This window comes from Tachyglossus aculeatus, chromosome X4 (genome assembly GCF_015852505.1).
Source record: "Tachyglossus aculeatus isolate mTacAcu1 chromosome X4, mTacAcu1.pri, whole genome shotgun sequence".
Lineage (NCBI taxonomy): Eukaryota > Metazoa > Chordata > Mammalia > Monotremata > Tachyglossidae > Tachyglossus > Tachyglossus aculeatus.
The window spans coordinates 49,534,598-49,821,199 of NC_052098.1; the positions used below are offsets into that span (position 1 = coordinate 49,534,598).

A 286,602-nucleotide genomic window follows, 5' to 3' on the forward strand; every position below is an offset into this window, starting at 1 on the left:
TTCTCTGCACCTCAGTTTTCTCATCTGAAAATGGGGGATTAAAAATCTATTCTACTCCCCCCTAAAACTGTGAGCCCCTTTCATTCATTCATTCATTCATTCAATTGTATATATTGAGCACTTATTGTGTGCAGAGCACTGTAATAAGCTCTTGGGGAGTACAATATAACATGCGGGAGAGGGACAGTCCCATCTGATTGTTTTATGTCGACCCCAATGCTTACTCAGTTCAGTGCCTGGCACATAGTAAGCACCTAAAATTTACCATTACCATTGTCAAGGAAGATGTCCTGTGGATGGCAGTACTCACCAGCTGACCATCACATAGTCGCAAAGGAGATCAAGTTCACAGAAGCTCCGGTTTCCTCTCTTCTTAGGGGAAGTTCTCCACTTGCCAGGGCTGGGACCAGGTCTTGCCAAGCCAATCAGAAATCGTGACTTATTAAGCACACGGAAAGTGCTTAATAAGCACAATTATTTGACTGATATTGTATTGTATTCTCCCAAGCATTCAGTATGGTGCTCTGCACACAGTAAGGATTCAATAAATACCATTGATTGATCGTTATTGTATTGTACTCTCCCAAGGGTTCTGCACACAGGAAGTACTCAATAAATACCATGAATCGATTGATTATGCAAGGTCTTTTTTTATTTCATCTGGAGGTGGGTTTCTTTGTGTCCAGCCAACACCACCTCTCCTCTTTTAAGGCTCACTCTTCTCACATGCCTTGTTTTTTTTTATGGTATTTGTTAAGCACTCACTATGTGTCAAACACTGTTCTAAGCATTGGGGTAGATGCAAGTGAATTAGGTTGGACAGAGTCCCCATCTCACATGTGGGTCACAGTCTAAGTAGGAGGGAGAACAGGAGAACTAAGGCACAGAGAAGTCAAACGACTCATCCAGGGTCGTGCATCAAGCAGTTGGCAGAGCCGGAACTAGAACCCAGGTCCTCCGACTCCCAGGCCCGGGCGCTTTCCGCTAGGCCATGCTGCTTCTCTTGTTCTTTTTATACAGATCCTCCCACTTGTCCTTGAGATCCAGGGGGCAATAGAGAGAAATAAAGGAAGTGCTTCTGGGATCACTTTGGCGCTGAAAAAAGCCAAGGAACGCCTGAACATTGCTGTCACGGGGGAGTCAGGCTCCGGAAAATCCACACTCATCAATGCTCTTCGGGGGGTGGGCCACGAAGAAGAGGGTTCAGCTCTTACTGGTGTGGTGGAGACCACCAAGGAACCCACATGTTATCAACATTTAGATGTGAACTACTGGGATCTCCCCGGCATTGGGACCCCCGACTTCCAAACTGGCTCATATCTGGAGAAAGTAGCATTCAACCGCTACGACTTCTTCATCCTGGTGGCTTCCGAGCGGTTCACGTCCAACCACGCGGACTTGGCTCATGAGATCAGGCAGATGGGGAAGAGATTCTACTTTGTCCGGACCAAGGTGGACATGGACCTGGAGAACTGCAGGATCAGAAAACCCAAATCCTACAATGCGGACCGGATCCTGCGGGAAATTCGGGAGGACTGTGTAAAGAAACTCCAGGATCGGGGGGTGAAAGAGGTCCAGGTCTTTCTGATCTCCAGCTTTGACCCCCCACTCTACGACTTCCCCAAACTGGAGGAGGTGCTGAAGAAAGAGATCCCAGCTCACAGGATTCATGCCCTCAAACTGGCCATTTGCAAACTCAATCCAGGGAAGAAGTCAGAGGTTTACACTTACCTGTGATGAGAACAATGCTTATCATCTAAGGGCATACAGTAAGCACTGAATAAATAGCACTGATTGATGGATTGATGGAAGTGCTGTGGGGCACAGAGGGTGGTGAATATAAATACCATTGATTGATTGATATTGTATTGTACTCTCCCAAGTACTTTGTAGAATGCCCCGCAGACAGTAAACACCACTGATTGATTGATTGGTATTGTATTGTTTTCTTCCAAGTGTTTAGTTCAGTGCTCTGTACAGAGTAAGCACCCATTAAATACCATTGATTGATTGATTGATATTGTATTGTACTTTCTCAAGCACTTAGTACAGTGCTCTGAACACAGTATGAGCTCTAGAAATACCATCGATTGGTTGATGGATTGATAGTGTAGTGTTTTCTCCCATGTCCTTAGTCTAGTGCTCTGCACAATGTAAGCACCCATTAGATATGATTGATTGATTGTAGATCCTACTGGCAGTGAAGTTCACCTACTGGTTATGTACATGTGACTGAAAAGTTCTGTGAACACACAAAGATTTTCCCTTCCTTGCAGCAGCACAAAAGCGTTGTTTTTACTGTTGCTTCCTTGTCTCACAATCTCATTCCACTCATTCTGCTGGACCATCAGGAACCCCTCCCTCACCCGGCCAGCAGTAAAGCAGCAAGAAAACAAATCAAAGGGGCAGGAGAAGGCAAAGACAGGCACCCAAACTAGAGAGAAATGCAAGGTGTCTTTTGAACCAATATCTTTTCCTCCCAGCATTCACTGGGGTGTTGCTAAAATGAACAGAAAAGAGCCTTATATTTCTTCCTCATATTGGTGCCTCACAATATGCACCCTGAAGTTACTAAAGAACTGACTCGTGGACTAAAAAGTGGTAAACCCACCAAGATTTATTTCCAGTTCAATGAGAACTGAGTTCTTCATGGCAGTAGTTCTCCAAGTCACAGGGGGTTCCATCAAGGCATAGGATCTCTGGTTGGGAACATGCTTCTTTTAACAAACATGATGATTGGAATGAAGTTCCAGAGAAGCATGATCATCCCTAGGACATAGCCCAGGATTTCTGCAGCTTCCAGTATTTGGATAAATCCACTAGGCTCTAGGAGAAAGAAGAGCCCAGGGTTAGAGGTGGGAAGTTGGTGAGCAGGGGGGATATTGGGTTCTCAGAGAGTAATGGGGTTCAGAGAGGGGAGCTGGGGGCTTGGGCCAGTGCCTTGGCTGCCACAAGGTGGGTCGGACTTAGGCTAGTACATGATGTTTGGAGCCTCCTCAGGCCAGGGAGCAGGGGTGAGGGTGTGTGTGACCCCGGCAATTTCCGCAGGCTGGCAAAACTAGAGTTAGCTAGGTTGCTCCTAGCTCAGCCCAGAAAGAGATTTGGGATAGGGGCCGGAAGGTGACTTTGTCTCTGATTAGATGCTTTGTCCCTAGGAGGATCAGGCACAGGGGAAGCCGAGGTCTGGAGTTCTGGTTCCTAGTTCAGTGGGGTAGGAGTATGGTTTAATAATAATAATGATGATTTTGGTATTTGTTTAGCACTTACTATGTGCCAAGCACGGTTCTAAGCACTGGGGTGGGGGGCGGGGGGGGATACAAGGTAATCAAGGTTGTCCCTCATGGGGCTCACAGTCTTCATCCCCATTTTCCAGATAAGGGAACTGAGGCCCAGAGAAGTCAAGTGACTTGCCCAAAGTCACACAGCTGACAAGTGACAGAGCCAGGATTAGAACCCATTACCTCTGACTCCCAAGCCTGGGCTCTTTCCACTGAGCCATGCTGCTGAGTGGATAGAGCATGGGCCTGGAAGATGGAAGGACCTGGGCTCTAATCCCGGCTCCGCCACATGTCTGCTGTGTGACCTTGGGCAAGTCATTTCACTTCTCTGGGCCTCAGTTACCTCATGTGTGGGACAGGGACTGTAACCAACTCCAGTGCTTAGAACTGTCTTTGGCACATTGTAAGCGCTTAACAAGTATCATAATTATTATTAATTATTAGAAGCAAAGTGAGGGCTGGAGGAGAGGCAAGCGTACCCCAATGCACGAGAAGCATCTTCTTAAGCCCCAAATGGTCCATTTTATGGTTGAAAGAGTCACTGACAGAGGAGCTGATGAGGAGGTTATAAAACTTGCAGAAAGGATGGTAAAACCAAAGCAGGCAGTTGGACTCCAATGCACCTTCGATCACTGGCTCCCTGTCGTGCAGCCATGTGATGCTGAGAATCAGGGAAGAGTTGGCAATAGAACAGATCAGGGTGTCAGCCTGTCCCAGTTCCTTGAAGCTGCTAGGGAACACAGTCACTTGGAGATTCTCTGGGGTGGGGAGAAGAGGACAAGGAATGTGTCTGTTACATCGTGTTGTACTCTCCCAAGTGCTTAGTACAGTGCTCTATACACAGTGAGTGCTCAAAGAATACCACTGATTGATTGATAGTGAAGCTCTGACTCAGGCCCAAACCTCCTGGGCCCTGCAGTTTCCTTAGAGCACAGCCCAAGACTTGCATTCTTCTGGGCCCCTGTACATCCTGGGGCTCTTTCATGCTGAGAGGCTCCTCCAAGTTAGGATTGAATCTGGTAGGCATAAATCTGGCCCAGTCCACAAACCCAGAACTTGAAGCTTCAGGGTCCCCCTGATAGAGTTGGAAGGGCACGTGCGTGCGGTGTTGGGGGGAGTTTCCAGGAGAAATAGAAGGGCTGGAGGAGGTTGGGGGAAGGGGGCAACTGGGAGAAGAGCAGAGTAGGAAAAAGCAAGGGCAGAGATGTGGATGGGGGGAATCGGAGAGAAGTGGGGTAGAAAGTTTCCTCTCTTCTCTAATCTTTTCCAAAATAGGCACCCCCCCATACACACACACACACACACACACACACACACACACACACACACACACACACACACACTTCCTCCAGCTCAATGCCCTAGGTGACACTTGTGAAAGCAGCTTCAGAGAAGCTTGCTGACCAAGAGAGCTCTACCCTCCCATTAGGAAGAGCCTGGTCCTCCTTTACAGGGGAACATTTACTGAACCAGCTCAGAGACGAAGCAGAGACCACCCTGGGTTCTCCCAGCCTCCAGGTGTCACCCCTCAACCTGGTCCCCCGACTCCCAGGTTCCCTCAGTACTCACCTCTGGGAGTTCCACCTTTTTCAGGGAGCAGAAGGATCACGAAGATGAGGGTACCCAGTGTCAGTGTTCTTCTCAGATGCATCTTCCTCTTGAAGGTATCTGTCGGGGCGAAGAGAAGACAATGATTAGAGGGCTAGATTAGAGAATGCCAGCTATGCTCAACCCAGCAAAGTTGCTTTCACATAGTCTTTGCTGGTGAAAAGTTGAATCACTCTGGGAGATGTCCCCACAAACCGCTTCTGCCCTCCTCTCCCTCGACCAACTCCTACAGCCACTTGGCTGAGACAACAGTAACCTCGGAGATGACATCACAGGTAAAGGTCTCTGTCACCCAATAATCAACTTGGAACCCTCATGTCACTTCCTCTCCCATTAACTGATGATGTACTGGAATGTCAGGGTGGGGATACCTTTAATTCTGAGGAACTTCTCTTAATAGTGATTGTGATATTTGTTAAGCATTCACCATTAGGGAGACTAGGCATTGAGGTTTTGGGGGGGTCATGTGACTGACATTTGGGGTACTCAAACTCTATGTATAGGGAATACTGGAAGAAGCAGTAGCCATCCTGATAACATCACTACTTGAACTACTACTATCCAAAAAAAAGTTTTTCCAGTTTCACCTGCTCTTCTTTATTTTCTCAAGTGAGAGAGAAAAAGCAAATACGGCAAGACGATATGAAATAACCAGGTAGATTTTCAAGTATTTGCTTCTCTGTGGCTTTGGGGAAATAGTATATATTTTAAATAATAATGATAATAATAACAATTAAAAATAATTATTTGATTTTATTCAAATTGCCTTTCTCTCATCAATTATCTTCTTTTCTAATTCACAACATCCCTGTGAGGTAAGGATAAGCAGGTGTTTTCCCCTTAATTTTGTTAGTTTAGAAAACGGAGGCACAGAGAGGTTGCCCAAGGTCACATAACAATCCTGTAGCAGAGTTGCAATGAGAATCCAAGCCTACGGACTCTCAGACCCACTCTCCACTAGATCTTGTTGCCATCACAGGCAAAGTATAATGAAGAGATTAGTCAATCACCCAGAAAATCGTTGCAAACAAACAAGACCAAAAATAGTGCTGGTTTTGACCAGAACTATCCAATCTGGCTGCCTGTCTTGATCAAATCTATGAGATCTCCTTTTCATTTTTCTTCTGTGGGCACAGCCTATGGGGTCAGTGCCACTGTCATAAATGGACTTCTTTTGACCTTCCAAAAGGAGCCCCACTTTGTCCCTCCAAGAGAAAGTCAGGCTGGGCTATATCCAGCCATCCACGGTGTGATCTGAAGAAGGGATATGTTGGAGCAAATATTTATAGAGGAAGTGGTTAAAAATGTTGTTAGTATAGGCGTCACAAGTAAAAGGGCTTTTGGTTTCAGAAACCCAAGACAGTTGTCAGTTGAAAATTACAATTTCAAGGCTAAGTAAAAGTGTAGATGGTAAAGTAAATAATGTAATAGCAGTGACATGCAGGTCAGCCTGGGGCTTAGTGAAGCTGTGAGTGTCAGCAAGCACAGACCAAGGCATCTTCCATGAGACACATATTGAATCCTTGAGGAAAAATACAGTTTTGTGCGTTAATTAAATCCACACCCTGGTAAGACAGTACCAGATCCCACTGAAGAAAGCAATAATATATATGTGAATCCAGATAGCACCTAAAGCTAAGAGGTAAAAGTATATAAGCATTTGAATTATATCCTAGATATATAAATGTTCATTCAATCATTGTCGTATTTATTGAGCGTTTACTGTGTGCAGAGCACTGTACTGAGCGCTTGGGAGAGTATAACAATAAACAGACACATTCCCTGCCCACAGTGAGCCTTCAGTTTAGAGATAAAAACTCACTGTTGCAGCTACAATACTGAACAAATAGAGCTTTCAAAGACAACTGTTACAATGCACTCCACTAAATCCCGCTGCATTATTCTGCATCAACCAAAAATTCCCTGTCATTGACTCCAAGGCACTCTCTCCATGCTCTCCCTTTTACTTAGCAACTGTCTTCTCCCACTACACCCAAGCTTGCAGTTTTCATTCCTTCTAAGCTATCGTCACACCTATCCTCCTGTCAGGAACTCTGTCCTCCTTCAAATCTGCCAGGCTATGGCTCTTTCCATCATCAGAGACCTGTTGAAATCTCACCGTCTCCTGGGGGCTTTCCCTGATTGAATCTTCTTCTCCCCAATCCATATTCTCCCAGCTGCCACCTCAGCCTTTAGGTACTCACAACGACCCATAGAACTTCTGTCTGTATCAAGTTAGGTACTCTACTATCTAAGCACTTATTTATTCACCTATCGATTTTTCCAATCTTTTTTACTTCCTATCTGAAAAAGATTTTGCCTCTGTATCCCCTGTCAGATTCTAAACGCCTCGAGGGCAGGGACCGGGTCTCCATACTGTGTCAGGCTGAACCGGGGAGCCCGCCACTTCAGGCCAAAATACCATCTCATGACTGTCTGAGCTAGCAGTCCCAGACTAAGCCCCACTTTTCCTCTGCTCCCCCTTCCCTTCCCATTGCCCCAACTCACTCCCTTCACTTTACCCCACTCACCGCCCAACAGCACTTCTGTATATATGTAAATATTTATAATTATAATTCTATTTATTTTTATTAATGAGGCATATATTTCTATAATTATATTTATTTATAATGATGCTACTGATGCCTATTTACTTGTTTTGATGTCTGTCTCCCCCCTTCTAGACTGTGAGCCCGTTGTGGGTAGGGATTGTCTCTCTTTGTTGCTGAATTGTACTTTCCAAGCGCTTAGTACAGTGCTTGGCACACAGTAAGTGCTCAATAAATACGATTGAATGAATGATTGAATAGCAAGGTGGAACTTGGAAATGGGGGCAGGGCTCCTCCCCTGTGACTGAAACTGCTAGACTTCCCGGGCCAGGAATGCTGAAGAAGGTGTCCCTCACCACCACCCCCCATGCCAACCAAATGATGTATGAAGGAGCGGGGGCGAGGCGGTGATTGGGAAAGCAGAATCTGGAATCCTGAACGGCCCGGAAGGGCAGCGGATCCAGACTTGAGGCAGCCAGCTGTGTTTCGCTCCTGCCCAGAGCAGAGTGTCTCTGGAACCAATGCACCAAGTAAGGGATCCTGGGACAGTTGAGCATCCCACTGCGCTCCCTTGGGGATGGGAGCTAAGAGCTTCACCATATGTAAATAATCAAATACAACCAAGACGTATATTCTTTCAGTTTGAATGAAAGCAGGGCGCCAAGCTGCACTAGTAAGGGTATTTCTCCCCAGAAGGAAGCTCAATTTGCTGTGTGGGAAAAACTAAATAAGTGCATTCCTTCCAAGAGAGAAGTTCAATTCTCTGCATGCCAATAACTAAATAAGTGTATTCCTCCCAAGAGGGAAGCTCAATTCTCCACGTGTGAATAACTAAATAAGTGTATTCCTCCCGAGAGATAAGTTCAATTCTCCACATGCCTAAATAAGTGTATTCCTCCCAAGAGGGAAGCTCAATTCTCCTCCTGCAACTAACTAAACAAGTGTATTCCTTCCAAGAGGGAACCTCAGTTCATTGTGTGAGAATAACTAAGTAAGCACATTTCTCCGGAGAGAGCTGTTCAACTCGCCACATACAAATAATTAAATAAGTATATTCCTCCCAAGAGGGAAGCTCGATTCGCCACAAGTGAATAACTGAACAAGTGTATTCCTCCCTAGAGGGAAGCTCAATTTGTCACGTGTGAATAACTAAATAAATGGATTCCTCCTGAGAGAAAAGTTCAATTCGCCACATGCAAATGACTAAATAAGTGTATTCCTGCCGAGAGGGAAGTTCAATTTGCCATGTGGAATCAATTTTGCATGGTTCAACCTTTTTGACTCTGGTCTCTGTCACTCTTGCCATGCTGATTCTCTAAACTGTCTCTGTGGGATGGGTGACACCAACTCGGTTGTATTCTCCCATTTCCATGCCCTGCATCAAATAGGTGCTCAATAAATACAATCAATCGGTTGATAAACTACTTTTAACTATGTTTTACTTTTAACTCAGTTGATGAATTACTTTTTTTACTTTTAGTCTCGGCTCCCAAAATAGTCATGTTTTTTTAAAACCACTCCTTGCCCCGAGCAGCCAGGAGGAGCAGAGATCAGATATGTATTGTTAAATGGGTCATTTGTTGGCTGTATACTATATCTGGATAATAACTGGAATCAAATATTGTCTTCTCTTCTTGTTTTAGAGGAATGACTCATTTGCTACCAATAATTTATCGATGGAAACCCTGCATAGATGCCTTAGCTATTTTTTTAATTAATTGGAATGTTTTGATATGTATAAGGAAATAAAATCTACTAAGTAATTAGAAGGTTAAAAGAGACTAAGAGTATGAAAGAGAAAAATCCCACCTTCTTCCTAGTGAAATCTTGGAATTGTGTGGGGATCTAATAGAAAAGATAAAAAGAAAAAGACAAAAAAAACAGCACATGGATTTGAAATTCTTCTGACTTGCTCTGTTTCAGAGAGTGTGTCTCCCAACTCTGTTATACTTTACTTTCCCAGGGGCTTGGTTCAGTGCTCTGCACACAGTAAGTGCTCAAAAAATACGATTGAATAAAATGAATCTCTCTCTGCCTCCCTCTTCCTCCCCTCCCGTAACACACATGGAAGCAACGTGTTGTAGTGGATAAAGCATGGATCTGGGAGTCAGAAGGTCATGGGGTTCTAATCCCAGCTCCACCACTTGTCTTCTGTGTGACCTTGAGTAAGTCACTTCACTTCTCTGTGCCTCAATTACCACATCTGTAAAATGGGGATTGAGACCGCGGGCCCCACCTGGGACAGGGGCTTTGCTTGTATCCACCCCAGCATTTAGTATAGTGCCTGGCACGTAGTAATCGCTTAACAAATGCCACAATTATTATTACACTGCCAACTGAATCGCTCCCAACACCATCACTGGATTGTCTACAATGCCACAGTGCCATCTACTGACCAATATATTCTTTTACACCGAGCATCAGAAGCTGATTTTCTGTCTAGTTCATTTTGACAGCATTTTTGTGTCTTTCCTGGTAATTCCCTAAAAATAAACCTAGTTAACCTCAACAATCAGAGCTGATTGTACATTAGAATACAATGGGTTTCCATTTTCTCCAACAGACTCAATGTTTAATAAAGGATAAACTCATAACTCCACTACCGCCCCTATCTCGCAAGACTGTAACCTTGGCACTGTCCTCTTTTTTTTTTTAATGGCCATTGTTAAGCTCTTACTATGTGCCAGACACTGTGCTAAGCACTGGGGTAGATACAAGCTAATCAAGTTGGACTAAATCCATGTCCCTCATGGGGCTCACAGTCTTAATTACCATTTTACAGATGAGGTAACTGAGGCACAGAGAAGTAAAGTGACTTGCCCAAGGTAATACAACAGACGTATGGCAGAGCTGGGAATACAAGTCAGGTCCTCTGACTCTCAAGCCAGCGCTCTTTCTACTAGGCCACGCTGCTTCTCAACCCTTTGACTCATCTGTCTCATTCAACCCACATATTCAATCTGTCGCCAAATCCTGTCTATTCCACCTTCATGGCATTGCTAAAATCTGCCCTTGACTCTCCATCCAAACTGCTACCCTGCTGATCCAAGCACTTATCCTATCCTACCTTGATTATTGCATCAGTCGACTTGCTGACCTTCCTGCCTCCTGTCTCTCCTCACTCCAATTCATACTTCACTCTGCTGCACAGGTCATTTTTTTCTAAAAAAAAAAAGTGCAGTCCATGCTTCCCTACTCCTCAAGAACCTCCAGTGATTGCCCATCCATCTCTGCATCACACAGAAATTTCCATAAACGGGCTGTTAAGCACTCAATCAGCTCACCCCCTCTTACTTTACCTCACTGATCTACCACAGCCTCCCTCGCACACTTCCCTTCTCCAGTGCTAGCTTACCGTGGCCCGATCTTGTCTCTCTCACTGCCGACCCCTTTCCCACACCCTCCCCCTAGCCTAGAACTCCCTCCCTTCTATATAATAATAATAATGACATTTGTTAAGCGCTTACTATGTGCAAAGCACTGTTCTAAGCACTGGGGTAGGCACAAGGTCATCAGGTTGTCCCACATGGGGCTCACAGTCTTAATTCCCATTTTACAGATGAGGTAACTGAGGCACAGAGAAATGATGTGACTTGCCCAAGCTGATAAGTGGCAGAGCTAAGATTAGAACCCACAGCCTCTGACTTCCAAGCCCGTGCTCTTTCCACTAAACCACACTGCTTCTCCATACACGCTGCACTACCACTCTCCCCACCTTCAAAGCTTTATGAAGGTCACATCTCCTCCAAGAGGCCTTCCCCAATTAAGCCCTCTTTTCCCAGCTCCCTCTCCCTTCTGCATCATCTATGCACTTGGATCGGTGAAATTTGGGCATTTGATTTTCGCCCCCCCTCAACCCTGCAGCACAGAGGCAGAAGAGCTATTAGAACCCAAGTCTGCTGACTCCCAAGTCTAAAGTTTTTGCTGCCAAGCTCAAAGTTGAAAAAAAAACATAGATGAAAGGTCAGATCAGAATATGATTATTAATCTTCTGGGAAAATATTTCAATACAACAGGTTCACATCTTCACTGGAAGTCTGAGAATCACCCACATGAACCCATAAACACTGATCAAACATCTCTGGCAGTACATGGAAAAATGGTTGTCATCTGGGTCTGCATGAAAGAAAGCATTATGGACTAGATGGCATTCATTCATTCATTCAATCATATTTATTAAGTGCTTACTGTGTGCAGAGCACTGTAGTAAGCACTTGGGAAAAGACAATACCGATTAGTATTGGTAGAGTAAATTGGCAATTAATTAATTGGTAATTGAATTAATTGGTAGATTTAAAAATCACCTGAGACAATCTACTTGCCCACACCAGGCACTTTTATTTTTAAATGGTATTAAGAGTTTACTATATACCAGGCCTGGTTCTCAGCACTGAGGTAGATACAATATTATAAAGTTGGACATGGTCCATTCCCACATGGAGCTCACAGCCTTAATCACCATCTTAAAGACGAACGTAACTGAAGCGCAGAGAAGTTAAGTAACTGGCCAAAGGTCACACAGCCGACAAGTGGCCTCGGAGATGGGTTTAGAATCCAGATGCTCAGATACCGAGTACCAGGCTCTATCCACTATACAATGCTGCTTCTTGGCAAATGGTGCACACTCTCCATTAGTGATTTAGAGTCAGGGCAGAGAATGATGTTCAATCCACTTGGAACGAGAAACAGAAAGCTGAATCGAGAGAGCTCGGACATCTTTTGGGAAGGATGGACCATGGCGTCAACATGATATCAAAATTCTGACCAAACGTATGGCTGATCAAAGAAGAGCAAGCTCCGTCTTTCAGCGGCATATCTGGCAAGGAGAATGTAATACCATAGGAAAAGCAAACAGGTGCTCTCCGGTGAGCTGAAATGAGATAATGGTAAATGGAGTGGGTGGAAAAAAATCAGTGTAAAGACACAAAGAAGCAAAAACTCCTAAGATGTGGCAGAGCTGGCTATAGTTAAGGTGCAGCATCCAAAGTTAGACCATCCTGGCCCAGAGACAGTCATGGAATTATGGCTGTGGATGCTTTGGGACATAAAGAGGGTGAACCAAAAAAAGTGACAGACGCTACAGTTCGAGAAAGATGATTCATTCTGACGTTTGGATTTCCACCAGCAGCGCACTGCAGTATGAGCAGGGGAGCCGAGGAAGCAGACTGTGGAGGTGATCCAGGGTTGCAGGCTGGTGGAATGAGGTCGACGGAGGGACAGGGGAGGAAGGCAGTTGGGTGCAGTGGGGAAGTCATAGTTTGGAGCACAGGTTTGCGCATCAAGAGAAGGTAGGTTGGGTTTGGAAACCAAATGGGCATGGAAATTTTTGAAAATTGGAGGAGGGCTAGAAATCAGAGATCTCTCGGGCGGGGCGGGGGGGGGGGGTGGTGTAGGGGAGAGAAGGCAGGTGAAGAGGCCATGGTCGCAGAGTGCAATTTCAAAGTTGGTGAGAGTAGAGATCGCACAGTGACAAGGGATGATGAGATTGAGTATGTGTCCAAGTAGCTGAGTCGGTGAGAAGGGGTAGAGAGGGAGGTTGTGGAGGTTATGAAGTGAGAGGACGAGGTCAGCAGGAACATCCACGTGGACATCAAAGTGCCCGAGGATCAGAGATGAGACGGAGAAAGAGAAGGAACATCAGAAAAGGATAAAAGTCATTCAGAAAATGGAGCCAGATGGAAACAAAATATTTACTAGGACCATGTTATATTGCAAAAATAGACAATTTATTTTGAAGAAATATACAAATACTATGAAGCAAAAAATTTGACAGTTATATAAATAAATAAATAGTGTATAAAATACAAGAACAATGTTATAATAAATAATAGTATAAATAGTTTACATTGAAGACTGCCTGAGACAAATTGGACTAATATCCTTCAAGGCCAGCTTTGGAATCTCCCTATCAGTATCATATACTCTCTGAAGGTTGGACAGAATCAGGTTGGTCAATGGTATTTTGTTTTGAAGAAAAATTGACTGACTGAACGGTGAATTTCCCCATTTTTTTTCTCCAGCTGATTGGGAAGTATTTGCAACCTTCCACCAAATGGAAAATGTATTGATAGAGATAGAAAGTGTACCTATCCGGAAATGAATCTAGATTCCTCCGAGTGAATTTATCCATCCTTAGTTCTGGAGCATTCCCATGAACTGGAAGATGCACCTCCGGATTTGCGCTCGGACAATCTCCCAGGCACAGCTGCTGTATTCCTTGTCCCTCAGGTAGAGACTTATGCTTCTGAAGTAACTCTTCAGGCGCAGTCGAAAAATGCCACTCCCCACGGAGGTCTGTTTCGGATACGTGTCTTCCTCCAAGCACACCTCCAGCTCTTCCAGCTGCTGATGAAGTCCATGGAGGAAATTCTCGACCTTGGCCTGGTCCCAACCAGTTTGGGAAAGATCTTGGCTGAAGATGGTGAAGATCTGCTGGAGCAGCTCATGGACGGCCACCGCCCGATTCCCCTCCTTGCGCAGTCCGGCTTCGACTACCTCTCGTGGGAATTGGAAGTCCTTCCTGTGCTCCAGACAGGAGAGAAGAGATCTTCCCTGCATTCCATCCAGCCGCTTTAAGCTCTGCTCCATGTCGGCTGTGTGAAGGAGGCTACAGCTCAGAGAGACAGTGGAGGTGGAGAAGAGCAGCACAAGGGCAATTTGTACCAAACCCGTGCTGGCCATGATGAAGCGTTCTGCTGCTGCCTGTCCAGCTGTGATGCTGATGTTGTGAGGCCGTTGTTTCTCTGAGTATCTTTCTTCTCTGGGTCTCTATTAAATGCTGGGGAGATGATCTGGGAATTTTTCAATTTTCCCTACCCAATGTGTGCTCCATTCCACTTTTGACTTTCCCTCTCTTTTGGGGTTACTTTCTGGGTTGCTCAATCAAGGAAGAAAGAAATTGGAAAAGAAAAGTGTCTAATGGCAGAGGATTTCAGGAACCCAGGACTCATCTTCTCAGGTGCCTGGTTTTCCTGGATAAAACTGACCCTAATTTCCAAAACATAGCCTCCGATTCCCACAAAGTGTCTTTGACTCAAGAAAAATATTAGGAGAATTTTCAGCAATGCCATCCAGTCAGGTAATCATATTTGTTGAGCACTTACTGTGTGCAGAGCACTCTACTAAGTCCTTGGGAGAGTACAATCTCACAGTAACCCATTCCCTGCCCACAACAAGCTTACAGCCTAGAGGAAAGGTAAGCTCAATGGATGTTTAAAATTGAAAAGGGCTCTTAAATGCAACTCCTACTGAGAATTGCAAACAAATCTGGATCAATCCCCAGCTGGGATTTGTGGGAGTTACTGTCACCCCAAGCGTTCAACAAATAATGGAACATCTAGAGCTTAAGATGAGATGTGGGATACATGCACTTTCCATTAAAAATACAATGAAAAAAATCTGGGCAAACAAGGGTTGATAATTCATTTCTCTAACACGATTTTGAATATTAGAATTAAGTTCTTCAGAACATAAGAATCTACACACTCACATCGAAGAGTACTTTATTCAGGTCTGATTATGAAGAAAACACCTGTCTTATTTTGCGACACTAAACTGTTACGGGTCTGTCCAGGGAGCATCTCTTAGGGAATCTTCTTTATTCTTTGGGAGCAACATTAGGAAATATTAATTTTGTTATTGCTGACAAAGCAGAAAGTAACCCAAAAAACGGAAATCAAAAAGTGTAAAAGAAAAAGGATAGTAAAGACAAGAGGGAAATGCCCAGTTCCTCTCCCACAGTATTTAACAGGGACTCAGGGAAGAAAGCTACTCAGGGAACCGGCTGGTTTGCAACATCCAACATCGCAATTGGGCAGGCAGCAGCAGAACCCTTCATCATGGCCAACCTGGGTTTGGTACAAATTGCCCTTGCACTGCTCTTCTCCACCTCCACTGTCTCTCTCGGCTGTCGCCTGCTTCAGACTGCCGACGTGGAGCAGAGCCTAAATCGGCTGGACAGGATGGAGGGAAAATCTCTTCTGTCCTGTCTGAAGCACAGGAAGGACTTCCAGTTCCCACGAGAGGTAGTCGAAGCCGGATTGCTCCAGAAGGAGAATCGGGCGGTAGCCGTCCATGAGCTGCTCCAGCAGATCTTCACCATCTTCAGCCAAAATCTGTCCCAGACCGGTTGGGACCAGACCGAGGTTGAGAATTTCCTTCACGGACTCCATCGGCAGCTGGAAAAACTGGAGGTTTGCATGGAGGAAGACACGGATTCGAGACAGGCCTCCAAGGGGAGCGACGTTCTACGACTGCGCCTGAAGAGTTACTTCAGAGGCATAAGTCTCTACCTGAGGGACAAAGAATACAGCAGCTGCGCCTGGGAGATCGTCCGGGTGGAAGTCCGAAGGTGCATCTTCCAGCTCGCGCAAACTCTCAGGAACTAGGGATGGATAAATTTATATGGAGGAATCTTGATTTGTTGCCGGACAGGAATGGCTACCATCTCTGGACTACTTTTTCCTACAGGTGGAAAAATAGTGAATACTTCTAAATGAGCGGGAATAAGTAGTGGGGGGAACCCATCATTCAGGCAGGCTATATTTATTGAAAAAAAAATGTGCCATAAGCTAATCAGATTTTGTGCCACCTTCAGAGCAAGCAAGATGCTAACACGGGGACTTAGAAATATCCTTGAAGGAAGAGCTCTACATTTGTTATCATGGACTTTTCTATTTTGACTATTTAACCCATTATTTATTATGTCTTTTATTTATATTTTTGTATTCTTTGAAATTTTATGAATGTCTTTTTATATTTGATAATATTTATATTTTACTTAAAATAAACAGTCTATCTTTTTAATATTCTACGGTCTTGGTAAAAATTCCATTTCATTCTGGCTTCATTTCATATTTATTCCAAATGCCTGCTCATCTATACAGTTTCAGAATGTTATTGTGAAGGTCCCCATTCTTTTGGATTGTGTTTATGAATGTGACTGTTAAATCCAGTCCACCTCTCTGACAAATGGCCATACAAATGGTGGAATTTGCAGGGAGGTGGAGAAGCTGTTGCTGATGGAGAGGGGGTAAAGGACTCACCCAGCCCAGGAGTGACAGCAGCAAAGAAAGAGGAATTTGACAGAAGGAACCTGTTAAGTGTGAATGTCTGGTGAAAATTTGGGCTAACCTTTCTCAGGCTGCAGAGTTATGCCAAGATGGTTCCACGATGGCTTGGTAGACTTTGCTCTACGAAATGTTATGCGAGCATAATCATTCGGGATGACCCCATTAAACGGTGCTTAATGGAATCGTCTGACGGGCTCGCTCCGAACTTTAAATAACAAGGTTGCCCTCTTGCCCTCTTACCTCCACCCCTATCTTGCCTCCAGTGTGAAACCGATCCTCCAGGGTCCCGGCCTGTCTCACAAACAACCCAGTCTCCATCTCACCCCAATCGGGCAGAGTCGAAACACGTTCCTCTTCCTGGGACCTGGGTCATCGAGCTCCAGGGTCCCACGAGTCTTCCCAGGACCAGGGAGCGGGTATCAGCAACAGCTTCTCAGCTTCCCTGCAGGGTCTGACACCTGTACGGCCATTGGTCAGAGAGGTGTACAAACACATCACTTCACCTATTTTCCTTATGTCACCCCAACCTTGGTGATTCTCTGTGTTTCACTTTTAGGTTTCTCTTCCCATTCTTTCATTGGAGATGAATTCAAACTTCCTTCCTCTCCCAACGTAGTGATTTCTATATTGCCCAAGTTCCATAATAAGCCAAAAATGAGTGAGGTTTTCTTCCCGGACCTCGGACGGCTCTACTTGGAATTTTTTCCTTCTTTAATATCTTCTGGGGTTGGGGTGCTACAGGAAGCTGCGGAGGAAGAAATTGTGTTGAACTGAAAGTTCATTCATTAACTTGTAATTCACTGAGTGCTTACTGTGTGCAGAGCACTGTACTAAGCGCTTGGGAAAGTACAATATAACAAGAAACAAACACATTCCTTACCTACAATGAGCTTACAGTCTAGAAGGGGAGACATTAACACAAATAAATAAATGATGGATATGCACAAAAGGGCTGTGCAGCTGGGAGGGGGGATGAATAAAGGGAGAAGGTATGGGTGATGCAGAAAGGAGTGGGAAAAGAGGAAAGGGGGGCTTAAGGAAGGCCTCCTGGAGGAGATGGGCCTTCAATAAAACTTTGAAGGTGGAGGAGAGTAATTGTCTGTTAAATTTGAGAAGGGAGGGAGTTCCAAGATAGAGGGAGGACATGGGCGAGGGGGTGGCGGCGAGTTAGACAAGATTGGGGTAAGGCACTGGGGTGTAAGGAAGGGGAGGGGGTGGAGGGCAGATTGAACTAGCAACTGGGAAGAGCAGATGCAGGGACAAAAGGATCGGACAAGGCAGCTTCAGCTTCAAGGAAATCGGGGGGGAGTGTTCTAAAAGCCACAGTGGGAGAAGTGGAAGGGAAGTTTTCAAGAGCAGAGAGAAGAGGGGGCAGGTTGGGCTAGAGAGGCTGAGGGGCTGGCACAAAGCAGGGTGAGAGTGGGTTTGCCTGGTCATCAAATGGGAAGCCAGTATGTGGTGCCACAACATTTTTCTTGCCCCTGTCACCCAGCTATGTATTGGCACCTCATCCTCTCTGCTCTTTAAAGGTCACCTTCCACTTCACCCACTGAGGCTCGTGGAACATTTTCCTTTTTTTCCTTGAGGCCGAATCTGCCTTGCCCAATCCTTGTGTCTCTGCATCTGCCCTCCCCAAACACCGCATCAATCCGCCTCCCCCACCCCACCCCACCCCACCCCATCTCCCCAGTGCACTTTTCAGTTCAACATAATTTCTTCCTCAGCAGCTTCCTTGGAAAAAATTCCAAGTAGAGCCGTCCGAGGTCCGGGAAGAAAATCTCACGCATTTTTGGCTTATTATGGAACTTGGGCAATATAGAAATCACTACGTTGGGAGAGGAAGGAAGTTTGAATTCATCTCCAATGAAAGAATGGGAAGAGAAACCTAAAAGTGAAACACAGAGAATCACCAAGGTTGGGGTGACATAAGGAAAATAGGTGAAGTGATGTGTTTGTACACCTCTCTGACCAATGGCCGTACAGGTGTCAGACCCTGCAGGGAAGCTGAGAAGCTGTTGCTGATACCCGCTCCCTGGTCCTGGGAAGACTCATGGGACCCTGGAGCTCGATGACCCAGGTCCCAGGAAGAGGAACGTGTTTCGACTCTGCCCGATTGGGGTGAGATGGAGGCTGGGTTGTTTGTGAGACAGGCCTGGACCCTGGAGGATCGGTTTCACACTGGAGGCAAGATAGGGGTGGAGGTAAGAGGGCAAGAGGGCAACCTTGTTATTTAAAGTTCGGAGCGAGCCCGTCAGACGATTCCATTAAGCACCGTTTAATGGGGTCATCCCGAATGATTATGCTCGCATAACATTTCGTAGAGCAAAGTCTACCAAGCCATCGTGGAACCATCTTGGCATAACTCTGCAGCCTGAGAAAGGTTAGCCCAAATTTTCACCAGACATTCACACTTAACAGGTTCCTTCTGTCAAATTCCTCTTTCTTTGCTGCTGTCACTCCTGGGCTGGGTGAGTCCTTTACCCCCTCTCCATCAGCAACAGCTTCTCCACCTCCCTGCAAATTCCACCATTTGTATGGCCATTTGTCAGAGAGGTGGACTGGATTTAACAGTCACATTCATAAACACAATCCAAAAGAATGGGGACCTTCACAATAACATTCTGAAACTGTATAGATGAGCAGGCATTTGGAATAAATATGAAATGAAGCCAGAATGAAATGGAATTTTTACCAAGACCGTAGAATATTAAAAAGATAGACTGTTTATTTTAAGTAAAATATAAATATTATCAAATATAAAAAGACATTCATAAAATTTCAAAGAATACAAAAATATAAATAAAAGACATAATAAATAATGGGTTAAATAGTCAAAATAGAAAAGTCCATGATAACAAATGTAGAGCTCTTCCTTCAAGGATATTTCTAAGTCCCCGTGTTAGCATCTTGCTTGCTCTGAAGGTGGCACAAAATCTGATTAGCTTATGGCACATTTTTTTTTCAATAAATATAGCCTGCCTGAATGATGGGTTCCCCCCACTACTTATTCCCGCTCATTTAGAAGTATTCACTATTTTTCCACCTGTAGGAAAAAGTAGTCCAGAGATGGTAGCCATTCCTGTCCGGCAACAAATCAAGATTCCTCCATATAAATTTATCCATCCCTAGTTCCTGAGAGTTTGCGCGAGCTGGAAGATGCACCTTCGGACTTCCACCCGGACGATCTCCCAGGCGCAGCTGCTGTATTCTTTGTCCCTCAGGTAGAGACTTATGCCTCTGAAGTAACTCTTCAGGCGCAGTCGTAGAACGTCGCTCCCCTTGGAGGCCTGTCTCGAATCCGTGTCTTCCTCCATGCAAACCTCCAGTTTTTCCAGCTGCCGATGGAGTCCGTGAAGGAAATTCTCAACCTCGGTCTGGTCCCAACCGGTCTGGGACAGATTTTGGCTGAAGATGGTGAAGATCTGCTGGAGCAGCTCATGGACGGCTACCGCCCGATTCTCCTTCTGGAGCAATCCGGCTTCGACTACCTCTCGTGGGAACTGGAAGTCCTTCCTGTGCTTCAGACAGGACAGAAGAGATTTTCCCTCCATCCTGTCCAGCCGATTTAGGCTCTGCTCCACGTCGGCAGTCTGAAGCAGGCGACAGCCGAGAGAGACAGTGGAGGTGGAGAAGAGCAGCGCAAGGGCAATTTGTACCAAACCCAGGTTGGCCATGATGAAGGGTTCTGCTGCTGCCTGCCCAATTGCGATGTTGGATGTTGCAAACCAGCCGGTTCCCTGAGTAGCTTTCTTCCCTGAGTCCCTGTTAAATACTGTGGGAGAGGAACTGGGCATTTCCCTCTTGTCTTTACTATCCTTTTTCTTTTACACTTTTTGATTTCCGTTTTTTGGGTTACTTTCTGCTTTGTCAGCAATAACAAAATTAATATTTCCTAATGTTGCTCCCAAAGAATAAAGAAGATTCCCTAAGAGATGCTCCCTGGACAGACCCGTAACAGTTTAGTGTCGCAAAATAAGACAGGTGTTTTCTTCATAATCAGACCTGAATAAAGTACTCTTCGATGTGAGTGTGTAGATTCTTATGTTCTGAAGAACTTAATTCTAATATTCAAAATCGTGTTAGAGAAATGAATTATCAACCCTTGTTTGCCCAGATTTTTTTCATTGTATTTTTAATGGAAAGTGCATGTATCCCACATCTCATCTTAAGCTCTAGATGTTCCATTATTTGTTGAACGCTTGGGGTGACAGTAACTCCCACAAATCCCAGCTGGGGATTGATCCAGATTTGTTTGCAATTCTCAGTAGGAGTTGCATTTAAGAGCCCTTTTCAATTTTAAACATCCATTGAGCTTACCTTTCCTCTAGGCTGTAAGCTTGTTGTGGGCAGGGAATGGGTTACTGTGAGATTGTACTCTCCCAAGGACTTAGTAGAGTGCTCTGCACACAGTAAGTGCTCAACAAATATGATTACCTGACTGGATGGCATTGCTGAAAATTCTCCTAATATTTTTCTTGAGTCAAAGACACTTTGTGGGAATCGGAGGCTATGTTTTGGAAATTAGGGTCAGTTTTATCCAGGAAAACCAGGCACCTGAGAAGATGAGTCCTGGGTTCCTGAAATCCTCTGCCATTAGACACTTTTCTTTTCCAATTTCTTTCTTCCTTGATTGAGCAACCCAGAAAGTAACCCCAAAAGAGAGGGAAAGTCAAAAGTGGAATGGAGCACACATTGGGTAGGGAAAATTGAAAAATTCCCAGATCATCTCCCCAGCATTTAATAGAGACCCAGAGAAGAAAGATACTCAGAGAAACAACGGCCTCACAACATCAGCATCACAGCTGGACAGGCAGCAGCAGAACGCTTCATCATGGCCAGCACGGGTTTGGTACAAATTGCCCTTGTGCTGCTCTTCTCCACCTCCACTGTCTCTCTGAGCTGTAGCCTCCTTCACACAGCCGACATGGAGCAGAGCTTAAAGCGGCTGGATGGAATGCAGGGAAGATCTCTTCTCTCCTGTCTGGAGCACAGGAAGGACTTCCAATTCCCACGAGAGGTAGTCGAAGCCGGACTGCGCAAGGAGGGGAATCGGGCGGTGGCCGTCCATGAGCTGCTCCAGCAGATCTTCACCATCTTCAGCCAAGATCTTTCCCAAACTGGTTGGGACCAGGCCAAGGTCGAGAATTTCCTCCATGGACTTCATCAGCAGCTGGAAGAGCTGGAGGTGTGCTTGGAGGAAGACACGTATCCGAAACAGACCTCCGTGGGGAGTGGCATTTTTCGACTGCGCCTGAAGAGTTACTTCAGAAGCATAAGTCTCTACCTGAGGGACAAGGAATACAGCAGCTGTGCCTGGGAGATTGTCCGAGCGCAAATCCGGAGGTGCATCTTCCAGTTCATGGGAATGCTCCAGAACTAAGGATGGATAAATTCACTCGGAGGAATCTAGATTCATTTCCGGATAGGTACACTTTCTATCTCTATCAATACATTTTCCATTTGGTGGAAGGTTGCAAATACTTCCCAATCAGCTGGAGAAAAAAAATGGGGAAATTCACCGTTCAGTCAGTCAATTTTTCTTCAAAACAAAATACCATTGACCAACCTGATTCTGTCCAACCTTCAGAGAGTATATGATACTGATAGGGAGATTCCAAAGCTGGCCTTGAAGGATATTAGTCCAATTTGTCTCAGGCAGTCTTCAATGTAAACTATTTATACTATTATTTATTATAACATTGTTCTTGTATTTTATACACTATTTATTTATTTATATAACTGTCAAATTTTTTGCTTCATAGTATTTGTATATTTCTTCAAAATAAATTGTCTATTTTTGCAATATAACATGGTCCTAGTAAATATTTTGTTTCCATCTGGCTCCATTTTCTGAATGACTTTTATCCTTTTCTGATGTTCCTTCTCTTTCTCCGTCTCATCTCTGATCCTCGGGGACTTCTGCATCCATGTGGATGTTCCCGCTGACCATCCCACTGACTGCTTCCCCTCACTTCATAACGGCCACAACTTCCCACTCTGATCCACCTCACCGACTCGCCTAATAATGATGGTATTTGTTAAGCGCTTACTATGTGCCAAGCACTGTTCTAAGCACTGGGGTAGATGCAAGGTAATCAGGTTGCCCCATGTGGGGCTCACAGTCTTAATCCCCATTCTACAGATGAGGTAACTGAGGCACAGAGAAGTGAAGTGACTTGCCGAAAGTCACACAGCTGATAATTGGCAGAACCGCGATTAGAACCCATGACCTCTGACTCCCAAGCCCATGCTCCTTCCACTAAGCCACGCTCCTCCTACGTGGGCACACACTCAATCTCATCATCTCTAGTCACTGGACGATCTCTACCCTCACCAGCTCTGAAACTTCACTCTCTGAACACAACCTCTTCACTTTCATTCATTCATTCATTCAATTGTATTTATTGAGCACTTACTGTGTGCAGAGCACTGTACTAAGCGCTTGGGAAGTACAAGTTGGCAACATATAGAGATGGTCCCTACCCAACAGCGGGCTCACAGTCTAGAAGGGGGAGACAGACAAGAAAACAAAACATATTAACAAAATAAAGTAAATAGAATAGTAAATATGTACAAGTAAAATAAATAGAGTAACAAATCTGTACAAACATATATACAGGTGCTTTGGGGAGGGGAAGGAGGTAGGGTGGGGGGATGGGGAGGGGGAGAGGAGGGGGCTCAGTCTGGGAAGGCCTCCTGGAGAAGGTGAGCTCTCAGTAGGGCTTTGAAGGGAGGAAGAGAGCTAGCTTGGCGGATGTGCGGAGGGAGTACATTCCAGGCCAGGGGGAGGATGTGGGCCGGGGGTCGACGGTGGGACAGGCGAGAAAGAGGCACAGTGAGAAGGTTAGCGGCAGAGGAGCGGAGGGTGCAGGCTGGGCTGTAGAAGGAAAGAAGGGAGGTGAGGTAGGAGGGGGTGAGGTGATGGACAGCCTTGAAGCCGAGGGTGAGGAGTTTTTACCTGATATGTAGGTTGATTGGTAGCCACTGGAGATTTTTGAGGAGGGGAGTAACATGCCCAGAATGTTTCTGCACGAAGATGATCCGGGCAGCAGCGTGAAGTATAGATTGAAGTGGGGAGAGACAGGAGGGTGGGAAATCAGAGAGGAGGCTGATGCAGTAATCCAGTAGGGATAGGATGAGAGATTGAACCAGTAAGGTAGCGGTTTGGATGGAGAGGAAAGGGCGGATCTTGGCGATGTTGCAGAGGTGAGAGCGGCTGTTTTTGGTGACAGATTGGTTGTGAGGGGTGAACAAGAGAGTGGAGTCAAGGATGACACCAAGGTTGCGGGCTTGTGAGACAGGACGGATGGTAGTGCCATCAACAGTGATGGGAAAGTCAGGAAGATGGCAGGGTTTGGGAGGGAAGATAAGGAGTTCATTCTTGGACATATTGAGTTTTAGATGGCAGGCAGACATCCAGATGAAGATGTCTTGAAGGCAGGAGGAGACACGAGCCTGCAGGGAGGGAGAGAGAGCAGGGGCAGAGATGTAGATTTGGGTGTCATCAGCGTAGAGATGATAGTTGAAGTCGTGGGAGTGAATGAGTTCACCACGGGAGTGAGTGTAGATAGAGAACAGAAGGGGACCAAGAACTGACCCTTGAGGAACCCCTACAGTTAGGGGATGTGAGGGGGAGGAGGAGCCCACAAAAGAGACTGAGAATGAACGGCCGGAGAGATAAGAAGAGAACCAGGAAAGGACAGAGTCCGTGAAGCCAAGGTTGGATAGTGTGTTGAGGAGAAGGGGGTGGTCGACTGTGTCAAAGGCAGCTGAGAGGTCGAGGAGGATTAGGATAGAGTAGGAGCCATTGGTTTTGGCAAGTATAAGGTCATTGGTGACCTTTGAGAGGGGCGTCTCCACCCGGGGAGATCTCTGATTTCTAGACCTCCAATTTTCAAAAGTTTTCATGCCTCACTTGGTCTCTATACCCAACCTACCTTCTCTTGACGCAGAAACCATGCTCCGAATTATGACTTTCCCACTGAACTCAATCCTCTTGCTCCCCTGTCTCTCCGTCAACCTTGTACCACCTGCCTGCAGCCCTGGATCGCCTCCACAGTCTGTTTCCTCAGCTTCCGTGCTTGCCCTGCAGACCACTGCTGGTGGAAATCCAGATGTCCAGCCTAATCATCCACCTCACGCTACAGCATCTGGCGCTTTTTGCAGTTCTCCCTCTTTGTGTCCCAAAGTGTCCACAGCTTCGGGGTTCATGATTGTCTCTGGGACGGGATGACCCGAATTTGGATCTTGCATCTCAGCTGTATCCAGCTCCTGCCACATCTTAAGGGGTTTTGTTTCTTTGTGTCTTTACAACAATTTCTTCCATCCACCCAGCTTACCATTATCTCATTTCAGCTCACCAGAGCAACTGCTTGCATTTCCTACACTCTTACATTCCCTTCTCCAGATTTGCCGCTGAAAGTTGGAGCTTACACTTCTTTGATCAGCTGTCCATTTGGTCAAATTCTCGTTGCTATGTTGACACCATGCTCTGTCCTTCCCAAAAGATATCCTAGCTCTCTCAATTCAGCTTTCTGTCTATCTTTGCATCTTGGATTGAACAGCATTCTCTGGCTTGCCTTTAAGTCACCAATGGAGAGTGTGTAGCATTTGCCGAGAAGCGTCGTGGCCTAGTGGACAGAGCCCAATACCCGGAGTCAGAGGACCTGGATTCTTAAACCCGGTTCTGTCACTTGTTGGCTGTGTGACCTTTGGCCAGTTACTTAACTTCTCTGTGCCTCAGTTACCTCATCTCTAAAATGGGGATTAAGGCTGTGAGCTCCATGTGGGAAATGGACTGTGTTCAACCTGATAATCTTGTATTTACCACAATGTTTAGTACTGTGCTTGGTACAAAGTACGCTCTTAATACCATTAAAAAACTAAAAATGTGTCCAGTGTGGACATTATTATTAATTATTAGAAGCTCTTGAAATCCTATTTGAGAGCTGGCTAGGATATGTACACCAAAACTGGAAACTTGTGGTTAACTTGCAAGGTCCAAGAAGTTACGAGAGGGGGAAAAAGTCAAACTTTCAGAGATGGAAATATTACATGGAAATTTGAGAAACATATTAAAATGAAGCCAGAATGAAATGGAATTTTTTTCCTAGACCATAGAAAACTGTAAAGATATACCATTTATTTTAAATAGAAATATATCAACAATAAAAATTGACATTCGTAAAATTTGAAATATAAAAACAAAAATAAGAGCATAATAAATAATGGCATAAAAGGTCAAAACAGAAAAGTGTATGATACCAATTATAGAGATGTTCCTTCAAGCTAACTTTGAAGCCTCTGTGTTAGCATCATATTTGCCCTGAAGGTTGGATAGAACCTGATTAGCTTATGGCACAATTTTTTCAATAAAAATAGCCTGCCCAAATGGTGGATTTTACCCCCTTCTTATTCCTGCTCATTTGCAAGTATCACAAATTTTCCATCCTTAGGAAAAAGTGGTACAGAGAGACCCAAGATGCTAAAAGGATTTGGCACACCTCTGCAGCCTGGGAAAAAACGAATTCACTATGTCAGATTCCTCTTTCTTTGCTTCTGTCACTCTTGGGCAGAGGGGTTCCCTTAGTTCCTCCCCATCAGCAACAGCTTTTCAGCCATCCTGCAAACTCTGACATTTGTGCGAACACGTCACTTTCCTTTATTTCCTGCACTACAATCTATTTTCTTCACTTTACTCCCTACTTCAGGGTTTTATGCTTTTTATTTTTAGGTTTCAGTTCTCCTTTTTGTTTTTGGTCTGAAACTTAAACATGCTTCCCATCTTACAGCGGTGTCGGATTACTGCATTGTCTAAGTTCCGTGTCCAATCTGCTTATGTTTTAGCTCTCCTGGAGCTTAATACAGTGCTTCACACGTAATACGCCCTTAAGAAAACCCACAGTTGTTATTATTAAATGCAAAGTATACAGGTGAGGTTTTCTTCCCGGCCCTTCGAAGGAATCTTACAAGAGGTTTTTCACCTCCAAAAATCTTTCCAGGGAAACACTGTAAAGTGAAAGTGAAAAGAAAATATGAAAGGAATGATGCCCTCAAGTGAAGTTTGAAACCTCAGAGGGGATGTTTTGCCCTGCTGGCAGAAAGGGAAATGCTACTCTCTGGAAACGTTCTGGTTTCCTTCCTTCACAGATTTTTGACTGAGGCCATGTAGAACATTATACGCAATAATGGATTAAGAAACAGGTGGGGAGAAAGCAATCTCTACAACTAAATAGGTCTTTTGGAACCATTCGTGACCATAATCGCAGACTGCATCCACTATCCCCCGCCGGCTATCTTACAATATATGCCTCTGAGCCGGGGAGCCCTGGCTGAAAAGAGTGTGGAGGCCTCTGTGAAATCTACCAGCAGCGTAGCTTAGTGGATAGAGTGTGGGCCTGGGAGTCAGAAGGACCTGGGTTCTAATCCTGACTCTGCCACATGTCTGCTGTGGGATCTTGGGCAAATCACTTCACTTCTCTGGGCCTCAGTTACCTCATCTGTAAAATGGGGATAAGAGCGTGAGCCCCATGTGGGACGGGGACTGTGTCCAACCTGATTAACTTGTATCTACCCCAATGCTTAGAACAGTGCTTGGCACCTAGTAAGTGCTTAACAAGTACCATAATTCTTATTATTACCACCACCACTATGGCAAAAACAACTCAAGTACAAATCCTACTGGGAATCCATCCATCAGTAGTGTTTATTGAGTGCTTACTATGTGCAGGGCACCGTGCTAAGCACTGGCGAGAGTACAATATAACAGAATTAGCGGAAACATTCCCTACGCACAATGCGCTCATGGTCCAGAGGAAGTAAGGTATCTTTCCCCTCTTAGCACTTAGTACAGTGCAAGCGCTTAGTACAGTGCTCTGCACATAGTAAGCGCTCAATAAATACGATTGATTGATTGATTTCCCCTCTCCAACCTGTTCCTGTCTCCTTCTGAGAAAGGAACAGCAGTGCAATCTGCAGCACTCTTCATGTCCGAGTAGCTTGAGTTGGAGATGCTCACCCTGAGTGGTAAGGGGCCTGAGAAGCAAGGTACCCATTGCTTTCAAAGGTATTTATTGAGCGCTAACTATGCGTAGAGCACTGTACTAAGCACTTGAGAGAGTACAGTACAGCAAAGTTGGAAGACATGGTCTCTGCCCACAACGAGCTTACGTTGCTTTTTCATGGCTACAGGAACGGAGGGATGGTTGCTCAACCACAGTCACAGAGGCGTGGATCAATCTGACCCTCGGTAGTGAAGTCTTTGATTGCTAAAGTAAGCCGTGTGGCATAATGGTTAGAGTACAGGTCTGGGAGTCAGAAGGACCTGGGTTCTAATCACAGCTCCTCCACTTGTCTGCTGTGTGACCTTGGGCAAATCACTTCACTTCTCTGGACTCAGTTACCTCATCTGTAAAATGGGGATTAAGGCTGCGAGCCCCATGCAGGACTGGGACTGTGTCCAACCCAATTACCTTGGATCTACCCCAGCATTTAGTTCAGTGTCTGGCACATAGTAAGCACTTAAAAAATGCCACTTATAAGGTCAGCTAGGTGTCTGTGTACGAGGAGGCCTCCAAAACAATTCGATGAAGGAAGAATCCAGATGTCAAAATCTCATCTACCCCAGCGCTTAGTATAGTGCCTAGCATATAGTAAGCGTTTAACAAAAATCATTAAAAATTATTGAGCCAATGGGTGCTCAATAAGTAGTAACTGATGGTGAAGCATAAGCCGTATTACTGTATCCACCGTGATAGAAATGGGCCAGGGATCGGTGAGGGGGAGTGGAACACACTGAGATAGGGTGAAAAATCAGTCCTAACAGTTTGCAAATGAGTCAGTAGAGTTTCCCCAAGCAAATTATTTCCAATTCTGCCAGCAGCTATATGCAGGGAGGGGAGTGCAAAGCTGATTCGATCCTCTGGTTTTTAGGCATGCATCCACTTTTATGTCAAGAGGTCTAATCACGTGAGCCAGGAGAGTTGAGAGATGACTCAAGGTCTTAGGCTACTGTGGCATTGTTGAGGGGTTTTTTATGGTATTTGTTAAGTGCTTCCTATGTATCAAGCACTGTTTTAAGTGCTGAGGTAGATACAAGTTTCTGAAGTTGACCGTCCCTGTCCCATATGGGGCTCACAGTTCAAGTATTGAATCCTCACTTTACAAATGAGGAAACTAAGGCACAGAGAAGCTAAGTGACTTGACCAAGGTCACACAGCAAGCAATTCATACAACTTGGATACATCTCATGTTTCCACCCAGTAAGGGACAGAGCCAGTAATTTTCTTGAAGGGAAAAAAATTATTTCTAGGATGTGTCTGGTTTCTTCATCTTGGTTCCCCTTCTTCATGTGGGGGTGGGGATGGGGGGGAGACAGGTGGGAGTATATGGATGCCCTGACCTTTCCCTTCTCTTCCATCTCTTCCCCCACTACACACACACCCACCCACGAGGAAGGGGTAAAAAGATAAAAATCTGAAGAACTGTGAGCTAACTCAGAGCTTCCATTTCCAGGAACATACCGGAGAATTCTCACAGAACAACAATAATAATAGTAGTATTTGTTAAGCACTTACTATGTGTCAGGCTCTATACTCAGCACTGGGGTGGATACAAGCAAATCGGGTTGGACACAGTCCCTATCCCACGTGGGGCTCCCGGGCTCAAACCCCATTTTACAGATGAGGTTATCAAGGCCCAGGGAGGTGGCACAGCCCAGCAGACAAGTGGTGTAGCCGGGGTTAGAATCCATGACCTTCTGGCTTCCAGGCCTGTGCTCTATCCACTACACCATGCTGCTTCTCCCTGGGTAGGGGAATACTTGCTGTGCCCGCATGGTACTTGTACAGGGGTTTGAGAACTTTCCAACGAAAGCGCCTTGTACAGCAAACTGCATCATGGCTAAGCAATTAGAGAGCATCAACAGCCAGTCTGCCTCGGGTGTAAGGGGAGATACTGCCACCTCCTGGATCCTTTGGCAATTGCTACTGTACAAATTTTTTTTCCAATAAACTGCATTTAGTCCAATACTGAAGAGTAATTTTGTATTCTCGTCTTGTCTTATGCCGTCGTCATGTATAGAATAACAATATTCATTCGTCCTTTCAATCGCATTTACTGAGCGCTTACTATGTGCAGAGCCCTGGACTAAGCGCTTGGGAGAGCACAACAGAACAATAAACAGACACATTCCCTGCGATCATAATTTTTAATGGGGTTTGTTAAGCATTAATATGTGCCAGGCACTGTACTAAGCGCTGGGGTAAGTACAAGCTAATCAGGTTGGACACAACCAATGTACCACGTGGGACTCCTCTCTTTGCCCATCCGCCAAGTTAGCTCTCTTCCTCCCTTCAAGGCCCTTCTGAGAGCTCACCTCCTCCAGGAGGCCTTCCCAGACTGAGCCCCTTCCTTCCTCTCCCCCTTGTCCCCCTCTCCATCCCCCCCATCTTACCTCCTTCCCTTCCCCACAGCACCTGTATATATGTATATATGTTTGTACATATTTATTACTCTATTTATTTTACTTGTACATATCTATTCTATTTATTTTATTTTGTTAGTATGTTTGGTTTTGCCTCCCCCTTTTAGACTGTGAGCCCACTGTTGGGTAGGGACTGTCTCTATATGTTGCCAATTTGTACTTCCCAAGCGCTTAGTACAGTGCTCTGCACACAGTAAGCGCTCAATAAATACGATTGATGATGATGATGATGACTCACAGTCTTAATCCCCATTTTATAAATGAGGTAACAGGCACAGAGAAGTGAAGCGACTTGCCCACGGTCTCACAGAAGACAAGTGACGGTACCGGGATTAGAACCCAAGTCCTCTGACTCCCAGGCCCACGCTCTTTACACTAGGCAATGCTGCTTTTCGATAGCAAAATAACAATAGCAAAATCGGACTCTAATTTAAGTCTTATTCTCTTACTAGAAATGTACTCATCTGTGCTGGGCAGCAGCAGCAGCATGGGAGAGAGCCGAGGGCGGAGACTCAGGTTTACTGCGGCAAAGGTAAACCACTTCTGCATTTTTACCATGACAACTCTATGGATCCAATACCAGAATGATTGCAGATGGAGACAAACAGTCACTAGCAAGGCAGCTTGTTGTGGGCTCACCACAGAAGGCGGAGGGATAGTTTTGATCAATCAATCAATCGTATTTATGGAGAACTTACTGCATGCAGAGCACTGTACTAAGCGCTTGGAGGAGTACACTCTAACAGGGCTGGCAGATATGTTCTCTGCCCACAACAATCTTACCATTTAGAGTGGATGGTCTCTGGAGGTCCTTTCCAAGCCTGTAATTTTCTAATGTTTCCAAAAAATCACTCTCTGGACACATTTCTCCTTTGCCTTGCTATTGCCTCAGAGGCATTATGGTAGAACTGTGCCCAGACCCTGTTGCCATAGGGCAAACATAATGAGTACTGGTTAAGCAATTACTATGTGCCAAGTGCTGTTCTAAGCACTGGTGTAGGTACAAGTTAGTCAGGTTGGACACAGTCCCTGTCCTGCAATGGGCTCACACTCGTAATCCCCATTTTTTTACAGATGAAGTGAGGCCCAGAGAAGTGAAGTGACTTCCCCAAGGTCACACAGCAGACATGGCAGAGCCAGGATTGGAACCCAGGTCCTTCTGATTCCCAGGCCCATGCTCGATCCACTAAGCCACGCTGCTACATGACTGCCTGTGGTTTGCAATTGTGTAGCTGATTCTTCAGCCTGCCAAGAAGAGCAGAATTGGCTACTAGTACTTCAATCTACCAGTGGCATTTATTCGTAATTCTGGTGTTTGTTAAGCGCTATGTGCCAGGCACTGTTCTAAGCACTGGGCACTGTTGTGTGTAGAGCACTGTACTGAGCACTTGGGGAGTACAATATAACGGAGTTGGCAGACATCTTCCCTGCCTACAACAAGCTTACGGTCTAGAGGTTCTTGGTGTTGCAATTCAGTCTGATGGATGAAAAGAAGAGGATGGGGGTTGTAGGCCTGGGTCCTGATGCCTGCCACCTAATTAGGCCTCCTTAGCTTCCCCCCAGCAGAATCGGATAGAAAAACCGGAAATGCCATCCATCAATTACGTAGCCCAGGGAAGCAGTGCGGACCAGAGGAAAGAGCATGGGTCTGGATGTCACGGGACTTGGGCTGTAATCCTGGCTCTGCCACTTCCCTGCTATGTGACCTTAGGCCAGTCACTTACTAATAATATTTGTTAAGTGCTTACTATATGCCAGGAGCCGTACTAAGTGCTGGGGAAGACACAAGCAAATCGGGTTGGACACTGTCCCTGTCCACTTTACTTTGTGCTTCAGGTTATCTCATATCTATCCTAGTGCTTAGAACAGTGCTTGGCACATAAGTGCTCCAGAAATACCACAGTTGTTATCAGGGCACTAGGCTAGAGTCACACAAACCCCTTGCCCATAGACTGCCTTTGGCCTGAAACCCCTCCCCCTGCACAGCTATCTCCCCCACTTCAAAGTCTTATTAAAAGTACATCTCCTCTAAGTGGCCTTCCCCGACTAAGCCCTCATTTCCCCTACTACTCCCTCTTCTGCATTGCTCTTTCACTTGTATTGATACCCTTCATTCACCCCATCCTCAGCTCCACAGCGATTACGTCCATGTCCATAATTCATTTTAATCTATCTCCCCCTCTAGACTGTAAATTCCCTGAAGGCAGGAAATGTGTCTACCAATTCTGTTACATTGGAATCTCCCTAATTTTTAGTACGGTGTTCTGCACACGGTAAGCCCTCAATATACCATTAACTGGTGGTATATTGCTGCTTAATGATTTTTTTGTCAATCAATCAATCAACCATATTTATTGAGCGCTTACTGTGTGCAAAGCAGTGTACCAAACACTCGGGAAGTAAAAGTTGGCAACATATAGAGACAGTCCCTACCCAACAGTGGGCTCACAGTCTAGAAGGGGGAGACAGAGAACATAACAAAACATATTAACAAAATAAAATAAATAGAATAGATATGTACAAGCAAAATAAATAGAGTAATAAATATGTACAAACATATATACATATATACAGGTGCTGTGGGGAAGGGAAGGAGGTAAGATGGGGGATGGAGCGGGGGGCGAGGGGGAGAGGAAGGAGGGGGCTCAGTCTGGGAAGAAAGACACAATCCCTGCTGCCATACTGCTGACACTTCACATCAAGACTTGCCTTGTGCATACTCAGGCAATAAAAAACCCAAAACTCATCCTATTTTCTTCCTTCAAAATTATGTCAATTTCATCAGAAATTAAATCGTCAGGGCTCAGGATGTGTATCAGGACTAGGATTAATCACAACTCATTTTGTGCTTTTATTTTTCAAAGGGCTTTTACGTGACACCTCATTTCGTCCTCACAACACAAAGGATTGTACATACCTTATTTATTTTATTTTGTTAATATGTTTTGTTTTGTTCTCTGTCTCCCCCTTCTAGACTGTGAGCCCACTGTTGGGTAGGGACCGTCTCTATATGTTGCCAACTTGTACTTCCCAAGCACTTAGTACAGTGCTCTGTACACAGTAAGTGCTCAATAAATACGATTGATTGATTGATTCAGTGAGGCAGGGAAAGTCAGGAATTGTGATCCTCATTTTACAGTTGAAGAAATTGAATCCCAGACAGATGAAGTGACATGGCAAAGTCAAGGCTAGACCCCCCCACCAGGTCTTCTGACTTCCCAACTCGTGCTCTTTTCACTAGATCATGCTGACTTTATCGGAATGAGCAAGACCTATCCCAAAACCCTTCCTGATCTCACAAACGTCCTGTGACCCACTTCTGAGGCTTTACATAAAAACTGAAGTTGCAACAGAGACTTTTGCTGCACTGTTGGGCAAGGCACAGCACATGCTCTGCGATGGGTGTTGCTTGTCAAGGTAAGGAAGACCAACGCACCCTCTCCCCAACATGTGCACCCCGTTCCCAAATCAGAATTCCTACAATGTGTATTGCCCACTCCCCTCTCCATTAATGATTCCCTCATCACCCTCCTCCCTTCCTGTCAGAGTGGCCCAGCACCCATAACCAGCCTGGATTTTCTTTAAAATGTTTTTTTTATTTATTTTTACCGTAGTCACCGCCACCACAGCCCCTCCCTTTCCCTTCCCTGGCTTGCACTACCAGCTCCCAGGACTGCGAAGAGAAGGCCATCACCCCTCTTCCTGCTCCAGCCCAGCCTTGTGCCCCCAAAACTTTGGCCAGGATGTGGGGGTATGGGCAGAGAGGGGCTGAAATTCAGAGAAAGGGAACTGGGGTAGGGTGACACCAGCTCAGTTAAAAAAGAAAAAAGCTAAGCTGGTTACTAGGGCTGGGACAGCCTGGTGAGGGGGCTTGAGGAGGAATACGGGGAGTGGGGGGAACAAAGTACCAAGAATGGGGTGTCAGGAATCAGGAAAGCTGCAACAGGCTCAAGCAGGCTGGAAGGGGTTTACTTACCTAGCAGATCCAGGGCAAGGGAGGGGCAGGAAGGCTTACTTGCCTTGCAAGTCCGGGGCAAGGAAGGGAAGGGGGCGAGGGCGAGGAAGGTTTACTTACCTGGCAGATCCGCAAACGCAGAAAGACCGAGCGCAAATCACTCCGTCAGCTAGTGATTTCCACCAGGCTGCAGTGGAGCCACTGCTACTGAAATTCACATTCAAAGATTGTAAAGGGAAGCGCATGTTACACTGTAAAAGCACGCTGACAAGCAAAGTAGTCTATGGAGAGGGATCGGTTCCACCCCTCCGCCACAGACGGCTGCAGAACAGGACAAGGTGTTGGTCTTTAATGTCAGGGATAGCTTCTCCAACTGGTATTTTAAGGAAAACTGTACACTACGATGGCAGAATATCATTTGCAATAGCAATACTGCTGCAGAAATTAGCCAGACCCCCCCCCCCCCCCCCCCCCCCCCGCCCCGCAACTGGCAAAAAGCAAGAGGGCGGCAATCATTGCTGACTGACCACAGGCAACACTCCACGAGGATGTCTCCTCTGAGAGATCTGGTCCTTTAAACATCAGATCAATGTAGATTCCCAGATTACTGACTCATCGCCATTTTCTGCAGCGCTCAACTCCTCTGACCGGAAATCCCAGATTAAAAACGGTTTCTAAAGAGTCGAACCACCAGAGGTAGAAATGATCAATAACTTCTTTGTTTGTTAGGGTATCTGTTAAGCTTTTACTACGTGTCAAACGTGGGAGTGGATACAAGACAATCGGGTCGGACACAGTCCCTGGCCCACATGGGTTTACACAGGAGAGAGAACAGCTCTCGAGGGTGGGATTGTGAACAAGGCCCCAGCCTCAATCGACGAGGCCATTGGTGATCGGCTCTGGCTTGGCCAGAGGTGAGGAAACGGATTAGCACTGGAGGGGGAGACTTGGAAAAAACCATTCTCCCTTGACTGCCTGTTTGGCAGCAAGATACGGTCAGGGTCAGCAACCTCAGCGTCCTTCCAAAGCGAGGAGACAAGATGAAGGGACAGTAGCCAGAACTGGAACACTGGGACTTCAAGCCAATGGCCCATAGCTAGGTCTTTCATTTTCCCAGATTTTTAACATGGCAAAACCGTGTATCCCCGCCTCCATTTCCCTCCCCTTAGGGGCAAGAAAAGAGGATAAACACTGCCCATAACAATAATATTAATGTGATGGGCAGGGAATGTGTCTGTGAATTCTGTTGTACTCTCCCAAACCCTTAGTAGGGTGCTCTGCACATAGTGAGCGCTCAATACAGATTATTATTATTAATAATAACAACAATAATTGTGGTGTTTGTTAAGCACTTACTATGTGATAAGCACTGTACTAAGCACTGGGGTAGATAGAAGTTAATCAGGTTCCACATGGTGCTCACAGTCTAAATAGGAGGGAGAACAGGTACTGAATCCCCATTTTGCAGATGAGGAAACTGAGGCACAGAGAAGTGAAGCGATTTCTCCAGGGTCACACAGCAGACAAGTGATGGATCTGGGATCAGAACCCAGGTCCTCTAACTCCCAGGCCCGTGCTCTTTGCACCAAGCCACTCGGCTTCCCCAATCACCACTGACCATACCGGCCCCTTCCTAACGTACTGTGGGATTTCGATATTAAAACTGTGATCTCTTAGCAGCAGGAAGCCACATGCTCATGTACGTATCTGGGTCCACAAGAAAAGTCGGTTTTCCAGCAAAGGGGATCCTGTTTCCCTTAACTCATTCACTCTAGAACTTTCCCGACAGTCTGGGTACACAAGACCACAGATATCGAATAATCATGGGAAACAAATGTATGTATGCAAAAATGTTTGGCAAGGGAGCGCTGCCTGATAATAACTGCAGAGAACAGCATCGTGAAGGGCTGCCTATAAGCACCATAAAACCAGGATGTAAGGCCCAGCTCTGGGAACCCATATTTTACCACTCACCTTAACCAAACTGCCGCCCACAAAAGGCACCAGTCAGTTCTACATTCCCAGAGCAGGGGTAAAGGGGCAGGGTCTCCATCGGCCAGCGTCTCCTGAGATTTCCAGTTGTGTTTCTTTTTGGGTGTGGGCTGGAAAGGTGGAATTGGGCAACACACACTTAGATGGCTTAGTGGACCACTGGCTCCTTTGGTTTTACTATTAAACATCCTCATCGTTGAGGCCATCATGAGCATGAAGATCAATTCATAGGATTCAAGTTTTCCAAGACCCCGGGGAGCACAAAGGGTCCAACCGACAGAAGCACCGGAGACAGAAAGAAGGCTGACAGGAAAGAGGACTTCTTCAAGGCAGAGGTATGATGCCCAGCCTAGAGGTCGTCTTGTCTGCAGCCGTTCAGTCAGAACTGAGGACAGGGAGGATGGTGGGACACTGACCTTTCACCCCCCCAACCCCCAAACCCATGCCGCACAGCCCCACCTGGCCAACTTGTTTCCATTTGTCCGCTGGCCTTAATATCACAAAGAGCCCGGAGAAAAGAAAACAGGCTTCATCGCCAACTGTCTCAGAAGATGGGAAACGGGAAGCCTTTCAGAGCGGCAGTGATTAAACCTGATGCGACTATGAAATCCCCAAGCAGCCTACTGAAGGGCCTTTATTTACGTGTCTTCCTCATCCTCACTATTGCATCCTTCAAGTGGCTTGCTTCTTTGCCTGGCTCTCTCTTTCACGTATTCTGCTTTGATGCTCTCCAGTTCTCTCAGTTCGGCCTCCAGCTTCTCTCTGTGGAGCGCTCGACGGTTCCTCAGCTGTTTCATGGGGAATGGGTTCATATCATTGAAGGCAATGTTCATCAGCTTCCTGTGAAGGAGAGGGGTCAGATAGAGAAGAAGTTGAGAAGCAGAGTGGCCTAGTGGATACAGCCCGGGCTTGGGAATCAGAAGGACCTGGGTTCTAGTCCCGGCTCCGTGACTTGTCCGCTGTGTGACTTTGGGCAAGTCACATCACTTTTCTGGGCCTCAGTTATCTCATCTGCAAAATGGGGATTAAGACTGTGAGCCCCACGTGGGACAGGGACTGTGTCCGACCTGCTAAGTTTTTATCTACCCCAAAGCTTAGAACAGTGCCTGGCACATAGTAAACACTTAACAAATACCACCACAAAAAAAAAAAGATAGGAAGGCTGCAAGTTGAAAGGGTGGTGCTACTGGAGGAAGAGGAGGTTAAAGGTAGAGAGGAAGAGGGGTGGGGGGGCCTCCTCTCAGAAGGGCTGGAAGCAAACTCTCGTTGCCTCCGCAACAAAGCCTGGGGCAAGATGGGGGCGGGGAACAGGAGGAGTGGTTTCCTTCCTCTCCCTTTGGTCAACTAGACTTCGATCGATGCTCCATAGCCACTTCTCCCTGGGCCAGATCCCCGCAAGTTAACACAGCTGTTCCGGGGCCAGACACTGATTCATCAAGAGGGGAAGTACATCAGATGGGTGGGAAAATCAGACATTTGAAAGCTGAGGCTAAAGCCTGCCACTCTTACCTGCCATCGCATATGGTCTTGGTAAAGAACTGGAGGTACTGGTAGATCTCCAGGCTGTCGTGGATTCGGAGGATTTCCTCCTCATTGTACTTAAATATTGCCAGGGCGTACCGGAATATCACCTGGAACAAGTTCAGAACCATCTTAGGACGCCACAGTTACGTTCAAAGGTGGTGGTCCTTTGGCAACAACTACTTTATCATCGGCCTCATCATCAATGGTATCTATTGAGTACTAACTGTGTGCTCTGCTTGGGAGAGGACAGTACAGCAGAGTTGGTAGACACGTTCGCTGCCCACAATGAGCTAGAGCTAGAGGGGGAGACAGATATTATATAATTTATAATGTGTAGATATGTACATAAGTGTTTCTCTGAACCATGAGGTATACAGGACTCAGGCCTGTGTCACAGGACAAAGAAGGGTCAACTCTCAAAAAACAAAGACCAACTCTTTGCTATTTTGCTGGGTTTATTTTTTTCCCCCCATTTGGTCCTTTTAGTTAACATTTCCCTTTTGCAAGATTTTGGAATGTTTCATGGAAGTACAGTGAAAGCAGCTAAAGCTGATTCACTTTGAAGTCTAAGTACTTCAGTAGGACGGCTTGGCTCTGAGAGGACAGGAGAGGGTGAGTTCGGAAACGTCCATCTTCTGAGTAGTTCATTAAAGGTGATTCTGAAGGGTGACATACCTGTTGAATGCACTTAGTACAGTGCTAAGCGCTTAGTACAGTGCTCTGCACATAGTAAGCACTCAATAAATACAACTGAATGAATAATTCCCTTCTGGCGGTAGGGAGGGACAGGGAAAGAGGCTAGTGCAACTTAAAGCGATCATGCAGAACAATATGCGGTGTAGTGTGAAGGAACTTCATTCTAATCAATCAATGGCATTTACTGAGTGCTTACTGTGTGCAGACCCTGTACTAAGCACTTAGAATGAGTTGGTAGATACGTTCCCTGCCCACACAGAGCTTACAGTCTAGAGGGGGAGATGGACATTAATACATATTATGGATTTGTACATTAATGCTGCGGGGCTTAGGAAGGGGTGACTATCAAGTGCTTAAAGGGTACAGATCTAAGTGCATAGGTGACGCAGAAGGGAGAGGGAGTAGGAGGAAAGGTGGCTTCACTGGGAAGGCCTCTTGGAAGAGATGTGACCTTAATAAGGCTTTGAAGGTGGGGGAGAGTGGTGGTCTGGCATATATGGAGGGGGAGGGAGTTCCAGGTCAGAGGGAGGACGTGCGAAAAGGGTTAGCGGAGAGATAGATTAGATGGAGACACAGTGAGCAAGCTGGCGCTGGAGGAGTGAAGTCTGCAGGCTGAGCTGTAGCAGGAAATCAGCGAGGTAGGGTAGGAGGGGACAAGTTGATTGAGTTCTTTAAAATCAATGGTGAGGAGTTTCTCTTTGATGTGGAGGTGGATAGGCAACCACTAGAGGTTCTTGTGGAGTGGTGAGAGGTGGACTGAATGGCTTCTCAGAAAAATGATCCAGGCAGAAGAGTGAAGTATGGACTGGCACAGACAGGAGGCAGGGAGGGCAGTGAGGAGGCCGATGCGGTAGTCAAGGCGGGAGAGGATAAGTGCTTGGATCAGTGGAGTAGCAGTTTAGATGGAGAGGAAAGGCTGGATTTGAGCAATGTTGTGAAGTTAGAATCAACGAGATTTGGTGGCAGATTGAATATGTGGGTTGAAAGAGATGAGTCGAGGAGAACGCTGAGGTTATGGACTTGCGAAAGAGGAAGGATAGTGATGTTGTCTGTGGTGATGGGAAAGGCAGGGACTAGCAAAGAAAACATCTCCTACCTTGGCCCCCTCATACAAGAAGGCGTCCCAGACCCTAAAGAGGATGTCACTGACCAGACTGTCCACAAAAACCACCAAAAACCAGTTGAAGGTGACTAGCGAGAGGTCGATTTTGTGCAGTTTCAGATGAGCCATCAACCTGGGAAGCTTCTCAGACAAAAAATCCAGGAGAACTCTTTGATCTACCTGAAGTTGGCCAAGAAGTCAAATATTACATTTTACAGCAGGGGTAGCAGCAGCAACAGCAGCAGATTAAGCACAGATGGGTCAGTTTCTCCAGCCTTTCTGCTAGGGTAGAAAGGTCCCCCTTTGGAATCTATTCTGCAATTATGGAGGCAGACTGGCCTAGTGGAAAGAACACAGGTCTGGGAGGCAAGGAACCTGGGTTCTAGTCCCAGCCCTGCCACCAGCCTGCTTCAGGACTGTAGGCAAATAACTAAACCTCCCTGGGCCTCCATTTCCCCATCTGTAAAATGGGTAGAAAACAGGGCGTGAACCCAGTGTAGGAGAGGGCCTCGGTCCGAACTGCTACCCTTCCATCCATCTCGGCGTTCAGCACACAACAAGTGCTTAATAAACACCATAACTGCTAGTCGCTCGGGAACCAAAGCATAGCTCAGACGCCTGAGGATTAAGACCAGAGGCTAGATGTCACAGCTGGGGCAAGAATGAGTATACATCCGAAAAGGCCTGTGACCTCCTGTGACACCCAAAGTTATGACCTGGTCTGGGGAGACGGGACTCAATACGAGAGACTAACCGAAAGTTCTCCCAGGCAACTCGTAGATTAGGGGGAAGCCCTTTAGATGAAGTTACCCAGCTCCAACTTTACACATCTCAGGGTCAGTGGGCCACAAGCCAGAAGTTTTTAGAATCAAAGCTGAGTGAGGTTCAAAGACTGCCCTTTCTCTTCCTCCCTGCCTCACTCTCACCTGCCAATCCCAGCTGCTCCACACCCCACCCTTTCTCTACGCCCAGTCTCTTACCCCGGGGGCTGCCAAGCAGGAAGGGTTAGGGCGTGATCTGAAAAAGGTGGGTGAGGTGGGGCTGGGCTGCAGGTAGAGGCAGGCTGAAACTCTAATGGAAGCTGACCACTGATGCCCAGTTTTTCTTAGCAGAAACTAACTTCCTCATTAATTTGTCAGGTACTAGGGACAGGTGATAAGATCCAGGACTTCCACGAAACCATAACCCAAGTTCTTTCCAAAGTCTCACGTAACAATCAAATTCTTCTTCCAAAAGAAGTGGAGTCGCTTAACTTCTCTGAGTCTCAGTTTCCTCATCTGTAAAACGGGGATTCAATATCTGTTTTCCCTCCTATTTAGACCGTGAGCCCCATGGGGGATAGGGACTGTGTCGACCTGATTAGCTTTTATCTACCCTAGCGTTTGGAACGGTGCTTGACACAGAGTAAGCGCTAAACAAATTCAATAATAATAATAGAAATAATAATAATGTCCTTCGCCAATTGTATTCTTATAAGACAGAAGGAATCTCACATTTATAGAGCAAATATGAGGGTCAATAAAATGAAGTAATCTCTCCAAGCTTTTGGTAGCTTAGAATTTTACACCTTAAAGTTGACCAGTTCCTTCCCTTAGCAACTTTTTTATGGTACTCGTTAAGTGCTTACTATGTATCAGACGCTGTTCTAAGCACTGCGGTAGGTACGAGTTAATTAGGTCAGACACCGTCCCTGTCCCGCATGGGGCTCACAGTCTCAATAGGAGGGGGAACAGGTATCAAATCCCCATTTTACACTTGAGGAAACTGAGGCACCAAGAAGTTAAGTGACTCACCCAAAGTCACACAGCAAGCAATTGGCAAAATCGGGATTAGAACCCAGGTCCTTCTGACTCCCAGGCCCATGCTCTTTCCACTAGGCCATGCTGCTTAAGGCCTTATAGATCTCCTCTCCAGCCAACCATCGTCCTTTGCTTCTGCCTGTCCCCTGGGAGTTGCTTTGGCATAAACGGTTCATCGCCAGCATGAAGAGACCACTGAATTTTCAGGTTCTCATCCACATCTCTGCTGCTGAGCGTCACATCTTCTCCTCATGGAGCCCTCATCTTAACACTGCTCTGGGCCCTGCTATTTTATCTATTAGCAGCAGACAATTTGAAGGAATAGCATGACCTAGTGGAAAAAGAACGGGTGGGAGCCAGGAGATTGAGGTTCACCTCCCAGCTCTGCCACTGCTTTACTGAGTGATCTAGGATGAGTCACTTAACCTTTCTGGGCCTCCGTTTCCTCATCGGAAAAATGGGGATAAGAGAGATGGTGAACCCAAGTGGGACAGGGACGGAATCTGCTCATAATCTTGGAAGTAGCATGGAATAGTGGATAAAGCACGAGCCTGGGGGTCAGTAGGTCTTGGATTCCCATCCCGGCTCCACCACTTGCCAGCTGTGTGGCCTTGGGCAAGTCACTTCACTTCCCTGTGCCTCAGTTACCTCATCAGTAAAATGGGGATTAAGATGGTGAGCCCCATGCAGGACAGGGACTGTGTCCAATTAGATTGGCTTGTATCTATGCCAGTGCTTAGTAGAGTGCCTGGCACATGGTAAGCGCTTAACAAATACCATCATCATCATCCACCTAGCACTTAGCAGATAGGAAGCCCTTGGAAAATGTCCAAGGGGCCCCAGACTGCTGCAAGGTAAAGACCAAGCAGCCCAAAGCCTGGCCCTTCTCCTGAAAGGGGAACAGAAAACCCACCGCCGCCTGAAAGACAGCTCACAGCTGCCATTCTCCCTGGATGGCAGATCCCAGCCCCCTCTTTCCACCACAGCAGGGTGAGGACAAGCGGCCTTCTGAAATTTGAGAATGTTGGACTCTGAACAGCTGCCTGGATGCAAAGGACCGAAAAGCTGGTTCCTTTAGCTTCAGTTCTCTGCAGCTCCTAAATTGCTTATTTTCGTCTCTTGCCTTTTCACGGTGTCCTGTTGTGTTCTTGCTTCCCCTTTCTTCATGCATCTGTCGCCAACACCTCCCCACCTTATTTTTAGACTATGGGTCCTCTGAGAGCCAGGGACTGTGTCTTGAGTCTCACCCCAGTTCTTTTCCCCAGTGTTCAGTACACTTCTTTGCACAGAAAAGCAGTGTGGCCTATTGGAAAGAGCAAAGGCCTGGGAGTCAGAGCACCTGGGCTTTAATCCTAGCTCCATCAGTTGCCCTTGTGTGTGTTACCTTGGGCATGTCACTTCACTTCTCTGGACCTCAGTTTACTCATCTGTAAAAGGGGATGAAATACCTGTTCTCCCTCCTACTTAGGTTGTGGGAGCTCCATCAAGTGGGACAGGGAGTGGGTCCAACCCGATTAACTTGTATCTACCCCAGGGCTTAGAACAGTGCTTGACATACAGCACGTGCTTTAATGCATACCGTTACAGTATGCACTTAATAAACATTACTAACTATGACGAATCAGAGCACCAGAGAGTCTACAGTCTCTTCAATATCTACTAAAAAGCTCTGACAAACCTGATGGTCGGAACTGGATTTCCAGGGCAAAGGGCATTTGAGAAAGAGTGGACTCATGTGTCAAAAACCAACGTGATTCTTTTATGCAGCCTGATTAATAATAATAATCATAATAATAATAATAATAATGGTATTTGTTTAAGCGCTTACTACGTGCCAAGCACTGGGGTGGATACAAGCTGAATGGGTGGACACAGTCCCTGTACCACGTGGGCCTCACCGTCTCAATCCCCATTTTCCAGATGAAGTAAAGAAGCCCAGAGAAGTGAAGTGACTTGCTCAAGGTCACACAGCGGTCTGGATGAATAGGCAGAGATGTTCCTGCTCACCTGGGATGCTATCAGTGTCTTACTGTAGTAATCTGCTGGCATTATGGTCTCCACGATAGCCACCAGGCACCAAAAGGAACTTTCCTCTTCTTCGAGAACAAGGAGTGCAATCGCTGCCAACCTAGATCATACAGAAATAGAAGTCTTGTATTTCACGTTGAATAGAGGCAGCGTGGCCTAGTGGAAAGAGCAGGGGCCTGGGAGTCAGAGGACCCAGTCTTTAATCCTGGCTCTGCCTCACACCTGCCGGGTGACCTTGGGCAAGTCATTTCACTTCACTGGGCCGCAGCTCCCTCACCTGCAAAATGGGGGTTCAATCCCTGTTCACCCTCCTACTAAGACTGTGAGCTCCATGTGGGACCTAATGGCCTTGTATTTGCCGCAGAGTTTAGTACAGTGCTTGAGACGTAGTAATTAACAAATTCCACAATTTGTTGTTTTGTCATTATTGTTATTATTCATTCATTCATTCAATCGTATTTATTAAGCGCTGTGTGCAGAACACTGTACTAAGCGCTTGGGAAGTACAAGTTGGAAACATATAGAGACGGTCCCTACCCAACTGTGGGCTCACAGTCTAGAAGGGGGAGACAGAGAACAAAACAAAACGTATTAACAAAATAAATAGAATAAATATGTACAAATAAAATAGAGTAATAAATACATACAAACATATATACATATATACAGGTGTTGTGGGGAGGGGAAGGAGGTAAGACGGCGGGGATGGAGGAGGCTCAGTCTGGGAAGGCCTCCTGGAGGAGGCGAGCTCTCAGTAGGGCCTTGAAAGGAGGAAGAGAGCTAGCTTGGCGGATGTGCGGAGGGAGGGCATTCCAGTCCAGGGGGATGACGTGGGCCGGGGGTCGACGGCGGGACAGGCGAGAACGAGGCACGGTGAGGAGATTAGCGGCAGAGGAGCGGAGGGTGCGGACTGGGCTGTAGAAGGAGAGAAGGGAGGTGAGGTAGGAGGAGGCGAGGTGATGGAGAGCCTTGAAGCCGAGGGTGAGGAGTTTCTGCCTGGTGCGCAGATTGATTGGTAGCCACTGGAGATTTTTGAGGAGGGGAGTAACATGCCCAGAGCATTTCTGGACAAAGACAATCCAGGCAGCGGCGTGAAGTATGGATTGAAGAGGGGAGAGACAGAAGGATGGGAGATAGGAGAGGAGGCTGATACAGTAATCCAGATGGGATAGGATGAGAGCTTGAACGAGCAGGGTAGCAGTTTGGATGGAGAGGAAAGGGCGGATCTTGGCAATGTTGCGGAGCTGAGACCGGCAGGTTTTGGTGATGGCTTGGATGTGAGGGGTGAACGAGAGAGCAGAGTTGAGGATGACACCAAGGTTGCGGGCCTGTGAGACGGGAAGGATGGTAGTGCCATCAACAGTGATGGGAAAGTCAGGGAGAGGGCAGGGTTTGGGAGGGAAGACAAGGAGTTCAGTCTTGGACATGTTGAGTTTTAGGTGGCGGGCAGACATCCAGATGGAGATGTCCTGAAGGCAGGAGGAGATGCGAGCCTGGAGGGAGGGAGAGAGAGCAGGGGCAGAGATGTAGATCTAGGTGTCATCAGCGTAGAGATGATAGTTGAAGCCGTGGGAGTGAATGAGGTCACCAAGGGAGTGAGTGTAGATCAAGAACAGAAGGGGACCAAGAACTGAACCTTGAGGAACCCCTACAGTAAGGGGATGGGAGGGAGAGGAGAAGCCTGCAAAAGAGACTGAGAATGAACGACCAGAGAGATAAGAGGAGAACCTCGAGAGGACGGAGTCTGTGAAGCCAAGGTTGGATAGCGTGTGGAGGAGAAGGGGGTGGGGTCCACAGTATCAAAGGCAGCTGAGTGGTCGAGGAGGATTAGGATAGAGTATGAGCCGTTGGATTTGGAAAGCAGGAGGTCATTGGTGACCTTTGAGAGGGCAGTCTCCATGGAATGTAGGGGACGGAAGCCAGATTGGAGGGGGTTGAGGAGAGAGTTGGTGTTGAGGAATTCGAGGCAGCGCATGTAGACGACTCGTTCAAGGAGTTTGGAAAGGAACGGTAGGTGGGAGATAGGGCACTAACTAGAAGGTGAGGTGGGGTCAAGAGAGGGTTTTTTTAGGATGGGAGAGACATGGGCATGTTTGAAGGCAGAGGGGAAGGAACCAGTGGAGAGTGAGCGGTTGAAGACGGAAGTTAAGGAGGGGAGAAGGGACGGAGCGAGAGATTTCATGAGATGAGAGGGAATGGGGTCAGAAGTACAGGTGGCCGGAGTAGCACTTGAGAGGAGGGAGGAGATCTCCACTGAGGATACTGCTGGGAAGGATGGGAGAGTAGCGGAGAGCGTTGAGAGCCGGGGGGTTGCAGAAGGTGGGGGAGTGACTTTGGGGAGCTCAGACCTGATGGATTTAATTTTATTAATGAAGTAGGAGGCCAGATCGTTGGGAGTGAGGGAAGGAGGATGGGGAGGAACTGGGGGCCTGAGAAGCGAGTTGAATGTACGGAAGAGCTGACGGGGATGATGGGCATGGGTGTCAATAAGGGAGGAGAAATAGTTTTGTCTGGCAGAGGAGAGGGCTGAGTTAAGGCAGGAAAGGATAAACTTGAAGTGAACGAGGTTGGCATGGTGTTTAGACTTTCACCAGTAGCGTTCGGCAGTTCGAGCATAAGAGCGAAGGAGGTGGACAGTTGCAGTGATCCAGGGCTGTGGGTTAGTGGTCCGAGAGCGGCGAAGGGAAGATTATTCCACCTTGTCATGGCAACTAAGTTACAAGATTGAGTGGGCCAGGTCCGAAGAGTCAATTCAATCCGAGTCATCATTACAGACAAAATAATACAGCAGGTTGCAGCCGATACGCAGCAATCCTTTCAAGAGTGACAAAGTTCAATTCCGCCGGAAAGCCGAGCATTAGAGTTATGATGAAATTTTGACTTCGGAGGGGGAAGGCAAGGGGAAATGGGGAAAGAAGCTGCCCAAAGTTCTTCCTGTCTTAGAACAACTCTGCCCGTTTTCTGAACAAAACAGCCAAATTTTGAATGAGGATGTGCAAAGAGAAAGGTTGGAAAATCAAATGCTGGCTAGACCCTAAAGAGAGTTTCAGAAGGTGAATTTCAGAGTCATCACCATTACTGACCTCAAAAGCGCTAGCACCGCCTAGTCAATCAATCTATGGTAGTTATTGAGCACTTACTGTGTGCAGAGCACAGCACTAAGCGCTTGGGAGAGGACAATAGAACAGAGTTGGTAGACATGTTCCCTGCCCACGGTGAGCTTACAGTCTAGAGGTGGAGAGAATAGTCTCCAACTGAGAGGTCCAAGACAGTAGAATAAAGATCACTCATTCACAGGTTGCTGCCATGAAGCAAACATGAGGAAAAAGAGTAATAACTGTGGTATTTTTTAAGCACTTACTATGTGCCAAGCACTGTACCAAGCCCTGGGGTGATACAAGATCATCAGGTCCCACATGGGGTTCACAGTCTAGGTAGGAGGGAGAACAAATACTGAAATGAAGGACCGGCTCACCTTCCTGCAGCGGGTGAGTGGCCCGCTCGGCTGCGTTTTCCCGCACCCCAATAAGCCTTTTTCCAAAGGCTTGGAAGCAGCGTGGCTCAGTGGAAAGAGCCCGGGCTTGGGAGTCAGAGGTCGTGGGTTCTAATCCCGGCTCCGCCCCTTGTCAGCTGGGTGACTTTGGGCAAGTCACTTCTCTGGGCCTCAGTGACCTCATCTGGAAAATGGGGACTAAGACTGTGAGCCCCACGGGGGACAACCTCACCACCCTGTATCTACCTCAGCGCTTAGAACAGTGCTTGGCACATAGTAAGCGCTTCACAAACACCATCATTATTATTGTTATTATTCTGAATAATAACAATCACTGTGGTGTTTGTGAAGGGCCTACTATGGGCCAAGCACTGCACTAAGCACTGAGGTAGATACAAGTAGATACAATAATAATAATGATGGCTTTTATTAAGCACTTACTATGTGCCAAACACTGTTCTAATAATAATAATAATAATGATGGTATTTGTTAAGCGCTCAGTGACCTCCTCTGTCAAATAATAATAATAATGGCATTTATTAAGTGTTTACTAAGTGCCAAGCACTGTTCTAAGTGCTAGGGAGGTTACCAGGTGATCACCTGTATATACGTATATATGTTTGTACGTATTTATTACTCTATTTATTTATTTTATTTGTACATATTCTATTTATTTTATTTTGTTAATATGTTTTGTTTTGTTGTCTGTCTCCCCCTTCTAGACTGTGAGCCCGCTGTTGGGTAGGGACCATCTCTATATGTTGCCAACTTGTACTTCCCAAGCGCTTAGTACAGTGCTCTGCACACAGTAAACGCTCAATAAATACGACAATGAATGAATCCCCCTTTGGCAGATGAGGGAATTGGGACCCAGAGAAATGAAGTGACTTGCCCAAGGTCAAACAGCATACAAGTGGTGGAGCCAGGGTTAGAACCCAGATCCTCTGACTCCCGGGCCTGTGCTCTATCCACTAAGCTGTGCCGTTCCAGAGAATTAAAGGGAGAGATCAAACCAGCAAAGAGACTCCACAATCAATTGCAAGAATTTCCTGGGACTCAAAGAAATGAAGAAATGTGACCGAATTTGACAATTCACAAAGCTTGAGAATTATTTGGGGGCTTAGACACCCATCAGCCAAGAGCCCAAGTATTGATTAGAATCAGTCCTGGGCATACTGGGTTGAACCTCAGTGTCTCAGTGTCAGCTACACTACATGCAGTGAAGCAGTATGGGCCAGTAGGTGGAGTCCAGGCCCGGGAGCCAGAAGGACCTGGGTTCTAATTCCGCTTCTGCCACTTGCCTGCCGTGTGACCTTGGACAAGTCACTTCCTTTCCTCTGTGCTTCAGTTCCCTCATCTGTAAAATGGGGATAAGAGTGTGAGCCCCATATGGGCCATAGACTGTGTCCAACCTGATTAGTTTGTATGTACAGCAGGGCTTAGTGGACAGAGCATGGGCCTGGGAGTCAGAAGGACCTGGGTTCTAATCCCAGCTCCACCACATTTCCGCTGTGTGACCTTGGGCAAGTCCCTTCATGTCTCTATGGCTCAGTTCCCTCATCTGTAAAATAGGGATGAATGTGAGCCCCATGTGAGACAGGGATTGTGTCCAACCTGATAACCTGTATCTACCCCAGTGCTTACAACAGTGCTTGGCACATAGCAAGTGCTTAATGAGTACCATAATTATTATTATTTGTTTATTAACAAATACCGTTAAAAAAACTCCACGTTTGGGGAGCTTACCATGAACATCAATGGATCAGCTCACCTGTTCAACCCTTGACAGTAGCCAATAGTTGGGTTCTGCCAGGAGAAGGCCAGCAAAACCCTCCGGAGCTTAGCAATGAACTTGGAGGTGGGTGACACGAAGTGCTTGTTGTTGGTGAAGGTACGGTTTAAGTCCAGTTCGATCTGCTGGAAGGCGGGATTCTCCGTGGCCTCACACTTCCTCAGCAGTTCCTCGTAGCGGTTGGGCGTCTGGATGGCCCTCACCCGCAGGTTGACCATCCACCTCCAGATCTGCTGACGCCGCTTGACGGGGATGCCGCTCCGGATCAGATTCTTCAGGTCCGTGGACAGCATCGGCTCCCCGATGTTGTTCCACCTCTCCTGCAGCGGTTTCTCCACTGTCTCGTGGTTCAGGAGGTAATTGGATCTGATCTCCAAGGCTTGGATTTTCGCAAGCAGCTTCAAGTCCTCGACTTCATATTCAGGGACGGTCATGAATCCGTAGTTGTCGTACTCACTGTGAAATGGAGCAAAGAGGGCGGACCTAAAGTTTGTGGTGAACTGTGACGAGGGACCCGCTGATAGTTCCCTTGGCATCTGACATACCTCGAGGAGGGGCAATCTCTCAATTGACTGTGAGCTCGTTGTGGGCAGGGAATGCATCTACTGTTATACTGTACTCTCCCAAGCGCTTAGTACAGTGCTTTGCACACAGTAAGAGCACAACAAATACAACAATGAATGAACTGAACGCTTTTCCCACCACCGACTAAATGACCTTCCTTCCATCCACAAACCCATCCTCACGGCAGGGAAGTAGCTGTTCAGACCTTACGTTCTCCAGGCCGAAGCAGAGTGACCTTCTGGAAAAAGACATGGGCTTGGGAGTCGGAGGACCTGGGTTCTAATCCTGGCTCTGCCACATCTGCTGTTTTTTTACAGTGCCAGGAACTGTACTAAGCGCTGGGGTAGAAACAAGATAATCAGGTCCCAGGTGGGGTTCATGGTCTAAGTAGAAAGAGGAAGAGGGATTGAATCCCCATTTTGCAGATGAGGGAACTGAGGCCCAGAGAAGTGAAGTGACTTACCCAAGTTCACGCGGCAGATAAGTGGTGGGGCTGGGATTAGAACACTGGTCCTTCTGACTCCCAGGTCTGTGCTCTATCCACTAGGCCACGCTGCTTCTCAAGACCTTGGGCAAGACACTTCACTTCCCCGTGCCTCAGTTCCCTCATCCGCAAAATGGGGATTCAATCCCTGTTCTCCCTCCTACTTAGACTGTGGGACCTGATTATCTTGTCTCTAACCGGGCACTTGGCATATAGTAAGCGCTTAACAAATACCGTAATTTATTATTATTATTATTTGGCAACAGCAAATGCTAATAAGCACGGCAGAGCCTGCCCCAACTACTGGAAGAAGTTGTCAAATAGAGAAATGATAATGTCACTCCCCAAACAGCCATTTTCTACTGCCATCCTAACGCACATGCAGTCGGCTACCACATCAGGACATAGAAACAAGGGTGTGGATTATATTACTCAATTCCCCTGGACTCCACAATCTGTCCAATCACCCTACTTACAGACCCTCAGTCACACTAAAAGAAACCAGGGAGTGCGAATCAAAAAGAGGTTCTTGAATCCCAATATTTTCAATATTGGGCCAGAAATCACCAACCCCATTAATTAATTATGGTATTTGTTAAGGGCTTACTATGTGCCAAGCACTGTTCTAAGCACTGGGATAGATGCAAGGTAATCAGGTCCCACGTGGGATTCACAGTCTTAATTCTCATTTTACAGATGAGAAAAGTAATAATGATGGTTAAGTGTTTACTATGTGCCAAACACTTTTCTAAGTGCTGCAGTAGATACAAGGTAATCAGGTCGTCCCACATGGGTTTTACAATCTTAACCCCCATTTTACAGATAAGGTAACTGCGGCCCAGAGAAGTGAAGTGACTTGCCCAAAGTCAAATAGTTGATAAGTGGTGGAGCAGGGATTAGAACCCACGTCCTCTAACTCCCAAGCCCGTGCTCCTTCCACTAAGCCACGCTACTGAAACAGACTACTAGTGATGTTTAAAAAAAACAAACAAAAAGATTGCACCTTAAAGATAAAGGCATCTCCTTAAAATACCATTTATAGTGTTTCCAGAAACCCAAATGTCCAAATGTATTTGCACCTCAAATTAAAAGAGGACGGAGAGGGAGTGCAATTGCAACCTCCCGATCTCATAGGGATGCGATGAGAATGAAGAGCGATAATCAGGTGAAAGCCATTACAGATGCGACTTCCGTTACCTGATGGAATTCAGTTTGAGGGAGTCCACTGTTCCTTCTTTTATATCCAACTGCAGAGCCTCCTGGATCACGTTCTTCACTATTTCCCCGTATTCATGAGCCTCCTCAGGTAGAGAGTCCTGGATTTTGCGCAAGACCGCAAGGTATTTGCTTTCGAGCTGGCAATTTTGGGCTTGGAGATAGGCACACTGAGAGAGAGAGAGTGACAGAAGATGGTGCCGTTAGGGCAGGGATGTTCGGGCTTTCAGTTCTAGTAACAGTGGTCACACGTATTTGGCATTTTTTCTTCTAATACCACCATCCAGCCACCGATCGATCAATCAATCATCAATCAATCATAGTTATGGAGCACTTACTGTGTGCAGAGCAGCATATCATCAACCATCATCGATGGTATTTATTGAGTGCTATGTGCAGAGCACTATACTAAGCCCTTGGGAGAGTACAATAAAACAGAGTTGGTAAACACGTTCCCCGTCCACAGCGAATTTACAGTCTAGCGGGGGAATTGATGGTATTTACTGAGCCTGTACTGTGTGCAGAGCACTGTAATTAGCACCCTGACATTAAATTGGAAATTATACTGTAAATGGGAGCGGGAGGGTTGTCAATATAGCAAGATATTTTTGATCCTCTGAATCAATCTTTTTCCATTTTTTTTTAAATGGCATTTGTTAAGCGATTACTATGTGCCAGACCTAGGGTAGATACAAGCTAATCAAATTGGACCCAGTCCATGTCCCACATGGGGCTCACGGTCTTAATCCCCATTTTACAGCTGAGGCACAGAAAAGGTAAATGACTTGCCCAAGGTCACACAGCAGATAAGGGGGAGAACCGGGATTAGAAGCCAGGTCCTTTTGACTCCAAAGCCTGCGTTCTTTCCACCAGGCTGCACTGCTTCTCAAGAGTGAGAAAAGGTCAGCGGTGGGAAAGATGAGACTGAGGCTCAGTGATATGATAATGACGTGACTCGGTTCCTCAAACCTTCATCAGAAGGACTTTCTCCTTCTCGGCAACGTTTCTCCATATCTTCGTGACCTGATGGATCTCAGCATTCAGGAACTGGTTCTGTGTCTTGTAAGCTTCAATGTCATCCTAGCAGGAAAGGTATAAAGAGAAGGTACACAATTCTTACTGAAATCATCTCTCCCAGTTTTCCCAGGAATCTCTGGGAGCTAGCAGAACCCTGCAGACTCCATCAATGTGGACATAGTTCCTTGTCCCACATGGGGTTGTGAAGTGACTTGCACAAGGTCACCCAGCAGACAAATGGTAGAGCCAGAATTAGAAAGACTCTAGATGATCTTTCAGGCTGCACAAGAAGGGCATTCATTTAAAAGCAAGGAACAATGAGCCTAGATCTTCTGGAAAAGGGATTTGCCAAATCTCCATTCTAAGAGGGCACAGAAAGAAGGAGGCAAAGGTGGGGGAGGGAATGTACCACTCTGAGGGGAGGGTTGAAGGGGAGAGAAGACAAGCCTACTTAAAACCTGGAATAGAAGGGAAAAGGTTATTTGAACTAGTCTTTGCTGTGAAGAGGTTAGGGTTAGCAAGCAAGTTAGCAATGCGACATGAAAGGGTGACAGGGAAAAATCTAATGAGAAAGACACAAGCCTTTAAATTTCATGAGTGTTAGTGTGGGTTTGCAGGGATTTTTTTTGGTTTTGTTTTTGAACTCAAATTGTTTTCTAAGGAACACAGTTTTTGAGGAGCAGAGTGACCTAGTCAAAAGAGCATGGACCTAGGAGTCAGAGGACCTGGTTTCTAACCCCAGATCTGTCATTTGTCTATGTGACCTTGGACAAGTCACTTCTCTGGGCCTCAGTTACCTCATCTGTAATATGGGGACTTTTTAAAAAAATATTTGTTAAGCGCTTACTATGTGCTACACATTGCTCTAAGGGTTGAGGTAGACACAAGCTAATAGCACTGGACACAGTTCATGTCCCACATGGGGCTCACAGTCTTAATCCCCATTTTCCAGATGAGGAAACTGAGGTCCATAGAAGTGACTTGCCCAAGATCCCACAGCAGACAAGTGGTGGAGCCGGGATTAGAACTCAGGACCGTTTGACTCCCAGGCCCAGGCTCTATCCACTAGGCCATGTGACTTGGCCAAGACTAAGACTGTGTGATCCCTATATGGGATTGGAACAGGGGCTGTGTCCCACCCGATTATCTTCTATCTACCCCAGTGCTTAGTACAGCGCCTGGCATATAGTAAACGCTTAACAAATTCCATTAAAAAGAAAAAAAAAGGATGAATCAATATCCACCATCAGCTTCAATTCTGGCTCTAAACAAAAATAAGCAGCTGGATTCCTAGAGTGTTGATCTTTTAGATTTTGCTATCTAATTATTATTATTATTTTTATCAAGATATTTGTTAAGGGTTTACTCTGTGTCAAGCACTGTTCTAAGCACTGGAGTAGATTCAAGTTAATTAGGTCAAACACAATCCCTGTGCCATATGGGGCTCACAGTCTAAGTAGGAGGGAGAACAGGCATTAAATCCCCATTTTACAGATGAGAAAACTGAGTCCCAGAGCCATGAAATGACTTGCCCAAGGTCACACAGCAGGCAAGTGGCAGAGCCAGGATTAGACTCAGATCCTCTGACTCCCAGGCCCAGGGCTCTTTCTATTAGACCATTCTGCTCTTCTGTCTGATAAGAACTGAATGGGAGGCTGCCCTTCCCAGCCTGAAATCACCTGAAATTAGAACCATTCCATTTAAAGTGTGCTAAAACCACACTTCAACTTGAGATGAGAAGAAATCAGTGGATACTGCTGAGGAAAAATAAAGGTGCTCATGTTTACTTAAACATTCCATGAAGCTACTTTAGGACTGCTATTTTCAAATTTAAAAAGGCGGGGGGGGGGGGGGGGCGGAAATACTATAGACAGCCTGAGACTTTCCACTACCTCTTAGAATCAATGGGATTTATAGAGTGCTTACTTTGGGCAGAGCACTGTACTAAGTGCTTGGGAGAGTACAGTTCAACAGAGTTGGCAGACAAGTACATTCCCTTCCCACAATGAGCAGCAGGAAGAAGAGCGGCATGGTCTAGTGGATAGACCACGGGCCCGAGAGTCAGAAGGACCTGGGTTCTAATCCCGGCTCTACCACTTGTCTGCTGTGTGACCTTGGGCAGGTCACTTCACTTCTCTGAGCCTCAGTGACCTCATCTGTAAAATGGGGATTAAGACCATGAGCCCCCATGTGGCAGTCTACCCCAGTGCTTAGTACAGTGCAAGCGCTTAACAAATACCATTAAAAACCAACAACAACAACAAAAAAAACCAAAACGAGTTTATGGTCTAAAGGTTTTAGACTGTAAGTTCTTTATGGGCAGGGAATGTGTCTGTTATATTGTTATAATGTACTCTCCCTAGTGCTTAGTCTATGAGAAGCAGTGTGGCTCAGTGTAAAGAGCATGGGCTTGGGAGTCAGAGGTCATGGGCTCTAATCCTGGCTCCGCCACTTATCAGTTGTGTGACTCTGGGCAAGTCACTTCTTTGTGCCTCAGTTACCTCATCTGGAAAATGGGGTTTAAGACTGTGAGCCCCATGTGGGACAACCTGATTACCTTGTATCTCTCCCAACACTTAGAACAGTGCTTGGCACATAGTAAGCGCTTAACAAATATCAAAATTCTTATTATTACCTCACCGCCGACCTCTCACCCACATCCTGCCTCTGGCCTGCAGCGCTCTCCCTCTTCATATCCAACAGACGTTCACTCTCCCCACCTTCAAAGTCTCACTGAAGGCACGTCTCCTCCAAGAGGCCTTCCCTGACTAAGCCCTCCTTTTCTCTTTTCCCACTCCCTTCTGTGTCACCCTGACTTGCTCCCTTTATTCATCCCCGCTCCCAGCCCCACAGAACTTATCTGTAATTTATTTATTATATTAGTGTCTGTCTCCCCCTCTAGGTAGTTAGTTCGTTGTGGGCAGGGAATGTGTCTGTTATACTGTACTCTGCCAAGCCCTTAGTACAGTGCTCTGCACACATTACCAGCTCAATAAATATGATTGGCTGCTCTGCACACAATAAGTGCTCAATAAATACAATTGATTGACTAATAGAGGGGGAAAATCAATCCCCACAACTCCACTTTACTGAGCTCCGCCCAGCCTTCTAATTCCCTCTGGCAGTGTTTTTAGAATTACTGCAATCATGTGACAGGGGTGGAATGATAATGAATGAGCATTCATTTGGTTTGGGCCACTAAAGACTCAATCGCTGCCTTCCCCACCCTTTCCATTTGGCTGCCCAGAAGAGAATACAGCCTAAAGAGATGGCTTACACTTGGACAATAATAATAATAATTGTGGCATTAGTTAAGCGCTTAGTATGTGCCAGACGCTGTACTAAGCACTAGGGTAGCTACAAGCAAATCGGGTTGGACACAGTCCCTGTCCCACATGGGGCTCACAGTCTTAATCCCCATTTTTCCAAATGAGGCCCAGAGAAGTAAAGTGACTTGCCCAAGGTCACCCAGCAGACAAGTGGTGGAGCAGGGATTAGTGTTTCTGACGCCCAGGCCTGTACACTATCCACTAGGCCACACTGCTTCTCCAAGTTCGTTCATTCATTCATTCAAACGTATTTATTGAATGCTTACTGTGTGCAGAGCACTGTACTAAGCGCTTGGGAAGTACAAGTTCATTTGGAGCCATCCCAAACTAACTCCACTAGCTCTGAAGGTAGTTGAATACTGGGTTGAGAAGTTTCCACCTAATCCCCTGAACTAATCTCATTCATTCATTCATTCATTCAATCGTATTTATTGAGCGCTTACTGTGTGCAGAGCACTGTACTAAGCGCTTGGGAAGTACAAGTTCATTTGGAGCCATCTCAAACTAACTCCACTAGCTCTGAAGGCAGCTGAATACTGGGTTGAGAAGTTTCCACCTAATCCCCTGATCTCATTCATTCATTCAATCGTATTTATTGAGTGCTTACTGTGTGCAGAGCACTGTACTAAGCGCTTGGGAAGTACAAATTGGCAACATATAGAGATGGTCCCTACCTAACAGTGGGCTCACAGTCTAGAAGGGGGAGACAGAGAACAAAACAAAACATATTAACAAAATAAAATAAATAGAATAAATATGTACAAATAAAATAGAGTAATAAATATGTACAAACATATATACATATATACAGGTGCTGTGGGGAGGGGAAGGAGGTAAGGTGGGGGGGATGGGGAGGAGGGAGAGAGGAAGCTCAGTCTGGGAAGGCCTCCTGGAGGAGGTGAGCTCTCAGTAGGGCCTTGAAGGGAGGAAGAGAGCTAGCTTGGCGGATGTGCGCGGAAGGAGGGTATTCCAGGCCAGGGGGATGACGTGGGCTGGGGGTCGACGGCGGGACAGGTGAGAACGAGGCATGGTGAGGAGATTAGCGGCAGAGGAGCGGAGGGTGTGGGCTGGGCTGTAGAAGGAGAGAAGGGAGGGAGGTAGGAGGGGGCGAGGTGATAGAGAGCCTTGAAGCCGAGGGTGAGAGTTTCTGCCTGATGCGTAGGTTGATTGGTAGCCACTGGAGATTTTTGAGGAGGGGAGTAACATGCCCAGAGCGTTTCTTGACAAAGACAATCCGGGAAGCGGCATGTAAGTATGGATTGAAGTGGGGAGAGACAGGACGATGGGAGATCGGAGAGGAGGCTGATACAGTAATCCAGACGGGATAGGATGAGAGCTTGAACGAGCAGGGTAGCGGGAATGAAGCAGCTGCCTTGTGAGGACACACTGCAAAGACTAATGTTCCAGTCTGAAGCGATGAAGGAAGACAGGGGACATGACTGTGTGACATTGGGCAAGTCACTTCACTTCTCTGTGCCTCAGTTACCTCATCTGTAAAATGGGGATTAAGAGTTTGAGCCCCATGTGGGACAAGTGACTGTATCCAACCTGATATACTTGTATCTATCCCAGCGCTTAGTACGGTGCCTGGTACATAGCACTTAACAAATACCACAATTACTATTATTTCTATTATTACTGAAGCTTACAAAATCATCAAGTGTCTACTGTGTGCAGAGAACTGTACTTGGGAAAGTTAAGTGACTTGCTCAAGGTCACACAGCAGTCAAGTGGCAGAGCCGGGATTAGAACCTTGACTCCCAAGCCACACTTGTTGAAAGGCAGATAAGGTCTCCCCCTCTTGACTGTAAGGTTCCCTGCCCATAATGAGTTTACAGTCAAGAGGGGGAGACCTTATCTGCCTTTCATTATGGGTAGGGAACGTATCTGCTAATTGTATTGGGCTCTCCCAAGTGCTTAGTACAGTGCTCTGCACATAGTAAGTGCTCAATAAATATGACTGATTGATGCAGGTGAGAGATCCGTGGCCTAATATTAGAGAGCAAAATTAGGGGGTGTTAAGTGGAACATCCATTACTGTTAGAGGCAGAATATGAGGCCAATTAATTAATTATGGTATTTGTTAAGTGCTTACTATGTACCAGGCACTGTTCTAAGCACTGGGGTAGATACAAGATAATCGGGTTGGACACAGTCCCTGTCCCACATCGGGCTCACAGTCTTTTCTATTATTATTATGGTATTTGTTAAGGGCTAGTGGAAAGAACAGAGGCCTAGGAGTCAGGGGACCTGGGTTCTAATCCCAGCTCTGCACATAGTAAGCACTCAATAAATATGATTGATTAAATTAGCCCCTATATAATGATGGTATTTCTTAAGCGCTTACTATGTGCAAAGCACTGTTCTAAGCACTGGGGGGATACAAGGTGATCAGGTTGTCCCACGTGGGGCCCACAATCTTAATCCCCACTTTTTACAGATGAGGTAACCAACGCACAGAGAAGTTAAGTGACTTGCCCAAAGTTACACAGCTGATAAATGGTGGAGCTGAGATTAGAACCCAAGACCTCTGACACCCAAGCCCGTGCTCTTTCCACTGAGCCACGCTGCTTCCCCTATATTACAAGGGAAGTCAAGAAGCAGCATGACATAATGGAAAGAGCACAGGCACAAGAGTCAGAGGACCTGGACTCTAACCCTGGCTCTCCCAATCTGCCAACTGCTTGCTGTGTGACCTTGAGCAAGTCACTTACCTGCTCTGTGCCTCAGTTTCCTCAACTGTAAAATGGGGGTTAAAGCCTACTCCCTCCTACTTCAGACTGTGAGCCCCACGTGGGACAAGGTCTGTGTCCAACCTGATAAATGTGTATGGACCCCAGCACTTAGAACAGTGCTTGACACAGAGCGAGCGTTTAACAAATACCATAAAATTTAAAAAAAGAGAAGGAAAGAGGGAGACCCGTTCTGACAGCTCCTCACAAACACATTCCCCAAACTTGTTCCACCTAATAGGGCAGAGCTTTGATATCTTTTCCAATCCATCAATGGTATTTATTGAGCACTTAATGTACACAGAGCACTGTACTGAGCGCTTGAGGGGGGTCGAGACAGCAGAGTCGCCATTGCCTCCTCACTGGGAGAGAGGCAGAACCGTCCATCTTACCTTCAAGTGCTCAATCTTCTCACACTGCTTCGGAATGGCTCCCGCGTCAAGCCCGTCGACCAAATCTTTGGTCAGCTTTTCTGACAGTTTAGAGATCACTTGCTGCTTGGCGTTGTTCTTGTCCATCAGCAGCCGCACGTGCTCTTTCAGTTCCTGAATGTGCTCATCCTTCAGCCCCAAGGTCTGCTCCAGCTCTTTCTTGTCTTGTTCGAGGGCCTCGACCCGCTTGCTCAGATCCGCGATTAGCCTCACCTTATGCCGGAGCAGCTCCAGGCGGTCCTTGTCTTCAGAGGCTGTGAGGTACATACTGGTTGCCCTTTTCTCCTGCTGAGCTGCCTCGAGGGCTTTGTGGAGAATCTTGACGAGTCCCTAAAGGGGCAAATACAAAAATCAGCCAATTAAATACCCCTTTTTTGTGGAAGGTAATTTTCACACCTCTGAATATGCGGTATTTGTTAAGTGCTTACTATATGCCATGCACTGTACTAAGCACTAGGGTAGAAGCAACACAGCCAGGTCCCACATGCGGCTCACAGTCTAAGTAGGAGGCCTGAATCCCCGTATTACAGATGAGATAACTGAGGGATGATGAAGCTGAGTGACTTGCCCAAAGTCACACGGCAGACAAGTGGTGGAGCTGGAATCGGAACCCAGGTCCTTCTGACTCCCAGGCCCAGTCTGTATCCACTAGGCCATGCTGCTTCTCTATCTGCTAGATAGCTAGAGTAAGGTTTAAATGAAGAAACATGTCATTGTCCCAAGCAATATCAAACATAAACCCCAGATTTCCACATCAAAGGTACATTCTTTTCAAACTGGGTATATGAAATCCCTAAAACTATTCTTCCCCCATTTGCCCTTTGAACACCCACCCACCCACACTCTACCACATTGAGGCAAGGCACTGAGTGGTAACCATAAACATTTATCCAGATTCTCCTAACTTCCTCCTACTTTACCTTGCTGATTTCCTCACACCAACCTCCTCGCTATACCTAGATCTCATCTTTCTCGCCACCAACCCCTTGCCCACGTCCTCCTTCTGGCCTGGAACTTCTTCCTCCTTAATATTCGATAGACCGCCACACTCCCCAGCTTCAAAGACTTATTAAAAATCACATCTCCTCCAAGAGGACTTCCCCGATTCCTCAACTTCCTCTTTTGCTCTACTTCCTCTCCCTTCTGCGTCACCTATGAACTCGGATAAGTACTCTTGAAGCACTTGGTATTCACCCCACTCTCAGCCCCACAGCACTTACTACAGATCCGTAATTTATTTATTTGTCTGTCTCCCTAGCTAGGCTGGAAGCTCCATGTGGGCAGGGAACGTATCTACCAACCCTGTTGTGTTGTACTCTCCCAAGTGCTTAGTACAGTGTTCTGCACATAATAAGTGCTCAATAAGTACCACTGATTGGAAGCCAACACACTAAGGGCACTTTTCCGCTCCCTCCGAGTTGAACCACAAGAAAAAAACCTTTAAGCCAATACACTATTCTAGAGAACCTGATATACTGGCTGTAGTTGTTCACTCCACTTACATATCTCAGCATTGTGAGATTGTGGGAGCAGTTTCCTTGTTGCCACAGAAACCTGACCACAGCTAAAAAATCTTCTGGCGCCGCTAACAATCGGGCTAAGAATGCGTGGCATTAAGCTTTGCAAGGGCTTGTTTGCTTGGATCACTGTTACTACTGATATGTTGGCAAAGATGAAGATTCTTTCAAATCTTGAGTTGAGTCCCGTCACCCAGAACAAGGTTAGAGAAACCAATACATTCTGGAGTTCAACTCGGCTTACATTCTCAGAGTATGAATTTGGGGGATTAAAAAAAAAAAAATTAGAAGTAGGGATTAATTACCAGGTTTTCTCATTCAGTAAAATTGGGGTTTAAATTCCAGTAACCAGGGGTTTATTTTAGCTTTTTTTTTTTTTTTTTTTACATACCACAACACCTGCATATCAAGTGATTCTTCAGGATCATTGCTCTTTTTAGATGTGAGCGAAGGACACAAATAACTAAACACACTCAGCATCTTAGCTTCCTGTTGGAACACAGAGCAATGCATGCACCTCATTTTTGTCTCTCTGGCTGTTTGTTTCTTGCTCCCAACTTCCCTTCTGCCTGAAACTCCCTCTCTCTATCTGGCAGACCACTGCCCTTCTTGTCTATGAGACCATGCTAAAAAAAAAAAAAATCACATCTCCTCCAGGAAGCCTTCCCTGATTATCTCCCCACCCTAGTTTTTTCCCCCTCTTTTCCTCTCCCACTCCCTTCTGCGTCACCCTGACTTGTTCCTTTTATTCACTACCCCTCCCCAGCACTTATGTACATACCCATAAAACTGTAAACTCTCTGTGGGCAGGGTGTGTCTGTTTATTGTTATATTGTGCCCTCCCAAGCACTTAGTACAATTTACTGACTAATGTATTTACTTATATTCATATCTGTCTCTCCATCTAGACTGTAAGCTCACTGTGGGCAGGAAACATGTCTACCAACTGTTATATTGTTATACTGTATTCTCCCAACTGCTTAGTACAGTGTTCTGCACACAGCAAACACTCAATATATGATCGATTAGTATTTATTGACCACCTTCCATGTGCTGAGTGCCGTACAAAGTGTTTAGGAAAGTACAATAAATTCAAAACACAGTCCTTGCCCTCGAGGCATTTTACAATCTAATGAGGGAGATGGGCAGGTGTAAATCACTTATAAATAGTGGTAGCAGGAAGACAGCAGGAAGTGGTAACAGCTAGTAGCAGGTCTATGGGTAGAAGAACAAATATTATAACAAGTACTGTATGTAAATTAATACATACGTAAATACTAACGTTGTGGGCAAGGAACTTGTGGGGCACCAACTCTTAAACTGTACTCTCCCAAGCACTTAGTACAGTGCTGTGCATGCAGTAAGCACTCAATAAATACAATTGATTGATTGAATTATACTCTCCCAAGTGCTTAGTACAGTGCTCTGCAAAACAGCAACAGCCCAATACAATTGATTGAATTATACTCACCTAAGTGCTTAGGAGAGTGCTCTGCAAACAGTAAGTGCTCAATACATAGGATGGCTTGATGGTATTGTACTCTCCCAAGCACTTAGCACAATAAGAGCTCAGTAAATACCATTGATTGACTGGATACTGATTGTATAACAGTGATCGCTGGGAAGGGAGGACCCGGGGAGATGGCAATTACTCCAGCGCTTAGTACAGTGCCTGGCACATAGTAAGCACTTAACAAATACCATAATTATTCATCAGGAAATGCTTCTTGGAGGAGGGGGGCTTACAAGAGACTTTTATAGTTGAGGAGAGAGGTGGCAGATTTGAAAGGGGAGTAAGAGATTTGAGTAATGGTCCTCTCAAACGAGAAGTCTTTCCTGAGTTATCAGCCCCTGATGAACATATTCGCCTTGCTGTCATGAGCCAATCACAAACGAGGTGGGCTTTACTTTGGGCAGTTCATTTCAAAGCTGCTTCCACTTCATGTTTCAGACAGCACTGAAAGCCATTATCTTACTAACACTCATTCCATCACCTAAGTGCAAAATTTAATATTATCCCCATTCAGAGCATTAGAAGCAGCAGGGCCTAATGGAACGAGCATGGGCTTGGAAGTCAGGAGGACCCGCATCCTAATTGTGGCTCTGCCACTTGTCTGCTGGGTGACATTGGGCAAGTCACTTCACTGGGCCTGTGTGCTCATCTGTAAAATAGGGATTAAAGATGAGAGCCCCGTGTGGGACGTGGACTGCATCCAAGCTGATTATCTTGTAGCAACCCCAGTCTTTAGTACAGGGCTTTATGAATACCATTTAAAATAGAGTGCGAATGGGCCTGGGAGCCTTCTGAGTCTCCCCCCGTAGACCGCAAGCTCCTTGTGGGCAGGAATAGTGTCTACAAACTTGGTTGTATCATTCTCCCAAGGGCTTAGTAGGGGATCTGTACATAGTACATGCTGAATAAATGCCATTGACCGATTGATTGACTGAAGGGGTTATAGTCAAAGTGAGGAAGTTCGAAGGTTACAGTAGTGCCAAAAGGACCATGGAGGTAAAACTCACCTTCTGAGACTTTAACTCCTCCGTAAGCATCAAAATCTGCTGCTGGAGAAACGTGACTTTGTCCTGGGAGGTTTTGTCCCGGACAAGCCCTTCAGCAAAGAGAGGGAAACTGCTATTCTGCTTTTTGGTTTTCTGTGTAAAGCTTGCCGTCAGGCCTGGTTTCTGAATAGGCTTTGTGCCCTCTTCAGCATCTTCTCCTGCTGAAAGAGGGAGAAATGCAGAGGCTCGTGATAGCTTTAGGCAACGGAGATCTTGGAGAAGGACAGAGAAAGGCTGCTCACTGATTCAGGGGCCTGGGAAATATGACTAAAAGGAAAAGCTAAAATGATTGAGATCATTTGGTTTTGAAGCAGAGAAATCTGAAGTTTGACCTACTATCAGTCTTCAAATATATAAAGGATTTTTGTGGAGGGTGATAACCTGCTGATCTCCAATTTCTCAAAGAAGTAAATAAGAGTAAGTGGGCTTAAACGACAACAGTGGAGATTTAATTAGAAGCCAAGACACCCTGAAACCTGACGGCTCCTAAACCACTTCTCTAATGCCAATGCACTCACCGTGCCGTGCCTCCATCTCATCTATCTCGCTGCCGCCCTCTCGCCCACGTCCTGCCTCTGGACTGGAACACCCTCCCTACTCATATCCGACAGACATTCACTTTCCCCATCTTCAAAGCCTTATTGAATGCACATCTCCTCCAAGAGGCCTTCTCCAACTAAGCCTTCATTTCCTCTTCTCTCACTTCCTTCCGAGTCACCCTTGCACTTGGATTTGCCCCCTACAGTCACTCCTCCCTCAACCCCACAGAACTTATGCCCATATCCATAATTTATTTAGATTAATGTCTGCCTCCCCCTCTAAACTTTTAGCTTGTTGTTGTTAGGGGACGTGTCTACCAATATTGTTATATTGGTAATACTGCACAGTGCTCTGCACACAGTAAGCGCTCAATAAATACAATGAATCAACTGATTGACTGACTTCCCTGTGAATATGTAGAGAAGCAGCCTGGCCTAGTGGAAAGAGCCTGGACCTGGGAGCCAAAAGACCCGTGTTCTATTCCCAGCTCTGCCAATTGCTTGCTATGTGACCTTGGGGAAGTCACTTAACTTCTCTGTGCCTCAGTTTCCTCAACTGTAAAATGGGGATTCAATACCTGTTCTCCTTAGACTGTGAGCCCCATGTGGTACAGGGACTGTATCTTACCTCATCATTACTTAAATCTACCCCAGTGCTTAATACAGTGTTTGGCACATAGTAAATGTTTAACAAATATCATTCATTATTATTATTAAATTACAATGTAAAATAGAGAACTATTGTTTGGACTAACTAGTACTGTATAGACTACCTAGTTAGTCATCCACGAAAATGAACAGGGGTCCTCATATCTAGGATTTAAAGATCATGCAATAACAACAGTGGTATTTATTAAGGGTTTACCAAATAGCACGCACTGAGCTAAACTCAGCAGTGAATACGACTTAATCGGATTGGAAGTCATCTTGGTCCCACATGGGGCTAACAATCCAAGGGGTCAAATGGGGGCCTAAAAAGAAATGTAAAACACGTCTCTCCTTTTTACGTCATATTTTGTTTGTTTGTTTTTATGGTATTTGTTAAGGGCTTATTATGTGCCAAAGTTCTTACTGAGCACTGAGGTAGAAATAAGGTTGGACACAGTCCCTGTCCCACATGGGGTGCACAGCCTTAATCCCCATTTTACACATGAGGCAACTGAGGCCCGGAGAAGTGAAGGGACTTGCCCAAGTCACACAGCAGACAACTGACGGAGCCGGGATTAGAATCCAGGTCTTTCTGACCCCCAGGCCTGTGCTCTACCCACTAGACCACCCTGCTCTCCTGAGATTGTGTGATTTGGGGTACCCTCTCTGCATATTTACTGCAGAATCGGTGTCAAGGCAAACTTCCCCGAATATCGGGGACCTGGTTCAGCATGAGAACTAGCTAATGGGCTGGCACACATGGACCCCAAAGAATGTTTTGGGGCTTGGGGGTCGTTTTGCCTTTCCCAGGCCCGACTGCACTGAGGCGATCAACAGTGAGGCAGGCAGCTGATTCCCACGGCTGGTCCGTGGGGGGTGGGCCCCCCATCTGACATATATCTGTGGCAACCTGGTCCCCGGAACTGCTGAACCCCAAGGAATAAAACAACAAACACGGCAGATGAGCACCGGCAGGCACTGGGTCCTCTTGGAGACGTTGCTCCTCATCCTGTTTTTGGCCGAGCTCTTGCACTTCATCGCCTATAGCCCGGTCATTCCATGCGGGTTGTTTGTTGCCACAGATATTATGCACTGTATTTCTGAAAACACAAAAAGGACATAAGGTTGAGCCACATATGAAATCAAATAGGAAGAGTCAATGGTGCATGCAAATATTTTTACACCACCTTATCTTTTGGGATGGCTGGGCTGATGCAATCTTTTTTTAAAATGGTATTTGTTAAAAGCTTACTAAGTGCCAGGCACCGTACTAAACACTGAGGTAGATACAAGTTAATCAGGTTGGGCACAGTCCCTGACCCACATAGGGCTCGCAGTCTTAATCCCCATTTCCAGATGGGGGAACTGAGGCACAGAGAAGTGAAGTGACTTGCCCAAGGTCACCCAGCAGACAAGAACAGTGCTTTGCACATAGTAAGCACTTAATAAATGCCATCATCGTTATTATTATTAAGCAGCGGAGCCGGGATTAGAACCCAGGTCCTTCTGACTCCCAGGCTGGGGCTCTACCCACTAGGCCATGCTACTGCTTCTCCTTCCCAGGTTAAGAAAGTCCAGGTGACAGTTTGGGCAACAGATTGTTAATTTGGGATCTTTGTAGTCCTACACAATCGGTTGGGATGGGGAGCCTGACTTTCTGGAATTGGCAGGGCTTGGGGAGGGTGAGGTTCCCTCATCTCTCTCCCTAACCCATACAAACTCTGGAGATGCCAGGATTCCCACTATGATTTCTCCCAGTGACAAAGTTCTCTGGCTCATCGAAGGCCGGGAGATTGTTTTTCACAGGACCACAATAGAATTAGCAGGGGAGGGAAACTGCCAAAATGACAACCTTACTTAAAAAAAAAAAAGTTCTGCCTCAAACTTTTGACACAAATTTGAGGTTTCTGAAGTTTAAATGAATTTACCTTGGCAAAACGATGGTGCATCATTCATTCATTCAATGGTATTTATTGAGTGCTTACTGTGTGCAGAGCACTGTACTAAGCACTTGGGAAGTACAAGTTGGCAACATATAGAGACGGTCCCTACCCAACAGCGGGCTCACAGTCTAGAACGGGGAGACGGACAACAAAACAAAACATATTAACAAAATAAAACAGAATAAATATGTACAAGTTAAATAAATACAGTAATAAATATGTACAAACATATATACATATATATAGGTGCTGTGGGGAGGGGAAGGAGGTAAGGCGGGGCACTGGGGAGGGGGAGGAGGTGGCAGGTTTCGGTCCCCCACGCCCAGCAGGAGCCAGCAGGGAATGGTTTCCCTTCAGAAACCCTCTGGGAGAAGGAAGACTACAACTCCCATCGGCTCTGCAGCTCTGCCATGGCACACAGTAAGCACTTGGCAGAGACCGTTAAAAATAAAAACCAAAAGCAGGTGAAGAAGCAGCAGTTTAGAACAGTGCTTTGCACATAGTAAGCGCTTAACAAATACAATTATTATTATATGAGATGTTGAAGAGATGACTAATCTTCATTCAGAATGAGAGAGGACATGATTGAGGTTTACAAAATCATGAAAGATCTAAGCAGGGGAAACCTAGAATTGCTAGTCCCCAAATGCCACAAACCAGGACCAAGGAGAACCAATTGACGCTTGAAGACGATAGCATCGAAAAACAAAACGGAAATACTTTTTCACACAGCAGACGGTAGGCATGTGGAATTTGTTACTGCAGGAAGTTGTGCAAGCAGTAAACAACAGTTGGGTAAATCCATGGATAAGAGGAAGCAGTGTTGCCCAGTGGAAAGAGCACCAGCCTGGAAGGCAGAGTATCTGGGTTCCAATCCTGGCTTTGCCAATTGCTTGCTGTGTGTCCTTAAGTCACTTCACTTCTCTGTGCCTCAGTTTCCTCAACTGTAAAATGGGGATTCAATTCCTGTTCTCCCGCCTACTTAGACTGTGAGCCCCATGCGGGACAGGAATTGTGTTCGACCTAATTAACTTGTACCTATTCCAGCGCTTAGAACGGTATTGGACACATAGGAAGCACTTAACTACCACAAAGAAAATACCCCCCCCAAAAAAAAATCAACAATACCGTTAGTTCTTCAGAGTGCTGTCTGTATGTTGGTGATTCATTCATTCATTTAATCATATTTATTGAGTGCTTACTTTGTGCAGAGCACTGTACTAAGCACTTGGAAAGTACAATTCGGCAACAAATAAAGACAATCCCTACCCAATGGGCTCACAGTCTAGAAGGGGGGACAGGTGGGAGTGATGCTCCTGGGCAGATGTAAAGAGATGAAAGATGGTTCTTTTACACCATTAGGATGGAAGCCAAGTAGGGCAACAACAATCCAGAGCCGCCACGTAGCCTGCAACTATCATCGGAGACAGAATATTGGGCTGGATGAACCACTAGTCTGAACCAGTGATGGCATTGCTTATATTATTGTTCTTATGTTCCAAACTCTAGCCAAGATTGGATTAATGCCAAGTTACATCGTCATAAATAACAACAGTAACTGTGGCATTTGTTAAGCACTTACCAGGTGTCAGGCACTGTACTAAGCACCGTGGTAGATACATGATAATCAGAGCCCTCATGGGGCTCACAGTCTGTCAAAGGGAGAACAGGGGTTGAATCTCCATTTTGCGATGAGGGAACTAAGGCCCAGAGAAGTGAAGTGACTTGCCCAAAGTCACACAGCACGCAAGTGGGAGAGCCGGGATTAGAATTTAGGTCTTCCGACTCCCAGGCCCGAGCTCTTTCCACTAGACCACACTGTTTCTCACCGCCCACTTCGATGTCAACACAGGGTTTCGGTTTTGGTCTCGGTCTACCCCGCGCTGGACGGAGGAAATTGGCCGCGGGGAGGCCACTACCAAGTTTCGAGCATTCAGAAGACTGGAGGGGCTGATGGAGCCTGTGGTTGTTGAACTCTGAGCCACAATGAGCTCCCTTAGCCACAGAACCCTACTGCTCTTTTTGCTTTTATTTTTTATATTTATCTTTGTCATGATCTTTCACCATTTCCGTTTCTATCTTTCCTTACATATCTGTCATCAGTCCTCTCTCGCGGCCTTATTCTTACACTGCGAGATCCTTGGGGGCCCAGGGACCATGTTTAATTCTCACTGGTACGTTTTTTTCTAAACGTTTAGTACAATGTTCTGCACACAGTAGGCACTTAATAAATACCACTACTGTGATGACAACTTTAGTTTCGGCTTGCTTCACCATAAATACCAGGACAAGATTACATCTCCCTAACATAAAAATCTCACCACATAACAATCTAGGCCCTCAAATGAGGAAGATAGTGTCAGGAAAGAACCAGAGTAGCAGCAGCAGCGAGAGCTGAAGCCAGGAGACGGGGGCAGTCCATAGAAGTTTGGAAGAGGAAGAGAAGTAGGAAGGCCAGTGAGAAATAAGGCCAGGGAAAGCTGAGAAGCAGCGTGGCCTAGTGGATACAGCACGGGCCTGGGTTCTAATCCTGGCTCCGCCGCTTGTCTGCTGTGTGACCTTGAGAGAGTCACATCACTTCTCTGGGCCTCAGTTACTTCATCTGGAAAATGGGGATTAAGACCAAGCCCCATGCAGGACATAGAATGTGACCAACATGATTAGCTTAGATCTACCCCAAGGCACTTAGCACAGTGCCTGGCACATAGTAAGTGCTTAACAAATACCATAAAAAAAAAACCTAAGGCAAAGACAGATCTATCCATGGGAAACAGGGAGGTGGCTGGCCTCCCTTAGACCCCCTCTGGCCAGATTTCTCCCCCAAGCCCCAGCGCCCTTCCTATTTACCCGCGGCTGGCTCTTTCCCTTGCCCTTCCCATGGGGGAAGGAGGGAGGAAACATGAAAAGGTGGTGAGGTGAAAAGGCAAGGAAAGGGCAAAGCCAATGTTAATCAGAAACTCAGGAGGTAGATGCACAGGAAAACCTGAAAACCAACTAATACCCCTGCTGCATTAATAAAGAAGCATACTCAAGCCATCATTACTCTGCCCCTTTAATTGTCAAGTTCCTTCCTCCTGCAGAAAATAACCTCAAGACCATGAAGGTCTCGCTCCTCATACTCAGGCAGATGCTCTACTTCCAACTTTCTGGAGAAGTGGAGTGGCCTAATGGATACAGCCCGGGGCCTGGCCCTCGGAGAACCTGGGTTCTAAGCCCAGCTCCACCAACTCGTCTGCTGTGTGACCTTGGGCAAGTCACTTCATTTATCTGGGCCTCAGTTACCTCATCTGTAAAATGAGGATGAAGACTGTAAGCCCCATGTGGGGACATGGACTGTGTCCAACCTGATTAGCTTGTATTCATTCAATCGTATTGTACCTACCCCAGTGCTTAGTATAGTGACTGGCACATAGCGCTTAACAAATTCCATTTAAAAAAAAAAAAACAACCTTCTGTCACAACATTATCTGGTGCCGCCTGTGGTGAAACGCACACAATATTCCCACTTGAAAGATAGCTATTGTCTGATGTTTTGTCAGCATAGTACAAGCACGTCCTATTTCGAATTAGTGATTATATCATCCAACAATACAAAGCAAAAAACACCCAGCAAATGTTAGTGATAGCAGTACACAGTATCAACAGTGTAGCGGTAGCAGGAAGAAAACCATTTTCCTACAAAACCGCTCAGTCCATGTCTCCCCCCTCCTCAAAAACCTCCAATGGTTGCGTAGAGGCCTTCCCTGACTAAACCCTCATTTCCCCACCCTATTTGCCCTCCCTTCTGCATCATCTATGGACTCTGTTACTCAGCCCACCCCCAGCCCTACAGCACTTATGTACATGCCCTTATACTCAGCTGCTTCCCTATCTGTAATTTGGGACAAGAACCCAGGTCCTTCTGGCCCCCAGGCCCTATCCACTAGGAAACACTGCTCCTCAACCTGACACCCCAGACCTAGTTTGGACTTTCTGTGCCTTCTTCCAAAAAACAGAAATCCCACTGTTTTTCAGATTTCTATTTCAATTTTCTATTCTTTGTTCCTCCCATGATAGCAAGGTACAAGGTCTCAGTGAGCCCTCAGCAGGATTATTAAAACTGAAAACCACTGTTTATGTGTAGTAGAAAGTGGAGTAAATGAATGAATTGGAGCTGAGATCAATTCAGAGATTATCAAAATATGACAACCCTAAAATATTGAAATTGACTATCTAGGACAGGGAGCTTGGTGAATTTTAAGCCACGCCACGCTGAGAAGTAGCATGACAGTGGGTAGAGCTGTCTTGGGAGTCAGATGGACCTGGGCTCTAATTCATTCATTCATTCAATCGTATTTACTGAGCGCTTACTGTGTGCAGAGCACTGTACTCATGCCTCCACCTTATGTCTGCTGTGTAACCTTGGGCAAGTTGCTTTGCTTTTCTGGGCCTCAGTCACCTCATCTGTAAAATGGGGATTAGGAGTCTGAGCCTCATGTGGGACAGGGACTGTGTCCAGCCTGATTAACTTGTATCTACCTCAGCACTTAGAACAGTGCTTGGTACATAGTGAGCTCTTCTAAGTACCATTTTTTTTTAACTTGGTTACTGGGCTTTGGAAAAAAATGTAAGAGTTTGCCTTGTTTTCGAAGATAGCATGGATGATCAGCTTTATAATCTAAAATATCTATTATGGGTATTCTTAAGGAGCAAAGGAAGGGCAATAGCGTTATGGCAGAAAGCCAAATGGAATAAGGAAAAAGGGTGTAGTGCATTTTACAGGATGTGTACACATAGCCTTGTTTTTAGAACTCACTTTACAAGTTGAGTCATAATCAAATAAAAAAATTACAGATTGGTAGGAAGGGCTCATACAACAATCAGTAATAGCCCCTCTTTTCTTTTCCTAACAAGGACAATGAAAAAAACCCCAACAAAAAATAAAAGGAAGAATCAAAATGCTGGGTAGGCCTTTAAAAATTCCTTCCAGCTTCTTAAATGTTTCTTGGGTTATTTCATGAACGAAGAAGGGTAACCCCTGCTCTGAAAAGACATTGAAGGGATTTACAGGGGGCCTATAAACTGCTGATTCTGTACCTCAATCAATCATATTTATTGAGCACTTTCTATGTGCAATGCACTGTACTAAACGCTTGGGAGAGGATACAAGAAGTTTACAATCTATAGTCCCAAGGAAATTATCTCATCCCACCCATTACACATCAGTAATCCACAGATTAAAGTTGCCAGAAATGGCTAAAACTGGGATTTCAGGAGACTTTCTGTTTCACAGAGTGAGAGTTATTACAAATTCTAACACTTTGTCTCTATCATCCACCCGATCTGAATCTCCATTCCTGCAGCATATTGTATACAATTTAATTCCATGTGAATTTGCATGGGCTATGAACTAGACCCACTGTTCTTTTTCCCTCCACAAAACCATTTCACTTACTCAAGTTTCAGCAGCTCTTTGATTACAGAAACCAATCAATAGAAACTCTAAAGTGAATAGAGTTAGTCCGGGATGGCAATTTTTTTTCTTTTTTAATGGTATTCATTAAGTGCTTACTAGGTGTCAGGCACTGTTCTAAGTGTTGGGGTAGTATTTCCAAGTCAACCTGATCTAAACGCTCTCCAATCAGCTCCCAACTCCTACCACCAACCACCACCACCTCTCCCCGAGAAAGAGTTAATGGGCAAACAGCCAGTTGCTTGACCAGTAACAGTTGACCAATGGTAGAAATTCCTGAACCAAGTTTTCCTGTCTGAGGCGAGTATTTATTGAGGGCTTTACTGTGTGCAGAGCCCTGTATTAAGCACTTGGGAGAGTACAGTATAGAATCGAAGCAGCGCAACTGACCAAGCTAAGCCAGCCCCTCTTATAGATAGGTGAAAATTGCCAGACAATTCCAAGGCACTCACTCCTCAGGACCCATCCCAGAGGGAAAGTTATTTTACATGGAACGTCAAAGCAGCGTGGCGTTAGTGGATAGAACACGGCCCTGGGAGTCAGGACCTGGTTCTAATCCCAAACTCTGCCATTTGTCTGCTGTGTGACCTTGGGCAAGTCTCTTCACTTCTCTAGGCCTCGGTTCCCTCATCTGGAAAATGGGGAATAAGACTATGAACCCCAAGTGGGACAGGGATGGTGTCCAATCTGATTAGCTCGTATTGGCCCCAGTGCTTAGTTCAGTGTCTAGCACATAGTAAGTGCTTAATAGATACCTTAAAAAAATGTCTTCATCTGGAGCACAGTCAATTACAGGGGACAAACTAGACAAGGGGGTCTAGAGAGGAGAGGAAAAAAAAATCCAGAACAATGAGGAAACAGCAAGGCTTTCGATAAGGAAGAAAGTATTCAACTGGTATTCACCAGAAGGGATTGCGTCTCCACAGGGTGAATTAACTAGGGACAGAGTGCCCAGAGAGGAACTGCTAAAATCCAGTTGAGCAGTGATCCAGGGGGCAGGAACCCCTCAATTTTAGGTTAGGACCAAGAGCAAGATCGGGGGTTCATTCCTGGACCTAGTTTTGAATGCAGTTGCAGTGTAGCTGATGAGACCTTTAAGCCAAACTACTTATCTGTTTATGACCAAATAATCTGTGTGTCTGAAACCTGCTCATTCAGAGTGACTCAGTCTCCGAGGGAAGGGTGAGGTATTTGGCAGTCTTCCAAAGCCTAACAGCCTACCTGTAGTGGTGCACAGCTAGGTAGCTTCCACTCTCTTTGGGGTACAAAATCAAACAGTCACAGGATGGTACCAGTTTCAGTGGCGATCAATCGATCAATCCATCAGTGGCATTTATTGAGCTCTTAACTGCACGTGGAGCGCTGCACTAAGCACTTGGGAGAGTAGGTCAGGGTGAGTGGACATGGTCCCCGCCCTCAAGGGGATTATGGTCTATCTGGGGACATGGACAATTAACATAAATTACAGGTAGGGGGAAGCAACAGAGTGTAAATACATGTACTTAAGTGCTGTGGTGAGGAGGGGAAAGGTAAGTACCTAAATGCTTAGGGGGTGAGGACTCAAGGCCATAGATGACAAGGGAGTTAGGGGAATAAGGCGGGGAGATGAGACATAAATCAGGGAAGGCTTCCAGCGCCAATCCTCCACTCCTCCCTCCCAGCCCCCAGCTCCAGTCCATACTTCACTCTGCTGCCTGGATCGTGCGTGTCACTCTTTTCAGAAAGGTATTGGTCTTTTCAGTCACATCTGCACTCAAGGACAGCTCACACTCTTGCACTCTCTCTAAATACACACACACACACACACACACACACACACACACACACACAAATAAAAAAACTTGGCCATAATGCATGATTTCACTATGCACTTGCGACCAACCTCTGTTGAAGAATTAGGAAGTGTTCTATCCACAGTGCCTGGGAAAAATAAATCTGGTGTCACAAGAAACATTAGTCAGGCCCTAAACAGCATAATGCAACACCCCCTCCTCTGGGGTTCTTTAAGAGCGTAATCAATCGACACTATTTATTGAGCACTTACTATGTGCAGAGCACTGTACTAAGCACTTGGGAAAAGAACAATACAACCAAGTTGGAAGACACAATCCCTGCCTACAAGTTTACAATCTACAGGACATAACACCCACACTATGGAACTGACTGTACATATACATCTTTGTATGCACTGTTCCACCCACATTACATGCTCAATCATTATTGTAATACTGAACTGGTAACAGAGCCAGCTTGAGTAACTGAAGAAAGTAATAATTTCAAATAATTATGCTATCGATACCTTAGTGGATAACGCAGCCCAATTCATTTAGGGTATTTATTTATACCAGCTCTGCCACTTGTCTGCTTTGTGACCTTGGGCAAGTCACTTAACTTCTCTGGGCCTCAGTTCCCTCATTTGTAAAATGGGGATTAAGAATGTGAGCCCTATGTGACAGGGACTGTGTCTAATCTTGTATCCACCCCAGCATTTAGTACAGTGCCTGGCACACAGTAAGTGCTTAACACCATAATAATAATTATTATTATTAATAATAAATGATTATTTTAAATTATTTTCTGCAGTTACTCAAGTTGCCTCCAGGATCAGTCTGGTGTTAGGGAGGACGGGGGCAAGGGGTTGGAAGTGAAAGAGACGAGACTGAGGTACAGGAAATATGTTGGAGTTAGAGGAGTGGGGTGTGTGGCCTGGACTGTAATATATTAGTGAGGTGAGGCATTAAGGGGAGAGTTGATTGAATGCTTTAAAGCCCATGGTAAAGAGTTTATGTTTGATGAGAAGGTGGATGGGCAACTACTGGAGGTTCTTCAGGGGTGGGAAGATATGGACTGATCATTTTTTAAGAAAAATGATCTGGGAAGCCGTGTGAAGTAAGGACTGGAATGGGGAGAGACAGGAGGCAAGGAGGTCAGCGAGAAGGCTGTTGCAGTAGCCAAGGTGGAATAGGATAAGTGCTATCAGCACTTTGCTGCGTGGCCTTGGGCAAGTTGCAAGTTCTCTGTGCCTCAGTTCCCTCATCTGCAAAATGGGAATTCAACACCTGTTCTCCTTCCTACTTAGACTGTGAGCCCCATGCGGGACCTGATTAGCTTGTATCTACCCCCAGCACTTAGTACAGTGCCTGACACATAGCAAGCGCTTATCAAATACCACAATAATAACAATAATCAGAATGGAAGCAATTTGGACAGAGAAGAAGGGGCGGATTTTAGAGATTCTGAAGGTTGAACCGACGGGATTTGGAGACGGACTAAATATGCGGCTTGAACGAGAGAGATGAGTCGAGGATAATATCAAGGTAACTGGCTTGTGAGACAGGGAGGATGGTGGTGCCGTCTACAGTGACAAGAAAATCTTGGGGAGGACAGGATTTGGTTGGGAGGATGAAGAGTTCTGCTTTGGACATGTTAAGTTTGAGGTGTCAGTGGGTCATCCAAGTAGAGATGTCCCAAAGGCAGGAGGAAATGCAAGACAGCAGAGGAGGAGAGAGGTTGGGGCCGGAGAGGTACACCTGGGAATCACCAGCCTAGAGATGGTAATTAAAGCCGTGAGAGAGAATGACTTTAGAGTCAGCTGTAATGCTGAGAAGGCAGAACACCAAGGTGCGCCCCAAAATACTTACTGTATTTCAGTGCCAAGGTGTTTGAGGGAAATGTTTGGAAAGGCAACGGACATCTGAGGAGCAGGTAGAGAAGCAGCTCCTAGGCCTACTACATCAGTTGGTGTTTTCACAGGGCACCAGAGCTCCTCATTCTCAGCAGCTTCTATAGGACCAAAGGAAAAAAAAAGGTGTGAAACAAAGGCAGAAAAATTATTACAATTAGGTTTCATAAAAGGCAGCTCATGCTACAGTTCGTTGTTTTTTTTTTTTTGAAGAAAGGCTCTCTAAGTGAACTTTCTCTGAATTGCCTGGTGATTTAATACAAAGATTAAAAAGATAAAATTCACAGGAGCCTCCTGGAACTACTATACTAAATTAAATGTGGACACCTAACTTTGAAAACAAAATACTGAACTGGATTCTAGCTCCAAGTTTACTACTAATTTACTGGGTGATCTTGGGCAAGATACTTAACCTTGCTATAGAGTTCTAATTTAAAGGTTAATGTTTTAATTCCATCATCTAGGGCATTGATTAAAATGTCCAACAATATCTGGATTTCTTGGGCACCTCTGATTACATTTTCTCAACTTGATACTGACTGGCTGTTTGAGAACGAATGAATATAGCATGCAGAACAGAATCAAAAGCCCTGAAAAGATCAAGGTTATTCACAGTTATTATTTCTCCTGGATCAGCCAGGGTCCTGCCTCTGGCCTGGAATGCCCTCCCTCCTCAAATCTGATAATTACTCTCCCTCACTTCAAAGCCTCTCCTCCAAGAGACTTTCCAAAACTAAGCCCCACTTTACCTCATCTCCCACTCCCTTCTGCGTCACCCTGATTTGCTTCCTTTGCTCTCCTCCCCCACCCCAAGCCCCTCAGCACTTATGTACATATCTGTATTTTTATGTATTTGTATTGATGTCTGCCACCTCCCCCCCAGACTGTAAGCTCATTGTGGGCAGGGAATGTCACTGTTTATTGTTGTATTATACTTTCCCAAGTGCTTGGTACAGTGCATGGCACACAGTAAGCGCTCAATTCATTCATTCATTCTTTCAATCGTATTTATTGAGCGCTTACTGTGGGCAGAGCACTGTACTAAGTGCTTGGGAAGCACAAGTTGGCAACATATAGAGACGGTCCCTACCCAACAGCGGGTTCACAGTCTAGAAGGGGGACACAGACAACAAAACAAAACATATTAACAAAATAAAATAAATAGAATAAATATGAACAAGTAAAATAGAGTAATAAATAGGTACAGACATATATACATATATACAGGTGCTGTGGGGAAGGGAAGGAGGTAAGGTTGGGGGGATGGGGAGGAGGAGGAGAGGAAGGAGGGGGCTCAGTCTAGAAAGGCCTCCTGGAGAAGCTGAGCTCTCAGTAGGGCTTTGAAGGGAGGAAGAGAGCTAGCTTGGCAGATGTGCGGAGGGAGGGCATTCCAGGCCAGGGGGAGGACGTGGGACGGGAGTCGACGGCGGGACAGGCGAGAACGAGGCACAGTGAGGAGGTTAGTGGCAGAGGAGCAGAGGGTGCGGGCTGGGCTGTAGAAGGAAAGAAGGGAGGTGAAGTAGGAGGGGGCGAGGTGATGGAGAGCCTTGAAGCCGAGAGTGAGGAGTTTTTGCCTGATGCGTAGGTTGATTGGTAACCACTGGAGATTTCTGAGGAGGGGAGTAACATGCCCAGAGCGTTTCTGCACAAAGATGATCCGGGCAGCAGCGTGAAGTATAGACTGAAGTGGGGAGAGACAGGAGGATGGGAAACCAGAGAGGAGGCCGATGCAGTAATCCAGTCGGGGTAGCAGTTTGGATGGAGAGGAAAGGGCGGATCTTGGCGATGTTGCGGAGGTGGGACCGGCAGGTTTTGGTGACGGATTGGATGTGAGGGGTGAACGAGAGAGCAGAGTTGAGGATGACACCAAGGGTGCAGGCTTGTGAGACAGGATGGTAGTGCCATCAACAGTGATGGGAAAGTCAGGGAGCAGGCAGGGTATGGGAGGGAAGATAAGGAGCTCAGTCTTGGACATATTGAGTTTTAGATGGCGGGCAGACATCCAGATGGAGATGTCTTGAAGGCAGGAGGACACACGAGCCTGAAGGGAGGGAGAGAGAGCAGGGGCAGAGATGTAGATTTGGGTGTCATCAGCATAGAGATGATAGTTGAAGCCATGGGAGCGAATGAGTTCAATACGGGAGTGAGTGTAGATAGAGAACAGCAGGGGACCAAGAACTGACCCTTGAGGAACCCCTACGGTAAGGGGATGGGAGGGGGAGGAGGAGCCCACAAAAGAGACTGAGAATGAACGGCCAGAGAGATAAGAGGAGAACCAGGAGAGGACAGAGTCTGTGAAGCCAAGGTTGGATAGCGTGTTGAGGAGAAGGGGGTGGTCCACAGTGTCGAAGGCAGCTGAGAGGTCAAGGAGGATTGGGATAGAGTAAGAGCCGTTGGATTTGGCAAGCAGGAGGTCATTGGTGACCTTTGAGAGGGCAGTTTCCGTGGAATGTAGGGGACAGAAGCCAGATTGGAGGGGGTGGAGGAGAGAGTTGGCGTTGATTTATTGATTCAGTCAATAAATACGACTGAACGAATGAATGAATGAACTTAACTTCTTTCCAGGAACTTTGGCCTCTCAGAGAAGTAGAGTCAATAATTCATAAATCCTGAGGCTAATGCACACAATGCAAATATGATTGGGATGTAGGACTATTTAATAGCAATAACTGTATATACACAGATTAGGCTACTTTGGAGGATCTCACAATAATGACAATCATGATTTTACAAAGTTAAGTCAATAGAGCCAAAAGTCATGTTTCAGTCAAATAGTCTCTGCCAGCTGTGGGCACTATTTCCTCAAAGGAAGGGTGGAGACTGAATAAGTAAACTTTAAAAGCTCTGAGAGAACTATCAAGGGGGAAAGGTCTTGCTGAAACAGAAATTCCAAGCATCTGAAGACTCTGGAAGAGCCTTATTTAATACGGAAATGTCTCGCTGGGGCAAGCAGGGAACAGCCACATATTCTGAAGACCTAAAATGTATGTTCCATAACTACGAAGGAACTTAAGGAGAGCGAAAGCAACACAAGGAGGACCCATCCTAACGATGAAGACGGAGACCGTAATAATGGAACACGAGTGACACATGAATAGTATGCAAACCCAACACCACATACAAGCAGAGACTCGCTTGATTGCGCACGGAAAACATGAATTCGAAAGCAAAGTAGGGAAATGGATGGGAATCGCAAGCAATATTCTCATTCTACAATTCTTCTACTTTATCCCTATAATTGACCTGGGAATTAAGCTATCCTAAGACTTTCAAAACGCCATCATCTAGTCAGACATGAGGTGGGTGGGGGTGGTGAGAATGACATTGGCATAAATATGGCCAGAGGAACAGCCTCTTCAGAAAGGGCCACTGAGTAACAGGAAGGTTTCCTCTCAAGAAATAGCATTCCCTTATTCTCAGAAGTGATTTTGAAACATTGTTTTCCTCACCACTTCACATTCAAGAATTTGATTGAGTGTGTGTTTCTCTAATATTGTAGCCAACCAAAAAGCAATATGAAATTTTCTCATTGGCCCATATGATTCAGATTGAGCGATTCCTCTTGGTCATTTGACTGGTTAGGGTCAAAATTATTTAAATGTATGCACACTAGGCAAAAAGGCATGAAAACTGACTGTGCATTTTATGGTGCACGATGGACATTTTGAAGAGAACCAGAAACCTTATGTACCGTATTAGAATGGACATTTTAAAAATGCTCTTGAATTCTAGGTTCTAGTTTCAGCATCAATACTAACGAGTGAATTAGAACAAGTTATATCTTGCAGTACTTTTAGCATCCCTTTTAGCTTTAAAATTCCGGGAGTAAATCCAATTAACCCAATGTCTCAAGTTTACTCCTTGATTTTAAGTAAGGCACTTTGAGAGGAACACTTACTCCTTCAGATCACAATTTAAAAAATGGCTAGGTGGCTTAGACATCTTGAAATACCTGATTTACCACCAGACACTAGATTTAGGCACTGAGAGAATTGGGCTCAGGGTGCCAAAGACAAGACCTGTCTGCTGTGTGGCCTTGGGCAAGTCACTTAACTTCTTTGGGCCTCAGTTACCTTATCTGTAAAATGGGGATTAAGACTGTGAGCCCCATGTGGGGCATAGACTCTGTCCAACCTGATTAGCTTGTATCTACCCCAGTGCTTAGTACAGTGCTTGGCACATCATAAGTGCTAACAAGTACCATTAAAAAAAACCCAACAAAAAAACCCTTAATTATGGAGAGTTGTGGGTTGTGTTTTCCCTTCGTACTGCTTCACCCATGCACTTGAGTTCGTACGTGCTAAGCACTGACAGTCATTCATTCAATGGTATTTATTGAGTGCATACTGTGTGCAAAGCACTGTACTAAGCGCTTGGGAGAGTACAAACACACATACCCACCTGCCCCTCACCCCCACATCACATATCTCCCTCTCTTGAGATTGTGAGCCCCATGTGGGACAGGGACAGTGTCCAACCTGATTTGCTTGTATCCACCCCAGCACTTAATGCAGTGCCTGGCCCCTAGTAAGCGCTTAACAAACACCACAATTATTATTATTATTACCTGCAATTTAGTTTACTATCCATGTTGTAACTTGAATCTTCCCCAGCACTTAGAACAGTGCTTGGCACATGGTAAGTGCTTAGCAAGTACCATAATTATTATTCTGTCCCCATTAGAGTATAAGTTCCTTGGGGGCAGAGACAGTGCCTACTTACTCTATTGTCCTCTCCCAAGCACTTAATACTGTGCCCTGCACACAGTAAGTGCTCAATAAAGCTCTGTGATTGATTGAGATTGGATACCTATTGTGATTTGCAGTTGAGATTCACTCTCCAGCCCAGCGGCATCAGCAGTACTCAGAGCAGGAATTCCCATCTGGCTTCTACAGTACTCCCAACGTTTAATCTGAAGCTGCTGCAACCAATACATCATCGCCTGTCTGTTGATTGCCTAACAGGCCACAGAAATCAGGTTTTAATATTTGACCTCCGTAGAGCAAGTTGCTGCTTGCAGTCAAGGGAAAAAGACAACATGTTAAAGATTTCTTTACAGGACTGACATTCCTTCGGGGCATGGGTTACAATTCTAAAATATCACACGCTCCAGCCCTAAGAAGGATGGACAGAGCAAGCCTGTGGAGAATTCCGCAGGTCCTCCATCATCCACACAGAAGAGTACGGTGTTGCCCAGTGAACCTCATGGATCAAGGATCAACCTCAAAGGGAAATTGCTTTAAATGAGAAAACAGTTTTCACGTTGTCGCATTCCTGGTCTGGAGGAGACCCAGACACGGAGACACATGGGACAGGGAAACTGGGAGAAAAAAAATGGCATTTAGGGCTCGAATGCCCTTCCCTAAACCTCTCGTGGATCAGTTTTAAAGCAGAAAATACCTACTCGTTGGCCAAAATGGACACTCGGGGAATGAGCTCAAAACCTGGTTTACAGCAAATGATGAAATTACTTCGTGTTTCAACACCTACTATGTCTCTCAAGTTCCAAAGACATTGGCTAAACTTACACTTTTCAACCAACAAACCAAAAAATAAAGGCTAACCATTCATCCCAGAGCAGACAATAAATTTGACACACTTCAAGTTCTGGGAAACAGCCTGGCCCAGTGGAAAGAGCACGGGCCTGGGAGTCGGAGGACCTGGGTTCTAATCCTGCCTCTGCCATGTACCTGCTGTGTAATTTGTGGCAAGTCACTTCACTTCTCTGTGCCTCAGTTGCCTCACCTGCAAATGAGGGATTCAACACCTTTTCTCCCTCCTACTCAGACCGTGAGCCCCCTGTGGGACCTGATTATCTTGTATCTACCCCCAGTGCCTAGCACAGTGCTTGGCACATAGTAAGCACTTTACAAATACCCCAATTATTTCTTATTATTTGCTATTACCATGTTCAAACCCTTAACATCAAAGGACAAAAAATCCACAGGAAGTCAAAAATACCTTCAGGATAAAAATTCGGTTTGGAGTTTTGATTTCAAAGGTTCCTGCTTCTGCTTCGACATTGCAATCAAAGACAGCACTGGAGAGGTCGATACTACCCAAGGGATTAACATCCTGGGCAGTCCTGGAGTAATATAAGTGACATTTTTTCCTATCATAGAAGAACCAACGCGATTTCCAGCCCTTGATTGGCCCCTTACCACCAAACTTATTTAAATATCCACAAAGTTGCTTTGGGGGTGGCTCCTTGTCTTCTTTGCTAGATTTGCGGGGGGCGACACTTTCCAGTTCCTTTAGGCAAGAGAAGGGGTCTCTCTCTCTGTGGGGGTCGGTTTCGCCCCCATGCACGCGATCTGCAGCATGATCTGGGGTCGGTGGCTCTCGTTCGCTTGAAATCGCAGCCGGGGCGTCTTCCATCCCTTCTCCTTCTGCAATCGGAACGGATCGAGACAGAGGTTAGCCCCTTTTATCGGTCCCACGCATTAGGAGCCGGGAGCGCTCGTCTCTCCCTTCACAAACGCCGCTTCTCTCTGCTCCGCAAGATCTTTACCTTGCCCCCTTTTCCCGGGGCGGCTGCAGGGCTCACCTGCTTTTCTACCCCGCGCGGGGAACTCCTCCCCTGCATAAAGTGTCAGACCAGGCTCCGGACCTACCCAATGATACCGGCCGCTCCCGACCCTTGGACAGGAGCGGACGGCAAAAGGAGCAGCGAAACCCTGAAGATCTCCACGCCCCGGGAGCGCTTCTAGTCTCCGGGGCCCCGCTCTCGGATGCAAAACCCCGCCCTCGGTTGCAAAATCCCACCCTCGGATGCAAAACCCCGCCCTCGGATGCAAAACTCCACCCTTGGTTGGCCCCGTCCTTGCCTGCAAATCCCGCCCTCGACTGGCCCTGTCCTGGGAGGCAAAATCCCTCAGACTTTCAGAACCTTCCCAATTCACCCTGCCCGGCCATCCGTCTCCCGGCTATTAGGGTTTCCCGCGGCTTTGAAGACCAGTAACGGGACGGGCTTTCCCACCACTTCCCATTTAAACTGCGGGGGCCGCAATTCCCTTGGTCGCTAGGACGGGCCAGTCACGTGCCTGGCGAAAACAATGGGGGGGGGGAGGAGTGGGCGGGGAGCCGCGCGCGTGCGCACGCGGGGGCCGAACCTGCGGAATCACGTGACGGGGAGTTTTCCCGCCGCCTGACGAGGTGCTTGAGGCGCGTAAAGGCATTGATTTCAGGGGGGTCCTCTAAGCTTCTGACAGAAAAGATAGATTGTGAGGGGATCACGGGAATGGTGCTGGACCTTTTTTTTTTTAAAAAAAAACTGCTATTTGTGAAGAGCCTACTATATGCTGGGCACCGTACTAAGCGCTGGGGTGGATCCAAGATCATCAGGTTGGACACGGCCCCTGTCCCACATAACAATGATAATGCTGGTATTTGTTAAGCGCGTACTCTCTGCCAAGCACTGTTCTAAGCGCTGGGGTAGATACAAGGTTGTCCCATGTGGGGCTCGCAGTCTTAATCCTCATTTTACAGATGAGGTAACTGAGGCACAGGGAGGTTAAGTGGCTTGCCCAAGGTCACACAGCAGACAAGTGATGGAGCGGAATTAGGACCCATATCCTCTGACTCCCAAGCCTGTGCTCTTACCACTAAGTTACGTGGCTTCCCCACATGGGGCTCACAGTTTGAATCCCCATTTTACAGATGAGGGAACTGAGGCCCAGAGAAGTAAAGCGATTTGGTCACCCGGCAGACGAAATTTGGCCCTGTCCCAATCCATCAGCTGCAGTTGCATGGCTCAGGAATCAAATAGATCAATCAATGGCATTTATTGAGTGCTTACTGTGTGCTGAGCACTGTACTAAGTACTTGGGAAAGTAAAACATAACAACAGAGTTGGTAGACACAGTCCCTGCTCACGACAAGCTTACCGTATAGAGGGATGAGTCGGTCTAGCCAGCTACCCCGAGGTTTCGTATCAAGTGACCACCTCCAGACTTTTCCTCGTTCACAACCAACTGGCCCACTTCTAGGAGATTGTATGTGTCAGGGTGAAAAGACCCAGTATTATAAAACACCATAGACCTCTACGTTTGGGGGAATTTCATTTTACCTTTCTTTCTGCCCTGTGCTTAGGGTCAACTGGAGCATGTGATTTATCCTTTTAGAGAACAACCCTCCATATCACTAGATGTCCTTTCAAGCAGCCCTAGCCCTTTTCTTTTCCAAATTGTGAATCACACAACGATCAATCAAGTGCATTTATTGAGTGTTTACTGTGTTCAGGGCACTGTACTAAGCACTTGGGGGAGTACAACAATAGTACAGAGACGGTAGACACGTTCTCTGCCCACAAGGAGCTTACAGTTTAGAGGGAGCTTCATTTTTGTAACCAGATGGTCCCTCATTCTCCCTTTCCCACTTTCGTCTCCTCGCTCCTGTGGATCCCCCAGTTGAAGAGCCCGGGTCGGGAAGTCAGGAGATCTGGCTCCTAAATCCCAGTTCTGCCAGTCACCTGCTGGGTGACCTTGGGCAAGTCACTTAATTTCTCAGTGCCTCCATTTTCCTCATCTGCGAATGGGGATTAAATATTCTCTCTACCCCTCTTTGACTGTGAACTCCATGTAGGACAAGGACTGTGATGATGATGATGATCATCATCATCAATCGTATTTATTGAGCGCTTACTATGTGCAGAGCACTGTACTAAGCGCTTGGGAAGTACAAATTGGCAACATATGATCTGATGATCTGATTGTATTGTGTCTATCCCAGTGTTTAGCACAGTACTTGGCATATAGTAAGTACTCAACCAATACAATTATTATTATTGACAATAATAATAATAGCTCCCTCCCCGAGAAACTCCTCACCCTGGGCTTCAAGGCTCTCCATCACCTCGCCCCCTCCTACCTCACCTCCCTTCTCTCCTTCTACTGCCCAGCCCGCACCCTCCGCTCCTCCGCCGCTAATCTCCTCACCGTACCTCGCTCTAGCCTGTCGCGCCATCGACCCCCGGCCCACGTCATCCCCCGGGCCTGGAATGCCCTCCCTCTGCCCATCCGCCAAGCTAGCTCTCTTCCTCCCTTCAAGGCTCTGCTGAGAGCTCACCTCCTCCAGGAGGCCTTCCCAGACTGAGCCCCTTCCTTCCTCTCCCCCTCGTCCCCCTCTCCATCCCCCTCATCTTACCTCCTTCCCTTCCCCACAGCACCTGTATATATGTATATATGGTTGTACATATTCATTACTCTATTTATTTATTTATTTTATTTGTACATATCTATTCTATTTATTTTATTTTGTTAGTATGTTTGGTTTTGTTCTCTGTCTCCCCCTTTTAGACTGTGAGCCCACTGTTGGGTAGGGACTGTCTCTATATGTTGCCAATTTGTACTTCCCAAGCGCTTAGTACAGTGCTCTGCACATAGTAAGCGCTCAATAAATACGATTGATTGATTGATTGATTGATTGATTCCCTCAGCAGACCACAACTCTCCCCACCTACATTCAAAGCCCTCCTAAAATTCCACCTCTTCCAACAAGCTTTCCCCGATTAATTCCCGCACCCCAGGCCATATTATCCAACCAGCAAATGCTTAGTACCTTGTGAGTGCTCAATATATACTACTACTACTTCCACTACCCATAAGATGATAGGGACTGTGATGCATAGCCCAGTTATTTTCCATCTCTCCAGGTCTTGCCATGTCAACCCAACAAATCATACTCTTGCAAGTTGTAGCTTTGTTCCCTCTCATTTCCACTATTTGTAAAATTTGTGTCTGCCTTGTCTCCCCTGTTTCCTCGTGAAGTCCTTGAGGGTGGGGATAATGTCTCGCTTAAATTGTACTCTTCCAAATGTTTAGTACAGTGCTCTGTAGGCAAAAGGCATTCAATAAATACTATTGATGATGATTTAAAGGACAGGGTCCTCGTCCTCAAGACTTTCCATTCTGTTGTCTTGTCCGGCAAGAAGCAGGCAGTTTCTTCAACTTAACTTAGACATGACCAAGTTTCCTAGACATAATGAAAAGTGAAAAACCAGTTCAGAAAACAAAGCCTTTGAAGAAAAGTATTGTTGATTACATTAAAACCCACCTACACAATAAAGATTGCCCTAAATTTTAGCCTCAAACGCTGTAAATAAAACATCCAGGATTGCCATAAAATGGTTGAGGCCAATTGTTCTTCATTTCCATGAAGGACATATCTATCAATAAATCATATTTATTGAGTGCTTACTGTGTGCAGGGCACTGTACTAAACACTTGGTAGAGTACAGCACAACAATATAATAGTTGCATTCCCTGCCCACAACAAGCTTACAGTCTAGAGGGTGAGATAGACATGAATATAAATAAATTATGATTATGTACATAGGTGCTGTGGGGCTGGCGGTGGGGACATGGCAAGAGAAAAAAATTGCACAAGTAAGAACTGAGGTTACATAAGCTAAATTTTACTAGCTCACTCAGGGAAGTTGTGGAATTTCTGTGGAGATCAGTATCTCAACTTCAGTATAGCAGTTAAGAACACCATTCTTACCACTGGGTTTCATAATACCCCAAACAAAGAATATTTCATTATGGATAGCTCATATGGACATGTAATTCAAATATTTAGTGGGTGACTGAAAAAGATATTTATCCTAATATTATACTTTGGTCATGTTAATAACGGGCTCAGTAAAAAATGTCCAGGACTGATCATTTATAGCTCTTTACTGACAAAGACTGCATCATTATTAATGAACTATTAGAATTTCTACCCAAAACATCACAGCACTAAAGAAACATGCTTTGAGCACAGTTTGTTCCTGAGACATTAGTTGAAATGAAACAACATTCTGTAATTGCCTTGCATTTTAAAACCTAATTGAAATGATTACTCTGAATCTTCTGCATCTAAATCCTTACTTTCACACCAAAAGCACTGGTTAAGTACCTTACTGTGATCAGGACACGTGCTCACAAGTTCAGCCATCTTTCTTTGGTTTGTGATCCTGTGACCTTTTATCTATCAATAAACCAATATTGAGAGCTTACTATGTGTGAAGCACCGTACTAAGAATTTGGGAGACTACAGTTGAATACATCTGGTAGACTCGATCCCTGCTCACAAGGAGCTGAAAGTCTACAGGGAGAGACAGGCATTCAAATAGATTTCACATAGAGAAAATAGCTGAGTATAAGGATATGTACTTAAGACCTGTGGGGCAGGGAACAGGGTGAATACCAAAGTGCTTAAACAGTACAGATTAGTCAGTCCATGGTATTTATTGAGCGCTTACTGTGTGTAAAGCACCGTCCCCAGCGCTTGGGAGAGTGCAATATAACAGACACATTCTCTACCCACAGCGAGGTTGCAAAGGCAACACAGCATCCCTTGCAATTCAACAACTGCGGAGAAAGGAAATGACACAATAGATATCTGACAGCACAATGACTTTGGCTAAATCGAATGCTCCTTGAGGTCCAGGATCAGGTCTACTAATTGTGTTGTACTCTCCCAAGTGGCTAATACAGTGACGTGCATATGGAGTGTGCATACTATTGATTGATTGAAGGAAGGAAGAGAGCGGAGTTCAGCCCGCTGGGGATGGGGGGAGATGACGGAAAACTCACGTTGGGAATTTAAAGAATGGGGAGAGCAGGGTGAAGAGAGGAGGGGTGGGGGGAAGATGTAATTATCCAGCAAGGGAGTCTGCAACACGGAAAGCTGAGTGCAGTCAATAGTATTTGTAATTATGGTACTTGCTAAGTGCTTAATATGTGCTAAGAAGCAGATATACAGAAGCAGCGTGGCTTAGTGGAAAGAGCATGGGCTTGGGAGTCAGAGGACATGGGTTCTAATCCCGGCTCCCCCACACGTCTGCTGTGTGACCTTGGGCAAGTCACTTAATTTCTCTGAGCCTCAGTTACCTCATCTGTAAAATGGGGATGAAGACTGTGAGCCCCACATGGGACAACGTGATCACCTTGTATCCCCCCCACAGCACTTAGAACAGTGCTTTGCACATAGTAAGTGCTTAACAAATGCCAGAGAAGCAAAGTGGCTCAGTGGAAAGAGCATGGGCTTGGTAGTCAGAGGTCATGGGTTCTAATCCCAGCTCCGCCACTTATCAGCTGTGTGACTTTGGGCAAGTCACTTCACTTCTCTGGGCCAAAGTTACCTCATCTGTAAAATGGGGATTAAGACTGTGAGCCCCACGTGGGACAACCTGATTACCTTGTATCTCCCCCAGCGCTTAGAACAGTGCTTGGCACATAGTAGCGCTTAACAAATACCAAATTTATTATTATGTGGCAGAGGGCGACACCTTGTGGTCTTTACAATACGTGCAGGGCTCCTGCTTCAGGTGGCTCAACTGGGTTGAAGAGGAGGTGTTCCAGGGCTTTTTCTTGTGCCAGAGCTGAGTTTCAGCCCGTGCCGGCTAACTTCCAGCACTGGCTATTTGTTTAATTTCCTATGGGGGAGAAAGTGATGTTTGTGATACGCTGAGTTGTTGAGGAAGTAAAACAGAAACACAGAAAAGCAGGACGGTAACAGACAATGCACCAAGAGCCGGGGCCGAGGATCCTCAAATCCTTGTCAGGGACTCAACCCTGTTCCCCACAACGGGAGGAACAGCCCAGCCTTCCAGAATCTATGTCCTGGAAGGGCCTGAATGCAGAGGGATAAGAGAGAAGGTATTAGGGACACATTTCCCTATGAGCCTGTGCGAGAGCCCACAACTTCCATCATTCTTCTGCCACAGCCTCGAAATAACCCACTGGTAATCACCCTGACTTGCTCCCTTTATTCATCCCCACTCCCAGCCCCACAGCACTTATGTACATATCTGTCATTTACTTATTTATATTTATGTCTGTCTCCCCCTCTAGACTGTAAACTCACTGTGGGCAGATAATGTGTCCATTTATTGTTGTATTGTACTCTCCCAATCACTTAGTACAGTGGACTGCACTCAGTAAGCACTCAATAAATGATTGACACATTGTACTAAATTTGGAAAAAAAATAAGTGGCTCTCTCCCCAAGCCAATTTTTTTTAAAATATAAAATAATGTACCTTAAAAACTGAATTGTCCAGCCACCTCTTCAGTGTATGGCTCAACTGGCCCCTAAATGGTAGGAAGGAATGTTAGAGAAGCAGCGTGGCTTAGTGGAAAGAGCACGGGCTTGGGAGTCAGAGGTCATGGGTTCTAATCCCAGCTCCGCCACTTATCAACTGTGTGATTTTGGGCAAGTCACTTAACTTCTCTGTGCCTCAGTTACCTCATCTGTAAAATGGGGATTAAGACTATGAGCCCCACATGGGACAACCTCATTACCGTGTATCAACCCCAGTGCTTAGAACAGTGTTTGGCACATAGTAAATGCTTAATAAATACTATCATTATTATTATTATTAAGGAATACTCCTGGCCCACGTCCTGCTTCTGGCCTGGAATGCCCTCCCTCCTCAAATCCTACAATGACTCTTCCCCCCTTTCAAAGCCTTTGAAGGCACATCTCCTCCAAGAGGCCTTCCCTGACTAAGCCCCCCATTCCTCTTCTCCATCATTCTGACTTGCTCCCTGTATTCATCCCCCCCTTCCAGCCCCACAGTACTTATGTACATATCTGTTGTTAGCTTAGCACAGTGCTCTGCACACAGTAGGCACTCAATAAATACGATTGAATGAATTAATGTCCGTCTCCCCCTTCCACACTGTAAGCTCGTTGTGGGCAGGGAATGTGTCCCAAACCCTTAGGATAGTGCTCTGCATTGAACCAAATTCATTCAGCCAAATGCGTTGAATGAATGAGAAAGAGCACGGGCTTGGAAGTCAGAGATCAGGGGCTCAAATCCCGCCTCCGCCACTTGTCAGCTGTGCGACTTTGGGCAAGTCACTTCACTTCTCTGGGCCTCAGTTCCCTCATCTGTAAAATGGGGATGAAGACCTTGAGCCCCACGTGGGACAACCTGATCCCCTTGTATCCTCCCCCGCACTTAGAACAGTGTTTTGCACACAGCAAGCGCTTAACAAATGCCATCATCATCATTATTACTATGAACAGTAAGAGCTCGATAAATAAGCGCTTAACCAACCTCGTCATTATTAAATACGATTGAATGAATGAATGAATGAAGTCAGGCTCTCATTCGCGTCACCGCCTACCACCCCAACAGCCAATCAACGGCTGCCGAGATGACGTAATCGCGCACACGCCCCGCCCCCGGGTCATCTTTTTCCGTAGGGGGCGGGGCTTAGAGGGGCCCCTCCCCCCGGCTCTTGTCACGTGGTCTGGCTTCCGCTCGGGCCTTGAGTGAGTGTGTGGTTTCACTCTATTCGGGCCTGACGAGGGCTCAGGGAGGAGGAGGAGGAAGACGAGCACGAGCGCGCGTGTTTTTAGCGCGGGACAAAGAGATCCTAGGCCCGCAATTCGGGGGGCCCCGGATCCATCGGCCGGGCTGCAGTTGCCCCCGCAGCCTCGCCTCGGGACGAGCGGGAGGGAGGACTGCGATCGTGGCAACGCGCGCCCCTCCACGGGGTCGTGCCCTTGGAAGCGAAAGCCACCAGGTAAGTGGGGGCCCGCTTGGGGGCTTTAGGGGGTTCACCCTCAGGGCTCCTCCAACAGCCTCGTCCCGGGCGGGGAAATCGGCTTTTTGCAGAAAATGTGTGGACCAACTGCGTGTTGCTTGCGCATGCTTATATAGGCCGGGCGATTATTTCCAGGTCGTTTGCAAATTGTATTCAGATGTTCATCTGTAATCTTATTTATTTCTATTGATGTGTTTCCCCCGCCCCCCACTCTGTGAGTTCGTTGTGGGCAGGAAATGCCACTGTTTAGTGTTGTAGAGAAGCAGCGTGGTTCAATGGAAAGAACCCGGGCTTTGGAGTCAGAGGTCATGGGTTCAAATCCCGACTCCGCCCATTGTCAGCTGTGTGATTCTGGGCAAGTCACTTAACTTCTCTGGGCCTCAGTTACCTCATCTGTAAAATGGGGATGAAGACTGTGAGCCCCCCGTGGGACAACCTGATCACCTTGTAACCTCCCCAGCGTTTAGAACAGTACTTTGCACCTAGTAAACGCTTAATAAATGCCATTATTATTATTGTACTTCCCTAAGCGCTTAGGACAGTGCTCCGCACACAGAAAGCGCTCATTAAATATGAATGAAAGAATGATTGATGATTCTCCCCTTTTTTCGTCCCTCTCGCGCTGCCTAGTATCTGAAATGTTCAGTATAGACAAGGGGAGACACACAGCATAGAACGTGAGCCCCATGTGGGACAGGGACTGTGTCTGAACTCATTAACTGGTACCTACCCCAGCGTTTAGATCAATGCTTGGTACCGAGTAAGCGCTCAACAAGTTCTCCAGACTGTAAGCTTGTTGTGGGCAGGGAACGTGCCTGCTTATTGTTATATTATGCTCTCCCAAGCGCTTAGTACAGTGCTCTGCACACAGTAAGAGCTCAATAAATACAATTGAATGAATGAATGCCATTCCAATGTTCATGGAATAGCACGCGCATACTTTTTTTTCCTGCTCGCCCTCCCTAATTTGTCGAAGTGTTCAGTGTAGACAGGGGAGATACTTGGCAGCTGTGTGACCTTGGGCAAGTCATTTCACTTCTCTGTGCCTCAGTTACCTCATCTGTAAGATGGGGATTAATAGTGTGAGCACCATCTGGGACAACCTGATAACCTCGTATGTCCCACAGAGCCTAGAATAGTGCTTAACAAATACCATCATTATTAGTATTATTATAATAGTGTAGATATGAGCTCCATATGGAACAAGGGACTGTGTCCAAACTGATTAACTTGTATCTACTCCAGGGCTTAGAACACTCTTTGGCATATAGTAAGCGCTTAACAAATGCTACTATTATTATTATCGTTATTGATTGATATATGAGGGAGGCCACAGAAAGGCCACAGTTAAAATACCCATTTATGGTTTGTGGCCCTTGGTGTTTGAGCCCAAGCAGACAGGACTGCACCACCAGTGATACCAGGAGGAAGCGAGGCTAATAATAATAATTGTAGTATGTTAAGTGCTTGCTATGTGCCAAGCACTGTACTAAGCACTGGGGTGGATACAGGCAAATCGGGTTGGACACAGTCCTTGTCCCACATGGGGCTCACCGTCTTAATCCCCATTTTCCAGATGAGGGAACTGAGGCCCAGAGAAGTGCAGTGACTTGCCCAAGGTCACACAGCAGACAAGTGGCGCAGCCAGAATTAGAACCCAGGTCCCTCCGACTCCCGGCCCCGTGCTCTGTCCGCTAGGCCATGAGGCTTCATTTATTTGAGCAGTGGTAGCCAGTCTTTGGCTCCCGTCACAAACAGCAAGAGGAAGACCCACCTGTCTTGTACGGATAACTTTGCCCAAAACAAGGTCTGGTTTGTTTGGGTGACTGCTGACTCCTCTGGTATCTCAGGAGAGTCAAGTACTGCTTGTTCCTGATATTGCTCACCCGGGGATAGATTTAAAACTAGTTTCTATCTCCAAACTAATGGGATATGGTCATTCACTTCCCCCAAAAGGATTCCTCCCCTCCCATCCTAATTTTTGAGCTTGGTACTAATAGATGGTGACTTTGCAAATCCTGTAAACTCTGTCGCTGGGCCCATCTTTTTACCCCCTGAACTCATTCTCCTCCATTCTATACAATTACCAAAGTGCCTCCTTGTCTTGCTCTTTAAAAGAAATTCTTCATTTTGGTGTGGAAAGTCCTTTCCTGATTAGTTGAAAATGCTCTAACAGAGGGACAAGAAGAGGTTTTCTAACTGCTTTTAATGGTAATGCTGTGGCCAAGGTGAAAATTAAGCTGGGCTTGGCTTTTACAAATATCCTTTTGACATCTTTTTTCTGGTTAACATAGTGGGAGCTATCCTAGAGGAAAGGGATTTTGTGTGGTTATTATTGGTGTTTGGAAAAATTTTTGCTTATGTAAACTTGTAGTATTGAAGTCTGAACAGAGGGCCTGAAGCATTATTATCTCTTCCACAGATTTCATGATTCCATTCCATGTACACTTAGCACACAAACAATTGTGACTCCTCTAATTGTTTGTTTTTACTGCTGAGTTCTAGTTAAAGAGGATAAGAATATCCTTTAAAATCCGCATATGCTATTGAATGGCCTCAAGTCTTAAAAGCAACCTGAGAAGGAATGTAGTGCAAATGCTGAATCCCGAGCACTCAGAGCAATAAATAATAAATACTGTTGATTGTCTTATTTGTTAATGTGCAAGGCAACTTTAAACAGATCAAAATAGTCCCCTCTATTTGGTTTTTGGGGAATTTCTGAGGAAGGCCTAATTATTTTAAGTAATTACTGCCCCAAGTCGCTGGGTTTCGTCAGTGTAGTGGACCCCAGTGGAAATGTTTTATTTCATGCGATTTCATAGTAGTAGTGATAGCATTTGCAGAATGTCCATTTGGTGCTAAGCCTAGGAGAGTACAGTGGAGCTTACAGTCTTGCAAAGGAGGCAGGCATTTTTAAAAATGACAGGTAAGGGGAAGCAACAGAGCTTAAAAATCCTTACCTAAGTGCTGCTCACCCATTGGGGAAGTGAAGCGTTCCCTACCCACAAGGAGCTTACATTCTAAGCGGGGAGACAACTGTGAAAATATTTGCAGAATGATCAGAGTAAATAATTGAGTACAGCTGCATCCGTGAATGCTGAGGAGGGTGCAAATGAGTTTGGAAATGCTTGAGTTGACCAAAGAGTGCTGGGAAATTCTTCCGGGAAGGCTTGTTGGAGGAGATGGGATTTTAGGAGGACTTTGAATGTGGGCATATTTAGTAAGTGGATTTGGGAAGGTGTCTCATTTCCTGTGTTGTTCATCCATTTTATAACCCAATTTGGTGTATGATGTGTGCCTAAAATCATATGGAACTTGATCCAAAAATTATTAGTACTATTTTTGTATAAAAGTAGACTTCAACATTTTTTTTTCAGGTGTTGTATAAGGTTCAGGTGACCCCTAAGAGGGAGCCTTGATATTACCTCAGTTTGGCAGAAGAAGAAATCCAGAATTCAGAGCAGAAATTTGCCTGGGCAACTGTTGGAGCCTGAAATACAGTCCAAATCGCCCAACTCTCAGGCCAGAGCCCCGTTTCTTGGCATCTCACTGCTTCCACCTACACGAGGGGCCAGTGTGCATATAAATGTGTTGTTGGCACGTTTAGACGCAAGAAGCCTTTTGTGGCAACTAAATTACTCTCCGAAAACCCGTTTAGTTGTAAAAATGCAGGTGTCTCTGACACTTCACATGAATCCTATGCCTTTTGGAGGTAAATGTGTATTTTTTTCTTCAATAGTCATACATTCGCCATGAGAAACCTAAAGTTACTGCGGACCCTGGAATTCAGGGATATTCAAACTCTCGGGAGACCTCAGTGCTTCTCTCTCCGGACTGACCAAGGAACGCTGCTTATCGCTTCTGGCTATGTGCTCCTGGAAGTGGATCCTATGACAAAAGAGGTGAGTCACCGGGGGAGGATGCCACACTGAGTATTTAGGGCAGCACTGAAAGAGACAGAGATAAAATGAAACGTACTGATAAGCGTGTTCAGCTGCCTTGAGGCCCAGAGCCAGTAGGAGCCTGGCATAGTGAATAGAGCACGGGCCTGGGAGTTGGAAGGTCATGGGTTCTGATCCCGGCTCCTCCCTGTCTGCTGCCCGACCTTGGGCAAGTCATTTCACTTCTCTGAGCCTCAGTTATCTCATCTGTAAAATGGGATTGTGACTGTGAGCCCCCACGTGGGTCAGGGACTCTGTCCAACCCGATGTGCTTGTATCCACCCCGGTGCTTAATACAATGCCTGGCACGTAGTAAGTGCTTAACAGATGTCATCATTATTATTAAGAGTCCCTCCTTCTGCAACAGGGGTTCATCACGGCCCCTCCAGAGTGACGGAGCAATTGAGGTGGGCAGGGATCTTGCCTATCAGCTCACTTGTACTGTCCCAAGCGCTCAGTACTGTGCTCTGCGCACAGTAAGCGCTCAATAAATAATAAATAATAGGTTTTTGTTCCAACCCTCCTCTCTCCCCACCCTTTCCCATTCCTCCCCCTAGTGCCCAAACAAGATGATTTTTGTGTTATTGTTTTGTTGCTCACCATGCTTGAAAGTCTGGCTTAGAGCTAGCCATGCTAAATTTCCATACGCTATTCTTGGGAGTCTGCTAGTCCCTTAAAAATTAGGGAGTGGTCATTCAGTATGAGATTTGGGGTGTTTACCCTCCTGGCCACGTGGCAGCTATATATGTTGTTCATTTGCAGGGCACGTTCCTAGTGAAATGTTTCAGTTAATTATTTCCTTTGTGCCTCTTTTCACGTCATGGAGACACGTTCTTAAAATGACTTTTACTGGTTTCGTGTGTATATTATAAGATGCCTCTTGACGTTCTCTAGAAGTAAACCTGATTTACCCTTCCCATTCTCCCACCTGATTGCATGACCCATCCCTCCCTATAATTTTTTAATTTTCTGTTTATACATGTTTACAGTGATGAGACAAACCTATAATAAGCATTTTGAAGAGAGAGACCGTCTATCAGTCTTATTTACTGAGTGTATATTATGTGCAGAGAGCATTGTACTAAGTACTTGGGAGAGTACAATATAACAGAATCGGTAGACATGTTCCCTGCCCACAAGGAGTTTACAGTCTAGAGGGGGAGAGAGATATTAATATAAATTCCAGATACGTACATACGTGCTGTGGGGTTGGGGGTGAGGTGAATATCAAGTTCTTAAAAGGGTACAGCTCCAAATGCAAGGGCGACAGCAGGAAGGAGAGGGAGTAGGGGAAATGAGGGCTTAGTTGGGGAAGGCCTCTTGGAGCAGATGGGATTTTAATTAGGCTTTGAAGGTGGGGAGAGTGGTGATCTGTCAGATATGAAGAGGGAGGGCGTTCCAGGCTAGGGGCAGGAGGTGGGTGAGAGGTCGGCGGTGAGATAGACGAGAAAGAGGTAGAGTGCACAGGTTAGCATTAGAAGAGCGAATTGTGTGGGCTGGGTTGTAGCTGGTGTATCCCAGGCACTTCATATGACTCTGCTCTTCAGTATTTGCAGTCAAAAAGTACATGTTGCCTTACTGAGGAATAGAGAGTTTGGGTAACTTGACTCTTCCCCCCAACCCCGATACTCCTTCATACTCAGTGAAGCCAATTTGAGTGGCATTTCTCCTAAACTGCCTAATGGTAGTCTTCTGGAGACTGTCTTAATGGAACTGGCTGGCAGACCAGAGGTTCATGTCTTATCAACTTGAGAAACAGCACGGGCTTGGGAGTCAGAAGGACTTGGATTCTAATCTCGGCTCCATCACTTGCCTGCTGTGTGACCTTGGGCAAGTCACTTCACTGGGCCTTAGTTCTCTCATTTGTAAAATGGGGTTTAAGACTGAGCCCCATGTATGACAGGGACCGTGTCTAACCTGATTAGCTTGTATCTACCCCAGCGCTTAGTACAGTGCCTGGCACATAGTAAGTACTTAAAATACCTTTATTTAAATAATTGGCTTTGTTGGTGGACAAGGGGGTGATTTTACAAGATACTTGAAAGAGGCCCAGTGATACGTCCCCTTTCTTCTTCTATTCCTCTCCCCTTACATACATGCCCACCCACACGGCACAAACACGTCAGTTCCCACTTTGGGTAACAGCACCACTTCCACCAGCTGGGAAAGATGGGATACAGTTTCCACTAAAACCAAATGGAATACGATCCCTGTTAAGGGCAGAAGGGGTTGCTTTGAAGCACTGTGAATCACTTCATCGCTTCCTGTCTTCCCCTCACCCTGCTAGGTTTGGCAGGAAATACCTGCTCTGTTTCTGTGGAATTTTCAGCCCTTGCCAGCCTCTGAGGATCAAATTAGCTAACTGCTCTATGCCTAGTTTGACTGCTGCCCTGCTGTTTGGTGGCCCTGTTTCCATGTTTTTAATTCCAGTGAAGGCAAGCAGAGCTTGGAACCTGTAGCCCAATGCAAGACCTTTCATATAGCTTCTATACTACCAGAAACAGGGCACAGCAATTTTTGTTTTTTTTGATAGATTTATGAATTTGGAAGGGTTGGATCAAGGTTGCTCTTTGCTCTTGAAAGTTACCTGTTCTGGCTTTCTTTCTCTTGTACGGTAACTGTTCTCTGTTCGGGTTAAAAGGTGTTGTGTGACATTTCCCTGACTACGGAGGGCTTTCTGCCAGAAGACGGAAGTGGCCGCATTGTTGGCATACAGGACCTGCTGGATCAAGAATCTGTGTGTATGGCCACAGCCACCGGTGATGTTCTCCTCTGTAATCTCAATACGAGCCAGGTATAATGGGAGATCAGACTTTGGGAGGCTTTCTCGGTTGAAAGTAGCAAAACCAAAAATCACTTGTTTCACAGTAGGATTTTCAAAGGCGACCGCCAGCAATCTTTAAAGGATTTTGCCAACTAGAATCGTGAACTAGTTAGTTGATTCAGTTTTAATATACCACACTGTTACTTTTACCCAAGACATAATCAAAATCTCCAATTATTCTTTTTGTTGATATCAGTCTAGTGGGGTTTGTACTTTCTGAAGGTGGAAATTTACAAAGAGCAACCCCTTTTATGGGAACACCAAAGATAGGAACATGCAGAATTAGAGCATGAGATTATTTGTAGTATTTTCTGCTTGTAGACTGGTTTCAGAACTTGTGCTCTGCCTATTCGATTATTTCCCTTAACATGACTGCTTCCTCCTAGCTGTGCCAATTACATTCATTCATTCATTCAATCGTATTTATTGAGCGCTTACTGTGTGCAGAGCACTGTACTAAGCACTTGGGAAGTACAAGTTGGCAAAATATAGAGACGGTCCCTACCCAACAATGGGCTCACAGTCTAGAAAGGGGAGACAGACAACAAAACAAAACATGTAGACAGGTGTCAAGTCGTCAGAACAAATAGAATTAAAGCTAAATACACATCATTAACAAAATAAATAGAATAGTAAATATGTACAAGTAAAATAAATAGAATGATAAATCCGTACAAACATATATACCGGTGCTGTGGGGAGGGGAAGGAGGTAGGTTGGCGGGGGATGGGGAGGAGAGGAAAAAGGGGGAAAAGACATTGATCTGTCTTTCTTTTGTTTTATCACCAAAAATAGATGTTTTCAAATCTTGTTTTTTATTACTATTTATGCCTTTATTTTAAAATGATTTTGGCTGTATCTCGAAGTTTTTTTGGGTATTAAATGGAATTTTTGTTCTTCTTGTGATTGTCACTAGTAGGGTCAGGTGATCGAACAGTGCTTTTGCTCTCTTTACCGCTGCCTCTTCATTTGTCTCTACCGCTGCTTCTTTCAGCTGGAGTGTGTTGGGACTATAGACAGTGGTCTGTCAGTCATGCGCTGGAGTCCTGAACAAGAGCTGGTTCTTTTTGCTACAGGTATATGTCACAGCTTACAAACAACTGTCTTATTAAGCTTTTCTATCTTAGATTTGATCTTTCCGATGATTGGATGGAAAGGCTGTTCAAATGAAAAGTGTTAGTTACCGAGCACCCAGATCTGGAAAGTGCATGTTGTTAGATTTCAAAAGACTTTTTTGCATCACTTTTTTTTTTGTTAACTGTGAAGTACAGTTTGTTTTGGCATGTGTTAGTACTTGAGAGCAATCCCAGTCTTTTTCTAGTACAGACCTCTCCAAGAAGTGTCAAAGAAAAGCACCGTATGTTATGACTACGGTTGTCTGATTGCCACTTGATTGAGGATTCCACCTGAAACCTCACTGCCATAAGAAAGGGCAGCCTTTAGGGCACAAATTGGAAGCATGTTTATTGTTGTTGTTGGGTTTTTGGCAGGGGGCCGCGGGGTGGTGAACAGGCAGCTTGTGGGGTTTTGTTTTTGTTTTTCATTAGAGATTCAGAGGAAAAGACTGGAAACCTAGTTCAGGACCTCATGCTGTAAAGCAACAATCTAATTATTGGAAAGTGGGAATTTTGAGATGGAGTAAAAGTTGTCTTGAAAACAGTTGGCTTTTTTTTTAAATCTTTCCCTAGCCCCACACATTTACTCATGTCCTAGTGCCAGTTAGCAGTTTATATTTGATGTTTTGCTAGTAGCTCTGAAGTTTTAAAGAGATGCTTTGGTGAGGAGATGTTGTTTGTGGAGCACACACGGGTCTCCTGTTGAAGTTAGGAGTTATGCACACATGCAAAAACACAAACCATCCAAGAACAGACCCCATGGCCATGAATGACAGAGAAATCATTGTTCATGTATCCTATTTGCAAGCTTTTTCTTTAGTCTTTGTGGTGTAGTGACAACATAAGCAAAGACAGCTCCTATTGAATCTGTGAACATCTACTCCAGCTCTTCATACAGTGCTTGGCACACCATATGTGCTTTACAGATACCCCGATTATTATTTTAACTTTCATTATTTTTCTCTTCCTTGAAGGCCAGCAGACCCTGATCATGATGACGAAGGACTTTGAACCGATTATGGAAAGGCAGATTCACCAGGAGGACTTTGGAGAAAGTGAGTGCTATCAGTCTGAAAGATTGGATGGAATTCACGTGGTTTGGAATGCCTGCCAGCACTGCCTTCTAAAAAATGCATGAAGGTGATCAGCAAGCTGAGTTATCGCTCCAGCTACCAGCTCTTATCTCTGCCCCCAAGCCTATTGCTTCTCTTGCCATTCTATGCCCCAGGGAGTAGGGTGGCAGCAGTTCTCACCGAAACCCTGGTTTGCATTTTAAAGACTGGAATTAGATCTGGAAAATTGAACGGTAGCTAGATGGTAGATTATTGCAAAGGAAACTTGGGGACAAGAAGTTTTATTTCAAGCCTATCGACCAATTTGCTTTTTGCTTGCTAGTTACTTCACCTCTTTGAGACTCAGTGTGGTCAGTGATGAAGTAGGGATTACATTAATCCCTTCACTGGGGAGGTTGGGAATAGTGAGCTGTGAAATGATTACAGGATAACATTAAACTATTTAATACTATATGTTAAATGTTTTTTCAGAATTACTGTGTCAAAGTAGGAAGCACAAGTACATCAGATGACTGATATGAGAACTCTGAAAGTGAAACTAAATTTGAGTAGTCCCTGGAAAAAGAAATCATGGAGCAGCTTGGCCTAGTGGAAGGAGCATGGGCTTGGGTGTCAGGAGACCTGGGTTCTAATCCCAGCTCTGCCAATTGCTTGCTGTGTGACCTCGGGCAAATCACTTCACTCCTCTGTGCTTCAGTTTCTTCAACTGTAGAATGGGGATCAAATGCCTGTTCTCCCTCCCCCTTAGGGTATGAGCACCCTGTGATATAGGGACCTGATTATCTGACTACCTATCTACCCCAGTGCTTGGCACATAGTAGATAGAGCATGGGCCTGGGTGTCAAAAGGAATTGGGTTCTAATCCCAGCTCCGCCACTTGTCTGCTCTGTGACCTTGGGCGAGTCACTTCATTTCTCTGGGCCTCAGTTACCTCATCTGTAAAATGAAGATTAAGACTGTGAACCCCATGTGGCACACGGACTCTGCCCAACCCGATTTGCTTGTACCACCCCAGCGCTTAGTACAATACCTGGCACATAGTAAGCGCTTAACAAATACCATTAAAAAAAAAAGCGCGCTTAACAAGTGCCACAATTATTATGGACCGTCTTTTTTATTACAATTGATTTAATGCATCTCTTTGAATAATTTACACTCTAGGCAATTTTATCACCGTTGGATGGGGTAAAAAGGAGACACAGTTCCATGGATCAGAAGGCAAAGAGGCAGCCCAGCGCAAGCAAATGGTAATGTTGGTCTGATTGATTAAAATGTTTTTCCTGAGCAGAAGTGTCTGCCAGGAAAAGTTGTCTTCTTCTCTCTGGATTTTGATCATGTGTTGACAACTGAATGCTTTCCATTAAAAAGACTGTTTGGATAGTGCTCAGACTTTTCACCCACTTGGTTCCTGAAAACTGTCTTTTAAGTTGAAACGTAAGTTGGAATCAGTTCTCTCATAGAAACATTATTGTAGATGGACAGGGAGCTGGGAGGGTCTGATCTCAAAAGCTCTGCACCTACCCCTTTGCCTAACACCATGGTAAGTGATTAATCAAGATAATTGTACTTGTTAAGCGCTTACTATGTGCCATGCACTGTTGTAAGCGCTGGGGTAGATACAAGGTAAACCGGCAGCTCAGATTGTAAGGGACTCTCTAATTCCCACCTGCGCACAGTAAGCAGCTAATAAGTACTCTTACTACTGAAATGCTTAGTAAATGCCATGTAATCATGCTCAGTTCCTTCCACAAGATGGATACCCTATTTTTGCCAAAGTTACCTGGACTTTTGTGCTCAAACAATTATAGATGAATGGTAAAGCTAAATGAGTGTAACAGACAGTACAATGTGCATTATCCCTACCTACGAATAATTTTAGAAGCATGGACAACTTTTAGACCAACCCTTATTTATATATATATATATATATATATATATATATATATATATAAAGTCCCTGGAACTGCCACAACCTCAGTGACTAGGCTAGTCTAGTGGGAGAAGTAAGGAGACAAGGAGACATAGCATTGTCTTATTCCCAGGGATTCATCAGGAAAGGTCTGTGATCACTGGATTCAGGTAGTCAACAGAACTTGTGCCATAAAGGTCAGTAATATTGTCAGACCTAGTGGCACGAAAGAGCAATTCGTTCATTCATTCAATTGTATTTATTGAGCACTTACTGTATACAGAGCACTGTACTGAGCACTTGGGAAAGCACACTACTATATTAAACGGTGACATTCCCTGCCCACAACTAGCTCACAACCATAAGATGTTAACGTAGAAACAGCCCAAGTGCTGTTCGTCAGAACTCGAAAAGCCATCGTTCAAGGACCGTCTGAACAGACCCTCACTCAAGTTACCTCTGTTATCAAGAGACCAATTTGTGAGAAGACTGAGTATGAGTAATGGCAAATGTCAGTCAATTTGTATTTATTGAGCGCTTTATGGGTGCTGAGCACTGTCCTAAGTGCTTGGGAGAGTACAGTACAACAGTAAACAGACACATTTCTTGCCCACAAGCTTTCAGTCTGTCTGTGACTTCTCTGATGGTGTCTCTACCAAGGCAGCTAGTAATAGTCGTACTAATCAATCAATCGTATTTATTGAGCTCTTACTGTGTGCAGAGCACTGTACTAAGTGCTTGGGAAGTACAAGTTGGCAACATATAGAGACAGTCCCTACCCAACAGTGGGCTCGCAGTCTAGAAGGGGGAGACAGAGAACAAAACAAAACATATTAACAAAATAAAATAAATAGAATAAATATGTACAAATAAAATAGAGTAATAAATACGTACAAACATATACTAGTAAGTAGGTATTGGGTTAAAACTAATTTGGTTTCTAGTAACCAAAATGATTCTTTTGATGAGGGTAGATTAGCATATCTCCACATGAAGCTTCTTTCTCCTACCATTTAGGATGTTCAGCCTGCTCTGCCCTGGGATGATCTCAGACCCCAAGTGACCTGGCGGGGGGATGGACAGTTTTTTGCTGTGGGTTCTGTTTGCCCAGAAACAGGTATGAAAATAATTTGCAGCCACAAGAATATTTTTTAAGCTATTTTGTATAAGCACATTTTTCCTTTACTTTAATTCATTCTAGGGATATACATTTAAAGATGTATAAAGTTAAAGCTTTTATATGTATATATCATTCAGATATGTAATTTAGAGCTTCAGTCAATCAGTGGTATTTATTGAGTACTTGCTATGTGCAGAGCACTGTACTTAATACTTGGGAGAGTACAATGCAGTAAAGTTGGTAGACATGATTCCTGCCCACAAGGAGCTTACCAGTCTAGCCGGGGAGACAAACATTGAAATAAATTACAGGTACTAAATCAAGGGAAGAGAATGTGGTTTCTCCTTCCCCAAGACCCATTCCTTCTGTTTTTTGGCCAGTGTTTGCTTGATGATCTATCACAGTTTTCTGCTTCCCACTGACTTCATAGAATAGATTGAGGAATCACCTTACCAAAACACTTCCATCTTGTGTGATGCTACTCCTGGAGTTTGGATACTGAATTTGAAAGCCTGTTTCCTCTTTGTTCCTCTTAGGTACCAAATAAATGTTCACCTTTTCTTTTTCAAGGAGCACACTGTTTGTAATTATTTAGCTTTTTAAAATTTTTTTTTAATTTTAAGAATGAATCCCAGAGTTATAGGTGGCAATAGCTGATCACAGAAACACCTTACCATCGGCTTGAAGTCAGTTGGCTCTCCCCTTCCTACCTCACCTCCCTGATTTCCTACTACAACCCATCCCGTACACTTCACTCTAACGCCAACCTATTCACTGTACCTTGATCCCATCCATCCTGCCATCGATCCCTCGCCCACATCCTCCCTTTGGCCTGGAACTCCCTCCCGCTTAATAGCCAAAAAACCACCCCCTCCCCAACTTCAAAGCCATCCTAAAACTCCATTTCCTCCAAGAGGCCTTTACTAAGCCCTCATTTTCCCTATTTGCCCTTCTGCAGCATCTGTACACTTGGCTCTCAGCCCTTTAAGCACTTGATATTTGCCCCAGAGCACTTATGTTCAAATTCTCACACTCTGCCATTTCCCTGTCTGTACTTTTTGTAATGTCTGTCTCCCCATCTAGACTGTAAGCGCCTTGTGGGCAGGGATCATGTTTATCAACTGTATTAAACTCTTTCCCAAGTCCTTAGTACCATGTTCTGCACAAAGTACGGGCTCAATAAGTGCCACTGATTGGTGGAGAATAAGGTTTAAGGGGCCGGGGGGACCCAAGGCTGAATGCAAATCTTAATTCCTGAGCAGAGCCACTATTGTACATATGAGAACTCTATTGTGTGAAATGTAAAAATGTTCGTGGTTTTTTTTTTTTCAAGATTGTCCCACTTTTACACATGATAATGATTTTGTTTTTTCTTCCTTCACCACCCACTCCCGCGAAGGGGCTCGGAAGGTCAGAGTGTGGAACAGAGAGCTTGTTTTGCAGTCAACAAGTGAGCCTGTTGCCGGATTAGAACAAGCACTAGCATGGAAGTGAGTGGCAGAGAACAGCACCTTTCTGTCTGGTAGTTTAGAGTTTCTTCAGAGCCCGAAATTTCCCCTTTCCTTTTATTTCGTTCTACCTTGACAATCTGCAGTCCTCTTGAAAGCCCTCTCGGGATAGCCCTGTGTAGCAATCCTTGTACAGCAGCTGTGTCCAATTTCACAAGCTCTTTGGGGCATCCTTCATGACCTTTTTATGTGGCTACCTTCAGCAACAGACTATGGTATGTGTGAAGGTGTCTTTTTCCTCACTGGGGTAATAACAATAATTGGGGTATTTGTTAAGTGCTTACTATGTGCCAAGCACTGTACTGAGCACTGGGGTAAATACAAGAGAATCAGGTCCCACATGGGGCTCACAGTCTTTTGAGTAGGAGGACCGGCACTGAGTCCCCGTATGTGTAGGTGAGGGAACTGAGGCACAGAGAAGTGAAGGGACTAGGTAGAATGCATTGAGTCAGTACTGACAAGAGCTTAAGAAGTGCAATAGCGACAGGGAGGTAGTGATTAAGAGGTCCTGCTCTATGGAAGTCTGACACCTGATGTCTTGTCGCTTCAGCTCTAAAACTTGTGGCAGCTAGACAAGTACTATACAGCACTCCCATTTTCTATGAAATTAGAAAGCAAGAAGCCTCTCAGAAATTGAATTTGGATCTCCATTTTGGAAGGGTAGAATAATAACTGTAGTAGTTGTTAAGCGCTTACAATGGATCAAGCACTGTACTAAGCACTGAGGTAGATAGAAGATAATCAGGTCCCACACGGGGCTCCCAGTTTAAGTAGGAGGAAGAACAGGTATTGAGTCCCCATTTTGCAGGCGAGGGAACTGAGGCACAGAGAAGTGAAGTGACTTGCCCAGGGTCACACAGCAGATGAGAGGCAGAGCCGGGATTAGAAGCTGAGTCCTCTGAAAGAACAGAGCCAATGTATTGCGGATCTAGGTGCCAATTTCCTTTGCGAAACCACTCCCAACTGTGCAGCTCTTAGTAGTCAATGTTTCCAGTTTAACTTCTAAATAATTGGGTCCCTAACCAGTTTTCAGTTCTAGTTCCCTACACACACCATCCACACCCTCTCACCACCCAGGAGTGGAGCCTCAGAAGTAACTTCCATTACTCTGGGAGTACTTCTTGCTGTGCTCTGAGCAGTAGGCGTAAACTCTAGAGAGTTGGCCGGGGTGGGCAGAGCAAAAGCAACTTCTCGCCTCACTTTGGTAAGAAGCCTCTCCAGAGGAGTTGTTAATGCTGCCGCCATGGCCGTGCCCGCCGTGATCCTTTGATGAACCGGTAGATGTACTCATACCTCTGGCTGAAGAATCCCTGCTCTTTATCAGGTTTTGGGGTTTTTTTATGGTATTTGTTAAGCACTTACTCTGTGCCAGGCACTATTCTAAGAGCTGGGGTAGATCCAAGCTAATAAGTTTGGACACGGTCCATGTGCCATGTGGGGCTCACAGTCTTAATCCCCATTTTCCAGGTGAGGTAACTGAGGCACAGAGAAATGAAGTGACTTGCCGAAGGTCACACAGACATGTGGCGGAGCTGGGATTGGAATCCAGGTCCTCTGACTCCCAGGCCCATTCTCTTTCCACTTGAAAGTTTCGCCTGAAAGAAGGGCTCTTAACTGTTTAAGAACAGCGCACAGACTAGCAAACACTGTTTGAGAATGTCTCACAGACTACCACAAACTATAGCAGACAAAGGTCATTAGTGTTCAGCAACATGGAATGAATGCTAATAGCACTCTCTCATTCCATGAATGCTATTTAGAGCTTTCAAAATGTTTTTTTGTTTTCAGTGGTTATATACAGGATCTGTAGAAAAAGATGCAATCATTTCATAGTTCAACCATTTACAGCAGGAGTATTGTTATTACTACAGTATTTTAAGCACTCAAAGTTGAATGTTTAGTGGCCTGAGACCTCTTACTTGGGAATTTCTGATTATGATGCCCACAAAAATCCTGGTAAGTGCAGAGTTAGTGGAAGAGGGAAAAAATTAAACTAGAAACTCCACCGCCATTTGAAATAGGAAGGTCAATCTTGTGATTAAGTGAAATCTAATTAGAAATGGATAAAATACTGTAAAATACTCATCTGTAGATTTATTTTCTAACCTGTTTATCAGAAGACATTTATATAACAAAAAGCCAAGTGGAAAGTTGGACAACTATTTGGATTGTGTCATCAGCCAAACCAAGGAATTGAGGCGAAATCTGTATAGATTTTTGTCCAACTCTAAATGCCATCATCATTATTATTATTATTATTATTCAGAGTGTAATAATAATAATAATGGCATTTGTTAAGTGCTTACTATGTGCCAAGCACTGTTCTAAGCACTGGGGGGATACAAAGTAATCAGGTTGTCCCACATGGGGCTCACAGTCTTAATCCCCATTTTACAGATGAGGTAACTGAGGCCCAGAGAAGTTAAGTGACTTGCCCAAAGTCACACAGCTAGAGACAATCCAACAGAGTTGGTAGACGTGTTCCCTGCCCACAATGAGCTGACAGTGGAGGGAGGGTGTGGAGGAGGAAGGCAGAGGGAGGAGGTGGAGGAGGGCAGAGGGAGGAGGTGGAGAAGGGGAGGGAGGAGATAATACTACTAATAATAATAATGGCAAGCAGTTGGGGCTACAAGTAATTTTTCTCCCCTTCTACTGCCGTCAAAAAGTAAAGATTGGGGAAAACGAGATTTTTCATAGCCTGAAAGAAGTTAAGAAACACTATTGCATAGGGTCGGTTTCTTTAGTAGTGCCTATTTTTCACCAACAGTGACAAGATGATGGGATGGCAGAGACGAGGATTATGTGGCAGGAAGGATATGCAGTAGAGAGAATTGGGTCCTAAGCAACAATAATATACCTTATACAGAGTAGGGAGAGTACAATATAACAGAGTTGGTAGGCACATTCCCTGCCAACAGTGAGTTTACAGTCTAGAGAGGGAGACAGACATTAATATAAATACATTACGGATGTGTACATAACTGTTGCGGGGCTTAGGGAGGGGTGAATAAAGAGTGTGATCCAAGTTCAAGGGTGACGCAGAAGGGAGTGGGAGAAGAGCAGCTGAGGGCCTAGTCAGGGAAGGCCTCTTGGAGGTGATGTGCCTTTAATAAGGCTTTGAAGGGCGGGGAGAGCATTTGTCAGAAGAAACAGTTGTGCATCAGAAGGTCTGAGTCCACAGCGTGAGTGTTCCTCAAATGGGGTTTTGTAAAGAACGCAACCCACATTTAATAGGAGTGGGCGTATGTTAAAGAAGGAATGCATTGTGCCATTGTAATAATTCTCTGAATTTGTTTAAAGGCCTTCTGGCAATTTGATCGCATCCACCCAGAGTAAACCCAATAAGCACGACGTTGTGTTTTTCGAGAAAAACGGACTCCTTCATGGAGAATTCACACTGCCTTTTGGCAAAGATCAGGTCAAGGTACGTGGCCGCCCCTTTAACTTATCTCGGGAATAACAATAATAATAATTATGGCATTTGTTAAGCGCTTACTATATGCCAGGCACTGGACTAAGTGCTGGTAGGGGGTACAAGCAGATCGGGTTAGGCACAGTCCTTGTCCCACATGGAGCTCACAGTCTCAGTCCCCGTTTTGCAGATGAGGTGACTGAGGCCCAGAGAAGTAAAGTGACTTGCCCAAGTTCACACAGCAGAATTAGAACCCATGACCTTCTGACTCCCAGGCCCGTGCTCTATCCACTACACCATGCTGCTGCTGTTTGGGTGATGGTAGTAGTTGATAGATCCTAGACTGTGAGCCCATTGTTGGGTAGGGACCATCTCTATATGTTGCCCATTTGTACTTCCCAAGTGCTTAGTACTGTGATTTGCACACAGTAAGCGCTCAGTAAATATGATTGAATGAATGAATGAATGAATCCTGTCTTGTTGTTTGGTGTGCCTCCTCCTTTGGGTTCCTGGACATAAAGGCATGACCCTGCCTGTGTTGGATCAGCATGTATATGTGGCTAAGGCTCTTTCTCCGCCCTCACCATGCACCTTTCTCTCCTTATAACTGCTGCCCTTTGCTCAGATGGTGACAACGGAGTTGTCTGAATCCAGTTCTGGCTCGCTAAACAGCCCTCCACTCTCCTCCACCTCCAGCGGGTGTTTTCCAGACCCATAGAATTGGAAAACAAAGACAAACCCCTCACACCATTATCCATCAAATTGTGCATCCCCTGCCCCTTGTATGGTGAGAGTGGCATCTTACGGACGTGGAGCTGCTTTTAATGTTGCTGTTGTTTATTTTACAAAATGTTATGGGACAATGTCCTCAGTAAAACAGTTTTGAAATTAACAATGAGAACGTTTGTGTTTGGAGGCAAAGCCCTAGTGAGAAAATTTGCTTTCTACCAGGTAAATGAACTGCTGTGGAACTGTGACTCTACCGTGCTTGCCATCTGGATAGAAGATCTTAACAATGAAGAGAACTTGAAAGCAAACACCTATGGTAAGAAAGCCGTTCCCTCATAGTTTTTATTCTCTTAATATAGGGAAGTGGTAGGATAGCGAAGATACTAAACTGCTCTTTTGCGTGTTTACAGCCAATGTGTGATTGTTACAGGATTGAGTATCCAGTTTGTGAGCAACCTAGACCGGCTCTTACTGTGTTCCACTGCCTGGCCTTTGAGTAATATGTGGTTCGGTCTCATGTGTGCCAGAGGGTGACCAAAAGGGAGGGAAGAAAGGGGAAGCTCAAAAATAATTAAATGTAGAAGCGGCGTGGCGTAGTGGATTGAGCCTGGGCCTGGGAGTCAGAAGGACCTGGGTTCTAATCCCGGCTCCACCACTTGTCTGCTGGGTGACCTTGGGCAAGTCACTTCACTTCTCTGGACCTCGGTTACCTCATCTGGAAAATGGAGATTAGGGCTATGAGCCCCATGTGGGACGTGGACTGAGTCCAACCTGATTAGCTCATATCCATCCCAGCATTTAGCCTAGTGCCTCGCATCTAGTAAGCGCTTGACAAATACCACAATTATTGTCATAGTCATTATTACTATTAGTAATAATAAGCACTTAATAAATACTACTGGTGATAATCTATGGGGAGTTCAGGTCTCTCAGCCATAGAGAGGTTGGACAGTACTTCTAGACTATGAGCCCGCTGTTGGGTAGGGACCGTCTGTTTATGTTGCCAACGTGTATTTCCCAAGTGCTTAGTAAAGTACCCTGCATACAATAAATGCTCAATAAATACAATTGAATGAATTAATACTTCTAGTCTAGAGCCTAATATCACACTGCCCTCATAATAATAATGATGGCATTTCTTAAGCGTTTACTATGTGCCAAGCACTGTTCTAAGCACTAGAGTAGATAAAGGTAATGAAGTTTTCCCACGTGGGGCTCACAGTCTTCATCCCCATTTTACAGATAAGGGAACTGAGGCCCAGAGAAGTCAAGTGACTTGCCCAAGGTCACACAGCTGATCAGTGGCGGAGCTGGGATTAGAACCCTCGACCTCTGATTCCTAAGCCCAGGCTCTGTCCACTGAGACAAGTTGCTTCTCTACTCTGACAGTCTCTCTAAGGATGTACTGGACTTCGATTGGCTTTTCTCCTTTCTTGTCTATCATTACCTCATGGATCAGTGTCAGTCAGTCAATCGTATTTATTGAGAACCTACTGTGTGCAGAGCACTGTACTAAGCACTTGGGAGAGTACAATATAACAATTTAACACATTCCCTGCCTACAACAAGCTACCTCAGTAAGAGCACTGTGGCAATAGTTAACTCTGCATTGCCCACATAGCATCTTGGTTGTGCGTACGGCTTCCCTGGTGCTGGCTGATACGTTACCGCATTTGTCTTTAGACCTAATCATCAGCAAATCGTGACTTGGCTGATTCGAAGTGGTTTTCAATCCCTTGCTTGTCTTCTTGAGAACACGTCTCAAGGGCACAGCCGTTCTTGAATGACTGCGTCTAGGACTTTAGTGAGGCTCCAAGTCTGTTGAGTTGGAAGAGCACCCAAGTTGGGCGGAAGCGTATTCCGACACTGGCATCCAGGCCTCTTGTTGCATCTTCCGGTATTTATTGAGCACTTACTGTGTGCAGGGCACTGTATTAAGTGCTTGGGAGAGCACAGTATAACAAACACAGTCCCTGCCCATTGTTAATTCCCCACTGGGGAGAATGGAGTGGACAAGAGAACTCTTGGCTCTGACTTAGCCAGCTATGCCACCCCGAAGTAGTCTCCAAAGAACTTTTCAGGACAGCGAAATTTCCTACACTATAACGGTGGTGTTTTGTGCTTTGGTAAGGTCTGTGAAAACCAGAGAGAGGTCTCGATGCTGCCCCCTCCACTTTTCCTGTGCCTGGTGGGCCGCAGAGATTTTTGTCGGCCGTTCCGAGCTCTGATCTGAAGCTATGTTTTGATATGCAGGAAGGTTCAGTCAGTGATATGCTCTGTTAGTTGATCCAGGAGTACTTTGAGTAACATCTTGTCCCTGATGAGGAGTAATAAGATGCCTCAATAATGGCTATAATCTGATCTCTCACCTTCCTTCTCGAAGATGGTGATGAATCAGTCGAAGGTATTTATTGAGCGCTTATTGTGTTCCAGGCACCGTACTAAGCACTGGGGTAGATGCAAGCTAATCAAGTTGGACACAGTTCTTGTCCCACATGGGGCTCACAGTCTTAATCCCCACTTTACAGACAAGGTAACTGAGACCCAGAGAAGCGAAGTGGCTTGTCCAGGATCACACAGCGGACAAGTGGCGGAGCCAGGATTAGAACCCAGGTCCTTCTGACTTCCAGGCCCGCACTTTATCCACTAGGCCACACTGCTTCTTTCTGACTTGTGTGTCCTGCCGGTAGTAGGGAGATACCTTTTCCCGTCTTCTGACCCTAAGCCAAAGTCCCGGAAAACTTGGGCAACTCCGGTCCAATCTCTTGCTACAGGAGAGGCACCAGTATCTTTGATTGTCTTAGTAACGGCGAGGAATCTGAAACGATGCCCAACTGTACTTTCATCGGCCCAGTGTGCAGAAGTTACTCTCTTGGGACTTCTCACATCTGCAGCGTCTTTGACCCCAAGGACAGCTCTACTCTGTATCCTATAATGATGTCTCCATTTCTCAAATAGTTCAGTTGTGGACGGTCGGAAATTATCATTGGTATCTCAAGCAAAGCCTGCACTTTGGAAGCTGTGAAAAGAACCGGATCGTGTTTGCGACCTGGGATCCGGTGACCCCGTATAGACTGCACATTCTCTGTCAGGGGTGGCATTACCTCTGCTATGACTGGCACTGGACTACTGATGGAAGCAAGGGCGAAAATGCCTCTGACTTGGCTAGTGTGGCTGTCATTGATGGAGGTAAGTGGTTTATTTGTTTTTTTTTTTTTTTAAATTCTAAGGAACGCTTCCCCCCCCGCCCCCCATTAAGGGTTTGCTTGTTGGTCTTGAAGATACGATCTCTTTTGAGATGGTAATAGTCATGTAGTTAATGTCCAAGTCCAATGTGCTTGTTCCTGTTAATGTCTGTCTCCCTCTCTAGACTGTAAGCTCTTGGTGGGCAGGGAATGTGCCTGTTCACTGTTGTACTGTACTCTCCCAAGCGCTCAGTACGGTGCTCTGCACTCTGTGAGTGCTCAATAAATACAATTGACTGACCTCATCCCGAAGCGTCTGATCAGAGAAGAAACGAGGACAGTCCAAACTCCAACAGGTTTGGCTTTTTAATGACTCAACCCAGGTCCAAAGGCCTCCAGACCTGTATCTCGGGGCCCCACCAGAGCAGGACTCTCAAAGATGTGTGTGTCTGTTTAAGGCATCCTTTAGACTGTAAGCTCACTTTAGGCAGGGAATGTGTCTACCAACTGTTATATTGTTATATTCTCCCAAGCACTTAGTACAGTGCCCAAGAAATATGATTGATTGATTGATTGATGACCTATAACTTCACCACGATTCTACGTTTTAATTTGCGCTTAGCAAAAGCCCAGACTTCTCCACATCTATCTAATCTACTAGTCCTTAAGGCCCCTGGGACTAAAGGCTTGGAAACAGATTGGCCTTGAAATGTGAACTTTGTTGTGTTTTTTAATTCAACATCCCTGTGATTGACTTGGATTTTGTGTTTTGTTTTGTTTTCTATGTGAAGACAAAGTATTGGTGACAGCATTTCAACATGCTGTGGTGCCTCCTCCTCTCTGCACCTACCAACTCCAGCTTCCACAGGCAGTGAACCAAGTTGTGTTCTACACAAATCCCAACAAGAACAGTGACCTTGCTGTTCTTGATGCTAACAACAGGATTTCTGTTTATAGATCAGGTGGGTTTCTTTGAAACATAAGGCTGCATTTTGGGCTTGCTTCAATCTTATGCAATTTCCCCCTTTTCCCTCATCAAATTTGACCCCACTTGGGACCTAGAGAAGCAAGAATTACCATGACTCCCGCTGATCATTTCCATGTCCTGTTCGTAATCCAACGCAAAGCCACGTTACTGTAGTTAGAGTCTAAGTGATTAATGAATAATGGTACTTGTTAAGTGCTTACTATGTGCCAAGCACTGTTCTCAGCGCTGGGGTAGATAGATAATCAGGTTGGACACAGTCCCTGTCCCACATGGGGCTCACGCTCTTAATCCCCATTTTACAGATGAGGTAACTGAGGCCCAGAGAAGTGAAGTGATTTGCCCAAGGTCATACAGTAGATGTGGTAGAGCCGGGATTAGAACCCAGGTCTTTCTAACTCTCAGGCCCGTACTGTAGCCACTAAGCCATGCTGCTTCTCAATTACAAGAGAGACTGTCTCCTCCCCTTCTTTTCCCCCTACCCCAAGTAAGGGTATAAGCTCCCTGTGGGCAGGGAAAGTATCATTTCATTCTTCTGTACTTCCCAAGCGCCCAGTCTTCTGCATTGCACTAAGTGAATAGTCAATAAATGCTGCTGCTGCTGCTACTATTATGGGCTGTCCATAAATGCTAAAATTTGAGCATTATCTGAGTGTTGATTCTAGTGTATAGCGGCCGCAGGGCTCCCTTCAGGTGTTGCTTGGGCATGAACAATTCTTTTAGAATCTTCCAGACACTTTGTACAGTGCTCTGCACTCAGTAGGCACTCAAATACTATTGATTGATCAGGTATTCAGGTCTGGACACTTGTCCCTGGGGATGCTGGAGTTGTATCAGCAGCCCAGTAGCACACATGATGAAGTCCCAAACAATGAGCCAAAAACTACTGAAACGTTGGTGACGGGAGGGAAAGGCGGAAGATCTCTGATTAATTAGAGTATATTCGTATTATAATTTAGAATTTGCATTATAATTTCTATGTTATAATTACTTATGTTCATATATGTCCCGTTCCCCCCCCCCCCCCCCCCCCCCAGATCTCACTGACCATTCCTTCTCAGTCTAGCTGGCTCCTCCTCTGCCTCCCACCTTCTGACAGTAAGGCTCAGTTCTAGGTCCCCTTCTATTCTCCTTCTACACCCACTCCCTTGGAGAACTCACTCACTCACTCCCCTGACTTCAGTTACCACCTCTATGCAGATGATCCCCAAATCTCCATCTCCAGCCCTGACCTCTCTCCTTCCCTGCAATCGTGCATTCCCACCTACCTTCCAGACATATCTACTTGGATGTCCCGCTGTCACCTCAAATTACACGTCCAAAACTGAACTCCTTATTTTCCTACCCCAACCTTGTCCTCTCCGTGTCTTTCCCATCACTGTAGCCAACACCACTATCCTCCCTGCCTCACAAGCTCATAACTTTGGCGTTGTCCTCGACTCATCTCTCTCGTTCTGCCAACATATTCAGTCTGTCACCAAATGCTGTCGATTCTACCTTCTCAACGTTACTTAAAATCTGCCCTTTCCTCTCCATCCTAACTGCTACCGTGCTGACCCAGGCACTTATCCTGTCCCGCCTCAACTACTGCATCTGCCTCCTCACTGACCTCCTGGCCTCCTGTCTCTCCCCACTCCAATCCATACTTCACTGCACAAGTCACTATCAACAGAAACATTCAGTTCCTGTCTCCCCACTCCTCAAGAATCTCCAGTGACTGCCCATCCACCTCCGTATCAAATGGAAACTCTTTACCACTGGCTTTAAAGCACTCAATCAACTTGCCCCATCCTACCTCACTTCATGTATCTACTACAGCTTAGCCCGCACACTCAGCTCCTCTAGCACCAGTTTACTCACCATGTTCCGATCTCGTCTATCTCACCACCAACCCCTTTCCCACATCCTCCCCCTATTCTGTAACCCCCTCCCACTCTCCATATTCGCCAGACCAACATTCTCCAACTTCAAAGCATTATTAAGGTCACATCTCCTCCAAAGAGGCCTTCCCTGATTTAACTCCTCTTCTTCTCAGCTCACTCTCCCTTCTCTGTCGTCTATGCTCTTGGATCTGTGACCTTTGGACATTTGATATTAGCCCCGACCCCCCGCCTCTTAAGCACATCTTTAATTATATATTACTTATTCATATCTGTCGCCCCCTCTAGACTGTAAGCTTGTTTGGGTCAGGGAACTTATCTCCCAATTCCGTTGCATCATACTCTCCCAAGCGCTTAGGACAGTGCTTTGCACACAGAAAGTGCTCACCAAATACTGTTGATTGATTGATTGACTAGGGGACTCGCCTGTCTCGGCTCAAAGCTGATGGTATCTGGCTTGGTACTGTTCTGACCAAGCCCTGCAGGCCCACAGCACCTGTGGGCCAGATGCAGTCCACGCAGAACTCTACCTCATGGCCATCAGTGCTCTCGTCACTCACCACGTTAACAATGTCATTCAGGGGGAATGGAGGCGATTTTTTGGCTTGTTGAGGGTGCTCTGTGCTCCAGATCCAGCAATTAAAAAGTTGCCTTTTCTAGGGGACGGCTCAGCTGTGGATCCTACAGTGAAAATAGGAGCCGTGGGTGGAAATGAATTTAAGGTTTCCATTCCAACACCTCGCCTGGAAAAAAGATACAAGTAGGTCCTCTTTTTTCTTTTTTGGTCCTCGGGCCTTTTGGGAAGAAAGATTCCCTTTCCATTTGGGGATCAAGAGGTGATGTTGCATTCATGTTATCTGACCTCATGCCTGGGCTATGTTGATGAATCCTCATGGACCGATAATGTTAGGATTGAATTTTCACTCTGATTTTCTCTTCCAAACTTAAGACAGAAGGACATAAACAACCAACTAATCTGAAAAATGAGGAGAAAAATAAAAATTCTAGGTCGCCCCATGAGCCCAAATGATGCTTGCTCCAGAAGCGGCCTTCAGAACTGCTCTTTGTATTGTTGCTAACTGAACCTGGGAAGACTGCAAGAGAGAGTGAATTCTTTTTGACTCTGAGTGGAATGTTAGAGCCCATTCTAGCAATCGTCAGTCACTGGCTTGGATGCAGCATGCAGGCCTCTTCTTTTCTGGTCTTTTAAGTGTGAGGGAGAGATACGGTGATGGTGGTAGTGATGTAGTTTCTTGGCATCTGCAAGTAGTGGAATAGCAGGCTACCCCACGTCTCATTCTCACTCACCCTCTCAATTCACCTCCTCTCAAGGCTTTTAAACATTTGGAGAGTGCCTTTCTACATGGCTAGTGACTAGCTGAGTGAGAGGTTTGTCAAATGATTCTACCAACACCTGCACTGCCATTGTGCTGCAAGAGATGGTGTCTAATTTCTATCATTATATCCTTTCCCAGCGCTTAGCACAGTGCTCTGCTGCACACAGCGCTGAATAAATACTATGACTACTACTACAGGGGGAAACAGTTGAATGAGGCTTTTGCTCAAATTCTGCTTGAATTTAATCGTCTTCCAAATCTATTTCCAGACCACCCGTTTTATATGTTAATAACTGAGGCCAGGCTATTATTTTAAGAAGTCCTTTTAAAACCTCTATCCCTGTGTCGATTTTCCTGAACATTTGAAACAGAATTGAGTTTGAGAGCCGAGAAGACAAGGAGGTGAACCCCTTGAATCTGTGTCTTCTCACCTGGATCCAAGACTGCACTTTCTTGGCCATCAGTCACGGGCAGAACCCCTTACAGTCCCTGATTCACCACCTGACTCTGGCCCCTTCTGAGCCAGGGGACAGGGACGAAGAAGGACGTGTGAATATCAGGTATTGGTGCCCTTCTTCGCGGCAATGGCAGGAATGACAGAATGCATGATAAGTCCATTTCGAGGTGCCTAATCTTGTCTGTTCTTGCCCACGTTTTTGTCAGTTCATCTGTTATCGTCGAAGGGGTCATAATCAGTCTGTGCTACCATCAGAAAACCAAGGCAGTAGCCCTACAATTAGCCGATGGACAGATTCTCAAGTACCTCTGGGGTGAGTTGCCACGGGTGGGGTTAGAGGCGAGTTAGCCAACTCTCCGAGGTAAACAGTTTAGCTTTTGTGAAAGCTGTCAGTCTGCACCAAAAGGCTGTCGCTTTTAAAATGATCTCCAAACTACAGAAGAGTGGAGCCGAAGTAATCCCAAATCTCCAAGTTGCACTTTGCGGCCTTTATCTCTCTCAGTTGTTCAGAACGGTCATGGCTTCTCTTTCATCTTTTGATGGGGTACAGCAAAGCTGTATACTGTACAGAAAGGTGCCATACCGTGATGGATTTACACCCCCTCCCCCCCACACTTAACCTGGTATTAGTCCATGTTTTGAAAGGCACTGGGGCAGGAATTGTCTCTCTCTGTTGCTGAAGTGTACTTTCCAAGCACTTAGTACAGTGCTCTGCACACAGTAAGCGCTCAATAAATGCGATTGAATGAATGAATGATTCATCCTTTTTATTAAATCTGTAGAGTCTCCAATCCCAGCTTTCGAGCCGTGGAAGAACCGCAGCGGCTTTGCTGTCCAGTTTCCCTATCCCTGCATCCAGACCGCGGTGGCCATGATAGGTGGAGAAGTAAGTGTGTAGTGGGAAGGGAGTTGCAGTGCCAAAGGAATGAGCGTTGTCTGTCAGTTCATCAGTCAGCGGTCTATATCGAGCTCCACTCTGTATGTAGCTTTTAATTGGTGACAGACAGGGTACGGGCCCCACCCTAGAGGCACTTATGGCCTCCTGGGAACAAAGCAGGAACCCAAATTCATAACAGAAATAAAGGTGCCTTCAAAATGGAGTCTTCCACATCACAGGTGACAGAAATTAGTGAGCAGTTTGGGAAGCAGCATGGTCTAGTGGATAGAGCATGAGCCTGGGAGTCAGAAGGGCATTTGGTTCTAATCCCGTCTCTGCCATTTGCTGTGTGACCTTGGGCAAGTCATATAACTTCTCTGGGCCTCAGTTCCCTCCTAAAATGGGGATTACAACTGGGAGCCGTATGTGGGACACAGGGATTGTGTCCAACCCGACTACCTTGTATCTACCCCAGTGCTTAGAACAGTGCCTGGCACACAGTAAGTGCTTAACAAATACCATTATTGTTATTATTATTAGAATGCAAGTTCTGAGTAGGAAACCAAATACCCAGCAATTTCTCAGGTTTATATGTCCCTACAATTCCTAGAGATAGAATCTAAGCAAGGTCATTGGTTAAATTCCTCCCCCATTCCCATGTTCTGCTTCTTGCAGCTTTGGCGGTTTATGCAAAAACTCCAGGGTAAGCTGAATTGAGCACTCAAGCATTGATTTCCTGGTGCTGTAGAAATGGATACAAAGTAGTGGGCTCAAATACTGTGTCTGTGAATTGTGGATTATTGCACACAAATTAAATGTGGAAAGAAAGAGTCAGAGCTCAACAAATGCCTGCATTGGCTGTTAATGTTATTGTTAATCACTGTTTATAAGTGAGTAATCCTGTGTGTAATTAACAAAGGCCACAGCAGAGAAGGATTGAGTTAAGGCATCACACTAGCAAAACCACAACAGATGAGGCAAAGGCAGAGAACCTCTAAAGTGATATTTTAGTTTATTATTTTTATGGTATTAAGTGTTTACCGTGTGCTAGGCACTGTACTAAGCACTGGGGTACATACAAGTTAATTGGGTTGGACACAGTCCCTGTCCAACATGGAGCTCACAGTCTTAATCCCCATTTTTTTTTTTAACAGATGAGGTAACTGAGGCCCAGAAAAGTGATGTGACTTGCCCAAGGTCACACAGGAGACAAGTGGCAGAGCTGGGATTAGAACCCAGGTCCTTCTGACTCCCAGGCCCGTGCTCTATCCATTGGGCCACACTGCGTTTCTAGTTGGTGATCTAGTTTATTTGGTGAACTAAGCAAACCATGAGTTATTTTGTTTCATGTGACCAGAGCACATGTGATTCTGACTCTCTAGTTACAGCTTGTGTTGCTATTTTTTCAGTATAAGTTAGGCCCCGTTCTACGAAGGTAAACTTGGCAAATAAACCACGCTCCCTCTTCTGAGTAAGGTCTCCATAAATCCTCAGGAAAAATAGCTGCATTATTTTTATGCATTTGGGGTTTATTTAGGATTTTTTTTCATTTTTGAACAGGTCTGAACCATCACTAATGGATTTAATAATGGTTGTTTTCATCTCCCCTTGTAGGAGTGCATCCTAGGTCTGTCGGACAAGTGCCGTTTTTTCATTAACGATATTGAGGTATCTAGATTTATTGGGGGACTAGTTCCACTCTTTACAGCTTTACAAGTATGTGCAGGGAGAGGTAACTTTCTCCCTTTACTTTCCCTGTTATGTTATAGGTTGCATCGAATATTACATCATTTGCAATATATGATGAGTTTTTACTGCTGACAACCCATTCCCACACCTGCCAGTGCCTGTCATTGAAAGATACTTCATTTAAAGGTATATATCATTTATTCATTTTATATATATATAAAAGTGTTTTGTGTGTGTGTATATATATATATATTCATTTTTCATGTCTGTGCACTCAGTAGCAGAGCCTTGCTGACTTTAGAATTCTCCCTCTACTTTAGCTTTTCATTAGAAAATCCCAAGATGGGAAAAGATTTTGAGAGGATCCTTTAGTTGGTCATTCCGCCTTTGGGCAGGCCCATGTTTATGCCAGGCTGTTTTTTTAAATCCCTCCAGAGGTGGAGATTGCACAGCCTTCTTTAGTCAGTCGAGTGCTTACTGTGTGCAGAGCCCTGTACTAAGCGCTTGGGAGAATACAGTTTGAGTTGGTAGACAGGGTCCCAGCCCACAAGGAGCTTCCAGTCTAGAGCGGGAGAGCGAGGTTAACCTAGGTTACAAAAGGGGGAAGTGGGTGAATATAACCTTCTTCTGATGTTTAACAACCCTCAGTGCCAGGAAAGGTGTTCCTGTATTGACCTCAAATGCCACAGTCTACAACTTAAGCCCAGGTCCTCTCGTGTCCCCAGCGGAGATGGAGAACAGCTAATCCCCTCTCTTCCTGCATCCTAATGTACTCGAAGGTCTTTTCCATGACCCCACTTGCCCCGATCACCATCTATTTGTTATCTGAACGAGCCTATGAAGTGCCACTTCCCACTGGCCGGATGCCAGAATGCCCGGCTAGTGTGCTTTCTCATTCACCTAGGGAGCCCTTGCCCCAATCACAAATCCAAAACACCTGCTACCCCAAAACCTCCCCTGCCCTGAAAAAGAGAGCCGGGATAAGCTGGAGAGCTCAGTTGACAGGGGAGGCTTATCTGCGCTTTCATGGGTACTCACGTTGCTTGCTGTGTTTTATTTATGTCGGGCGTGTGGGTGGAAAGAGGTGACCTAGCTAGAGAGGGGTAGATGGGCTGAAAGCGAATGGAGTTTTTTAAGTTGTCCTGACCATTGCGGTGTCCTTAGTCTTCCAAGCAGGTTTGAGCAACACTAACGCCACAAATGAGGAAACCCTAAGGAAAGTGGAAAGGGGCTCTCGCATAGTCACCGTTGTACCCCAAGATACAAAACTCATATTACAGGTCAGTGTATAGTTCTGGTCATTTCGCTACTTGTGACTGATGGGAGACGGGGCAGGTCTAGGTGATATACCTCCTAGGAAAACAGCGCCTGCTTTCTTGATGCATGTTAGTTGCTAGTTCCAGTAACAATCATCATTATTACCGTCTTTCACTTGGCCACTTTGCGCTTCCATGCTCCAGATTCCTGTTAGTTGGGGTCCCCCCCTGCCCTCTATGATCCGCCAAGAGCTGCTGAGTGCTTACCGTGTGCAGGGCATTGCACTAAGTGCTTGGGAGAGTACAGTCTAATAGAGCTTACAGCCAAGTTTCCCGCCCATAACAAGCTTACAGTCTAGCGGGGGAGACAGGCATTAATAGAGATAAATCTATTCCGGATACGAACCTAAGTGCTGTGGGGCTGAGGGAGGAGTGAATGAGGGGTGCAAATCCAAGTCCGAGGGCAACGCGGACGGGAGAGGGAGAAGAGGAAATGAGGGCCTAGTCAGGGAAGGTTGATGGGGAATTGGCCCAGCGTCACAGCCATGAGGTCTCTTCCGGGAAGTAGCATGAGCCCGGGCCTGGGAGTCCAGAGTGACCTGATTTCTAATCCCGGTTCCGCCACCTGTCTGCTGTGTGACCGTGAGCAAGTCACTTTACTTCTCCGGGCCTCAGTTACCTCATCTGGAAAATGGGGGTTAAGACTGTGAGCCCTCTGTGGGACGAGGATTGTGTCCAACCCAATTACCGTGTATCTACTCCAGCATTTAGTACATAGTACAGCGCCTGGCACATAGTGAGTGCTTAACAAATACCACAAGTATTATCATTATTATTATCATCATCATCCCTGAGCCTCCCAGATGGGAGATGGAGGGGGATGGAAACATGGGACCCAGATGAGGGGACGGAGGTAATTCTGCACATCCAGCCCAAACGAGGACCGGTAAAGCAACAGTTGCCACCCCCTCTGCTTAGTTTGCCCAGGTCTGGGCTGTGCCCTTGTTCCTCTTCCCAGTTTGCCTCCAACTCACAGCAGCTCCGGTTCAGCCAGCCTCCTTTCAGTGCCATCGCTGCTCGTTGCTGGCAGTGGGCCTCCAAGGGAGACAGCTAACCCCCAGCAGCAAAGCAAGTGGCTCACCCCCTCACAGATTTCCAGGCTGGCAAAAGGAAAATCAGTCGTATTTCTTGGGTGGCTTACTGCAGGCAGAGCACTGGGAAAAGAGTAGAGCCACCATTTGACTGCAGCTCTGGCCCATTTCCAGCTGCAAGGGAGGGTTGAGCTGGCCCAGAAAGCCATGGGGGCGAACCCAGTAGCATTTCCCCTACAGTACCAAGCCCAAAGGGGCTATGATTGCTATGAAGTGGGCGCCTAGTAATAACAATAATAATGGTTATTATTAACAATTGGGTTTGGCCAAGCACTGTTCTAAGTGCTGGCGTAGCTACAAGATCATCAGGTCGGACACAGTTCCTATCCCACAGGGAGCTCACGGTCTTCTAAGGGGGAGGGAGAACAGGTATCAAATCCTCATTTTACAGATGAGGAAACTGAGGCTCAGAGACGTGAAGTGGCTTGCCCACGGTCATAGAGCCGACAAGTGGCAGAGCCGGAATTAGAACGCAGGTCTTGTGACTCCCCGGCTTGTGCTTCTTTCCACTAGGTTATGCCGCTTCTTCACAGGTACTAATCTTGCTCTCCTAATGGCTCTTTCGGGTGGCTGGGGAGCTATACTGTTTTCTGACAGGTTTTTTTTGGTTTGTTTTTTAAGAAGAGAAATCATTTTCAATTTTTTTGTTTGTTTAAAGATGCCAAGGGGAAACTTAGAAGTCGTTCATCATCGAGCCCTTGTTTTAGCTCAGATTCGGAAGTGGCTAGACCGGTGAGTGCTGTGTTTTGTTTTTACATCGGTGGAGGTTTTCAGTGTGTCAGTTCTGACTAGGATCATTAGAATTAGGGAATTTAACCTGAAAGGAACTTCACTGACTAACCCCTTGTTACCCTAGTCCAACTACTTATGTGTAAATTATGGGTATGATTTATACCTGCGTATCGCCCTGTGGAGATACGTAGGGTGATTCGCTCTTTTTTAAATCTCATGAATATTTAGACTGTAAGCTCGTTGTGGGCAGGGAACGTGTCTACCCACTCTGTTGTCTTGTACTCTCCTAACGCTTGGTACACTGCTGTGCATACAGCTCTCAGTAAATGACATTGATTGATATTTGATCATTTGAAAGTGATTTGTATCAGTAACATACATTCGAACCCACACGCACCTGCACAGTCAATTCTATAAATATGGGGTTTGCAATTCCAAAGAATCTTAATGTTAAAGAGAATCACATTGCACTATTTTGGAAGAAAAATATTGAATTGTTTTCAGACACATCTTATTAGAAGAATATTCCTTAATTCTGCCTTCATATCCTATCCAAAGTGTGTCGTTAAAATACTTGCCATGGAATGAACGAATCAGTCAGTGGTATTTATTGAGCATTTATTGTGTGCAGAGCACTATATTAAACACTTGGGAAGGTGCAGTACACTGGAGTTGATAGACATGATCCGTGTCCACAAAGATCTTATAGTCTGTGGTGCTTGGTTCATCATAGGGTCTTAAGCTATTTCCACAGTGGAAAAAAAAAAGAGTATTTGGGTTTTCACTCTTTATTGTAGTGATTTGGAAACTGGATTTGCCTATTGAGAATATTTTTTTAACCTAATAAATTTCAGTGAAATGAATTTTCCATCCATTCTATTTCTTCCTTCAGGCTTATGTTTAAAGAGGCATTTGAATGTATGAGGAAGCTGAGAATTAATCTCAATCTGATTCATGACCATAACCCAAAGGTAAGTGTCATTCTGCCCATGTCGTGAAAGCAAAATAGAATTAACAGCTTCCCTTCTTCCTATAAATGTTAATCCAATTTGTGAAAAAGACACAATTAAGAATAATAATATGCAAAATGTCTGCCGTGGCCACTAAAAATGGGCAGTTTCTAAACTGAGTTTCCCTGAAATTGTAACATTACTTTTTGTGATTTTCCAAAGAGCCTTTCATGTGAAAGCCTGTGGTTTTAGCTGTAATTCTAGGGTGAGTTGCTCTTTTTTGTTTTTTTTTGTATGTTTGATCATTTGAAAGTGTTTTGTTTTGTATTTTTGTTAGGTGTTTCTTGAAAATGTGGAAACCTTTGTAAAGCAGATTGATTCCGTAAACCACATCAATTTGTTTTTCACAGAATTGAAGTAAGTAGCATATTTTAAGTAAAAATACAGTCCTAGCCTTTGAGCAGAAAGATCTGGAAAAATAAGTGCTGAAGAAATAATCCTAGAAAGGTCCATTTCAGATAACTTGTAGTTATCTATTACTGGTTTTGAGTTAATGAGACAGTTATTTGTTATCTAGTCTATGTAATAGTGGGCATTCTACTGAGTAGACTCATTTTTTTAGAATTTGTAGAGTCACCCTTTTTCTCAGTTGCATTTTTTCTCACTAGCTCTTTACAAATGTGGCCTCAGTCTTTAAGTGAGCAGCGTCAAAATCCAAGCCATCCTAAATTATGACTTCTTCTCATTTTAGCGAATTCTATACAAAATCACATTTTTGATAGGAAAACAAGATGGTAACTTTTGGATCTGATTCCGGTGGGGCTGTTTTTAATACAAGCTGATGCAGTAATTATCTTAAATTGTAAGCTTTGGAAATTCATTTGTATAACTAATCTTTCACTGGGAAGAAGAGAACTGCCAGGTGTGAAAGTGGAGTGCAATTACAGATGTACGGCTTGGCTTATTGCCATTGATGAATAATTTCATCACTGCACAGGATGTCCTAGAAAGCTTTTCCAGGGCTTAATTTTACTTTAGCACATTCGAGAGCACATTAGTAGCTAGCTGGGTTCATATTATGGGAACTCAGTTGAGTACAGTTTTGGGTGTTTTTGTACTTGTCTGTCTTAGGGAAGAAGACATCACAAAGACTCTGTACCCTCCTCCGGTTACCAGTAATGTCCAGCTATCCAGGGGTCCCGATGGTAGAAAGGTGGACCTTGTTTGTGATGCCATGAGAACAGCCATGGAGAACATAAATCCTCACAAGTATGTGGAATGTAAAATAAAAATGGTGTGGCATTTGAAGTGGTTTTACTGATTTTTGGTGGGGGTGAGTTGTGCTCCATGCGCGTGCTCATCTTAGAACTTACTTGGTCTGACTGTCCTTTTCCTTGAATAAAAGCAGAAGGGGACCTTACCAAGAGGAAAGTCTTTGGCAATTAAATAGGCAGCGGAGAGAAGACTGGTGCCTGTATCATTGGCCTAGTCAAAGCACCAGTCTTCCAAGTATTAAAAATAGATAATGGTGGACTATATGTTAATTCAATTTTAGAACAGAAGAGTAAATTAAATGTCATTTAAGGTAGGCTTCAGCAAATACGGTCATCGTGTCGGCCACATCAGATAGAATTAGGCCCCTGTCCTTGGCAACCTATACAGGATGTCATTTGATTTCTGGCTATATAAAAGTGTTTGTTTTTGAGATGTAAAGTTGGTGTGGTTTACCCGTAGTTGCCTAGTTGTCTCTCCTTGCTTAGACCTTTAGAAAATTATATTTGAATGTTTGGAAAATTCAGGCTAGGCTCTCAAAAATAGAGTGATCCCACTTGATTTATTTTCTCCCCTTCCTCCGATCTTGGTGGCATTTCTCTCAGCTACCTTGAAATCTGATTTTGTCCCGGAAGTCTTCTGGTCCGGTGAAACTGAGTTGCAATTGATCCTCATACTTATGAGTCCAATTCTGGTCTCACTCTAGGTACGTGATTCCTTTGGAAATAAAGACAAAAGGAGAAATTCAGCCATTCCTGAATAAGCGACAATTATAGCATCTCTCCTGGAGGAGACTTGAACCTCCTTTTTTTTTTTACCCCACTTTGCCTTACAGGTTAAAAACAAAATCAAATGAAGATTCAGTGACCCCAAGTAGCAAAACACTTCTTATTCTTCCTCTCTATCCCAGGTACTGCTTATCAATATTGACCTCCCACGTGAAGAAGACAACACCAGAATTGGAAATCGCACTGCAGAAGGTCCATGAGCTTCGAGGTGAAGTATTAACAAAGTACATCACCATTAGGGAGCCAGATTTAATTTTCAGCAACCGAAACATAGAGCCAGCAATAAGCAAAGCAAGTGACATTAAATGGCTGCACTACAGGATGTGGAGCATGATATTTCTGAATTGTCTAGTGCCGTTAGGCTCACAGGTGCCCAAGAATTTCTTAGAAGTATGGGGGTGGAAATTGGGCAGCTGTTTCAGCGGGGCACAAGTGGGAAGAGGCGAAGGGTTTCAGCTCATTGCGGGCAAGGAACGTGTCTGTTTATTGTTATAGTGTACTCTCCCAAGTGCTTAGTACAGTGCTTTGCACACAGTAAGCACTCAATAAATACCATTGAATGAATGAAAGAGCCGAGAGCCCAGAAACCACTCTTTTAGGTCTTTGCAGCCCTATTTGGAAACTAAGGTCTTGTCAGAGATGTGAATGTGCAAAGCTGGGAGTCCCACTGTTAACAGTTGCCATTGACATGTGCTGTTTCTTTTTTGTTTTTTGTTTATTAATGCTATAGAAAATACTCATTCTGCCCCGGATGCTGTCAGTGCTGAGGAAGCACTAAAATATTTACTTTTTTTGGTGGATGTCAATGAGCTTTACAATCATTCCCTGGGGACGTACGACTTTGATTTGGTCCTCATGGTTGCGGAGAAATCCCAAAAGGTATGAAGATGCTTCATTTTTCTCCTCTCCCTGCTTAAAGGTTCATTTAAGCTGCTGGGGTTGCAATGCTTGTTCCTAGCAGAGGTTGGGGTTGGTGAGAGAGAGAGAGACTTTTCCAGTGCAAACCAGCACCAGTAGTGCAAAAACAACTCAGGCAAATGGCCTTTTGCCTCTTCACCATTGGGGACTGAGGGACGTTCACCCCTAACGTGAAGGGGCTGGAAAAGGTGGATTACTGGATTTTTTTATGGAAAGTACCGAAATCAGTCCGTAGTATTCATTGTGTGCAGAACACTGTACTAAGTACTTGGGAGAGTGCAATAGAGTTAGAGGACTTGATCCCGGCCCTCAAAATGTTGACAGCCCAGTGGAGGAGAAAGACCTACAAAGTAGAGAAGAAGAGAGCGGAAAGATGTGTTTGGGGCTGAATAGGTGCTTAAAAAGTAGAGTATGTAAATCAGTATGTACCAAAGTGCTACAGGTGGATGATAAAGCCTAAGTGTGGAGATGATGCAAGAGTGCTGATGGAGCAATTAGGAGGACATGTCCTGGAGAGAGAAATAAGTCATGGGAGAATGCTTTCTAGAGGAGATGGGATTTGAGGAAGGTTTGGGAGGTAGGGAGCTGTGTTCTGACAAATTGACAGGGGGGCAAGATGAGTTCCAGGCCAGGGGAAGGGAATGAGCAAGAGTTCGGACACGGGAGAGACGGGAACGAGGCACATTGAGAAGGTTAGCTTGAGAGGATCGAGATGTACTAGTTGGGGTATAATGGGATCAGGTAAGAATGAGAGAGCTGATGGAGCGAGCGGTCTCGGGGGGAGTGAAAAGGGCAGAAATCAGATTGTAGAGGGTCAAGAAGAGAGTTGGCGGAGTGGAGATGCCAGGCGTATTCAACCCATTCAAGGAGTTTGGACAATCAATCAATCATCATCATCAATCGTATTTATTGAGCGCTTACTGTGTGCAGAGCACTGTACTAAGTGCTTGGGAAGTACAAGTTGGCAACATATAGAGACAGTCCCTACCCAACAGTGGGCTCACAGTCTAAAAGGGGGAGACAGAGAACAAAACCAAACATACTAACAAAATAAAATAAATAGAATAGATATGATCAATCAATCGTATTTATTGAGCACTTACTGTGTGCAGAGCACTGTACTATAAGCGCTTGGGAAGTACAAGTTGGCAACATATAGAGACAGTCCCTACCCAACAGTGTGCTCACTGTCTAGAAGGGGGAGACAGAGAACAAAACCAAACATATTAACAAAATAAAATAAATAGAATAGATATGTACAAGTAAAATAAATAAATAGAGTAATAAATATGTCCAAAATATATACATATATACAGGTCCTGTCGGGAAGGGAAGGAGGTAGGACGGTGGGAATGGAGAGGGGGAGGAGGGGGTGAGGAAGGAGGGGGCTCAGTCTGGGAAGGCCTTCTGGAGGGGGTGAGCTCTCAGTAGGGCCTTGAAGGGAGGAAGGGAGCTAGCTTGGCGGATGTGGGGAGGGAGGGCATTCCAGGCCAGGGGGATGACATGGGCCGGGGGTCGACGGCGGGACAAGCGAGAATGAGGCACGGTGAGGAGATTAGCGGCAGAGGAGCCGAGGGTGTGGGCTGGGCTATGTAGAAAAGAGAAGGGAGATGAGGTAAGAGGGGGCAAAGTGATGGAGAGCCTTGAAGCCGAGGGTGAGGAGTTTCTGCCTGATGCGCAGGTTGATTGGTAGCCACCGGAGATTTTTGAGGAGGGGAGTAACATGCCCAGAGCGTTTCTGGACAAAGACAATCCGGGCAGTGGCATGAAGTATGGATTGAAGTGGGGAGAGACACGAGGATGGGAGATCAGAGAGGAGGCTGATGCAGTAGTCCAGACGGGATAGGATGAGAGCTTGAACGAGCAGGGTAGCGGTTTGGATGGAGAGGAAAGGGCGGATCTTGGCAGTGTTGCGGAGCTTGGACGTGAGGGGTGAATGAGAGAGCGGAGTCGAGGATGACACCAAGGTTGCGGGCTTGTGAGACGGGAAGGATGGTAGTGCCGTCAACAGTGATGGGAAAGTCAGGGAGAGGGCAGGGTTTGGGAGGGAAGACAAGGAGTTCAGTCTTGGACATGTTGAGTTTTAGGTGGCGGACAGACATCCAGATGGAGATGTCCTGAAGTCAGGAGGAGATGCGAGGCTGGAGGGAGGGGGAGACAGCAGGGGCAGAGATGTAGATCTGGGTGTCATCAGCGTAGAGATGATAGTTGAAGCCGTGAGAGCGAATGAGGTCACCAAGGGAGTGAGTGTAGGTTGAGAACAGAAGGGGACCAAGAACTGAACCTTGGGGAACCCCCACAGTAAGGGGATGGGAGGGGGAGGAGGAGCCTGCAAAAGAGACTGAGAATGAACGACCGGAGAGATGAGGAGAACCAGGAGAGGACGGAGTCTGTGAAGCCAAGGTTGGATAGCGTGTTGAGGAGAAGGGGGTGGTCCACAGTGTCGAAGGCAGACAGAGATGGGGCAGTTGCTGGAATGGGCAGTGGGGTTCAGAGAGGGTTTGGGTTATTTGGGGAAAACATGAGCATGCTTGAAGACAAAAGTGAGGAACCGACAGAGTGAGAGGTTGCAGGTGACAGTGTGGGAAGAAGAGTGGTTATGAGTGTTTTGAGACTGAGAGGGGATGGGGTCAGAGGCATAGGTTGAAGGCGTAAATTTTGTGAATAGTCAGAGCTTCTCTTGGGACACGGCTGGGGAGGATGAGAGACTGGACGTAGGAGTGAGCAGGAGTTGGGGAAGGAATTGGGGAGGTTTTGAGGAGCTCCCGCCTGAAGATTTTGATTTTGAAGACAAAGTAGTTTGGTAAGATCATCAGGACAAAAAGGAGTTGAGGTTGGGGCACTGAGGGTACAGGAAGGAGTTGAAGGGGAATAGTCGGTGAGGGGTCATGGACTTGGGAGTTGGAAAAATAATGTTTCTAAGCAGGAAAGGGCAGAATTCTGGCCGAAAAAGGACTACTCATACCCGTTCTTGGTTTCTTATCGTTTACTGTTACAGAACTTTCCCTTCTGTCCTAAGATAACTTAGTTCTTTTAGGTGGCCTGGATGGGAAACCTAATCAGAAGCCTTTTGAAAATCTAAAATGTGTTCTGTCCACCAATTTTTCCCCCCCTCCTTCTGTGCTAATTGATCCCTTCTAAAGAGTCCAGCAGACATGGTTTTTTTAACCCTCACAGAACCATGTTTTCTTTCCCCAAACTAGTTGTATTTTTTCTAAATATCTACTAATCACAAGCTCACTTACAGAGTCTACCAATTTGCCATTTTTAGAAGTGATACTCTCTGGCGTAGGATCCCTAATATCACTTCTAGAACCAGGTTTCTAGAGGAGCCACATTGGCAAACTGACAGTCCTCCAATACAGGGGCTGCTTTTAATATGTTACACACTCATGCCTCAAGTTCCACAACCCCCTGAGTAGAGAGAGTCAAAGGAGATGTCTAGTTTGGGTCCCAGATCTCATTGATCTTAAATGGTCATCTATTTCATGACTTAAGCATGTGTGAGTTATCCATTTATTTGGGGAATTTTTTTTTGAAAGGGGACAAGTAAACGTAAGTGGAAGACCCAGAAGATTAAAACCCAGAAATTTAACTTACCAATTTCCGAACTTTGAGCTCTTCAGAAGAAAATGTCTTAAAAAATAGACAAAGTATCATCATTTTTGCCACAGAAGAAGCCACACATACTTTCACCTACTGCTATGCAGAGCCTACGTAACTTAATGTGGTTCCTGTAATTTATTTATCTATCCTTTGGGGACTTAATTATAGCATTTATTAAGGACTGAGCACCAGTCCATGATGATCATATTCGGACACCGTCCTTGTCCTACAACAAGGCTCACAATCTGTTTTGTCCCCATTTTGCAGGTGAGAAAACCGAGGCCTGTGCACTTTCCCCTAGGCTGCTCAGAGTTGTGTGTGTCATCATTCTCCTGGGGGAAAAAAATATTAAAAGCAATTCATGCATGTATTGACCCTAACATTCTTGTGGTGGTGTCAGATATTGAACATAAATACATCCAACACCAATAGCTCTATTTTCAAGTGCATAAGAGACATCCTTTGTATATTAACTGATTGATTCCCTATAGTGTGAATTTATGTCATGGTCACCAGGAACTGAACATTTTCAACTGTATTCCACCACCTGTTAATTGAAAATAAGGGGAGTAAAGCATGTCAGAAAATTACTGTATGTGTAGAAGTGGTCCATGACTATCTCCTTCAAGACATTTTTATTTTCTTCATAACTTTCAAAATAGGGTCACATTTTAATTAAGAATTGTGGAATATTGCTTTAGGTGAAAAATCAGTAATGGAGAAAATTCACTAGCATTTAGCAAAACTGATTCTAATGAAATAGATTGACCTTCAAGGGAATTTACTGACACATTCTTGTCTTATTTTTCAGGACCCCAAAGAGTATCTCCCATTTTTAAATACACTTAAGAAAATGGAGATTAACTATCAACGTTACACTATAGATAAGTACTTGAAAAGATATGAGAAAGCTGTTGGCCACCTAAGCAAATGTGGTAAGTGTGGAAAGAAAGCCTAGATTATTTTAATTACCCTGATATCTCCCCAAGCTATTTTGTGTGCTAGATTATTGATTCTGTTCAATCAAGCAATTAATGAATGGTGTCCTGAGTGTGGAACAGCATATTAAACTATGGCTGCTTTTGTGTAATAGAGCTTAATGACATATTACAAAGTCAGGCCAGTTTATGGTGTTTTATGTGTGTCAGAGAAAAGTTTCTTATGTTCAAAGAGGGTACTTGAGGCTCATTTAATTTTGTCACTTGTTCACTAAAAAGATGAATTTTCAGTAAAGATATATGGAGAATGCACATGTGTATTTTGAGAAAAAACACTAGGTAGGTGAGCCAATTAAGGCAAAGTGGATTTCACTCTGGCAAATTATTTTCCCACAGGGCCAGAGTATTTCTCAGAATTTTTAAACTTGGTAAAGGACAAAAACTTATATAATGAAGCTCTGAAGTTGTATCCGTCTAGTTCTCAGGAGTACAAGGTGAGTGAAGTGGTATGAAGAGTAAGTTTCTTGTGGAATCTCTAGACTGTAAGCTCCCTGTGGGCCGGGAACGGGTTTACTAACTCTGTTCTATTATTCGCTCTCAAGCGCTTTGTTCAGTGCTCTGCACACTGAAAACGCTCAGTAAATAGCATCGATTGATTGGAACCAGTTGGGTCCATTGTATCTTGCCTTGTCCTCTTTGGAAGTGGGGCCCAACTCCATCCTGAACCTTAGGGTATCACGCTTGACCAAATTGTTGTTGCGGCATTTGTTCAGCAACCTACTGTGTGCCGAGCACTGTACTAAGTGCTGGGGTCGACACGAGATAATCAAGTTGGATGCAGTTGTTGCTTAGCTTTTCTAAGTAGCTAACTGATGGGGGAGTATCAAGCTAGCCCACATTGATGCAGGATTTCTTGATTCACTGTTGAACAAGCACATGGTCTTGTTACCTTTAATCTTTATAGGATATCAGTGGTGTTTATGGAGAACAGTTGAAGCAGAAAAATCTCTTTGAACAAGCAGGGCTGGTTTTTGCCCGCTGTGGTGCATATGAGAAGGCTCTGGAGGCTTTTTTGACAAGTGGCAGCTGGCAGCAAGCCTTCTGTATGGCTGCCCAGCTTAGTTACACAAGAGACCAGCTGGCTGGCCTGGGCAGGACTTTGACAGGTAAGAATTTCTGTTGCAGTACCGTTTCTTCTAAAGGGTCTTGGTTACAGAGTGACAGAGGAAACCGCCGGTGTCCGACTCCTCATAAAATGAACCTCGTTTCACCCACCTTTTACCCCACTGGTCATCGATATGTGTGTTTGAGGAGTCTTCCGGTTTCCAAGCGATCAGTGAAACCCCCTACCTGTTCCTGGAAAAGCCCATTTCCTTCCATCCTTTGAAACCCTTTGGCTAAAAGTCTGAGGGGAGATTTTTTTTTTTCCAGACATGGCTATCGAGCCTCAGACCCTAATTCAGGGCACCCAGTGAGTTCAGAGCCAAATGACTGTCACCCCCGAGCCTGCAAGTTCTTGAGAGGCAGGCATTCTTTTCCTTCATACCCACTATCAGGATGAGGCATAGCTGGAGAGAGGTTTATCTGAATTCCATGGCACTGAGGTGACAGTAGTTACCATTGCATGAACAACGGGAAGCAGACTGGCCTAGTGGAAAGAGCATAGGACTTGGAGTTGGAGGACTTGGGGTCTGATCCCGGCTCCACCACTTGGGCAAGTCCCTTCACTTCTCTGTGCCTCAGTTTCCTCAACTTTAAAATGGGGATTCAGTAACTGGTCCCCCCCCACGTAAAGTCCGAGCCCCATGCGAGACTGTGTCCTACTTAACCTGTACCTACCCCAGTGCTTAGAAAAGTGTTTGACGCGCAAGTAAGTGCTTAACAATTACCATTAAAAAACGTCAAACGGCTATACATTTGACTGCCTTTTTCCTTCTTTTTGGAAAGTGTTTCATTTATCCTTTTGAGGATCAGTTCTTGGTTTCCCTAGTCCAATTGCTTTTCCTTTCCTCTATGGAGACTTTTGGCCCCTGTTTTTTTCCATAAATCTATAACCAGATATGGCTTGTAGATGTAAGAGCAATCTAAATAAAAGGCAGGGTTATAGAATTGATTTCCAACACTGTTTTGGCTTCTCTTTTTTGCTTCTTGGCACAGGCCAAAAAGAAAACCATCCAATCCCCGAGTTATTGCTACTCTGAACTGTGCGTAACCATTTTGGCTTTTATTGTTTAAATTTGGAAGTACCGTACTAAGGCACATAAGTGAATTCAAGTATGTGCCTATTAGCAGATAATTCTGTAATTTTGTTCTGTTCCAATTGAGTACTCGATATAGTATTGTGTATTACCTCATCTCTTTGTGGTGTGGTGCACTGTGAAGAACTTGACGTTGTTTTTCTTAAAGAGAAGTGTGTTCATCATTAAGCCTTAAGAGCTATCTGTCACTTCAGAATATTTAAAGTAGGGAATTATGTTTTTCCACATTGGGCACCTTCAAAAAACTGGTCATTTAGAATTAAGAAATGAATGCGTTTGCTACCGTCTTAATGTTTCCGGAATGTTTAGTGTCCTATACAAAGCAGCTATTCTTCAGTGCTTAATTCTCTTTTGCTTTGCAGGCAAGCTAGTTGAGCAGAGGAAATACAGCGAAGCCGCTGTAATTTTGGAACAGTATGCCCAGGTAAAAAAAAAAAAAAAAATTCTCCTCGTATCCTTTTTTGCTTCTCTTAGCAGCTCCCCTCTTCAGAAGGGGAGAAAAATATATGTACCTTCATCTGCCATAGGACTGCAGTAACACAGTGCTAATTCGGATTAGAGGGAATACAAGTTTTAAATTGTAGAATTTTGGAAAATTGTGGTTTTTCCACCATATGCCCATCCTTTTTCATACTGAACATATGGATATACAGAGCAACATTTGGAAGGTTTATCAGTTTGATGTTGACCCTAGGGAAGCAGCGTGGCCTAGTGGAAAAAGCCCAGGCCTGGAAGTCAGAGAACCTGGGTTCTAATCTTGGCTTTGCCACTTGCTTGCTGTAGGATCTTGGCCAAGTCACTTCACTTCTCTGTATTTCAGTTTCCTCAACTGTAAACTAGAGATTCAGTACCTGTTCTCCCGCCTGCTTAGCCTGTGAGCCCCATGTGGGCCAGGGACTCTGTCTATCCTGATTAACTTGTATCTACCCCAGAGCTTAGGACAGTGCTTGACCCCTGGTGAGCACTGAACAAATGCCCCAATGAGTATTATAATGATTAGCTATCATCCTGGGATGGAAAAAAGGGGCACTGGAGAAAAGAGATGGTGGCTAACTGGAAGAGGGTAGCTGATAGGCAGAGAAAAGCTGTCTTTTTCTCTCCTAGCTCTGGCATGGGACAAGGGAAGGGAATACTGGGCAAAGGGGCATGCCGGGCAAGAAGGGTGGTGAGGGATTTTGGTCTTTTTTTAGTTTTCTGCTGAACTCTTTCCTCTTGCTCATTCTCCTACCCATTTTTTATGATGTTTGTTAAGCACGTACTATATGCCAGGCACCGTTATAAGCCCTGGGGTAGATGCAAGCTAATCAGGTTGGACATAGTCCATGTCCCACATGGGGCTCATAGTCCTAATCCTCATTTTCCAGATGAGGGAACTGAGGCACAGAGAAGTGAAGTGACTTACCCAAGATCACACAGCAAACAGAACCCAGATCCTTACCCATACCTATTCCCCCCCCATCCTCAACAAAGGAGAGTCAGGGAGTTAAAAGGGCTGATTTGAAGTTTAAAAACACCAGGCTAATGTTCTGCCCTCTCCTCTCCACCTCCTAGCCTACCCTTCTTTCTACTTCATCTCTTCTCCCCGACCCTGCTTTGCTTCCTTTCCTATGGCAGCCATTTTCTCTGGCTGATTTTTGTAATAGTTTAATACTTTACGCTTCATTCAAATTTCCGTCTAAATTATTATGAATCTCCAGTCAGTGTAGCTCAAAGTTGTGAGGGTTTACTTTATTATCGGGTAAGATAAGTAAGATATTCAGCCAGCAGTAGTAGTAGCATTTCTAGAGCACCCATTTGGTGCACCATACTGGTGCTTGGGAAGGTCAGAATAACAAAGGGACACATTCCCGGCCGACAGGGAGTTTGCACTCCAAAGGGGGAGACAAACATAATTGTTAAGCGCTTACTTTGCATTAAGCACTACTAAGCACTGGGATAGATACAAGATCATCAGGTTCCCACATGGGGCTCAGAATCTAAGTAGGATGGACAGCAGGCATTGAATCCCCATTTTGCAGATGAGGGAACCGAGGCCCAGAGAAGTGAAGTGACTTGCCCAAGGTCACACAGCAGACAAGTGGCAGAGCCGGGATTAGAATTTAAGCCCTCTGACTCTGTAAATTAGAGAGGTCAAAAAGTAAAGTGGACATATGTACATGAGGGCTAAGGGAGGGGGGAACGTGTAAATAAATTCAGAGGTGCCATTATAAACCAGCTCTTTCTCCTCAGGGAATGAGTTGAGCACTTGCTTGTAACATACTAAATCTGATTGGGTTGACACTTGGGAACTTTTTAAATCCTTCCCCCAGTCCAGTCTCCACATAACCACACCCCCCAATCATAATAGAGAACCTAGACCCAGAAGGATGATAACCAGGCTTAGAAATAGTAGCTTTGAGGATAATGAGAGGTATTTGACCTGCCCCACGCTCTCAAGGAAAATATGGCAATCTATGTACCCAACTTTTTGCTTATCTTTTTAGTGACTTCAAGGTGTTACTGGGATTAATACAACTGCTGATCATATTTTAGATGTGTATATCTGGGATTTCTTCCAAAGGGTTTGAAGGGCTTTCACTTAATTTATTGTCCATTGAGAGCCCTGTGAGGGTGGTAGGGGAAGTTATTATCACCCCCATTGTACTGATGGGGAGAGACTGTGATACACCAAGCAATTAAGCCCCATGTGAGAAGTAATGGCAGGCAGAGGGCCAGAGCCTAGTTTTCCTGAACTTCTAAATCCAAAGCTCTTCCTGTTACTTCATGTTAGGAAGTAGATCCGGGCTTTTCAATCTTTGAAGTTTTGAGAGACCCACCTGGATTTGATACTTGGTCCGATGGAGTCCCCTTTGCCAGTCTTCCTGAATCTGCCTTCCCAAACCCTCCCTCCGTATCTAATGTAAAGTCCTAAATTGTGACGATCATTACTTAATATTCACTTTGCTCATTTACCCAGTTCTTACTCTTATTTTTTTGTATTGGGTTTGAAAGAACCTAAATAACACAGAAGGAAAATTATACCCCACGTTCTCAAATGGTACTGATTAGGACCACATGCAAGACCTCTCAGCCCCCTGCCGGGAGGGCCATCAAATATGAAGAACTTTAGGCCTATAAGTGGGAGGCAGTGTGGCCTAGTGGAAAGGCCGAGGGACCGGGACTGTGTCCTAGGCCCCGCTCTGCTACCGGCCTGCTCTGTGGCCTTGGGCAAGTCACTTGACCTCTCTTGATCTGTTTCCTCATCTGTAAAATGGGGATGAGATCATCCCTGCTCTCAACTACCTCCTTGAATGTGGCCCTGTGTGGGACAGGGACTGTGCCCTATCTGATTATCTTGCAGCTTCTACTCCAGTGCTTAGCACAGTGCTGGCATACAGTAAAGTACTTAATATTGTTATTAACAGTGTAGACGATTTCAACCTTTAAAATAACTTAAATTGCAATAACTCTGGAATTTTTTTTTGTAAGAGGCTGGTCTTGCCTATTGACAAGCATGAAGTAATTTACAGTGGATCTGCCTTCAGGTCCTGCCATTTTTGCAAATTTCAAAGGAAAGTCTCTCTTCCCCCTAGCCTAATTCTCTTCTCATTTCATTTTTGTTACGCTTTGCCAAATCTGTAAAACATTGAAGGATCCTACGTAAACCAGAACTGTGCCCATTTCTTCCCCTTCCCTTCCTCCTCTTGTAGGACTATGAAGAGGCCATCCTTTTGCTGTTAGAAGGAACTTCCTGGGAAGAAGCCCTCAGACTGGTAAGGGCATTTCCAAAGTGCTCCATGTGTAATGGACTTTGGGTGGCGCAAAGGCGATATCACCCCCATTCCAGCAATTCCCAGAAGCGGGGTATTCATGGGCTCAAACAGTTAACAATGATCTCCTCCTGAAAACAGGGAAATATGATGTCGTCCACTTTCTCAAGACTGGGCCCTAATAGGTCTTTCCAGTGAGTCCTTAAGAAGCTAAGGATCCTTCGTGCAAAAAGGTTTCCCCGATTGACATTGTAAACGTTGAAGGGAAGCCAGTCTCGGTCTGGAATGTATGTGCTCTTGCTCCGAAAATGAGTCATTTGTGCTGGAATTGACTTTCTTGCCTCTTGTTATATCTGATCCTCTGGAGAGTTAATAACTCATCTTCCCAACGTGATTTTCAGGGCACTTGGTGCCTCCAAAGAGTTAAGTTCTCTTCCCCCAGAATAGTTTATTCATCATAGGAGGAGCACTCTTAATATTATTACTGTTCTTACTGTTAGGTTTTCTTTTCCCCCCAGATTTACAAATACAACAGACTTGACATTTTAGAGACCAACCTAAAACCTTCCATCTTAGAAGGTGAGTGTCTCATTTTTGGTTAAGGGTACTCTTGTGCTTCAGATGGTTTCGTTGGAGTAGCGACGGTGGGCCTTCGGTGAGGCCGAGCCCTCCTCTTTGGTCCGAGGGGCCGGCAGTCACCCTCCTGAGTTGTGGGCAGGGATGCAAATCCTTCTCTTCTGAGCTCTCCCTTGCCCTGTTAGAAACGGGCAAGCGGAAACTGACCGACTCTCTGAAGCAGCAGCCGCTCACACCGTCCCGTTCCCTCCCCGCCCGGCTCTCTCTAGCCAGGTTGAGGGGCTGCAGGATAGGAACAAAAAAGGAGTGACTGCTCTGAAGGCTCGACTACCAGTGGGGAACGAATGTTACCTCATCTGCTCCCGGCTGGTGCTCCGGCAAGGCCGTGTTCTTGCATGGCGAGGAACACACGCCCGCTGCCTACGGCCCCTATGCTGGCTTGTGACTGGTCCTTTTCCTCCTGACCCAGTAGGAAAACTTGGGTCCCGTGAGCCTCCTCATCACCATCGGCGTTAGCGTTCCAGTGACAATATGCCGCCCTCTGGGTCACAGAATCAGGCATGTTTCTTTCCCCAGGGGCTTTGGACCAGATTCCGGGTGGCTAATTTAGCATCGTAGCCAGGGTACTATTGCAAGTGAGAGCCCTGAGATTGAACTAGAGGACTTTGCTTTTTCCACCACCTCATACCATTAGTGCTGCTCTGCGGGGTACCAGTTAAAGAACTCAGCCCTGGCCCCTTAGGATGACCACTTTCGTGTTTGCTCTCTTCGGGGAGGAAGGTAGTCTATTTTCTGGGTTCCTTCAGAGAGCTGGGGGGTTTCTTTGATGGAGGTACTGTTTACTGATGAAGCTTGCTGTTTGCCTCCAGGTGGTTTTTACTTCTTCATTCTGGGCCTTGTAGGTTCTTGCCCTCCAAACCAGTCAGCTGAGAGGAAGAAGAAAGGGAGAGACTACAGTTCTCCTGTGGCCCAGTTTAAAAAAAAAAATGAAGTGGGGAAGTGGCTCTCCAAAGCAGTGTTGCAGAAATCCAGGGTCAAAACCAGTTAAAACCCTGCTCAAAGAGCTTTATGGTCTCCATAGAGTGTGCTCTTTCTTTTAGTCAGATTATAGGACATGTTGATCTGTAAAATACAAGAAGGTTTTAAATGGGGAACATTTCATTTCCTATCTTAGTACATCTTAGAGGACCTTGTGGTGTTGGTGGGGAGACATGTCAGTGGGTTCACCTAGGGTCAACACTAGCAGGACAGAATCCCTGGCTACAGGAGGTCAGACAAGCCATTTGTATCCATCATCCCTGATCCCAAGATTCTGAAAAGCATGCAGGGTTACCCTAGGTGAGCGCTGTGAACCCAGGTTATCTGCAGCCTCCTTTTTTTTTTTCCTAAGGTTGAAGTCTAAGGAGTTTGGCTGTTCCTTTGACAAATGGGGCTTAAATGATCAAATCCTAAGAATAAGATCTAGGGAGATTTGGGTTCTTCTTTTTCTGGAGGAAAAAGGCCTTATGTTTTGGTACAATACTTTTTTGGGTGGTTTGTTTGCTCAATTAATCCTGATCCACCCATCGGTGGAATTTATTGAGCGCTTACTGTGTGCAGAGCACTGTACCGAGCGCTTGGGAGAGTATAGTATAACTGAGTTGGGAGATACCTTCCCTGCCCATAATGATCCTGAGATTCAAATCAAGCACTGATGACTTGGGCTTGCCAACCGATGAGGAGCCTTACCCTCTGAGATCTGCCCACGTAGAAAAGCTCCATGCTCAAGTAAATCATTTCACTTTCTTCTTGGGAAATTGTATATCAGGTTGTTTGCAACATTTTGCCCTTTTGTGGCATCTTCTTATTGCCGGTGCCTGATGAAGTGGCCTTCCCTACCTGCTCCAAACCTGCTTCTCCTTTTGTTCTCCTTATGCCTATGACTTGCGGAACAAAAGCTTTTGAGTCGCATATTTCTGGTTGTGATTTCAGTAGACAATTTTTAAGGTTGTGGGGTGGCGGAATAATATTGTAAAAACCAAATGCGGGGCAGTCATTATAGACCGATGGGTGATCTCATTTATTTCCCACACACAAGTGCCAGTATTCGTATCTCAGTGCAAACTTGTCAGCAGCATCAAATGCTGCTCCACAGGGAATGATAATTCCTTGAATGTACGTAAACTCTTTTAAGTCTCCAAAGCGTGCTCGCCTAGTTCTTGGCTTTTCCCATAGATGAGTATGTATGTCCAGCTAGATAGTTTGTTATTTAAGATTCTGAGCTATTTAGGATAAGCCCCTGGCTCAGGAGACCCTTTGGAAACAGGTGCCAAGAGTCTGTTCTCTCGCTCTTCTGGTGGAGTTGTGGGACAAAGGGTGGGATTGTGGGAGTAGTTGGAAAGCTCTTAAGAGTCTGGTGACCCTTTTTTCCCCCATCCAAACCCTTCCTGGTTTACTTTTTTTTTTAAGTCACCTCTTTGCCGTACAAAAATGATGTTCTTCAAAATGATGTTCCTTTCTACCACGCAGCCCAAAGAAATCATCTACTGTTTATGGATTCTCAAAAAACCGTATTCACTCGCCATAAGAAGCGCTTGCTGGTGGTCCGAGAACTGAAAGAACAAGCACAACAGGGGCTGCTAGGTGAGTCTGTGAACAAGTCTAATAATAATAATAATAATGATGGTATTTAAGCGCTTCCTATGTGCAAAGCACTGTTCAGTCTACCCACTTTGTGATAGAAGGGAGGCTTTTAACACAAGGAGAAATGTTGGAGCCAAAAAATCCGCATTGCATTTTCATTGCGAAACATGTTCCAGGGACAGAGTTTCTAGACTCTCTTCTTTCCACCCACCACCTCTATGGGCCACTGGAGGATGTCTAATAGAAGGGGTAGGGGCTGACCCTCTAATGATAATAATGGTATTTGTTGAGCACTTACTATGTGCCAGGCACTGTTCTAAGTGCTGGGGTAGGTACAGGATAATTGGGTTGGACACAATCTCTGTCCCACAGTGCTCACAGTCTTCATCCTCGTTTTACAGATGAGGGAACTGAGGCACGGAGAAGTGATGTGACTTGCCCAAGGTCACCTAACAGACAGGTGGCAGAGCTGGGATTAGAACCTAGGTCCTTTTGAGTCCCAGGCCCGTGCTCTATCCAGTAGGCCATGATGCTTCTCTACTTCCTGTTCACCCAGCTCCCTATGCCTCCTGAAAAGATTTGTTTTGTTTTGCTTTTTTAATGGTATTGGAAACTTCGAGGCAGCGCTCTGACTTCCCCAGGGTAGGGGGATAGACATGACCTTTTTAAAATGCTGTTTAAAAATGTTTATAGGCGGGCACTCAGCCCAGGTAAAGGATCTGAGGGGAATCACTGAAAGTAACTGAGCAGACTGCCAATGATCTGGAAGCCAGAACTAGAACTGGGCTGGTGGAGAGAAATAACTTTAGTTAGTGTTCAGTACGCTTGAATGCATTAGCTTTATTTCAGCCTTGGGCCCACCCACCGTGTATAAATGGCAATTAGTAGTTGGAAGTCAAAGTTGGGTTAATGAGATCCCATGCTTGCTGGCAACTAGGGGCACATGTTCATCATCTCTCCCAACCAACACCAGGGACCTTAGCCATGATTTGGGAAAGTATGGCTACTTGGCGGGTGGGGGTTTTTTTGCTTGTTCATTTGTTTATCTGTTTTTTGAGACATTAGTCCTTTATTCCTGGTAGCTTTCCCAGCTGAATTCAAACTGCATTTGAAAGAAAAACTCCTGAAACGAGCATGCGGCTTCTGAAGCTGACTATAGTTCTGGTTACCCTGATCTGTTTTTCAGATGAAGAGGTGCCAAATGGCCAAGAGTCAGATCTCTTCTCTGAAACCAGCAGTGTCATGAGCGGCAGTGATATGAGTGGCAAATATTCACACAGTAACTCCAGGATATCTGCGTATGTGTTTCTCTTCTTGTTTCCCCCCAGAAAGTGCAGAGAGACTGATTTTTGTGGGCAGGGAATGTGACTACTAACTATATCATACTGGACTCTCCCAAGCACTTAGTACAGTGATTTTTGCACACCACAGGCGCTCAATAAATACCACTGAGAGGGTGCTTAAGAAAATTGGGATAATGTGCTACAGTAAATTTTTCCTGCCAACTTTCAGCATATGAGCCTGGAGACCTAAAACTTTCTTACTGCTCATATTGTGCATAATCAGCTTTTTAACCGTACATATTCTAGCGAGTTCCATTAATAATTATTGGGCACCCTCAGGGTGCATGGCACTTAAGTGCCTATTTAAAAAAGATAATTTGCCACATTTGTGTGACTCCAGGAGGGCTGTGAATCACAGGTTTTGTTGAATTCACCCCGCTGGCCCTAAGGCTGTTAAAATGTAAATCTAATCATTAACACCATCGCAGTTTTCCTCTCTTTCCAGAGAATCTATGGCAATAGGTCCCATGACCTTTTAGGACTCTCTTGATTTTAGGCCTCAAGTGATAGTATATTATTTTTCCCCCTTGCTTTTTTGACCTGGATAACTAGTAGTACTCATTGAAAAGAGACTTCATCATCGTTAATGGTATGTATTGAGCACCTACTGAGTGCAGAGCACTGTACTAAGCGCTTGGGAGAGTACAGTAGAGGTGTAATAGGCACAATGCCTGCCTTCAAGGAATTTACAATCTAGTGATTAATAAAGGGTTCACAGAGGTTTCTTTTTGAACTCAGCTGTGGGATTTTTTTTTAATTATCAAACCAATTTTTGTTGTTTTTCATTGTAGTTGTTTTTGTTCCGTTTTTCATTGTAGTTAGTAAGTACAAACTATGTGCCAGGCACTGTACTAAACACTAGTGTAGATACAAGCGACTCAGATTGGACCCAGTCCATGTCCCTCTTGTGGCTCACAGTTTTAATCCCCATTTTACAGATGAGGCATCTGAGGCCCAGACAGATTAATTATGGTATTAAGTACTCACTATGTGCCAAGCACTGTTCTAAGCAGTGAGGTAGATACAAGGTAATCAGGTCGGACGCAGTCTCCTTCCCACAGAGGTCTCACAGTCGTAATCCCCATTTTACAGATGAGGGAACTGGGGCATACAGAGGTTGTGACTTGCCTAAGGTTACACAGCAGACAAGTAGGTAACAAAGAACCTTCGAGGTTTTGAGGCACACTTATTCTACTTCCTAGTTGATCCTTGTACTTCCCATATGTCTGTCATCCCCCTTAGAATGTAGGTTCTTTGCAGACAGGGAATGTGTCTTTGGCTTCTGTTGTACTTTTCCCAAGTACTCAGTAGAAAGCATTGAGCTTCAGTAGGTGCTCACTAAATACAATTACAACCACCGCTACTTCCAAAGACGTGGCGATCAGAACGAATTGCAAAAGATCTGTCCCAAGCAGACATGGCCTAAGGAAGTTTTATTTGAGCGTTTACTGTGTGCAGACCCCTGTACTAAGCGCTTGGGAGGATACAATACAGCAAATTTAACAGAGTCACTTGCATGCTGTAAATATCACCAGTTGATTGAAATGTTCTTTTCTTGTAATTTAGACCCATATAAGTGTTCCAATAGCAAATTTGGGCTCTTAGAAGGAATGCAGTTATTTGGGAGTTTTTTGAGTTTTTTTTTAAAGCACCTCAAGTACACCTGTTGTTCAAAAATCCCATTCAGTTGGGATGTGTTAGAGGGAAGGAATCAAAATTTGGGTGCAGCTGTGAGCAAGTCTCCATGCTGAAAGTGTGACTCTCAAATCTACCCATAGGAGATCGGTCAAGAATCGCCGCAAAGCAGAACGCAAGAAGCACAGTCTGAAAGAGGGGAGTCCACTGGAGGATCTCGCCCTTCTGGAGGCCCTGAGGGAGGTTGTGCGGAGCATTGAAAAATTGAAAGGTAGGAGTCTTGTTAGCATGCAGCCAAAGCACGTGACTTTGAAATTGGAGCTACCGTGCGGGAGGACTTAAACCCATGTCTGTTATATTGTATTCTCCCAAGTGCTTAGTACAGTGCTCTGCACACAGCGCTCAATGAACATGATTGACTGACTGAGAGGTTACCCAGACCCGGCAGCCTCTGTGCACAGCTGCAGCAGCGGGGAAGAGGAGGAGCAGGGGCTGGAAAGGAGCTGGCCGGTGTGACCATTTTCTGGAGGTTTCTGGCATAGCCGCTGAGACCAAGCCCTCGCCCCAAAAGCCCAGGTTCCTTGCGGCAGCAGTGTGTCCACAGGGACGGCCACTGCTGTTGGCCAGATGGTAGGAGCAGGACTCGCTCTGCTAAGCCCTGCCTCGGTGCCTGCAGGAACCCTATTTGCCCCTCTCTGGGCGGTGACAGTGGAGAAAGCAAGGGCCACCCCCCATTCGTCTCTGATGCAGGGGTTGGGTTCTTGAAGAACCCCGCCTGATGGGAGAATCTCCCCACCATTGCCATCTCACTGTATTAGATTTTGAAAAGTTGGAAAAAACACAAAGAACCATACGGTCCAGTACTGTAAAGCTTTGATTGAGGCTGGAAAGCCTAGCAGAAGTGTTTCTTAGTACCCTGAATATACTTGGGTTAACCCGTGGGCCTTGTTCTACCTAGAACAGACTTGTGCTGTGGGGAAAAATGTTCCCTAATTCTTCCATTGCATTATAACCAAAGAACTAACTGAGTTGGGGGCAGGAGGGGTCTGTCTCTCCCTGTCCTTTTCTTTCTGCGTGTGTGTGTGTGTGTGTGTGTGTGTGTGTATCTCTCTCTCTCTCTCTCTCTCTCTCTCACTCTGACATCTTCTTGCTCCCTATTTTTATGTCTTTCCTGTGTTTCAGCCCCAGCTCCTAAAAAGCCAACTCTAGCCTCTCTCCTGCTATGGGCTGGCTGGAATTTGGTCATACTTTCATGATGGTTACGGGTGACTTGGCCCTGCTTCCTAATGGCCCTGTGCCCTTTTCCTTTCTAGATGAGGTGTACCACCTTTTAAAGGTCCTCATTCTCTTTGAGTATGACACGCAGGCCAGGGAGCTACAGCAGACCTTCGAAGACACTCTGCTGTTGATGGAAAGATCCCTCCCAGAAATCTGGACCCTAGCCCAGCAGCCCAGTACAGCCATGCCTGTAAGTTGTCGCAAGTCGCTCACCTCCAGATGCCTGTCCAGGGTGTCTCTGTGACCGTCCCAGGGGCTGGGTCAGAGGTCACTAAAGGGCACCAAGGACAGTTTTCCTAGGTCTGCCATCCTTGGGAAGGCACCCCGATAGCATCTCTCCAGCGCTCCGTTCCCTCACTCATCTTGGTCCCCTGGAGCCCCATTGACAGTGGGGAGGGGGGCAATTGGGGATATGTGGGGGGTGGAGGGGGGGTGACCAATTTGCTCCCCAGGTGACCCTCAGCCTGGCCCCTGAGATGAACACAGAGACTCCCCTCCCCTGATCCCTGACAGGTCCATCCCATTCTTAGTACAGTGCCTGGCACAGAATAAGTGCTTGACAGATACCATAAAATAAAATAAAAAAAAATAGAGGGTCTGCACTCCTGGAATTTGGCTTGAGCCAAGCCCTGGGATTTTGGTCTAAAGCTTTAATCCCATCGATGCCACTTTGGACAGAAACAAGAGTCTGGTGGTCAACCTTGAGCACTGAAGCCTGAGTTTAGAGAGGCTTATATCCTCTGAGGGGGAAGAGTATATTACTGGTTTTGTTGGTGGGTTGATTGGGTTTTGGGGGGCGGGGGGGGTTGTTTTTTGGTTTTGGGTGTTTTTTTTTGTTTTTGGATCACCAGTAATGTAGTGACAAACTAGAAACTTTGGCTTTGGAATAAAGACCTATGATAGAAAGTTTTAAGATGCTTTTTAAATGGTAATACGATTCACTTTTGTAGGTCTTGGGTCCTAATTCCACTGCGAACAGCATCATGGCTTCCTATCGGCAGCAGAAGGCCTCAGCTCCTGCACTCCAAGGTTAGTGTGTACGTGTGTGTGTGTGCACACACACACACACACATCTTAGATGCTCCGGTCTTTATTGCGCTTACGTAGGCAGACTGACTGGTGTGCCATTTGGACTGTGAGCCAATGTGTCAGATACACCTTGGGCTTTAGGTTGGTGGCCCTTGAGTCTATATATGAACACTTTGTGGTTTCATGGTAACTCTTGAGCCTTGTGCAACAATCCACTGGGTCTGGTCCTTCTTTTTCCCCCCACCTCAGCCCAAGTGGATTGGGCCTCGTGCTCTGCAAGTTCTTACTTCTGGCCTTCAATCGACCAATCAATCAATCAATCAGTGGATAGAGCCTGGACCCGAAAGTCAGAAAGACCTGAGGTATAACCCCGGCTCCGCCTCTTGTCTGCCGTGTGACCTTGGGCAAGTCGCTTCACTTCTGGACCTCAGTTCCCTCATCTGGAAAATGGGGATTAAGACTGTGGACCCCTTGCGGGACAGGGACTGTGTCCAACCTGATTAGCTTGTGTAAGTACAGTGCCTGGTGTATAATAAAGCACTTAACAAATACCATTTTTTTTAAAAAAAAAAGCCCAAACTGGAGCTCTGGTCCTCCATTTCCCTTTACTGAATGGTGGCCCCGCTGTCAGAAAAACTGGAGTAGTAAGCTCCCAGCCCAAGCTGGAGGCTGGTGCAGACTAATTGTTTCCGTGAGACCTGAATATTTTGACATCTCTTAGTAGCCGATAACTCATGCACAGCCTGAGTGTGTTCTCTCTCTGTTGCGCACGCACACAGGTGCTCTGTACCCATTTAATTTGCCTGTATTTTTTTTTCTTTTTGCAGATGCTGAACTTTTTATACCTCCAAAGCTCAACAAAAGCACCCAGTGGAAACTGAGTCTTTTAGAGTAAATCTGATATTAATTATGTAGTGGGGCTCTGATGGGAGGTAGCATTTCGCTCATTACCACTTATTCCCATCCCCTACTTCTTCCTGAGGCCCTAGGAGCCAATAAACAGGGAGGAAGGGAAGAAGACCGTCTCCTCCGAAAGTCACGCATTCTGCTCTGCAGAATAGGTGTCTGCCCAACCCATTCTATGCTATTTTTTCTTTGTGCTCCTCTCCTCCTGGGTCATTTGCTGCACTTGTAGTACTTAAAAACCAACTTCAACCTGGGCAGTGGAGCACTGGGCTAGGAAGTATTAATACTTTATTTTGTGCTTTTAGAGTAGTGTATTCTAGGGGATAGAGCATGGGAATCAAAAGACCGGGTTCATGTTCTAGTTGCAGCAGACTGTCTCTGTGACCTTGGGGCAAGTCACATAACTCTTTGGGGCCTCAGTTTTCCCACCTGTGAAATGGGGCTAATAATACCCGCCAGCTCTCAGGGGTGTTGTGAGGACAAATGAGTCAACGTCCTTAACGTGTCCTTGGAGAGCAGTACCTAAGTACCCATGTGGTATTATTATATCAGTACTTACTACTTTGTCAAAATGAATAATTTAATTGTCAACTTCCCTCTGAATTAAAGCATAGTAATAATAAAACGGTTTAAAGTTTCCACTGACTCTCTAAACTATCATTTATGGTTCTGCACTTGGCAGTTGTGTTATTTGCATGGAAACTTCCAAAGAAAAAGCTTGGTTATAGGGTTCCCCTCCCCTTCTCCCCCCACAACTGTTTACTTCTATCTGTGGCCAGTTTTTACTGCCTTGATCATCTCTGCTAGAAAGACAGCGTTAGCCTTGACCTGAATTTAACATGCTGGCATCGCTATAGTGTGAAAGAGAAGGCCTGGTATGAATCAGAGATCCCATCAAAGGAATTTGAATAGGCGTTTCTCATAGAATAGTAGAATGTACATCTAGTGATGGGCCTTAATAACATTTACAGAGCATGAAACAGTAGTTCCTTTCATAGAAATGGCCTTGTCGGGGTCTAGGCAATGTTATTTTGTTTTTCCTGATTGTGTGCTGGTTCCTGTTGGATTCGATTGGACTGTCGGTCTGTTGGTAGGGAAGTATTAGCTTTGAGGGGCTGGGGGCAAGATCACCGCTCTGGGCAAGAGACAGAAACCACCCAGAATTTAATAGGCAGCTTTCGGAAAGGATGCGTTGTCAGGAAGCAACCAGCAAAATATGACTGGAAGGGCTGGTGTTTCTAGCAGACCAGGTACATGTAATCAAAACTAGCTTCCATTACCATAGGTACACTCTATTTTTGAGACTTAGTCCTAGTGAGGTTTGACGTATTATGGCTTGTTTTGGCTTTTGGCTTGAAAATGGGAAGGAAAAATAACTGCCCAGGAGATCTTCAGCTGTTGCAGTTTTTCTCTGTTAGAGGTTTCCAACTCATCTGGAGTCCTGGAACCTCAGAAGTAAGAGCAACAAATGTAATATGTCTATTTTGTACTAAATATACTTTGTACATACTCTTCAGCAAGGTCATTAACTGAGTAACTAAAGTGACGTTCCATCCACTTCTGACATTGCCTTAAAATTGTAGCTCGTTCTCATTGTGAAACCTGTAAAACCATTCATAGAGAGCCCATGCTGATGTACTAGAAATGAAGTCTAATTTAATAAGCTGTGAATTTTCATAGACAATGGAAATGTTCAGTACAAAAAAGTGTCCTGTTCTTTTCAAGTGGAGAAGAGAAAAGGGGGTGCATACGTGAAAGCGGATGTCGGGGCCATTCAGAATCTTCTCTGTTGATTCGGCTCAGAATAAAGGAAAATAGCTATCACCTCCTTGGGTGCGATATTTTCTAATATCCCAAAAATGGCATTGAATTGGGTTTCCAGAAGCCATCTTCCCTCTCCTTTTGGGCAAGAAAGTTTATCATCTATTTTGAGGAGAGAAAACATAATGTTCTTACCTTAGCTTTAAACGTTCTTGGCAACCACCCAATGGCGGAAAGCAAAAGATAGGAAAAAGGAGTGGGGAAATAATACTGCCATCAAAAGATGCAGTGCCAAATCCCTCATTCTCCTCCTTCTCCACCTCCTCTTTCCATTTTTGTGTCTGTCAGCATTGGAATTGTTCACCAACCGTGGTGGGATCAGAAAGTCCGTTAATTGAAAACACCTTCCGTGTTTGCATAGGGAACCTCAGGGCTCTCTCAAACGACAAATAATCAGAAAGAAATCAGTTTCTCTCAGGTCTCAAAGTTTATTGTAAAAATGTGTGGGAGCTACAGGTGCAGCTTTGTATGCTGGGAATTTAAAGTAAACTGGCAACAAGATTGGAAGCAGCAGAAACTGTAAGAATACTGTTAAGAAAATAGATCAATCAGAGTTATTGAATGAGTGCTAGGCACTGTAAAAAGCACTGGGGAGAGTGCCAGAGTAAGTCCCAAGTTCCCTGCTCTCAAAGAGTTTACAATCTAATGGAAGGAATAACACATCTAGAGCTGGAAGTGGTAAAATGCTTCAGGATGAAGTGGCTGAACAAATAATTGACTGTCCAGATAAAAATATAAATAACACATGAAGTTACATGTATGCACAAGGGTTGAGGGTGGGTGTTGATCTGATGCACCTGTGGGGTTGAGTTGATTGGGGATGGCTTCTTGGAAGAGGTGTGTTCTTTTAATTTAATTTTTTTAGAGGACTGGCAGATTTAAGGTTGTGGGGTTCCAGGCTGGGGGAACCACATGAACTAGGTGGGTGCCTAGTGCCTAGGTGCCTCTCCCAGCGGGTTGGGAGAGGCAAGAGTGAGCTACAGTTAGGTGAGCTTGGGAGGACTGAAGAGTGCAAGCTGGAGAAGTATTATCACCAACCTTTGGTTTTAGGGTATACTTGATTCCTCAGTATGACTTTTAAAAGGTCATTAGCCCAGAAGAAAAAGGCATGAGAGGACCAGGGTTAAGTAAGCATCAGTGAAACTCTTTTTTTCTTTTTTCCCCCCCTTTTCAACCTTCCCACCAAAACACTCCCAACATACTTAGCCAGCCCAGAAAAACTATGGCTTTTCTCTGAAAGCACTACATTGCTGACTCATCTGCCTTTACAATTCAATGTGTTACTTTCTTTCTGATTTCAGGATTCGAGCACAATAGCAAGTTTAAGGGCAGTCTCCAATGGTAGATGGCACATTTTCCCCACAAGTTCTCAGTGAACAGTCAGTCTGAGCTCCTTCACCTACATCTGTTCTTTTACAAACTTTTCTTCTCCCCCTGCACTTTGGCAAATACTCTTTATTCAGACGATGGGGTTTTTTTGTTTGTTTGGGGGTTTGTTTTTTTTATGTGTGTGTGTGTAAAGTTGTTCCTGTTAAACAAAGCTACCAAAAACCACTCATTCAGTGAGATGGAACTACCACAGGAAATGGGAACATTTCAGTATCAGGCTTTATTTGTGCTACTGGAACAGAGGAGGAAAACATTTCTTTGCTCCAAAGAGCTTGCAAAATTCACCGAGTAATGATGATGGCCCATTCCACCAGGCTTGGGTTCACAAGCCTTTCCTCTAGATCAAGGAGGCCCGTAATTCCTAGTATTCCCGTTGCTGGAACCATAGTGACTGGAAGCAGCGTGGCCGAGTGGATAGAGCCCGGGCCTGGGAGTCAGAAGGATCTGGGTCCTAATTCTGGCTCTGCCACTTCTCTGCTGAGTGACCTTGGGCAAGCCACTTCACTTCTCTATGCCTCAGTTCCCTCATCTGTAAAATGGGGATTAAGACTGTGAGCTCTATGTGGGACAGGGACTGTGTCCAACCTGATTAGCTTCTATCTACCCCACAGCTTAGTACAGTGTCTGAAACAGAGTATGTGCTTAAATACTGTAAAAAAAAAAACCATTTTGGAGGGAAGTGAGGATGGACCTTCCGACCCCCATGAAAATGTCTCCTATTGGCCGAGACAACCACCTTGGGAATGTTCCTCAGGCAAGGCTGGGTTCAGTTCCTTTTGAGTCCCACGTAGGACAGGGACTGTGCCCAACCCAATTTGCTTGTATCCACCCCAGTGATCAGTACAGTGTCTGACACATAGTAAGCATTTAAATGCCAGACTTGTTATTTTGGAACCAAGCAGGGAAGCCACGCAACCTAGTGCAGCCACTGCATAAATTGTTGCTCATCAGATTCTTTTTTGCAGGAAGGGACAAATCTGTTGAGGCAGGACAGAGTCAAGGTGTGCAACCCCAGCTGCTTGGGCCCGTATAGAATACTGGGCATTGCTAAGCTGTCCTTTCCGGCACCGCTAAAATGTACATATGAACCTAACCAGCAGGGAATACCAGAGGGGCTTTTAAATCATCTTTTGAGAACTGTGGGGCCACTGCTCTTTTTCCTTATTCATTCAATCATTCAATCGTATTTATTGAGCGCTTACTGTGTGCAGAGCACTGTACTAAGCGCTTGGGAAGTACAAGTTGGCAACATATAGAGACGGTCCCTACCCAACAGCGGGCTCACAGTTTAGAAGGGGGAGACAGAGAGCAAAACATATTAACAAAATAAAATAAATAGAATAAATATGTACAAATAAAATAGAGTAATAAATATGTACAAACATATATACATATATACAGGTGGTGTGGGGAGGGGAAGGAGGTAAGGCGGGGGGATGGGAAGGAGGGGGCTCAGTCTGGGAAGGCCTCCTGGAGGAGGTGAGCTCTCAGTAGGGCTTTGAAGGGAGGAAGAGAGCTAGCTTGGCGGATGTTGGGAGGAAGGGCATTCCAGTCCAGGGGGATGACGTGGGCCGGGGGTCGACGGCGGGACAGGCGAGAATGAGGCACAGTGAGGAGATTAGCGGCAGAGGAGCGGAGGGTGCGGGCTGGGCTGTAGAAGGAGAGAAGGGAGGTGAGGTAGGAGGGGGCGAGGTGATGGAGAGCCTTGAAGCTGAGGGTGAGGATTTTCTGCCTGATGCGCAGATTGATTGGTAGCCACTGGAGAGTTTTGAGGAGATGTGATTTCTGTCCTCAAATAATTTCCAATCTAATGGTGGAGACAATATAAATTGACAAAAGGTGCCATAGTAAGCATGAGATAATAGATATAAGAAACTGTTAATAAATGATGTTGATGGTATTTGTTAAGCGCTTACTATGTGCCAAGCACTATTCTAAACACTGGGGTAGATACAAGGTCATCAGGTTTTCCCACACAGGGCTCACAGTCTCAATCCCCACTTTACAGATGGGGTAATTGAGACACAGAGAAGTTAAGTGTTACGAAATTAAGAAGTTACGTTTGCAAACGGCCTCCGGTTGAAAATCGGACCTCTGTCCGATGCTTTGGTTTTATCCTCCAGAGTTTCTTGCTTTTCTAATAAGTCGAGGGAATCCCTTACCAAGTGTGGGCCATCTTGCTTTTGCAGTCTCACAGAAAATGGCCGGCAACGGAAACCCAGACGTGCTTCACCAGAGAGGACAGAGCAGGAGCAAACTGGGGAAGCAATACCGATTCCCTTGGAACTAATCTTTCCACTAGCAAGAGCGTGCCATCTGCGCTTCTAATTCCGGCAAAGTGAAAGCAGAGAGAGAGAGAGAACGGGAACAGATTGATTTTAAATAGGTTGATATTTGCTGCAGATCTACATTTCTGTGAGGCAAATGTGCTCCTGAATAGACTTGATGTTTAAAGATCTGTCAAGCGACCATTCTGGTAGATTCTGTACAGAAGACAGTCCCTGTCCGGTTTCCCCAGTCAGGAAAGTAATGTCAGGGTGTCTCGATTTAAGCGGGCCTCTCTGAGAAAGCTAATAGGGGCTAGATTGATTGTACTGGAGACTCTGTTCTGGGCACTGGAATGGGCAGAGTTAGGAACAAGAACATATGTCGCTCCTCCAAGTCTGTCTGTTCTACTGTGAATTTCTTCAGTATTCCAGAACTGGAAGCTTAAGGTGCAGTTCTTTAGCATTTATTACAACGCTGGCAAAAACGAAGCCAAAGGGCTTTAAACGGCAAAGTGGCATACTGAGTGTTGCCATGGCAATAAGATCTGTGTTTGCAGGATGGTGGTGAACTACCTTAAGTGGGGCATAGGGAGTGATTTTTTTTTCTTTTTATAGCAGGGCTTAGGTGGTATAAACAGGAGAAAAATCCTTGCTTTATTCTCAAGTTTGCCATGGAAAGGGAACTCAATGAAACTCTTTCATCTAAAACGATGAATAGCTTGGTTGTCTCTTTCCTCGGTGCCTCTTATAGGAGCTGCTGTTCAGCTTTTGAATTCCCACAAGACCTAAGCCTTGTACAGAACGTAAATAAAACAAACCTTTATGCTTGAGGAGCTTTAAAAAAAAGTGGCATTTGTTAAGCACTTACTATGTTCCAGGCACTTTACTGACCCCTGGGGTAGATATAAGCTTATCAGGTTGGACACAGTCCCTGTCCCACATGGGGCTCAAAAGTCTTAATCCCCATTTTCCAGATGAGGCAACTGAGGCCTAGAGAAGTTAAGTGACTTGCCCAAGGTCACACGGCAGATAAGGAGCAAAGCGGAGATTAGAACCCAGGTCCGTGCTCTTTCCACTAGGCCATGCTGCTTCCCATGGCCTGTATTTTTATGTTCACGTTCTAAGGCAGTTTTCAAATTTTTCTAAAACCCCGAACCCCTGCAATCTCAAGGTTTCATCTGAGGTCATTCCTACCCCTTATCACAAACCTCTTCCTCACATATCCCTTTCTCTCAGAGTTCTCTGCCCACAGTAAATGCTCAATCAATCAGTGGTATTTATTGAGCATTTACTTTGTGCAGAGCACTGTACTAAAGCACTTGGGAGAGTATAGTACAACAGAGCAGACATGTTCCCTGCCATCAGGGCTCCACACTTGGAGCAGTATTCACCTGAAGGTTACATCTGAGTTCCTTTTGGTACCATAATGGTAACAGGCTTTTTATTATTATTATTTTAAAATATTTCAGGCTTTTGTTGTTATTATTATTATTATTATTATTTATGGTATTTGTTAAGCACTTAGTATGTTCCAGGCACTGTATTAAGCGCTGCGACAGATACAAACTAATCAGTCCGTGCCCCATGTGGGGCTCACAGCCTTAATCCCCATTTTCCAGATGAGGGAACTGAGGCCCAGCAAAGTGAAGTGACTAGCCCAAGGGCACACAGCAGACAAGTGGGAGACCCGGGATTAGAACCCAGGTCCTTCTGACTCCCAGACTCATGCTCTATCTGCTAGGCCATGCTTCTTCTTGCTTAACAAATACCGCAATGTAGTGCAGAGTCATCTGCACGAGGAAAAGGGGGTGTTCAAAGAGGGAGACTTTGGCCTTTCAATCTTCTCTTCCCTGCCCTGGTCTGGTGTCATGTCTCCCCAGGCCTGTACTTTTCCAAGCGCTCAGTCCAGTGCTCTACATACAATAAGCACTCAATAAATACGATTGAATGAACGAATGGAACTCCAAACAGCTGGCCTGAACAGAGAGCCCTGCCTTCCCACACCATGCGGTTTTTTCATTAACCATTTCCCAGGGGGCAACTGCAGTCTCAGGCCCAATTTGAGAACTGCTGAGCAAGACTGCCTGGAGAGGGGAAAATTTGGAAAGGTTTTCAATGACACAGGGGGAGCTGAGCCCCTAAAGCAGCTTCTCCGTGTTTGACAGCTTCACTCTTTTACAGAAAATACGGCAGATTGGGGCTGGGGGGTGTAAAATGCCAGGATTGCTCTCTGAAAAAGCAGGGCTGACTATGTCTCTTTCTACCTCCACTGCGATAAAATAGATTTGAACAAGCCATTTCTCGAGGCAAACTTCTAAAATGATTAATGCAGTTTCCCACCGAAGAAAGATCAACAACAATTGATCCCTAAGGCCATGTTACTCCAGTAGAGTTGCAAGAAAGAGCGGATACTCAAAATCTGGGAGGGTGAGGGATGTGTGAACTGATAAATATTCAGAGGGAATGTGTCTACTAATTCTGATGTGCTTAGTTCAGTGCTCTGCACACAGTGAGCACTCAGTAAATACCACTGATTGATTGACAGAAAAGACAATGATTTCATAAGGCTTCCTTCAGCTAGGAAGAAAGCTTACCTAAGTTCTACCAACTCTGTTGTAGTGGACTCTCCCAAGCACTTAATACAGTGGTCTGCACACAGCAAGCGCTCAAATACCATTGAGAATAGACAGTGATTTCAGAAGACTTCCTTCTTTAATTAGAAAGAAAGCTTACCCAAGTTATACCAACTCTGTTGTTTTATAGTCTCCCAAGTGCTTTGTACAGTGCTCTGCACACAGTAAGCATTCAATAAATACCATTGATCGATTGATTGATTCAGGCTCTTACCTTACCCCTCACTTTCTCCTCCTATACACACAGTCTCCTTTATCTGAGCCTCTTCCTAAACCCCATTAGAACTATGCTATTGTTAAAGGAGAAATTACATTGGCAAGGGGAGACTTGACAACTTGAGCTTTGATCAAAAAAGAATAGCGGCGAAGCTACGGTAACAGAGAAAGTGTTAACTAGCTGATGGAGCCCGGGCCTGGGAGTCAGAAGGACCAGGGTTCTAATCCCAACTTCGTCACTTGTCCACTGTGTGACCTTGGGCAAGTCACTTCATTTCTCTGGGCCTCAGTGATCTCCTTTGTAAAATGCGGTTTAAGACTGTGAGCCCCCATGTGGGACGTGGACTGTGTCCAACCTGATTATCTTGTATCTATCCCAGCATTTAGCACAATGCCTGGCATGTAGTAAACGCTTCACAAATACCATGAAAAAAAACAAAACTTTCCATAGCTGTTTTCCCCCCACTGTCAACCTCTGGAAAAGCATTTTCGATTTCCACCACGCAATTCTCTCCTAAGAAATCTGAGCAAATTATTTTTAAATTACAGTAACAGGGTTGATAGCTCCTGCTGAGGGATTAAAACAAATTGCCAGGCCATGAAATACTTGAAAATAATTGAAAACAATGTAAATATATTTTGTAGGACTCCTGTCCACCTCAGGCATGTTCACTGGGGGCACTTGAAAGAGGAGCTGGTAAGTTTCCCAGGCCCCCGACTCTCCTATTTTCTTGGGCAACACCTTGGTCAGAAAAGCCTACATCACCTCTAGGGGAAGGTTGGGTGGAGAAGGCTGTATTGCCTGAAGTTGAAACAATTAAGCTATCGATACATTTCAAATATCCGGGAAAGTCCCTATTCCCTTTTTTCACACTTCATTCAATCATATTTACTGAATGCTGTGTGCAGAGCACTGCACTAAGGGCCGGGGAGAGTCCAATATAACAACAGACACACTCCCTGCCCACAATGAGCTTACAGCCTAGAGCGGGGAGATAGACATTAATATAATATACATAATGGAGAGTTGGTTGTAAATACTGTAGTTTGGAGTTTTGCCCAGCTGCTTAGTTCAGTGCTCTGCAGAGTAAGTACTCAATAAATACCACTGATTGATTGATTGATCTGAGTATCGGGAGACTTCGGTTCTAGTCCCAGTACTGTCTGTAGCTGGCTAGCATGAGCAGAGAGCGCCCGGGCGCTTTGCACGCTTTGCGCTTACAGCACCCGGGTGCTGTACCCTTGCCTGCCTACCATCTTGGCAGGAACACAGCTCTGCAGGGACCAGAGATCGTTTGTGGGGCGCACAAACCACTATCACTAGAATCAATTTCTCTGTGCAAGCCCAAGGTTTATCCTGACAGGGAGACTCCATCACCCATCAATTAGGGGATTCATCCCCTTAGTTGCACCTTTTTCCTCCCCCCAGCTGAAGAGTTTCAGGACTGTCTCCCCGCATGAGACCATGAGCTTCTCGAGGGCAGGGATTGTGCGTCTTACCTCTTTTGTCCTCTCCCACACGTTAAGCACAGTGCTCGGCCCACAGTAGGGGCTTAATAAGTATTATCAAGTGGCTGACATGAGTGAACGGGTGCTGGCCAGGACCCTTGCCTTTAGGTTAGACCAAGGCGCCAATCAGAAGGCAGAGAAGCAGCGTGGCCTAGTGGATAGAGCACAGGCCTGGGAGCCAGAAGGAGTTCTCATCCTTACTCCGCCACGTATCTGCTGGATGACCTTGGGCCAGTCACTTTGCTTCTCTGTGCCTCTGTGTGAAAATTGAGAAAGATATACTTTGAAAAAAAGCCTATGAGAGCTCTAGTCAAGCAAGACGCTGAAACTAGTAATCAAAGAGAAAAGGAAATACAATCAACAGTGTGTATTAAGCACTCAGAAGAGGACAGACTTAGAAGACCCGATCCTTTTCCTCTAGCAGCTTGCGGTCTCCCCTCGATTTTCAAACTGAGGCACAGATCTGCGGATAGAAGAAAAAATGAGTGGGTCAGCCAATACGTGCTGAGGACATGTAAGTGCGTAATTGGCTCAGGTGTACTGACGTGGTACGAAGGGGATCTGGGGAGAAGAAATATTTATCAGGGAAGGACTCTTAAGGAGGTGTGATTTTCGAAGGGCTTCGAACACAAGGAGAGCTGTGGGTTGTTGGACGTGAAGTGGGAGGGAATTTCAGACGGGGGAAATTTCAGACTTGAGCGAGAAGTTGGTGGCAGGAGAGAGAAAAACCAAGCCCAGTGAGTAGGTTACCTTGAGAGGAATGAAGAGCGTGAGCTGGGGAGCAATGGAAGAAGAGAGTGAATAGGAAAAGGGGAAGTGAGCTGAGTGTTTTCAAGGAAAGGGTCGGGAGTTTTTCCTTGATGCAGAGCAAAATGGAGGGTTTGGAGGAGTGGGAAGACACTAATGGGATGTCATTTTAGAAAAACGGTTGGAGGACGGAGTGAAGTACGGGCCGGAGAAGGGAGAGTGAGGGAGAGTAGCGGAGCCGATGCGGTAGTCAAGCCGGGATAGGATGAGTCTTTCGTGACACCGTATTTGCATTCTTGGAAAACACAGTTATGTAAAACAACGTTATGAGTCAGAGTTTATGGGAATTGGCAGGTTTAATTCTTGCATTTGACCCTATCCTGGACTGTTCTCTTGCCACTTTACACAAGAGGAACAATTCACAGTTAACTGAGGCTTTTGTTTACAAAAGCTTTCTACTGGAGATGAGAATTTGCTTTTCTTTGGAGGGCTATGGGCAAATGGAAACAGCTTTGTTCATGGAATCCCTACTTCCTCAAAATGCCAGGAGAGAAGGGATCATTAACCATGTAGTAATAGGACTGTGGTACATAAATCTGCTTTAAACAGGTTCCTGTTAGAGGTGGGTGCAAAAAAAAAGTTCCAACGCAGCTGCAAATTAAGATAGAAGCATTTTAGTATGCCGTGACCCTGAGAAAAGCTACAGGTTACTATAATCTGTGGCCGATTTAGGAGGGAGGAGATGCCATGGGTGGAAGTGACTGCGGGCAAGTCACATTTAGCTTGTATCAGGGGCCACTGGCATCATTATAGAAAGTTTTTTAAAAAGGGAGGGGGGACAAAAGGATACTGCACCAAGGGAAAGAGAGCATGAAAGCAGGTGGACACAGGGAAAGGTGGGGAAGGGAAGTACCGTGGCCTAGCAGACAGAACAGGGGCCTAGGAGTCAGAAGGACCTAGGTTCTAGTACTGGCTCACCTCTTGTCTGTTGTGTGACCTTGGGCAAGTCACTTCACTGGGCCTCAGTTACCCCATCTGCAAAGTGGGGATTAAGGCTGTGAGCCCCACGTGGGACAGGGATTGTGTGAACCTGATTAGCTTGTATCGACCCCAGTGCTTCGTACAGTGGCTGGCACACAGTAAGCGCTTAATAAATACCATTTTTTTAAAAGGGGGTGGGGGAGCAGAGCAGGGAGAGAAGGGGCAGGGGACAGAACTGATTTACCTGCAGTGATTGGATTCAATGTTGTGGGCAGGCTTTACTTGTGCTGGGATAAAACAGTGCAGGGCATAACCCCTGGTTGCACATATTGAAGGGTGGCTGGATCATGGGGTACCCCTGCACTTTGATCAATGGCATTTATAGAATGCTATGTGCAGGGCACTGTACTAAGCACATGGGAGAATACACTATAACAGAGGTGGCTGAATTCTGCCGGGACCTGTATTTCTAAGTGCTCCGCTGGTGATCTGAAAGCTTGAACGTCTTTTCATTCAATCGTATTGACCGCTTACTGTGTGCAGAGCACTGTACTAAGTGCTTGGGAAGTACAAGTCGGCAACATACAGAGACGGTCCCTACCCAACAACGGGCTCACGGTGCTCTTTTTGGCATTCAGAACCTAGGGAGAAAGCTGCTTCAATCCCCTCCCAACTGCTGTGGCATCTCCCACAGTATGAGATATTAACACCTGAAGAAAGTGCGCTCCAAGGGTTGCATCTCCAAGACAACCATTCTACTGATTTCTGGATTAGATTCAGGACTAACCCTCTTCCCCATCTCTACTTCTCTGCGACTCCTTGTCCTGAATTATGCTTGTTCCAGATGAGGCAGCCATCTGCTTCTGTTTTTTCCAAGCCCTTTTGCATCAATCAATCCTTCTTCATTGAGTCCTTATTTGTGTGCAGAGCACTGTACTAAGCACTTGGGAGACTGTGTACATATTATTCTATTTATGCCCATAGAATATGGGCATAGATCTATAATTCTATTTATTTATATTGATGCTATTGATGCCTGTCTACTTATTTTGTTGTCTGTGCCCCCCTCTTCTAGACTGTGAATCCATCGTTGGATAGGGATTGTCTCTGTTGCTGAATTGTACTTTCCAAGTGCTTAGTATGGTGCTCTGCACACAGTAAGCACTCAATAAATACGATTGAATGAATACTCCCATGAGGTGGTGAGGGGCAGGGGTTAATACTCCCATTTTACAGAGAAGGAAATGGACACAGAGAGGTTGCAAGGATCACCCCAACATCACATTCAGGTAAGTGACAGAAATAAGTGAACTCACTTCTCCCAATTCCCTTTTTGCTCCTTTAAACCAAACCATGCTGCCTCTGGCTTGTAGTATGTAACTGGGATTTGGGACAGGTTTTTGCTGTTGTGTGTTTCTTTTTCGGAGGGGAGGGAGATGGTTTTTTTCTATTGATCCCCTTAATATGAAAACACTCCCTTTAATGCCTTGTATTTCCTCCACAACACAATTTATAGCCAACTCCTTGGTTCAGCCAAATTGTTTGACCAGTTGAGCTGGTTTCTCTCCCAAAGAAACACTGTTTTAATGGAAAATATGTTCTGTTTAGACCAATAGCTTTTAGCCTTTCTAGAAACCTGAGATACCGGTAATTACTGGAAGAAATTATCTATGATCCTAAAACACAAGATCATAGATAATTTTTAGCCAGAGGGAGCAGTAATTTAGCACCCCATAAGGTGAATTTATTTTGATTTTATTAACTCTGTCCCTTAAAATCATCCAGATAGGTGACAGTGCTGTAGCAGTAAACTGGATTCTCAAAGCGCAAATAGGCACAGCATCAATTTGCTTCCAATCAAGCACTCTGTCTGCTTACACTGTTACCTTAATCAAGGGAAGAGGAACACTTGACCAAATACTGGCCTTTGAATCACACACCTAAAAAGGCTAATGTGTTTTCCTCATTGGAGGACAAAGGATGAGATCTCTGTATCCTTTCAGGAATTCCAGTACTCTGTCCTTTCCGGCAGAGGGGATTTTGATTTTCCCCTTAAATCAACAAGAGCACTTGAGTCCCAGAATCCCTGCCCCGCTCAGGAGGGTTCAAATATTTTCTTCCAAGAAACTGGTGTTTGGACTTTAAGAATCAGGGATTGAGTCATTTCATGTAGGGTTAAAAAAAAAATGGGGAACATTTTATCAGGGCACTGCACCTTGAGAAAAACCTATACCTGTTTTGCAGTTGTTTGGTTTCCATCTTACTAGTACAATAGGTTGCTGCTACCCAGAATAATAATAATTGTGCTATTTGTTAAGTGCTCACTAAATGCTAGGCACCGTACCAAGCGCTGGGGTAGACAGAAATTAATCTGGTTGGATACAGTCCCTGTCCCACATGGGGCTCTCAATCTTAATCCCCATTTTACAGATGAAGTAACTGAGGTACAGAGACGTTAAGTGACTTACCCAAGGTCACACAGCAGGCAAGTGGCAGAGTCAGTACTAGAAGACAGGTCCTTCTGACTTCCAGGCCAATGCTCTATTTGCTAGGCCACACAGAAGTATTTGTACTCTGCCAATTAAGTAGGTTGAAAATCGTGGCCTAGAGCACAGGCCTAGGAGTCCGAAGAACCTAGGTTCTAATCCCAGCTCCACCACTTGTCCGCTGTGTGGCCTTGGGCAAGTCACTTCTCTTCTCTGCGCCTCAGTTACCTCAACTGTCTAGTGAGGATGAAGACTGTGAGCCGCATGTGGGACAGGGACTGTGTCCAAACTGATTAGCTGGCATCTACTGTGGAAACTGACCCAAGACCAGGCAACTCCATCTTAGCTTTTGGAATCCATTTTGTACCTTACCCTCGCACAAGCACCTCCTTGCCCAACTTTCCCAGCCACAAAGAGAGAGATAAGCAGGGAAAGAAACAGAGAATCATGCATTATCAACTAGATAAGCAGAAAAAAACAACCCAGAGGGGAGAATCATCCGTTGGACTTCGTCAGAAGCAGGAAACACGAGTACCAGAACAACGTCAGAGAAGAGGACTTGCAGCCGATTCGCTCTCCTGCCATTACCATCAAGCAGTGGGAAAAGACACTCCCCGGACTATAATAGACTGTGCTTTCTGCCTTTACGGCGGCGAAGTCACGCTTGCTTTTAGAGCAACAGACTCTGTCTGTCCTCACCCATCCAGACTCGTATTACCTATTGCAATAATAAATCCTTTGTGCTGTGTTGCTGTGATTTGATTGTTTTTCCAGAATCTGACACTACCCCAGTGCTTAATATAGTGCCTGCCACATAATAAGCACATAACAAATACCACAAAAACAATCCAGCAGGTCATAAAAGTAACCACTGAAGCCCAAGGCAAATGTGTAACTTTTTCACTCCCCTTTGCTGTTTGGCTCTGCCAGCTCTAATAGAGTAGCAGACCCAGGTTCTCAATCCTGGATTTGGAACTCTATGGCTTAGTTTACTCTTCAGGAAGGTCCTGTGGGCTAACAAAAAGAGAAGTCGACTAAGATTTAAATAAAGTAATTGAAATACTTTTGAGACTCACTGTTGCAAAGTACTTGAAAAATACCAGTCACTTACACTCACTTTAAAGGTGGCGATGACGGTATTTGTAAAGCACTTACTATGTGTCGAGCACAGTTTTAAGCACTGGGGTTTTAGCACAAGCTAATCAGGTTAGACACAGTCCCTACCCCACAGTTTAAGTAGGCGGGAGAACAGGTATCAAATCCCCATTTTACAGATGATGATATTGAGACCCAGAGAAGTGAGGCAACTTGCCGAAGATCACCCGGGAGGCAACCAGCAGAGCTGAAATTAGAACCCAAGTCCTCTGACTCCCAGAGCCATGCTCTTGCCCCATGCTGCACCTCAGGTGATTCTCAGTAGTAACTATCATCTCGCAATCGCTCCTTTTGTTATAGTCCCAATCAAGTGAGGCAACGCGCTACAAGAGAATCCATTTTCGTATCCGAAGTGGAAACCCCGGTCTCCTGATCTACCGACTCTGATATTTTATTAATAAAGTAAACTTACCTCAATCAATGGTATTTAGTGAGTGCTCACTATGTGCAGAGCACCAAACTAAGTGCTTGGGAGAGTACAATATAACGAGTTGGTAGACATTCCCTGTCCACAACAATCTTAATAATAATAATGATGGTTTTTGTTAAGAATTACTATGTGTCAAGCGCTGTTCTAAGCACTGGGGTAGATACAAGGTAACCAGGTTGTCCCACGTGGAGCTCACAGTTTTAATCCACATTTTACAGATGAGGTAACTGAGGCACAGAGAAGTTAAGTGGCTTGCCCAATGTCACACATCAGACAAGTGGCAGGGATGGGATTAGAACCCACATCCTCTGACTCCCAAACCTGTGCTCTTCTCCTAAAACACGCTGCTTACAGTGTAGAGGAGGAAACAAACTAATGTAAACTATGAATACGTACATAAGTGCTGTGGGGCTGAGGGAGGGGAGGATAAAGAGTGCAAATTCAAGTGCAAAGGTGACACAAAAGGGAGTGGGAGAAGAGGAAATGAGGGTTTAGTCGAGAAAGGCCTCTTGCGGGCCTCAGGGATAGAGTAGGCCGGATGTACTACTCGGACACGGTGACTTGACTTTCATCCAGATCTGAATAAACCCATTTCTCCAAGAAAATCTTCACCCCAAAAATGGCATTTGATAAACGCTTACTATGTGCCAGGCACTGTAACTAAGCTCTGGGGTGGACACAAGCAAATCAGGTTGGACACAGTCCCTGCACCACATGGGGCTCAAAGCCTCAATCTCCATTTTTCAGATGAGGTAACTGGCAGAGAAGTAAAGTGACTGCCCAAGGTCACACAGCAGACAAGCGGCGGAGCCAGGATTAGAATTCACAATTTTCTGACTCCCGGGCCCGTGCTCTATCCACTATGCCATGCTGCTTCTCACAAGAGCCTTCCCCCTTGTAAACCAGCTTATGGACGGCCAATGTGTGATTCATATATTGATGACTTGAACCCAGGGACACTAGCTGAAGTGCCACAGGGCTCACTCTTTCAAGGTGGAGTCCATATTTTCTGAACAGTATCTAAACAATGTAAGAATGAGACGGCTTCTTTTAAAACGATGCATTTTTTAATTCAACGGACAAATGCCTATTCACCTGCTCAAATACAACAATCTAGACAACTCAGACTGTTTTTGTCAGGATCATTTTGCCCAGTGTTTCTTGAGATGTTCTTTTAACTCAGGAATAGTAGACTGCTGCTGTTTGCACACATGACAGCAGAGAGGCAGTTTCAGAAATTCGGATGTCCCGTCTTGTACGGTTACTTTTCCGTCACGCCTTACCATCTCTATCACATCTGTGGATAAAAGAGATAGTGGCTAGCCCATAAGAGCAGAAGGCACAGGAGAGGGGGGAAATGGGCCTTAAAAACACAGCGCTACCTGACGTCTTCGAGCCCGCTGGGTTTTCAAAAATAAAATAACGGGATCGACCCGGGTTTAAGGCTTCGTGTTGTTTAGGGAAGATTAACTTCCTAAAGGAACTCTCAAATGAGAAACGCATTTGAGCTTTTGTGTTCAAGTGATAACAACGGAAACTGTGGTTATCTGTTCAAGCACTCCCTAGGTGCCAAGCACTGTGCTCGACACTGAGGTAGATATAAGTGGTTCGGACACAGCCCCTGGTTCGACATGGGGTGCATCAAATATCCCACATGCCAGGATATGAGAGAGGGAGAGAGAGGGAGAGAGAGGGAGGGAGAGGGAGAGGGAGGGAGGGAGAGGGAGAGGGAGAGGGAGAGGGAGAGAGAGAGAGAGAGAGAGAGAGAGAGAGAGAGAGAGAGAGAGAGAGAGAGAGAGAGAGAGAGAGAGAGAGAGAGAGAGAGATGACTGATGCTGCTTTTTTGAGGGAAAAAACTTCAAGGAGGAGTTAAGACACTATGAAGATGGATTAGGAAGCCTAGGCCCAGGGTACCAACACAGCACTGTAGAACTGTTCTTGTTCTCCCCTGGGCCTTCCTCGACTCTGTCATAAGAGGCTCTTACTCTTTTTCTTCTCAAACGTTTACAATCTGGGCTTGCCCTAGAGACTGTGACTAAGGGTCAGAGTAGAAACTGACTCGTTCCAGAACAAGGTACGCAGAACGCTTCGAGACAAGGCAGGGGCCAGGGCTGCCGGCGGCTCACTTGGCCGCCTGGTGTGGGTGAGGGGAACCTCACGAGATCCCACTGGACAAAAGAGCAGGAATGGGGGCCGGGGCACAGCTTTCCCTGTCTCTCCCCCACCGCACAATCCCCTCACTAGGGAAGCCCCTTGGGCCCTTCCCAAGCCTGTGGCCCTTCCCAAGCCTGTGGCTGCCTGGCACACCTGCCATTTTGGGCCCCCTCTCTGTAGCCTCAGGCAGGAGGTGGCACTGAATCGGGGTCAAGTCCACACGTTGGCACATAAAACTATGCCAGTGAGGGGCGGCCCACGCCCCATGTCACTGTGGAGCCCCAATCCTGGCAGCTTGGCTTGGCACAGGGGAGCAGGGGGTGTGTGGTGATTGTGTGAAATCATCCACTTTGAAATAATCCCTACAAGGACGGGCACGCCAGCACATATTGCATTACCCAGGCCCCATTCCATCTCTGATGGTCAGTTCCTCGAGGGCAAGGAACTATGGCTTTAACTTCTACTGAAAGTGCCCAGGCACCAAATACAGTACCCAGCAGAAGCTCAATTAATCCTGACGACGATGACGTTGAAGACGATGACAAGTGACAGACCAGGCCCAGGCTCCCTGCTACTTGTCTCTAGACCTGGTTCCTAACCAAAGTATTTTCCTCACGTGGTCCCATTTCGGGGCCAAGCTTGTACCATGAATCTTCTCATTTTTACTGAGGAGCTTCAAGAGGTAGGGGAAAATGCACATGAAAGTCAAAAAAAGTGACTTTTACCTTGTGATTCTAAGAAATATTTGGTATTGAAAGAATTCCAGTGTTTTTTACTCTTCAACCAAGGAGAATCAAAATCCTGACTGATAACATGGAGATGGATATGGCTGTTGGAGGAAAAACAACAATATTTCAGACTTTAGGAGCTCCTTCTTCCAGCTCGAACTTTAGAAGCTTGGCTCTACCAAACTGTCTGCACTGAAATGCACGACCTTACATTTGAATCCTATGAATACCACCGTTTTGAAACTGAACTTGCCCAAGTAATCCAAGAAATGATAACGATACCCTAAAAAGCCACTTTTAAAATAGTACTACACTGTAAGCTCGTCCTCTAAACTGTAAGCTCATTGTGGGCAGGGAACGTGTCTACCAACCCTGGGAGAGGACAGTATAACAAGTGCTTAGTACAGTGCTCTGTGCACAGTAAGCACTCAATAAATACCACTGATTGATATTTAAACCCAACTTTTCGGGCTGAATATCTGGCTACTTCTAAGCTCTGAAATAAGAGCTCTGTATCAGTGTGAACAGGGGCTCAGATTTTGAAAGGAGTAAAAGACAAAAAAACCCAAAAAACCCTGAAATCAGAAACCCATTTCTTTGGCAAAACTCATCTCTTTGTGATAAAAAAACTTATAAAGTGAAAATAATTTTGCTAGGAATTCTTACCTCATGCTGGGAATAGCATGGTAACCCATTCTGAATTGCAAACGGTCAGAGTCAACACAGCCCTTTGTCAGCTTCTTCCCTACAGTCTGCATATGCTTGAGCAGCTCAAGATGCTCTCTGGTAACGGCCTTCAGACTGGCAATGGACTCCCACGGTAAAACTAGCCAGTGGTTGCGGGCCTTGGGATATTTGTCCTTAATGACAACCACCTTCTCATCTTTGTAGACCTAAGAGAGGAAAAGGGAAAAAGGATGTTTACAAAAGTCGAACAGAGTCAAGTATCACACCACAAGGACAAGAAGGAAAGAGCAACAAGCTTGGGAGTCGGAAAGACCTTGGCCCTAATTCCGACTCTGCTACTTCTCTGCTGGGTGACCTTGGACAAATCACTTTTCTCTGGGCCTGTTTCCTCATCTGTAAAAATGGGGATTAAGAGTGTGAACCCCATGTGGGGCAGGGACTGGGTCCAACCTGATTAGGTTGTACCTACCCCAGTGCTTAGTACCGTTTTGCTTAACAGATACTGTTACTAAAAAAAGAAAGGAGGTGGGGGGTGGGGGGTGGCGGCACCTATTGAAATGTGAAAATTGCAGGCTCAAGTGTCAAGGAAGATACCAGACCCTTCTTCACCCAGCTAATGGTAAAACATATTGGAATGGAACACGTTACCACCCCCAGGGCATTGAACGGGCTAAAAATATCCACAATGGTTACAAAAGGGATGTCCAGGGAGAAATTAAGGATGTCATTTGGTACATTCCTTATCCTTAGGCCACCAAGGAAGGTGATCATCATACAGTTCCGGCAAGCTTCTGGTTGCCATTGTAGAAGACAGAATCTTGGGATTAGTGGCTCATTGGTCCAACCCAATAATGGCAAGGCTCTTATGTAAAAAGACCTTGTCTCTCTCTGAATTATTTTTTACAAGTGACTGAAGAATACAGATTCAAGTTGGCCCTTTCTCCCTCCTACTCTCAAGCCACGATGGCATGGAGCCAGGGCCATTAAATCATCTCTCTTCCAGGAAGCATTCCCTAACAGCCCCCTCCCCCACAAACCCCACCCCCTCACCTTATTCTCCTTCCTTTCTGGGTCACCGATGCACGTAAGTCCATACCCCGTAAGCATTTTGATACTCACCTCTCCCCCAGAGCACTAATGTACATAGCTGTAATTTACTTATTTGTACTAATGTCTGCCTCCCCATCTAGACTGTACAAGCTCCTTGCAGTCAGGGAATGTGCCTACCAACTCTGTTATAATGAACTTTCCCAACTGCTGAGTACAGTGCTCTGCACACAGTAAGGGCTCAATAAATACCTGTGATAGCCCATGCAATATACAGATAATTTTGAGGGTCCCTCCAATAAAATATTTTCTTAATTATGCACATAGGGAGGTCAGTGGAAAAAAAGAATTCAAAGGATTAAGAACCTTACACGTGGGTTACCCTATGCTTAACACACAACTAACTAAACACAACCTTTAAAAGATCAGATCTGCATTACATTCTCTAAAAGACTGTCTGGAAAATGGCTGAATTTCAGTTGTGACAGAACCATCCAACTAGAAAATAGGGCAATATGCTCCACTTACAGTGTTCAAGTGGCCTTTGGGGAGTGGTCAGGCTCCCTAGACTGTAAATTCACCCAGGACAGGGAATGTGTCTACCAACTCTGTTGTGTGGTACTACTAAAGATGATGATAATAAAGATAATAATAGGTTAAGCGCTTACTATGTACCAAACACTGTACTAAACGCTGGGGTAGATACAAGATATTCAGGTTAGACACAGTTCCTGTCCCATAACGGGCTCTCAGTCTAAGTAGGAGGGAGGAGTATTTAGTCCCCATTTTACAGATGAGGAAAGTGTGGCACCGAGAAGTTAAATGACCTGCCCAAGGTCACACAGCGGACAAGCAACAGAGCTGGGGTTAGAACCAGGTCCTCTTACTCCCAGGCCCATGCTGTAGGCCATGTTGCTTCCTTAGTCCTGCGCTCTGCACACAGTTAAGTACTCAATACATACCACTGACTGACCGATTAATAAAAAGGGGGAGAAAAATATTTTAATCCAATTGAAATAAACTGACCTGCATTTTTGGATCCTGCATAGAGGTCTTCAAACCCTGGCTCCAATGCCCGAAAGATTCCTGAAGCATGAACAATTTTGTTAAAAGACAACATTTAGCACACCCAAATGAATAATCCAGGGAATCTTTAATGAGTACAATCTTCTAGACTTTCATCACTTCACGGTAACCTGTTTTGGGGGTCCTAAGAGTTCCTCATTTTTTGTTTCATCCAGAAGGAGTCGAAAAGTCTTTTCTACAACTTCTCTCCCTCTCCTTCAAGTCCTCGCAGTTTAGCAATGTAACCACCCGCGAACTCTTACGACCGGAAGGCAGTCTGAAAAATACATCTCTGGAGAACAGATGCCCAGAGTAACCTGATAAATGAAGAGCTTTTGCTGTTCTCATGAAATTTTAACCCATGGGTACACTATGCCAATTTTAGCACCCACGTCCATGTACACTCATGTACTCCTTCAGGTTTGTAACACTTATGTACATATCCATTATTTATATATAAATATATAATATATTTATACATTTATAATCATATTATATATGTATCATTATACATTATATATTATATAATAATATAATACATTATAAATATATTATATGTTGTATATTAAAATATTTATATGTGTATATAAGATATATATCAATGTCTGCCTCCTCCTCTAGACTGTAAGCACATTGCGGGCAGAAAACTGGTCTGTTAGACTGTACTCTCCCAAGCACTTAGTATAGTGCTCTGCACATGGTAAGCCCTCAATAAATACGATTGACTAATTGACTGCAGAAGGTTGAGTTTGACAATTTAGGAAAAATTATGGAGTGGGGAAAAAAAACAAAGATGAGGCACTAGTCAAGGTGACCATCTTGCTTTCAACCACCCACATCTATAGGCTCACCTGTTTGAAGGAAGAATCCCCACTTGAGAGCATTAAGGTGGCAGAAGTGCTTGCGGGGCTTGGTTGATGATGCGCCCTGCCCTCCGGCAAGGCAGTCTCCTCCCTTTTCATCTTTTTGCCAGCTTTGCTTTCCACATTGCTTTTCTCAGCGCCACTATCGCTTGGTCTTTTTGCGGTTTTCTTCTTTGCTGCTTGGCCTTCAGGGCTCCCGGTTTCTTCCCCAAATTGGACACTGTAAGGATACAGGCCATTCACCATGCACAGGGTCTGTCCGGGTTTCAGCTTCAGCTCTCGGTTCTTCCCGATGACTACTGAGTCGATACTGGTTGGATTGACTCCCATCTACGGAGGAAGGTAGAAAGGCAGAAGCTCCATGGGCGAGTCACGTCACTTCTCCGTGCCTCAGTTCCCTCATCTGCAAAATGTGGATTTCGATCTCCCTCCTACTTAGACTGAGAGCAAAATGGGGGTTCAATCTCTGTTCTACCTCCTACTGGGAGCCCCATGTGGGACTTGATGAGCCTGTATCTACCCCAGTGCTTAGTACAGTGCTTGGCACCTAGGAAGCCCTTAACACATACCACAATTATTATTATATTATTCTCCAGACTGGGGAAAGTCAGATGTAGAGGGAAGAGTTAAAGACATCAGGTAGCACAACATCCACGACTGTTGGGATCTACGTTCAGGAGGGCAAATCATGTAGCTGGGAAATTTCACTTCTGATGAGTGAAGGGGAGAGGAAGACCTGGGGGAAGGAATGCTCATAATGATAACAATAATGGTAGGTTAAGCATCTTATGAGCCAAGCACTCCACTAAGAGCTGGGATCGATACAATCCAGTCAGATCAGACACGGTCCCTGTTCCACAAGGGGTCTGCAGTCTAAGTGGGAGGGAGAACAGGCAACTGGATCCCCCATTTATACAGATGAGGAATCTGAGGCACAGAGAAGTGAAGTGACTCACTCAAAGTCACACAGGCAAATGGGGGAGCTTGGACAGGGACTGTGTCAAACCTACTTAGCTTGTATCTACCCCAGCACTTAGAACAGTGTTCAATATGTACTAGGTGTTTAAATACCATAGTTTTTTTTTATAAAAAGAGGAAGGCTTAGGTCAAGAGGTAGACTGTACCCCCATCCCCCAAGACTGTAAGCTCCGTGAGGGAAGGGAAGATGTCTACCAGCTCTGTTATATTGTATTCTCCCAAGCACTTAGTACAGTGCTCTGCACATAGTAAATGCTAAATAAATACCATTGATTGATGGATCATAGTGATGCAGTGCAGGGCAATAATGAAAGATGAGAAAGATTAGTGCAGGGTGCGTTGATGGGGGGGACCTTGGGGTACTCAAAGTGAGTGGTAGTGGATTCAGACAGCAAGGGACAGATTGGATGAAATACTACTTGTTGTCTTTTTCTCTTACAGAGATCTTGGAAAACCGTTGTGATAACCTATACGAAGTACCCGCCTTTCTGGAAAATCCCACCACCACCAATGCAGAGTTCCCACACAAAGTTCAGGACTGTTAGGAACCATATAAAACGATGAACAATAAATCCGAGAAACGAGCCACGTACCTGCTTCACTTTAACATACCCCTTCTTGCAATCTGCTTTCAGATATACTGGAAGAGAGAGGGGGAGGGGGGAGGAAAACATCAAAAACGCTCAAGAACTCAGCAGTTACCCCAACTCAACTAAGAGTAATAGCACCTATTTCACTGGGTGCTGTGCACTGCACTAAGCACTTGGGAAGTACAAAACTAAGAAGTGTCGGATGGCATTATTCTCGACTCCACCCACTCTTTCAACCTTCGTTTTGGGTCTGTTACCGAATCCTGTAGGCTATTTCAAGGATCCACCCCTTCCTCTCCATCCAGATGGCTACCCCATTGGTCCAAGCATCTGGAAAACTACCTCGGATCTCCACTGATCTCCTGGCCTCCAGTCCATACTTTGCTCTGCTGAACAGCTCACTTTTCTAAAACATCATTCTGCACACATTTCCCCACTCCTCAAAAACTTCCAACAGTTGGCCCAGTCCTCTCTGTATCGAGCAGAATCCGCTGACCATTGGCTTCAAGTCAATCGGCTCTCACACACCCACTTATCTGCTCTCTTCTCCCACTACACCCCAGCTCACACACTTTGTACATTTCAAGATAACCTATTCATTGTGCCTCATTCTCATCTGTCCCCCCACCGGTCCCCTTGCTGGTGCCCCCACTTCCCCTGTGCCTGGAAGCCCCTCTCCCCATTTTCAAAGCCTTTTGGACACCTTCACCTAATCGCCCCAGTTTTTATCCCCAACTGCACCTGTGGCCCTTAAGAACTCAAAACCCTGCAAAACACTTCTAAGTAACTACGTTATGTATTCTATTAGAGCCTCCTACCTGTAACTGGTTTCTGTCTCACCTGCTAGAGCATAAGCTTCATAAGGGCAGGGACCATATATACCAATTCTGCCTTACTCTCCTAATTAACCAATGGTATTTATTGAATGCTTACCTGTACAGAGCACTGGATTAAAGATTTAGGAGCGTAAAATACATTTGGTAGACACGATCCCTGCTCTCGAGGAGCTTACAGTCTCTCAAGTGCTTAGAACAGTGCCCGGCACAGCAGTTAGTCAATATCATTCATCATTATCAGTCATATTTATTGAGTGCTTACTGTGTGCAGAGCACTGGACTAAGTGCTTGGGAGAGTACAATATAACAATAAAATAGACATCCCCTACCCACAGTGAGCTGAGAGGGGATGGTGGCCTACATACCCATGCTATAGCCCTAAAATCCCATATCTGTTATTTATCTATTTGTACTGATGCCTGTCTCCCCCATCTAGACAGTAAGCTCGTTGTGGGCAAGGAATGTGCCTGTTCTATTGTTGTACTGTACTCTCCAAAAGCACTTAGTACAGTACTTGGCACGTGATAAGTGCTCAATAAATACAACTGACTGAATCCAAGAGCCACATCTCAGAGATCAAGGATCGACTGGTCACTGGACTTGCCAACACCTAATTAGTAAGCCCTTGTGCCAGACGTGTAAAGCCCCTGTGTAGTTTTGATTATCTGTGGGCTGTAACTGAACCTAGCATCCTGTCCAGGCTCTAATCCTTGGAATGGAACTTTCGGACACTCACAGAGATACCGCTAACATGCCTGTCACCTATATTTATCCCTTCGGTGCCAGTATTTCACCTCACCTCACCCTAGCGGGATGGCTGTTGGACTTGTACCCTGAAGCACAGGCTTATTTCTATCTTTATGATCATCGATAGTATCGATTGAGTGCTTACTGCGTGCAGAGCACTGCACTAAGTGCTTGGGAAGGCACAATAGAACAGAGTCACTAGTCACATTCCCTGCCTACGGAGGAAAAGAGTGCTCTGGCACAGATATTACCAATATTATCAGGGGATTCTATTTTCAGGAGAAAGACAGGCGCCAATACAGAAGCCAGTCATCTTGAACTGCCCCATCCTGCCTAAGTGATGGTTGTATGCCATGGGCACTGCTTTGTCCATCTCCACCCTCCACCCCCTACTCCCGGCCCCCACACCCACTTCCGATCCAGTCGACCTGGGTCTGCTACCTGCTGCCAACTCGGGTCCAGCAACCTCATTGGAGGTGAGCGAAACTCAGAGAGTGGAAGGAAACTCAAGGCGTGAGCAGAGACCAGCTGGTCAACATGAGTAATTCCCTTAAACGAATCCTGTACAATTCATGTCCCTTGGACAGAGGAATCTTTGTAAAAACAATCATTAACCGCAGCCATAGTTTACCTTGTTGCCGAGAACACTTCTTGTCAGTAATCTGGGTCTCCGGGTTTCGTCCCAAGATGACCATTTCTAAGTGTGGAAGCTTGATTCGTTGGTTGCAGTCATCCTGCCTCACTAACCAGCACTCCCGCATTATCACCCTAAGGCAGAAAACTGGAAAAGCACAGGGCAACAATCGCATTTCAGAGATGCTCCCAAGAGAACATTTCTATTTTGACCCTAATCTGTTACCCTGCGTGAGGCTGCACATTATATTTGGCAGCTAAAGAACAGAAAGACTCCATGTCCACATCACCACCCTCTTGTGCCTTTTTCCACACATCCATTCAGAAAAATGACTTTTCTCTAAATGCTAAGAGCTTTAACTCCTGCCAATTTACAGGACAAATGCTTCTTAGCATGCTAATAAAATGGGTGGAATAAATAAGTCATTAAAGAAGGCTAAAGGGAAGTTCTGCTTTAAAGTATATGTTATACCCTCCCCCAATTTCACGCTGCATTAAATGAGCCCTTGATAGATTGAGGTTTCACAAAAATTACAACAGAGAAAAACCATATTTGTCTTGCTTTTACTTAAGTGTTCTTTTCCCCACATTTTGCATTCCCCATCTCCATCTTTGGCAGGAGAAGGGAATAAATACAATAATCCATAGCACTTCAGTTGAGCCAGACCTGATCCTGACCAGAATCCCACTTTTCAATACCCGACACTAGAGAGGCGTTTACTGCGATGCTCTCGTTGCCACACATCTAATTGGAGAGGTCGGCTGAATGGAGGCGGGGAGGAAGGAGGCTTATGAACACCCTTCCCTCCCACAAATCTCAGATGGCCAAGAATTTGCTCTTTCAAACCTTCACTTGATCAGAAATGCTGCACGCTTTGGCCCCGCTGGGGCTCACACCCTTCGACCACCGTCCTGGCACAGCCTGTCTAATATAATAATAATAATAATGATGATGATGATCATAATAATGGCATTTATTAAGTGCTTACTATGTGCAAAGCACTAATAATCCTGGTATTTGTTAAGCGCTCACTGTGTGCCAGGCACCGTACTAAGCACTGGGGTGTACACAAGCAAATCGAGTTGGACCACAGTCCCCCTTCCAGGTGGGGCTCACATGTCTCAATCTCCCTTTTACAGATGAGGAAACTGAGGCACAGAGATGTGAAGTGGCTTGCCCAAGGTTGCACCGCAAACAAGTGGCAGGGCTGGGACTAGAACCCACAACCCTCTGACTCCCAGGGCCATGCTCTATCCACTACGCCAGGCTGCTTCCCATTAAGCACATACACTGTTCTGTCCTGTAGTGCGTGTTGTAAAAAATGCTCAACTGATTTTACATTGAGAGCTTGAGGGGTGATTTTTTTTTTATAGTCAACACAAGCCACCTATATCAAGAATTACCTGAGGTCAGAATGCCTCTCTGCTAAAAACCTAATGCTTTCATGGAGCAAATATTTCAATTATCTGTGTGCCAACTGCAAGTACACTCGAACTGAAAGACAAATGCATTACAAAGCATTAGTCTACCATTACGTGTCCTCATCAAGAGACAACATTTTTATTTTTGCCTTAACAGGGAAGCAACAAGGCCTAGGGGTAAGAAAACAGGCCTGAGCGTCAGAGGACCTGGGTTCTAACCCCAGCTCTGTCACTTGTCTGCTGTGTGACCTTGGGCAAGTCACTTCACTTCTCTGGGCCTCAGTTATTTCATCAGGAAAATGGGGATTAAGACTATGAGTCCCATGTGGGACAGGGACGGTGTCCAACCCAATTACTTTGTATCTCCCCCAGCGCTTAGTACAATGCCTGGCACATAGCAAGTGCTTAACGAATAGCACTAATAAAGCACTAAGAATAATCTTTATTATTATTAGGCCTTCCCAAACTGAGCCCCCTTTTTCCTCTCCCTCTCCCCCTCCCCCCTGCCGTACCTCCTTCCCCTCCCCACAGCACCTGTATATATGTTTGTACAGATTTATTACTCTATTTTACTTGTACATATTTACTTTTCTATTTATTTTGTTAATGATGTGCATATAGCTTTAATTCTATTTGTTCTGACGATTGTGACACCTGTCTACCTGTTTCGTTTTGTTGTCTCTCTCCCCCTTCTAGACTGTGAGCCCGTTGTTGGGTAGGGACCGTCTCTATACGTTGCCGACTTGTACTTCCCAAGCGCTTAGTCCAGTACTCCGCACACAGTAAGCGCTCCATAAATACGACTGAATGATTAGCTCTGCCACTTGTCTGCTGTGTGACCTTGGGCAAGTCCCTTCACTTCTCTGTGCCTCAGTTCCCTCACCTGCAAAACGGGGACTCGAGACCATCTCCCTCCTACTTGAACCGGGAGCCCCAAGCGGGGCCCTGATCATCTCGCAGCTATCCCAGCGCTGAGTCCAGTGTTTGGCACCTAGGAAGCGCTTAGTCATCATCAATCGTATTTACTGAGCGCTTACTATGTGCACAGCACTGTACTAAGCGATTGGGAAGTACAAATTGGCAACATATAGAGACGGTCCCTACCCAACAGTGGGCTCACAGTCTCATGCTCTGCACACAGATTCACTAAATCCGATCGAATTGAATGGACGGCTAGCCCAAATGTTATTATACGGACATTTCCATCGCAAGGTAGCTCGGCAATAGAAACTCTTGGAAAGCGCGTGCCTCGCAGAACAAATACGGTTGGGCGGTTAGGAATTCGGGGGTCGGCGCGGCCCGTGGGCTTCCCGGTTTTCCTTGCTGACACCACCACCACCACCACCACCGCCGGCCTCTCCCCTGCCCTGGGCCGTCCTTACCCCCCAGGTCCCTTGCGCCTTTTGGGGGTCCCGCCCTCGGCCGCCCCGCTCTGCCCGGGACCCCGGTGTCCTGACCTTAGCCGCTCCGCTTTGCTCGGGACCCGAGAGCCCTGCTCTGGGCCACTCCGCTCGGGCCCCCGAAGGCCCTGGGGAGGACCTGGACCGGGTCGCCAACTTTCTGCTGGCGACGACGGCCCGCCGAGCCGCCCGACTGCGCAGACTCCACTCCGTTACCAGCACGCGCCAGCGCCCTCAGATGACATCACAGAGCGCCCTCGGCAGCCTAGCAACGCTCCATGGCAACGTGCTGCGTCACCACGCTCGCTGCCCGCCTTGTCAGCCTGTCAATCAGTCGGTCGTGTATCCCGAGCGCGTACTGTGTGCAGAGCACTGGATTAAACCCTTGGGAGAGTCCAATACAGCAGTATAACAGACACATTCCCTGCCCACAAATAAGAACAATATGATATACCTCATCTGTGAAATGGGGATTAAGACTGTGAGCCCCACGTGGCACAATCATCGTCATCAATCGTATTTATTGAGCGCTTACTGTGTGCAGAGAGCACTGTACTAAGCGCTTGGGAAGTACAAGTTGGCACCACATGGAGACAGTCCCTACCCAACAGTGGGCTCACAGTCTAAAAGGGGGAGACAGAGAACAGAACCAAACATATTAACAAAATAAAATAAATAGAATAGATATGTACAAGTAAAATAAATAAATAAATAGAGTAATATCTCAAATAAATCTCAAAGATAAAAGATAAAAAGATGAAAAAGATAAACGATAAATCTCAAAGATCTCAAAGATCAAATCAGAGATTTGATCAATCTGATCACCTTGTATCCCCCCAGTGCTTAGAACAGTGCTTTGCACATAGTAAGCGCTTAACAAAGGCCAGCCATCATCATCATTATTATTATTATTATATGGTATATGTTAAGCGCTAACTATGTGCCAGGCACCGTACTAAGTGCTGAGCTTACAGTCTAGCGGGGGAGAGTGTATTGATATATCATTAATTATAAATAAATGTTCAGGCTTAATATTATTTGCAACATTAATATAATTAGTATTGATAAATTGCTATAAATCAATCACATAAATGAATTAATTAATATAAATTAATGAATGACAGCTAGACCTAAGTGCTGTGGGGCTGGGATCAGGGATCAATCAATCAATCAATCAATTGTATTTATTGAGTGCTTACTTTGTGCAGAGCACTGTACTAAGCGCTTGGGAAGTACAATCAATCAATTGTATTTATTGAGTGCTTACTGTGTGCAGAGCACTGTACTAAGCGCTTGGGAAGTACAATCAATCAATCGTATTTATTGAGTGCTTACTGTGTGCAGAGCACTGTACTAAGCGCTTGAGAAGTACAATCAATCAATCAATGAATCATATTTATTGAGCGCTTACTGTGTGCAGAGCACTGTGCTAAGCGCTTGGGAAGTACAAGTTGGCAACATATAGAGACAGTCCCTACCCAACAGTGGGCTCACAGTCTAGAAGGGGGAGACAGAGAACAAAACCAAACATATTAACAAAATAAAATAAATAGAATAGATATGTACAAGTAAAATAAATAAATAAATAGAGTAATAAATATATACAAACATATATACATATATACAGGTGCTGTGGGGAAGGGAAGGAGGTAAGATGGGGGGAATGGAGAGGGGGACGAGGGGGAGAGGAAGGAAGGGGCTCAGTCTGGGAAGACCTCCTGGAGGAGGTGAGCTCTCAGTAGGGCCTTGAAGGAGGGAAGAGAGCTAGCTTGGTGGATGGGCAGAGGGAGGGCATTCTAGGCCAGGGGGCTGGACAACAAAGGGAATAAGTCAGGGCAATGCAGAAGGGAGGGGGAGAAGAGGAAGGGGCGGGGAGGCTTAGTCAGGGAAGGCCTCTTGGAGGAGATGTGCCCTGAATAAGGCTTTGAATGGCGGGGGAGAGTCACTGTCTGCTGGATATGAAGAGGGAGGGTGTTCCAGGCCAGGGGTAGGATGTGGGCAAGGGGTCGGCGGCGAGGTAGACGAGATGGAGGTCCAGTAAGAAAGTTAGCATTAGAGGAGTGAAGTGTGCAGGCCGGGTTGGAGTAGGAGGCTAGTGAGGTGAGGTTGGAGGAGGCAAGGGGATGGAGGACTTGAAAGCCGATGGTGAGGAGTCTCTGTTCGATGCGAAGGTGGATGGGCAACCACTGGTGGGTCTTGAGGAGTGGGAAAATGTGGCCTGAGCGTTTTTGTAGAAAAGCGATCCGGGCAGCAGAGTGAAGTATGGACTGGAGAAGGGAGAGACAGGAGGCAGGGAAGTCAGTAAGGAGGCTGATACAGCAATCAAGGCGGGAGAGGATAAGCGATTGGAAAAATGTGGCAGCAGTTTGGATGGAGAGGAAAGGATGGATTTTAACGATGTTGTGAAGGTTGGGGGAAGCCTAATGAGGCAGGGAAAGGGGTCACATGGATATAAGGTGGCCAGATCTGGGGGGGCTCAAAATTGATCAGGGAGGGAGCCAGGGGTGGGACCTCCATGGGCCAAAGCCAGAAGGACAGGAAAGGGAGAAAGATAGCCAGGAGAAAAAAGGAGGGGGAAAGAGAGAAAAAGAAAAGGACAGGGAAAGAGGGGGGCCAGAGAAAGGAAGGAAAAAAATAGGGAATGTGGAGACCACGAGAGCTGGGGAGCACAAGGGTCAAGGACAGCCCAAATATTCAGATAGAGATACGTGCAAATAAAGTACTTGGATCCTACCAGCGGATCTCTTTGCAGCACCCCAGGCTCATTGCTGGGGCCCACAAACGGAATATCTTGCTCATGCCCTGGGCTTGAATCCCCACTACCACCATCCAGGACCAGCTAACAAGGTTCTCCAAGCCATGGTTCGGTGGGGGAGGGGGGCAGTGAGCTCCACTGGAAAGGCCTGGACAGTGACGGTAGCTGGAAGCAGGAGGAAGTCACCACCAGTGGCCCTTCCAGGCTGCTTGTCTGCCCGTCCACAGAGCACACTGCGGGGATGAAGAGGCCTGGCAATGAACCACCACCACCTCTGCTCTCCCTGCTCCATCCCAGTTCCATCCTGGCGACTTTGGTGACCCCAGAGACCAAAAGACCCAAGTGGCGGAGAAGGTTAAGAGGCAGCCCTGGCAGAACGAGGGGACAGTCAGCTCCTCGTGGGCAGGAACCATGTCCACAAACTCTGTTGTACTGTACTCTCCCAAGCACTCAGTACAGTGCTCTGCTCACAGTAAGTGCTCAAAGAATACCACTGATTGATTGATTGATAGGCTTTGGGAGTCAGAAGGACCGGGGTTCTAATTCTGCCATCACCACTTATCTGCTAGGTGACCTTGGGCAAGTCGCTTCACTTCTTTGGGCCTCAGTTACTTCACCTGTAAAACAGGGATTAAGACTGTGAGCCCTATGTAGGAGATGGACTGTGCCCAACCTGCTTAGTTTGTACCTACCCCAGTGCTTAGTACAGTGCCTGGAACTTAGTAAGCCCTTAGCAAATACCATTAAAAAAAGAAAAAAAATTGTGCCTACCACTCCAGGTTGGCTGGTGGTATAAGTGGTCAGAATTTTGTGTGCCTATTTTGGAGACTTCATTCATTCATTCATTCATTCAATCGCATTTATTGAGCGCTTACTGCATGCAGAGCACTGTACTAGGTGCTTGGAAAGTACAATTCGGCAACAGATAGAGACAATCCCTACCCAATAACGGGCTCACAGTCTAGAAGTGGGAGGTAGACAACAAAACAAAACAAGTAGCCGGGCGTCAATGCCCACCTTCTGCGACGCCACTATCGGGATTCAAATCTCATTTTGGATGCTTGCTTTCTGAGCCTGGCTCAACATGGACAATAATAGGAGCATCACATCTTGTTGCTTTGATATTGGCCAATATAGGCAGAAAGCAGGATGTTCAGGGACCTGGTTCTTAGTACCGAAGTACCGAAGATTGTGACGGAAAGTAGGCTGTAAGTCATTTTGAGAGAACTAGGAGAACCTGAGATTTTCAAAAGGAGACAGACTGACAAAGATGACCTCCTCTACTTCCAAGATTTGGGTTTAGATCTTTAAAAAGTGCCTTGTCTGAGGGGAAATCATTGAATAAGTTGAAAAGGGTATAGAAATAGAGAAATGACACCTCTGGTGAAAATTAGAACTAGTGTTTCACAATTCCACTTTCCGCCACCAATTATTTTCCCCTCATATTTGCTGTTTTCTGCCCAAAATTGTTTCCACTAGGGTGAAAAGTTTTATCATAAGAAACAATGAATGAATGAATGAATGAATCGATGGTATTTATCCAACGCTTACTTTATGCAGAGCACTGTACTAAGGGTTAGGAGAATACAGTATAACAGAGTTGGCAGACACGTTTCCAACCCATGAGGAGTTTACAGTCTAGATGGGGAGAACTCCAAAGGCATATGGTGCTTTTTTAGGACTACAACCAGACAATACTACCTTTGGATAACTCAGGGTGAGGGAGTTTTTCCGTTTGCCTGCTGTGAGACCTTGGGCAAGTCACTTAACTTCTCTCTGCCTCAGCTACTTCATCTGTAAAATGAAGAGTCAATATTTGTTCTCCCTCCTACTTAGACTGTAAGCCCTGTGCGGGACAGGAAACTGTGTCCAGCCTGATTACCTTGTATCTTCCCCAGCTCTTAGAACAGTGCTTGAGACATAGTAAGCACTTAACAGATGTCTGCTGTGTGACCTTGGGCTAGTCACTTAACTTCACTGTGTCTCAGTTACGTCATCTGCTCCTAATGGGCAGGGAAAATATCTACCAACTCTGTTCTCTTGTACTCTCCCAAGTACTTAGTACAGGGCTCTGCACACACTAAATGCTCAAGAAACACGATTAGATTGATTTATAATAACCACCATTAAAAAAGTAATCCGAAGTGTCATCAAGCTAAATGTCAAACTCCTCACAGCTGATAGCCAGTAATAAAATTAATTAGTTTGCTCCAGCAGCAGAACAATTGTTTAATGGTCTAGGGACAGAGCAGGTGCACAAGGCCCAAGCCCTAAAGCTAACAACCTGGTTATGCTCACAGCTGGGCCCACCAGCTTTCTCGTGGTACAGGTAGCTCATCCCCAGTCCCTGGGGGCATGAGGACTCCCAGATCTCAGCCAAAGGTCTCCCTACCCATGGGACCCAGAGCCACAGTGATAGATGGGCCTGTCTTCCTCCGACCCTAGGGAGAGCGGGCTCAGAGCGAGAATGGTAGCTCCCAGCATTCTTCTGGGTGATGTTGAAGTGGTTCTTGGGGAACTCGGAAAGCAGTGTGGCCTAGCGGCTGGAGCCTGGGCCTGGGAAGTGGAAGGACCTGCGTTCTAATCCCGGCTCCGCTGCTCGTCTGCGGCGTGACCTTGGGCAAGTCACTTCACTTATGATTCAAATCATAAAACCCCACCCAACCCCCCCTAAAGAATAGCTTCATCTTTTTTTCAGCTACTCCTTTTACAAGATCTAGAGAACAAAGCAAAGATGTGTTGTGAACTCGATTGCCTTGGCAACCAAGAGGCAATCAAGCAGGTCTACAGCTGAAAGGGTTTGGAGAGAAGGGGGCAAGTGTAGGAAGGAAAATTGTCTATTGCAAGTCATTCTACTCCTTATCTGATCTTTGTTCTTCCCACTATTTGTAAATATTTTGCATGCCTATTTTCCCTGTTAAATTGCAAGCTCCTTGTGGGCAGAGAACGTGTCTTTTACTTCTTCATATTTTTCCAAGTGGTTGTATTCAGTATCTGCTCAATAAATACATTACTGCTATTGAATCTCTGTTGACTGTAAAAACAGAGTAGTTTCTATGCAAGGGGTCTAAATTAATGTGGCTACGTTGGCCTTTTCTGGCTTTAGTTTGCTTAAAGCAATATCGCATTCCTATCTATGTCTACTTGGAAGAGCGTTTATATTGCTCCTTAATTTCTGATTGCTTTAATAATAACAATAATAATGATAATGGCATTTATTAAGCACTTACTATGTGCAAAGCACTGCTCTAGGCACTGGGGAGGTTACAAGGTGATCAGGTTGTCCCATGGGGAGCTCATAGTCTTAATCCCCATTTTACAGATGAGGTAACTGAGGCATAGAGAAGTTAAGTGACTTGCCCAAAGTCACACAGCTGGCAAATGGCAGAGCCAGGATTTGAACCCATGACCTCTGACTCCAAAGCCCGTGCTCTTTCCACTGAGTCACGCTGCTTCAGGGATATTACGAATTTTTGGACAAATACTGTCATAATATTTGTCTGAATATAGGGTTGGAAGAACAAATAGATCTATTAATCAATCAATCGGACTTGTTGAGCATTTACAATGTGCACAGCATTGTATTAAGCACTTGGGAGAGTACAGTATATCAGGGTTGGTAGACACGCTCCCTGCTCACACGAACTTAGAGTTTAGAGGGGGAGACGGACATTGAAATAAATAAATAAATTCTGGATACGTACATAAGTGCTGTGGGGTTGAGGGAGGGGTGAATAAAGGGAGCAAATCCAAGTGCAAAGGCAACCCAAAGGGAGTGGGAGAATAGGAAATGAGGGTTTAGTCAGAGAAGGCCTCTCGAAGGAGATGTGCCTTCAATAAGGCTCTGAAGGTGGGGAGAGTGATGGTCTGTAGGATATGAAGAGGGAGGGCGTTCCAGGCCAGAGGCAGGATGTGGGCGAGAGGTCAGTGTCGAGATAGATGCTATCAAGGAATGGTGAGTCGGTTGGCGTTAGAGGAGCAAAGTGCGCAGCTGGATTGTAGGAGGACAGCAGCGAGTCTGGGGCGGGGTGGGGGGGTGCGTAACTAGAACCACAGGAAGCCTGCATCCAGCACCTGGAATCAGGTGGAAGTCCTGAAAGACTCTAGAATTGTTCTCTGTTCACTTGGGTGGCAGGGAGCCTTCTGAACCGGCTACAGTTCAAGTTACTCTGTTCCCCCGGAGTGGGTAGGGAGCCCAGGCCTGCTGCAGTCTATCGGGGAGTGAGCAGGCCAAAGTTGGGCTGTCATCTTAGCCGCACCATGCTTCGAGGGGCAGGGCAGTCTGGCTCCTAATTCCTGTGGGTGGAGCGGTGTGTGGGCCGGGGGGGGGGGGGGGGGGGGGGGGGGGGGGGGGGGGGCGTTTATTGGGAAATCTAGAGTTGGCACCCTTGCCTCTTGCCTCCAGGGAGGATTCCACCAAACTCCTTAAGAGATGGACATTTCACAACCTTGACCAGTAACCCCATTCCGGCGCTTAAAGAACGACTCAAATGAAAGTCCTTGAGGCCTCAGGGCAGTGGAACCCTAAGTTTGCTCCCTGGCTTCTCCAGGTACGTGCTCTCCCCGGTTTTCTGCACCCCTCCTCCCCAAATACCACTAGGGCTATTGAGAACATTTATTATGGCAGAAGAGCAGGGGGAAGTGGGTACTCTAGGGTCATCTGGGATTGGGAATCATTCAATCATATTTATTGAGTGCTTACTATGGGCAGAGCACTGTACTAACCACCGGGAAAGTGCAATACCACAATGCGCTACAGTCTAGAGGGGGAGATAGACATGAATATAAATAAATTATGGATATGTACATAAGTGCTGTGGGGCTGAGGGAGAGGCGAATAAAGGGTGCAAATCCAAGTGTAAGGACGATGCAGAAGGGAGTGGGAGAAGCCTTGGAACAGCTGCCCCTTTTAACCAATTGTTAAAGGAAACCTGACTGACAGGAAATTGTTTCTCAACCCAACCTAAATCACTCCTACTCTAGTACTCTTGTTCTATTTCAGTGGAGAGGTGGAGAAAAATCACTTACTTACGAATCTCATTTTGCCTCTTCACATAGCAGGGCCAAAACAGACTTCAAGGTCCAGATGGGTGGAATCGGTCAGTACAGACCTAGAAAACAGTTGAATAAAAACGTTAGCATCAAATATGAAATTTACCCCACACATCCACGTAAGTGTTCAATCTGGTAAAGAAGAACTCAAAGATTAACTCTGAACCTTAATTCACCTTGTTCCCCCATCCTCTACAACATCCTCCGCAACATTGCCAAGATCCGCCCTTTCCTCTCCATCCAAACCGCTACCCTGCTCGTTCAAGCTCTCATCCTATCCCATCTGGACTACTATATCAGCCTCCTCTCTGATCTCCCATCCTCCTGTCTCTCCCCACTTCAATCCATACATCACGCCGCTGCCCGGATTGTCTTTGTCCTGAAACGCTCCGGACATGTTACTCCCCTCCTCAAAAATCTCCAGTGGCTACCAATCAACCTAAGCATCAGGCAGAAACTCCTCACCCTTGGCTTCAAGGCTCTCCATCACCTCGCCCCCTCCTACCTCACCTCCCTTCTCTCCTTCTACAGCCCAGCCCGCACCCTCCGCTCCTCTGCTGCTAATCTTCTCACCGTGCCTCGTTCTCGCTTGTCCCGCCATCGACCCCCGGCCCACGTCATCCCCCTGGCCTGGAATGCCCTCCCTCCCAACATCCGCCAAGCTAGCTCTCTTCCTCCCTTCAAGGCCCTACTGAGAGCTCACCTCCTCCATGAGGCCTTCCCAGACTGAGCCTCCTCCTTCCTCTCCCCCTCCTCCCCCTTTCCATCCCCCCGCCTTACCTCCTTCCCTTCCCCACAGCACCTGTATATATGTATATATGTTTGTACGTATTTATTACTCTATTTATTTATTTTACTTGTACATATCTATTCTATTTATTTTATTTTGTTAATATGTTTGGTTTTATTCTCTGTCTTCCCCTTCTAGACTGTAAGCCCACTGTTGGGTAGGGACCATCTCTATATGTTGCCAACTTGTACTTCCCAAGCGCTCAGTACAGTGCTCTGCACACAGTAAGCGCTCAATATGATTGATTGATTGATTGATCCTCTAGACTGTAAACTCCTTTCGTATCGTACTCTCCCAAATGCTTAGTACAGTGATCTGCACACAGTAAGTGCTCAAAAAATACCATTGATTAATCGATTGGAACTCTCCCTCCTCCCTCAAATTTGCCAGACTACAGCTCCACCTATCTTTAAAGCTCCCCTCAAATTTCACCTCAACCAGAAAGCCGTCCCTGATTAATTCATAACCTCCTAATCACAGCAACCCGAAATCCACCCTTAGCACCTGTGTACTTTATTCCTGTCCTCAGAACTCATCTACATATGCATATTTTTAATTACATATCATCTATCTGTTCACATCTCATTATGTTGGTAATGCATCCTACTCTATACTCCATCTTCCACCGGCTCTCCCTGTCTGTAAAATAATTATGTCATCTTCCCCATTAGATTGTACAGTCCTTGAGGGAAAGGAACAAGTGTTTTGCTACTGCCGTACTCTCCCAAATGCTTAGTGCAGCGCCCAGTAATAATGATTATGGTATTTGTTAAGTGCTTACTATGTGCCAGGCACTGTATTAAACGCTGGGGTGGAAACAAGCAAATCGGGTTGGATACAGTCCCTGTCCCACATAGGGCTCACAGTCTTCACCCCCATTTTACATGAGGTAACTGAGGTGCAGAGAAGTGACTTGGCCAAAGCCACCCAGCAGATGAGTGGAGGAGTTGGAATTAGCACCCATGACCTTCTGACTCCTTATCCGCTACGCCAGGCTGCTTTCCAGTACTCAGTAGGTGTTCAATCAATCCATCCATCCATCCATCCATCGATCAATCGTATTTATTGAGTGTCTGCTGTTGTGCAGAGCACTGTTGGCGTTAGAGGAGTGAAGTGTGCGAGCTGGGTTGGAGTAGAAAAACAGGGAGGTGAGGTAGGAGGGGGAGAGATGGTGGAGGGCTTTAAAGCCGACTGAAAGGGGTTTCTGTTCGATGCAGAGGTGGATGGGAAACCCCCCGAGGGTCTTGAGGAGTGGGGAAGACACGGACTGAACGTTTTTGTAGAAAAATAAACCGGGCACGATTGCAGTACGGATGGCAAGTACAGTACTAATTGACTTTGACAAATTCCAATTTATTCAAGTTCTGCGTTTCGGCAGTGCTTTCGACTCCCAAGAAAAGTGGAGAGTCCCCTTAGTCCTAATTGATTTTTAAAAAATTCTGGGTTTCAGCAAGAAAATGCATCTTCCTCATGCATGATTTAAATTTTTGGGAAATCGAGGAAGCTTCTTCCTGAAGCCGTAAAGAAAGCCTCGGCATCTCGCCTCGGTGGCGAACAAAAAGGGGAAGTCGTTTGCTGGTTCCAGGCTAGGATACAACATAAGCTATTGTTCTCTTTGTCCTGAAGCTTCGGAGAAGCGTACCATCGAGTCACAAAACGCGGGCCCCTCGGAGGTACTTCTAGCCTCTTTTTTTTAAAAAAGAAACCTAAGCGTGCATCTGAGGAAGAGGAAAGGCCTGATGAAGGAAGGAACCCGCTGTGCAAGTTTCGGGGCCTCTCTAAGCGGCCTTTGCCCACCGTCCCCCCACCCCACCAAGGCTGCGCTTTGTGATTTTTCTTTATTTTCAAGAGGCGACGCCTTCCCGTTGCAGATTGCTTTTGGAAAGTGGAGGGAAGGAGGAAGATGAGAACGAATAACCGCCCCCCCCCCATCACCTCAAGCCCCATCAGGCCCGACGTTCCCTCACCCCGGTTTGAGCACCCCGCGATCCCCGCCCCGCTTTTTCCCCCTTTGCCTCCCTCCCCCAGCCCCGAGTTCCGGGCCCCTCCTCGTTGCCCTGGTAACCGCAGAGCGAGGGGAGGAGAGGAGGAGACGACGAGAGGCGGGACTTCCGGCGGGTGACATCACGGTCCTCGACTACAAAACCCCAACGGTTGCGGCGCGCCGAGCCGAACTTTCCAGAAAAGTCGGTCGGAGGTGGGGTGCTTGTTGGCGGTATTCTTGCCTCTCCTCCCCGACCTGCCCCCCGCCCCCCTTCCTTCTCCCCCCAACCTATTTCTTCCCGTCTCCCAACACATTTAGGAAAGAGCGGGTACCGGTAAGTCCTCAGTCCCTGGCCCGTTCGCCTCTCGCTCACACCGGTTGCCCCGATGTGAGGAGATGGTAGCCGAGGTGGGGGGGGGAGACAATTGATGTCTGTTCCGGGGCAGGGGTGGCCCGAGGCCAAGCTCCTCGTCGCTTGCCCCTTTTTTTGCCGCGCCCGGCCGGCTGACCTCCCCCTTCGCCGCCACAGCGTAGGTTGGTGTCCCGCCGCCTCCCCTCAGGAGGGTCCCCGTCCAGCGAGTGGCGAGGGGACGCGGCTCCCTTCCCCACGGGGCCCCTGAAGGGGCGTCGCAGCGGGCCCCCCCGGCCCCGGCTCGTTTTCGCCGAGACGCGCGTCCCTCGCCTCCCGCCGGTGCGCGACCCCGCCCCGATCTGGTGAGGAGAGGGGCGAGCCGGGGTTCCTGCGGGCCTCAGGGAGGGAGCCTGGCCTCCCTGGGTGGGGTCTGAGGGGAAGGGGGCTCCGGTTTGGGGCCTCCCCCATCCGCCTGCCGAGCAGGCTACTCGATGGGGCGGGCTAACGGGGAGGGCGGGGGAGGGGAAGGGCCTGTGCTGAGGTGATGGGGCGGCCGAGGCAAGATGGTGGGCCGCGTGGAAACCGCCTCCGGTTTCGCCTTGGGAAAGAAGAAAGCGGAAGGCGAGGGAGGCGGCTCCCTCCTGTAGCCCCGTCTGCGTGGTGGCCGCCGGTGGGCGATACGGCGAGTAGGAGTAGCATTTATCAAGTGCCCACTGGACGCGGTGTATCGTCTTTAGGAAGTACAGAAGCACCAAGTGACCCGTTCTCTGCCCACAAGGAGCTTATACTCCGACCGGGGGGAGTGATGGGGGGGGGGGGGGGGACAAAAGAGCTTTTCCCGGGGGGTGCCAATTGATGATGATGATGGCATTTATTAAGCGCTTACTCTGTGCAAAGCACTGTTCTAAGCGCTGGGGAGATACAAGGTGATTAGGTTGCCCCACGTGGGGCTCCCAGACTTAATCCCCATTTTACAGATGAGGGAACTGAGGCATAGAGAAGTTAAGTGACTTAACCACGTCACACAGCTGACAATTGGCGGAGCCGGGATTTGAACCCATGACCTCTGACTCCAAAGCCCGGGCTCTTTCCACTGAGCCGCGCTGCTCCTCAATTGAGAGGGATAGGGGAGGGGATAAGACTTCAAAGAACTATCGAAGGAAGTTTTAGAAGACGCTGGTTCTGAGGTGAATAATGCGAGAAGACTCGTAAGTGTTACATCAATCCAGTGTTAACTACTCGAGGGTCCCAGCTATCTTGAAGGCATAAAGTAAAATCAACCAGAATTCTCAGTTGGCAGTCATCCGGTTTCTTCTCTGAAAGTAGGATAAACTTATCTGTCCGTTTTGGTGCATTGGGTGTGTGTGTGGTGGTGGAGGAGATTTACTAGCTAAAATGAGTGATCATCTGTGGATTTCATAGATTCATTCCTCTTTGTCCTCCATTGTCATGGATAGTTAACTACAGTATTTTTAAAAATCAGCCAAAAGTTTCCTACTGGAAAACAGCAAACACCCTGGTGTGGCTTGGAGTTTATGTAATTTAAAAATATCCCGTTGGATTTTTTTTTTTTCCCCAATTAAGTGGGCTCAAATGCACTCTATTTTGGCAGCAGGCTGTAGAAAATGGTGAAGGAAACGACTTACTACGATGTCTTGGGGGTAAAGCCCAATGCCTCCCAGGATGAACTGAAAAAGGCATACAGGAAGCTGGCACTGAAGTACCACCCAGATAAGAATCCCAATGAAGGTGAAAAGGTAAGTATATTTCTCTTTGTTCTTGCATACAGTGAACATTTCTGATCTTTGGAAAGTATATAAACTTATGAATTTACTGTTTGTTTAAGGCGATGCTTAGTCTTTCTCTTTGTGGAAAGTATTGGTTCAAGAGCTACAGGCACAGATGTTGTAGTAATCTTAAGCAAATTTACCTCTTACAAGTGCTATACTCTATAAATATTACATATAGACAGTTGGATATCATTTTGGTATTAAACCGTGCTATTTCTTTACAGTTCAAACAGATTTCTCAAGCTTATGAAGTACTCTCCGATGCAAAGAAAAGAGACCTCTATGACAAAGGTGGTGAACAAGCTATCAAAGAGGGTGGATCTGGTGGTGGTTTTGGGTCACCCATGGATATCTTCGATATGTTTTTTGGCGGAGGAGGAAGAATGCAACGAGAAAGGAGAGGTAGGATCAATATAGTTTGTCAACTTACTGAGTGATTGCCAATCCACTCACTCTAAAGCATTTCTAATTGGCATCTTGTGGAAAAAATCCTGTATAAATTAGTCTGTTACAGTAACCTGCTGCTGACTGTATTGTGTAGTATGACTAATAATGATGGCATTTAAGCACATACTATGTGCAAAGCACTGTTCTAAGCTCTGGGGAGGTTACAAGGTGATCAGGTTGTCCCACAGGGGGCTCACAGTCTTCATCCCCATTTTACAGATGAGGTACCTGAGGCACAGAGAAGTTAAGTAACTTGCCCAAAGTCACACAGCTGACAATTGGCAGAGCCTGGATTCAAACCCATGACTAGTGCACAGAATAAGATATTTTCTTTGGTGGGGGTGATACTTAATCATTTCAAACTATCTGCATGATCTTATGAATTTTCATATTAGGCAACATCATAATTTATGCCTTATAAAGCATGAATGGGTTTGGGATGGGGAATGGGCAGAGAATAATTTTTGAGACAGATTCAGTACTGTTCCTTGCCTGCAGGTAAAAATGTTGTTCATCAGTTATCAGTGAACTTAGAAGACCTGTATAATGGAGCAACAAGAAAACTGGCATTACAAAAAAATGTCATTTGTGACAAATGTGAAGGTAGGTAACATTCTGTCAACTTCTTTTGAAGTTTACATATTTCCTTCAACCTCGTGGACTGAACTTCATTCCTTTGCTATTTTACTTTCATTTTTGTGACCTATATTGCCCCATACTGAAGCCGAAAGCATTACAACTACAGTAGAAAACACTAAAAGTTTCATAGTGAGATAGTCTAGAGCTTAAGCCCCCATTTGTTAAAACCAGCATCTAAGTGAATCAGATAACGGTTCCTTTTCCTTAATGTCAGTCAGCTAGGTGTTATCAAATACCAGGTTGCTTGGTACTTGGGAGTTTGAAGTAATAGACTTGATCCTTGACTGCCCTCAGGGAGTTTACAAGAGGAGAGATGTAAGTCTTTAAAACAGCATGCATATAGAGGAAAATTGTGTACAACTGATGTTTAAATGCAAATTTAAGTGCTATCTATAAGCCATCTTCCTACAGCTAAACCACAGGTCTTCAATTTTCGTTGTAAAGTTTCATCAGTTACATGGTATTTTGGACAACTTTGGCTCACTAGAGAGAGCTTGCAAAAATTTAGCCAAGAACTCTGCCCCAGAATGCCAGTCAGTATCTGTTGTTAACCTCCTGCCTCTGTTGAATGTACTGAGGTGTCAAAGTGGACTAGAACACTGGTTTAGCTGCCCTGATTACTCTGGGCAGCTCTGGTTACTCTGCTTCCCCCTTCAATACTGAATTACTCCCCAAACTAGAATTTGTTTCAAGAAAAAAATGCAGCCCTTCATTCACCTTTCTCAAGCCTTTATGTGTCTTACCCCCAGTGGTGTCAAGGAGCGAGATGGAATTAGAAAATATAATTCAATTTTTACCCAGGATTATTACCTTCAGGTGACTTTTTCCAGTCTTCTCCATTACATTATCTTGAACCTGTTTTATATCCTTGGCCTCTGCAGTAACTTGGTTTCCAACTACAGTATCTTTGTCCTGTGCTTTTTTAACTGAGATGGGAGGAGTTGACAGCATGTTCCCATAGTCTAGCTCTGAGGGGTGGGGTAGCAATTGCAGTGAAAACTGCCTGGCAACTGAGGGGGAATGAAATCCAAGAGGAGAAAGCACAGAAATGGGAGAAGAGAGGTGCGGCGGGGGGAGAATGAATGGAATCAATAAAAGGTAATTTTTAAAACACTTCAAGAGAAAATGTAGGTGGCCATAATGTGAAGTACTACATTTCCCATGAAGCTGTAAGAACTACCTCTTTTCAAGTCAGTGACTATGAACTTTTGATCAATTAGTGGTGTTTGAGGACCTACTGTGTAAAGACTACTAAGCTCTTACTAAGTACCACAGATGAAAGATGCGTGATCACTGCCCTCAAGGTTGGGTTCTCTCTCCAGCTCTGTTTCCAATTATAGAACACCACCCCTGTTTTAGGTTTTCACTCTCCTCCTGCCCCACGCCCCCAAATCCCTTATGTTTCCTGACACTAATTCTGGGGAAGTTAACCAACTTCCCAGTTCTCAGGCCCTATGTGAAGTCCAGCTAGCCAAGGAGAGGGGAGAGACCTGAAATTCCTCCCACTCCCCCAAATGCCTTTACATACATGATCCTATACTTCTGGATCTGTCCCTCAACAGTTCTCTAGTTTTACAGCAGAAGATAGCCAGGGTGAAAAGTGGTGAGTTGGCATGAGATTGGCATAAAGGTAGGAATTGGCCATTCTTTCTGTGCCTGGGGTGGGGGGGAGAGCAGGGGATAACTGCAGTTGAAGTGGGGGGATTATTTGTAGAGCTTTAGAAGGTTTGGGAGAGTGTTTAAAGAGCCTATTAGAAGTAACATTTTCTCTCTCCATCCTTCCATCTCAACATTAACAAATCTAAACTATCTGGAATGTGACTATATCAACATGCTTAAGAAGTTCTGCTTTTGTGCAGTTTCTGGCCTATTGAGGGTTTGGGGGGATAACTTTACCTGTTCTGGAAAGCTATTGCTGCCCAGATATTCTGCTGCTAAATCAATTGTATTTATTGAGCGCTTACTGTGTGCGAGAGCACTGTACTAAGCACTTGGGAAGTACAAGTTGGCAACATATAGAGACAGTCCCTACCCAACAGTGGGCTAAATATACTTAACAATCTTTTTAATCCCCTGGGATTCAGGTAGGGGGGGTAAAAAGGGTGCTGTTGAATGCTGTCCTAACTGCCGAGGAACTGGGATGCAAATAAGAATTCATCAGATAGGACCTGGAATGGTTCAACAAATCCAGTCCGTGTGCATGGAATGCCAGGGCCACGGGGAAAGAATCAGTCCTAAGGACAGATGCAAGAGTTGCAATGGGAGGAAAATCGTCCGTGAGAAAAAAATCTTGGAAGTTCATATTGACAAAGGTAAATAAGTCTGTTTCTCTCCCCACCATGCCCTCTGGAGTCCTCAAGTTGCCCTATGACATGCTTTGTTAGATTAAGGGTAGAGTTCCCTAATGGTTTGGTGGGAACCAAGAACTTGATTTAATCTTTAATCTAGTTCTGCTCCTGAATACCAGGGTGGTTCCAAGTATAGCATTTAGGTTTGTCTAGTATCATGCACTTAATCATAAATCTGAAGTCCTTTAACACAAAAGGAAGACAGAAACTTTTAAGTTTTTGATGCATTCCAGGTCAGATTGCTTTGGTCTTTCAAATGTCAAATAGCTTTGTAAAAGGCATCACTTAGTTGGGTAGAAACATTTACTTTTTTATTTGTCATTCTTCTGCTTGTCTGAAAATGTATAGACAGTGAACTTGTCAATTTTTTCCCCTAAGGTAACTTGTAGACTTTGATTTGTCATGTGTGGTATGTTTGTGATGAGTAACGGTAATGCTAAGCCTAGAAGATTTCAAATTTAGCTCAATAACAATCTTATCATTCCTGTTGGTTGCAAAACTTTAACTTTTCAGGAGGGAACATTGTCCAGTAGTTCTCAACTATCAGTGTGACTTCAATATTTTGTATTTGGGGGGCGGGCGGAGAATTTCCTGATAGAAAGTCAGTTATCTTCTGATTGAAGAAGCAGAAATTAGTGCCTTCCTGTAATTATGAAACGTCTTAAATGTAAATACAGGATTAATTGTAAAGTCTTGTAATGAAGATATCTCCTGTGATTTTTTTTTTAACATTGAATTCTTTTGATTGATGTAAATAACTATTTTAGGTATGAAAGATGGACAGAAGATAACATTCCATGGGGAAGGTGACCAAGAGCCTGGACTAGAACCAGGAGATATTATCATTGTCTTGGATCAGAAAGATAATACTGTATTTACAAGGTAAAAGAAAAAGTTTAATAGAGCAGTACATTTTTTTTTTTTTTTTTTTTACTAGAGGACCTGGTTTGAATGATACACTTCAGAATTCTCTTGTGTGTGTTCTTTTAAACTAGTATTTGGCTGGATTGCCAAAAGGGTGAGGGCTAAGGTGCCAATTCTCTTGAGTGTGTGATGGATAGGGAGAGGGGCTTTTTAAGGAGGGGAGCCACATGACAAGACTTGGGAGTGGTAGGCTTCAAAGAGCTAATGGCGCAAACCCAGTATCTGGAGCTTGTCTTTCTCATTTGGATGTGGTCACTTTCAGTCCTGCACAGTTGTTTTCCCAGGCCTGGAATGAGCAAGAGGATGAATGCAGCCCAAAAATATTTTGGTTACAAAGGACATGGGTTTCAGAGCCTCGGCAGGTTACCCACAAGGAGCTAGCTCCTGTGGTTGAGAAATCTTAGAAATCTCTAAAGGGATAACCTTTTTCCCTCCTCCCTTTCCCCCAGTCTTATTTTCAGTAACCAAACAACAAACTTAATTTGACTTGGTCCAGATTGTCACTTTTACAATTTGAAGGGGTGGTAAAAACAAGGAAACCAGCAGTGAGTGACCCTGAGACTCAAGAACTTGAAGTGGCCACAAAAGAACAAGTGGCCCAGGGGATGGGAGGTCTTGGCCTCCCCCCACCCCCCGAACAGCAGAGGAAGAGACAGATAGAGATATGAGTTGGGTTGGGGAAAAAAAGTAACAACAATGGCATAACCAAACCTCCCTCACCCAAGATACAATGTCATTGAAAATTCAGTACCAGATAATTCCACGGAAGCTGAAACTAATGTTGCTGCTGTAGGGCAGGAAGTTAACAGAAATAAAGAGTAATATGCGGGATAGGAGGAGTACACGAGAGTCAGATAGTTTGCTGTAATCAAGTTTACATTCTAGCCAAACTGGTTACAGCCAGATTCTACAGTGCAATACTCTATACAGTGATTACACCAAATTGCTTACAAACAGACATGAGAGTTCTGGGAATTGGGTGGAGATGATTCTGGGCTAGTAGAAATATCTGAGTTGTGTTCCGAAGGATGAGATCTGTCATTGACTAAAGTTTACTGTAGAACAATCTCTTTACATGAGAACTACTTGAAATCCCGAAAATACTGTTCTAATATGAAGTCACTAATCCTTTAGTATCATTTCTAAGAATTATAGAAGTGCTCCTGAAATCCCACCTTCCCAGCTGGATTTTTCCCCCCCCCACTCGTTCCTTCAGTCCAGCAGCCACCCTACATACTTATTTATATACACAATCATCCTCCATGCATATATGTATAAATAAGTTCAATCTACAGCACTAATTCACACCTACAGTAAATGCTCACTATTGATTGAGGAAGATGTCAAAGATGCAAATCACAAGAGAAAAGGCAATAAGATCTCCTGCAGTTGATATATGATGTATGAGGATTTTCCTCCGCTCTAGTTGAGGGAAAACTTCCTCTTCTACCACTTTCCTGAGAAATTTCTCAAAACTTTTGCTGGAGATGAGGTAGAGTTGGGGCAGTTCAGCCACTATTAGACCTTCAACTTTTTTCTCCTCTGCCCCCTTTTCTTTCCCCCTTCACCTCTTGAAAATGTAGAATTACTAGTGCTGACACATGATGTAGCTGAACAGTTATTTTATCACTAAATTTGTCCTACAGACGAGGAGAAGATCTCTTTATGTGCATGGATATTCAGTTGGTTGAAGCACTGTGTGGCTTCCAGAAGCCAATCTCGACTTTGGATAACAGAACTATTATTATTAACTCTCAACCTGGTAAGCTTGTTATTACTAGTTAAGGAAAATATTTGCCTGTTTCTGAGTCATAGATGCTGAAATTGACCTTCCCGGTCCATTCAGAATTCATACTGTGCAGGCTGCTGCATCTGGGCTTCACATTAGGGCAGTGAAACAGGTAGCTTGAGGGGAAAATTGGTGACTTCTTTCTTTAGCTACAAGCAGATTGTCAGTGGTTTTTGAGCACTGCACTAAGTACTTGGGAGATACAAGGGTTGTTAGCCATGTTCTCTTCCCACAAGGGAGCTTATAGTCTAGACTCAGTCTGAGAATTTGAAAGAGCAGTAATTGCCTATCTTCTAGTTCCTTTTGGTATTATAAGAAGGGCAGTTTGGAATAACAGGAGTGGGATAGGAATATAAACCAGGGCCTGTTCTAAGGCAACTCGTCCTGCTACAAACTGATCCCTTGTAATATGGGTTTTATTTGAGTTGGAAAAAAAATTCAGGAGTAAAGTTAGTGGGACCCAGGGTTCCCTCCCCTCTATCTTCCAGCCCCAGGATTCTTTTCTCTATCTGCCCTTCTCCAGGACTGGAAGAGGGAGGGACGGTCATGTTTCTTTGACTTTTGGGGCAGGGGGGCCGGGGGGACGGGAAGAGTCTTATGTGTACTTTATAACAGGGTCCTGCTGTGATTGTGATTCTTGCGCTATCAAGCAAGCATCCCTTACTTTGCTTAGCTCCTTTATGCTAATCATAAAACTTCCATGGCTTCTTTAGGATCAATCATCAAACATGGTGATATTAAGTGCGTACTTAATGAAGGCATGCCAATTTATCGCAGGCCATATGAAAAAGGTCGCCTCATCATTGAATTTAAGGTAAAGTGTGTAATCCAAGCTATTTCAGTTCATGCTCCCAAACCTGAAGACCATTATACCCAGAAAATGCTAACTTTCCAAAAAAACCTCAAATTTAGAGAATTTGAGGCTTGAAATCTTAGCCCAGGAGTGAAAACATGTACTTATATTCCCTTTATCTTAAATGGAATAAGATTAAGAAATGGTATTAAATACAGATTACACACTGAAAAGACTGGGTATGAACTTGCTTAAAGCCTGGGTTTTGTGAGTCAGCCAATTCATGGTATTTGAGTGCTTTCTATGTGCAGAGCACTGCTAAGCACTTGGGAGAGTACAATACAACAGAGTTAGACACATTCCCTACCTACAGCAAGCTTACACTCTAGAGGGGGAGGCAGATGTCAATATGAGTAATTATGATAATATAAATTCAAGATATGTACATAAGTACTGTGTGACTAGTCAGATTGTATTTTAGCATGGGGGCTAACCAAGCTCTTCATTCTGAATGTGAGGGCAGAGCTTTGAGAGGAGACAGGGAAGGAAGAAACCACTAGAATTACAAAGGAGTTCCTGCTTGTATAAAGAGCAGGGTGCTTAAGTTAATTAGCCTAGCTGTCTTCCGTCCTAGAGTTTGGAGAAGGAGAAAATAGAGTAATACTTTCTCTTTAGAACTATGATATTAATAGGTATTTGCAATGGCAGGTGAACTTCCCAGAGAGTGGCTTTCTTTCATCAGACAAACTCTCTCTGTTGGAAAAACTACTGCCTGAGAGAAAAGAAGTGGAGGAGTCGGAAGAAATGGATCAAGTTGAACTTCTGGACTTCGACCCGGCTCAGGAGAGAAGACGCCACTACAACGGAGAGGCATATGAGGATGATGAACATCACCGCAGAGGTGGTGTTCAGTGTCAAACCTCTTAAATGGGCGTAGCAAATATCATAGTGATGCTAGCTTTTGTATGCAGTAGTGAATAACTGAAAGACTATAGTCATCTTAACGCACTCACTAGTTGGTGTCACTTTTGTTGTAATATTCAACTGTAGCTGTGTTTTGAAAATCCATAATATAAATAAGTTTGAATTTAATGTGTAACAGACCAGTATGCGTGATGACATTTAAAATAGTTAAATAATTGCATAAGGCAAAGGACACCCCCCCCGCCTTGTTTCTGTTTCATGCCTTGTAACTTTGTTTTCAAGTGTATGCACATGCACTGGCTTAGAAGATTCAGTGATGCTCTTCTAGATTCTATACTTTATTGAATTTAAGTGTTCACATGCCTTTATAAAATGTGACTGAAATTTTGTACTGAACTGACCATATTGCCCTATCATGTTAATGTTTTGGTTTATAGTGTTATTGGTGAAATGAGAACTTGCTGTGATGCTCTTGCATTTGCCCCTTCCTGCCTAGATGTCCTGTCTGTGGTAGCAGTTCATGTGCCCTAATTTGGCATATTAACTAATGTGGATTTCTTGTAATCCCAGTGGAAATTAGCTCCCAGAACTGGGATTTTTTTCCCCTCCCCCCTTTTGGTGTATTGCAGCCTAGCCAAGCCTCTGCTCAAACCTTGGGACTTTGGGGTTTAGAATTATATTTTCCTTTTATTGTGCCATTTCTGTTCTTGTAAAACAGTAATATTCCAGCCCTGTGCTGGCAATAATAGACAAATCCCAAGGTTTTGCATTTTAAAGTTAGATTAGAATTGGAAACTTTGCAGCAAAAAAAAAAAAAAAAACTTCAGACATGTGAACTCGGCCAGTGCTTCACACCGTGTGGGGTAATGGTGAAGTTTAAGATTTTGGGGCTAAGAGGAATTGTGATCTGATTAACCTATTATTGTGGTATTTGTTAAGCGCTTACTCTGTGTCAAGCACTGTTCTAAGCTCTGGGGTAGATAAATGTTAATCAGGTTGGGCACAGTCCCTGTCCGACATGGGGCTGTCTGTGGTATTTATTGAGTGCTTATTGTGTGCAGAGCACTGTAGTAAGTGCTAATTACTCACAGTAGTAGTCTTAAATGTCTGTTCCAAAGTTCATTTTTCATGTTCATGAGCTTAAAAGGGTCTGTGGATATAGAATTAAATAATTTTTTCAATCTGTATGAAGTGTGTTTATAGATTTCTTCAATATACTGTAATTATTAAATGTTCTTAATAAGTCACTACAGACCAGTCAAATTGAAAGACTAGTAGAGCCAACCTTTTTCTACTAAGGCTGTCAAAATAGTCACTGCCATTTTGGGGCCCAACCTGGCCCTAGCCTGAAGTTATCTTTTCCCCCTCCTCCCACAGAGGACCTTAAATATACCCTTATTCATCTCCCACTCACTGGCACACTGCCAGGATAAGTAGATTGAATTCACCTAAACTCATGTTAGTTCTGCTAGTCTGATCCTGCTCCATAGTTTTGGGGCCCAAAGACTGGTTCGTGACCATTGAGAACTCTATAGATAGAGATGTAACCATTAATGACCATGATGACTTATCTCTCTCTCTCTCTCTCTCTCTCTCTCTCTCTCTCTCTCTCTCTCTCTCTCTCTCTCTCTCTCTCTCTCTCTCTCTCTCCCTCACCCCTCCACCCCTCCTTCAAGCTACAGGACAGCAAAGGATCTTCTTCACCTGGGATTGGTGAAATGCAAAAAAAAAAAAAAAAAACCCAGTAAAAGCTGGGAGTCTCAGCAAGAAAGCTTTTATTGTAGGAAAAGTGGAGGGAGGTTTCGTAAAGGATTTTGTCATTAAAGAGCAGTAAGAAACTTCAATTTTCTAGTCTATAAAAGCCTTATGATTTACTTCTCTCATCTAATTCCCACCCCTGGGCTTACCGGCTGACTAACAACCATGGAAGTTTGGGGAACAGGAGGCCAGGTATCTTCTGGCCCAATTGGTGGGTGGGGTGCCTGAGTTCTAAGTAGTGGGGGAGATGTGGGGGGTGAAAGTTGTGAAACCTCCTGGCAGTGTTACCTGCCCACTGCCATGGCACTGGAACATGAATCCTACCTTTGAGGGCTCTAGACTAGTGAGTTTCAAACTAGTAAAATCTACAGTTAAGTTATAGTCAGTGACCAGCTAGTAGAAACAGATGCAGATCTTTTATTGCTCCTTTAACATGGGAGCTTAGGTCAATGACTTATGTCCTACTTTATTCAGGCTTTTAAAAGCCGTATGGAAACACAGGAGACAGGCATTCATGCCATAAACACAAAATAAAACTAGGAGCTGACCTATCCAGGGACTAGCTTGAAAAGGAGTGCAAGGAAGGAGTTGGGAAACATGGTTGTTTGGAAATAAACAGACCCTCTTCAGTCACTTGTTAGTAAACAATATTGGGTATCTCTTCCATCATCTAATTGGTGGGGGTTCTATAGCACATTTTAAAAGGTTTCCAGGCTGCTGCTTGTCTCTAAGTTTATAAGGTTTCTGAACTCTTTAAAGTTGGATCTAGGAATGTACTCTCCTCCCTCTTCCTGCCTAAAAGACCTCTCCCAAGCATTTTGCACTAAGCATTTTCCCTCCAGCCATATGTTTCACTTATACTGAACACTCAGCAAGAGGAAGGGACTGAAGAGGTTACTGTGGGCCAAGCACTATGCTGAATGCTTAGATACAGAGCAATCAGGCCAGACAGCCCCTGTCCCATATGGGGCTCACAGTTGAAGGGGGAAGAGGTTGAATTCCCATTTGACAGATGAGAATGAGGCACAGAGGAAGTTGTGACTTGCCCAAGGTCACAGTTACAGACTCTGGTCCTCTGACTCCCAGGCCTATTCTTTTTCCACTGGGCTATGCTGCCCCTTTTTCCAGTGGGTGTGTTTGGGAGTAGATGCAGATTCTAGACCAACTCTGGGCTGGGAGGTGATTCCTGTACCCCACCCAGGGTTTGGGCCAGAAGAGCTCATATTGTACTCTCCCAATGCTTAGTACAGCGCTCTGCACACAGTAGCCACTCAAATACCACTGACTGACTTGGTGTTCTGCTATGCTATCTGACAGCCAGAACACCATGCCGAGGTTTGAGAAAGCAAACCAGTCTCCAAGACATTTCCACCTGCCCATGCCACATTGATGGTGCCCTAGACTGAACTTGTGGGCAGGAAATATATCTACCAACTCTTAGATTCTCTCCCAAATGTTTAGTACAGTGCTCTGCACACGGTAAGCACTCAATAAACACCATTGATTAAAATCTGGTAAATACAAATCCAGTAGAAAACCCCATGGTTTTAAGGTTTACATGAGGTTTGTATAATATAGGGCACAGACTGCACGTAGACTTCATCGTGGGTGATATCACCAGGAAAGTGGCCCCAGTATTTTAGGAGAGTGCTGGAGGTAAAAAGCATTGCTGTCCTTTGTGGGCCCAGGGAGAAGTAGTTATCTCCATTCTGTTGTTGTTTTCTCTCTCTCTCTTTCTCTCCCCCACCCCCCAGCTTTCTTTATCTGTTCGTGGCTCCATCAGTTTAAAGGCAAAATAATGATGGGGAGTAATTTCCCAAAGGAAGCAGTGGGGTCTCCAATTCATATCCACTTTAGTGGTTTAACCTGTGACAAAATCCAGACCTAGGCCTTAGACCCTCTCATTCTCAACATGAAGTAAAAAGACAAAGTATACTAGTGAGTTTACTAATTAATTGGGCCTTACTGAGAGTAATGAGATTTTCTGTGATTTAATAATACTCCTGTTTTCTGACTTTTCATCATTGATGGAAAGGATATGCTGATTGGATCTGCTCAGTGAGATTTTTTGCTCACACTTTTCTGTCTTCAGTCTACACTGAAGCCACTTTTGGTTTTCTTTTTTTGGGGGAGAATGAGTCATCTATGCAGTCTTCTGATTTTTTAGTCATATTTGCCAGAACTGCTCTGTAACTAGAGAAAAGTGATTTGCATATTATAGAGCAAAGAAGTAATTTTTTATGGTGTTTGTTAAGCACTTGATGTGTGCTAGGCACTGTACTAAGCCCTGGGGTAGATACAAGATTATCAAGTTGTCTCTGTCCCACATAATTCTCACAGTCTTAATCACCATTATATACATGAGGTAACAGGCACAGAAATGTTAAGTGACTTCCCCAAGGTCACACAGCCAACAAGTGGCAGAGCCAACATAAGAACCCAGATCCTCTCTACTCCCAGGCCCATGCACTAGGCCAGGTCCCTCCTCTCACCTAGTTCAGGATGAAGGTGGAAAACCATTCATAGGCTTGTAGACCATTGCTGATTCACCGTCAGCTCTCTTCTGATTAAGTAAGCCGTTAGCCGCCTCCAAGCCTTTACTCGGTTTTTGTGGCCCCCTGCTGGATTTTAGCCAAGTCCTTCACTTCTCTCTTCAGATGTGGAGCCTCTAACTAGATGTGGTGTTCCAAGGATCCTGGGACCATTAGCCTTTATAGCTTGGTGCCTCCATGTTGTCAGAGGCACCATGCTTAGAGGGGAGATGAGGTAAGGGGCTTTCCTTGCCCTGGCTCCTTCCATCACTCTGAGCAATCGGTGGGATCGATTGAGTGCTTACTGTGTACAGAGTACAATACAGCTACTAACTGCTTGGGAGAGTACAATACAGCAGAGCTGGTAGACACATTCCCTGCCCACAACGAGCTTACAGTCTAGAAGACAAGCTTGCAGTCTAAAGGGCAAAATTAGGACTTCTGGGGCTAATGCCAGCCATTTTTTAAGGAGTGGCACAGATGACTAGAGTATGTGAATGTCTCACTGAATTTGGGACTCCTGATCATTTTATCTTGCTTTACCCAGTTCTATCTCCTGGGGGAACCGGAAATCATCAGTGAGCCAATGAGCCAAAAGGGAGCCAGCAGGAAGGAGGATAAGTCCCCCTTCTAGACTGTGAGCCTGCTGTTGGGTAGGGACTCTCTCTATATGTTGCCAACTTGTATTTCCCAAGCACTTAGTACAGTGCTCTGCACACAGTAAATGCGCAATAAATACGATTGAATGAATGAATGAATGAATGAGGGGAGCAGGAACAAAAGGCAAACAGTACATGAGATTCCTGACAGTCACCAGTGCATTTCCACTTGACTCACAATTGGTCCACTTTTGGAAATTAGACCGACATGATGGCTTAGACCAGCTGGCTGTCATGGAACCGCTACTTGATCTCCCCTGGATAATTGAACTGACTGAATAATGAATCGAGGGAGTCAGGCCCTTGAAATCTGCTGAGAGCTAATTTTGCCCACAGTAAATTCAATAGAAAAAAAATATATCTGAAGGTGAACCAGCTCATTTCCTTCCTTCATTTCAAAATTAAGAAAAAGGATTGCATTAGATTTGAAACCCAAAATGCTAAATTCTCCTGGGACAGTCTCCTGAGTTCTTTACTGGGGAACCCAGCCCATTTGTAAAGTGCCCTGGTTAGAAAGACAAGCAGTATGGCCTACTGGATAGAGAATGGGCCTGGAAGTCAGAAGGACCTGGGTTCTAATCCTGACTGTCACTCATCTGCTGTATGACTGTAGGCAAGTCACTTAACTTCTCTGGGCATCAGTTACCTCATCTGTAAAATGGGGATTAAAACTGTGAGCCCTATGTGGGACAGGGATTATGTCCACCTGATTGGCTTGTATTGTTTCTATCCCAGTGCTTAATATAGTGCCTGGCACATAGTAAGCGCTTAATGAATGCCCTAAAAAAACAAACAAAAAACAAATACCATAAAAAAAAAATGTAGTATGCTCTTCCAAGGTTGGTTTCAGAAATTGAGGATAGTTCTGTACAGCAATTTCCTTCTCTCTTCCCCTGGCCAAAGGTGTAATCCTGAAGTATGAGGTTTAAAGGCAATTTGACACAGAGTGGTTGTTTTAAATTAGCTGAACAAAAGAACAAAAAGAAAAAACATAGAACAAAAGAAAAAAAGCCTCACCTAAAAACCCTCCTCAATTTTTACCACATGAAACATTTTATGAACAAGTGCTAGATGTTCACAGACTGTTGCCTCCTAATCTCCCCAATGAGAATTTTTCACTTTCTCCCTGGTCTTTTGCATTTTCTTTATTGGGGTTGATTTGAAAATATTATTACGGATAGCGAGTGCTCAAAATGTGTGATGCATTAAGTGCTGGAATAATTATGCAAACATCAAATTCAGACAGTCCCTGTCTCACAACCTGTGTCGGGGTGAACAGACATTTCTCACAATGAGAGGAGAATCCAAACCACGATGAAAACAAGTTGGAATGCAACAATGAAGAGAATCAACAGTACAACAGACAACGAAGCTAGGCCTAGAACAAGCTTATTAGTATTCAGCATGCAAAGTCAACTCTTGAAAACTGCAGTGTGTCAGAGGGAAAGACTTGAATAGGCAGCCATGCACATTTATGCCCGGAGTGTTCTATCTATTGCCTAAGGGATCCTACAAAGAAATGGCTAACCCCTGTGTCTCAATAAAAATGATTGACTGATTGTTCGATTGATTGATTCCAGTTCTGGATAGAATATAAGCACTTGACTCAAGCACCTTTTCCTGAATTTTTATTTCCCTGGAGCTAGAACACTATGGTGTAAGCTTTATTTCCAAAATACACAGAGAGAGTTTGCGGCCACTCATATTTCAGCTCCTGCAGGTGAGGCAAATGTAAGAGTTTTCCACTGAGGGAGCAAATGAACAGATCTCTTTGCCAAATTATCTGCCTCTGTATTCTCTGAGATTCTGGCTCAATGGATTAATTCCTGTATGCACTGCCCACACATGGCTTATTTCAGGGGGGAAAAAAAATAACTGAATCACCATAATAGATTTTTTTTTCAACAGCATAGTTGAAATCTGACCTTCATGGATGCTCCTCTGGTGTAAAAAGAAAATTCAAATTTGGCTCTACTTAATGCTCCGGAAAACATGTTGACTGCAAAATAACCGAAAGGCCTTGAGCTTATTTTAAAGGAAAAAGAGAACTCTTTTCACATGATGTCCCAAAGCCTCACGACTGGGAAGGATTCCAGCCCCCTCTGGAGGAGGCATTCTGAGGCCTCCAACGAGAGGTTCACCCCCACCCCCGAACCCCGTCCCACTGCCAAATTCAACCAGAAGTGCCAGGGAACTGCAGCCAAGTTGCAAAGGCTTTTCAGAGTTGAACTGCAGTGTGGGAGGAGAACATGAGCCATTTTATCTGTCACAGTGAAGCCTAAGGGGAGAAAAGCCTGAGGACAGTGAGTCCAGGGCTCTAACAGAAAAACCAAAGCTTCAACATTCAGTTCTGTGGGATTGCATTCTGTACTAGGCACTTCCCTTTTACATCAGGTCTGTTTCCCTGCCCCATCTCTCTGCACTCAGCATCCAAGGTTCCATGGGGTCCTGATGGATATCTGGCTTAGCTTAGGAGGGCCAAGCATTCAAATGGAGAGGAGGGAAGCAGCAGGCTCTAGTGGATAGAGCTGGGGCCTGGGAGTCTGAGAACCTGGGTTCTAATCCTGGACTCCACCACTCATCTGCTGTGTGATCTTGGGCACGTCATCTAACTTCCCTGTGCCTCAGTTTCCTCAACTGTAAAATGAGGATGAAAAACATGTTCTCCCTCCTATTTAGCCTGTGAGCCCCATGTGGGACAGGGACTACGTCGGGCCTGATTAACTTGGACCTACCCCGGTGCCTGACTGGGTTAAGCGCTTAAAAAGTACCGTAAAACCAAAACGAGAAATGCACGCCCAAATATACCCTTTTTGTGATCTTTTCCATTTTTCATGATTACCTGGTGAACTCCCAGCAGGCTAGGCACTTATTTGGGTTTTCACATCTCTCTCCCTGCTGAACGTTCTTTACATTACCTTTGGGACAAAGCCAGAAGAGAGAGAGAGAAGATCAATGAATTCCCCAACCCCCAGGACTTTCTTGTTTTCCTTTAACCATCTTGTGCAGGGGTGGGTGGTTGGTGGACAAAGAAGAACAATATTTTAGGTTGGTTACCCAGATCCTCAAATTAAGAAATGAACTCTGTGGCATTTAGGGGCGGAAAGTGGAAGAGATTGTTGGAGCCAGAATGGGACCACTGTTAGCACCAACCGCTGCCCCAATCCATGTTTGGGGATAACCCCTTTCCTCCTTTTTTTGTATTTGGAAACAGAGCACTGTACTGTACTGCACTGTACTCAGCAAGCAAGCTGCAGTCTGGAATGCTAATCTATTGGATCGGAGTTGTTTTCATCCTGCCAATTTTACCGGCACCTCTGGGATTTTTCAGGGCTTAGACACTAGAAGCCAAGGCAAGCAGATGTCTCAGCGGTAGGTCCTCCCCCCGGCTTGACTGCTGACCAAGTAATAATAATGATAATAATAATTGTGATATCTGTTAAGCACTCACTATGTGTGTAGCACTCACTGTTCTAAGCACTGGGGAAAACAAGATAGGTCAGACATAGTGCCTGTTCCCCACAGACCTCACAATTTAAGTAGGAGAGAGAACAGGTATTGAATCCCCACTTTACAGATCAGGTGTCTGAAGCACAGAGCAGTTCAGCGGCTTCAATCAGCGGTATTTACTGAGCACCTACTGTGTGCAGAGCACTGTACTAACCACTTGGGAGAGTCCAATGTAACAGACTTGGTAGACACGTTCCCTGCCCACAGTGAGCATTGCCCAGAGTCACAGCAAGGCAAAAAGCAGAGCTGGGATGAGAACCCAGGTCCGCTGACTCCCAGGCCAAGCTGCTCCACTAGGCCAAGCTGACCTCCTCTCCCGCTCCCATCTCCTTTTAAAGCAGCATGGCCTTAGTGGAAAGAGCAGGGACCTGGGACTTAGAGGACTGGGGTTCTAATTCTGGTTCCACTACTACCTGCTGGGTGACTTTGGGCAAATCACTTCACTTCTCTGGGCCTCCGTTTCCTCAGCTGTAAAATGGGAATGCAATACCTGTTCTCCATCCCCCTTAGCCCTTGAGCCCCATGCAAACCAGAGGCTGTGTTGGATCTAATTGCATTGTACCCACCTCACCGCCTCGTATAGTGCTTGGCTCATAGCAAGCGCTTAACACATGCCATTATTATCATTCTGCCCTTTATTTCTCTGGCCCTAAAACCTGGTCCTGAATGTTCTCTCCAGAAGAGCCTGTTCTCTCTCCCTTGTCACTTGCCTCCCCTGTGAGGTTCCCACCCCCACCCATCCTCTGAAAGGGAGGGGAGGATGACCGTAGTATTCCAAGAAGGAATCAAGTCAATAAGCTGTTATTTAACTATGTTCAGATGACAAAATGAATGGGTTAGTGCCGGAGAGAAATAGAAAATTTGAACAAGTGTGCACTTAGTTATCCATACCACTGGGGCAGTGCCTTCGTGAGCCTATTGAAATTCCACCATGCTCCGGATCCTGTGCCCTCTCCCCTGCGTACCAAGCTTCTTCATGGCTCAGCTGGTTTCCTCCCCGGCTTATCATCCTCCCCAGAAGCAGAAGGGAGCCCGGTGCCTTGTGCGGAGAAACGACAGATTAAGCTCAGATTGGCCATAATCCCTAATGGCTAATTTGGGGTGGACCTCCAAACCCTGTCCTCCCTTCAACTTTCCCATCACTGTAGGTCCAGTCCCACCCAGGTCCACCACCATCCTTCTTGTCTCACAAGCCCTTAAACTTCGGTGTTATCCTCAACTCATCGCTCTCATTCAACCCACATATTCAATGTCACTAAATCCTGTCGGTTCACCCCCTTTCCTCTTCGCCCACTCCCTTCTGCCTCACCCTGACTTGCTCCTTTTGTTCATCCACCCCCCAGGTCCCACAGCACTTACGTATATGTCTGTCATTTATTTACTTTATATTAATGTCTGTCTCCCCGCCCCTAGACTCTAAACTCGTTGTGGGCAGGGAAAGGGTCTGTTTATTGTACTGTACTCTCCCAAGTGCTTAGTACAGTGCTCTGCACACAGTAAGCTCTCAAGTACGACAATGAATGAACCTTCACTTTGCTAAAATCCACCTCTCCTTCCAAACTGCTATCATATTAATCTAAGCATTTATCCTATCCTGGCTTGATTACTACGTCAGCCTCCTTGCTGACCTCCCAGCTTCCCATCTCTCCCCACTTCAGTCCATACTTCACTCTGCGGCCTGGATCATTTTGTTTTACAGAACTCTTCAGCCCATGTTTCTCCACTCTTCAAGAACCCCCAGTGGTTGTCCACCCACCTCCGCATCACACAGGAACTCCTTATCGTCGGCTTTAAAGCAATCTCCTTGCCCCCTCCCTTACCTCACTGACTTTCTACAACCCAGCCCGCACACTGAGCTCCTCTATCACCGCTGTACCTTGATCTCATTTTTCTTGCTGCTGACCCCACGTCCTGCCTGTGGCCAGAAATGCCCTCCCTCTTCATATCCGACAATTACTCTCCCCACCTTCAAATTCTTGTTGAAGGCACATCTCCTGAGGATTAGAACCCAGGTCCTTTGACTCCCAGGCCCGGTCTCCTTACACTAGGCCAAGCTGCTTCCCCTATTGATTAGACTTCCCCTCCATCACTTCTTGCTTCTGTATTTATCTGGAATGAAGCAAAACCACTTTGGGCCTTGATCGACTGCATCCCGTAACCGCTTTTTGAAAGCTCAGGCTGATCTGGAAAGCCAAGGCTGTAAGCTGTTCACTTTCAATTGAGCGCCTAAAGGCACCTCCGACAACTCCAAGTGCCTGGAAGAGTGCTATGCACCATGTGGGTGGTTAATGGTAACACCTGGCTGATTCCCCATGACTTTGGCCCTCCGCAGAACTTCTAAAGAGGCCTGAATTGCAATTAGGAAGGTCAATCAGCACGGAGAGAGGCTCGAGGCATAGGACTGGCTATTTGAATGCTCCCTTTCCATTCCTTCCTTCTGCCCAGTTTCCCTCTGCAAAGTGGAGTCAGCTGGATGAGCCAGGCTGCTGATGAACAGGATCTGCTATTTGACAAATACATTAAGTAAATGGACAGTGTTCTTTTTAGGCATTTTGAGTTTTCCTTTTACTAGAGCATCACTGCAAGAATGTGTCTGCTCATTGCTGTATTGTACCCTCCCAAGCACTTAGTACAGTGTTCTGCATACAGTAAGTTCTCAATAAATACCATTGAAATGAATGCCAGGACAATGGTGCATTTTCTTCCCTCTGTAACAAGCATAGATATGAGGGACAGTCTTCCCCTCCGACTGGCATTTGTTGAACAATTACCGTGCGCCCCATTTAAACGTTTGGGAGAGTACAACAGAGTGAGGAGACAGATTCCCAGTCCTCATAGAATTGATGATCTAGCGTGGTAAACACTAAAAACAAATTACACACAGGAGGAAATAATAGAGTGCAGGCATATCCCAGGTTAATGGTAATTGTGGTATTTCTTAAGCGCTTACTTTGTGCCAGGCATTGTACTAACCACCGAGGTAGATACAAGGTATCAGGTTGGATACAGTCCTTGTTCCACACGGGGCTCACAATCTTAATCCTCATTTGACAGATGAGGTAACTGAGGCACAGAGAAGTGAAGTGACTTGCCCAAGGTCACACAGCAGACAAGTGGCAGAGCCAGGATTAGAACCCAGGTTCTTCGGACTCCCAGGCCTGTGCTCTGAGGATGCAGCTATTATGGACACCTCCACCACGCAAGAGGCCAAAAGATATTACGGTTTCCATCACCAACTAAGATTTTGGGATTAAGAATTCTTGCTTCACTTTTAAAGAAAGCAGATGACTTTAAAAAATTATTGCAGAAGACCCTGATGGAGTTCAATCAATCAATGGCAGTTATTGAGCACTTACTGTGTGCAAAGCACTGTACTAAGTGCTTTCAAATCCTCCAGCTGTCCTACATCCTACAGCTCCTTACAGGGCTGTCATTACATTTGGTAAGGAAGTCACTGATGACCTCGGAGTAAGTGGTCTTGGTATACTGAAGGGGGTGGAAATAGGATTGTGGAAGAGGATCAAGAAGGGAGGGAAGGAAACGGAGAGTGAGGAGTTTGGAGGAGGGAGATGGGCAATCACTGGATGGTGAAGTAGGGCTCCAAAAGAGACTTTTTTTAGGATGGGGAGACTGGGGTGTGTTTGAAGTTAGAGGAAAATGAGCCAGCAGAAAGTGGGCACTTGAAAATAGCTGTCAAGGAGGAACGACGATGGGGTCAGAGACACAGGTAGAGAAGGTAGATTTCCAAAGCAGGTGGGAGATTGTCTGAGATGGCCATGAAGGACGACAAGATGGGAGAGAGAGCTGGGGAGTTGAGTGGGAGATTAAGGACTGGTTATGCTTGATGGTTTCAATTTTGTTAAAGTAGTTGGCAAGGTCACCTTGGGCGAGGAGGGGAGGGGAAGGTGGAGGCCACTGAGGATTTTAGGGTAGATTTATGAGCAGTAGTAGGGGAGGGTGATAGGCATAGGCATCAATAAGGGAGAAGGAGTGATGCTGAGATGAAAAGAGGGCAGTTAAAGAAAGTGAGGATGAATTTAGCCTGGTGCCTGGATTTCTGCCAATAACTCATGAGTATAGGAAGTGATCCAGGGCTGCGATTTGTGGTGAGAGATTGATGGAAGGCCCATTCCAGGTGTCCCCCCTCCGCCCAACCCCACTGCAAAGGCACCTTCACTCCAGTCGCTTCTTTTCCAGCTTGCTTTCTGTAACCACCCGGTTCCAGTCGCTCTACCCATAAAGATCCATATGTCCCTGCATCTGCTTTGGGATTTTCAGAGGGAAAAATACAGAAAAATAACACGAGTGGGATGGGCAAGAGAGAAGGAAAGAGCCTATACTGCACTGGGTAGCCCTCAGATTTGTTATCTCCTTTGCGGTTTGTGATAGGATTTATCCACACAAGTAATGATGTTATTTGATCCTGGGGAACAGGAGGGGGAGGAAAAGCAATAACTAGGGAAGCGGATAGCAAGACAGCTCAAATGAAAACATCCTCCAAATCAGTATACGTTTTATTCCACTAACAGCATATCCAAGAAAATACAGACATGGAAAATGGCTCGAGAAATCAGAAATTCCTCCTTATTACTTATCTCTAAGCAGCTACTGTAAATAGCAATGCCTCTTTAATAGCTTTTCCTTCTCCAAGTACTATATTGAAACACCTGGCCAACAGATATGTTTAGTTGCAGACCAATGCAAGTTTTTTTAAAAAAGGCTATATAAAAGGGCAATTTTTGAATGTGACGCATTGGACAAAAATATCGATAAGAAGCCAACTAGATTTTGGGAAGGAAACCAGTACTTTTCTTTAAACAAAAAAAAATCTCAAAAACGCACAATCACATTAAGTCATTTCAGGAGCAAGTTCTAAAGCTAGTTAAAAAAAACCCAACACAAAACCAAAAGTGAAATCATGGTTTCCAGAGTTTCAAGAGACCATCTTCACTGTAGGTAGCGATCAAGTTCTGATGTGGATGATGCGCGATACCAATTACATCCTTTTCGTGAACCTAGAGCAAATAACACAGACACAAAACATTAAGGCACAGAAGTCTCCACAACAGGAGAAATCCTTAGGTTTATCTAATCTTCTTCTCCAAAGAAGGACTAAGTGCTTTTCAGTGATTACCCTCACAGCATCTCCCCCACCCTGACAAACCAGAGCACATAATCACAGCCCTGTTTTACAGGTGAAGAAACAGAGCCACAAAATGCATTGCTGATGGTCCTATGTGAACTGATGGCAGAGCCAGAAAATACTCTCTGGGATCTAACCATGCTGTGATTTTCTTTAAGCCAAATAACATTTTCAGATTAAATAGTACTATTCATTCTGAAAATGTGCATAAATGAGCTGAATGGTAAGCTATTACCTCATGTATTACATCGGGACACTCCTTAGAACAGCACACAGGCTGACCTTTATAACTCCATTAAATGGTAATGGAAACCATATGACTAAACCCTGTTTACTGTACTAAAAGAGAGAATCTGCTTTTAAAAAGATGTGTGCGCTGTCCTTGAGCTTCAATTTTTTTAGGACTGATACCGCACCGATTCCCAAATTTACTGGAGGGATTACGAGTGAATTCTATGGGTAGAACACTGATATTTAGGGGCTAGGTAAGATCTGACCTGCGAGCGGCACTTATATTGTCAAAAAACAATTTACTGCGAGGTCCAGCCCTCCCCTTGTGCCATCTCTTCCGTGACTCGTCACCCGCATTGAAGCTATTCAAACGGACAATAATTTGAACTAGTGGCCCTTAAACTCTCCCCTGGCAACCCTGTGATGTGCAGGTCACTTGCTGAGAGGAGACTTGCGGATTTAATGCCGGGGTCCCAGTGAACGCAGCTCTTCATACACGGGACTGAGATACACCCAGGGCTTCCAACTAGCGCACCCCAATAATGGCCCTGGGAGACTGCTGCCCCACCACCGGCCTGGGTTCTAATCCTGGCTCTACCTTTTGTCTGCCATGTGATCCCGGGCAAGTCATTTCACTTATCTGGGCCACAGTTGCTCATCTGGAAAATGGGGATTTAAGACTGTGAGCCCTGTGTGGGACGGGAACCGTGTCCAACCTAATTAGCTTGTATCTACCCCAGCGCTTAGTACAGTGCCTGGCACAGAGTAAGTGCTTAACCAATACCATAAACAACAGTAAAAACAATCCTCCCTTGAAAAGCATGGGGTTCCTTCGGGGGGTACACCTGGCCAGCCCGTCACCCTACAGCTCGGCGGCTGAAATCGGGAGGGCACGCCTTAATGCCCGGCTTCCTCCCTCAAGAATGGGGGCTCGTCGAGGTAGGTTGGTTCATGACCCCAACTGCTCAGGAACTCTCTTGGGAAACGAACAATTAACCAAGATTTACCTGGTCGAGGATTCCAGGGCAAAAGTAGTTATGTAATGGGACCTTAAACCAGATCAGGGAATAAACATACGCTACCTGGTCTTGCATTTATTCTTTACAAAGCCCCGGCATTCTCAACTCCATCAAAAGACAGCTGCATACCTCCCACAGGAGATGCCCTGAGGTCATACCATCCCCACTCCTCAACAGCTCATCTCAAGGAACACCGCAGTCTCTGGGTGAAAGCTAGTTGCTAACTCCTCTCCCTTCTGGAAGTAGAAGAGGACCTGCTCCTTACTTCCAAGTCTGAAGCCCTTTGATCACTTTTTTTACTGGCTCCTGTCTTGCCTCTTTGCCCAGTGTCACCCCTGGTATTGGTTCTGCTCTCGCTGAGGTCAAGCTTGATATGCTACCTAAAAATAGCTTTCCTCTAGGGAGGAGTCCTGAGGAGCAGGCAGTTTGTCAGCTCTAGAGGTTCTGGAACCTTTTTTTTTTTTTTAAGGTATTTGTTAAACGAGTGTGTGAATGTTGGGAGGACAGAAAGAGCTGCAGGATCCCTGACTCCCATTCTTTCCTTGGGCTTCCTCAAAGAAGCAAGTTCTGGTCAGCAATTCCAACAGCTCTTCCCTAGCCTACAGGTGTTCTCAGAACCAAATTCAGGAGGTTACTTGGAAATGCACTAAAAAATGATTTAAATGAATATTGCTAGAAAGCAGCATGGCCTGGGAGTCAGAAGGATCTGGGTTCTAATCCCGGTTCTGCAACTTTTCTGAGGTGTGATCTTGGGCAAGTCATTTCACTTCTCTGGGTCTCAGTTCCCTCATCTGTAAAATGGGGATGACTGGGAGTCCTATTTGGGACAGGGATTGTGCCCAACCTGGTTAGCTTGTAGCTTCCCCAGTGCTTAGAACAGTGCTTGACACATAGTAAGCGCTGAACAAATGCCATCATTACTATTATTATTAGGAGTCTAATGCATTCTAGGACAGTGGTCTCCAAACTTTTCAGTCCAAAGGCTCTTGGATGGGGCAAAAGTTTTTGTGGATCAACTCCAGGGAGAGAAGGACAGGAGAGAGGGAAGGGGAAAAAGAAAGAAGAAGAAATTGCGCTCATTGGCTCCCAGTTGCTTCTCTCAAGCACTTCAGTTTTAAAATGAGAGTATGCAGCATACTAAAAATAGCACTGGAAATGCCCAGTAAGAGGTGCCTCCTCAGGGTAGGGACCAAAAGTGAAAGAAAACTCCTCTTTTTAGAGGTCGGTACAGCATATGTTCAGCCACGCTGGGAAAACCTGGAATTCTTTTGATTTTCTTTCAAAACCACACTGGGGCCAGCCAGCCACGTGCCTCTGCACAGACAGCCCTCTGACTAATCGGCTCCCCTGCTCAAAATGAAAGACGAGCAATCTGCCTTCAAAAGGAGCAGATGGACAAAAGTATTGACGACGCCTTTTGGGGTTACTTGAACCGAACTCAGTTACTTACTGTCAAAGTTCTTTCCAGCTTGCCAGTCACCGTGCTGAAACAGTAGAGCACAAAATCTTCACCAACGCAGTAGATCCATTCCCCTCGCGGAGACAGCGCACAGCAGACAAAGTCACCGCCTTCTCTTTTACCAGAGCTGAAGCTCCTGACGATCTGGATTAATAAAACGCAGTGACACTAACTCAACACGGGAAACCAAGTCAAGTCTGTATCTGGTTGGGGGGCGGGGGGGTTGAGGGAAAGGGGAAAGAGGGGTCAATTTTGTGCAACAAACAAAGATGGGTCTCCATCAGGATTAAGTGAGGACTGGCGCCAGTGACTGATTCCAATGCTCGGAGAATGAGCCGTAACCCTGAAACTGTAGCAGCAAGAAGCTTTCCTCTTCTCTTTGGTACTAGGCTCCCAGAGCTACTAGCAACTTCGGAGAAGAGGAGAGAAAAGTTGGATGGAATGGGTTAACTTCGGGGTTTCTCATGGCCCTTACTATGTGCAGAGCACTCTACTAAGCACCTGGGAAAGTACAATACAACAATAAACAGCGACAGGCAGGATGCACGAACAAGCAGTAGCGGATAGAGCTCAGGCCTGGGAGTCAGGGGACCTGCATTCTAATCCTGCCTCTGCCACCTGCCTGCTGGGGGACCTTGGCCAAGTCACTTCACTACTCTGGCCCTCAGTGTCCTAGTCTGTTAAATGGGGATTAAATACAGGTTATCTCCCACCCCTCCTTAGACTGTAAGCCCCATGTGGGACAGGGACTATGTCGAATCTGCATGTCCTGTATATCCCAGTGCTTAGCCCAGTGTGGAGCACACAGTTAAGCTCTTAAAAAACACAATTAATATTATTGAGGCCTCCTGGTTTCCATTCTTCTTCAACTGCTCTTGTGTTAGACTCTTGAATTTTTTCCCCAGGCAATCCTTCTGCCTAATTTTGTCCTCCTTGCTGTCTTTCTCTTCCTATCTCCTTTGCTGCATTGGGGCAGAGATGAAGACAGTTCTCACCCCAACTATTAAAGCTGGGAACCCCATGTGGGACATGGACTATGTCCAATCTGATTAGCTGTATCTATCCCAGTACTCAGTACAGTGCCTGACACAGAAGTGCTTAACCAATACCATAAAAAGCCCCCCAAAACCAACCCCCGCAAAAAAAAAACAAAACAAAAAACTTTGTTTCCAGACTGCAGTCAAGAAATGTTAGTGCCCCCCGCCAAAATATAGTATCTAGGAACCACCTCTGAAATAAACCTCATTTTAACAGCCATAAATGCTAAGAATATAAAATAGATTAGCCCTCTCTAGATCCTACTGCACTATTACTTGATTTCTCTGCTCCCATTCCTGTCTAAACTCCCTAAACGGGTCATATGCATTTCCTCTCCACCAACTCCCCTCAATCAGGCTTTTGGCTGCTTCAGTCCACTGAAGTGAAGTGACTTGCCCAAGATGACACCGCAGACATGTTGGCGGAGCTGGGATTTGGACCTAGGTCCTCTGACTCCCAGGCCAGTGCTCCCTCCACTAGGCCATGCTGCTCTTCTCAACTCTCACTCCATATCCCAATCTATAACTAAATCCCGCTGGTTTTCCCTCCAAAATATTTCATCTTTGCTCCCATTATCTGTAAATAATGAGTCTGCTTGGCTCTGTCATCATTAGCTCCTTGAGGGGAAGCATCTTCTACCACTCGTATACTCGCCTAAGTGCTTTAACACAGTGCTGTGCACACGGTAGGTGCTCACGTTATTGATTGACATTTCCTTCATTCTCAAAATTGCCTGAAAGTATCAATCTTAGGCAATATTTCTGGCTATGTCTTATTGTTTTGTGTCACAGATAGCTATGATCTCCAGAAGCAGAAAACAAATGATAGATCTATATAAATGTGGGGAAAACATGAATGGAGGGATAAATTGTTTTTCCCAGCTTGAAACAAATTTTAGTGGGAATCCTAAATGACCTGGAACCCAGGGACATTTTCATTTCAGAGCAAAGCACTGTTGCCTAGTGGATAGAGCCCGGGCCTGGGAGTCAGAAGGACCTGGGTTCTAATCCGGCTTCGCCACATGTCTGCTGTGTAACCTTGGGCAAGTCACTTCACTTCTCTGGGCCTCCATTAACTCATCTGGAAAATGGGGATTAAGAGTTGTGAGTGCCATGTGGGTGGGACAGGGACTGTGTCCAACCTGATCAATTTGTACATACCCCAGAGTTCAGAACAGTGCTTGGCACATAATAAGCGCTTAGTAAGTACCGTAATTTTTGTTTTGAGGCGACATTAGTTTAGCATCTTCATGGGACTTTCATTTAATAATGAAAGAAAGATTATCTTTGACAATTCCACTTTCAAGATGATGCTCTGGTTAGAGTATCTCTAATAAATAAAATCAGATGTGACACAGTCCCTGTCAGGGTGTGGTGGGAGGAGGAGGTGGGGGGGAGGTGTGTGTGTGTGTATAATCAGAATGGCTGTGGGACACGGAAGGTTTAGAATTTATAGCTCCCAAATTACTAATCTCATTATTTAATCTAGTTTATTACTTTTGGATATTATGAAAATTATTTAAAAGTGAATACAATAATCATCCATTGAAATCACGCTCAATTTTAGTAAAGGAACAGTTCTTTTTACTTTAGGGTTGAATTATTTCAGGCTGAAGACTGCATTTGGGGGAAATGCCTCTGCAGAATATTGCAGACCGTGTGTTATTAAAGCAAAATAATAATAATAATATTTGTTAACTGCTTACTGTGTATCAAGCACAGTTCTAGGTGCTTGGGTAGATACAAGGTAATCAGGTTGGACACAGTCCCTGTCCCACATGGGGCTCACATTCTTAGTCTCCATTTTACAGATTAGGCAGTTGAGGCAGAGAGAAGTGAAGTGACTTGTCCAAGGTCACGCAGCACACAAGTGAAAGAGCCGGGATTAGAATCCAGGTCCTTCTGCTCTATCCACTAGACCATGCTGCTTCCCTAATGTCCCTAAATCTTCATAATGTCATTAAACTTCAGGTGGACAGGCACAACAAAGGCCCACCAATACAACAGAGCCACATGGTGGACAACCTTACTCTTATAAAGTTAGTCAGCCAAGCTTATGCTGCTTAGGGAGTACCCCAGTTCTGATTTCGGGATGATAAGTAATTTCACTGGCTGTGGAGACCTGCTAAACTCAGGGAATGCAATCAAATGTTTTAGTGCACTTTCCCAAGTGCTTAGTGCTTGCTACACAATAAGTGCTCACTACAACTGATTGATTCTCTCTAATCATCTTCATCCGTTTATTAGCAACTCTAGATAATAATGGTGGTATCTGTTAAGCACTCACTATGAGCCAAGTCCTGGGGTAGATCACAAGATAGTCAGGTTGGATAGTCCCTGTCCACCTGGGGCTCAGAGTCTAAGGAGAACAGGTACTGAATCCCCATTTTACAGATGTGGAAACTGCAGCACCAAGAAGTTAAGTGACTTGCCCAAGCTCGCTCAGCAGGAGCTCCTTCCCTTTCTCCAACCCTGGGCATATTATGCTGTGAATGCTCTGTTGTTAATGAGCCTGAGAATTCAAGGGAGAAAAACAGGCCAGGCCCTAGGATACCCAACAGGAAGAGAATGTCACGACATGGCAGAGAAACACCCTGGTTAAAAGCACGGCAACCAGAACGAAACGCTCCTTACATCAAGGGGAAGTGCAAGTTTTTTTCCCCTAACAATACAGACCAAACAGAGCGGAAAACAGGATTTTGAAAAATTTTTTAGAGCAAGGAAGGGCTCATAACATTATTTCTAGGCGCACAGGTCAGCCTTTGGTAAAACTTTAACATCATCTGTCCGCTCTAGATATTCTTTAGGCTGGAGGCTCTCAAACCATTGGCTGTGGGAAGTGGGTGACCGTTTCCTCTTTCTGAGTGGACCAGCCTGCCTGTGAGACAGAGGAACTACAGAGGGGCTCAGAGGTCACCCCTTCCCTCCCACTTCCCCAATGGCAACCAGAGGGTCACACAAGCAGATGGTTAAAAAATATTCAGAGCTGGGGACACCCCCAGTTTGGAGCCTGCCGCAAAGAGTCCTCTGATTGCTCACCTGTCCTTGCATGTTCATGATGACCACAGTATTGGACCTGTTGCACACAACAAAATGCTCGGGATTTTTAGGGAGCAAGACCACACTGTTGACGGTGATATCTGTCCCTGCTGTGCTGCCAAGAGATTTGAAGGTGTTTGAACATTCAGTGGTCTTCATATTCCAGACCTACCGAACAAGAGGAGGACAGAAAAATATTAAACCCACACATATATACGTTGCCCAGACTGTAAGCTCGTTATGGGCAGGGAGTGCTGTCTACCAACTCTAATAGTGGGCTCTCCCAAGTGCTCAGTACAGGGCTCTGCACACAGTAAGCGCTCACTAAATACGACAGATGACTTCCAGTGGACAATAACACAATATTAGGAAGGTAATGATCAATATTTAATAATATTTAATGATCAAAGTACCATTCATCAGGAAAGGGAAGATTTATCATTTGGTCTTAGACTACAGGAAAGCCAAACAAGAGATTAGTTTGGTGATTAAAGCAGCCTGCAGAATCACCTTACCGTTAAAAAAATTTAAAGACAGACCTCTTTCAATGCTTGGCTGCTGTGGTAAACAGGGTGATTTTCTTTTCACATGCCCACTTGCTAGAATTAGGAATGATAGCTTTAAGGGCTCACGGGCTCTGTAACTTCCACACCAGTATTACTTTTTCAGCCATTCTAAGGGCCAAATTGAGACGCTCTTGCTTCTCCCACTCTGTTCTGACCATTGAATTTGGGGACGAGGAGCAGCTTTGAGAATCGTTTCTGCCCTTGACTCACGGCCTGAAACGCACTAGAAGTTGTGACATTCCTACACTGCCCACATCGTCAACAGCAACTGGATGGAGACGCCCTGACACCCCTGGGCAGAGCGTGCATTTTGTCTCTCTGCTAAAGCCCCAAAGCATGACGGTGATGACAGTCGGTCCAAGATGAAACTAGGCCAAGTGTGTTTTACCTTCACGGTGCCATCAGAGGATGCACTGATTATGTAATGCCCATCCTGGGTAAACGTGGCTTCGTTAACGAAGGAGGAGTGACCACGAAATTCCTTTAGGGTTTTTCCAGATTTTAAACCATGAATCCTACCAGATTCAAAAAACACAATGTCATCAACAATGGTATTTTTAAGTGACTGTTTTATATAAAGTGCTATGGGGAAATGAGGGGAAAAAAGCCATAAGACATGAATCCTGCCCCTGAGGTGCTTACAACCCCAAAACATGATCGGTTAGATGAAAAAGTACAATATAAACAGCAAATAGATACATATGTTTATAAAGTTATAAAATACCTCAGGCCCCTATCCCGCAGATCCCATTTTCTCAGGACAGGGAAAATATGGGGGAAAATAAAAATTAGAAAAATACCAGAGGGTTTCAAAATTAAGAGACTACATGGTCTGGTGCCATTACATTCAGCTGACTTCACTCAGAATTTAGAAAGAAGATGAGGTTAGGCTTTGGAAATTTTTTGTTTGTAACATACTTAGAAATCGCCAATTAAAACAGGATTAGTTTATGTCCACGTAGGCAACCATAAAACTTTCCAGAGCACTGTGGAAACTGTTTGCATTTAATACACCAATTTGGTAAAGAATAACTCAGAAGCCTGGTAGTGTAGACACCCACGCCTGCCTATTCTTGTTAATCCCGAACTCCACACTTTCTTGATCCTATTAGAGAATCGGCAAGTTTTTGTCATCTCAATCGTTGCCTATTCAGAAACACATTAATTGCCTTTTCTGAGCTTACCTGATTGTCTGGTCAAAAGAAGCACTGAGGATCTGACTGCTATCCTTGGAGAAGCTTAGACAGGTGACACCTTTACTGTGTGCCCTTTCAAATCTTCGCAGACATTGTCCACTCTGAATCTTCCATACCTGGATCAGGTGAAAAATGGCAAAAATAAAATATCCAGTCAACAAAGAAGTTACCCACTCATTTACTGCCAGCAATTATACCCGGTTTAATTCAAAATTGGAGCAATTTTCTTCTTCAGGTTAGAATAAAACTTTTTTAAAAAATAAATAATGTAACCAGAAACAAAAGTGCTTGGTGATATTTAAAATAACGGAAATAGCTATTAAGACATGCACAAGCAATTGGCTAAGATCACATTTTTCAATACTGCAAATGAAAGCAGCCTTGTTTTCACTACAATGAAAGGAGAATTTATTCTTTCTTTTTTGAATCAACTAAAAAGTGAAACCATGTAGACATGGATTTTGGGCCTGCTTAATTATGCCTCTTTATTGACAGCTACTGTTCAGGAGTCCTGGGGCCTTTATATCCTGCTCCCCTCCCTCACTCCCAGCCCTCCTGGATTCTGGGTACAGGCATACCTCACGTTACAGCCACCTCAAGATACAAAAAAAAACTGGGGACACTATCAAACAATTAATGGCATTTATTGAGCACTTACTGTGTGCATAGCACCGTGTTAACTGCTTGGGAGAGTACAATACGATAGAGCTGGTAGACATGATTCCTAACAGTCAACAGCGGGAGACAGACATTAAAATAAATTACAGAGCGGGGAAATAAGAGAGTATAAGGATATGTACATACAGTTGATATTATTTGCTACCACAGCCAAGGCTACAACCACCCCATGACACAATCCCCCTGCCAATGGTATTTTTTGAGTGCTTACTGAGCGATAAGTTCTGTACTAGACACTTGGAAGAATACAGAAGATACACGTTTCCTGCCCTTTAGGGGTTGAAAAACCTAATGATGGTATATACTACACCACCTTAGTTTTTTGGAGAGCACTTTCACGTTGATTATCTTGTATTTCCCTCATAACACCACTGTGAGGTCAATAATTGGTATTTATTGAGTGCTTACTGTGCGCAAAGCACTTTAAGAAGTGCTTAGGAGAGTACAGTGCAATAGAGCTTGGAAGAAACGTTCCCTGCCCACAAAGAGTTCACAGTCTACAGGGAGAGAAGGACATTAAAGTAAATTAGATAGGGAAAATGGGAGAGTTTAGGGATATGTACGTAAAGCACTATGGGGCAAATATCAAATGTTTAAGGGGTACAGATCCAAGTATAGAGGTGACACAAAAGGGAGAGTGAACAGGAGACATGAGGTCTTAGGGAAGGCCTCTTGGAGGAGGAGATGTGATTTTAGGAGGGTTTTGAAGCTGCGGAGAGTGGTGGTCTAAGGGGGTAGGGGGTATGATAGACGATGGTGACAAGTAATGGGAGTGGATGGTAGAGGTGGATGATGTGGGCTTTGAAACAGAGGGATGGGGCAGAGGGTGGGTGTGAAAACGGTACTGGGGGACAAGAAGGAAGCTGACTCCAACTCCTCCCGAGTCTTGGGGAGTAGGGGAAGATAAGTCTCGCAGGAGAGAGATAGAAGGCAGTGTATATATAAAATAAATAAAACTAGACCAGGGATACGCCCTATATTGTTTGATGCCTTACCCGACGCAAAAGCCCAAAGACTACAGCTGAGTCCTTCCCTGCCTCCTTCCAGTTGGGGCTGAGATCAAACAAGCCACAATGAATGGATCTTGGAAAAAGCTCTGCCAGTTTGTGTCAGATTTTCAAGGTACAGGAGAGACCCACTGAGGGAAAATCGTTGAACTGGGGAGGCAAGTGTATTTAGAAGTGGACGAAGCAGATGTTGATGTGTCAATTGCCTCTAATTCAGAGAAATCATTGTCCAAAGAGGACCTCATCAAACTTCAACAATCCGATGTATTATGGCAAGATCCTGAAACTGACGAGGAACTAGTTGCGGTCCCTCCTTCAGCAACTAAAATCTGGGGATTAAGAAGTCTTGCATTCGTTTTCAAGGAAGGGGATGAATTCAGAGATGTGATTCAAGGCGATCCTGATGGAGAAAAGAGTTCTAAGGGGTGCACAGGTGTTCAGGAGTTAGCCTGCTCTAGAGGTACTTTATGAAGAAAAAGAGATGGCTGTTCTTTGATCTAAGTTGGACAACTTCTTCACGAAAAACCACTTCTACGGCCGTCTGCTCTATTCTCCTGCAAAGGATGGACAGTCCCCTGCTGGGCTGTCACATCTGTCGTTTGCAGCCTCTGGCACAAATCTTGCTTTCACCTCCTTGTCTCGTGATGCTACAGACCTTCTGATGGAAAAGGGCCCTTCTTTTCTCAACGTCAACACGCCACACTGGCCTGTCTGCAGCGAAGGGCTCCCAGTTTTCAGCTGAGGCACAGCACTGTGTGAGGCTACTTTCCCTGCATTCTTAAAATGCATCCTCTGACCTCCTTGCTTTCGGTTTCCCAATTTCAGCCCACCACAGAGCAACTGTTTGGGCATCCTACTGTTTTCCATCTTCTGTATATAGCTGTCTCCCTCCACAAAGCTGGACTGAGGTGAGCATAAATGCAATGCTAGGAGACCGTTTTCATTCCAGGACTTCATCGTCCGTGAGCCTGTCTTGCTGTTCGATATTTAGCATGGTCCATAAGTTATAATAATAATGATGGTATTTGTTAAGCGCTTACTATGTGCAAAGCACTATTCTAAGTGCTGGGGAGGTTACAAGGTGATCAGGTTGTCCCATCGGGGGGCTCACAGTTTTAACCCCCATTTTACAGATGAGGTAACAGGCACAGAGAAGTTAAGTGACTTGCCCAAAGTCACACAGCTGACAGTTTGCGGAGCCGGGATTTGAACCCATGACCTCTGACTCCAAAGCCCGTGCTCTTTCCACTGAGCCACGCTGCTTCTCTGTTGACAGACTGGTCGAGGAGCCCGATATGGTGCCTGTGTGTTGGTTTACAGCTGGAGAGAAGGTTGGATGACACCAGAGACCTGAAGTTCTTTAATTTGGGCTGAAGCCTGGGATACCATGCTGCCTGATAGGCTCGCAGACGATGTACTACTAGCCTTCTTGATTTGATTTTCTACTTCCTTGTCCATTTTTGCATCACTGGCCAGTGCGTTGCCTAGGCAACAAGGATTCTGTGAAAGTGGAGCCAGCCCTGTGCTGCCAAAGTAGATTTTGGATTTCGTGCTTGGCTTCCTTAGGGCAGGCTGAAATACATTACCTTGGTTTTCTTTTAGATTTATCATCCGTCATGCCTGGCTGATTTGGCGGTGTGGTTAACGATCATTTGCAGATCTTAACCGTGTTACAATTCCACCTTTAGTCAATATTGTGATGTTGTGCATTGACTTACTGTAACAAAGGTAAGAATTTAGTGATGTTTGACATTACTGTACACAGCATGTACGGGAAATCTCACATTTATCAAGAGGTTTGGGTACCCCTGGAAAATCAATGGGAAAACGTACCCCATGATTGAAGGACTCCCCGACCAGCGGTGATCCCCAACACTTGAATTCATCAGGCAGTTGTCCCAGATGGGGTTCAGTAAGGTTTATTTGCCACCTAGTTGGCCTCGTGCTTTAGGAAGTTGCAGGCTTCACGGACAGTGACCCCCTCGAACAGACAGCCCTGGAGAAAGAGAGACTAGGCACACACAAACTCCCCCATTTATATCCAGTCGGCCCTCTGTCTGTCGTACAGACACCCAGAATTTGCACCTGGTTATCTTCATTGGATCAGTTCCGGGGACCGGGTTCTGATGAATGCCCTGTTCTTTTCCTGTAGTCCTTAAGTGAGACAGCCCTTAGGCCTTTTCCAGGGGGCAGGACTCCTCAGGGGAGGGGCTCTCAGTCTCTTCACAGCATCTTTCAGAAATGATCGAGTCATCAGGAAGCTTCCCGATGACCCTCAGCTCTTTTTAGATTACTGCTCTTCGAGGCTCCCGAGGCCCCTCCCCTGGACGCTGAGATGGCCTCAAGAGGGCTTCCACAGGTTAACCCCTCCTATTTAGACTGAGCCAACCTGATTAGCTCGTATCTACTCCAGCGTTTAGAACAGTGTCTGGCACATAGTAAGCACTTAACAAGTACCATTAAAAAACAAATACAGAACGGGTCTTTCTGGGTGTTTGTGTCCAGCTTTGGGGTGTCTTGACCAGACAGGGCATTATAACTCATCAAAAGTTCAATTTCTCCTCAGACAAAAAGGCAAACTGTTTCCTCCAGACACAAACACAAACACACACCTCCCCCCACTCCCCAGCCTTCATCAGGGCAACCTACACCTCCCCCACTGTAGAAGATTATGCCTTGAACACAACCATCTTCGCGTGGGCCAAACCACCCAGCACCTATCACGGGGGATGGTGCTTCAGGTGGTCGTGGTCCACATCTAGGAACTGGTTCCAGGGGCCAGCAGGCTAACAGCAAATCTGCCCCCGCAAGATCAGGTAGTTGGCATCCTCCATTATTATGAGTTCGTATCCCTCAGGCTCGTCGAGGATGATGACCAGGGCAGCCAATTCTGCACATCGGGCTGCCTGTGTCTCCAAGTACCAAAAGCTCGTCAACCCGGCTTAGTTTCCTCTCCTTCCTTCACTAGCTAGCTCAAACTCCAAAGAAAAACACCTTCAGATGACCAAATTGTGTTTTTTCCCCATTGATCTTGAAGCTGGCCCTGCAGAGAAATGACAGTGTCTTAGCACAACCGAATCGCCCCCTCCTGATTCTGAAATGAGCAGGATGTCGCCTACATTTTGGACAAAGCAGACCTGGGGAAGGGTTTATAGCGCCTCCCGCTAGCCCTGTGGGAGAAAACTTCAAGCTTACTGTACCCCAAGTGAAAGCTGTCCCCACCTTAAAAGCCCTCCTAAAAATCACATCTCCAGGAGGCCTTTCCTGACTAAATCCTCATTTCCCCTCCTGGCCCTCCCTTCAGGCCAATGCACTTGGATCTGTACTCCTTAAACACTTTGATATTCACCCTGCCCCCGAAAAATTACATACATATCCTCATGCTCTGCATTTCCCCCTTCTGTAATTTATTTTAACGTCAGTCTTTCTACTCTGTAAGCTCCCCCTGAGTACGGAGCATGTCTACCAACTCTACTGTATTGCACTCTCCCAAGTGCTCAGTACAGTGCTCTGCACCCAATTAGCATTCAATAAATACAATTAATTGACTGGCACTGGCAGTCAACCTCCAGAGTCAATGATGGGAATTTGTTAGCAACGCCCATGACTGAACACTCAACACGCTATCCAACCTTGGCTTCACAGACTCTGTCCTCTCCTGGTTCTCCTCATCTCGCCGACCGTTCATTCTCAGTCTCTTTTGTGGGCTCCTCCTCCCCCTCCCATCCCCTTACTGTAGGGGTTCCTCAAGGGTCAGTTCTTGGTCCCCTTCTGTTCTCTATCTACACTCACTCCCTTAGTGAACTCATTCGCTCCCACGGCTTCAACTATCATCTCTACGCTGATGACACCCAAATCTACATCTCTGCCCTGGCTCTCTCTCCCTCCCTCCAGGCTCACATCTCCTCCTGCCTTCAGGATATCTCCACTTGGATGTCTGCCCGCCATCTAAAACTCAACATGTCCAAGACTGAACTCCTTGTCTTCCCTCCCAAACCCTGCCCTCTCCCTGACTTTCCCATCACTGTTGACAGCACTGCCATCCTTCCCGTCTCACAAGCCCGCAACCATGGTGTCATCCCCGACTCCGCTCTCTCATTCATCCCTCACATCCAATCCATCACCAAAACCTGCCAGTCTCACCTCCACAACATTGCCAAGATCTGCCCTTTCCTCACCATCCAAACCGCTACCCTGCTCGTTCAAGCTCTCATCCTATCCCGTCTGGATTACTGCATCAGCCTCCTCTCCGATCTCCCATCCTCCTGTCTCTCCCGACTTCAATCCATACTTCACGCCGCTGCCCGGATCGTTTTTGCGCAGAAATGCTCTGGGCACGTTACTCCCCTCCTCAAAAATCTCCAGTGGCTACTAATCAACCTACACATCAGGCAAAAACTCCTCACCCTGGGCTTCAAGGCTGTCCATCACCTCGCCCCCTCCTACCTCACCTCCCTTCTCTCCTTCTACAGCCCTGCTCGCACCCTCTGCTCCTCTGCCGCTAATCTCCTCACCGTGCCTCGTTCTCGCCTGTCCCGCCATCGACCCCCGGCCTTCGTCATCCCCCTGGCCTGGAATGCCCTCCCTCCGCACATCCACCAAGCTAGCTCTCTTCCTCCCTTCAAAGCCCTACTGAGAGCTCACCTCCTCCAGTAGGCCTTCCCAGACTGAGCCCCCTCCTTCCTCTCTGCCTCTTCCCCCTCCCCATTCCCCCCCATACTTCCTTTCCCTCCCCACAGCACCTGTATATATGTATGTTTGTACATATTTATTACTCTATTTACTTATTTGTGCATATTTATTCTATTTATTTTATTTAGTTAACATGTTTTGTTTTGTTCTCTGTCTCCCCCTTCTAGACTGTGAGCCCACTGTTGGGTAGGGACCGTCTCTATACATTGCCAACTTGTACTTCCCAAGTGCTTAGTACAGTGCTCTGCACACAGTAAGCGCTCAATAAATACGACTGAATGAATGAATGAGTGAAAGGTGGGTGAATCTGATTACCTTGGCTAACATTTCAGGGTAAGGAGATGCCACTTCAGAAGCAGCATGGGATAATGGGCAGAGCCCGGTCCTGGGAGTCAGAAGGTCATGGGTTCTAATCCTGGCTCTGCCACTTGTCTGCTGTGTGACCTTGGGTAAGTCACTTTACCTCCCTGGGCCTCAGTTAACTTCATCTGTAAAATGGGGATTGAGACTGGGAACCCCACGTGGGACAGGGACTGTGTCCAACTCGATTTGCTTGTATCCATCCTAGCACTTAGTACAGTACCTGGCACATAATAAGCACTTAATACCATAATTATTATTAATACTACTTCGGAGTTGACAAACAATTGTCAGCCTCCAGGTCCCTTTGACCAAACACAGGTTTAGGATGTCTCATTCATCACCCCGTAGGGTGATTACGATCTCTGCAGAGGGGGATAGGAACCTTTATCTGCACTGCTTGTGTGCGGGGGGTGGGGGTGGGGTGTCTGCCCATAGTCTAAATTATTCCTAGTCCACACTCTCACTCATGGGTCAAGTGGTTGAGGATCGCCAGTGCTCAAACAGGGGGATGGGTCTGTCAAATTAATGTTGGTTTCTCCCACACACACCCGAATCTCACCTGGTTTGGGGTGCCCAGCAACTTTAGGGTGAGTGTTCTGCAGCCTAGAGCAATCCAAATCAGAGACCCACGTGAAGCCGGAGAGTCTGCTGGACTTCCGTTACTCCGGCAATCAGAATGGAGGTTTTTGTTGGGGCCAGCAATCTCATCTCCCTAAACCACGCTACTTCTTACTGGCCAGCGCAGCGGTTCAGCGCTCTCTCTCTCTCTCAACCATCACTGGGTAGAGTTTTGTGAACGAGGGGCTGGGATGGCAGCGGGGAGGACAGGGAAAGCAGGGGAGCTGCTTGGTCCCCCTATAACTGAGTCTCAAACTCAGTCACCCAATCTATCAGTTCATAATGCTCTCCCTGTGGGACAACCAGTACGCCTCCATAGCGGCTGTGGACTTGCTCGTTAGCTTTCTTCATGAATCTCTCACAGAGGCCACCCCCTTTCCTTCTGCTTTGCCCCTACTGCTGCCTGGGCAATACACAACGCCTCCACCTCCCTCAGTTGGGAATGGAGACGGGTCTCTCGCTCCCCAAGAACAGTCCACAGATGATGCAAGCTTCCATCCATCTTTCCTGTTTTGCCTTGCTCTCCGGGTGCTCACCAAGCTCTCCCACCACCTCAGTCCAGAAAGAGCTCTGCAGTCGACTGAAACCCTCATTACAAGTTAGAAAAAAGAGAACAGGTCTGGTCTGAGAGAACCAAACCACACTTAATCTCTCAGAACCTGGGAACTAGGAGCCCCCAAAGTGATATTTACCTATCCCAGGCCCTGCATCAGAAACAGAGACCTCCCAGACCGGTAGCGATTATCCAATACTACAATTTGGCAGGTGGCCCTCACAGATAGGGTTCTGTAAAGTTTGTCACGTAGAAGGCCCTGGTTTTACGAATATGCAGGCTTCACCGATAAAGTCACCCCTCAAACAGATGCTTCTCACGTAAGAGACCCCGAACAGCTTCAGCCAGAGGGTCATTCTCTCCAGATGGCAGCCAGTTTCAGAAAGAGACCAACCACTCCATCCTGGCAGTCCCAAGAGAAAGACTAAGCACACCCAATCTCCTCCATTTATATAGTTTGCCCTTTGTCCTACAAGCATCTTTTATCATTCCCCCACTGTAGATGGTCCTGGCTCTTTCTCCTGCATGTTGGGTTCTGAGGAGCCTCTTGCCATTTTCCGGGCAGTTTGGGACCTTTCTCCAGGGGCAGGAGTCCAGGGGGAAGGGCTCTTAGTCTTTTCACAGTGTGCTTCAGACATGACTGAGTCAGCTTCCTGGAGGTTTCCAGCTCTTCCTCCATGTTGCTCCTCAGGGCTCACTTGGGCCCCTTCCCCAGGCTCTGGTAGGCCTGTAGTGCACTTGCCCGGATGTTAACACAAGCTTTTCTGGGTGTGTGTGTGTGTGTGTCTCCAGTATGGGGGTCTTAACTGGCCCCAGAAGTCTCTTTTCTCACCTCACATTGTTACACAAAGGGCAAACTATTGTCTCCAAACTACACCGTCCCCCTCCCCGCCTGCCCGAACACACACACACACACACACACACACACATTTTCTCCATCAGGGCAGCCCACAAGGAAAGTCACATTTTCAAGGAACAGAACTCTGTTGTATCGTGAGGTATGCCTGTACCGCCATGATCCTCTCCAGGAGGAGAGGGCTGGAATGGAAAAAGCTCAAAATCCTACCTGTCAGCAAGCAGAGAGGCTGATATCATGGCTCCCCAAGGGGGCTCAAGGGCACAAGTAGTTGTTTGTGACTACATAATCATTACCTCTGTGCGCACGGTAGGCTCTGGGCAAATGCTGGTTTAGCACCCAGGCTTAGACTCGGCCCATAGAGATTTGGGTCATAAACACATTTCAAATACATCATCTCTAAGAAAACCCTGGCTCAAAGCAGCTGCAGTCACTGTGCAATGGTGGCTTATTCCTTTATAATTGCAAAATATCAAGACATCAACAAAATTTACATCGGACCAACCCCAATATGTGGAGTTGGCAACAACCAACTCCTCTCTGTGTTCAATAAAGCACCTCATATGCTAGGGAACAATAAGTCAGAACATCAATTCAAAAGAGGAGTACCCCCCTGCCCATGGATCAGTATGGGGGTACCTAATATTCTACTTGTGGCCAAGAAGCCAGATTGTTATAATGGACCAGGATCTGTTCTACAGAGAGTGTTCAATAAATACTTGCAGAACACTCATTACATGGATTGTTTTAAAGGAGTCCCTTAAAACAATCCTTTCAACGCAGCAATAATACCCCCATTCCATGGGAACATGGCCAATTTCTTCATGAGCTCATACGACTATTTTGTACCTTAATCTTTCCGTCTTGGGCTCCGGTTGCTAGCATTTCAGTATCTCTGCTGAAGCACATGCACAGCACGGCATCATCCATCATCATAAAATTATCTTGTGCCTGATACTTCAGATCCTAAAACCGAACAACAATTATTGATAGCTAGTGAAACAACAAAATGAAGACAGCAACACCTATTTGACTCCACAGCATGCAACTCTTTAATTTTGATTTTACTTTGGGAGGGTAGGAATCATAGTTTCTCTTCATTTTATCAAGTCCCATAATGCGCAACATGTGAAGCAGGCCTGGGTTCTAGTCCTGGCTCTACCATCAGTTGGCTGTGTGACCTTGGGCAAGTCACTTCCCATTTTACAGATGAGGAGACTGAGGCACAGAGAAGTGGACTACCTGTTGTCCCTTCCCCTTAGGCTGTGAGGTCCATATGGACAGGGACTGTGTCCAACCTGATTGTCTTGTATCTACCCCAGCTCTTACTACAGTTCTTGGCACAAAGTAAGAGCTTAACAAGTATAATAATAATTATGATACTTCACTTTGCTGCCCAGTTCATTTTTCTACAAAGACATTCGGGCCATGTTTCCCCACTTTCAAGAACCTCCAGTGGTTGCCCATCCACCTCCGCATCAGAAACTCCTCACCTTTGGCTTCATAACCTTCAATCACCTTTCCCCCTCCTACCTCACCTTGCTCCTCTCCGTCTACAACCCAGCCCTTACACTTTGCTCCTCTAGAGCTAATCTTCTCTCTGTACCTCCATCTCGTCTATCTCGCTGCCGACCCCTTGCCCACATCCTGCCTCTGGCCTGCATCGCCCTCCCTCCTCAAATCCGACAGAAAATGACTCTCCTCTCGCTTTGAAGCCTTATTACAGGCACATCTCCTCCAAGAGGTCTTCCCTAACTAAACCCTCCTTTCCTCTTCTCCCTCTCCCCTCTGTGTCACCCGGACTTGCTCCCTTTATTCACCACCCCCTTCCCAGCCCAACAGCACTTATGTACTCATCTGTCATTTATTTATATTAATGCCTGTCTCCCCCTCTAGACTGTAAGCTCACTGAGGGCAGGGACTGTGTCTACTGTTATTTTGTACTCTCCCAAGCACTTAGTACAGTGCTCTGCACACAGTATGTGCTCAATAAATATGATAGAAGGAATGAATAATACTAACAACACAGAGCTACGCACCCAGAGTGCTTGTTAATATTTGTTGAAAACAATGAAATACAGGAAGAGGTGACTTATGCTTAAAGACAATACGCTCAACATCAAAACCAACTGGTGACACATCCAAACTTAGGAATAGAACCATATCGCTAACACCCCAAATTTAGCCAGCCGTCAGGTAGCCTATTCCCCCTACCGGCTCAGACCCGATTTAGAGGTCAAGGTGCTCATGATCCATACTTTGGAGTGAGAAATAAGTCTATTTATGGGGCCATTCTGCCCTCTCCCCGGAAGAAAAAAAAAGACACATTACCTTCCTGATTTTTCCAGTTGTAAAATTCCACACTTCAATGAACCCATCCACAGAGCCAGTAACCAGATACTGACCATCTGGAGAGAACCGAGCACATTCCACGTGCGACTTTTGTCCAAACTGTTTTGAACGAAGGCAATGAAGACAAAGGAGATGTTATTTACTCCTGAGCCAGTTATGTACATAGAGGAAACTGGGCTGCTTTTCAGCTGGCCCCACCCCCAGAGCACCATCCGCCAAGCTAGCTCTCTTCCTCCCTTCAAGGCCCTACTGAGAGCTCACGTCCTTCAGGAGGCCTTCCCAGATTGAGCCCCCTCCTTCCTCTCCCCCTCCTCCCCCCTCCATCTCCCCTGCCTTACCTCCTTCCCTTCCCCACAGCACCTGTATATATGTTTGTATGTATTCATTACTCTATTTATTTGTTTATTTTACTTGTACATATTTACTCTATTTATTTTATTTTGTTAATATGTTTTGTTTTGTTCTCTGTCTCCCCCTTCTAGAATGTGAGCCCACTGTTGGGTAGGGACCATCTCTATATGTTGCCAACTTGTACTTCCCAAGCGCTTAGTACAGTGCTCTGCACACAGTAAGCGCTCAATAAATACGATTGATTGATTGATCCTCTGAGTCACCAAGTGCACCAGTGGAGGTGAGGCCCCTTTCCTCTCTCTACCCCCACAACCAGTCCCCTTCCCACTCCCCCCTCCCATTTTTGATTCTCAAAAATCCAAAGCCAGTGTCCCTGGGGTAGAAGCATATTTGAAAATAAATGCAACTCTAAACCGGCACTTAAAGATAAAGTGAAGTAACCAAAACTGACCAAATGGGGAAAGAAAAAAAATCATGAGGCTCCTACCTTAATGTGTCTGCTTAACTGGGTAGGGAATTTTTCTTCTTCCACATCTTTCACAGCCGCTTTCCCTCGGAACAAATCAATTGTCATACCCGGAGGAAGCAGTCCCTGGTGCTGCTGCCACTTCAAAGCCTAAAATGAAATTTAAAGTATTCCATATTAGAAATGTACAAAAATGTAAATAGCTCCATCACTCAGGACTAGTGAAATGAAGTTTTGTAGTCAATTCTGGGGTTCCAACCACTTTAAAAAAAAATTTCTCACTCTTTTTAATATAACCGGTGTTCTCAGAAATCAGTGACACAAGCACCCAAGTGTGAGGCGCTGAACTAACTGCTTGGGAAAGTACAATAATCAACCAATAGTATTTATTGAGCACTTACTGTGTGCAGAGCACTGTACTAAGCACTTGGGAGAGTACACTACAACAGGGTTGATAGATGCATTCCCTGCTCAACAGCGAGCTTAGTCTAGAAACAATAACAGTAAAAAGACACACGTTCTACATCCCCAAGGGGCTCACAACTTAATGAGGGAGTCGGACAAAAAAAAAAAAAAAAGCAATGGACAGCAAAAGCAAGAGGCAGAAACCAGGATAAAGCAGCAGGAAACAGTACAAGCATTTCACAATGAAACAGCCATATAACTGACTGTACAGGTAAATATGTAAATAAAAGTATACATATGCACATGAGTATGGAGGAAAGGACTAAGTCAAGTGCTAAGTGTGGGTGTCATTAATAATAATAATGATGGTATTTGATAAGCGCTTACTATGTGCCAAACACTATTCTAAGCACTGGGATAGATATAAGGTAATCACATTGTCCCACGTGGGGCTCAGTCTTAATCCCCATTTTACAGATGAGGTAACTGAGGCACGGAGAATTAAGTGACTTGCCCAAAGTCACGCAGCTGATAAGTGGCGGAGTCAGGATTAGAACCCACGACCCCTTACTCCCAAGCCCATGCTCTTTCCACTAAGCCACACTGCCAATAGAAGACAGGGTTTTAGAAGGGTTTTCAAGGTAGAGCTAGAACGGTGCCTGGCACATAGAAAGCACTTAACAAATGCCATAATTATTATTATTACTATTAAAGCTGCAGTCTGCCACAATGAGGGTGGGGGAAGGGAAGCAGCAGAGCTCCAGGTGGTGAACGACAAAACAAGAGTAAGGGGTCGCAAGGCAAGGTAACCAAGAACGAGACACATTACAAGGAGTGAAGAGTGTGAGTTGAGGAGCAGTAGGTTAAGAGAAGCAGAAGACGATGGAGAACCTAGAGTTTAGAACAGTACAGTACTAGCATATAGTAAACACTTAACAAATACCATACTTTTTTGCCTGCTTAACACAGACAAAGATAAATAGATGCTGAAACTTCTGAGGGCTGGCTAATATTGCTGAGTGATTCTGCAAGACGATCCATGCGGCCTCGTGGAGAAATGGGGGGGGAGGGGGGGGGGGAAGAGGCTGAAGGCAGGGAGACCAGTGAGGAGAGGTCAAACAGCTGGGGAGCCAGGAGGTCAAAGAACAAGGAGAGAGGCAGAAACGGGGAAGACCAGAAAATGTCTCAAAGGAGTACGAGAAGACTGAGGAGGAAAAGGAAAAGCTTTAAGTGGCTGAAGAAAACAGAAATGTCTCAGCATTTCACAAGTAACTTGTATACTATTTGAGAAAGCAGAATTAGTCCCTTAAAATTGTTAACACATGGCGTATTTTCAAACTGAAGAAAAGCTAGCTTAATTTCAGTTTTACACTGCAATTACCTGGCCCAACAATGCCATAAGACGAGACGGAGGTACCACACTGACTTCTCCGGCTAACGCCTGTGCAATCGCTGCTCTTCGTTTTTCTTTGCTGCTTCCATCTGGATATGCCTGGTACAGGGTTAGAGGTGCAAATCATTTTGTGGAAGTAGTAAGTGAAAGACATTGGCATGATAACTGGACAAAGCAATCAAGTAGATCGGGAAGACAGGACCACCCCTGCCTCCAGAAAAAAAAAAAGGCCAGGATTAGACACCCCTTTGTGCAGGATGTATAGTGTGCTGTCACCCCCTCTAGAAACAAGCTCAGGCCAGCAATGGAGTCAGGCTGGATTAAGCCAGGTTGAAGACATTTGGTCCATACAGGGCATGCCTGGGGATTAGCACCTCTCATGCAGTGGGTAGGAAATTATGATTCCCACTGAAAATGACAAGGGTCTATAGCCGGTTCCTAATTTCAAAATAGACTCTCCTTAGAGAAGCAGCATGGCTCAGTGGAAAGAGCACGGGCTTTGGAGTCAGAGGTCATGGGTTCGAATCCCAACTCCGCCACATGTCTGCTGTGTGACCTAGGGCAAGTCACTTAACTTCTCTGAGCCTCAGTTACCTCATCTGTAAAATGAGGATTAAGACTGTGAGCCCCACGTGGGACAACTTGATCACCTTGATCTCCCCCTTCTAGACTGTGAGCCCACTGTTGGGTAGGGACTGTCTCTATATGTTGCCAACTTGTACTTCCCAAGCGCTTAGTACAGTGCTCTGCACACAGTAAGCACTCTATAAATACGACTGAATGAATGACCTTGTATCCCCCCCCAGCACTTAGAACAGTGCTCTGCACATAGTAAGCACTTAAACGCCATCATTATTATTATTATTATTATTATTTTTCTGGGCTTGTTTTTGTTAAATATGTGGACAGGAAGCCGAGAGCCCTTCCCAATTCTTCTGCTTAACTTGCTCAAAAAAAGATGATTCCCTCTTGAGAAGGAGAGTCCATAACCTTCTCTGTTAACATATTCTGGAGTCTCACAATTTCAAGTGCTTTATCCTGCAACTTAACCTTCTTTCCTAGTCTCAGCTTTGATTTCTACCATCTTCTGAGGGGTTCAAAGAAGAGCCACCTCTTCACTATTTGGGGGCCGAGTATCCCAAGCCCCCCATTTCTCAGTCTCATTACCAACTACCCACTTGTTCCGGTTAGCACCTCAACAGGGACAGGCAGAGATTAAAGTCAAAAGCAGTCAATTTTGCACCTTCTTAGCCATTCTAATGAGGGAAGAGGTTGAAGTTAATTAGCTAAATTTGAGATTTTTGGATTTCAAACATCTATGTCCTTCACTCTTTTGCATTAATTAAGATTTTGGATGCTAATACATAGATTGCAGAAAAAACAGAGAAAACCAGGCTTAAGAGATAGTTCTATCCTCTAGCAGCCAAGTTTTGCTCTGCTTAATAATAACAATAATAATAACAGCAATGGAATGGGTTTAGCACTATGTGCCAAGGGCTACACTAAATGCTGTGGTAGATGAGACTGAATCGGACATAGTCCCCCATTCCATCTGGGGCTCACAGTGTAAGGGTGAGGGAGCAGGTATTTAATCCCTATTATACAGATGAGGAAACTGAGGCATAGAGCAGTTTAAATGACTTGGCCAAGATCACAGAGCAGGTGAATGGTGGACCTAGAATTAGAACTCAGATTCCCCAGGCCTGTGCTCTTTCCACTAAGCCATGCAGCTTCTCCTTCTTCAAGTCCACATGTAGAAACTTGAGTGCAAAAAAGTAGCCAGGGATATCTGTTTCCCCCTAACAATTAAGAATGAAAAGATGCGAATGACTTTTTTTTTTACCAGAAATCTTCCAGTGGGACAAAGAAAATCACCAGCTACTTAAAATTGTGCTAGTTTTTGTCAAATTGGGAAAGTCTGCAACAGAAGCAGGAGCGGAGTCAGAGGGAGATGAGGTCTAATCCTGGCTCTGCCACTTGTCTCCTGTGACCTTGGACAGGTCACTTCACTTCTCTGTGCCTCAGTTACCTTCACCTATAAATTGAGGACTATGAGCCCCATGTGGCACAGGGACTGTGTCCAACCTGATTAGCTTGTATCTACCTCAGTGCTCAGTATGTGCTTCACAAACACCATAAAAAGCCACAACCACCACAAAAACCAGAATCCAAATACAATTGTCAAAACTAAAATAAACGAAGGTTAGTCCCCAAATCCTGCAACAGAAAGAAAATATCACAGTATGGCCTAGGGATTGTCACTACTGCAAATAATACCTCTCGTGGATCAAAATAGGATCGGGCCAAGAGGTTCTCAAGGTGAATGTATCTCTCAGGCTGTGTTTGTTTCAACATGATCATTGGGTCAGTCTGTCTCAGGAGGGATCTAGCAGCACCCAACTCTCGAAGTTCTATCAACTCCAGAACGACCTATCATGCAACCAAAAGAAAAAGTTAGCTTTTGAAAGCACATCTAGTAAAAAAAACAACACAAACACACATTTCTGGTCACAATTTTTTCCAAAGAGCTCTGTATATACACACTGTAAAAGATGTCTGCTAGGAAGTTAAATGTTTCTTCTAACTGGAGAAGGCCCTCAGACACAGTTTTGAATTCTGTTTAAGACTCGAGAGGTTTCAAGAGAACGCCAAAGCAGCAGTCCATTAGTAATTCTGCACTTGCCACTCAGTTGGTAAACTAGTTTCCTTCCCTTTCATATCCCACTCAGTGCAACCATAATTCAATTTGTTCTTTACACTCAAGAGGGAACTTTTGGTAATTTTCACTGGAGACTTGGTCACATGATGGTGATAACTGCTAGTTCCCCCATTTCAATACTAAACTGCAAGTCGGAGAGATACAACGGTCCAACTAGTCACACCAGGGAAAATGAGAGTGAATGAAGAGATGCGGAGAAGAAGGAAGCTCAGCATTCTGGCAGAAGTTCTGAAGCTACGGTTTCCAAACTTGGTTATGACTGGGTATCGGAGGGCAAGGATTTACAGCCAAGCCACCCACCTCCCCATGCAGTTTGGCTAATCCGCTGCTGCAGCCTGGTTTTCCACCATCCCTTCCTTGCTCCCCCAAAATGGTCAGCGGCGATTGGCCAAACTGCCTGGGAAGTTGGGTGGCTTGGCTGCAGAGGACTGAATGGTGAATGGAGAGCTTTGGTGGGGGAAGAGATGTGGCAAAACAAGGAGCCCAGGATGGGCCAAGGATGCTAAAGGACTTTGTGGGGGGGATGGGTCGGAGAACTCACTGCCTTTCTCCCAGAATTACAAGGCCAAATGATGGAAAAACATTCTTCTAGCTGTATGTGAACCCCTGGATTAGGTACTTTGAAGCAATCCTCTCTAAATTTCACCTTTATCTATGGAGGGGGAAAATAACTAATTCATTATTCGTTCATTCTCCTGCTCCTCAGCTCTTCCCCTTGGAATGTTAAGACAATGTGATAGCAATCAGAAGGTGGGGAGGTGGGGGGAGGGGGACAGGGACATGACCTCAAACACTGGGAGTCCCTGTCTGTCACCTTGCCCCCAAATGGCATTATGCACAATGACAGTATGCAATTTTTCAAAAACACATTCTGCTTCATTTGACCACAGGCAGCCCTTTGGAGATTTAAGATCACCTGTTTACTTCCTTTTGCAGGGAGGGTGTCATTGAATTCAACAATCCTACCTCATTTATGAAATAATTATCAAAGAACTCATAAACTAGAGAACCTAGAGACGCATTTGAAGTTTCCCCCGACACACTTTGAGGCAAGTCAACCCTTCCGGAAGGAAGAGAGCAACATTTCAAGCATAATTTATCATTTTCACCTGTTCATAGAGATCAATGAGGGTTTTGTCTGGTAGTTTCAGCGACTGAATAGCTTGGAGGACCGTATCCCAATGCCCACTGTTAATATCTGCTACAAAACTCTCTATGCTGTCCACAGTATTCAAAGATACCGTAGTCTCCTCCTGCAATGTGGCCAGGGCCCGATGTAAACTGTTTTCCTTTAGGTACTGCATGATGAGACGTATAACGCTAAAAGCAAGTCAGAATGAAATCAGGTTAATATTGAGGCGATCTATCAGACTACACAAACCATCGTTCATTTTTACCATTTTCATTTGATCCCGTTTAGACATCGAGGATTCAGGCTTCCGAAGCATGGGTAATCTGCCCGTGAGAAAAATCAGTATTCCCGGAAATCAGTCGTATTAATTGGGCTCTTACTGTGTTCAGCGCACTGTACTAGATGCTTGGGAAGAGCACGATATGACAATCTAACAGACCTATTCCAAAAGACAGGAGCGCCTTACATTACCCTTCGTGGAGCGGTGGCTGGGCTATTTATACTCATACCCATCTTCATCATCAATGGTATTTATTGGGGACTCACTGTGAGCGGAACACTGTACTAAGCACTTGGGAGAGAACAACACAACACAACTCCCCACCCACAATGAGTTTACAGTCAATGTTTACTGAGCACTTACTGAGTGCAAGCACCGTATAAGACGACAAAAGGGCGGAATTGGGAGTCATGTTCCCCCCCCACAACGAGTTTACAGTCGGTGGTGTTTATTGAGCGCTCACTGCGTGCAGAGGGCTGTGCTAAGTTCCTGGGAGAGAACAATGCAACAGAGGTGGCAGACACGATCGCTGCCCACGCCGAGCTCCTTCTTCCGAGCGGCGTGGTAGACGGGGCCCATCTCAACGTGGCTCAGTGGAAAGAGCCCGGCCTTTGGAGTCAGAGATCATGGGTTCAAATCCCGCCTCTGCCCATTGTCAGCTGGGTGACTTTGAGTAAGTCACAACTTCTCTGTGCCTCCGTTCCCTCATCTGTAAAATGGGGATGAAGACTGTGAGCCCTCCGTAGGACAACCTGATCACCTTGTAACTTCCCCAGCGTTTAGAACGGTGCTTTACACATAGTAAACGCTTGATAAATGTCATTATTATTATTATTATGGTGGTGGTGGCGGGGGGAATGATACCGCGGGCTCGGGGCCGAGCGGCGTTCTCGGCAACAAATCCCCTCCCCCGCGCTGCTAAAAAGGAGGGCGGAGGCCGGCCAGGCCCAGGCCGCACGCTTAGCCCGTTCCGGCCGGGGCCCTTGGCGGCTCCGCTCCCCATCCAGCCCCCGCCGGGGCCCGCCCTCCCGCCCGATCACTTACTCCGACGACTCGATTTCGATCGACATGACGGCGATTCCTTTAAAAAGCGCTACCAGAGCCCGTACAGCGCGAGTCGGGCGGCCGAGAACGAGCGGCGCCAGCGAAGTCCCACCCCCCGGTGTCGTTACTTCCGCCGCGCGGCCGGGCCTGGAGGGCGAGGCTTTCTGCTTCAAGCCGTAAAATGGAGCCGAAGCGAGCGAAAGGTTTCACTTTCATTCATTCAATCGTACTGATTGAGCGATCATGGTGTGCCGAGCACTGTATTAAGCGCTCGGGAAGTACAAGTTGGCAACCCCTACCCCACAACAGGCTCGTTCTGTCTGGGTTACGCCGCAACCCTGTGACTAACCCCTCGTCTTATCAATCAATCAATCGTATTTATTGAGCGCTTACTGTGAGCAAAGCACTGTACTAAGCGCTTGGGAAGTACAAATTGGCAACATATAGAGACAGTCCCTACCCAACAGTGGGCTCACAGTCTAAAAGTCGTAGGTCGAACTACACAAAACCAGGCAGTGGGGTCAGTGAGCAGAGGACAGTTAACGTGGAAATCAATCACTGGTGTTTATTGAGCACTTACTGTGTGCAAAGCACGGTGCTAAACACCTGGGAGAGTATGGATCTGGGAGGCAGGAGGTCATGGGTTCTAATCCTGCCCTGGCCACTTGTCTGTTGTGTGACCTGGGGCAAGGCACTTCACTTCTCTGGGGCTCAGTGGCCTCATCTGTAAAACAGGTACTTGTACATATTTACTATTCTATTTATTTTATTTATGTGTTTTGTTTTGTCTCCCCCTTCTAGACTGTGAGCCTGTTGTTGGGTAGGGACCATCTCTATACGGTGCCGATTTGTACTTCCCAAGCGCTTAGTACAGTGCTCTGCACACAGTAAGCACTCAATAAATACAATTGAATGAATGAGATGGTGAGCCTCAAGTGAGACAGGGACTCTATCCAACCCTATTTGCTTGTATCCACCCCAGTGCTTAGTATGGTGCCTGGCACACAGTAAGCGCTTAAATACCATGACTATTATTGTATTTGTTGAGTGTGTACAGTGTGCAGAGCACTGTACTAAGCACTTGGGAGAGGATAATATAATAATGTAACAGCTGGCAGATGTTACACCAAGGAGGAGCAATGTGAAAAGCGGCACGGGCCTGGGAATTAGAAGGGCCTGTGTTCTATGCTGGTTCTGCTCCAGGTTCTGCCTCCTTCTGCCGGTTCTGCCTCCTCCAGGAGGCCTTCCCAGATTGAGCCCCTTCCTTCTTCTCCCCCTCGTCCCCCTCTCCATCCCCCATCTTACCTCCTTCCCTTCCCCACAGCACCTGTATATATGTTTGTACATATTTATTTTACTCTATTTATTTTACTTGTACATATCTATTCTATTTTATTTTGTTAGTATGTTTGGTTTTGTTCTCTGTCTCCCCCTTTTAGACTGTGAGCCCACTGTTGGGTAGGGACTGTCTCTATATGTTGCCAACTTGGACTTCACAAGCGCTTAGTACATTGCTCTGCACACAGTAGGCGCTCAATAAATATGATTGATTGATTCTGCTACTTGTCTGCTGTGTGACCTTGGGCGAGTCACTTAACTTCTCTGGGCCTCAGTTATGTCACCTGGAAAATGGGGATTAAGTCTGTGGGTTGTGGATTGTGTCCAATCCAATTATTTTGTATCTACCCCAGTGCTTAGTACAGTGCCTGGCACATAGGAAGTGCTTAACAAATACCATTAAAAAGCTCTTTGGTGCATTAGGGTACTAGAAGTATTATTGGGATCTTTCAGAACAGAGACCATGTGACTCCTACCTTACATAATTTTACAATGCCGTATGAGAAGATAAAAATCAACATAAAATACATCCTTGGGCTGAATATTCCGAGTCCAGCCCAAACAACTCTGAACATCCTTGACCCAAGCCCACTCAACTTTACATTTGGGGAGTATGGCTATGGCTGGCTCAAAACCTGATTTAAAAAAAAAACGTTTGCTTGAATAAGGCACTGTCACATAAAAGGGGGCTTCTTGATCTGGAAGAGGTAGACAGCATTTAATCCCGGCTCTAGTAACAACAGTGCCAGTAGAAGCACTCAGTAGTGTCTAAGCAACTACAAAAGAGATAGTAGATTCCTGCCCTCAAAAAGCTTACAATCTAGCAGGGGAGGCAAACACTAAATTGAATTACAGGTAGAAGAAAGTAATGGAGTATAAAGATATATACATAATGATTAAGGAAGTGAGAGGGGTGAGTACCCAAGTGCTTAGGAGGCACAGAAGCGCTGAAGTGGCAAGGGAGTAAAGGGTGGCAAGGTGAGAGATTAATCTGGGAAGACCTCCTGGAGTAGGTGTGATTTCAGAAGGACTTTGAAGATCGGGAGAGCAGTGGCCTGCCACATGTGAAGAGGGAGGTTGAGAACAAGAGGTGGGAGTCAGGAGAGATGAGAACAAGACATGTGGGGAGGGGAGGGTAGCTTGAGGGGAGCTCAGTTTGTGAGTCAGGGTAGTGGAAAATGATGACAGATAAATAGGGGAGAAAGAACTGAATATCCTAAAACCAGTAGCAGGAGTTTCTGCTTGCTGCAGAGAGGAATGGGCCACCACTGGGGGCTTCTGAGGAGTGAAGGGATGTCCACAGATTTCCATGACCGTAAAATGATCTGGGCAAGTGAGGAGGCTGTTGTAATAGTTACCAGGAAGTACAGACTTAAATAGTCTTTCTTTGTTTCAACATTATCTTCCTCCTTTCCCCAAGCCATAGGCAATAAAAGTGGGGGATGAGCCCAAGCCACTGTTCAAATCCAACTGGGGTTGATATTGTACTAGCCCCACCTGGTACCATACTAAAGCTCCCAGAAAACTTGAACCTGTAAACCAAATTTGTCTAAAACCAAATCTTTATTATTGTCCTTCGGTGAGGAATAGTAGGTGTGGAAAATACAAAGCAACATTAAATACAATGGTAGGGAGAAAGTGAGCTGGTAAAAGTCACTGTTATATCCTGGGCAGGACACAGTATGGGGGAAGATTAGAGAAAAATGGCAAGTTCACAGCTGGGGAGAGTTGGAAAATCCACAGCTGCCACCTTTGAGGCAGGCCAGTGGCAAAGTGGGTCAGGTGACCTGCTTCTATACTATCCTCTCTCTGGGGCCTAGCTCCTTTGGCTGCCACAGCTGTAAGTTCTCTTTCCTAAAGAGGGTGCTTAATAACTTGCCTTTTCTCCACCCCCAGGCTTTTAGCTGTTGTAGCAGTAACCTAAAACCAGCTTCTTCTTGAGGAGGTCTGTTGACCAAACCCGTGGTTCCTTCTTGCCTAGTCTATCTGGTGAGTATGTGTCTGTATATATGTATTTGGCTAAGTGAAAAGTAGATGTGTGGTTTGAGTGTATAGATGGAGCTATTCCTTTCCCTGTCTTTTTATCTTTTGGTGTGCTTGCTGGTAGGTCTATAAAACTGTGTTTTCTTGGATGAACTAATGTCAGTCATTTGTACTGAGTGTTTATTGTGTGCAGAACACTGTACTGAGTGGGAGAGTACAGTACAACAATAGACAATGAGTGATCTGTGGTAAGAGAATGCTGTAGTGATGAAAATACAGGAGAGAATGGGTTATGTTCTTATATAGTTCTTGGAATATTAGCAAAGAAAGTTAAAGAGGGTCTTTTCTCCAGGGTATGGCTCACTGTTTCTGTTCAGAAACTTTGCTCTGTTCCCTTAGACATAGTCTGCTCACTTATTTGGTGGCTCACTCACATCATCTAGTGGCCAATAAGTAGACTGAGTTATTGCTTCCTACCGTGTGGTTCCATGATCTAGCATAGGTTTCCTATCCCTAGAGTTGAAGTGAGAGGGTGAGTTAGTTATGGTACTTACTAAATGCCTACTATGTACCAAACAGTGAGTTAAGGGGTAGGGTGCATCTAAGATTATTGCAGACACAGCTAATGTCCTATATGGGGCATCCAGTAGATTGTTAGCTTGAAGGCAGGGACCTTGTGTCTCACAGCTCTTATACTCTCCTGGGTTTTAGTTCCACCTTTGTCACTTGCCTGCTGTGTGACCTTGGACAAGTCACTTAATTTCTCTGAGCCAATTTCTTCATTTGTGAAATGGGACTTGAATAGCTGTTTGTCCCACTACTTAAACTGTAAACCTCAGGTGGGACAGACAGTGTCCAACCTGATTATCTCATATCTACCCTAGCAGTTAGTGCAATGTCTGGCTCATAGTAAGTGCTTAACAAATACCATTAAAAATGTATTTGTCCATTTGTGGACACAAGTATTAATCATTCCCACAAGGTAAATACACGGTGGTGGTGGTGGGGGGGGGCTATGGTCATTTAAAAATGTGTGTGGAGTAGTAAGAGAGTGTTTGGAATTCTTTAGTGCCATTAGTTGACCCCCTACTGCCAGATCTGACTGCCATCTTCAACTGTTTACTCTCTAAACACTTCTTCCCCACTGCTTTCAAACATGCTCATGTCTATTCTAACTGCCCCTGGCCAACTTGCTTCCACAGCTCTTCCTACCATCATACTCCTTGAATGAGTTGTCTACACCTGCAGTTTTCACTTCCTCTTCTCCAATCTGGTCTGTTTCCTACATTCCACAGCAACTACCCTCTCAAAGGTCACCAATGACTTCTTTCCAAATGCTCCTCAACCCCCTCAATTGCCTTTGACACTCTTGATCACCCCCTTCTCCTGGAAACATTATCCAACCTTGGCTTCACTCTGTCCTTTCCTGGTTCTCCTCTTATCTCTCTGGCTGTTCATTCTCAACCTCTTTTGCAGGCTTTTCCCCACTCCTCTCCCTCCCCCTAACTGTGGGGGCCCCTCAAGGCTCAGTTTTGGATCCCTTTCCATTCTCCACCTGCACCCACTTCTTTGGAGAACTTATTTGCTCCCATGGCTTCAATTACCATCTCTGTGTGGATGATTTCCAAATCTACATCTTTATTTTTGATTTCTCTCCTTCTTTGCCATTGTGCATTTTCTCCTGCCTTCAGGACACCTTTACTTGGATGTCCTGCAGACACCTTAAACTTAATACATCTAAAACAGTACTCCTTATCTTTCTATCTGTACCCTGCTCTTCCCCTGACTTTTTCCATAACTGTAGACAGCAACACTACCCTTCCTGTCTCACCATCCCGTAACCTTGGCATGGTCTTTGACTCCTCAACAAAAACGTTCAATCTGTCACCAAATCCTGTCGGTTCAACCTTCATGACATTGCTAAAATCTGCCCTTTCCTTTCCATCCAAACCGTTACTGCATTTATCCTATCCTGCCTTGACTACTGCCTCAGGCTCCTTGCTGATCACCCTGCCTCCTATCTTTCCTCCTCCAATCCATACTTCATTCAGTTGCCAGCATCGTTTTTCTTAAAAAAAAAAAAAAAAAAGTTTAGTCCATGTTTTCCCCACTCCTCAAGAACCTCCAGTGGTTGCCCATCCGCCTCCGCATCGAACTCCTTACCATCGGCCTTAAAGCACTCAATCTCCTTGCCCCCTCCTATGTCACCGTGCTACTCTCCTACTACAACCCAGCCTGTACACTTCACTCCTCTGTCAGTCTACTCATTGTACCTCAATCTCATCTATCTCACTGCTGACCTCTCACCCACATCCTTCCCCTGGCTTGGAATGCCCTCCTTCTTCATATCCAACAGATGATCACTCTCCCCACATTCAAAATCTTATTAAAAACACATCTCCAGCATGCCTTCCCTATGCCCTTATTTCCTGTTTTCCCACTCCCTTCTCTGTTGCCCTTACATTTGGATTTTCCTCCTTTATTCACCTGTTCCTTAGCCTCTCAGCAAGTACTGTACGTAACCATATTTCTGTGCCTATCTGTAATTTATATTTAAGGTCTCTCTCCCCTAGAGATTGTAAGCTCATTATGAGCAGGGAACGTGTCTACTGAATCTGTTATACGGTCCTCTACTCATAGTAAGCACTCAATACATTCAGTTGATTGGAGTAATCTCTAGTTGACTGGAGAGGCTTGGTGGGTGTATCGCTGGTGTGCTCTTGGATCCTTGGGCATCCCTAGTGAGCAACTTCATCCGGCCCAAATACACTGTACCTGCTCCAGGAAGTTTCCGACTGCCAAGATTCACTTGAGGATGTGCTGATCCTCCCATGAGAGGGGCAGTTTGATCTGGGACTTATGGTAGTTATTGAGTGCTTACAGTGCACAGAGCACTGTACTAAGTGCTTGGGAAATGACAATACACCAGAGTTGGTAGATGTGACCCCAACCTACGAGGAGTGGACATTGTACAGAGGGAGACTGACACTTAAAAGAAATTACAGATGGGAGAGTATAAATCCATGTTTAAGGGGTACACAGCCAAGTGCATAGTAGACTCAGGGTAGGGCAGATAGGGGAAATGAGGGCTTAGTTGGGGAAGACCTCTTGGAGGATTGGAGGAGAGGTCATTTTTTAATTAGGAGGATTTTGCAGGTATGGAGGGTGGGTGAGCTGTCGGATAGGAAGGTGGGAGGGCATAGGCAAGTTGGGGGTGGAAGAATAGATTAAGGTAGAGTAGCTTGGTGTTTATTATTATTATGCTATTTGTTAAACGCTTACTATGTGCCAGGTAATAATAATAATGTCATTTATTAAGCGCTTACTATGTGCAAAGCACTGTTCTAAGCACTGGGGAGGTTACAAGGTGATCAGGTTGTCCCACGGGGGGCTCACAGTCTTAATCCCTATTTTACAGATGAGGGAACTGAGGCACAGAGAAGTGAAGTGACTTGCCCAAAGTCACACAGCTGACAAGTGGCAGAGTGGGGATTTGAACCCATGCCCTCTGACTCCAAAGCCCGTGCTCTTTCCACTGAGCCATGCTGCTGCTGATCTGGCCTGGGCCCTCAGGTCTGGGGTTGAAAATGGTAGCCTGGCTTAGTGGCAAGAGCCCGGGCTTGGGAGTCAGAAGTCATGGGTTCTAATCCTGGCTCTGATGCTTATCAGCTGTGTGAATTTGGGCAAGTCACTTAACTTTGTGCTGGTTACCTCATCTGTAAAATGGGGATTAAGTCTGTGAGCACCACGTGGGACAACCTGATTACCTTGCATCTACCCCAGTGCTTGGCACATAGTAAGCGCTTAACAAATTCCATCACTATTATTAGAGGAGTGAAGTGTGAGGGCTGGGTTGTGGTAGGAGAGTAGCCAGTTGAGGTAGGAGGGAGAAAGCTGACTGCTTTAAAACCAATGGTAAGGAGTTTTTGTTGATGTGGAGGTGGATGGGCAACCACTGAAGGTTCTTGAGGAGTGGAGAAACATGGACTGAATGTTTTTGTGGAAAAATGACCTGGCCAGCAGACTGAAGTATGGACTGGATTGGGGAGAGACAGGAGGCAGGGAGACCAGGGAGGAGGCCAATGCAGCAGTGGAGGTTGATTAAGTGCTTAGACAGGCATGGTAGTGGTTTGGATGGCGAGAAAACGGTGGGTTTTAGAGATGTGAACCGGCAGGATTGTGACAATGTGCGGGTCAGATGAGAGAGGATAATGCCAAAGTTACAGGCTTCCCTTTCTGACCAGATCAAGTTCCTTGGGCTTTCCCTAGTTTGGAGTTGCACCTATTGGTGGAGCACTGAAGTTCCAAAATCAAACTGGATATTGAAGGTGTGGCTCATTGGACATGATAATGGTGGTGCTCTTAAGTGCTTAAGAGAGCTGGGGGAAAATACAAATAGTCCAGCTGGGCACAGTTCCCTGCACCTGACAGGGCTCACAATCTGAGGCATGTCAAAAAGCCCACCAGTTTTCATGCTGACATTTTCCAGAATGAAAATCGCAGGGCTGTTTGGGCCTCCCCTTTTATCCGAACTATTCATTTACTTTCCTTCCATCAAAGTCTAAGAGCCTTTCCCCTCTTGATCTCAATTGATTAACTTGAAATCCAAAGATCAAAACTTGTACTTGTTTTGGAAACACGTGAGTCGGTTATCAGACAGGGTTGCGGTGTTTTTAGGCAACATAATGGCTAAGCAGAGATCAATTAAGATGTATCCAGTAGAAACAGGAAGGGCCTTTACCTCTATAGGCTGCAGTTTGATGATTTACAGTAAGTTCACCGTGGGCAGGGAATGTGTTTGTTATATTGTATTCTCCCAAGTGCTTAGTACAGTGCTCTGCACACAGTAAGTGTTCCTTTAAATATGACCGGCTGACTGGGAAATCAGTAAGAGGCAACTTGAGTTTGCCCTAAACCCAGTTTTTCGGGTCCAGTGATCTAGGGAAGCAGAGCGGCCTAGTGGAAAGAGTCCGGACCTGGTTTCTCATTCTGATGCCGCCACTTGTCTGCTGTGTAACCATGGGCAAGTCACTTAGCTTCTCTGTGTCTCAGCTACCTAATCTGTAAAGTGGGGATTGACAGTGAATCCCATGTGGCACAGGACTCTGTCCATCCTGATTTAACTTGTACCTATCCTGGCATTTAGTACTGTGCCTGGCATCTAGTGCCAGGCACTAGATTGATCTAGATTGATTGAATTGATTGATCAATCAAATACGATTGATCTAGTGAGCTCTTAAATATCTACAAAAAAAATCAAAACAGCCTGTGTTTAATAGGGGAATTATGCACCGAAAGTGCAACCTGAAGACAGTCAATTTTATTTGAGTGTACTAAGGGCTTTGGGGAATATACTACAATAGAGTTGGTAGACCTGTTCAGTGCTTACAATCTAGTAAATCTATTTCCCCATAAAATAACACAGAAACCCAGGTAAGGAGAAGAGACTGTAGGTTCTCTAGATACATTTGTCTGACCATCTTTAAAACTTTGGGCAAAAAGGAGCTGTCAATCCCAAGGCTGTATGTCAGAGGGCACAGTTACGGAGGGGTGGATTTTTCATTACCTCTAAAAACTGAAAACAAGCATAGAATCAATGAGAGTAACGGTCAGTTTGGAGGAGCGAAGAGCACGAGTGGGTGGGTGGGGGTGTCACAGCAGGGGCGGCCTGAATGTTGCAATGGGGATCCTGTAACCTACTATAAGTCAGCCTTATCAGCTGGGTGGGTCCAGCTAGGACAGTCAATTCCTGGAGGAGGGCTAATACTTTCCAGGGGCTAAAGAAGGAAGGAAAGAGGGAGGCTGGATGGGAAGCTCAGCATATGTTGAATGTGCAGAGTTAGGACAATGCAGGCAAGAGAAGCAAGGGGGAAGTTAAGGGATACTGGAGAAAGTATTTCCTCTTATCTGGAACCCTCAGTTTCTTCTTTTTCTTTTGACTCTGGCTGGGTCATCCTTATGATCTCTTGTTGTATTGTACTCTCCCAAGCATTTAGTACAGCGCTTTGCACACAGTAAGCACTCAAATATGACTGACTGAATGTTTCTGCCCACTGGGAAAAACCCCTGTGGGCTGGCCTGAGTTGTGACACTCCATCAGCTCTCTCCCTCTTACCTAATCACACTTTTCTCCTCCAGGTTTTGAGCCTCATTCTGAACTGGTTTCTTGTCATCTTCCCACCTCCCCTCTCCCCCTGTTCTTCTAACTCTGTCTCTCTAGAACTTTCTGTTTGACAGTTCAGGGTTCTAAAATCACTGACCTACAGTTTTGCCTGAGCATTCCTGCTTACTGACTAGTACATGCCTACACAAATCAAGGGCTTTCCAAGCATCTTTTAATCTTTTAGCCCCACCTCCTATTTTCCCTCTTTTTCTAATGGCTTATCTCCACAATAGGGAAGAAAATGGAGGAAATATTTGGGGCTCAATACTGTGATCTTTCTTTTTTTTTTCCTTTTTTTTTTTACTTGTCAAGCACTGTACTAAGTGCTGGGGAAGATACAAGATAACCAGGTTGGACACAATCCCTGTCCCACATGGGGCTCACAGTCTTAATCCCCATTTTCCAGATGAGGAACTGAGGCCCAAGGAAGTGAAGTGATTTGTCCAAGGTCACACAGCAGATCAGTTATGCAGCTGGGGTTAGAACCCTGGATCTCTGACTCAGACCATGCTGCTATTCTTTTACTCCTAGTTTGCCCTCCTCCCTTCTAACTGTACCTCACTCTTTCTCCTGTTTCTCACCCTTTGGTCATGCCTTTTCCACTGCATGGTACTGCCTCTTTCCTGAAATCTGCCAAAACACGTTACTGTCCCCCTCTTCCCGACCATCTTCAAAAGCCCTCCTGAAGAGCCACCTTCTAACTCTAGGAATTATACTCTAATCAATTTGGAGAATAATTCCTGGAGAAAGAACGTGGATTTTCTTGTAATCCCATCAAATCGCCCTTAACACTTATGTGAAGTCAGTTTTTATTCCATTGTTACTAGTTGCATTTATAATTTTCTTTTTCTTCCCACTGTATGTATTGAGAAGCAGTAGGAAAAGAGCACAGGATTAGGAGTCAGATGACCATGGTTCTAATCCCAGCTCTGCCACTTGTCTGCTGTATGACCTTGGGCAAGTCACCTGACTTCTCTGTCCCTTAGTTATCTGCAAAGTAGGGATTCCATACCTGTTCTCCCTCCCTCTGTGAGCTCCATTTGGTACGGGGACTATGTCTGGTCCCATTGTATGGGAAGTGGCATGGCCTAGTGGAAAGAACATGTGCCTGGGAATCAGATGACCTGGGTTTTAATCCCAGATCTGCCACTTGTTTGCTAAGTGACTTGCCCCAAATCACACAACTTCTCTGTGCCTGTTACCTCATCTATAAAATGGGGATTAAGACCGAGCCTCATGTGGGACATGGACCATGTCCATCCTGACTACCCCAGTGCTTTGTGGCTGGCACATGGTAAGCACTTAACAAATACCACAAAAAAAACTCTTCCCCAGTGCTTGAACCATTACATGCATTTAACAAAGAACACTAATATTATTATCGCATCTGTGTCTGCTTGTCTCCCCTATTAGATTTTAAGTTTATCTAGGTCAGGGACTAAAGCATGTACTCTTATACTGGATGCTCCCAAACACTTAGAACAGTGTTCTGCACCCAGTGAAAAGTGATGATGAAGATCCACCTGCTCAGCTAGTGAACAATTATCTATTAAATGCCTGTTGTTTCCAGGGCAGTATATCAGATCACAGGAGCAACCTTTGAGAACTCACTCCCAAGGACACCCTAGCATGAAGTTTGAAGACATCTCTGGGGTGTGAGGGGCAAGGGAGGGGAGAGAACCACTCCAGAATTTGGCAGTGACCAGGTGTTCCCAGGATAAGGGTCACACCTGGAGTTTGAGGAGTGGACCCTTAATTGTCTTCCAACTTGGACTGTTGTTGTGTCCTGGCATTAATAACAACAATTGTGGTATTTGTAAAGCACTTACTTTGTGCCAGGCACTGTACTAAAAGCTGAGGTGGATACAAGCAAATCAGGTTGGACATAATCCCTGTCCCCTATGGGGCTCACGGTCTTAATCCCCATTTGTGGCCTAGTGGATAGAGCACGGCCCTATAGCTTTAATTATATTTGATCTGACGATTTTGACATCTGTCTACATGCTTTGTTGTCTGTCTTCCCCTTCTAGACTGTGAGCCTGTTGTTGGGTAGGGACCGTCTCGATATGTTGCCGACTTGGACTTCCCAAACTCTTAGTACAGTGCTCTGCACACAGTAAGTGCTCAAATACGATGGATTGAATGAATGAGTCAGAAGGACCTAGGTTCTAATCTCGGCTCTGCCACTTGTCTTCTGTGTGGCCTTGGGCAAGTCAGTTCACTTCTCTGGGCCTTAGTTCCTTCATCTGTAAAACAGGGGTTTTACAGACTGTGAGTCTCCTGGGAGACATGGACCGTGTCCAACCTGATTAGCTTGTGTGTACCCCAGAGCTTAGTACAGTGCCTAGAACATAGTAAATGGTTAACATACCATTAAAAAAAAAATCTTGGGCACAGAAGTTTAAAAGATGGTAGGGTGAGGGGAGGTGGGATGGAAGGTGAAGAGAAGGGGTAGACTAAACTGGGCAATGGGTGGCAGCTTCAAGGCAGATTTATGCTGTTCTTGCCAGTGACAGGAAGAAAAGACATTTCTCTGTCACTCGGCCCTGAAGAGATTGCTTCACCCCTGGGGAGTATCTGAAGGTCATGTAATGTTTAGTTAAGAATTGGAATAATGTGACTCATTATTTCCAAAAAGGCTTTAGGGCTTCCTCCTACTTTCCAAGAATGAGTGGAAGGAGAAGAGAATTTAACAACAACTTTAGCTCCACAGCCTCACTGACCTGAAATAATTTAATCTTGGTACTAAGGTTGGGTGTGGCTAGAATTTGGTTGGGAGATCACTAGGGAATCATTAAGATTTTCATCCTGCCTGGAGTTCTATGTGGAGGGTGGGAAGTAACATGGCCTAGTGGATAGAGCCCGGGCCTGGGACTCAGAAGGACCTGGGTTCTAATCCCGGTTCACCACTTGTCTGCTGTGTGACCTTGGGAAAGTCACTTCATTGTGCCTCTTTCCTTATCTGGAAAATGGCGATTAAGAGTACGAGCCCTGTGTGGGGTATGTACTGTGTCCAATCTGACTAGCTTGTATCTACCCAGTGCTTAGTACACTGCCTGGCACATAGTAAGCGCTTAAATACCATTAAAAAAAAAGTAGCGAGCTGGACTAGGTGATCACTTGAGACCTTTCCAGCTCTGTGATTACTCTGGCTGGGTCAGCCTTGTGATGTTTCTTGTTGTACTCTCCCAAGCATTTAGTATAGCGCTTTGCACACAGTAAGTGCTCAATAAATATGACTGAATGAATGTTTCTGCCGACTGGGGAAAACCCCGGTGGGCTGGCCCGAGTCATGACACTCCATCAATTCTCTCCCTCTTACCTAGCCACACTTTTCTCCTACTACACACCACCTCACCAGGCTCACCTTCTCACTGTGCCTTCGACACTGTGGGCAGGGAATGTGTCTACTGACTCTGGACTGGACTCTTTCAAACTCTTAATACAGTGCTCTGCACATAGCAAGTGTTCAGTATATACCTCTGATTTATTCCTTGTTCTCTCCCACCTCCAACACCTGGGCTCCAGCCTGGATTTCCCTCTTCCTTCTAACAGCTTCCCCCCCCCACCCCGTTTTCAAAGCCTTTCTGAAATCTCACCACCTCATTCTTTGAGCCATTCCCTTCCAACTATCAGCACACTCTCACATGACCTCAGCATTTTGGTACTTACAGTGCAACAAGGGGATCAGGTTGTAGTACCTATTGATTTGTATATGCTACTGTTCCAACCCTTCTTCCCACAATTTGTAAATTATTTTATGTCTTTTGTCTCTGTTAAAGTGTACGCTCCTATTGAACGGTGATCATGTCTTCCATCTCTATTGTGTTCTGCACTTGGTGGTATTTGAGTGCTTACTTTTTTCCAACTTCATGGGATTTAAGCACTTACTAGGTGCCAGGCACTGTTCTAAGAGCTGGAGTAGATACAAGGTAATCAAGTTGGACACAGTCCATGTCCCACATGAGGCTCACAGTCTTAATCTCCATTTTACAGCTGAGGTAAGTGAGGCACAGAGAAGTGAAGTAACTTGCCTAAGGTCACACAGCGAACAAGTGGCCAGGATTAGAATCCAGGACCTTCTGACTCCCAGGCCTGTGCTATCTCCGCTAGGCCACGCTGCAGCAATGAACTAAGTGCTCGGGAAAGGACAATACAATAGAGTTGGTAGACACGATCCCTAGAAGGAGCTTACAATCTACAGGGGGAGACAGACATTAAAATAAATTACAGATAGGGGAACTAGACTATAAAGATATGGAGATAAGTTCTGTAGGGGTGGAGTGAGAATCAAAATACTTAAGGGATACACAGTCCATAGGCAGCCCAGGGAGGAGGGTGGGTAGGGGAAATGAGGACAGCCTGAAGTAGGCATTCAAACAGGATTGCTTGATATCTCTCTGTGGAGCTACTTGGAGCCTGTGAAAGTGGTGGATGTAACTTTTTTAAAAAAAATATTTACATGCTTAGTATGTGCCATGCACGTTATTAAGCACTCTAGACTGTAAGCTTGTTGTGGGCAGGGAATGCATCTGTTTATGTTGTACTCTCCCAAGCACGTAATACAGTGCTTTGTGCACAGTAAGGGCTCAATAAATATGATTGAAAGAATGAAAAGCATTGGGATAGATACAAGATCATCAGGTCTGACACAGAAGCCCCAGGTTTCTCATGGGGCTCATAGTCTAGGTAATAGGGAGAACAGGTCTTGAACTCCCATTTTTTTATAGATGAGGAAACTGAGTCACTGAGAAGTGAAGTGACTTCCTCAAGGTCACACAACAGGAAAGCCGGGGAGCTGGCACTGGAACCCAGGCCCTCTAACTGCCAGGCCTGTGCTCTTTCCACTAGACCATACTGCTTCTCAGAACTAAAAGAGCATCTGGAAATGACTTTAGAGCTAGTCTGGCCCTGCCATTGACCTTCAGTGGTGTTCTAAAACCTGTCTGATGACTTTGACTTTTAAGTTCATAAATGATTTCCAGCAAGGAATTTTCCAGCCATGTGGAACTCCTGCTGAGAGGGTGACATATGCAAGGCCATGAAAGCCACGGGATTCTTCACACAGCATTCAGTCCAATCTGGAACATAAGCACAGCAAGGAAAGGCTGGAACAGGAGGAGGGTTTTGCAAGCAGCGTGGCATATCTCCCGATTTCCAAGTAGACAATGTGAGCTCCCTTGATAGCATTCCTGGAAATGGCAGATGGGAAGGTCATACATATTGGCTTTTACATATGAGAGTCTAAGGGCAAAGTGTGGAATGCTTATCTTTTTTTTTTATAGTATTTCTCAGTGTGGTTCAAAGATTACTAGGTACTTTTGGACTCACTTTGCTCTGAGACTCTAACATTGTGTGTGTGTGTGTGTGTGTGTGTGTGTTGGGACAAAGGCGGGGTGTTTCCCTTCTTCAAGCATGTGTCCCTTTTATAGGGTGCTTATAGGGCTATTTGGCTTTTGTCCAAAAAAATATAGGGGAAGAACTGGAAATTCGTGGTGTCCATCCTTCCCCCTGCTGCAAAATGATTCTCTCCCTCTACGGAGACCTCTGATCTCCAGACCCCCTCATTTATCCCGGGCTATTATGCCCCACTTGTGCATCAAGAGATAGGACACTAAGTTGGGAGTCCAACTCAACCTTCTTGTCGCCCTCCCACCATCGTCTCACACCTCCAACCTTGGATCACTTCAACTCCTGCACTCGTGCCACAGAGCACTGTTGGAGGAAATTTAGGCATCTGACTGACTTTTGGTCCCTTCAAACTCATCCTTGCTTGCTGTCACTCTGCCCTTTTCTGTGGTAAGTGACATGAATTCTCCTTCCTAATTGACTCGCTTGTCCATTGCTCTCACCAACTATTCCAATCCTTTAGCAACTTCCTGAAACTCCTATTACCCTCACCTCCCCTTCTCGTCCCTGAAATTCTTGCCAACTGTTGACAAAATCTAAGCTGTCAGTTGTCAGCCCCCTTTCATCCTCACATCTGGGGTCTTAGCTTTTTTTTCTTCCCATCTCAATAGCTCTCCCAGCTGTCTAACCTCATCTCACCTTCTAAAAACATTCTTCTTCTAGCTCTGACCGTCTTCAACTGCTTCCTCTCTGTTGGCTCCTTCCCCTCTGCCTTCAAGCATTCCCACATCTCCCCTATCCTGAAATAACTTTCTCTGGTTCTCACTACCTCATCTGGCTACTGGCCTATGTCTTTTCCTGCTCCTTGAACAGGTTATACACACCCACTGCTTCCGCTTTCTCCCCTGCAACTCTCTTTTTGACCCTCTACAATCTCGTTTCTTCCCTTTTCACTCCCCTGAGACTCCTCTCTGAGGTCCCCGATGACCTCCTGTTTGCCATATCCACCGCACTCTACTCTGTCCTAATCCTCCTCAACCTCTTGGATGCTTTTACCACTGTGGACCACTCCCTTCTTCTAGAAACACTTCCTAATATTAGTTTTTCTAGCAATTTCCTTCTGCTTTTTGCCACCCCCTAATTACGGGTGTACCTCAAGGTTTGGAGGCCTTTTCTCGGTTTCCACTCTCGCAGAATTCATCCACTTCCACTGCTCTATCAATCACCTCTCTGTGGATGATTCCCAAATCTACCTCTCTCTTCTGCAGTCTTGTGTTTTTGTTTTTTTTCCTGCCTCCAGGATATCTCTATGTGGATGCCCCACTGCACCTCAAGCTTCTACTTCCTCATTATAGTAAACAATGCCCCCATCTCTGAAACCCGCCACCTTGGCATTATCCTTGACTTCTCCTTCTCTTCTCACTCCCATATTCAGTTTGTTGCCACATCCTGTCAGTTGTTTTCCTCCCATAACATGTCCAGGATCTGTTCCTTCCCCTCTCTACTCAAAGGATCACTACAGCAGTTCAGTCCCTCTTCATATTCCTCCATGACTACTGTAGTCATTGCCCATCCACTTTTGCATCAGACAGAAACTCCTTGCCCCGTCAACTTTGGTGCTCGATCAGCTCTGCCTCACCTATGCACTTGGCTGTGTACCCCTTAAGCACTTCAATATTCACCCCAGCCCCACAACACTTATGTGCATATCCTTATCCTCTTCTATTTCCCCTACCTGTAATTTATTTTAATGTCTATCTCCCTGTAAACTCTTTATGGGCAGTGAGCATGTCTATCACCTGGGTTGTATTGTGCTCTCCCAAGCTCTGCACGCAGTAAGCACTTAAATACCTGTGCTGATGAATCATGTCTACCACCTCTGTTGTATCCACACAAGTGCTTAGTACAGTGCTCTGCACACAGCAAGCACTCCAGTACCTTGATTAATCAGTCTCTCACTGGTCTCCAGACTATCCTTGGTTTAGCTGCCTCGATTACTTTTCTAAAACTGTTCTGCATACATCTGCCCACCCCTTATTGAGAACTTCAATGTTTTCCATTCCTCTCTACATCAAGCAGAAACTCCTCATGGTTGACTTTAGTGTACTCACTTCCCTGCCCCTCCCCCCCACTCTGTTCTCCCATTACACCCCAGTTTGCACTCTTCATTTCTCTCAAGTTACCTTCTCACTGTACCCCAAACCCTTCCTCCTACCTGAAGTGCTTTCCCCCAACTGCCACTTCAGTACTCTGCTCCATCTAAGGACGTAAATACAACATGCCTCAACATTTAGTAGCTTAGAACAGTGCAAGGCATGTAGTAAGTGCTTAAGAAGTACCATAATTATTATTATTATTATTTAGTATACCCTATTATTTAAGCATCAACTCCTGTGCACGTATTCTTTTCCATCTGTTAATCATTCTTCCTAGCAAGGTGTCAAACTCCTTGAGGGCAGGGATCAAGTCTACTAATTCTGTTGTGCTAAGTTAAGCTCTTTGCTCAGCACAAAACACTCAGTAAATACTATTGGCTGCTTAATTGACAAAAGCCCTAGGAACCACCTAGGTCTAGGGGATAGAGTACCGCCTTGGGAGTCAGAAGGACCTAGGTTCTAATCCTGGCTTGTCACTTGGCTGCTGTGTGACCTCAGGGAAGTCACTTCACTTCTTTGGGCCTCAATTCCCTCATCTGTAAAATGAGGATTAAGACTTAGAGCCCCATGAGGGACATGGATTGTGTCCAACCTGATTAACTTGTATCTACCCCAGGGCTTAGTACAGTGCCTGGCACATAGTAACCACTTAAATACCATTTTAAAAAAGTCAGTTTGGGTAGTCTTGTGTTAAAACACTGCAAGATAATCATCATCACGATCCCCATCACCACAATCATCAAATTAATTTCTATCCCGTGAGCTTGGGAGGGTAATACCTCTGTTTATTTTTTTCATTTTTTCCTAGGCTAAAGGGGAGTCTCCCTGTAACTTATAGTCACACTAAATCACTTTTACTTTTCAGAATATATATCCTGATTCCAGCAGAGGGCAGGATAGGTTCACAGAAGACTTGAAAATGGCCCTCACTGCTTTTCAGCATGTCTGAGGTAAGAGTTCAACTGAAAGACTCTAGTGAGGGGCTTTCGCATGGTGGAAATGGAAAGAAGAAGGTCTACATGTGGGCTTGCTGGCTTTCCTTCTTTTTAATTGAATTTGAATGCTGTCTCATACAATCAGAGAGAAACAGACTTAAGGAGAACTTTATATTTCTTCACACCTAATATAAAGATTGTCTACTCATTGTCTACTTTGGAGAGAGAAGCTGAGCTGAGTATTAGAAATCTGTGCATTGGCATTGTAGTGAGAGTTGGGGTCTTATAGTGTTTTGGTGCATCTTTTCCCCACTTTATTCTCAGCATTCAGCTCTGTCTTGCTGATGGGGTCAGGTGTGTGTGTGTGTACACACACGTGCATGTGTACTGGTGCCTAACCTCGGTCTTCAGACTAATTGTTAATCCACAGTTCTTGGATTATGAGAAGTGGTTTATATTCATCTCCATGTTTTCTTCATGTGGGTATTTCCAGTGCATTTAGGAGCCTCTGTAGGAGATATTCTAGGACATTTGATGATGATCTATGCCTGACTTGAGTGTCTCCAAGGGCTGGAATCATATTTTGACTCTAGATTGCTGCTTGTGTGGTTGTGTAGAATAGGTGGACTTAGTAATAATAATGATGGCATTTATTAAGCGCTTACTATATGCATAGCACTGTTCTAAGCGCTGGGGAGGTTACAAGGTGATCAGGTTGTCCCATGGGGTGTTCACAATCTTAATCCCCATTTTACAGATGAGATAACTGAGGCACAGAGAAGTTAAGTGACTTGCCCAAAGTCACACAGTTGACAATTGGTGGAGCCGGGATTTGAACCCATGACCTCTGACTCCAAAGCCTGTGCTCTTTCCACTGAACCATGCTGCTTCTCTAGTACGGTGCTTGACACGTAGTAAGTGCTTAACAGATGTTATTATTATTATTATTATTATTATCATTATTATTACTCAGTCCTGCTTCACTCTGCAGACAGAAACAAGTTCTGCCAAGGCCCTTTGAACTCTGCTGCTGCCAGCCAGATCAGTGTTGAGTAATCTGGAACCTGATAAATATTTTGCCCACTGTGAGAAGTTTATTATTTAGCACTCATCATCTATTCAACTCCCACAGGGAAGTCAACCGCTTGTTAGCTTGTAAGCTTGTTGAAGATGAGCATGGCTGATCATCACCGAAAGACCTCCAAGGGACAATTTGGTTTTGAGAAGGGGTTTGAAATGGGAGAGATTATAGTTGAAATATAATAATGTTAAACAGTAATCAATGGTATCTATTGAGCAATTACTGTGTGCAGAGCACTGCACTAAGCTTTTGGCAGAGTATGACAGCTGTTCCCTGCCCACATCAAGCTCAGTTAGAACTTGGTCAATGAGCAGCAGCGTGGCTTAGTGGCTAGAGTGCGGGCCTGGGAGTCACAAGGACCTGGGTTCTAATCCTGACTCCACCAAGCATCTGCTGTGTGACCTTGGACAAGTCACTTCAATTCTCTGTGCCTGTTACTTCATCTGTAAAATGAGGACTAAGACACATGTGGGACATTGTGTCCAACTTGATTAGCTTGTGTCTACCCCAGTGCTTAGTACAGTGCCTGACACAGGGTTTTTACCTATTTACATTTAAAAACCAAACAAAAACATGAGATTTGGTCACTCCTGGCAGGACTAGAACTCAGGTCTCCTGTTTCCCAGAGCTGTGGTCTTTCCACTGGACCAACAGCAGACTGTGTTGTGTATATACTATGCAGCAATGCCCTAAATAATCTTGTGGTCTGAGAATTAGTACTTTTCCCAAAATGTCCAATTTATCAGGTAGTAAACCAAAGCAATATTCTCCAGCAACCCAATTCTTCTGTGGCTTAATGGCTAGAGCACAGGCTTGGGAATCAAAAGGACCTGGGTTCTAATTCCGGCTCTGCTCCATGTCTGCTGTGTGACCATGAGCAAGGTCTTCTCTGGACCTGTTTGTTACCTCATTTTGTAAAATGGGGATTAAGGCTGGGAGCCCCACTTGGGATAGGGACTGTGTCCAACCTGATTAACTTGTATCTACCCCAGCACTTAGTGCTTGGCACATAGTAAGTGCTTAATGAGTGCTGTGATTATTATTATTATTATTACATCCTCAGGGACTGTGCAGAGGGTCTTAGAGCAGTATGCCTTCCCCCTTTACTGGACGCTAGACTGTAAGCTTGTTGTGGGCAGGGAACGTGTTTACCAACTCTGTTATATTGTACTCTCCCAAGCGCTTGATACAGTGCTCTGCATATATTAAGCACTCAAATACCACTGATTGAGCAGAAATAGCAAGAATAATCGCTCTGATTTTTATTTTTTTTAAGTCTCCTGAAAAAGCTTTTGAGTAGTTGGCGTGGTTCGAAAGGCTCTCTTTTTCTGAGACCCTAAAGAGATAGGAAGGTCCACAGACAGAATTGCCAAGATCAGACCTGGGAATCACTAGAGCTCTTCTGCTTTATGATTTCAAAGGAAGGCAAAATTAAATGTGAAATGATGGCTCACTCCCCAAATCATGTAAATCCACCCAAATTCACTTACTACAGGGTAAGTATCTCATTATCCCTTATCTGTGATTGGTAAGTGGATTTGTTTCAAGGATAGGCTCAGTGGCTGGCGTAAGTCTCATCGAATGGGAAACATAGTAGAGTTTTGCTGCTGCAAAACAGGGGCCAAGTGACAGTGACTTGTTGTAGAAAGGCTACCTAAGCTCCACTCCAACACTAGGGTTTCTGAATAGGAAATTGGACAACTTGAGCCCTTTGGTAAATCTTTGGCCACAGAGCATGGCTTTGATAGAGGGACATTAGAAAACCAGTCTCTGCAGATGGGGAAGAAAGGGCATCTCAAATCCAAGAAGGGCCCATCTGAAATAGCTGAACTAGGTACAGGATTCATCCATTCATTTAATCGTATACTACATGCTAAGCACTTGGGGGAGTACAATATAACAGTAAACAGTAGGGAAGCAGCGTGGCTCAGTGGAAAGAGCTCGGGCTTTGGAGTCAGAGGTCATCGGTTCAAATCCCGGCTCCTCCACTTGTCAGCTGTGTGACTTTGGGCAAGTCACGTCACTTCTCTGTGCCTCAGTTCCCTCATCTGTAAAATGGGGATTAAAACTGTGAGCCCCACATGGGACAACCTGATCACTTTGTAAACTCCCCAGTGCTTAGAACAGTGCTTTGCACATAGTAAGCGCTTAATAAATGCCATTATTATTATTAAACAGACACATTCCCTGCTCACAATGAGCTTCCAGTCTAGAGGGGGAGAGAGACAGACATTGATATAAAGTAGTGACTCCCAATAAATCAGTAGTCTTTATTGAGCACCTACTCTGGACAGAGCACTGCCCAAAGGGCATGGGAGAGGACACTAGAGGTAGAAGATGTGATCCTTTCTCATGAGGAACTTCCAATCTGAGGGATAGAGACATAAAATAACTTACTAATACAAAGTGGTTAGGGAATGGGAATCCTGTAGAAAAGTGCAATGAGAGTTTGAGCTCAAAGTGCTGAGAAGATAGGGAAGATGTGAATAGGGGAGAAAAAGTAATTATGGTGGGGGGCGGGGGAGGAGTGGCAGGGAAGGCCTCTGGGAAGAGTTGGAATTTCCCAAAAGCTCTGAAGATGGGGAGAACTAGTAGACTTAAAGGGGAGGAAATTCTGAGCAGGAGAGGGGGAATCTGAGCAAGGAGTTGGTGGTGGGAGAGATGATAATGAAGCATAGTGAATAGGTTGGCTTGGGAGGGGCAAATACCATTAACCGCTCCTTTCCCCCCCACCCCCCCCAAAAATAATCAGGAGAACAGAATATTGCTTCTGTGGTTGTGACTGAAGAGCTAGACTGTTTGTCCTGTGGTGTTCTCTGGAGTGCAGGAAATGTCTTACGTTGTTCATTTATTCAGTCATATCTATTGAGTACTTACTGTGTGCTGAGCACTGTACTAAGCGCTTGGAAAGTACAATTCAGCAATAAAGAGACAATCCCTGCCCACACTGGGCTTACAGTCTAGAGTTGTTATATTCTCCTAAACACTTAATACAGTGCTCTGCACACAGTAAGGGCTCAATAAATACAATTGATTGATTTTTGATGTTCAGCCCTATGACCCTGTTAGCCCATAATAAATTCCATGACTCAGTCTTGTGAGTGGGCTCATCCATTGAAGATTGCCAGCATCAATCCATGTCCCAAGTTTTGAAGTTTCCTACACTGAGGGGCATCCCTAGGGTAAGGACTCAGGCTCTTTCTTCCAGAGAGTTTGATGACAAAAGGGTTCCATATGTCTTAGGCTGTTGGTTTGAGCCCAAGTTACATTTGTCCCCCTCCATCTTAAAACTGTTGGTTATTGTAAGGGAAAGTTGATCCGTCTATTTCTGACTCACACTCATTTCAGCAAAGCACTCTTTTGCAAGAGACTTTTCATGTCCAAGCAGCCTCTAGAGTCTTGTTCTGCGGAGGAGGTGCCTGATATGGTTTGTTTTTTTGTTTTTTTCTTTGGGGTATGTGTTTGCCCACATTTTTTTATATTTGGCAAACTGCAAATTTGTTTCAGAGCTCTGGAAGGGAGAGGGTGTCCTTGACCATGACGCAAATGGACCAGTAAAATTTGAAATTGTAGATAAAGACGAGAGGCTTTCCTGGGAAAGAGCTGGGCTGAGTCTCTAAATGCTGATTTAAAAAGGGCTGGCCATCTCTAATAGGAAAATTTGCAGTTAAACAGCTAGACTCTGATGCATGGAGGAATGGAAAAACACGTCACTGACCCCAGGCGGTGTACGGTAGTTATATAATACCCCTCTCAAATGATTGCTGCAAACAAGCTGTCACAAGAAGAGACCCGGCCGAGCAGACTGGCGGCAACATGTTGAGCCCAGTTTTCCCCAGCGAACAGAAGTGGGGGTGTCTACAGCCTCCCCCTCTTGTTGTGCTCTTGAGGGGGTGAAGCTGCTGGGAGCCCAGAGACAGTGGCCTAGGTGGCCCAGTATCTTTGTAAAGGATGGAAGGTTCTGCCTCACTGAGGTGCCCATGCTGTTTTTCCCCCCTCCCCCACCAGCTGTCTCATCAGGCTAGATAGCTTGCTGGCCTTTGCTAGAATTCTCTCCTTCCTCTCTCCTGCCAGGAGATGAGAAGTGAAGAAATGGGGTGCAGGAGGAGCCTGACGAGGCCCAGATGACCCTGAACCCCAAGGAGAGTGCATAGCTGGTGCCTTCCTATGCAAAGAAGGGGGAATTATTATTTTTTTATAGTACTTAAGTACTTAGTAGGCACTGTACTAAGTGCTGGGGTAGAGCTGAGGTAATCGGGTTGGACACAATCCATGTCTCACATGGGGTTCACAGTCTTAATCTCCATTTTACAGATGAGGGAACTGAGGTACAGTGAAGTGACTTGCCCAAGGTCACACAACAAACAAGTACCAGAGCTGGGATTAGAATCCAGGTCCTTCTGACTCCTGGACCCTTGCTCTATCCACTCAGCCAGACGGTCTTGTGCCACCTCTGTCCCTGCCCTGTGCTCTAGCCTGAGTTCAAGCATCAGCCCTTGCTAGACTGCAAGCTCCCTTTGGGCAGGGATCACGTTGACCAACTCTGTTGTACTTCCCCAAGTGCTTAGTACAGTGCTCTGCACATGCAAAATGCCCAGTAACCCATGGGTCGATTCCGTTGCTACTGCCCACTTCCAAGAGCAGCGCCTTGAACTGGGCTGAGCTGCCTTCCTGAGGAGGAGGAGGTGCAGAGCCAGAGGCAAATCCTTTCTGGAGTGCACAAGATGCCAGTTTTGACGTTCTGTGTTCGTCCCAGGCTCTACACCAGTGTTCAGATGGCTCTGGGCAGAGGAAAGGTGGACTGAACAAAGATTTGAATGGAATTTTTTTTTTTTTTGATGTTTTAAAGGCACTGGAAGAGCTGCAAAGAAATTTCTGTTTTTTTTAAAAAAAACTGAAGTTGGAACTGTGAAATGTAGTCTGCCAAGGAGAGTCCTTGAGGAAAGAAAGTCTGGGAACCAATAGTCTAATGTTGTTCAAATGGCAAAAATATGCTTATGCCAAAAGCAATTTCCAGCTCAAGATTTAAATCTAATAAAAAAGAAACAGCTGGAAGGCACATTTGAACTCCAGAAAAAAATCCAGATGAATCATCTCAATAGCCTGTAATTTGCTTCTGACTCCCTGGCAAATGCACTTAAAACTAGTTTCATAAAGGGCCTCTAGCCTTTTAGTGTATACAGTTTTTTGCACCTGCAATTATGTTCGGCTATAATATTGTGCAAGAAAACAACGGGACCTAGAAGTTCTTAATTGGAAACCATGTGTGTCCCCCTTTACTTTTCAATTGAAGGCCAGAGGACACTGAGGAATATCCAATGATATTATTTGAGCGGAAGTCTCTGCTATAATGCTGGATCTTTGTCGGAAAGAGCAGAGATAGCATTGTGAGAGTGGAAAAACAGTTTCTGAAAACTCTGGGTTTTTGCACTTGCCCCACTCTTCTAAATCCGCTGATGGGGATTTAGAAAATTGAAGAACATAGGACAAACTGAATAGTTCATAGGTTGCTTTATTCTCAGGTTGTCATAGATTATTTGAACTGGAGAGGGGAAGTCTTTGGAACTAGAGAAAAAGACCAAACTGGGTTTTTGTGGCAGCCTTATTTACATTTATATTTTTAATCACACGGAGCATAATTTCTTGAAGTAAGCGATTCAGCTGGCGCACAAGAACAATACTCCCCAAGATCCAGTTATATACAGGCATTGCAGCCAGAATGCTATCTTGTAGAGGGTGATTTGGATAGAGTGCAACAAAAGATTAGGGGCTGGAAAATGGCTATAACATAAGGTTCTGTGCAGGAATTCTTTTTCAAAGTTTGCTTCAATCAGAATCATGAACCTAGCAAAACTGGATCAATAATTGATCACCGTTATGAAGGGAACCAATTTACACTGGTTAAAGTCTGCTCCATTACTTACGGGAAACTGAACTTTAAGCATGGTGCTAATGACCTGTGGATTAAAATATTGGAGAAGGTGTCCAACAATGCAGAAACAAGCTCTTCAGTTTCCTGCAATCTTCTTGAATTTCTCCTGGTGTGACAAAAGCAGTGTACCATTTAAATCAATTATGGTATTTGAGCACTTATTGTATGCAGAGCAGGACACAGGAAGGACCTCCCTTCACTTCTGTTAGTGGCTATCATCGCTCTCAGCCCCTACCCGACACTTGGTCTTTCTGTTCAAGTCGCTAAGCCCTCTGCTTTCCCTTGAGGGTCACCTGATGGGGTTGTGTCTCTAACTTGAGAGCACCTTTCTCTACCCTTCCTGGTGCCTGTCTTGAGCTCCTCACGCATCAGGGGTTTGAGAGGTTCGAGACTGGACCCTGTCCTGATCGACCAATCGTATTTATTGAGTGCTCTCTCTGTGCTTCCGTCCCCTTCATTCCATGGAAACTGCGCTCTCAAAGGTCACCAATGACCTCCTGCTTGCCAAATCCAACAGCTCATACTCTGTCCTAATCCTCCTCGACCTCTCAGCTGCCTTTGACACTGCGGACCACCCCCTTCTCCTCAACACGGTATCTGACCTTGGCTTCACAGACTCCGTCCTCTCCTGGTTCTCCTCTTATCTCTCCGGTCGTTCTTTCTCAGTCTCTTTTGCAGGCTCCTCCTCCCCCTCCCATCCTCTTACTGTGGGGGTTCCCCAAGGTTCAGTGCTTGGTCCCCTTCTGTTCTCAATCTACACTCACTCCCTTGGTGACCTCATTCGCTCCCACGGCTTCAACTATCATCTATACGCTGATGACACCCAGATCTACATCTCTGCCCCTGCTCTCTCCCCCTCCCTCCAGGCTCGCATCTCCTCCTGCCTTCAGGACATCTCCATCTGGATGTCTGCCCGCCACCTAAAGCTCAACATGTCGAAGACTGAGCTCCTTGTCTTCCCTCCCAAACCTTGTCCTCTCCCTGACTTTCCCATCTCTGTTGACGGCACTACCATCCTTCCCGTCTCACAAGCCCGCAACCTTGGTGTCATCCTCGACTCCGCTCTCTCATTCACCCCTCACATCCAAGCCGTGACCAAAACCTGCCGGTCTCAGCTCCGCAACATTGCCAAGATCCGCCCTTTCCTCTCCATCCAAACCGCTACCCTGCTCATTCAAGCTCTCATCCTATCCCATCTGGACTACTGCACCAGCCTTCTCTCTGATCTCCCATCCTCGTGTCTCTCTCCACTTCAATCCATACTTCATACTGCTGCCCGGATTATCTTTGTCCAGAAGCGCTCTGGGCATATTACTCCCCTCCTCAAAAACCTCCAATGGCTACTGATCAATCTGCGCATCAGGCAGAAACTCCTCACCCTGGGCTTCAAGGCTCTCCATCACCTCGCCCCCTCCTACCTCACCTCCCTTCTCTCCTTCTACTGCCCAGCCCGCACCCTCCGCTCCTCCACCGCTAATCTCCTCACTGTACCTCGCTCTCGCCTGTCCCGCCATCGACCCCCGGCCCACGTCATCCCCCGGGCCTGGAATGCCCTCCCCCTGCCCATCCGCCAAGCTAGCTCTCTTCCTCCCTTCAAGGCCCTGCTGAGAGCTCACCTCCTCCAGGAGGCCTTCCCAGACTGAGCCCCTTCTTTCCTCTCCCCCTCGTCCCCCTCTCCATCCCCCCCGTCTTACCTCCTTCCCTTCCCCACAGCACCTGTATATATGTATATATGGTTGTACATATTTATTACTCTATTTATTTATTTATTTATTTATTTATTTTACTTGTACATTTCTATCCTATTTATTTTATTTTGTTGGTATGTTTGGTTCTGTTCTCTGTCTCCCCCTTTTAGACTGTGAGCCCACTGTTGGGTAGGGACTGTCTCTATGTGTTGCCAATTTGTACTTCCCAAGCGCTTAGTACAGTGCTCTGCACATAGTAAGCACTCAATAAATACGATTGATTGATTGATTGCAGAGCACCGTACTAAGCGCTTGGGAGAGTACAGTTTAACAGAATTGGTAGATGTGTTCCCTGCCCAAAATGAGCTTACAGTCTATAGGGGGAGACAGACATTGCTATAAGAAAGAAATTATGGATATGGACAGAATCCTGATGTGAGCCAACTCTGGATTGGGTTAGGGTGAGCAGTACAGATTTTCTATCCTGACTGATTTATTGATATTTTCAACTATTTATAGGTCAGTTTCTGCTCTAGAGCTTCCTTGGCCTGCTGCTGAAACTTTCCTAAAGCACTTTACCATCCTCGCGCACTCAGGCATGAGTCGTGACAAGGATGCCTACCATTTTATGCTCTGAAACAGGGAGCTGGACTCATGTAGAGAAGCAGCATGGCCCAGTGGGAAGAGCAGAGCCCTGGGAGTCAGAGGACCTGGGTTCCAATCCTGGCTTGCCACTTAGCTGCTGGGTGACCTTGGGCAAGTCACTTAACTTCTCTGTGCCTCAGTTAAAAGACTGTGAGCCCTATGTGGGACAGGGACTGTGTCTAACCTGATTATCTGGTATCTACCCCAGAACTTATTACAGTGTCCGGCATATAGCAAACGCTTAACAAATACTGTTAAAATAGATAGTGGTGAGTTCTTACTCTTGGCTGAGCACACAACTGAGCCACTGTAGTTTTTGTTCCAACTGATTTCCTTGGAAGGTGGTAAGTAAATTCCAATAAAATTCCATTTCCTGAGAGGAACTTTGCTACCCTTTTTTTTTTTTTTTTCCCCTCCTCTTCAGCTTCTCCTCTGGAGATCATTTGAAACAGGCTTACTGCCCAGTGTCATACAGCCAAAGATCACATGCAAACCACAGATGAAGTTCCAGCCTCTGCACACAAAGCTAAACAGTCTTTCCAGTTTCTTTCCTATCCCAAGCCCCACAAGACAAACATATTAAATCCTTAAATCCGTGTCTCTCTTGGCTTTAGCTCTGGCCCTTTTTGGATTTCAGAAATGTAGGCCCAGAAGGGCAAGGGAAACTATCACTAGTCTCTCTCCCTTTTCTCCCAGGTAAATTGCTCCCACTACAAGAGGATAATGAGAGACCCTTGTTCCTGTTTTGCAGCCGTCTTGATGTTGTGGAGATGATGTTTCATAGGAAATGAAAGCCCAGGCTTCCACCATTTTAAATCACAACCAGACCGAAGTTTCTGGCCCATCCCTATAGTAATAGCTTGTCAGATACATCTGTAACCCGTTAGCAGAATATACCAGGGCAGGTTTTATTCCTGACTAAAGAGCTGTTTGGAACCATTTTCATAAAAATGATCCTCTCACTTAAGACTTCATCATTCTTTTCTTGATTTTACCAGTTGTTTCCCAAACATGACTCTATTATAACAACTTACTTTCCATGTAGCAAACCAAAAGGGAGGTGGGGGGAGGGGAAGCCTCACACTTGGAAAAAATGTGGACCAAATACACTTCATTAAAGTTCCACAACATCTTGGGGGGGGGGGGGGGGAGTAAAAAGGAGCAATTATATGTTTGCTGGAAGAATTGGAACATGTTACCCTTTTGCATTCCACATGCAGTTTTCCCCCAGTACTTCCTAATCCCAGGAGGTGAGATGTTTGGAAAGCAAAATGGGGATCTGGACTGGACCAAGAGTTGAAGGCCCTCGGTGATTTCATCTTTCTACTCTGAAAGATGACTATGGGTTGCCTTTTACACCTAAGGGGTCTGGAAATTGGTGTTTTGGCTAAACCATAGTGCTGAACTATCTTGCTGCATATGTCCCTTGAAAAATCTCACAAGAGAATTGGTTTATTCAGTGCAATTTATTTTTCCTAACAAAGTCTCAGGACTGTTATCTTCCAAATCTTGCCTGGTTAGGTGGTTGGTGCTGAGAGGTAAGATTTTTTTTTTTTTTAATGCTGGTTCCATAGAGGATTCTGAACTGTTTTGTGGTAGCAGGGATATAGAGACTTTTTAAACAAACAAGCCCTCAGACCCCCTAATTCTCCATTTAGCTATTCCTAGCCTAGGTATTGGTTTGTAGTCTGGAAAAAAAAAATCTCGAGCAGTTCAGTGGTAAACCTATGGGCAGTCCCTTTTCTTCTTTTAATAGGAAACATTTTAAAAAAATGACATCGGTGGTCAAAAAAAATGTTCATGTCAGCAGCAGGAGACAAATACCTAGGCTAGGAATAACTAGGGCAAAGTGGGGCAAAGGACTCTTTCAGACAATCCATTTCACTTCTGGAAATAGAAAGGGGAAGGAGGTCCTCTGCTCTTAAACAGACCTGTTCCAATAAAGCTTCCAGAACATGTGTCTTTGAGCTTACTACCTCCCACCCCCATCAAACTCTTCAGCTTTACATCCCACTCAGTCTCTTGACCTCTCTCCAACCTCTTCCTCTTGGTTGGTTTTTTTTTTGTTTTTTTTTCCCCCTGCTCGGGATAGTCTTGATCGTTCTCTAGTGCTCCCACACCCTCAAAAAGCAGAGGTTGCTACCACTGGCTTTTCAAGTGTGAAATTGTTTTGCTTCATGAACAGCGGTCACAGTCTCGTCAATCATTGGCCATAAAGGCAACTAGCTTCTTAACTTAGTGGTGATGGTGGCATGGTCACAGACCTCCTGGAGGCCCCTTTCAACAAGAAATAGAATGTAGGAGGAGGAAGAAGCAGTCCAGCTGAGGATATCACTCCCCTATTGCCCTTCCCCATTTTCTTGCCTGAGACTTCTGCTCTGGAAGTGTGTGTCCATTCCAGATCACCTCCCAGTCCGACCTTGGAACCTGAACTGCTGTAGAGCAGGATCTGAAAACTGGGGAGCAGCTCTGAAATGGAGCCAGCATCCCTGAGGTCTTTGTACCTTTTGTTTTTCATGGTCTGGACTCATTTACAGAGAGGAGGGCTAGGTTTTCCTGGATACGGGGGGATGGGATAGAGGAGGTGAGGTCCAAAGTGAGGTGAGTAACCATAAGGAGTATGGTGTTTTGGAGGTTCTTTTTCAGTAATAATAACTGGGGTATTAAGCACTTACTATGTGCCAGGCACTGTTTTAAGCAGTGGGTTAGATACAAGATAATCAGGTTTGACACAGTCCCTATCCCACATAGGGCTCACATTCTTATTCCCATTTCACAGATGAGGTAACCAAGGCCCAGAGAAGTGACTTTCCCAAGGTCACATTCATTTAAGTGTATTTGAGACACTGTGTGAAGAGTACTATACTAAACACTTAAGAGAGTACAATACAACAATAAACAGATGCATTCACATTCCCTGCCCACAATGAGCTTACAGTCCTGGGGGGAGGGAGAGAGAGACAATATAAATAAATTACAGATGTCCACACAGCCAAGTGGCAGAGCTGGGATTGATTGACTCCCAGGCCCATGCTCTATCCACTAAGCCATGCTGCTTAGTAGTAATAATAATTATGGTATTTGTTAAGCACTTACTATGTGTCCGGCACTGTTTTAAGCATCAGGGTGGATACAAGCAAATTGGACTGGACACAGTTCCTATCCCAAGTGGGGCTCACAGTCTCAATCCCCATTTTTGAGATGAGGTAACTGAGGCACAGAGAAGTGAAATGACTTGCCCAAGATCACACAGCAGACAAGTGGTAGAGCCAGGACTAGACTAATTCTATCAATTGTATTTGAGTGTTGCTGTGTGCAGAGCACTGTACTAAGTGCTTGGGAGAATACACTGTAACAGAGTTGGTAGACACGTTCCCTGCCTACAGTGAGCTTACAGTCTGGGGGAGGTGGGGGAAGGCTCTCAGGCTGCAAAGGTAGGCAGGCCATCAGAGTTCTCTGTACTAGCTTTGGGGCATCTGGGTTTTGGGAAGACTGCCACTAGGCTGTCTTGGATCAGGGAACTTTTATTAGTGCTTTTCATCAGAGTGGCCTGAAAGGCAAGAATTACTGTAAAAATATAAGCTCTGGTGGTGGTGGGGGAGGTGATTCTACTCAATAGTTACTTAATACTTAATAATCACTTAAAGTACCTGTTAAGCACTTAGTATGTACTAAGCACTGGGGTAGGCCCAAGATAGGTTGGACACTTCTTTCTGTGTTTTTGACATGCAATCTGTCTGCGAAGCCTCCTGGGGCTTTGGAGATTGGGGGATACCCAATTTAGGGTTTCCTGGGATTTTCCAGGTTATTTCTAGGGAGCAGGTTGATAGGGGAGCCATGTTGCCATCCCTCTTTCCTGCCTGGGAAAATGCAGCCTGCTCTGGATTTGCAACCTTGGGCCCAGTTCCAAATGCCCTCGGGAGTGGAGCCCCAACTTGGCATCTTAACCAGGTGGGATTGCTTAACCAGGACCTAAAGTAATTTGCTTATTGATTCATTAATGTGTGGGACTCAGATCTGAGACCCTCTGAAGTTTACGTTTCTGTAGAAATTCCTGCCTTTGAGCCTGCCCTGATAAGGAACACGCATAAAAGCTGCCTGTTACAGGTAGTGTCATTCTCGGGGGTAGAAGTTGGACTCTCTACCCATTTGCGAAGCCTGGGAATTCTTCTCTTGGGGATCCCTTGAGGATTTTGGCCTAGAAATAGGTACCACTGAAGTATTTAGTATTTAGTGTAGCTCGTCATGCAATAAGTGCTCAATAAATATGATTGAATGAATAGCCATGTGACATTAAAAAGTGAATGCCAGCAGGTCAACTCCCTTTCAGGGGAGATTTTGGATGTGCAAGGATTTTAATTGTACCTGTAAATCACACTGTAAGACAATTCACCACTTCCACCATTGACCCAGGATAGTAGTAATGGCATTTGTGGAACTTTTTTTATGGTATTTGTTAAGCCCTTACTATATGCCAGGCACTGTTCTAAGCACTGGGGTGGATACAAGCAAATCGGGTTGGACACAGTCCCTGTCCCACATGGGAATTTCCCCTGGGTGCCCTGCACTCAGCACTCAGGAGTTTGTAACAGTACCGTGAGAACTGTTTCCTGACTAGAAGGAGCTTACAGATTTATACAAATACAAGAATTTAGAGATTTATGCAACTATTTACACATAGTCTTTAGAACACTTAACTGAATGTTCATGCTGTATATTCACACAAGCCGAGAATGGATCTCGGCCTGCCGGCCTCACCTACGCAACATCGTCAAGATCCGTTCTTTCCTCTCCATCCAAACCTCTACCCTGCTCGTTCAAGCTCTCATCCTATCCCGTCTGGATTACTGTATCAAGCCTCCTCTCCGATCTCCCATCCTCCTATCTCTCCCCACTTCAATCCATACTTCATGCCGCTGCCCGGATTGTCTTTGTCCAGAAACGCTCTGGGCATGTTACTCCCCTCCTCAAAAATCTCCAGTGGCTACCAATCAACCTACGCATCAGGCAAACTCCTCACCCAGGGCTTCAAGGCTCTCCATCACCTTGCCCCCTCCTACCTCACCTTCCTTCTCTCCTTCTACAGCCCAGTCCACACCCTCCGCTCCTCTGCCACTAATCTCCTTGCCGTGCCTCATTCTCGCCTGTCCCGCCGTCAACCTCCGGCCCACATCATCCCTCTGGCCTGGAATGCCCTCCCTCCGCACATCCGCCAAGCTAGCTCTCTTCCTCCCTTCAAGGCCCTACTGAGAGCTCACCTCCTCCAGGAGGCCTTCCCAGACTGAGCCCCCTCCTTCCTCTCCCCCTCCCCCCCATCCCTCCCGCCTTACCTCCTTCCCTTCCCCACAGCACCTGTATATATGTATATGTTTGTACACATTTATTACTCTATTTTACTTGTGCATATTTATTCTACTTATTTTGTTAATATGTTTTGTTCTCTGTCTCCCCCTTCTAGACTGTGAGCCCACTGTTGGGTAGGGACCGTCTCTATATGTTGCCAACTTGTACCTCCCAAGTGCTTAGTACAGTGCTTTGCACACAGTAAGCGTTCAATAAATATGATTGAATGAATGAATGAATCTCAGGGGCTTGGATGCAATTTGGTCTGTCCTTGGGTGCTTTCCAATTCCTGGTCCCATATTATTTACCTTGCTGTAGGGATAGAAAGCGCCCATGATGCAGTGTCCCACTTGATTTTGTGCGTTGTTTTTTTTTATTGTGACTTTTTTAAAATGGTGTTTAAATGTTTATAATAATAATGATGATGGTATTTCTTAAACGCTTACTATGTGCCAACCACTGTTCTGAGCACTGGGGTAGATACAAGGTCATCAGGTTGTCCCCACATGGGGCTCACAGTCTTAATCCCCATTTTACAGATGAGGTAACTGAGGCACAGAGAAGTTAAGTGACTTTCCTCAGGTCACACAGCTGACAAGTGGCAGAGCCAGGATTACAACCCATGACCTCTGACTCCCAAGTCTGCACTCTTTCCCACTATGTTTCCGGCACTGTACTCAGTGCTGCGGGTAGATACAAATGAATCAGGTTGGACACGGTCCATGTCCCCCATGAGGCTCCCATTCTTAATCCCCATTTTTCAGATGAGGTAACTGAGGCGCTGAGAGGTTTGCCTAAGGTCACACAGCAGACAAATGGTGTTGATTGATTCCCAGGCCTGTGCTCTGTCTACTAAGCCACACTACTTCTGTCAATCATATTTGAGTGTTTACTGTGTGCTAAGCACTATACTAAGAGTACTGTACTATAGAAGCAGCATGCCCAGAGGATAGAGCACAGACCTGGGAATCAGAAGGACCTGGGTACTAAATATTATTCTATTTAGTTTATTAATGATGTGTATATATCTATAATTCTATTTATTTTGATGCTATTGATGCCCATCTACTTGTTTTGTTGTCTGTCTCCCCCTTCTAGACTGTGAGCCTGTTGTTGGGTAGGGACTGTCTCTATCTGTTGCTGAATTGTACTTTCCAAGAGCTTAGTACAGTGTTTTGCACACAGTAAGCGCTCAATAAATATGAATGAATAAATAATCCCAGTCGCACCACTTGTCTGCTATGTGACCTTGGGCAAGTTACTTGACTGCTCTGTGCTTGTTACCTCATCTGTTAAGCGGGGATTAAGACTGTGAGCCCCATGTGGGACAGGGACTGTGTCCAACCTGATTACCTTGTATCTACCCCAGCGCTTAGAGCAGTGCTTGACACATAGTAAACACTTAACAAATGCCATCGTTATTATTATTACTAGTAGTAGTACGGTGCCTGGCACATAGTAAGCGATTAACAGATGCCACTTTTTTAAAAGAGGCAGACAAATTAAATTTAGTCTCTTTGCAGAATAGACAGGGTTCTGATTCCCAAGGTCTGGTCCACTCCCAAGAAACTGCAGGGCTTTCAGCTCTAGTCGGAGGAAAGAATGAGCCAGTGAGTTTTGAACCTGTAGTTTCAGGAACTATACAGTTTAACAGTTGATTCTTGTATCGTTAAACCACCCCAGCTAGTTTAAGCAGTCCTGTTACATGCGTGGTGCTCTCAAATGGCCGGGTTACACCTATCATGTGACTTTGACATTCTGGATCTGAATTTGAACAAAGGATGTCAATTTAAACAATTATGACATTTATTATGTGCTGTTTGGGCAGATAACAAAGTTATGAGATCAGACGCTGTCCCTGTTCCACACCAGGCTCACATCTAGCTTATCCCCATTTGACAGATGAGGAAACTGAGGCCCAGAGAGGCTATGTGGCTTGCCCAAGGTCACACAACATGTCAGTGATAGAACTGAGACCCGAACTCGGATCTTTGGACTCCTGTATTATTTCCATTAGGTGGCGCTGCCTCTGATTGGTGAGTATGGTATTTCTGACTAGGGAAGAGATGTATGTCAGTTGGTTGATTTTAATTTTTTTTTATTCAGCCGGTTCATCGTGGTGATCTATCTGTATGAGTCCTTTGGTTATTCCTCCCTCCCTTTCATTCCAGCCTTCATTCTCCCTCCCTGTTACTAGAAGGACTTGAGAGGTTTGATGCTCCTTTTTTTTTTTTTCTTCCTGCGAAGCCCTGGGATTTTGGGGGACCTTCCAGAGACTCCTCCCTCTAACCCATAGAGACCAGGGGCAAAAGAAGGAAGATATTGACAGCTGGCAACAGAGACACTCCTGCTGCGGGTGAAGGATACTCTAAGAATTGGATGGGAGAAGGTTCTTAGCAGTGTGCTTATTCTTTTAGTTGAAAAATCCTTATTTCCATCTCCAGCACCCACTCTTAACCTGTTTGGCTCTGGGAAAATTAACTGTAAAAGCTTTCTTCTTCTAGAGAATCAGCATGGCCTAGTGGAAAGAGCCAGGGTCTGAGAGTTAAAAGATCTGGGTTCTAATCCCGACTCTGCCACTAGCCTGCTGTGTAACCCTGGGTAAAGTCTCTTCGCTGTGCCTCAGTTCCCTCACCTGCTTAAAAAAAAAGATTCAATCCCTGTTCTCCTTCTTACTTAGACTTTATCCAGATCTGGTTATCTTGCATCCACTCAAGCAATGAATAGTCTTTGGTATATGGTGATAATAATAGTGGTATTTGTTAAGCATTTACTATGTGCCAAGCACTGTTCTAAACACTGGAGAGGATACAAGGTAATCAGGTCAGACATAGTCCCTGATCCACTTGGGGTTCTCAGTCTTAATCCCCATTTTACAGATGAAATAACTGAGGCACAGAGAAGCTAAATGACTCACCCAAGGTCACACAACAGACGAGTGGCGAAGCCAGGATTACGACCCATGTTCTTCTGACTCCCAGTCCCATGCTCTAGCCAGTAGGCCACGCTGCTTCTCTTCCCAAATATCACTATCATTGTTGTTATTGTTATTTTCCACTTCAGCTGTCCTGTATCTCCTTCCTCCCCAACTCCTATTGCAAGATTTATAATAACGTGAGGTAATCTGTGATAAGGAAGGGAGCAGGGCGGGCATCATCTCTCCCGCAGATAATCCCCTAGGAGATTAGAACAGGAGTTCCTTCAGAGTATCTCTCTGGCCTCTGGCAGGGGTTCAGTTGTGTAGCCATTTTGTGCAGGGCCATCCATCAATGCAGACATCACACTCAGTCCCCATCTGGCAGTGGCTGTTGGTGTAATAGAGCCAGTTCAAGCTCAGAATGCTCAGAACCGAACTCTTCATCTTCCCTCCCGAATCTCTCTTCCACCTGACTTTCCCATCATAGTTGACAATACTACTATCCTCCCCATGCCTGAGGCCCACAATCTTTTTCTTTTTTTTTAACCCCCATATTCAGACTTGCCAAATCCTATCACTTGTTTTCCTACCCAACATTTCCAGGATCCGCCCTTTCTTCTCCATCTAAGTGCCACCAGTTTGGATGGTCCAGGCACATGTATCCTGGCCGTCAATCAATGCTTTTTTCTTTTCTTTTCAGTGGTGTTTAAGCATTTACTATGTGCCAGACACTGTACTAAACAGTGGTCTTTATTGAGTATTTACTGTGTGCAGAGCACTGTACTGCACCAGTGACCTTGCTGATTCATTCATTCAATCCTATTTATTGAGCGCTTACTGTGTGCAGAGCACTGTACTAAGCGCTTGGGAAGTACAAGTTGGCAACATATAGAGACGGTCCCTACCCAACAACAGGCTCACAGTCTAGAAGGGGGAGACAGACAACAAAACAAAACATGTGATCAGGTATCAAGTAATCAGAAGAAATAGAATAAAGCTAGAAAAGCTGATCTCCTTGCCTCCAGTGTCTCTCCTCTTCAGTTCACACTTCACTACTGCCCACATCATTTTTCTAAAATGCCAGACCTGGGCTCTAATCCCAGCTCTGCCACTTGCCTGCTGTGTGAACTTGCCAAATCACTTAATTGCTCTGTACCTCAGTTACCTCATCTGAAAAGTGGGGATTAAGACTGGGAGCCCTATGTGGGACAGGGACTGTGTTTACCCTGTCTTGTATCTATCCCAGTGCTTAGTATGGTGCCTGGCACAGAGTAAACACTTAACCAGTGCCATTAAAAACAAAGCAAAAAAGCAATTCCCGACCACTGACTTTAAGGCACTCAATCAGCTCTCTCCCTCCTACTTATCCCCTGCCTTCTTCCACCACACCCCACATAGCACTCCTCATTTCCCTCAAGCCAGCCTACTCATTGTTCTTTGTTCTCCTCTCTCCCACAGCCAACCACTTGCTCATGACCTTCCTCTTGCCTGGAATGCCAGGTAGATGGCAGTTCTTCAGAGCCCTTCTGAAACAATATTTTCTCCAGGAGGCCTTTTCCCTGATTCAATTTTGAATTTCCCCAGTGCGAGCCTGTTGTTGGGTAAGGACCAGCTCTATATGTTGCCAATTTATACTTCCCAAGTGCTTAGTACAGTGCTCTGCACACAGTAAGTGCTCAATAAATACGATTGAATGAATTTACCCCCAGTTGCCACCTCATCATTTAACCTCCCATAGGACTTAGGTACCTACTCCGTTAAACTCCATCTCCCTGCTGCGCCCCGCTTCCTCCTCCCCACAACTAGATTGTGAGCTCCTCCAGGGCAGGGATCATATCTACTAATTCTTTTGTACTCTCCCAAGCACTTAGTACAATGCTCTTCATGGAGTAGGTGCTCGGATTCTGATTGAACGATTAACACATGGCCAGAACAACACTGGCAATAAAGCTGTCATTTGAATTCGTAAACCAAAGCATCTGCATTTTGGTTGAACCATTTTCGTGTGTGTGTGTGTGTGTGTGTGTGTGTGTGTGTGTGAGTTTCTTTGCAAAGTCATTTCCTTCAGAGGGTGTCTCTATTGCCACCCCACAGCATTCCATGGACAATGTCATAATTGTTGATGCTCACTCCAACCTCCTGCCAGCTGCTGCGGGGACTGGCAGTTCTCTAGCTGTACCTAAGTGCACAGCCTAAACAACGAATGGATTATGTAAATATTACTAATAGAGGGGTAAGTGTTGGATTGTAACTTGAGAAGGGGCTCCGAAAAGGCTGGAGGGGCTCCTCTCCATCTCCCCTTAACAACTGTTGCCAATGCAACCAAAGCTCAGGTTTGGGGGTGAGGTAGGATGACCTCATTAACCCCTAAAACATGGGGAGCAGAGCGATTTACTTCTGAATCCTCAATTCTTCCTCACTTCCTCATCTTCCTGTTCAACCTTCCCTGTTTGCCTCTTCCTCCTTAAAAATGAATGGCCCCCTCCTTGTCTCTCCCTGCCTCCCAACTTACCAAAACTCTGCTTCAAGGTTCAGCTGTCCTCCTCCATCCTTCCCTTTTCCCACACCCTCCCCATCCATATATGCCAGACCACCCCTCTCTCTACCTTCAAAGCATTATTAAGGTCACATCTCCTCCAAGAGGCCTTCTCGACTAAGCTCTCTCTTCCCTGGCTCGCTTTTCCTTCTGCGTCCTCTATGTGCTTGGATCGGTGACCTTCAGACATTTGATATTTGCCCCAAGCCCACAGGACTTACTCCCCTAAAGCTTACCATATCCTGGTTATCTCAGAAGAAAGCATCATAAATTTTAGCCTGCCTGGATGCTTGGCTGGGAATTGTCATCCGCTGTAAAAATGCAAGAAAAGGCTAGTGGTTTTGCCAGACACAGAAAAATTACGTCATATTATTTTTTCCCTCTGCTATTGTTCATTTCCCAAGTTCTCTGCTTCTGCCGTTGAAACTAGCCACACCAGGAAATTCCTCCAGTGAAAGCTGAGCTGATGTCTCTATGTAAAAGTTGCTGTTCAGTGGCAGTACGTGAGAGCTGGGCTGGTTCCGTTGGAATGAGATTGAAACTTTGAGGAAGAACCTGCCTGGGAAGGGAGGCTATTGTTTTAAGCTCTGTAGTTGGACTGGAAATCCACCACAGTAATGATTCAGAAAGTGTTACATATATGGCAAATGCTATATGACACTTAGTAATGAAAATGGACACTTGAAGGTGGTCATGATGGCTAACATGGTTTTAGTCACTGGTATTTATTGAGCATGTGCAGAGCTATCAATAGTGTTTATTGAGTTCTATGTGCAGAACACTGTACTAAGTGTTTGGGAGAGTGCAGTACAACAGAATTAACAGACACGTTCCCTGCCCATAATGAGCTTACAGTCTAGAGGGGGAGACAGGCATTAATATGAATAAATAATATGTAATTTAAAGATATTTAAGTGCTGTGGTGTGGGAGTGGGGAGGTGCGAATATCAAATGTCCAAATATCACAAATCCAAGGCGTAGATGACGCAGAAGAGAGAGGGATCCCGGGAAAATAGGGCTTAATTGGGGAAGGCCTCTTGGAGGAGATGTGATCTTAATAATGCCTTGAAGGTGGAGTGGTGGTCTGGAGTATATGAAAAGGGAGGGAGTTCTAGGCTAGGATGTGGGAAAGGGGTCAGTGGTGAGATAGATGAGATCAGGGCATAGTGAGTAAGCAGGCGCTGGAGAGTAGAATGTGCGGGCTGGGCTGGAGTAGATCAGTGAGGTGAGATATAGGATGGGGTGAGCTGATTGCTTTAAAGCAGATGGTAAGGAGTTTCTGTTTGATGCGAAGTGGATGGGCAGCCATTGGAAGTTCTTGAGGGGTAGGTAGACATGGACTGAACGTACTAAGTGCTTGGGAGAGTACAATATAACAGACTTGGTAGGCAGAGGCTAAAGAGATCTTTCACATACAAATTTTTTTATAGCAAAAAGATTAGAGGGATTGGATTGAATTGTGCTAAGCATATAGGATGCCCTGGGCCAAATTGATAAACTAAGTGCAGACAAATCACCAGCATCAGGTGAAAAAAGGACTCGGGGATATCTTGGCCAGGGTGGCTAGCCTGTTACAGATGGCTGGCATCCTGAAGGACGGGTGGCACATTAACGGAACTCCCACCCCCAGGGAGTGTGTGTGGAGCCCTGTACTAAGCACTTGGGAGAGTGTGGTGCAACAGAGATGGTAGATGTGTTCCCGACTCACAACAAGCTTATGGGATAGAGGGGGCTCCAGATATAATCCTGGGAATTATAGATTTATCTACTTTATATTGTCTGTCTCCCCCTCTAGACTGTAAACTTGTTGTGGGCAGGGAATGCATCTGGTATAATTGCTATATTGTACACACCCAAGCACTTAGTACAGTGCTCTGCACACAGCAAGCACTCAAATTTGACTGAATCTTACTTCTGTACCTGAAAAGCTGGTAAACTCTAGTCCTGGTCAGGGATCTGAACCAGTGAGCACTTAAGCAAGCTTTTTTGTTTGTTTGTTTTTTGGTGTGACAAAGGAGAGTGAGAAGACAACGTGGTTTCTGTAAGAGGAAATTATGCCTCGCTAATAGGCAGTTCTTTGAAGGGATCAATAAGCACGTGAACAGAGCGGGGACCAAGAAATATGAGGTATTTGGAGTTTTCAAAAGGTCTTTGAGAAGTTGTCACACCAAAGGCTTTAGAAAAATGATTGGATGGAATGTTCTGTCCTGGATAGAAAGCTGAGACATTGAAACAAGGCTGGGCATAGATGGGCAAGTGTAAATAATGGGGTGTCTTGGCATGTTTATAAATGATTGGAAGGGGAAATGTGCAGTGAAATCCCCAGGTTTGCAGATGACACTAAACTCTCTAAATTGTGTACATATCTTTAAATTTTATAGTAAAGTATGTATTTATATTAATGTCTGTCTCCTCTAAACCGTAAGCTTATTGTTGGCAGGGAATGTTTCTGCCAACTCAGTTGTATTGTAGTCAGTCAATTGTATTGAGTGCTTACTGTGTGCAGAGCACTGTACTGAGCACTTGGGAGAGTATAATATAACAATAAAAAGACACATTCCCAGCCTACAGTGATCTTACAGTCTAGCACTTAAGACAGTGCTCTGCACACAGTAAGCGCTCAAATACTGATGATGATGAAGATAATCAGATCAACACACTCCTCAGTTTCCTCAACTGTGAAATTGGGATTCAATGCCTGTTCTCCCTCCTACTTGACTGCAACCCCCATGTGGGTCAGGGACTGTATCTGCCTGATTTATCTTCTATCTATCCCAGTGCTTAGAACAGTACTTGAAACATAGTAAGCACTAACAAATACCAAGAAAAAGTAAATCCAGGTATTCTCTGACCTTTCTCTTCCTTTTTTTTTTTTTTAAAAAAAAAAAGATATTTAAGCACTTAGTATGTGCCAGGGGCTGTACTAAGTGCTGGGATAGGTACAAGTTAATCAGCTTAGACATGGTCCATGTTCTCACATAGGGCTCACAATCTTAATCCCCATTTTCCAGACAAAGGAATTGAAGCCTAATGAAGTGACTTACCCAAGGTCACACAGCAGACAAGTGGAGGAGCCGGGATCGAAACCCAGGTCCTTCTGACTCCCAGACCCCGGGCTCTATCCAATAGGCCCTACTGCTTTCCGTGCTCCTGTTCACGGAGACGGGAAACCAGTCTACGTTCTAAGAACAGAGAGGGCATCGACGTGTGGGACTGCTCTGGCCAGGTTTTGTGAACAGGGCTGAGGCAGGGAGAAGCTGTTGAGCGAGTACAGACGGGAATTCGGCTGTCTGCTCCAACTGACACCTCCACCCTGTGGTGGAGGAGGCGGAGGAGGAGAAGGAAGAATGTAGTTGCTATGTTCACTTGACGAGAGCTTAAGCTGCCAGGTTTCAGTCTTCCCCGCCGGCCAGATGTGAACTCAGAGGGGAAGATATTGAAGGGAGACATAGCCAGCGTCCCTCCACATTCGCATGGGCAATTGGCACTTGTTCAACCGTAACAATAACAAAAATGCCCACCAAGGGACTCTCCCACACACATAGGACAGGGCCCTGCACAGAGTAAGCACTCAATAAATATCACTGATGGAGTGAACGGTGCTCTGGAGATATTTGGAAAAGAAATCCACTGACTTGCCCAGAGTCTCCAGAAGGTAATGGTAGAATCCAGATCCCTTCATTTCTTGGGCTTGCAGACAGTGTCCCCTCTTGAACAGTTGAAGTGGAAAGGCCACAGTTTAAGCCATATCTGTGGCCCGATGCCAACTTTCTTCTTGTCTAGGTTCCTGTTGGCCAACTCTACGTAATTAGAGGAGACAGGGAGGCGTCTCAAGAGGTGATTCATCTATCCGGTGCATTTCTGGTGTTATTTCAGACATCAAAGTATCAGGAACAATTGCAGTGGGATCCATCCCCAGAGCACCTAGCTGCCTCTGGCCACTGAAGCAAAGAAGGGTCGGGTGTGGGGAACGATTTTAGAATTGACCACACCTATTTGGGATTTAGCTGCTGGTTGCTGTAACTGTTAAACTACTCCCTGGTATTTACCCAAACTTCCTGGCAGGGTGTCTGCCTCAGAGGAGAATTTTCATAATTGTTCTAGGTGCAAGCCACTAATTGGCACCACAACTGGTAGTGGGGGGAAGACGATCCATTCATTCAATCGTATTTATTGAGCGCTTACTGTGTGCAGAACACTGTACTAAGCGCTTGAGAGAGTACAATACAACAATAAACTGACACATTCCCTGCCCACAATGAGCTTATCTATAAAAAGGCTGAAGAGGCATAGGGATTTTGACATCACAATGTCAACATCAGTCTGATGGGCAGGGAACATTTTAGATTTTTGTCATTTTCCCCTGTCCCAATCTCTCTCTCTCTCTTTCTCTCTCTTTGTGGTGTTTGTTCATTCAATTGTATTTGAGTGTTTACTGTGTGCAAAGCACTGCACTAAGCACTTGGGAGAGCACAATATAACAGTAAACAGACACTTTCCCTGCCCACAATGAGCTGCTAAGGGTTAACTATGTGCCTGGCACTGCACTAAGTGCTGGAGTAGATACAAGGTTGTCAGGTTGGACACAACCCACGTTCCACATGGGGTTCCCAATCCTAATCCCCATTTTACAGATGAGGTAACTGAGGCCCAGAGAAGTGAAGTGACTTGCCCAAGGACACACAGCAGTCACGTGGCAGAGCTGAGATCAGAACCCAGGTCCTCTTGTGTCCAGTAGGCCACACTGCTTCTACCCACCCCATCACCAGCCTGTTGGTTCCTTGGAAGCCCACCAAGTCTGGGAAGGCCAGCTGTATGTTGGGCTGGGGGTACAAGATCACCGGACAGTCCAGTGAAGTGGCAGCAACTGTCAATCTCGCTTATTCCTGGGCCAATCAGGAAGCATCTCTCTCCACCCTGTTTCCTCCCCTACTGCCACTTTGGCATGTCCATGCCACCGAAGCACCCATGTGCTTAATAATAATGGCATTTCCAATGCTTACTCTGTGTGCCAAGCACTGTTCTAAGCACTAGAGTAGACAGAAAAAATTCAGGTCATCCTCACATCCCCTAGCACCTCTGCACAAGTCTTTAAACTGTGTTGCTTCTCTCCACCTGTAATTTATAGGGACTAACTCTACTGCTCTTAGAACAGTGCTTGGCACACAGTAAGAGCTCAAATACCATAGATCAAGGAGCTCGTGAGAAGAAACAATAACCCAGATCAGCTAACATGTTTCTGTGAAGCAAGCTGAGCATCTGACAGTGAATTTGGCTCAATCTGACACATTTGTCCCATCATAGTTTGGTTGACGATTAGGTTGTGAATTCTTGGGCCTGTTGTTGCATTTTTTTTTCTTTGGCGGTGGGAGGGAGGTGGATGCAGAGGGAAGGATCCTAGTTGGTCAGTTTGTCTGGGGTTAACCTGGTAAGTTTCTTCTTTCTTTGAGTCGGAGGACTAGTGAGGATGAGGAGTCAGAACACACACCTGCATGAGAGAAAAAGGAAAGATCAAATGTTTAGCTTCAGTTCTAACTTTCCTAAAGGTTATTTTACTCTCTCACCCCTTATTCCTAAATAAGGGATTTTTAAAAGTGTCTGCCCCCGCTGCTTCTCTGGAGTCTTGCTTTTCTGGCAGCTGAGACCCACAGCTTTTTTGGTCATTTCTGAATCCTGATTACCTGTTCCAGTCATGTGGATTTCAGGCAATGAGGTAGTAAAGATGGGCTTTGGCTCACACAGAGCTTCCGCCTTGTCTACCTGGAAGAAAAGACCTCAACCAAGAAGATTCATAGCCAACAGAAACATTATTTTCCGGGAAGTTTGACAAGATTGGCATAGTTACTCTGCCCACTGAATATGAGTCTCATTATGAAGCCTATCCTAAGTCATAACAGCATTTCCCTCTTCAGTCACTACTGAGCAGTCACCCTCCCAGGATGCCTGGGAAAGAAGCTGGGACTATTCATTCTCATCTGAGAAAACGGGCCCAAGTTCACAGAAGAAGTGGCAGAGCTGGAGTTGGAACAGGAGACCCATTGGCAACTTCTAAATTGGGTTGGCATGTGGTCCACCTTCCTGGGTCCTTGTGTGTCCTCCCGTTCCTCGAACTGGGAGTCAGAAGGAGATTGAGGGGTGGGAATGGCCTTCTCTGATAGGTGACGGTAGAGCTGGCTGGATGTTAAAGCATTCAGTAAGGGTCTAACTGGGCAAGCATTATGGCCAGGGGAGGCTTATTGACCAAAGGAAGCTTCGGTACAACTTTTACTGCAGCAACTCACTTCACATTTATCTGTGAAGTTGCCCTTTCAGTTTGACGAGGATGCCACTTTCAGTGAGACTGTATCCATGGAAGTCAGCATCACACTGAGAATACAGCTGTATTCATTCATTCAATCGTATTTATTGAGTGCTTACTGTGTGCAGAGCACTGTACTAAGCGCTTGGGAAGTACAAGTTGGCAACATATAGAGACAGTCCCTACCCAACAGCAGGCTCACAGTCTAGAAGGGGGAGACAGACAACAAAACAAAACATATTAACAAAATAAAATAAATAGAATTAATATGTACAAGTAAAATAGAGTAATAAATATGTACAAACATATATACAGGTGCTGTGGGGAGGGGAAGGAGGTAAGGCGGGGGAGGGGGAGAGGAAGGAGGGTGTTCAGTCTGGGAAGGCCTCCTGGAGGAGGTGAGCTCTCAGTAGGGCTTTGAAGGGAAGAAGAGCGCTATCTTGGCGGATGTGCGGAGGGAGGGCATTCCAGGCCGGGGGAGGACGTGGGCCAGGGGTCGATGGCGGGACAGGTGAGAACAAGGCACAGTGAGGAGGTTAACGGCAGAGGAGCGGAGGGTGCGGGCTGGGCTGTAGAAGGAAAGAAGGGAGGTGAGGTAGGAGGGGGTGAGGTGATGGAGAGCCTTGAAGCCGAGAGTGAGAAGTTTTTGCCTGATGTGTAGGTTGATTGGTAGCCACTGGAGAATTTTGAGGAGGGGAGTAACATGCCCAGAGCATTTCTGTGCAAAAACAATCCAGGCAGCAGCGTGAAGTATGGATTGAAGTCGGAAGAGACAGGAGGATGGGAGATCGCAGAGGAGGCTGATGCAGTAATCCAGTCAGGATAGGATGAGAGATTGAATGAGCAGGGTAGTGGTTTGGATGGAGAGGAAAGGGCGGCTCTTGGCGATGTTGCGGAGGTGAGACCGGCAGGTTTTGGTGACGGATTGGATGTGAGGGATGAATGAGAGAGCAGAGTCGAGGATGACACCAAGGTTGTGGGCTTGTGAGACGGGAAGGATAGTAGTGCCGTCAACAGTGATGGGAAAGTCAGGGAGAGGGCAGGGTTTGGGAGGGAAGATTAAGGAGTTCAGTCTTGGACATGTTGAGTTTTAGATGGCGGGCAGACATCCAGATGGAGATGTCCTGAAGACAGGCGGAGATATGAGCCTGGAGGGAGGGAGAGAGAGCAGGGGCAAAAATGTAGATTTGTATTTGTAGCTGTATTTATTACTGCATGCAGAGCACTGTACCAAGTGCCGGGGAGAGTCCCAAAAAACAGAGTTGATAGATGTGTCCCCTGCTCACAATGAGCTTACAGTCTACAGGGGAAAAGACGTGAAAATACAGTAGTGCATCTTTTCTGGCTCCTTGTTGTTCTGGGTGAGCACTGTTCAGACGTCAATAGTTAAGAGGGGGAAGGAATAATAATAAAGGCATTTATTAAGCATTTACTATGTGTAAAGCACTGTTCTAAGTGCTGGGGAGGTTACAAGGTGATCAGGTTGTCCCTAAGGGGGCTCACAGTCTTAATCCCCATTTTACAGATGAGGTAACTGAGGCACAGAGAAGTTAAGTGACTTGGCCAAAGTCACACAGCTGACAGTTGGCAGAGCTGGAGTTTGATCCCATAACCTCTGACTCCAAAGTCCATGCTCTTTCCACTGAGCCAAACTGCTTCAATGTTTTGGAATGTTTTAGTAGCCACAGGATCTGGACTTGAGCTGTCTTTGCAATAGTGGTGATGGTTTGCACTGAGCTGTTCTCACTCTCTTACCTGGTCACCCTGGGCACAGTGGGGGAATGTGGATGCTGCTGTCCCACCTCTGGTGGCCCAAAGGGGCCAGGGTCTCTTTGGGCAGTCCCGGGCCTCTGATGAGTGGGGCTGGGGGAGGGGGTAACTCTCCCCACTTTGCTCAGTCCTTAGTCAGAGGGTGACCTCAGGTGTGATCCTGGGGGGCCGCTCAGTAAATGAAGTGACTTTCCCAAGGTCACACAGCAGACAAGTGCCCGAGCAGGGATTAGAGCCCAGGTGCTTTTGACTCCCAAGCTCATGTCTTGAACACTAGGCCACGCTGCTTTTCTTAACAGCTGTTAGCGGGGACTGCAGTGCAGCAGTCTCTCCCTCTAGACTATGAGCTCATTGGGAATGTGCCAGTTGTTGTACTCTCCCAAGTGCTTAGTACAGTGCTTTGCACACAGTAAGCGCTCAATCAATTGTATTGAGCGCTTACTGTGTGCAGAACACTGTACTAAGCGCTTGGGAAGTACAAGTTGGCAACATATAGAGACGGTCCCTACCCAACAGTGGGCTCACAGTCTAGAAGGGGGAGACAGAGAACAAAACAAAACTTATTAACAAAATAAAATAAATAGAATAGATATGTACAAGTAAAGTAAATAGAGTAATAAATGCGATTGAATGAATGAACCCCATTGTATTGTACTCCCAAGCACTTAATATAGTGCTCCACACACAGTAAGCACTCAAAAAATACCATCGACCGTAAGCTCCTCGTGGGCAGGGAATGTGTCCATTCATTCAATCGTATTATGTTTATTATACGCAGATAACTGTACTAAGCACTTGGGAAAGTACAATACAACAATAAACAGTGACTGATCTCTGCCCACAAAGAGCACACAGTCTGGTGGAGGCGGGAGAGACAGACATCAATACAAATAAACAGACGTCAATACACCAACTCTATTATATTGAACTCTCCCTAGCACTTAGTACAGTACTCTGCACACAGTAAGCACTCAAATACAATTGAATGGCAGCTCAAATTTGAGTATCTCATTCCCCTGTTACTTCAAGATGGAAAGAGACTTGATTTTTAGAAGGTTTTACTCTGTGGGAGTTCTCTGTTTAGAGGCTTCTTAAATTGCATGGTGGGTGGCCAAAGACTTTATTATAAGGTGCATTTATTTATATCCAGTATATACTGACCCACAAACAATGCTTCAGCAATTGATCCATTTATATTTTTCCATTTCTAGCTAAGTTGCTCTTTCTCTGTTTGATATACCAGCAGAGCTCCCATTAATATTTTTTTTAGCTTAATAGCCCTTGAGTTTCATAGACGATCCTGGTTGGTTGTCTTCCAAGGACAAGTGAAGGGATGGACAGCCCACCATGGATGCAGCCCACCTGAATAATGCAAGCTCACAATGATCATTATCAATCCTCATTAGTGGTATTTACTGAGTGCTTACTGTGTGCAGAGCACTGTACTCAAGCTCTGGGAGAGTACAATATGACAGAACTGGTAGACACATTCCCTGACCACAAAAAGCTTATAGTCTAGAGGGGGGAGACAGACATTGTTATAAATGAATCGTAATATTTGATTTTATAGGTATAGATAGAAGTGCTGTGGGGTGAATATCAAAAGCTCAAAGGTCACAGATCCAAGTACGTAGATGATGCAGAAGGGAGAGCGAGCTGGGGAAAAGAGGGCTTAATTGGGGAAGGCCTCTTGGAGGAGATGTGACTTTAATAAGGCTTTGAAGGTGGGGCGAGTGGTGGTCTGGTGTATATGGAGGGGGAAGTGGTTCCAGGCTAGAGGGAGGACATGGGATCATCTGTTGGGCTACCTACATGCTGAGATGCAGCAGAGCCTAGTGGAAAGAGCATGGGCCTGGGAATCAGAAGGTCATGGATTCTGATCCTGGCTCTGTCACTTGCCCAAGGTCACACAGCAGACAAGTCACGTAACTTCTCTGTGCCTCAGTTCTCTCATCTGTAAAATGGGAATGAAGACTGTGAGCCACGAGTGGGACAGGGACTGTGTCCAATCCACTTATCTTGTATCTACCCCAGTGCTTAAAACAGTGCCTGGCACATAGTAAGCACTTAACAAATATCATAATTATTATTAGTAGTAGTGGTATTTACATGAGTATTATGCACTGAGGTAAATACAAGATAATCAGGTCAGACACAGTCCTGTTTCACTTGGTTCTCCCTGTCTAAGGGGGAGGGAGAAGAGGGATTTTTAGCCCTGTTTTATGAATGAGGACCGAGGCATAGAGAAGTTTAATAACTTGTCCAAGGTCTCACAGTAGGCAAGAAGTGGAGTAGGGATTGGAACCCGTGTCCTTTAACTCCCAGGCCTGGGCACTTTCCACAGACAAGGCCATACTGCTCTCCTAGGGACAGGGACCAACTATGGGGTTAGAGGACAAAGAGAGATTCCAGATTATGGGTCCCATAGACACAGAAATCCTTGTTACAGAACCTCAGAAGAGGTTCTTTCCAATAGGAAGGGTGTAGCCAAAGGATTTGCCATGGAACATCTGTGTATTGATTAACTGATTGGATTTATGGAAATTGCACTCTGTCCCTTTGCCTCAGAGTACATTAACATAATTGAAAATAGAATAGAACATTCACATTAAGAATAATACATTCCAAATAGTCATAAAAACTAACAACCCCAAGCAGTGCCTTTTAGTCCACCAAATACTCCAACAGAAAAAGAACACCCTAAATTAAGTCCTGATTGGGACACAGTAAGCGCTCAATATATATATACCAAATGAATAAACATGATCCCCATCCTCAAGGAATTTATCATCTATTGGAGGAATGGACAAAATGATTTACAGAGAGGAGGAAGGGAAAGGGAATTTGTATAAGAGTAATATGGGAAATTGTGAAGTACTCAAGTGTGCAGTTGCCACAGAAGTGCTAAAGTGAAGTGATAGGGGTGGGGGAATGCAATCTAGGGAGATTAGAATTCAATTAAGAAGCAGTGTGGCCTAATGGAAAGAGCACAGGCTTGGGAGTCAGAGGACCTGGGGTCGAATCTCTGCTCTGCCAATTGCTTGCTGTGTGACTTTGGGCAGATCACTTAACTTCTGTGCCTCAGTTTCCTCAACTGTAAATTGGGGATTCAATACTTGTTCTCCCACTTACTTGGACTGTTAGCCCCATGTGGTTCAGGAACTGTGTCCAACCTGATTAACTTGTATCTTCCCCAGGGCTTAGAACAGTGCGTGGCACATAGAAATCGCTCAACAAGACAATAATAATTGGGGAAGGCCTTCATGGGCCTTTCTACTCTTGTCTTTTCAATTTTTCCATTTGTACTGAGGGCCCCATGCCTGCACAATAAATTCCCTTGCCCATAATCACCTCCCTCTGTAAAGCATTCCAATATTTTCCAGGAAGGACTTGCATAAATTCATCCTAAATCCCTCATGTTGCAACTTAAGCTTATTTCCTCTTGTTCTTTTCTTGGTGGAGATGGAGACAGGCTGTTCACCCTTCTCAGGATAGTAATAACCGATCCTGCATTTGAAAACTGTGATTAGGTTTCACCCAGCCTTTCTGTCTCTCAGCTAAATAACATGAAGCTCTAGCGCCTAGTGAGGCAAGAGTGCGAGTTATGTCTATGTTTTTCACTGAAGCGTCACTGGTTAGGAGAGAGAGTGACCTCGTGAAAGCCAGCCCCTGCCATTGCTCCCCCCAATAGGTTTTTTGAGCCATGTTACTTTAAAAAAACATCCCAGCAGGTAGCCCTGAAAGAAAAATAGCATCCCAGTCTTCAGAACCTTGATAGAGCTACAGCTGACAGCTTTAGGAGAGAGTGAAGTTGGAAGTCTTTAGGTTCTGGAAGGCTATGCACTTTAGGATTACAGGATTGTATAAAAAGATTCCACCCTGAATAGAATCGTAGCTGTAAACTACCTTGGGCTGCTATCCGGGAGATGAGTAAAAGGGCATGGGGAGAAAAACCTCTCCAGAGGAGGAAGAGCTGTCTGAGTGACAAGGTTAGTGGTAGTGAGTGTAAACCCAAGTCTTCCTCAAACCAACTTAAGCCTGTAGAACTGGAAACAGCCCGGGAAGGGGAGGCAGCTGGGTTGGGGAGTTATTTGAGGACTTCCTCTTCCTCTTCCGTAGGAGGTGCCATTTCAGTCTCACAAGGAAGGTGTCAGAAGTTGAAGCGGAGAAAAGTTATTGAGACAATATGGGGATTAGAAAGGAAAGAGAGCTAAGCTCTTCAGCTTGCTTCTCATGCGAGGTCAAGCAGATTCTGGCTAAACTCTGGGGGTTCAGTAATGATCCCTTCAGGACAGGGCCTGGTCCAGTTCTGAGGATCCTTTTGAAATTTTTTAAAACTTTTTGTATGGTATTTAAGCACTTACTATGTGCCAGGCACTGTCCTAAGTTCTGGGGTAGATGCAAGCTAATCATGTTGGACAGTCCATGATCCACATGGGGTTCACAGTCTTAATCCCCATTTTACAGAGAAGGGAACTGAGGCACCGAAAAGTGGTGTGACTTGCCCGAGGTCACAAAGCAGATCCTTGGGAGATCAGTTCAGTCTCCGGGCCTCCCCAGTGTGTTGCAGTTGTGTATGGAACCAAACTCAAGTCCCCTGTAAGTGAGACCGATGCGACCCCGTTCTTTTGGGAACTGGGATAATGTGGGATCAATTCAGGCCTTTCTATTGTACGCTCCGCTATCAGGATCATTTTCCTGAAATGCCATTCGGAACACATCACTCGTCTTCAAAAGTCTCTAAGAGCTACTAATTTCCTCTCCAGAGCAAACAGAAACTCCTGACCATTGGATTCCAGGCTTTCACCACCTTTCTCCTTGCGTTTCCACTCTCTTTTCCCCCCTTCATCCCAGATCGTATTTTTTTATTCTTCCCAAGCTAACCTCCAGAAGCCCTATCTTGCTCCCATCTCCAGTCTATTACGCACACCTATCCCCATACCAGGAGCTCCTTCCCCACCATCAAATTAGCTAAAATATATCCCATCCTACTATAAAGCTTTCCCAAAGAGTCATCTCCTCTCATCTCATCTCCTCCATCTCCAAGAGACATTTTCTAACTGATCAATCAACAGCATTCATTGAGTGGCAGTCTGGTCTAATGAAAAGAGGGTCCAGGAGTCAGGAGACCTGAGTTCTAGTCCCCGCTCTGCCACTTTCCTGCTGTGTGAACTGGAGCAAGTTGGCTAACTTTCCTGTGCCCCAGTTTCTTCATCTGAAAAATGGGGATAAAATATCAATTCTTTCTTAGACTCTGTCTTGTGTGGGACCGTACTAACACGGAAGCGTTTAATCAGTGTCATTGTTGTAACCGTACCTACTGAGTACTACTCTCCCCCTTCTAGACTGTGAGCCCGTTATTGGGTAGGGACTGTCTCTATATGTTGCCAACTTGTACTTCCCAAGTGCTCAGTATAGTGCTCTGCACACAGTAAGCACTCAGTAAATGATTGAATGAATACTGACTGCTAGGCACTGTACTAACCTGTTGGGGGAACACAGCAATAACAAGGCCCAAGTTCCCTTCCCTCAAGGATCTTTTCACTTAATGGAGAGAGACACAAATTATTTACAGCCAATTAAAGCTTAAGAAAGAACAAGGATAAAGCAGGAAGCAGGGTAAACATATCCCTGAGTGTACAGATGACTATGTAAAATATATAGATGAAAATATCCACACGGACACTGAGGAAAGGAATAAAATTCCGCTTCAAGGCTCTACACCAATTGTGCTCTTCTCACCCACTGCTTTCTTGTTCACTCTTTTCATTCCTTCCAGGCCCACCTCTTAAATGCCTAAATTATTATTATTAATAATAATAATGCTTTCCTAAAATCCCATCTTATTCAGGAGGTCTTTCCTGATTGATTTACAACACTCCCATCTCATTGGATCAGCACCCTGAGCACTTGTGTACATATGTAGGTTTTTGTTCATATATTTTATTTAGCTTTTTATCCATTCAT

The 286,602-nt window shown here is 45.5% G+C and overlaps 10 protein-coding genes across 25 annotated transcripts; 4 read left to right on the plus strand and 6 right to left on the minus strand.

The window, feature by feature from the left end:
- Positions 1 to 2,628: 2,628 nt before the first annotated feature.
- LOC119948168 (RLA class II histocompatibility antigen, DP alpha-1 chain-like) lies at positions 2,629 to 5,098 on the minus strand. The gene is made up of 3 exons (XM_038770100.1): positions 4,848 to 5,098; positions 3,758 to 4,036; positions 2,629 to 2,826 (listed from the first exon to the last, which is right to left on the minus strand). Exons 1-3 carry the CDS (start codon positions 4,927 to 4,929, stop codon positions 2,684 to 2,686), a joined length of 504 nt encoding a protein of 167 aa, XP_038626028.1. The 5' UTR covers positions 4,930 to 5,098; the 3' UTR covers positions 2,629 to 2,683.
- Positions 5,099 to 13,567: 8,469 nt separating this feature from the next.
- LOC119948206 (interferon alpha-2-like) lies at positions 13,568 to 14,205 on the minus strand. The gene has a single exon (XM_038770114.1). The coding sequence runs from the start codon at positions 14,114 to 14,116 to the stop codon at positions 13,568 to 13,570; it is 549 nt and encodes a 182-aa protein (XP_038626042.1). The 5' UTR covers positions 14,117 to 14,205.
- Positions 14,206 to 15,153: 948 nt separating this feature from the next.
- LOC119948164 (interferon alpha-13-like) lies at positions 15,154 to 15,822 on the plus strand. The gene has a single exon (XM_038770094.1). The coding sequence runs from the start codon at positions 15,154 to 15,156 to the stop codon at positions 15,820 to 15,822; it is 669 nt and encodes a 222-aa protein (XP_038626022.1).
- A 3,809-nt stretch (positions 15,823 to 19,631) lies between these two features.
- LOC119947822 (interferon alpha-13-like) lies at positions 19,632 to 20,300 on the minus strand. The gene has a single exon (XM_038769433.1). The coding sequence runs from the start codon at positions 20,298 to 20,300 to the stop codon at positions 19,632 to 19,634; it is 669 nt and encodes a 222-aa protein (XP_038625361.1).
- A 948-nt stretch (positions 20,301 to 21,248) lies between these two features.
- On the plus strand, positions 21,249 to 21,886 carry LOC119947800 (interferon alpha-2-like). The gene has a single exon (XM_038769381.1). The coding sequence runs from the start codon at positions 21,338 to 21,340 to the stop codon at positions 21,884 to 21,886; it is 549 nt and encodes a 182-aa protein (XP_038625309.1). The 5' UTR covers positions 21,249 to 21,337.
- Positions 21,887 to 36,394: 14,508 nt separating this feature from the next.
- On the minus strand, positions 36,395 to 81,426 carry TBC1D2 (TBC1 domain family member 2). Of its 5 annotated transcripts, none has more exons than XM_038769786.1 (14): positions 81,386 to 81,426; positions 80,445 to 80,872; positions 79,293 to 79,440; positions 74,443 to 74,584; positions 64,376 to 64,506; positions 62,181 to 62,377; positions 58,105 to 58,473; positions 51,604 to 51,714; positions 50,617 to 50,804; positions 48,351 to 48,827; positions 43,065 to 43,185; positions 39,253 to 39,438; positions 37,446 to 37,567; positions 36,395 to 36,776 (listed from the first exon to the last, which is right to left on the minus strand). In XM_038769786.1, the coding sequence occupies exons 1-14, from the start codon at positions 81,396 to 81,398 to the stop codon at positions 36,575 to 36,577; spliced, it is 2,835 nt and encodes a 944-aa protein (XP_038625714.1). In that variant the 5' UTR covers positions 81,399 to 81,426; the 3' UTR covers positions 36,395 to 36,574. The 5 variants fall into 5 exon arrangements, with proteins under 5 accessions (XP_038625714.1, XP_038625713.1, XP_038625716.1 ...); XM_038769785.1 differs by having other exon boundaries at positions 62,181 to 62,380; XM_038769788.1 differs by lacking the exon at positions 81,386 to 81,426 and adding an exon at positions 81,098 to 81,128 and having other exon boundaries at positions 62,181 to 62,380.
- Positions 81,427 to 88,746: 7,320 nt separating this feature from the next.
- Positions 88,747 to 144,712, plus strand: ELP1 (elongator acetyltransferase complex subunit 1). The gene is made up of 37 exons (XM_038769598.1): positions 88,747 to 89,004; positions 92,765 to 92,927; positions 95,608 to 95,760; positions 96,785 to 96,866; positions 97,880 to 97,960; positions 99,140 to 99,225; positions 100,905 to 101,004; positions 102,407 to 102,497; positions 105,816 to 105,939; positions 106,879 to 106,972; positions 109,615 to 109,845; positions 110,633 to 110,803; positions 113,367 to 113,466; positions 114,415 to 114,603; positions 114,707 to 114,813; positions 115,283 to 115,386; positions 116,992 to 117,045; positions 117,147 to 117,252; positions 118,231 to 118,346; positions 120,132 to 120,205; positions 121,098 to 121,176; positions 121,493 to 121,572; positions 122,287 to 122,424; positions 123,338 to 123,423; positions 123,946 to 124,094; positions 128,551 to 128,674; positions 129,074 to 129,171; positions 129,642 to 129,843; positions 131,298 to 131,359; positions 134,625 to 134,687; positions 135,203 to 135,263; positions 137,769 to 137,882; positions 139,069 to 139,180; positions 141,004 to 141,131; positions 142,174 to 142,328; positions 143,089 to 143,167; positions 143,995 to 144,712. Exons 2-37 carry the CDS (start codon positions 92,778 to 92,780, stop codon positions 144,060 to 144,062), a joined length of 4,011 nt encoding a protein of 1,336 aa, XP_038625526.1. The 5' UTR covers positions 88,747 to 89,004; positions 92,765 to 92,777; the 3' UTR covers positions 144,063 to 144,712.
- Positions 144,713 to 154,245: 9,533 nt separating this feature from the next.
- Positions 154,246 to 180,708, minus strand: LOC119948131 (aprataxin-like). Of its 7 annotated transcripts, none has more exons than XM_038770038.1 (9): positions 172,915 to 173,043; positions 170,883 to 170,957; positions 170,034 to 170,183; positions 167,823 to 167,869; positions 166,240 to 166,581; positions 165,350 to 165,409; positions 163,256 to 163,482; positions 162,587 to 162,690; positions 160,753 to 161,004 (listed from the first exon to the last, which is right to left on the minus strand). In XM_038770038.1, the coding sequence occupies exons 3-9, from the start codon at positions 170,161 to 170,163 to the stop codon at positions 160,850 to 160,852; spliced, it is 1,065 nt and encodes a 354-aa protein (XP_038625966.1). In that variant the 5' UTR covers positions 170,164 to 170,183; positions 170,883 to 170,957; positions 172,915 to 173,043; the 3' UTR covers positions 160,753 to 160,849. The 7 variants fall into 7 exon arrangements, with proteins under 7 accessions (XP_038625969.1, XP_038625966.1, XP_038625964.1 ...); XM_038770036.1 differs by having other exon boundaries at positions 170,883 to 170,961; XM_038770037.1 differs by lacking the exon at positions 170,883 to 170,957 and adding an exon at positions 171,440 to 171,530.
- Positions 180,709 to 183,629: 2,921 nt separating this feature from the next.
- Positions 183,630 to 195,288, plus strand: DNAJA1 (DnaJ heat shock protein family (Hsp40) member A1). Of its 6 annotated transcripts, none has more exons than XM_038769446.1 (10): positions 183,630 to 183,651; positions 185,403 to 185,547; positions 185,805 to 185,982; positions 186,526 to 186,630; positions 188,751 to 188,978; positions 189,782 to 189,896; positions 191,585 to 191,700; positions 192,441 to 192,541; positions 193,229 to 193,421; positions 195,121 to 195,288. In XM_038769446.1, the coding sequence occupies exons 2-10, from the start codon at positions 185,416 to 185,418 to the stop codon at positions 195,159 to 195,161; spliced, it is 1,209 nt and encodes a 402-aa protein (XP_038625374.1). In that variant the 5' UTR covers positions 183,630 to 183,651; positions 185,403 to 185,415; the 3' UTR covers positions 195,162 to 195,288. The 6 variants fall into 6 exon arrangements, with proteins under 6 accessions (XP_038625374.1, XP_038625371.1, XP_038625376.1 ...); XM_038769443.1 differs by lacking the exon at positions 183,630 to 183,651 and adding an exon at positions 183,658 to 184,152; XM_038769448.1 differs by lacking the exon at positions 183,630 to 183,651 and adding an exon at positions 183,658 to 184,152 and having other exon boundaries at positions 195,127 to 195,288.
- An 11,110-nt stretch (positions 195,289 to 206,398) lies between these two features.
- Positions 206,399 to 234,583, minus strand: SMU1 (SMU1 DNA replication regulator and spliceosomal factor). The gene is made up of 12 exons (XM_038769607.1): positions 234,502 to 234,583; positions 233,155 to 233,365; positions 231,604 to 231,756; positions 229,315 to 229,425; positions 227,550 to 227,678; positions 226,691 to 226,810; positions 225,209 to 225,325; positions 215,581 to 215,708; positions 214,785 to 214,911; positions 213,831 to 213,998; positions 209,746 to 209,898; positions 206,399 to 206,917 (listed from the first exon to the last, which is right to left on the minus strand). The coding sequence occupies exons 1-12, from the start codon at positions 234,525 to 234,527 to the stop codon at positions 206,819 to 206,821; spliced, it is 1,542 nt and encodes a 513-aa protein (XP_038625535.1). The 5' UTR covers positions 234,528 to 234,583; the 3' UTR covers positions 206,399 to 206,818.
- Between the last annotated feature and the right edge of the window lie 52,019 nt (positions 234,584 to 286,602).

Coding starts and splice junctions, on each gene's coding strand:
- LOC119948168 (XM_038770100.1), bottom strand. CDS start 4,929: ATGCATCTGAGAAGAACACTGACACTGGGTACCCTCATCTTCGTGATC. Junction 4,037..4,847: donor AAAAGGTGGAACTCCCAGAG/GTGAGTACTGAG, acceptor TCCCCACCCCAG/AGAATCTCCAAGTGACTGTG. Junction 2,827..3,757: donor GATGCTTCTCGTGCATTGGG/GTACGCTTGCCT, acceptor TCTTTCTCCTAG/AGCCTAGTGGATTTATCCAA.
- LOC119948206 (XM_038770114.1), bottom strand. CDS start 14,116: ATGGCCAGCACGGGTTTGGTACAAATTGCCCTTGTGCTGCTCTTCTCC.
- LOC119948164 (XM_038770094.1), top strand. CDS start 15,154: ATGCCCAGTTCCTCTCCCACAGTATTTAACAGGGACTCAGGGAAGAAA.
- LOC119947822 (XM_038769433.1), bottom strand. CDS start 20,300: ATGCCCAGTTCCTCTCCCACAGTATTTAACAGGGACTCAGGGAAGAAA.
- LOC119947800 (XM_038769381.1), top strand. CDS start 21,338: ATGGCCAGCACGGGTTTGGTACAAATTGCCCTTGTGCTGCTCTTCTCC.
- TBC1D2 (XM_038769785.1), bottom strand. Junction 48,828..50,616: donor CTCAAACTGAATTCCATCAG/GTAACGGAAGTC, acceptor TCCATTTCACAG/TGAGTACGACAACTACGGAT. Junction 37,568..39,252: donor TCTTGTATGAGGGGGCCAAG/GTAGGAGATGTT, acceptor AACTTGTTCCAG/GTGATATTCCGGTACGCCCT.
- ELP1 (XM_038769598.1), top strand. CDS start 92,778: ATGAGAAACCTAAAGTTACTGCGGACCCTGGAATTCAGGGATATTCAA. Junction 106,973..109,614: donor CTTGAAAGCAAACACCTATG/GTAAGAAAGCCG, acceptor TTTCTCAAATAG/TTCAGTTGTGGACGGTCGGA. Junction 114,604..114,706: donor GAAGGACGTGTGAATATCAG/GTATTGGTGCCC, acceptor CGTTTTTGTCAG/TTCATCTGTTATCGTCGAAG.
- LOC119948131 (XM_038770034.1), bottom strand. Junction 166,582..167,822: donor GGTATGTTAAAGTGAAGCAG/GTACGTGGCTCG, acceptor CTTCCTCCGTAG/ATGGGAGTCAATCCAACCAG. Junction 163,483..165,349: donor TGCAGGATCCAAAAATGCAG/GTCAGTTTATTT, acceptor TTCCTCTCTTAG/GTCTACAAAGATGAGAAGGT.
- DNAJA1 (XM_038769446.1), top strand. CDS start 185,416: ATGGTGAAGGAAACGACTTACTACGATGTCTTGGGGGTAAAGCCCAAT. Junction 192,542..193,228: donor GCCTCATCATTGAATTTAAG/GTAAAGTGTGTA, acceptor TTGCAATGGCAG/GTGAACTTCCCAGAGAGTGG. Junction 193,422..195,120: donor TGATGAACATCACCGCAGAG/GTGGTGTTCAGT, acceptor CCCTCCTTCAAG/CTACAGGACAGCAAAGGATC.
- SMU1 (XM_038769607.1), bottom strand. CDS start 234,527: ATGTCGATCGAAATCGAGTCGTCGGA. Junction 214,912..215,580: donor TCTTTTGACCAGACAATCAG/GTAAGCTCAGAA, acceptor TGAATCTGGTAG/GATTCATGGTTTAAAATCTG. Junction 213,999..214,784: donor CCTCTGATGGCACCGTGAAG/GTAAAACACACT, acceptor CTTGTTCGGTAG/GTCTGGAATATGAAGACCAC.